Source organism: Mobula hypostoma, chromosome 16 (genome assembly GCF_963921235.1).
Source record: "Mobula hypostoma chromosome 16, sMobHyp1.1, whole genome shotgun sequence".
In the NCBI taxonomy this organism is placed as follows: Eukaryota; Metazoa; Chordata; class Chondrichthyes; order Myliobatiformes; family Myliobatidae; genus Mobula; species Mobula hypostoma.
Genome location: NC_086112.1, coordinates 19,271,244 through 19,559,601, shown reverse-complemented (window position 1 = coordinate 19,559,601; position 288,358 = coordinate 19,271,244). Strand labels below are relative to the sequence as shown.

The 288,358-nt window shown below is 41.0% G+C and overlaps 3 protein-coding genes across 12 annotated transcripts; 1 reads left to right on the top strand and 2 right to left on the bottom strand.

Annotated features, from left to right (window-relative positions):
- Positions 1 to 121,753: 121,753 nt before the first annotated feature.
- Positions 121,754 to 131,441, top strand: pdzph1 (PDZ and pleckstrin homology domains 1). The gene is made up of 3 exons (XM_063069144.1): positions 121,754 to 121,839; positions 129,506 to 129,641; positions 130,744 to 131,441. The coding sequence occupies exons 1-3, from the start codon at positions 121,800 to 121,802 to the stop codon at positions 130,841 to 130,843; spliced, it is 276 nt and encodes a 91-aa protein (XP_062925214.1). The 5' UTR covers positions 121,754 to 121,799; the 3' UTR covers positions 130,844 to 131,441.
- A 14,527-nt stretch (positions 131,442 to 145,968) lies between these two features.
- macir (macrophage immunometabolism regulator) lies at positions 145,969 to 166,707 on the bottom strand. The gene is made up of 2 exons (XM_063068620.1): positions 166,576 to 166,707; positions 145,969 to 153,596 (listed from the first exon to the last, which is right to left on the bottom strand). The coding sequence occupies exon 2, from the start codon at positions 153,572 to 153,574 to the stop codon at positions 152,963 to 152,965; it is 612 nt and encodes a 203-aa protein (XP_062924690.1). The 5' UTR covers positions 153,575 to 153,596; positions 166,576 to 166,707; the 3' UTR covers positions 145,969 to 152,962.
- A 4,758-nt stretch (positions 166,708 to 171,465) lies between these two features.
- ppip5k2 (diphosphoinositol pentakisphosphate kinase 2) lies at positions 171,466 to 287,873 on the bottom strand. 10 transcript variants are annotated; one of them, XM_063068610.1, is made up of 32 exons: positions 287,582 to 287,873; positions 286,179 to 286,555; positions 274,378 to 274,756; positions 273,942 to 274,137; positions 272,588 to 272,678; positions 269,962 to 270,047; positions 268,570 to 268,724; positions 267,225 to 267,326; positions 266,506 to 266,667; positions 262,325 to 262,446; positions 261,527 to 261,628; positions 261,291 to 261,377; positions 259,248 to 259,323; positions 247,726 to 247,835; positions 246,630 to 246,715; positions 246,180 to 246,305; positions 242,386 to 242,507; positions 240,793 to 240,975; positions 234,014 to 234,155; positions 231,825 to 232,048; positions 231,244 to 231,371; positions 226,124 to 226,238; positions 223,396 to 223,503; positions 220,574 to 220,690; positions 209,779 to 209,949; positions 196,716 to 196,889; positions 193,868 to 193,937; positions 192,649 to 192,768; positions 191,766 to 191,828; positions 177,763 to 177,903; positions 175,149 to 175,259; positions 171,466 to 173,630 (listed from the first exon to the last, which is right to left on the bottom strand). In XM_063068610.1, the coding sequence occupies exons 3-32, from the start codon at positions 274,501 to 274,503 to the stop codon at positions 173,533 to 173,535; spliced, it is 3,714 nt and encodes a 1,237-aa protein (XP_062924680.1). In that variant the 5' UTR covers positions 274,504 to 274,756; positions 286,179 to 286,555; positions 287,582 to 287,873; the 3' UTR covers positions 171,466 to 173,532. The 10 variants fall into 10 exon arrangements, with proteins under 10 accessions (XP_062924680.1, XP_062924681.1, XP_062924683.1 ...); XM_063068611.1 differs by lacking the exon at positions 287,582 to 287,873 and adding an exon at positions 283,154 to 283,259 and having other exon boundaries at positions 286,179 to 286,524; XM_063068613.1 differs by lacking the exon at positions 287,582 to 287,873 and having other exon boundaries at positions 171,466 to 173,691; positions 286,179 to 286,524.
- Positions 287,874 to 288,358: the final 485 nt, after the last annotated feature.

Below are 288,358 nucleotides of genomic sequence, written 5' to 3'. Positions count from 1 at the left end.
GGTCTGGATGGTGAGGATGTCTAATAATGGAATCCACTACCACTTGTAGGATTTTCTGTTCAAAGGCATTAGTGTTTCCATACCAGGCCATGAACCAGCCTGTCATTACACTCTCCACTACACATCTATAGAAGTTTGTCAAAGTTTTTGATGTTATGCCAGATATCCGCAGACTCCAGAGGAAGCAGAGATGCTGCCGTGCTTTCTTCACAATTGCATTTACATGGTGGGTCCAGTACAGGTTCTCTAAAATATTAATACCCAGGAATTTAAATTTGCTGACACTCTCCACCTCTGACCCTCTGACGCAGACTGGCTCATAGACCCTGGTTTTCCTCCACTGAAGTCTACAATCATTTCCTTGGTCTTGCTGACATTGAGTGAAAAGTTGTTGTTAATGCACCGCTCAATCAAATTTTGAATCTCATTCCTGTATGCTGATTCATCAGCACCTTAGGTATGGCCCATAGCAGTGGTGTCATCAGCAAACTTGAATATGGTGTTGGAGGTGTGTTTAGCCAGATAGTCATACTGTAGGTGTACTGTTTTAGATTAAATGGTCATTCTAAATTGTCCTGTAATTAGCCTAGGGTTAAATAGATTGGTTGCTGGGCATTGCAGTTCATTGGGCCAGAAGGAACTGTTCTACGCTGTACCCCGAAACAAAAATTAAAATTAAAATTAAACATTTATTGTTGCTCAAAAAAAATTGGTAGTGAAGGGCTATCAAAAAAATCTAAAATTCAACTCTACAAGTAGTACAACTCTAGAAAGAAGCTGTTTTTTATTCAAAAGGCACTTAAAACATTACCTATTAATGACAACCAGTTAAAGAAAAGCATGTTAAATGGAAATTTAATGTATTTTATATTAGACCATTATTATTCAGTGAGTAGTTAAGAGTATATTAGAGCACAATAAATTAACAAAGAATATTATGACAATATCTTAAACAGTCTTACCTTGCAAAATCGGGCACTTTAGATGCAATATGCTGGAATTCTGAAAGGTTAATTTGATCATCTCCATCCATATCTATGTCCACCATGATCTTAAAAGAAAGATGATCTTTCCTCCCACATGAACGTGTACCCTAGTTTATTCATTGAAGCTAACTGCTATTTTAATATGCTTTCTGAAGTTACTTATATTAGTCAATGTTCTTTCTAAAGTTAGCAAACATATCCTAGTTTATTTATTGAAGGTAATTGCTATCTCAATATTCATTGTATACACTCAGTGTTCATTTTATTAGGTACACCTGCCTGTTAATGAAAATATTAGATTAGATTATGAGGACACTCAGTCCTCGTTTATTGTCATTTAGAAATGCATGCATTAAAAAATGATACAATGTTCCTCCAGTATGATATCACAGAAACACAAGATAGACCAAGACTAAAACTGACAAAAACCACATAGTTATAACATCCCTTACTCACTCTTCCTTCAGTTAGTCCTGACGAAGGGTCTCGGCCTGAAATGTCGACTGCACCTCTTCCTATAGATGCTGCTTGGCCTGCTGCGTTCACCAGCAACTTTGATGTATGTTGCTTGAATATCCAGCATCTGCAGAATTCCTGTTGTTTTAGTTATAACATATAGTTACAACAGTGCAAAGCAATACCATAATTTGATAAGAGCAGACCATGGGCACAGTAAAAAAAAGTCTCAAAGTCCCGATAGCCCCAACATCTCACACAGATGGTAGAAGGGAGAAACTCTCCCTGCCATGAGCTTCCAGCGCTGCAAACTTGCCGATACAGCATCCTCGAAGCATTTGACCACAGTCCGACTCTGAGTCCGTCCGAAAACTTCGAGCCTCTGACACTGAGCACCGAGCACCATCTCTGCCGAGCGATTCGACCCTGGCCCCGGCCGCCAAGCAACAGGCAAAGCCAAGGATTCGGGGACTTCCCCTCCGGAGATTTCGGATCACACAGTAGCAGTGGCAACGAAACAAGCATTTCAGAAGTTTCACCAGATGTTCCTCCGTGCTCTCACGTCTGCCTCCATCAAATCAGAATCGTGAATGGCCTCCTACTTGACAGATAACAGATATCATCACCGGAGAGGCCATGCGCGCTGTGTCATGCCGCCATCTTCTCCTCGCGCCACTCTTTGATATATAATTAGGCAATTATGTGGCAGCAACTCAATGCATAAAAGCATGCAGACATGGTTGTCAGACCAAACATCAGAATGGGGGAAGAAATGTGATCTAAGTTGCTCTGACTGTGTAATGATTGTTGGTGCCTGACAGGGTGGTTTGAGTATCTCAGAAATTGCTGATGTCCTAGAATTTTCACACACAACAGTTTTTAGAGTTTACAGAGAATGGTGTGATAAACATAAAACATCCAGCGAGCTGTAGTTGAACACACAATACGTTGAGTTTAAAAGTGGATAGTCTACAGCAGCAAAAGACCTTAACATACATTCTGTGTGACCACTTTATTGGATACAGGAGGTACCTGATAAAGTGGCCAGTGAGTGTATATCTTAATCCCATTTTCCAACACTTGTTCCATAACCTTCTCTGCACTGACAATTTAAGTATTCATTCAGATATTCCTTAAATGTTATGGCTCCATTAAGGGGATTCTTTTGAGCTATGTACCTTACCTACGTCCCTTATAACAAGGTCCTCATGACTCCAGTGAAAACAAATCTACCCAATCCAGTTTCTCCTCAAAATTGAAATGCTTAGTTACTGACAGCATCCTGGTGAATCTTCTCCAATGCAATCACATCCTTCCTAAAGGGGGGCCTTCAGAGTTGTATATAATACTCTAGCTATGCATTAATCACTGATTTATAAAGCTGTACCCGATTTATCACTTCGGTTTATAAAGATATGTCATCTGCATCCAAGCTATAACATTCTATGGCCTTGCCAGTGAAGGCAGTATCCTATATGTCTTTTTTACTACCCTACCTCCCCGTGTGGCTACGTTAGAGAGCCTTGAACCTTCTCCTCATTAGTCCACAGAACCCTACCATTTACTGTGTATGTCCCGCCTTTTACTTGTCCTCCCAAAATACATATTGGTGTTAAACACCAAATGCCAATCTCTGTCAGCGTGCTTCACCTGCCTTAACAGAGATCATGCAGACTGCATCAAGTACAGAACCCTCATCAATACATTTTGTTACCTCTTCAAAAATATCAAATTGGTCAGAGAGGATCTCTCTCCAGATGCTTTGCTGACTATCTTTGATTAATCCCTGCCTTTACAAATGTGGCTTAACTCCATGCTCAGAATTTTTTCAAATATCTTCCTTACCTAAAGTGTCACCTACATGAGGCTCACTGGCCTATAACTACCGGGCTTATCTGCCCTTCTAGAACAAAAGGATCATGTTTGCTGTCTTCCAGTCATCCCTGCATTGAAGTTGTTAACCGTAGTTAACATCAGGAGATAAAAGTGAAAACAGGAAGTTGTCTATAGGAAGAAGCACCCATTGTATTGTGGCATCTACACTAATGGGTTCCTTGACACCTGCGAGATTGGTCCAACCTCCTAATGTGGCTGAATACAGGGTCATTCCCATGCCATATATTCACAACTGAAAATTGTACTCTGATGATACCCGGTGGCCTCTGTGTTCATGCATGTTGAATGCACATAAGACCAGTACAAAATGATGGAGGAACTCAGAAGGTCAGGGAGCATCTCTGCAGAGGAACAGAGAGTCAACTTTTCAGGCCAAGACCCATTATCAGGACTGGAGAGGAAGGAGGAAGAAGCCAGAATAAACGGTGGTGGTGAGGGGAAGGAGTACAAGCTAGAAGGTGATAAGTGAAGTCATGTAGGGTGGAAGGTAGGTTGGCGGGGAAGTGAGAAGTTAGGAGGCGATAGGTGGGAGGGGCTAAGGGCTGAAGGAGAGGGAATCCAATAGGAGAGGAGAGTGGGCCATGGAAGAAAGGGAAGCAGGAGGGGACCCAGAGGGAGGTAAAGAGAAGAGAAGAGGTGAGGGGTGAGAATGTACCTAGGGCCGTTTTACCAATTCTCAAACCATGCCAAGCATTAGCATGAAATTACTGGTTTGTCTAAGATAAAATTCTGTAAAAAAAACAATGCACCATGTAATAGAAATGCTCACTCATAATATGATTTTCTTTGATGGCTTTCATTATTTGCATGAACGCAGTTTTCTATAAATTAGGAACTCTCCAGTAGCACATTCTAATGAAACTAACCATATCCACAATCATCTTCATTTCCAATTTAGTAAGAATGTTGTTAATTTCATTTCCAGTGACCAAGTCTAAGAATGTGATCAGGTCGAAGTGGTCGATTGTGCCATTATCATTAAAATCTGTTCAAGAAAAAGGAAAAAAACCTTCAATATTCCTCTCCTCTACTTTTAATTAAACTATGTGCTCAATAAGGTGTTTTTAATTTTAGCAATTACATTGTTACATACCTCATGGATATCTTGTGACTGTCTTATGAGGATGATGTAATGGTCTTCTAGAGGTCATATGATCTAAATTTTCCGCCGATGTGAGGTCACGTGATGACCTGTTCTCAACAGATATATATAAGGGTAGACCCCTGGTGATGCAGTTAGTTTTCCCAGTTGGGTTTTAAGTTTAGCTCGTCAGTTACTCCGTATTGCTGCGTATTTTTTTTATGCACAGTTTCGTTTTAAAATGGAGTTTTACTTTCTATTGTAAGATACAGAAGTGCTGGCCGGTAGTTTCACCAATCGCTGCCAGGTTTGTTGATGTATCGTTTCAGTAATATGGGAGAGTGAAGACGGGAACCTGAAGGAGTCGTTCGGCGGTTTTGGAGCGGATCGACCATTATTGAATTCGTTCAAGTAAGATTGATCTGCATGAGATAACCTCTGCTAAAAGCAGCAAAAAAGGTTGTACAGTATCTAAGAGGAAAAAGGTCAGTGCCTTTAAACCATTTTATTTCCGTTGTCGTGAGCCCTGCGGACAAGGCAGGTTCCGGCTGGGATCGACAGTAACGTCAAGTCTTTGAGGAATTCTTTACTTCAGGAAGGTCTCTCCTAATTGACTGTATAAATCTCTTGGACTTTCAAATTTATCACTCTAAGAACTGTGTTCTAATTCACCACTTTAAGACTATTCATATTTACCACTTAAGAACTAGTACTGAGTTGAACGGTTTGTTTAATGGCCACATAGCAGTTTACTTCCGGTTAAGGTTTTCATTTGTTTATCTTTTTACTAATTTTGAGCAGAGTTTAATAAATGTTTATTTGTTTATAAAATCTGACTCATTTCTATATTTATTGTTGCCGGTCACGTGACAACATAAACAATGTGTATCCCCTGGGCTTTGTATGTTTTTAGATGGCTATCAAGTATATAGTGAACAACATATCCTAGTCATCTTAGGGCCACTTTCTTTATACTATGGTTAGGAGCTCAGCAGAAAGGCGAGACATCAGGCTGCTGCACTATACTGGATATATATTAGATATATATTTAGATATATATTATAAGACCATAAAACATAGAAGCAGAATTAGCCATTTGGTCCATCAAGTCTGCTCCGCCAATTCAATCATTTTCCCCTCCTCAGCCCCACTTCCTAGCCTTCACCCCGTAACCATTGATGCCGTGGCCAATCAAGAATCTATCAATCTCTGCTTTCAATGCACCTAACAAATTCCACAAATTCACCACCCTCTGACTAAAGGTATTTCTCCGCTTCTCTATTTTAAATGGACACCCCTCTATCCTGAGGCTGTGCCCTTTTGTCCTAGACTCCCCCACAATGGGAAACATCCTTTCCAATTCTACTTCATCTAAGCCTTTCAACATTCGAAAGATTTCAATGAGATCCCCCCTCAATCTTCTAAATTCCTGTGAGTACAGACCCAGAGCTATCAAATGTTCCTCATATGATAACCTTTTCATTCCCTAAATCATCCCTGTGAACCTACTCAGAACCCTCTTCAATGCCGGGACATCTTTTCTTAATTGTGGAACCCAAAACTATCCACAATACTCAAGGCGATGCCTCACCAGTGCCTTATACAGCCTCAGCATCACATCCCTGCTATTATATTCTAGATCACTTGAAATGAATGCTAACATTGCATTTGCCTTCTTCACCATCAACTGAACCTACAAGTTAACATTTAGAGTGTTCTACACTAGGACTCACAAGCCCCTTTGCTTCTCAGATTTTTGAATTTCCGCCCCCTGTTTAGAAAACAGTCCACACATTTATTTCTTCTACCAAAGTCCATGGCCATGCATTTTCCAAAATTGTATTTCATTTGCCACTTTCTTGCCTATTCTCCTAATCTGTCTAAGTCCTTCTGCAGCCTACCTGTTTCCTGAACACTACCTGCCCCTCCACCAACCTTTATATCATCTGCAAACTTGGCAACAGAGCCATCTATTCCATCATTCAAATCATTGATATACAGCATAAAAGGTGGTCCTAAAACTAACCCTTGTGTAACACCATTAGTCACTGGCAGCCAACCAGAAAATATTTTTTCCTGTAATACCATGGGCTCTGAACTTGCTAAGCACCCTCATGTCCTTATCTATCCTGCATGTAGTCTCCTCAAAGGATTCCAACAGGTTCATCAGGCAAGATTTTCCCTGAAGGAAACCATGCTGAACCTGTTCTATCTTGTTCTGTGTCACCAAGTATTCCATAACCTCATCCTTAACAATGGACTCCAACATCTTCCCAACCACTGAGGTCAGGCTAACTGGTCTATAATTTCCTTTCTGCTGTTTCCCTCCTTTTTTAAAGAGTGCAATTTTCCAGTCCTCTGGAAGCATGCCAGACTCCAATGATTCTTGAAAGATCGTTACTAATGCCTCCACAATCTCTAACACTACCTTTTTTCAGAACCCTAGGGTACCGTTCATCTGCTCTGGGTGTAGGTCTCTCAGTTTATTCAACACCTTCTCCCCTGTAATATTAACTGCACTCACTTCACTTCCCTCACACACTTCAACACCTGGCTCATTGCCAGTGTCTTCCACAGTGAAGCCTGATGCAAAATACTAACTTAGTTCATCTGCCATCTCCTTGCCCCTGCTATTATTTCTTCAGCCTCATTTTCTAGTGGTCCTATGTCCACTCTCATCTCTCTTTTATTTTTTATATACTTGAAAAAGCTTTTTCTATCCACCTTGAAATTCTTTGCTAGCTTTTTTCACATTTCATACTTTCTCTCTTAATGATTCTCTTAGTTGCTTTCTGTAATATTTAAAAGCTTCCCAATCCTCTGTCTTCCTGCTAATTTTTGCTTTGTTATATGTCCTTTCTTTTGCTTTTCCATTAGTTTTGACTTCCCTTGTCAGCCACAGTTGTACTATTTTGCCATTTGAGTACTTCTTTGTTTTTGGAATACGTCTATCCTGCACCTTCCTCATTTTTTCCAGAAACTCAAGCCATTGCTGCTCTGCTGACATCCCTGCCAGCATCTCCTTCCAATTTACTTCGACTAACTCCTCTCTCATACCATTGTAATTCCCTTTACTCCACTGAAATATTGCTTCGTCAGACTTTACTTTCTCCCTATCAAATTTGAAGTTGAACTCAATTATATTATAATCAATGCCTCCTAAGGATTCCTTTACCTTAAGCTCCCTAATTGCCTCCACTTCATTACGTAGCACCCAATCCAGTATAGCTGATCCCCTGGTGGGCTCAATGGCAAACTGTCCTAAAAAGCCATCTTGCAGGCATTCAACAATTTCACTCTCTTGAGATCCATTACCAACTTGATTTTCCCAATCGACCTGCATGTTAAAATCTCCCATGACTTTCATAGCATTGCCCTTTTGACATGCCTTTTCTATTTCCCTTTGTATTCTGTGGTCCACATCCCAACTACTGTTTGGAGGCCTGTACATAACTGCCATCAGGGTCCTGTTACCCTTGCAGTTTCTTAACTCAACCCACAAGGATTCAACATCTTCCAATACTATGTCACATCTTTCTAATGATTTGATGCCATTCTCTACCGACAGAGCCACCCCACTCCCTCTACCTACCTTCCTATCCCTCCAATACAATGTGTAACCTTGGACATTCAGCTCCCAACTACAACCATCCTTCAGCCATAATTCAGTGATGGCCACAACATCATACCTGACAATCTGTAATAGCGCAACAAGATCATCCACCTTATTTCTTATTCTCCATGCACTGAGATATAACACTTTGAGTGCTATATTCGCTACCCTTTTTGATTCTGCATCCCTAATGCACTGATACTCACCCTGCTGGCTGCAATTATGTCCCATCATCTGCCTGCCCTTCCCGACAGTCTGACTGCACGCTACCTTTGTTTTTTTTTACCATCAGTCCTATCCCGAGTCCCTTCACTCCGGTTTCCTTCCCCTGCCGCATTAGTTTAAACCCTCTCCAACAGCTCCAACAAACCTGCCGACAAGAATATTTGTCCCCCTTGGATTCAGGTGCAGCCTTATCACTTTTGTATAGGTCACACCTCCCCCAGAACAGATCCCAATGATTCAAGAACCCTTCACTGCCTTCGGTGATTCACTGCCCCCTGCACCATCTTCTCAGCCACGCATTTACCAAACCTCACTGGTGCTTGGCACAGGTAGCAATCCAGAAATTACTGCCCTGGAAGTTCTGCTTCTCAGCATTCTGACTAGCTCTCTTCGGGACCACATTGCTTTTCCTTCCTATGTCATTGTACTAATTATGTACCAAGATATCTGGCTGCTCTCCCTCCCTCTCCAAAATGTGGACACGATCGAAGATGTCCCTGAGCCAGTCACCTGGGAGGCAACATACCATCCAGGTGTCCCGTTCACGTCCACAGAATCTCCTGTCTGTTTCCCTGACTATTGAGTCCCTTATCACTACCACTCCCCTCTTCTCCCTCTTTCCATTCTGCACCATAGATCCATGGTCAGTGCCAGTACCCTGGTCTCCGTGGCATTCTCCTGGGAGGTCATCCCCCACAACAGTATCCAAAACAGTATTCTCATTATGGAGGGGAGTGGCCATAGTGCCGCTCTGCTCTGCCAATTCACCATCCCATTCATTCTCCGGACAGTCACCCAGCTACCCGCTTCCTGCTACTTAGGGGTGACTGCTTCTCTGTAACTCCAATCAATGATCTCCTCACTCTCCTGTACAAGCCGAAGGTCATTCAGCTGCTGCTCCAGATCCCTAACATGGTCTTCAAGGAGCTGCAGCCGGACGCACTTCACACAGATGTAGTTCCCTGGGAGGCTCTGGGTCTCTCAGGACTCCAGCATCGGGCATGAAGAACACACAGCGGCCATTTAAACTACACTGAACACCCCTGACTCAGGAGTAGGAACGGGAATATCAAACAAGAAGAGTGACAAAGTTGGACATGTTCAAAAAGGAATGCCTTAAAGAAAAGTGATCTGTATTTTTAAGCCATCCACGGTATCTCATCTAGTTAATATTCAATGCAAAAAACTGTGAAGAAAATCTGAAATAAAAATAGGAAATACTGGAATATCATTAGTTTAGACAGCATTGGTGGTGGCGGGGGGCGGGGGGGGGGGGTTGGTGAGCAATTTCTACCAGTAACATTCTGATAAAAAACTGACTTAAAATCATAACTGTTTTCCTTCCACAGGTGCTGCCTGAGCAACTGAGTATTTTAAAGCAATTTGTCAAAATACTTAAACAACAGGAATTCTGCAGATGCTGGAAATTCAAGCAACACACATCAAAGTTGCTGGTGAACGCAGCAGGCCAAGCAGCATCTATAGGAAGAGGCGCAGTCGATGTTTCAGGACGAGTCCTGACGAAGGGTCTCGGCCTGAAACGTCGACTGCGCCTCTTCCTATAGATGCTGCTTGGCCTGCTGCGTTCACCAGCAACTTTGATGTGTGTTGCTTGTCAAAATACTTCCAAGATTTATTTGCAGTAGTTTTATTTTATTTTCTGAGGGTGGCGGAGTGAAGATACGTCTCTACCAAAGGAGGTGTAAGACACTCCTTCCCTCCACTAGCCTGCAGGTCACCCTTGGGTGTCATTGTCTTGCTTAGCCCCCCGAGCAGGGTAACGTGAGAGCAGGTGGTGGATGGTCATGTGAGCAGCTGATGCATAACACAAGTCCTGGTTGAGATTATTGAACCCAGGGAGACAATCCCTGAAGAGTATTAATAATGGCTGGGGTCACCCATCTTGTAAAGACACTGCCCAGAAGTGTGCAATGGCAAACCACTTCTGTAGAAAAATTTGCCAAGAACATTCATGGTCATAGAAAGATCATGATCACCCGTGTCATATGACAAATGAACAAGCGACGTTTCCTAACTAAAATATTTCTCGTCAGTAGACGGCTCAGATCCATTCTTACCCAGGATTCTGAAAGCATATTCAGCTTTCACTCTGATTGGAGCAGATTCGCTAAAAGCAGAAAACATATCAAGGAAATCTTCAGACAAAATACTGCCATTGTCCCCTTTGGATGTTGAGAATATCTTACAGATCCTTTCCTTAAAAGGGTTAGCCTGGAATTAGAAACAAGAGAAAATCTGCAGATGCTGGAAATCCGAGCAACACACACACAAAAGCTGGAGGAACTCAGCAGGCCAGGCAGTGTCTATGGAAAAGAGTACAGTCGACATTTCAGGCCGAGACCCTTTGTCAGGACTCGGTCGACTGTACTTTTTTTCTTAGATGCTGCCTGGCCTGCTGAGTTCCTCCAGCATTTTGTGTGTGTTGCTTGCCTGGAATAAGGAATGTTTTGCACATGAAAGAATATTATAAAATAGCTTGCAAACAAAAGTAGCTGCTCTAAAAATAAGCAACACACATCAAAGTTGCTGGTGAACGCAGCAGGCCAAGCAGCATCTATAGGAAGAGGCGCAGTCGACGTTTCAGGCCGAGACCCTTCGTCAGGACTAACTGAAGGAAGAGTGAGTAAGGGATTTGAAAGCTGGAGGGGGAGGGGGAGATGCAAAATGATAGGAGAAGATAGGAGGGGGAGGGATAGAGCCGAGAGCTGGACAGGTGATAGGCAAAAGGGGATATGAGAGGATCATGGGACAGGAGGTCCGGGAAGAAAGACGGGGGGTGGGGGTGACCCAGAGGATGGGCAAGAGGTATATTCAGAGGGACAGAGGGAGAAAAAGGAGAGTGAGAGAAAGAATGTGTGCATAAAAATGAGTAACAGATGGGGTACGAGGGGGAGGTGGGGCCTAGCGGAAGTTAGAGAAGTCAATGTTCATGCCATCAGGTTGGAGGCTACCCAGACGGAATATAAGGTGCTGTTCCTCCAACCTGAGTGTGGCTTCATCTTTACAGTAGAGGAGGCCATGGATAGACATGTCAGAATGGGAATGGGATGTGGAATTAAAATGTGTGGCCACTGGGAGATCCTGCTTTCTCTGGCTGACAGAGCGTAGATGTTCAGCAAAGCGGTCTCCCAGTGGCCACACATTTTAATTCCACATCCCATTCCCATTCTGACATGTCTATCCACGGCCTCCTCTACTGTAAAGATGAAGCCACATTCAGGTTGGAGGAACAACACCTTATATTCCGTCTGGGTAGCCTCCAACCTGATGGCATGAACATTGACTTCTCTAACTTCCGCTAGGCCCCACCTCCCCCTCGTACCCCATCTGTTACTCATTTTTATGCACACATTCTTTCTCTCACTCTCCTTTTTCTCCCTCTGTCCCTCTGAATATACCTCTTGCCCATCCTCTGGGTCACCCCCACCCCCTGTCTTTCTTCCCGGACCTCCTGTCCCATGATCCTCTCGTATCCCCTTTTGCCTATCACCTGTCCAGCTCTTGGCTCTATCCCTCCCCCTCCTGTCTTCTCCTATCATTTTGCATCTCCCCCTCCCCCTCCAGCTTTCAAATCCCTTACTCACTCTTCCTTCAGTTAGTCCTGACGAAGGGTCTCGGCCTGAAACGTCGACTGCGCCTCTTCCTATAGATGCTGCTTGGCCTGCTGCGTTCACCAGCAACTTTGATGTGTGTTGCTTGAATTTCCAGCATCTGCAGAATTCCTGTTGTTTGCTCTAAAAATAAATTGAAGAAGGGCAAGAAACCAATAGGCTCAAAGAGTGGATGAAAGGAAACTAAGGATAATTTTGAAAAGAAAATCATTTTGTATATTTAGATGCAAGAAGGAATGTGTAGTATTTTTATACATTTTATCATGTAGAAACAGGCAAGTTTTCGCCTCAGGTAATCAATGAGACTGAAATATTCTATCCTAAGTTTTATTGCACTATATACATAACGAGGCTTGGGCCACGTGCTACAACCATTTATGTTATATTCCTCTGTAATAAAGCAAGCAGAACTTCCAAAGTAAAGCAGATAGAACTGGGTCATCTTCCATATATTTGGAAGAACAGACTGCTCTTTTAGATTAGGTCCTAACTGACTGTGGTTCCTCTCCAGTCCTAATGAAGGATCTCAGCCTAAAACCTCAACTGCTTTTTCCTCCTCATAGATGCTGCCTGACCTGCTGAGTTCCTCCAGGATTTTGTATATGTTGCTGCAGTGCTGCCAAGGCCTGGCGTTGGTCTGTGATGTTTTTGCTCTGTGGGGTTAGTGGTACAGTCTCTCTCTTATCTCCTTTCTGCCTCTGTCAAGCAAGTGTCTTCACTGATGCAAGAGATTCTGCAGATGCTGGAAATCTTGAACCACACACACAAAGTACTGGAGAAACTCAGCAGGTCAGGCAGCATCTATGGAGAGAAATTAAAAAGTCTTAATTTTGAGCTGAAACTCTTCATCAGGGCTGGAAAGGCCCACCCACATTCTTATTCCGGCTCTACGCGCGCCCCCCCCCATCCTTTCCATTCCAGAAAGTTCAAAGTAAATTTATTATCAAAGTACATACTGAACATGTCACCACATAAAACCCTGAGATTCATTTTCTTGCGGGCATACAGAATGAATCCAATCACCATAATAGAATCATTGAAAGACCGCAGCAACGGGTCCCAGGATGTCTGCTGTTCATTTCCCTTCATAGATGCTGCCTGACGTGCTGAGTTATTCCGGCATTTTGTGTGCATTTCTCAAGCATCTTCCCTGATCTTCTTGAGGTGGTATTATTTTCATGTTTCACATGGTCCATGCTGGTTAGGCTTGCTGCTTGAAACTGCTGTCCAGTTTATCACATCACACATCGTGAAAAGAACATATTCCAAGACTTAAAAGTGAATATCTCAAAATTATGCTTCAGCCTGGTTCAAATTTCCAAAAGTCTAGTCCTAGCGGGGAAAGTTCCCTGCAGCCATTACTATCACAAGATTACTTTAATGCATAATGCGTCTCCATTTGGAGCAGGAAATCTCCTTGCAGACATTGCAGTCAGGAAATTACTGTTATGCATAATATGTCCTGACTTGGTACAGGCCAGATCAAGACAATGGGGAGAAATGTATTTGTATTATTCATAAACCAATTCCCAATGAGTCAAAGCTTTAGATGAAAGTCTAGAGGATTACTGTGCCTTCAATATTTTGGACATTTAGCTAATCACAAATTAATTAATTTCAATCAAGTCAGCATTTCTTCAATTAGATCATTAGCTTCAGCTCATTTATTTGTATCATTTGTTGCACAGGTGCCCACACATGGTTTCAGGTACAATCAGTTATATTCTCTGGAACCAGTTCTTTGAATCTTTGGAATGCTCTGAAGGGTTAGATATAAAGGTAATGATTAGTTATTGATAAAGATAGTCGTAAACTTCGATATGCTAGCTAATGGCAAGTTGGTTTTATTTCCATACAAGTTCACCAACTTGCAGATAAATCCACAATTCAAAAAGTTAATGGATGATCTTCATGAACAAACTTACTTCCATTCCCAGTTCTTAGAAATCCTAATTTCCTAATATTCAAACATCTCGATCAATCCTGAAGCCTGAAAGAGTGCAACACAAATTTACGAAGATTTTGCTGGAACTTGAAGATCTGAGTAAGGTTGAAAGGGTTACGACTTTATTCCCTGGAGCATAGGAGAATGAGAAGTCAACATAGGAAAAATGCAAGCATGCTTTTTTCACTAAATTAGATTAGATTCGATTATGAGGACACGCAGTCCTCATTTTTTGTCATTTTGTAATGCAAGCATTAAGAAATGATACAATGTTCCTCCAGTGTGATATCACAGAAACACAAAACAGACCAAGACTGAAAAACTGACAAAAACCACATAATTATAGCATATAGTTACAACAGTGCATGCAATACCGTAATTTGATAGAGAACAGACCGTGGGCACAGTAAAAAAAAAAGTCTCAAAGTCTCTCGAAAGTCCCATTACCTCACGCAGACAGTAGAATGTAGAAAACTCTCCCTGCCAGGAGCTTCCAGCGCCGCAAACTTGCCGATGCAGCATCCAACCACAGTCCAACTCTGAGTCCGTCCGAAAACTTCGAGCCTCCGACCAGCCCTCCAACACCGAGCACCGAGCACCATCTCTGCCGAACGCTTCGACCCCAGCCCCGGCCGCCAGTAACAGGCAAAGCTGAGGATTTGGGGTCTTCCCCATCGGAGATTCTCGATTGCACGGTAGCAGTGGCAGTGAAACGGGCATTTCAGAAGTTACTCCAGATGTTCCTCTGTACTTCTCAAATCTGTCTCTATCAGATTAGAATTGTGCATGGTACCTACTTGCAAATACCGATATCATTCACCAGAGAGGCCACGCACGCTGCGTCGTGCTGCCACCTTCTCCTCCCGCCATCCTTTTGGGTGAGACTAGAACAAGAGGTGATGGGTTAAGCATGAAAAGTGAAATATTTAAGGGGAACCTGAGGGGGATCTTTTTGACTCAGAGAGTGGCGAGACGGTGGAACGAGTTGCCACAGGAAGTGATGGACATGGGTTCAATTTCAACAATTGGGATAAATCATATGGACGACTATGGTCCAGGTTAATGGGACTAGGCAGAATAATAGTTCAGCTCAGACTAGAAGGGATAAAAGTCCTGTTTCTGTGCTGTATGACTCTACAACTCTAGAACTTTATTCTTTGGCTTGCAGGAGAATGAGAGAGATCTTATTGAGGGGTATAGATAGGGTAAATGAATGCAGGCTTATGCCCTCAGGTTAGGTGAGACTAGAACTAGAGGTCATAGAATTAGACTGTAATGTTTAAGGGGAAGATGAATGTAAATTTCTTCACTCAGGGGGTGCTGCAAATGTGGAACAAGCTACCTCCTTCATCTCACCAGGTTGGACACCTGTGCGTTGTGCTGCTCCTGCTTCCGCCAAACACTTCTAAATATATATTAAAATAAATTAAATAGGTAACATAAAGAGAGCAAAAATAGTGTGGGAGTGTTCATGGGTTGTTTGCACGTCTGGTGATGGGGTCCTTAATGATGGATGATGGAGGACCAAAGGGATATAACTTTTCCTAATGGGCTGTACTTTTCTTAAGTTAAATCGACAGCAGATAAGATAGGTACTGACCAATGTCATTACTCGATAGTGTTTCTCAATGTTTTGGGATCTATTGGAGCCACCCAAGTGGCCACCTGATCCCCTTGAAGCAAAGAGTAGTATCCAATAAGAGACACTTCCTGAGTACGTATCGAGCCGATGCTTCTGCAGATCAATGCCAGCTTCCCTGCCAGCACTCACAGTTGCTCTCATTATGACATAAGCATCTGTACCAGACAGAATTGAAAGCAGGGGCTGAGTGGTCCCCAGTGAGCACTTTAGCCTTCTTTAATTACTCTCTTAAGCCAGTTACTGTAAGAAGCTGAGTGGACATAAGTCCCTGCAGCTACCAGGATTATAGGCCATATCACTGACTCATTGAACCACTACCTCAGATGTCTCCATAGACCAGGGAACGTTTTACCGCAAAGCTCGCCATGAACATCGTTAACTTTGAAATCCTTTGTGTTGTTTCCACTATCATTAATTCTGTTGTTTTGCATCATCAGACAATAATCTCCAAGGACAGGAATTTCAAATATTTGTTAGGTAATACTCTTTAGAAATGAATGGATCAAGAGTTCAGATATACAGTATTAGTGTGTATTTATGCATCATGACTGCTATTGATTATTGATGCTGAAAGAATTACAAGTCTCCAAAGTGGTTCAAGGTTCATTATAATGAAGAAATTTTTCAACAGGTAAGTGTACATCATAGATATCTCAGGATATATTCAAAATACTGAAGGAGGTTTATACTTGAGTGCTGAGGATCTAACCAAGATCTAAAGATGGGGGGGGGGGGGAAGGGCAGCACGATGGCATAGCGATTAACTCAAAGCTTTACAATGCCAACAATCACCAGTCGGGGTTTGAATCCCACCTCTATCTCAAAGGAGTTTGTCCAAGTGATTGCGTGAATTTCCTCCAGGTGCTCCAGTTTCCTCCCATATTCCAAAAAAAAAGATATACAGTTAGGATTAGTGTATTGTGGGCATGCTAGGTGGCGCCAGAAGCGTGATGACAATTGACGTCAGGCTGCCCCCGGTACAATCCTTGGAATGCATTGGTGTTAACACAATACAATATATTTCACTGCATGCTTCGATGCACATGTGATAAATAAAGCTAATCTTATGTCTTCTAGAAATCAAAAATAGCCAATTGTAGCCATAACATTAAACACTTGACAGGAATTGCTCAGAGTTGATTGTGATAATGTAAATAAGTTTAAGAAGAAAATAAACAAGTGAAAAGAATCAACTGATGATTTTGAACTGTGAACTATTTTAAAAATTTGGAATGAACTGATTTTTTTTATGGTCCTAAGTTCCTGCTTCTTAAATGTAAAATCGTCACAGGCTACATCAGCATAAAATCTAACTCAATAACTCATAAAATCAATATTCACAGCATATCATTTGCCCAGGATATAGAATTAGGCCATTCAGTCCATCAAGTCTGTTCTAGTGCTCAGGGAATTCCACCAATTCCAATCCCCTGCTCGTTTCCCTACTGATTCATACTTGCCCATCAGCACATCCCAAACTCTCCTACCACCCACTCACTCAGCTTGCAAATACGTTGTCAATCAGCTTGTCTTTGGGATGTGGAATGAAACTCTAACACTTGGGAAAAACCCATGAACATACAAACTCCACACAGACAGCAAAGCCAGAGGTCAGGATTGACCCTGGGTCACTGGAGCTGTGAAACAGAAGTATTACCTGTTGTAACGCTCAGCCTTTAAAAATTGTGAAAATGTTTGGGCTGAAAAAATGTTGCTATAATTATCAACATCATGAACTATTGATGCATGATGTATCGTCAACAACCACATAATGTCATCATTGTTTGTGTAGCACTGTAGTACAGCTAAGTGCCTCACGATTTCAGCAAGCCAGTTCAGTTCTGGTTTCCAGCACTGGCCATGTGGAGCTTGCATTTTCTCCTTACTTTTATTTTTTTTTATTTAAAGATACTGCATCATTTCGGTCCAACAAGCCCGTGCCACCCAATTATACCCACGTGACCAATTAACCTACTAAACCGTACATCCTTGAGATGTGCGAGGAATCTGGAGCACCTGTGGTCGCGGGGAAAACATACAGCCTCTTTGCAGACAGCCGTGGGAATCGAACCCGGGTCACTGGTAGGGTTGCCAACTGTCCCGTATTTGCCAGGACATCCTGTATATTGGGTTAAATTGGTTTGTCCCATGCAAGACCGCCTTTGTCCCATATTTCCCCCGCTAAGGTAGAGCGTTCCTATGAAACCGTTTGTAAGCTGAAATGGCGTAAAGCGAAGAAGCAATTATTTATATGGGAACAATTTTTGAGCATTCTCAGACTCAAAAAATAATCTACCAAATCATACCAAATAACACATAAAACCTAAAATAACACGAACATGTAGTAAAAGCAGGAATGATACAATAAACGCACAGACTATATAAAGTAGAAATAATGTATGTACAATGTAGTTTCAGTTAACAGAATCAGGAAGATTAAGCCAAAACCGATTTGTAGAAAAAAATCAGTACTTACACGTATGTGCACGTCACACATGAGCACACAGGTGCCCGCACAAGGCTTCATGGTCATGGTAGTCTTCCCTTGGGTAAACACAAGTGTCCCGGATTTGACTGCTAATTTTGTCCCTTATTTGGGAGTGAGAAAGTTGGCAACCCTAGTCACTGGTGCGGTAATAGCATTACACTAACTGCCGAGCCACTCCCGACTGGAAGTTATGTTTCTAGTGGAATCTCCATTTTTCCTCACACTTACCCAAGATGTACAGATTTGTAGGAGACTGCAAATTGCCCCTTGTGTATATGGAAATGGTAGAATTAGTGGCAATGTGTGTGGGGTGGGGTGTAGTTGAGGAAAACGTAGGGAGACAAACGGAGTAGTGTACATGAGGGTAAACGGGTGTTTGACAGTTGGTGCAGATCTGGTGAGCTGAGAGGCCTGTTTTCAAGCTGTATGTGTCTTTGGCTCCGTTATAAAGTTACTAATTGTATCAGTACAGCCACGAGATGGAGCCAAGCTGCTGGTGTTCAATTATAACTAAATTAACTGCTCAGAACTACGGTCCGCTCTCTAACGACACAGAGTAGAATTTTATCATTCCACCAGTCTGTGGGAAAGCCTTGTTGCTGAGGTTCACAATTATAATCAGAGATGAATTTTAGAAACCCGTCAATTGGGCAGCAGTTAGCATAACGTTCTTACAACACCAGTGACCGAGGTTGGATCCTGCCACTGTCTGTAAGGAGTTTATACGTTCTTTATGATGATGCTCTGCACCGTATCTCTAAGCTAATAAAGATAAATACATCATGTTTCCTTTTAAGTTTATATTTCTAACTTGTAGGATTACAGAAGATAAGGTTCAATTCTAAGAATTTGCATTCTTGGCACCAACATTGCCTCAAAATTAAAAGCTTGCCAGATTAAATCTAGCTTTAGGAGTTTAGCCTGTAAGATGGGTAAAATGTCACTTGGGGAAAGGATTTGCTGCCCTCTCAGGATTGCATTGACCAATGTAGTGTAAAAGAATGTAAACTAATCATTTAATGGATTCTCCCTTCTCCTAGTTACATGCAAAGAACCATAATTGTCTGAGCAGATTTGCAATGTGCTTGTGATGCATCCAATCTCTTTTCCCGAGTTTCGGTTGAGAAGAGAACAGCATACGATAGTGCAATTGTGTCCCCTGGAGCTCAAGAGATACAATAACATCTAACTTTTCCCTGTTCTGGTTCATCCACTACGGTTAGTTTTGGAGTGTAAAGCTTCTCGTTCTCCATTAATCAAACGGGTTATTTGCCTGAAAGTCCAACGACTCAGCTGTCTTCATTGATATATCGCACAGCAGCTGAACTGAAAAGCTGGGGGTCATCTCTTAGTGCACATCCAACACACTATTTCAGTTAGGAGGTATTACACCCCACGTCCTCGTGGAAATATACAGCATGGAGACAAGCCACTCTGCTCAGCTCAACCACAATGACCACTGGGCAACCTTCTGTGTTAACCCCATCTCACAACACCTGGTCCACAGCCCTACGTACCTAAATGATTCAAGTGCTCATCTAGTCATTCAAAGTAAATTTATACTCAAAGTAACTGTGCCTTGAGGTTCATCTTCTTGTAGGCAGCCACAAAACAAAGAAACACAATAGAGTATACAAAACCCTCTGCACAACAAAGACTGACGAACATCTGACGTGCGACAGAAGAACAAATCGTGCACACGGTAAAAAAGTAAACGAACAATATACAGAACGCGAACTGCAAGAGTCCCCGGAAGTGAGTCTGTAGGCACGGAGTCGGTTCAGCACAGAAGCGGGTGAAGCCAGCCCAGGAGCACGATGGCTGCAGGCCACGGCTGTGGAGTCTGTTCATTGCTGAGGCAGGTGAAGTGAAGTCGGTCCAGGAGCCCGACTGCAGCAGACAACAATTACTCCCAAACCTGGCTGCGTGGACCCAGGATGTCAATGGCCAGCTTTAATCCAGTTCTGTATTGGACTATTCTAAATTTCATCATCCAACTTTTTTGACTGAACATCCCAGTATCCTTCCCTTCTCCCTCGTTCCCTACAACACTGGAAGATAGCTGGTGATGTGACAGTAAATGGGTGAACCTCTATGGTGCAAAGCTCCTCTCACATGAGCAAACAGCTTCTCCCCAGAGACAGACTGTTTTTTAATGGAATATTCTGCCATAAATATTTGTTGTATATATTTCATTTGATCACATGATACAATTAATATTATGCTACCAACCTTATATAAACAGAAAAGATCTTATATGTATGTATAAACACACACACACACACACACACACACACACACACACAAATACATACACTGGGCCAAAGCAAGAAAATCTTCTCCAAATTCATTTAGAAAAAAAATTGGAGAGGAACAAATATTTCTTGAACAGAATAAAAACTAAAAGAAAAAGATGAAAATGAAAACAGTAAAATTATAGAACCAATGAGGTTATGTGCAGGATAGCAATTAACTCATTATCTTTGGCAGCTGGCTTGGTGCTGTTGAAACCTATTCAAACTTCTCAATCTTGTTCCATTTCAACTATTTTATCCCCATTTTTCTTATAAATTTCAATGATTATACTGCAAGTAAACTGTGGCAAAGCATTTCACACTTCAGCAAATCTCTTCTCTCTTATTCCATAAAATTACACACATTAAGATCAAACTGAAAACACTTAAGACGTCGCAGAAAATTAGTGTAAAGGTTCATAATTACTAAGGATAATCCCTTTTCTTTAAAACTGACTCCTTCACAAAATGTTTTAAAAGTAAATCCCTTAGGGAGGTCAGGAGGGTGGTATGAAATGTCTCTTTATCATTACATGCTGAGATATACAGTGCGAGGCTCTGCCTTGTGGTGGATTTGGTTTATCAGAAGATACTAAGCCTTGGCTTTTCCTCTATATTATCTCAATACAAAAAGCATCAAGATTACAGTTGCACAGGTCTCAATGAAGCAGATTTGCCACTATGGAAAGAGTCAAAGCATTTACACCATCCAGTTCCAGCTACGTCACAGAGATTCCATTTTAATCCAATATTAACAGTTTTTCTACAACAGTTAATGTCTGTTTGCAATAAAAAAAAACAAGCTGCTGGAGGTACTTAGCAGCTGTAGAAGGAAAGAGACAGGCTACACTCACAACACACTGGAGGAACTCAGCAGGTTGGGCAGCATCTGTGGAAACGATCAGACGACGTTTCGGGCCGGAACCCTTCGTCAGGACTGAAACGTCAACTGATCGTTTCCACGGATGCTGCCCGACCAGCTGAGTTCCTCCAGCGTGTTGTGAGTGTTGCTTTGACCCCAGCATCTGCAGATTATTTTGTGTTTAAGAGACAGGCTACAGTTTGGGTCAAGACTTTCCTTTGCACTGAAAGAGTAGATGGGATATAGCCAGTATAAAGCAGTGCAGGGGAGGGATAGGGCAAAAGCCAATTGGATCCAGGTGAGAAGGAGTTGGCTGGCGTATGGAGTTAGATACCAGTATAACTGGTTGATATAACAAGGGAGACTGAGAGGTGATAGATGAAGGCAACAGGGATTGTTATATTGTTTCTTTAAACACTGACTTTAATGCCCTTTCAAACATGGTGGTTGCTCTGAGCAGTTAATTGGCTTGACAAAATGTGTAGTATTTGCTATCAGTCCTGAAAGCTGGCTCCTTAAGTGAAATATCACATTTTGTAAGCAAAATAAGGTGATTTAGAAGTTCTAGTTTACCCCTTAGGCCCAAAATGTACGACACAGCCTTACTTCCCTTAGGCCCAAAATGTACTACACAGCCTGTTTCCCTTAGGCCCAAAATGTACTACACAGTCTGTTTCTCTAAGGCCAGCCTCAGAAACTCAATAAGGCTTGTGGCTAAATGGATTACCACTGACTTTTTGTACTTTGAGGATACTGTTAGGAGTCCAAACAGAGTGAACTGGCAGCCTGCTATATGCTTAGAAGCAAGCAGTGTTCGGGAGTTGAAAGGGTTGCCAACTTTCTCACTCTCAAATAAGGGACAAAAGTAGCAGTCAAATACGGAACACTTATGTTTACCCCAAAAAAGACTACCATGACCATGAAGCCTTGCACGGGCACCTGTGTGTGCATGCGTGATGTGCGCATACGTGATATGCGCATATGTAACGTGCTCATGCGTGTATGTGCCGATTTTTTTTCTACAAATGGGTTTTGGCTTAATCTTCCTGATTCTGATACACTGTACATACATTATTTCTACTTTATATAGGTTGTGTATTTATCATATCATTCCTACTTTTACTATATGTTAGTGTTATTTTAGGTTTTATGTGTTATTTGGTATGATTTGGTAGATTATTTTTTGGGTCTGGGAAAACTCAAAAATTTTTCCCATATAAATTAATGGCAATTGCTTCTGCACTTTACGCCATTTCGGCTTACGAACGGTTTCATAGGAACGCTCTACCTTAGTGGGGGAAATACAGGACAAGGGCGGTCCCGTATGGGACAAACCAAGTTAGCCCAATATAGGGGATGTCCCAGCTAATACGGGACAGTTGGCAACCCTAGCTGAAGTATTAAGGGAGGCTGTCAGACTTTAAGATGAAGCATTGCACAGGAAATGATGTAATTTTTGTGCTTCAAATACATACGGATGACTGGCAGCAGGAAAATCCTTAAAGAATCAGAAATGGTCATAATTGTGTTTCATTCTGGGGGGGAATCAATTATTAATGCTGAATTTCTAGCAAGCTTATTTACTTCTCACCATTTTGTTTAATTTATTCAAATAAGAAAAAAAAGGCTATCTGTAGATGGCATTATTTTTGGATAATATGCAGGCAAACTGAAAGTGCTTTGTACCCCAAAGCTTATCTTCTTATGCATGTATATAGATGAGGTAAACATCATTCCATTTAGAAATTAAGTTCATGAACATGAACCAAAAGGAATCTTCAAATTAGAAAGATGTTAACAGTTCTTGCCTTGGTTTTAAAGTTTGTGAGAATGTTTCTTTGGTTAAAGTAATTATGTTAAATCAATGAATCCCTGAGCTCATTCACTCTGATGCTATCAGGATATTTCTTCTTCTTCTTGTAAAGTTTAACGTTGGTTGACAAGCTAACATAGGGTGTATTACAACCACCTACTGAGCTGGAGTGTGGAGCAAAGAGACAGGAAGTATACCCATGAAATTCCTCCACCTCCCCCCAAAAAAACTCAAATAATATCAAAAAATCTAATGCTTTTCAGAACGTTAAATACTTACTTTAGATTATGAAGACACGCAGTCCTCTTTTATTGTCACTTAGTAATGCATGCATTAAGAAATGATACAATATTTCCTCCGGTGTGATATCATAAAATACAGGACAAACCAAGACTGAAAAAACTAACAAAACCACATAATTATAACAGATAGTTACAACAGTGCACAATACAATAACTTGATGAAGAACAGTCCATGAGCACAGTAAAAAGTTCAAAGTCTCTCAAATGTCCCACATCTCACACAGACGGGAGAAGGAAGAAAACTCTCCCTGCCATGCCCAATCATAGTCCAACTCTGAGTCATTCAAAAACTTCGAGCCTCCGATCAGCCCTCCGACACCGAGTACCAAGCGCCATCTTTATCCGAATGATTCGACCTCAATCTCGGTTGCCAGCAGCAGGCAAAGCCGGGGATTTTGAGGCCTTCCCTCCGGAAGATTCTCGCTCGCGCAGCAAACAACAGCAGCGAACTGGCGTTTCAGAGATTTCGCCAGATGTTCCTCTGTGCTTTCACATCTGTCTCCATCAAATCAGAATTGTCCACGGCCCCTATTTAACGGATACGATATCATTTTCACCGGAGGGCTGCGCGCGCGTGGTGCTTCTCTCTCTCTCCTCCCGCAAAGGCAGTGATATCCTAACAAACATTCCATGGTAAGCTATGTCTGTCCCAAAGATCGCAATTTAACAATTAGATGTTTCATTTGCATCTCATAGGAACTACATTCAAACAATATATGCTGCACCATTTCTTGACAAGTGCACTCCCTACAAATGCCTGTATTGTGCGTATTAATTCTAAACATGTAATTATTCAACCTAGTGTGTCGAATCCACCAACTTATAGATATAACTTCTTCCTTTCTTTTATCTCCGTCTCCCAAATGAATTCCCACCATCCTCTGAATTTTATAGAAATGCTGTCCTTTCTTTTCCTTATCCCAAAGGTGTTGCCACACTGATGGAACAGACGTTTTAATTATGACTTTTATCTCCTGCTGATGCAAATGCACCACTACCTGCTTGGCCAGCTCATTTCCCTCAACCCCAGCGAGGGCAGGGACCGTAAGAAATGTGATACACAAGCCTCAACGTTGTCCAATCTCAAGAAAGATGTCATGCCTACAACTTGAAATACCCGATTTAATAGATGTCAAAACTGAGAACATATCGGAGCACAGAAGTACATAATCAGGGCGTACTTCTTCAACCCATTCCAAGGCTAAAATGATAGCCACCATCCCATATGTGAATGGATACTTTGTCTAATAATATTTTCCTAATATTCATCTGAAACTTTAGTCAGAGGGTGGTAAATCTGTGGAATTTGTTGCCTCAAGCAGCTGTGGAGGCCAAGTCATTGGGTGCATTTAAGGCAGAGATAGATATGTTCTTGATTAGCCAGGGCATCAAAGGGTATGGGGAGATGGCAGGGGAGTGGGGATGACTGGAAGAATTGGATCGGCCCATGATTGAATGGCGGAGCAGACTCGATGGGCAAAATGGCCTGCTTCTGCTCCTATATCTTATGGTCTTATAGTTCCACCTAACCTTAATGGGAAAAGCCTGCTTGCATTTACACTATCTATACCCCTAGCAAATCTCCTTTGAATCTTCTACATTCTGAAGAGTACAGTCCTAACCTAGTCAATCTTTCCTGATCTCAGGTCCTCCAGACCCAGCAACATCCTTGTAAATTTTTTCTGCACTCCTTTAACCTTGTTTACATTTTTCCTGTAGGTTCGCGAGCAAAATTGCACACAATACTCCAAATTAGGCCTCACCAACATCCCATACAACTTCAACAAAACATCCCATCTTCCGTATATTGATTTATGAAAGCCAGTGTGTCAAGTTTTCTTTACAACACTAGCTACCTGTGACACTGCTTTCAATGAATTCTGGACTTGTATTCCCATATCCCTTTATTCTACAACACTCCTCAGTGCCCTACATTCACTGTGTAAGACCTACCCTGGCTGGCCCTACTAAAGTGTAAAGCCTCACACTTGTCTGCATTAAATTCCATCTGCCATTCTTCAGCCCGTTTTCCCAGCTGATGTAAATCCCTCTGCAAGCCACGATAGCCTTCCTCAGACCCCAGATCTTGATGTCACCAACAAGTCTGCTGATCCAGTTAACCACATTATCATCCAGATCATTTACATATATGACAATCAGCAAAGGACCCAGCACTGATCTCTGTGGCACACCACTGGTCACAGGCCTCCAGTCAGAGAGGCAACCCTCTGCTACCACTCTCTGGCTTCTCGCTCAAAGCCAATTTCGAACCCAGTTTACTATCTCATCCTGAATGCTGAGCGATTGAACCTTCTTGGCTAGCCTCCCATGTGGGCCCTTGTCAAATGTACATTCGCTGCCTTGCCTTCAACCACTTTCCTGGTAACTTCCTCGAAAACTCTATAAGATTGGTTAGACATGACCTACCGTACATGAAGCCATGCTGACTATCCTTAATTAGTCAATGTTTATCCAAATAGTTATATATCCAATTCCTTAGAATACGTTCCAATAACTTCCCCACAACTGATGTCAGACTCACTGATCTATAATTTCCTGATTTATGTTTAGAGCCTTTTTTAAACAGCGGAACAGCATTAGCTATCCTCCAATCCTCTGATACCTCTCCTAAAGATGTTTAAGTATTTGTGCTAAGGCCCCAGCAAATTTTGCCCTTGCCTCTTGTAGGATTCATGGGACCACATTTGTCAGACCCTGAGAATTTTTCTCAGAGTAGAAAACACCTCCTCCTCTGTAATCTGTACAGGGTTCATGAAGTTGATGCTGCTTCGCCTCACTTATATAAACTCTGTGTTCATCTCCTGAGTAAATACAGATGTAAGGAATGTATTTAAGATCTCTCCCATCTGTTTTGGCTCCACACATGGATTATCATTCTTGTCTTCAAGAGGACTAATTGTGTCCCTCCAATCCTTTTGCTCTTAACATACCTGTAGAATTCCTTAGGATTCTCCTTTACCATGTCTGCAAGAGTAACTTCATGCCTTCTTTTAGCTTTCCTGGTTCCTTGCTTAAGTGTTCCCTTGCATCATATTTCATCTTTTCCCCCTTTTGTTTTTTTTAGTTGTCTTGTGTTGGTTTCAAAAGTTTCCCAATCTTCTAACTTCCCATTATTTTTTGCTCTATTTTTTTTATTTATTATTTTTTGCCCTTCTTTTTGCTTTTATATTGGCTTTGTCCACCCTGGTTGCACCATCCTGCCTTTAGAATACTTTTTCTTGTTTGGGATATATCTATACTGTTCTTTCCAAATTGCTCCCAGGAATTCCAGCCATTGCTGCTCTGCCATCATCCCTGCTAGTGTCCCCGTCCATCAACTTTGGCCAGCTCCTCTCTCGTGCCTCTGTAATTCCCTTTACACTTTAATACTGATACAGCTGACTTGCAGGGTGAATTCTATCATATTATGATCACTGCCTCCTAAAGGTTTCTTTACCTTAAGCTCCCTAAACAAATCCAGTTCGTATTGAAATTCCCCCATGACAACTGTAACATTGCTCTTTTGACATGTCTTTTCTATCTCCACATCCTGGCTACAGGTTGAAGGCCTGTATATAACTCCCATTAGGGCCTTTTTACCCTTGCAGTTTAATCCTACTCCAAAGATTCTACATCCTCTGAACCCATGTCACCTCTTTCTAAGGATTTAATTTAATTTTTTATCAACAGAGCCATGCCACCCCCTCTGTCTACCTCCCTGTCCTTTTGGTACAATGCGCATCAAAATGTTAAGCTCCCAACTTTAACCTTTCAGCCGTGACTCAGTGATGTCCACAATGTCATACTCGCTTATCTTTAACAGCGCCACAAGATCATCTATCTTATTCCGTGTATTGCGTGCAATCAAATATAACACATTCAGTCCTGTATTCACCATTTTCAATTTTGTCTCCCTTTTACACTGCAACTCTTCCCCCAGACTGCAATTTTGTCCTGTCATCTGCCTGTCCTTCCTGATCATCTCATTACACATTACCTCTGCTTATAAATCGACAGCCCTATCACTCCAGTTCCCATCCCCTATCAAATTAGTTTAAACCCTCCCCATTTCTGCCCTGGGAAAAATGTCTCTGGATGTCCACTCTATCAATGCCTCTATTAAGTCACCTCTCACCTTCCTTTGCTCCAAAGCTCACTCAGCCTATTCCCATAGACATGCTCTCTAATCCCTGGTAAATCTGCTTTGCGCCCTCTCTAAAGCTTTCACATCCTTCCTGTAATGAGGCATCCAGGATTGAACTTATGATCCAAAATGCCTTCTGGATGTCTAGTTTAATTTGCTGGATGGTCTGAACCAGTGCCTGATTAAGGACATGTGCCTTTTTTGTATTCAAAACAGGACAGGGGGCTCTAAATAACCTTGGCAGATACATTCAAAATACATTGGAGATCTTCAGAGTGAACTGTAATGGTGTTGTCACCCACATTCTGAAGCTCCAAGATGGTGGTGGTGCTGACCTTGTTCTTGGCCTTGAACCGGTTGAGGTTGAAAGGACTTCTGGTCCATTCTATGTACGACTGGGATCCCCTGAGGCAGGTCTTGGCCAATGAGATGAAGGGGAGAAACCATAAGGATGGCAAATAGGTTGGGTGCAATGACAAAGGGTCTCGGCCTGAAACGTCGACTGTACCTCTTCCTAGAGATGCTGCCTGGCCTGCTGCGTTCACCAGCAACTTTGATGTGTGTTGGGTGCATTGATGAATTGGTTGTATTTTTAAAATGCTGCAAATGCTGCACAGGGTTAATGTGCTTCAAAATTTCCTGTTATTTTTAGTAGTTGCCCTTCCATACTCTTCCAAAGTCCTTCACCTACCTGTGTCAATAGGTGGCTTTTAAACAGTAGGATTCCCCTTCACTTCCTGTGGCTGTATAGTCCATTAACAGCGTTGAAATGAGGAGCTGCCTCTGGAGATGGCCAATCTCCATTCCGTCCCTTGGGCCATAATACTTACCGTACCATTGTTGCCCCTTCATCCCACGCCCAGTTAGTTAAAATCTTAGTCCAACAAGCACTTATGCAGAAGCCATTGTGCAAAATGTAAGCGTCTGCAACAACAAAATGTGTAAAATGATGTGTATCATGTAGACAAAATAACCTTCATAGTGTTGTTCACTTCCGTACTTTGTCTCTGTTGCACCTTTTCAACTTCACTTCCTTCACCTTTATTAGTCCAGGACAAATCTATGGTCCAGGAGACATCTCTCTTTGGAAAATTCACTGATGAACAATATAAGCACTTCTCAAAGTGACGCACACAAAGCGCTGGCAGAACTTGGGTCAGGCATCATCTGTGGAGAGGAATAAACAGTTGATAGTTTGGGCCGAGACCCTTCAGCAGGACCCCTGACCTGCTCAGTTCCTCTCGCATTTTACTGCTCTGGATCTTGACCATCGGCAGAATCACTTGTATTTATACTTTGCAAAGTGAAGAATCTGATTTGCCTTTATCCTGCAGACAAACCTTGCCCTTCACTTTGCAATGTGTTTACTCTGTTCAGTATTGAATTTTCCAGGGAGGATAAACGCCTTTTGGAGTATAAATTTGTCTGGGACAATAATGCATATCAAGTAATGGTGATCTGTCACCGTATTTTACACTCAGCCTATCCTTTCCCCATTCAAATCAATGATTAAGGAAGATCAGGTGTGAAAGTGGAAAGCGGTGGTGAATTTATAGCTCTGAGATGTGTATTTTAGCTGCTGAAGTGATGCATGAGGTAAACAACTCTCTCCCTTTCCTACCTTGAGGTGCAATTACGGTAATACTCTGTAACTAATTAGATTTCAATCTTTAACAGCTGGTTGCATTTAATGAGAAGCTGGCATGTTTTGGAAAGTCCACGAATTTTATGAGATCCCCAGTCTTGAATCTCGGGATGTTTTTTATACAGCTCTAGTAATTGTCAATTGTAAATAGTAATGATATAGGAGCAGTATTAGGCCATTCAGCCTATCAAGTCTCCTCCACCATGCAATTATGGCTGATTTACATACTTTCCCTCTCAATCCCATTCTCCTGCCTTGTCCCAACACCCTTTGACGTCCTGACTAATCAAGAACCTATCAACCCACACCTTAGGTATATCCAATGACTTGGCCTCCACAGCTTTCCATGGAAATGAGTTAGATTCACCACCCTCTGGCTAAAGAAAAGTTCAGGTTCAAGTTTGTCATTCAACCATACACATGTATACAGCTGAATGAAATACCTCCTTTTCTAAAAGGACATCCTTCTATTCTGAGGCTGTGCCCTCTAGCACTGGTCCACTATTGAAAACATCCTCTCCACGTCCACTCTGTCTCGGACTTCCAATACTTGGTAGGTTTCAATGAGATGCCCCCCCCCATTCTTCTAAACTTCAGAGAGTACAGTCCCAGATTCATCAAACACTCCTCGTATATCAACACTTTCATAGCAACAGCCTTGCACTCAACGTCAGTAAGACCGAAGAACTGACTGTGAACTTCATAGAGGGATTGTGGTCCTCAGAGAGGGGTCAGAAGTGGAAAGTGTAAGCAATTTGAAACTCCTGGGTGTCAGTATCACTGAGAATCTAACCCTGGACCCAATAAGCTGATGTAGCTACAGAGAAGGCATGACAGCGGCTATATTTCACGGGGAGTTTGTGAAGATTTGGTGTGTCTCCAAAAATACTCAAAAATTTCTACGGATGGACGGCGGAAAGCATTCTAACTAGTTGCATCACCGTCTGGTATGGTGGGAGGGGGGAAAGAAGTAAGCTGCAGGGCTGTAAACTTAATCAGTTCCACCATGAGCACTAGCGTCCATAGTATCCAGGACATCTTCAAGGAGTGATGCCCCAAAAAGGTGGCATCCATCATTAAGGACCCTCATCCCCCAGGTCATACCCTGTTCTCATTCCTACCATCGAGAAGGAGGTACAGAAGCGTGAAGACACACACTCGACGTTTCAGGAACAGCTCCTTCCCCTCTGCACTCTATTTATGAATGGACATTGAACCCATGAACACTACATCACTATTTTTCACTTCTATTTTTGCATAACTACATATACTCACTGTAATTCATGCTTCTCTCTATTATTGTGCCCTATATTGTACTGCTACCACAAAATCAACAAATTTCACAACAAATGCCGGAGACTTTAATCCTGATTCTGGTTCATTCTCGTGAACGCCAGCACATCCTTTCTTAGATAAGGGGACAAAAGCGGCTCACGATACTCTAAATGTGACCTGACTAACACGTCATAAAGCCTCAGCTTTATATTAAAAATACAAAGAATGCATGTCATAAAACTAACTGGTGAAAATTATTACAAAATGAGTAATCCAAAATGGAACATTTATTAAGGAACAATATTTACAATGTGATGCTGTCAGTTAATTGTTTGTTATTTCATTTTCTGTATAATATGTTCAGGTTGTTCCATTGCTGTGAGGCATAACTTTAATTGGACAATTGTAGTGATATGCAACACCAATATTTTTCAAATTAAGCAGTGAAACATGTCAAGTTGATATAGTAACTCTTGTGACTCAATCATGGGAGCTTGTACTGTATATCACCATAAAAGAAAATAAAGTTCTCCTGCAATAATTTTTTATCAAGAATTTATCTCCCTTGGTGACAGAATTACGTGCTGGATGCTTTGATATCACTACAGTCAGTTGTGTTTCACTGGTCAACCAGTGTGTTGTTCTACACCCACAGGATAATATGTCACTATTCGTGATATAAAAGCAATCTTCATGCATTCCCCCAACCTCAGCTTGATGAAGTCACAGTTACCACCAGGGGGTGCTGTTTGCCTACAGTATACTAAATAATAGCGAAATTAGAACAACCAGACGGCTACACAAGTTAAAAGTCACCCAAATTCCTCTTTATAACTACAAGTTGATCTGTTTCCACATTTAATATATTTAACTAGTTGGCATTTCAAAACCAATTTCAGTCAGTAGATTTTTCTCTACATAGAAAGCTGTGTATGACTGCTATTACTCCTATTTTTCATAGTGCTGCAAAATTTTCAGGATTATATTACTAAAACAAAAATTAATTATTGTATCACAGTATTTTTGTTTTAAACAAAGGCAAAGGAAATTCAGGAGAGTGTGGATTGTTGGAAGTCGGAATATTCACCACTCGGATCAGGAAAAGTAATTCTGATTGCCCAGACGCAGCAACTGGGGATGCGTTTGCTGTTGTTTCCCAGACAACCGTGCTGCCACAAGATGTACTGCCGGTACGCTGCATGCCTCAGTTCACGATTGTAGTTTTGAGGCTGCAGAGAATGCAGGCCGAAGAGCTCGTTGCGATAGATCAGCATAAGATACAGCACTGCTTCGTTCAAACACAAGTTGGCCATCGCACAGCTTTTGCTTACGCAGTGTTGCTGGGTCTTCCCACAGCACACCTTCTCCACGTCGGTTGGCATCTCCCGACAAAAGCCACACACACACCAGTCAGGAGCTTCTCTGTGAGGCCCTTGAGTGAAGTTTGATGGGGCATCCTGCAGCAGATCTATGATCAGTCCCGGATATTTCTTCGCCAACTGCACAAAAATGGCTTCGAGTTTTGAACGATTGATCTGCGAAGTCAATGTCTGAAAATAATTATAAACAAATGAGGAGGCCGGAGGTAACACTCTGAACTACTTCTTGGTTTTACCGGAAACATGTATTTTGCCCATCTTTTATTATAACTGATATGTTACCTGGATTTCTTTATTCATTTCTTCCTCTATCTTCTGTTGTATGCTGTCCTGTTGCATAGCTGGATTGCAATCTGCTATTGAAGTGCTAGCTCGGCATCTCTTAGCTTTTATTTTATTTCCAGCTGCTGGAGAACTTCTAGCGTGCCTTTTTTTAACTGTTTGCTTGTTCTGTTCTCCAGAATGCCTGTCCGTCATTATCAATGTCAATATTTATCAAGAAATAGTTAATTCAATGACTGAGCACATTCTCGTTTCAATATTTCCCAATCTAGAAGCTGCTTGTCCACATTAAGCTCAGTTTCTGAGCAGAAAAAAGCTACAAAATGTTCCAATGTCAGAGCATTACATCTGCCCCCCAAACTTTGGAAGATGCACATTTTTTTTCTAAATCGATTTTTCTATTTCCTAACTAGTAATGAACAATAAGGTAAGCTTGAGAAATCTACCACCATCATTTGGGCGCAGGGAGAGAAATATTCTTCCACAAAGTGCCTGCATCTAACTCACAGCTCAGTCTCCTCTCTCTTTCTCCTTTCCCTTTCCTTCACTGTCTGGGATGGAAACACCAATGCCCAAGGATGGAGAAGCCTACAAATACTGGTAATACACAGCCCAGTCCGTCACAGGGAAAGCCCTCTCCACCATTGAGCACTTCTACAAACAGTGCTGCATCCATCATCAAGGACCCACCACCCAGGCCATGTTCTCTTCTCATTGCTATCACTGGGAAGAAGGTACAGGAGCCTTGGGCACTAACCATCGTGATTTTTAGAAGCTCTAAGTGGGTGTAACATTAGACCCAACATATGCGAGACACAAAAAGAATATGAACCCTGTCTTTTGGCCTGTAAAAGGAGTCCTGTTGGATAAGGCTCTGATTAAATATACCAAATCAGGACAGAAAGGAGTGAGAAAAAAAATACTACAACCAGACAGCTTGGCACCTAGTCTGTCCCCTTTTTATAAATCAGATTATGGTTGCTGGGTAGCAATTTAAGGGATATGGAGATTAGGTAAGAAAATAGAGACAAGATAAATAATTCAGTCACTTTGCCTCTGGCCCCAAAGGATTGGCAGAGTCCACTCCAAATCAGAAGTGGCACACATATATTAATCATAGCTCACAGACAATATTTTAAGCAACCAATTAAATTCATCACTGTCCAATACAAACTTCTTACTAATCCACAGTAAGCAGTTAGGATAGATAGAGAGGTGCTTTATTGATCCTAAAGGAAATTGCAGTGTCACAGAAGCATTACAAGTGCACTGATATAAATACTAGAAGTGAAGTAGAAAGAATGAAAGATAAGTTACCACAAACAGTCTAACAGGACAGAGTCATCACTTCCCTGGCTATAGGTTGACTCATTATAATGGCCGAGGGTAAGAATGACCTCTTATAGCGCTCTTAGTCTAATACTGAAAGTATTAGTCTGTTCAGCCAAGGTGGCATGCAGAGGGGGAGAAACATTGGCCAGAATTGCCAGGATTTTCCAACGGGTCCTTTGTTCTACCACAACCTCCAGTGTGTCCAGTTTGACTCCTATAACAGAGCCACCCTTTCCCATCAGTATATTGAGGCTGTTGGCATCACCTGTGTTGATGCCATTGCCCCAGCACACCAGCACATAGAATACTGTACTGGCATCAACAAACTGGTAGAACATGTGAAGGAGAGGCCTGCATATTCCAAAGGCCCTCAGTCTCCTCAGGAAGTAGAGGAGACTCTGGCCTTTCTTGTACGTAGCCTCAGCGTTGGTGCTCCATTCAAGTCTGTCATCCAGGTGCACCCCCAGATACTTGTAGGTCCTCACCACATCCACATCCTCACTATCAATAGTAACAGGAAGCAATGCAGGCTTAGCCTTCTTAAAGTCCACCACTATCCCCTTTATCTTACTGATGACTCGGATGACTCAGCAGATGACTCAGCTTATACCACTTAGCAAAGTCCTCCACCTGGACCCTGTATTCATCCTCCCATCCTCCCTTTATACACCCGACTATTGCTGAGTCATCAGAGAATTTCTATGGACAGCATGACTCGGTGTTGTATCCAATGTCTGAGGTATTCAGGGTAAAGAGGAAAGGAGCCAATACAGTCACCCATGGAGCCCCAGGGCTGCTTATAGCCATGTCTGACACACAGTTCTGAAGCCGCACATACTGTGGTCTGTCACTCAGGTATTCCATCATCCAGAATCCAATGGAAGTGCCAATCTACCTTGAACAGAGCTTTTTTCCCAGCAACAAAGGCTGTATGGTTTGAAGGCACTTGAGAAAGCAAAAGACATGATCCTCGCAGTGCTGCCCTGCTTATCCAAATGGGAGTAGACTCTGTTCAGCAAGTAGATGACAGCATCGTCGACTCCAGTGTGCTCCTGGTAGGCAAACTACAGGGGATCGAGGGCTGATCTGACCAGGGGTCGGAGGTGAGCCAGGACCAGCCTCTCTAGGGTTTTCATGATGTGTGAGATTAGGGCCACATGACAGTAGTTATTCAAGACTTTCTCTTGGCCCTTCTTGGGTACTGGGTCCACACAAGATGTTTCGCACACAGTCGGGACCCTTTCCGGGCTGAGACTCCAATTGAAAATGCGCTGGAGAACTCCACACAGCTGCTCAGCACACTAATCAGGACCTTGGGGTTCACACCATCTGGTCCCAATGTCTGTGTTTCCCCAGAGCCCTTCTCACCTGCTCAGTAGTGAAGGTTTGCCAGAGAGGAGGGGATTAATTCCCAATTATTCAAATGCTGAAGGAATCTGGTGCTCCAAGAGCCTGAAGTTCTGTTATTCCTGCCTCTCTACGGAATTTAATTTCTTGGTATGATATTGTGCGCAGTGCTCAGAGAACTGAATTATGCTCATTGAGAACTGATTAGAATGAACCTGCCATGGCTCGCTCTAATTACATTTGGGCACGTGTCTGATTTAAAAGGATAAGGATTGAGACCACGTTAATTTCTGAATGTTTTGCAGTGTAATACATCTAAGTGGGAAGCTGAGACTGCATGTTTGGATCAGATAATAAATGTGATGAACTATATCCAAGCTATATGTGATGAACTTTGAATCTCAAAGTTCAAAGTAAATTATTATCGAAGTATGTATATGTCACCATATTGAAATTCATTTTCTCACAGACATTCACAAGGCAACAAAGAAACACAATGGAGACAGTGAAAAACTACACACAAATACTGGCAAACAGCCAATGTGCACAAGAAGGCGAACTGTGCAAATAAATAGACAGACTGACAAGCAGGTTGTGATGTCTTTGAAAGTAGGTCCATAGGTTGTGGCTGTTTCCACTAACCAAATCTGACTATTTGGTGGTAATATATTGTACATTTTTATGTACTTCCCTTTGCTGAACATTAGCTACATAAGGGTTCTGTTGGACATACTTATTTTACAATGTAAACGATTTGGTCTGGTGTGTCAGTATTCCCAGACAACAATGCTCTGTCTGACCAGCATAGGGCGTAATCTCTTTTAAAGACAAATAAATCCCCCACAGTGTGATAAGAACCCAACTGTTGCAGAAACTGCACATATGAAATGCAAACAGAAGTGCTGGAAAGACTCAGCACATGGGAAAACATCGATGGAGATAAGAATCTATCAATGACTACCTAATCTGCTGGGTTAATGAGGGCTGTGTAACTTTGATGCATCTGAGCTAGAAATATACCACTCTTTTTTACTTGCATTGTCTGAACTATGAGGAAAACCAAAGGAAACAAAAGACCTTGCCAAAATCCTGGAAAGAAAACCACTTTGTAATTTAGTCATTCATTCTTTGAAATGCTTTTTAAGCACTTTGACTAACTTGTTCTTTGGACAATAAATGTAAATGTGGGGACTTTCAGAATGCACATTTTAACATATTGCTCTTCGCATAGCCAACAGGTTTAAATTTTGGATTAATGAAAAACTAGTTCCAGTCTGTTGTCGCCAGTATAATCTTCTATGCAGTGGTGTGGTGGGCAACGGCACCAACACGGGTGATGCCAACAGGCTCAATAATCTGATTCGAAAGGCTGGCTCTGTTGTAGGAGTCATATTGGACACACCAGAGGCTATGGTAGAACAAAGGGCCCTACAGAAAATGTAGCGATTCTGGACAATGTTTCTCACCCTCTGCGTGCCACCTTGGCTGAACAGAGGAGCACTTTTAGAAATAAACTGAGACAAATGTGCTACTTCAAAGAGCGCTATATGGAGTCATTCTTACCCTTGGCCATTAGGCTTTATAATGAGTCAACCTATAGCTGGAGAAGTGATGACCCTGTCCTGTAAGACTGTTTGACGTAACTTATTTTTTATTCTTTCTTACTTCTCTTCTAATAATTGTGTATCTGTGCACTTGTAATGCTACTGTCACACTGTATTTTCCTTTGGGATCAATAAAGTATCAAAACATAAACACACAACTTTGAAAGATAAGAAAAGAGGCATAATTGCATGAATCCTGTTCTGCATGTCCAATTCACTGAACCTATCAAGGTCATTCTTCTTGTTTGAGTTTATACTTTAGCCTTTTCCATTGCCATTTGATCTTTTCCCCATCATGTCTATAGACATCAGCCTAATAAAACCACTAAATTTACATGTTTGCAGCAATAACAAAAGCACAAAGTATTTTTAAAAACATTTGGGAGATAATTAATAGTTTAAACCATCAAATTAGAAGTTACCTGTAAACTTTTTCATTTCCTCTGGAAAGAAAGAAAATGTGGTAAACACCGAGTAAACTTTTTAAGTGACGAGGCTACATTCAGGTGTTAAGGAGCAACACTTTATCGGATAGAACATAGAACATAGAATAGTACAGCACAGTACAGGCCCTTCGGCCCACAATGTTGTGCCGACCCTCAAACCCTGCCTCCCATATAAGCCCCCACCTTAAATTCCTCCATATACCTGTCTAGTAGTCCCTTAAACTTCACTAGTGTATTTGCCTTCACCACTGACTCAGGCAGTGCATTCCACGCACCAACCACTCTCTGAGTAAAAAACCTTCCTCTAATATCCCCCTTGAACTTCCCACCCCTTACCTTAAAGTCATGTCCTCTTGTATTGAGCAGTGGTGCCCTGGGGAAGACGCGCTGGCTATCCACTCTATCTATTCCTCTTATTATCTTGTACACCATTACCATGTCTCCTCTCATCCTCCTTCTCTACAAAGAGTAAAGCCCTAGCTCCCTTAATCTCTGATCATAATCCATACTTTCTAAAACAGGCAGCATCCTGGTAAATCTCCTCTGTACCCTTTCCAATGCTTCCACATCCTTCCTATAGTGAGGTGACCAGAACTGGACACAATATTCCAAGTGTGGCCTAACCAGAGTTTTATAGAGCTGCATCATTACATCGCGACTCTTAAACTCTATCCCTCGACTTATGAAAGCTAACACCCCATAAGCTTTCTTAACTACCCTATCCACCTGTGAGGCAACTTTCAGGGATCTGTGGACATGTACCCCGAGATCCCTCTACTCCTCCACACTACCAAGTATCCTGCCATTTACTTTGTACTCTGCCTTGGAGTTTGTCCTTCCAAAGTGTACCACCTCACACTTCTCCGGGTTGAACTCCATCTGCCATTTCTCAGCCCACTTCTGCATCCTGTCAATGTCTCTCTGCAATCTTTGACAATCCTCTACACTATCCAGACCACCACCAACCTTTGTGTCGTCTGCAAACTTGCCAACCCACCCTTCTACCCCCACATCCAGGTCGTTAATAAAAATCACGAAAAGTAGAGGTCCCAGAACAGATCCTTGTGGGACACCACTAGTCACAATCCTCCAATATGAATGTACTCCCTCCACCATGACCCTCTGCCTTCTGCAGACAAGCCAACTCTGAATCCACCTGGCCAAACTTCCCTGGATCCCATGCCTTCTAACTTTCTGAATAAACCTACCGTGTGGAACCTTGTCAAATGCCTTACTAAAATCCATATAGATCACATCCACTGCACTACCCTCATCTATATGCCTGGTCACCTCCTCAAAGAACTCTATCAGGCTTGTTAGACACGATCTGCCCTTCACAAAGCCATGCTGACTGTCTCTGATCAGACCATGATTTTGTAAATGCCTATAGATCCTATCTCTAAGAATCTTTTCCAACAGCTTTCCCACCACAGACGTAAGGCTCACTGGTCTATAATTAACCGGACTATCCCTACTACCTTTTTTGAACAAGGGAACAATATTCACCTCCCTCCAATCCTCCGGTACCATTCCCGTGGACAACAAGGACATAAAGATCCTAGCCAGAGGCTCAGCAATCTCTTTTCTCGCGTCGTGGAGCAGCCTGGGGAATATTCCGTCAGGCCCCGGGGACTTATCTGTCCTAATGTATTTTAACAACTCCAACACCTCCTCTCCCTTAATATCAGCATGCTCCAGAACATCAACCTCACTCATATTGTCCTCACCATCATCAAGTTCCCTCTCATTGGTGAATACCGAAGAGAAGTATTCATTGAGGACTTCGCTCACTTCCACAGCCTCCAGGCACATCTTCCCACCTTTATCTCTAATCGATCCTACCTTCACTCCTGTCATCCTTTTTTTCTTCACATAATTGAAGAATGCCTTGGGGTTTTCCTTTACCCTACTCACCAAGGCCTTCTCATGCCCCCTTCTTGCTCTTCTCAGCTCCTTCTTAAGCTCCTTCTTGCTTCCCTGTATTCCTCAATAGACCCATCTGATCCTTGCTTCCTAAACCTCATGTATGCTGCCTTCTTCCTCCTGACTAGATTTTCCACCTCACTTGTCACCCATGGTTCCTTCACCCATGGTTCCTTCACCCTACCATTCTTTATCTTCCTCACCGGGACAAATTTATCCCTTACATCCCGCAAGAGATCTCTAAACATCGACCACATATCCATAGTACATTTCCCTGCAAAAACATCATCCCAATTCACACCCGCAAGTTCTAGCCTTATAGCCTCATAATTTGCCTTTCCCCAATTAAAAATTTTCCTGTCCTCTTTGATTCTATCCTTTTCCATGATAATTATAAAGGCCAGGGAGCGGTGGTCACTGTCCCCCAGATGCTCACCCACTGAGAGATCTGTGACCTGACCCGGTTCATCACCTGGTACTAGATCTAGTATGACATTCCCCCTGGTCGGCCTGTCCATATACTGTGACAGGAATCCATCCTGGACACACTTAACAAATTCTGCCCCATCTAAACCCTTGGAACTAATCAGCTGCCAATCAATATTAGGGAAGTTAAAGTCACCCATGATAACAACATACATCAAAGTTGCTGGTGAACGCAGCAGGCCAAGCAGCATCTATAGGAAGAGGCGCAGTCGACGTTTCAGGCCGAGACCCTTCGTCAGGACTAACTGAAGGAAGAGTGAGTAAGGGATTTGAAAGCTGGTTTCAAATCCCTTACTCACTCCTCCTTCAGTTAGTCCTGACGAAGGGTCTCGGCCTGAAACGTCGACTGCGCCTCTTCCTATAGATGCTGCTTGGCCTGCTGTGTTCACCAGCAACTTTGATGTATGTTGCTTGAATTTCCAGCATCTGCAGAATTCCTGTTGTTTCCATGATAACAACCCTGTTATTTTTGCACCTTTCCAAAATCTGCCTCCCAATCTGCTCCTCTGTATCTCTGCTGCTACCAGGGGGCCTATAGAATACCCCCAGTAGAGTAACTGCTCCCTTCCTGTTCCTGACTTCCACCCATATTGACTCAAAAGAGGATCCTGCTACATTACCCACCCTTTCTGTAGCTGTAATAGTATCCCTGACCAGTAATGCCACCCCTCCTCCCCTTTTTCCTCCCTCTCTATCCCTTTTAAAGCACTGAAATCCAGGAATATTGAGAATCCATTCCTGCCCTGGTGCTAGCCAAGTCTCTGTAATGGCCACTACATCATAATTCCATGTATGTAACCTGATAGGATGAACATCAATTTCTTGAACTTCTGGTAATTTCCCTTCCCTCCCTCTCCTCTGTTTCTCCATTCCCCATTCTGGTTCCCCTTTCTCCCCTTCACTTCTCCTCGCCTGTCCATCACCTCCCTCTGGTGCTCCCTCCCACCTTCCCTTTCTTCCAAGTTCAAGTTTAATTGTCATTCAACCATACATGAACACCCATGAATACAGCCCAACAAAACAGCAGAGACAAGGTGCAAAACACAGTACCAACAATCGTACACAGCACAAGGCACACGTAGTTCATATAAGACAGCAAGCACATACAAAATATACAATACAACCATAGTCGAAGACCCTGAGTTCATAAACGTTGCAGGAGTCTGCAGTTGACCTCAATATGGGTTGTCTTCTGCGAGCAAACACTTGGGGGCAGCACCAACTCCAGCTTGGACACTGCACCACCCCTCCCCAGCACTCCGGAGGAGCACACCAACTCCAACACCTCTCTTCTGGGTGGCTGGAAGCAGTTAACACATGGCTTGAGGCCTTGTCCTCATTACAACTGCAGTCACTCAGCTCCCCCGCCATCCGCCATTAAATCAGTGAACCAGACTTGCAGCATTTCAAGTTGACAATGTCCAACAGGGTCTTGCAATCACAGGAAGAGTGACTCAGATAATCACTTGCTGTCAGACTGCACGCCAACTCCTCTGGCTGCTCTGTTACAGGCAGTAACATGAGCCCCACCAAGTCCAGCTCCTTCAGTTTCTCCTCCAACAAGCAACTTACTGATGAGGTAAACCTTAATGTCCAGCTGGGTCTCGCAAACGTAGAAAAATATGTTTAAAAAAGGCAATAACCCCTTTAATTGGCCCTGTAGAAGCCACTGTGACTGGAGACCCTGCCTTCTTACTGGAAGGTCCACTGTCCTCTCCCAGAAGATTCCTTCTTCCTCAGTCCTTTACCTCTTCCATCTATCACCTTCCTCATCCACCCACCTTCCCCTCACCTTGTCCCAACTATCACCTGCCAGATTGTATTCCTTCCCCTTCCCCTAACTTCTTATTCTGACTTCTGCCCCTTTCCTGATGAAAGTTTTCAGCCTGAAATGTCAACTGTTTATTCCCCTCCATAGGTGCTGCCTGACCTGCTAAGTTCCTCCACCATTTTGAGTGTGTTGCTGAAGATTTCCAGCACCTGCAGAATCTTCTGTGGTTAGGAATCATTATCTCTCTGTACTGGCACCAATTAAACCCATTTAAGTGCCACTCTTCATAATAGGGTAGAAACATAAAGGTGATCTTCAATCTGATAATATTAATAGAAACTCACAAAGATCTCAAGTAATTGTGGAACGCTATAAATAATATTGTCAGTCACTTAATTTATAATTTCCACTTTCCTCTTCATTCATTAAGACATCCCTGGATTCCTCAGAATTCAAAATCTATTAATAATACTCTTAAAATTACTTAGTAACTGATGTAACTGATCATCTGCAGTACAGCAGAGTAGAACATTCCAAGCATGAACAACTCTTCGAGAGAAGAAACTTAACCCTCATTTCATTTCCCAAATAATGACCCCATATCCTGAAACTGTCCACTCCTATTTCTAGGTTATCTGGTATGAGGAAGCAGCATGTCAGAATCAGCACCATCAATGCCCTCAGATCTTTATGGGATTCTTATAAACTCTCATGAGTACAGGCCATTGTTACCTAATCTCTGCTCAAAGGACAGTAATCAATCACAAGACTTCCATATTTTGTCCTCCAATCTCATTGCAATATGTCATTAATTTCCTAATTGATTTCTGCATCTTTGCTGGATTAGGGTCAAAGCGTCATAGAAAAGTAGAACACAGAAACAGGCCCATCTAGTCCATGCCAACCATTTAAACAGCCTACTCCCATTACATGCACCGGGACCATAGCCCTCCATACACCTACTGTCCAGGTACCTATCCAAACTTCTCTTAAAATGTTGAAAACGAGCTCGCGTGCACTACTTGTGCTGGCAGCTCATTCCACACTCTATGACCTTCAGAGTGAAGAAGTTTCCCCTCATGTCCCCCTTAAACTTTTCACTTTTCACTCATAACCCATGACCTCTAGTTGTCGTCCTACCCAAATTCAGTGGAAAAAGCCTGCTTGCATTTCATGAGTTAACACACCAAATCTTTTCTGTTTGCTAATTATTAGATTTTCACCATTTAGAAATGGTTCTCCTGCTGTTCTTACCAATAAGTAATGTAGGATTTTTGTATTCGACCTGTCTACATCTTGGCATATGGATCTAGGAAATATGATTGTGCTACACTCTATCTTTCAGCCATCAGATCTAAAGATTTCCTTGAATGTACAAAAACTCTGTCTCAAACCTTTTGAAGAATCTGACCATATCGTGAACGTCTAAAGCATTAGTGTCCAACCTGGTGAGACGAAGGAGGGGCCAGGCCCGGAGTCACCCCATAGTGCCCGGAACCTCCAAGTGTTGCAAACTAATCCCTCTAACATGAAATCTAACAGGAGGCGGATCAAATGGACTGCAGCTAACATGACTTCACTGTGGAAGCAGTCTGATGAAGATATTAACCAAGTTCTGGCAGCAACTGTCAGCAGGCTGGATGGAGAGCAAGGTGTCTCCCAGTGGAGGTTGGTTGTAGGGGATTCATAGCCCGTTCTTTAGTTAGAGCCTTCAGCAATTTGGGCATCGAGGGAGAGAGGAAGAGGAGAGCCATCTGCAGTACCACGGATGCAGCAGAGAGGGCCTCAAGATGGCTGTGGCTCAAAAGAGGGGAGCCATGGAGTCATAAGTAGCTAGCCATCTGGACACAAGCTGGGGTCTGATCAGCCCCGGCTGGGTCACCTGGAGGAGGTTGTATGATGTTGAGAGACCCGAAACACCCGATGATTCCAGGAACATCACTGAAGATGTGTCCAGAAGCATCAGTAGATGTATGTACACAGCAGAGCAAACAATTCTTCATGCAATATCTGATGTAACCGAATCAGTAGTTCAGGCGCTATTATGTCCTTAGAAGAAGAGAAATACTCTATTACCGATTGCATCCAGAGGTGGAATCATGAGACCTTCTGACCAGTTTCCTTAAGCAAACTGTGCTTCTGCATTGTCCCTAGTGCTAAATGGGATGTGTAATTGTGGTTGACCCCTGAAATTGTTTCCACTGAAATCCCAAAGGCAGGTGCAATGACCTGACATTCAATTGCTACTCAAAAGAGTTGCATTTCTTGCCATTTGACATCAGGTTTATCCTCTTCAACATTATGTTTCTGACTTGCTTTCCTTCGAATCCTGTGCACCAGAAATAACACATGACGCTATGGACTGCTGGAAGAGTCTTCAATGGCTGTTCAGGCGCTCTCTGTTCTTATTCTATCTTATTTTTCTCAAATACAAAACGACAGGTAAAGAGAAAACAGTTTTATCTTTAGCAGCAGGCTAAACATCCAATAGGTTTCCCTCTTCTAGGCCAGTCCAGCTGCACAATGAACTGTACCCTGCTGCTCAACGATAGCATACTGACAGCACTAAAGCAGCAAATCATTGTTGTAAGAGTTATAAAGGATTCAGAGAGCACTACAGCACAGAAATGGGCCCTTCTAGTCTGTGACTAACCACTATTCTGCCTAATCTCATCGAACTGCACCCAGACCATAGTCCTCTATACCCCTCCATGTACCTGTCCAACTATCCAAATTTCTCTCAAGAAATGTTCCAACTAGCTGATACCTTTTGCCTTTCTCACCGTTTCCTAGCGCAAGACTGCAGCTTTCTGTGTTGTTTCTGGATTGATAAACTATAGGAAACTTACCGAACAATGTCATGCTTTGAAAGAAATGTGAGCTCCTGTAAAATAAAGCATCGTAAAATGAATCAGTAAATAGGTCAAAGAAAACTTAGACTGCAGGTTACCACAATGTATTTCTATTGGGATGAAAATTAGGATTTCTTCACAATATTAACTCTCATGCCTGATGAGAATGGAGCAAATAAGGTGTTAATATTCAACACTGGCCCAGGTGGTCCCGCCCCAGGCCAGCTCTCTGTATTTGCAGTCCACAACCCCGAACTAATTATATCTGAAATGGGGAAGCATTTGTGCTCCTCCTTTCATTCCGAGGGTTAAGTGACAGGCCTGAAAAAACTCGGTAGCATAGCAGTTAGCACAATGCTTTACAGCACTAGCGACTTGGGTTCAATTCCCACTGCTGCCTGTAAGGAGTGCATATGCTCTCCTCGTGACTGCTAGGGTTTCCTCCCACATTCGAAGAATGAGTGGGTTAGAAGGGTCATTGGTCACAAGGGTGTGATTAGGGAGTATGGGCTCATTGGGCCAGAAGGGCCTGTTAATAAAATCTAAATAATAAGAAAATAAGTAAAAATATTACAGAGCAAATCCTACTCCCGGAATTCTTCTGAAAACTTCGGACAACCAGCAAACCACCCCTCTATCCCAGGTTCACCTACAACTTCTGACATTCAGAAACATTTAAAGAACAATTACAATGATTTCACTGAGGATTTTATGGAATTGGCAAATTAAAGATAAAATAATATGAATTTTAAAAAAAATTAATATTTGAGAAAAACAAACAACAAATCATTTTAAAAATGGAACTGTCTTCATTTTCAGTTTCTTCTCCAGAACCCGGAGATCCTCATTGAAATCTAAGAGACTGGTGTTCAAGTGCTTAACGTCAAGAACCTTTGCAAAATCCAAATGCATGGGAATTGTATGTCAGACCATTGTCCACTTTCATTCAAGCATTCGTGCCAGTATCTAGAGAGAGATCAACAGAAGTAGTTAGTGGCTAGATCCTAGCCAATCTCCTCCATTTTGAGTCACTGTTGTATTCGCTATCAGCTTTTGGTTTAGTTATCCTGCTCCATATGAAACCATCGTTACAGACAGGAGACAGGGTTAAAGACTTCATTGAGCCTGCTTTTGACTATCTTGTACTTCCAATGCATGGAGCCAGGTCATCTTTTTGTCCTGGAATCACTGCCTCCTGTTCCCTCACATATACACTCCCGTTGTCTGGCTGCAGAGCCCCAAACCCCATGGTCCTTCGTATCCCAGAATTCCATGGACTGGTCTCAGTAGCAACCGGGCCTTGATCAGCAGTGGTGCGACGTGGCCCCTTGAGACTACCTGAAGAGTTTTAGACCACTGACAAACCTAGCAGCAGGGCCTGGTGAGCTGAAAAAAACAGTGATTAGTTTTTAACAGATTTTAATGTTTCTAACTGTCAGAATCATTTGAAAATGATTAAATGAAGTCAATATATTTAAACATCAAAAATTAGCATTTACTCTTAACATAGAAAACATAGAAACATAGAAATCTACAGCACATTACAGGCCCGACGGCCCATTATGTTGTGCCGACCATGTGCCAAACCTACTCTAGAAACTGCCTAGAATTTCCCTATCACATAGCCCTCTAAGCACAATGTACCTATCTAAGAGTCTCTTAGAAGACCCTATTGTATCCACCTCTATCACTGTCACTGGCAGTGCATTCCACACACCAACACTCTCTGTGTGAAAAACTTACCTCTGACATTCCCCTTGTACCTACTTCCAAGCACCTTAAAACTATGCCTCTTGTGTTAGCCATTTCAGCCCTAGTAAAAAGCCTCTAACTATCCACATGATCAATGCCTGTGATTACCTTATACCCCTCTATCAGGTCACCTCTCATCCTCCATTATTCCAAGGAGAAAAGGCCAAGTTCACGCAACCTTTGCTCATAATGCATGCTCTCCAATCCATGTAATATCCTTGTAAATCTCCTCTGCACTCTCTCTATAGTATTCATATTTTCCTGTAATGAGGTGACCAGAACTGAACCCAGTACTCCAAGTGGGGTCTACTAAGGTCTTGTGTAACATTACCTCATGGATAAAAATAACAAACACAAACAAATTAAAATTTAAAAATTTAAGATTTCTAAAATGACCTTTAGAAAGTGACATCTTCCCATTTGAAAACTCAGAAGTAGAAACAGTTTATTATCATTGATGTACAGTACGTCATGACATCCATTGTTTTGCGGCAGCAGTAGAATTCAATACATTAAATTACTATATGCTACAATAAGAATATATAAAAAATAAATTAGTGCAAACAGAGAGCACAATGGTGAGGTAATGGTCATGGGTTCATGGACACTTCCTCAGAAATCTGATGGCAGAGAGGAAGAATCTGTTTCCAAAATGTTGACTGTGAATCTTCAGGCTCCTGTACCTCCTCCATCATGGCAGTAATGACAAGAGGGGATGTTCTGGGTGATGGGGGTCCTTAATGATGAATGCCACCTTTTTGAGGCATCGCCTTAAGATGTCCTTGATGGCGGGGAGGCTGGTGTCCATGATGGAGCTGGTTAACTTTACAACCTTCTGCAGCTTTTACCAATCCTGTGCCGAGGCCCCTCCATATGAGATGGTGATGTGACCAGTTGGTATGCTCTCCATGGTGCACCTGTAGAAACTCACTAGGGTCTCTGGTGACTTGCCAAACCTCCTCAAACTCCTAATGAAATACAGCCACTGTCATGCCTTCTTTGTAATTGCATCAATAAATCGATCTTCAAAGATGTTGACATTCAGGAACTTGAAACTGCTCACCCTGTTTGTAATTTTTTTGCTTGCTGCTATACCCTGCAGGGTGTGAAAGTTGATTTCCCCACAGATCTGGTCTCACTGATCTGTCAATAAGCCCACGGCATACATGTTTAACAGCACGTGTGCAGAAATCTGGACCTTACTTAAGTTTAAACTACTGAACTTCAGAAGTTGAGCAGTAGCCAACAAGGTCCAGCCCATAAAGTTTGTATTCTGCAAACCACTGTAGCTTACAGTCTTATGATTTCCCTGCAGAGAGCATGACCCCCTTGGCACTCACATACTCTTCGATTGCTAGCTTTATTTCTCTCCAGGCCAATGCAGAGGACAGTAATATGAAGGCAATGCACTTGAGCTGATCTCAGATCCTGAAAAATCGAACACCAATAGCTCACTGCACAATGACAGCAGTAAATGGCCTGATCTTGATAAACTGCATTGCTCCCCTCGACAGTGACAGTCTCTTTATCAACAACCTGCCACACAATCCCTTTCAGCTCCTTGTTACTCAGGGGAACACTTTCACGGTTCAATCTTTCTCTTTGACGCTGAAGCTCTACATTTTACCTTTGACATGTCTGGACCGAATGATAAATAATTGCAGGTTTTGACATGATATTAATAGCAATCGCATTAGCTACTTTCAGGCTGAAAACTGCAGTGAAGGGAAGTTGTTCATATCTCTAAAACAAAAGCTCTGAGTTCTTTTGCTATCTTCAGTAATTATTACATGGTTATGTGGTACAGTATTATTCTGGCTGGTGGTGTAGTGGCGTCAGCACTGGACATTGAGGTGAATGGTCCCAAGTTCAAATCCGGTCGGCTCCTTGCAAGCTTTCCATCCATACTAGGTTGAGCAATGAGTTAGCAACTCGGCCTCATAAAAAGAAGCCAAGTGAAAAAAACTACAAAAGATGCTGCTTAGTGTGCAAAACGAAACAACAGCAGCAGCTAGTATCAAGCGAACAAAATAAATCAAGGAAATACACAACAAAAGAATAACACAGTTGGTACATCTTAATGTACAATGTGATTTTTCTTAAACATTTCAAAGGTAAAAATCTATACAGTCACTGAAAATATTGAAAAATCCCAGTGGATCAGGCAGGTCACGAAAATGAATCTCATGGTAGTATATGGTGACATATACATACTTTGATAATAAATGTATGATACAGTGTGCAGAGTAAGTGGGAAAGGAGAAAAGAACAAAAAAGCGTTTGTGATGGCGTTTAAATGATAAAAATAATGAAGGTGGTGAAAGAGGACAAAACACTAAAGGACTTGTAAGCGCAGAATAATTTTCTGAAATTGCCAAATAAACATTAGTATTGATTTATTATTGTCACGTATACCAAGATACAGTGAAAAGCTTGTCTTGCATACTGTTTATGAGACCATGAGACCATAAGACATAGGAGCAGAATTAAGCCATTTGGCCTATCAAATCTGCTCTGCCATTCAAGCATGACTGATCTTTATCCCCCTTCTCAGCCTCACTCCTCGGCCTTTTCCCCATAGCCATTGAGGCCATGGCCAATCAAGAACCTATCAATCTCCACCTTAAATACACCCAATGACTTGGCCTCCACAGCTGCCTTTTATAACAAATTCCACAAATTCACTGCCATTTGTCGAAAGAGATTTCTCCACATCTTTGTTTCAAATGGACACTGTGGCCTCTTGTCCTAGACCACCCCCCCCCCACACCATGGGAAACATCCTTTCCACATTTATTCTGTCTAGGCCTTTCAACATTTGAAAGGATTCAATGAGATTCCACCCCACGCCACTTCATCCTTCCAAATTCCAGCAAGTACAGGCCCAGAGCCATCAAGCGTTCCTCATATGAAAAAACTTTCATTCCTGTAATTATCCTTGTGAACCCGCTCTGAACCATCTCCAATGCCAGCACATCTTTTCTTAGATAGGGAGCCCAAAGCTGTTCACAATTCTCAAGGTGAGGCCTCACCAGTGTCTTATAAAGCCTCAGCATCATATCCCTGCTCTTATATTCTATACCTCTTGAAATGAATGCTAACATTGCATTTGTCTTCCTCACCACTGACTCAACCTGCAAGCTTACCTTCAGGGTGTTCTCCACAAGGACCCCCAAGTCCCTTTGCATCTCGGATTTTTGGGTTTTCTCCCAGTTTGGAAAATAGTCTGCACATTTACTTCTTCTACCGAAGTGCATAACTGTGGATTTTCCAACATTGTATTTCATTTGCCACTTTCTTGTCCATTCTCCTAATCTGTTGAAGAAGTCCTTCTGCAGCCTTTCTGTTTCCTCAACACTACCTGCCCCTCCACCAATCTTCATATTGTCTGCAAATCTGGCAACAAAGCCATCTATTCTAAATCATTGACATACAGCATAAAAAGAAGCAGTCCCAACATTGACACCTGCAGAACACCACTAGTCACTGGCAGCCAACCAGAAAAGGATCCTTTTAATCCCACTTGCTGTCTCCTACCAAACAGCCGATACCCTAACCATGCTGTAACTTTCCTGTAATACCATGGGCTCTTAACTTGATAAGCAGCCTCATGAGTGGCACCTTGTGAAAGACCTTCTGAAAGTCCAAATATACAACATCCACTACATCCCCTTTATCTATCCTACTTGTAATCTCCTCAACGAATTTCAACAGGTTCATCAGGCAATATTTTCCCTGAAGGAAACCATGCTGACGTTGCCCTCTCTTGTCCTGTGTCACTAAGTACTCCATAACCTCATGCTTAACAATTGACTCCAACATCTTCCCAACCACTGAGGTCAGGCTAACTGGTCTATAATTTTCTTTCTGCTGCCTCCCTCTTTTCTTAAAGAGTGAAATGACATTTGCAATTTTCCAGTCCTCCAGAACCATGCCAGACTCTAATGATCCTTGAAAGATCACTACTCCACAATCTCTACTCCGTCCTCTTTTAGGATGCAGTTCATCGGGTCCAGGTGACTTAGGCACTTTTCAGTCTTTCAACTTTTTGTGCGCCTTATCTCTTGTAATAGTAACTGTACTCACTTCTCTTCCCACACACCCTAAACACTTGGCACACTGCTAGTGTCTTCCACAGTGAAGGCTGATACAAATTGCAAATTACTCATTTAGTTCATCTGCCATCTTCTTGACCCCATTATTCTTTCTCTGCAGCCATTTTCAAGTGGTCCTATACCCCCTCTCATCTCTCTTTTATCTTTTTATATACTTGAAAAAGCTTTTTCTATCTGCTGTGATATTGTTTGCTAGTTTGCTTTCATATTTCATCTTCTCCCTCCTAATGATTCTTTTAGTTGCCTTCTGTGGGGTTTTAAAAGCCTCCCAATCCTCAATCTTCACACTAATTTTTGTTTTGTTGTATGCCCTCTCTTTTGCTTTTACATTAGCTTTGACTTCCCTTGTCAGCCATAGTTGTACTATTTTGCCATTTGAGTATTTCTTTGATTTTGGAATACATCTATCCTGCACCTTCCTCATTCTTCCCAGAAACTCAAGCCATTGCTTCTCTGCTGATCTCCCCGTCAGCATCTCCTTCCAATTTACTTTGGTCAATTCCTCTCTCATATCACTATACTCCACTGAAATACTTTCAGACTTTACTTTCTCCCTATCAAATTTCAGGTTGAAATCAAACATGTTGTGATCACTGTCTCTTAAGGGTTCCTTTACCTTAAGCTCCCTATTCGCCTTTGGTTCATTACATAACACCAAATGCAATATAGCTGATCTCCTAGTAGGCTCAACAACAAGCTGCTCTCAAAAGCCATCTTGTAGGTATTCAATAAATTCACTCTCTTGAGATCTCCTGATTTTCCCAATCCATCTGCACGTTAAAATCTCCCATGACTATCATAACATTGCCTTTTTATAACCATATAACCATATAACAATTACAGCATGGAAACAGGCCATCTCGGCCCTTCTTTTGACAAGCCTTTTCTATTTCTCTTTGTAATCTGTAGTCCACATCCCAGCTACTATTTGGAGGCCATCAAGGTCCTTTTACCCATGCAGTTTCTTAACTCAAGCCACAAGGATTCAACATTTTCCAATCCTATGTCACATCTTTCTATAGATTTGATGTCATTCATTACCAGCAGAGCCAGGCCACCTCCTCTGCTTACTTTCCTATCCCTCCGATACAATGTGTAACTTTGGACGTTCAGCTCCAGCTACAACCATCCTTTAGCCATGATTCAGTGATGGCCACAACATCACACCCGACGATCTGTAAAAGTGTAAGAGGATCATCCACCTTATTTCTTATACTCCATGCACTGAGGTATAGCACCTTGAGTACTGTATTTGTTACCCTTTTTGATTCTGCATCCCTAATATACTGATACTCACCCTGCTGGCTGCTATTTTGTCCATCTGCCTGCCCTTCCTGACAGTCTGACTGCATACTATCTTTGCTTTTTTTAACCATCTGGCCTATCCTGAGTCCCTTCACTCTGGTTCCCATCCCCCTGCCAAATTAGTTTAAACCCTCCCCAACAGTGTTAACAAATCTGTCCCCAAGAAAGGATCCCAGTGATCCAAGAACATGAAGCCCTGCCCCTTGTATCAGCTTCTTAGCCATGCATTTATCTGCCAAATCATCTTGTTTCTACCCTCACTGGCATGCAGCACAGGTAGCAATCCAGTAGTCACTACCCTGGAAGTTCTGCTTCTCCGCTTTCTGCCTTCCTCTCTAAATTCTCTCTTCATGACTTCTTTGCTTTTCCTTCCTATGTCATTGGTACCAATATGTACCAAGACATCTGGCTGCTCCCCCTCCCTCTCCAAAATGCTCCAGACACGATCCGAGACATCTTTGTTCCTGTACTTGGGAGGCAACATACCATCAGGGTGTCCCATTCACGCCCACAGAATCTCCAGTCTGTTCCTCTGACTATTGAGACCCTATCATTACCACTCCCCTCTCCTCCTTCTTTCCCTCCTGCACCACAGACCCATGCTAAGTGCCAGTAACCTTGTCTCCATGGCATTCCCCTGGGAGGTCAAACCCCACAACAGTATCCTCATTATTGAGCAGAATGGCCACAGGGGTGCCCTGTGCTAACTGCCTGTTCCCTGTCCCATTCCTCCTCCTGACAGTCACCTAGCTACCCACCTCCTGCAACTTAAGGGTGACTACTTCCCTGTAACTCCAATTGATGATCTCCTCACTCTCCTGTACAAGTTCCAAAGTTCCAAAGGTCATCCAGCTGCTGCTCCACATCCCTAAAATGGTTTTCAAATAACTGCAGCTGGATGCACATCACACAGCTGTAGTTAGCTGGGAGACTCTGGGTCCAGCATGAAGAACACACAACAGCCATCTAAACTACGCTAAGTACCCTGACACAGTTAGAAAAAAAGGGATCAAATTGTTACACAGCGCATTGAGCTAGAACAAGGTAAAATAGTAACTACGCAGAATTAAGTGTAAAAGGCTCAGAGAAAGTGCAGTGCAGGTAAACAATAAAGTGGAAGATCACAATGTGGTAGATTGTGAAGTCAAGAGTCCATTGCATTATACAAGAGGTCCATCCATTCAAGTGTGTAATCTGGGAAAAAATGAACCAGGGAGGGGAAAGGGAGGCATTTATATTAAATACAAAAAATGTTGTACTAGGGTAGGTAGTGGAAACAGAAGAGAGGAGTCTGTGTGGACTAGGTTAAGGGTGGGGCACTGTATGTTAAACAAAACATTGAAAGTGATAGGGAAACACTAGACAGGATTGTGTGAGGAATGTCAGGAAGAGGAGTCAGTAGAACATGTAGTTCTGAGTTGCAGGAAGTATGGGATACAGAGAGAGATGATGATAATCAATCTAAGGGAACTGGGGGGTGCAGGAATTCACATTAAAAGGGTTGCTGGGCATGGGTGAGAAAGCACAGCTCAGGGTATTTTTAGCTTTCTTAAGGGGTACAGGGGTTTTTTTTATAGGATATGATGAATAAGCAGGAATAGGGTACTAGGATGGCCAAAGATGGGAGGATAAAATGTAGGTGAGGGTATGTGTATGTGTGTGTGTGTGATTGGGTGAAGAGATTTAGAATGTAAGTCTATTGCACACTGTGGAGCAGAAGGTGGCGGAAATACACCATTAAGCTGGGTGCCAACCGCCGTAAAACAAGAAGGAGGGTCTGGTTAACAGTGGCACAGAAACTGTCGTTGAGCCTGGTGCTCTCTGCTTTCTCTGGGAATGTGAAGTCTTAAGTTCATATTAGAGGTTTTACTACTAATTGAATTCCCACTGTCACAAACATTTTGTCAATCATTTTGTCATTTTTGATCTTGATCAATAAGGTTTGCAAATAATTTTCTACTTTAATAATCTTATTTCTACTCTAATAATCTCTACATTTTTTTGCCCAAACTTCAAACGAAACATATTTTGGAAGAACCTTGGAAAAGATGCAATATTCCCCATAGTCATATCTTCTTCTAGATCCTACCCACGCTATCTATGGCATTGCACATCTTCTGAGGACTCAGAGCTGATTACTGAGGTTATGAATGATGAAAAGGTCCTACTGTGTTAAGAGGTTACCTGATACTCTTTCAGCTGCACCTGTGACAACCGATCTCTTGAAATGTGCCACGGGACCGATAAACGTTGCAGATTCCAGGAGCTTGGTTTAAGAATATTGAAAAATCTTGATTTGAGACCAACCTCTGCCATCTCTTCAGCTTTGCAGATATAAGTTAGTTGTCTGTTGAAACCAAAGACTATCAGTTTCAAGGTCTGACAGAGCACACATGCAACAGAAAATAGTGAATTTCAATTGACACAAGTGGCTCTACAGTATTTACAAATCAAATTTAACCAGTACTGTATTCAGTTCTAGAATTTAGTTTAAATTCAAAACTATTTGCACACTCCATATAAATACTCTGTTGCTAGGCTGCAAGCTATTGTGATGTCACTTCTTCCTCTTCAAATATTTTTTTCAACCTTATTCACAGATCACACGAGACAAATAAGAACTTTGATGCTGCTCCCAGACAGTTCCAATCAAAACTCTCCAGCTATTTAGTTCAGAAGACTCTCTGGACAAAGAACCACTGGGCTTTCTAGCAGTACTTAATAAATTATATGTTTCTTTTGATTCGCGTTGACCACAGCATTCAATATTTAAAGTGAGAGACTACTGTGATGGTGATTATGATGTCATGAGTTAGGTGAAACCATTTTTTTCAATGACGTAAACTACGTGACTTATCCTATGAGTTATGTATATATAAAATGCATACTTAATTATAAAATACCCATTTATTTATCCTTTGAGTTGATAATGACTGTCAGATAGCACATTGCATTACATTGACCCTTGTTCAAGCAGTTACACCACATCATACCAAGTTCCAAGATTCAATGCTATTTCCAGCACACAAGTGCAAAGAGAATGAAATAATTGATACTTTGGATCCAATGCAGCACAAAAAAGGCACAACAAAATAAAGAACACAATAAATATCAATATATAAGATAGCTTACATACATAGATTGTATGTACATAAAGTATCACTAGGTACAGGAATGTCTACATAGGGTGACAGGATTTTCAGCATAAAGTATTGATGGCGGAAGGTGTGATGGGATTGTTAGTGGGTGGAAGTATTGATCAGCCTTACTGCTTGAGGAAAGTAACTGTATTTGAGTCTGGTCGTCCTGTCGTGAATGCTCGTAGATTGGAGTGGAGCAAACTGTCCATTAGTAGGGTGGATGGGATCCTTTATGATATCACTGGCCTTTTTTCCAGCACCTTTCTGCTTATGTCATTGATGGAGGGTAGATTTTACAATCAATGAGACATACTTCAAATAGAGGTGTTTCTGCAAGGTATTTTCTCATGTATATGACATGAGGTTGTTGCTGATGTGGCCAACATCTATTAGTTGTCCCCAACTATGCCGCTAAGGGTGGTGATTCACTCATGCAATGCGTCACAGGCTGTGTGGGGAAGGTCCTCCCACAATGCAGGTTGACTGAGGTTTTCACGAATAAACCTTGGAAGTAATGAAGAAAATGTGAATAACATATGTTTGTGTGTTACATAACTTCAGAGGTGGCTCCCATGTGTCTAAGAACATATAACATAGAACATTACAGCATAGTACAGGTCATTGGGCCCATCAATGTTGTGCTGACCTTTTAACCTACTCCGACCCTTTCCTCCTATATAACCCTTCATTTTTCTATCATCCATGTGCATATCTAAGGGTTTCATAAAGATCCTCAATACATCCGCCTCCACCACTATCCCTGGCAGCTCTTTCCATGCACCACCACTCTCTGTGTAAACATAGAAACATAGAAACATAGAAAATAGGTGCAGGAGTAGGCCATTCAGCCCTTCGAGCCTGCACCGCCATTCAGTATGATCATGGCTGATGATCCAACTCAGAACCCTGTACCTGCCTTCCTTCCATACCCCCTGATCCCTTTAGCCACAAGGGCATATCTAACTCCCTCTTAAATATAGCCAATTAACTGGCCTCAACTGTTTCCTGTGGCAGAGAATTCCACAGATTCACCACCCTCTGTGTGAAAAAGTTTTTCCTAATCTCGGTCCTAAAAGGCTTCCCCTTTATCCTCAGACTGTGACCCCTCGTTCTGGACTTCCCCAACATCGAGAACAATCTTCCTGCATCTAGCCTGTACAATCCCTTTAGGATTTTATACGTTTCAATAAGATCCCCCCCTCAATCTTCTAAATTCCAGAGAGTATAAGCCTAGTTCATCCAGTCTTTCATCATATGAAAGTCCTGCCATCCCAGGAATCAATCTGGTGAACCTTCTTTGTACTCCCTCTATGGCAAGAATGTCTTTCCTCAGATTAGGGGACCAAAACTGCACACAATACTCCAGGTGTGGTCTCACCAAGGCCTTGTACAACTGCAGTAGTACCTCCCTGCTCCTGTACTCAAATCCTCTTGCTATGAATGCCAGCATACCATTCGCCTTTTTCACCGCCTGCTGTACCTGCATGCCCACTTTCAATGACTGGTATATAATGACACCCAGGTCTCGTTGCACCTCCCCTTTTCCTAATTGGCCACCATTCAGATAATAATCTGTTTTCCTGTTTTTGCCACCAAAGTGGATAACCTCACATTTATCCACATTAAATTGCATCTGCCATGAATTTGCCCACTCACCTAACCTATCCAAGTCACTCTGCATCCTCTTAGCATCCTCCTCACAGCTAACACTGCTGCCCAGCTTCGTGTCATCCGCAAACTTGGAGATGCTGCTTTTAATTCCCTCGTCTAAGTTATTAAAGAACTTATCTCTGCCATACCATTCCCCTTTCCTTCCTCTGCTAGATAAAATAGGTTCTGGGTTGATGAGATGCCATCAAGGAGGTATTGCCACAGGGCCATCTTGTAAGTGGTTCACACAACAACAATGGTTTGTTGGAGGAACAGAGGTAGAGGGAAGGATTGGTACTACTTCTTATGGTCTCATGGACTTTGTCTTCAATTCTCACTGCATTGGTAAAGCAGTCAACATAATCTTCCCCTCTCCTGTCAACCGGGGAGCATAATTTTAAGGTGGCATAAGATATTGGTGCAGAAGTAGGCCAATTGGCCCATTGAGTCTGCTCCGCCATTCAATCAAGGGCTGACCCAAATTTTCCAGTCATCCCCACTCCCCTACCACCTCCTCATACCCTTTGACGCCCTGGCTAATCAAGAACATATCTCCCTCTGCCTTAAATGCACCCAATGACTTGGCCTCCACAGCCGCTTGTGGCAACGAATTCCACAGATTTGCCACCCTCTGACTAAAGTAATTTCTCCGCATCTCTGTTCTAAAAGGACATTCTTCATCCAGAAGTCATGCCCGCTTGTCCTAGACTTCCCTACCATAGGAAATAACTTCGTCATATCTAATCTGTTCAGGCCTTTTAATATTTGGAATGTTTCTAGGTGATCCCCTCTCATTCTCCTGAATGACAGGGAATACAGACCAAGAGCTGCCAGACGTTCCTCATATGGTAACCCTTTCATTCCTGGAATCAATCTCGTGAATCTTCTCTGAAGCCTCTCCAAAGTCAGTATATCCCTTCTAAAATAAGGAGCCCAAAACTGCACACAATACTCCAAGTATGGTCTCACGAGTGCCTTACAGGGCCTCAACATCACATCCCTGCTCTTATATTCTATACCTCTAGAAATGAATACCAACATTGCATTCGTTTTCTTCACCACTGGCTCAACCTAGAAATTAACCTTTAGGGTATCCCACACAAGGAATCCCAAGTCCCTTTGCATCTCTACATTTTGAATTCTCTCCCTATTTAAATAATAGTCTGACCATTTATTTCTTCCACCAAAGTGCATGACCATACACTTTCCAACGTTGTATTTCATTTGCCACTTCTTTGCCCATTCCCTAAACTATCTAAGTCTCTTTGCAGGCTCTCTGTTTCCTCAACACTACCCACTCCTCCACCTATCTTTGTATCATCGGCAAATTTAGCCATAGCCCAAATCATTGACATACATCGTAAAAAGCAGCGGTCTCAACACCGACCCCTGTGGAACTCCACCGGAAACCGGCATCCAGCCAGAATAGGATCCCTTTATTCCCACTTTCTGTTTTCTGCCGATCAGCCAATGCTAAACCCATGCTTGTAACTTCCCTGTAATTCCATGGGCTTTTATCTTACTAAGCAGCCTCATGTGCGGCACCTTGTCAAATGCCTTCTGAAAATCCAAATACACCACGTCTACTGCATCTCCTTTGTCTACCCTGTTTGCAATTTCCTCAAAAAATTGCAGTAGGTTAGTCAGGCAGGATTTTCCTTTTAGGAAACCAGGCTGGCTTTGGCCTATCTTGTCATGTGCCTCCAGGTACTCCGTAATCTCATCCCTAACAATCAATTCCAACAACTTCCCAACCACTGATGTCAGGCCAACAGGTCTATAGTTTCCTTTCTGCTGCCTCACACCCTTCTTAAATAGCGGAGTCACATTTTTAATTTTCCAGTCATCCGGTATAGGGGTGAATGCCAGAGATAAGTTCTTTGCACAGAGAGTAGCAGGTCTGTGGAACACCCTGCCAGGGATGATGGTAGAAGCAGATACATTGAACTCTTGGACAGGCACGTGGATGATAGAAAAATGGAGGTTTATATAGAAGGGAAAGGTTATAGTTTGACCTTAGAGTAGGTTAAAAGGTTGGCAAACATAATGGGCTGAAGGGTCTGTACTGTCCTATAATGCTCCATGTTTTGTGTACTATGTTCTTACATAATAGACTGCTCTCCAGCCACCTTGCAGAAGTGTTGATGGATCAACAGATAGGGACAGGGTGCTTCCAAAATTTTGAGGATATGTGGAGGAAAAGAGAGGAAGCAGAAGATGTAGCACAAGTCATGAGGTCTGGAAAGATGGCTTCAAGGGTGAGGCACACTGAGAGGCCGCAGCCAGCCAACATGGTGGAATCGTTCATCTCCAGCCCATCCTTCCCTTGATCAGAAGGACTGTAGCATTTCACCACCATCATTCCAAGGCCAGTTAGTGATAGGCCATGAATGCTGGCCTTCTCAGTGATACTCAAATCCTAAGAAATGAATAATAAAAGCTCCAAATGTGATCGCAGCTTTTGATGTTACACACTGAAACTCTAAACAGATTGGAGTAAAGTTTCTGATGTGATGTGATGTGATGTGACGACTCCTAGGCAGTCCAACGTTATCTTTAGATTATCTTAATTTAATTGAAATGCATCGTTTGCATCAACGACAAAACACAAGTCCAAGTATTTGCTGGGAGCAGTCCTCAACTGTTGCCATTCTTCCAGTTCCAACATGGCTTACCCATGATTTACTAACCCTTACTAACTCGAATGTCTTTCAGGTGTGGGTGGAAACTGACTCACCCAGAGGAAGCCCACGTAGTCACGGGGAGAACATAAAAACTCTTTACAGACAGCAACGAGAATTGAACCCTGAGCACTGATGCTATAAAGTGTCACACTCACCACTATGTTACTGTGCCGCCCCTAAAGGTACTTCTAGATGTGCTGGGGACACTATGGCTGCATCCCTGAAGTCTAGATGACCCGGCGCAGTAGTAACTCTCCAGCCAGATACTTCCAGGTGTCAGACCTATCACTGTCTGTAAGGAGTTTGCACGTTCTTCTTGTGACTGTGTGGATTTCCTCTGGTTTCCCTGCACAATCCAAAGACGTACTGGTCGGTAGACTAATTGACCATTGCAGAATTGTCCGGTGATTAGGCTAGGGTTAAACCGGGGTTGCTGGCTAGCGCGGTTCAAATAGCTGGAATGGCCTGTTCCACGCGTTATCTCAATAAATACATAAAGCCATTGTTTTGTCTGCCATTTCCACTGTCCCTTCTTAGGCTCAGCACTGCCACATGAACCTTCCTGGCCAGACCCCTCCATCTCGTCAGAGGGTTATCAGAGTGAGAGAATCCCTGTCGCTCTCTGTAAGGAGATTGTATGTTCTCCCTGTGCCCACCTGAGTCGCTCCAGGTGCTCTGGTTTCCTCCCACAGTCCAAAGGCTTACCGGTCCGTTGGTCAATTGGTCATTGTAAATTGTCCTGTGATTAGGCTGAGGTTAAATAGGAGGGTTGCTGGGCAGTGTGGCTCATTGGGCTGGAAGGGACTGTTCTGCGCTGTATCTCAAAATAAACAAATAAATAAATTAGTAGCACATCCTCTTCAGGACTTCACATTAAATTATTTCTAGCTCCTTACTGTTTACACAAAGCCCTCCATATGAAGTGCACCACAGTAGGTCAGTGGGTGATTTCCTCGTCTAGTTTCTAGTGGCTTGGACTACAATTCATCAGCAGACGCACATTCAAATCCCCCGTGACAACTGGAAAATTAAAATTCAAGAGAGTAAGTTAAAGCTGTAATCAAAACGCTGGCAGCAGCAATGGATTCAAAGTATGTTTATTATCAAATTACGTATGCAGTATACAACCCTGAGATTTGTCTTCCCACAGACAGACACAAAACAAAGAAACACCATGGAACCCGTTCAGAGAAAGACAACAACCCACCCCCATGCTCAAAAAAATCATGAAAACGGCAACAAAAACATCAAGCCCCCACTCCCCAACGCAAATAATAAATCGCGCAAATGGCAACAAGAAAGAATGAACAAAAACAAAGAATATAAAACACAAAACTGAAAGAGTCCTCATTCAGTTCAGCTCAGTATTCATTACCAGGTATGATATTTTTGGGGAAAAAAACTTTAAAATTATATCATTCTTAAGGACAAAAGGAATAAACCACACTGAGCAAGTTCTATTGTATTTGTTTTGGTTAGACTGAGAAAGCTTCTTGGAACATAGCTCTACATCTGGGATGTCGGAATATAATGCTCTTTGAAACTGCCATTTTCTAGCCTTTAATCTGTATTGCAGCACCTCTTCCAAATGACAAGATTCTCCTTCGATCAGCCAGATCTCATTTACGGGCTACAGAAACATAAAGGCAACGGAATAAGAAAACGTAAAACAAAAATCATGACCTTATATTCTTCCTTAATAGTCTCTGCTCTTCCGTTCAGGAAGAAGTTATTGCTTAAAAGCGCACAAAATCCTGAGGAAAGACACAGGTAGAGGATTTCTAATGGTCTGATGGATTAAGCAGAATAATCAGCTTCAGGGCTTAAAAGTAAAAATAGAAACAGTAAGTAGAGCAAGCAGAGAGACAAGTAAAACAAAAGATTCTGTTAGTGATTGCCGACACCGTAACATGCCTCCAAGAAGCCTCAGCAACCTTCCCTGTGGTGCCTCATTTTGCATGGCTGGAACCTTTTACACTGAAAAGGAAATCATCTGAATTCCCAGTTTCAAAGAATTGGTGTTGACTATTAGGCATGGATCACCAGAAAGATAAATCTAACAGTGTTTAGGAACGGCTGCACGAAACGAGGTAAGAAACATAATCTGGATTGAATAGGCATAACAATTTTACCACAGAGGGAAATTCAACTCTGTTACATTCCTAAATTTAATGCTTTGAAATAATGTATTTAATTGGAGTGATCAATCTGTTTGATTTCCATTTCTTTCTTCCATTTTTTTTAAATTAGTACCATCTGGCCGCAAAACAACTTCAGCTAAGTTGTTTTGAGTGACATTCCCTGGGACTGTGTCACATCTTTGACCTGATCACCAGCGAATGGTCTTAAGGGACGTGCACTCTGGTATTAGAATCGAGGGTCTATCAGAGACAGAGCCTATGCCAACTTTATAGCAGCATAACTCGTTCATCCACTCTCAGGCATTTGTTATTCTTGTACTGCAGCAAAAACATATTGTCCCACAGGCATTGATGGTGTTGGTCTTTATGTGGCAGAGACAATAAGTTATAGAATGACACATTATAGAAAGAGGCTGCTCAGCCCGACATGGTGCCCTCCAAGCCAGTTCCACTTGCCTGCAACTGGCCGATATCCCTCCAAACCCTTCCTTCCTAGCCATGGACTTATGCAAATGTATTCTGAGAGTCACAATTGTACCTGCCTCAACTACTTTCTGTAGCAGTCTGTTCCATATACGCACCACCCTCTGCATAAAGAACTTGTCCCTCAGGTCACGTTTAAATTCGTCAACTCTCAACTTAAACCTATGCCCCCTAGATTTTAGTAGTGAAAATGATCATGCCTGATAAGATGGAGAAAAGATACTGATGAAAATGACTTCCATTATTTCCTGATAATTTTGCCAGAAGATATAGGAGCAGAATTAGGCCTCTCAGCCCATTGAGTCCACTCTTCCATTCCATCATACCTAACTTATTATTCCTTTCAACCCCATTCCTCTGCCTTCACCCCTTAACCTTTGGTATCCTGACTATTCAAGAACTTGTCAAACTCTAGCTTAAATATACCCAAAGACTTGACTTCCACAGACGTCTGTGGCAATGAATTCCACAGATTCACCATCCTTTGGCTAAAGAAATTCCTCCTCATTTCTGTTCTAAAGGGACGTACTTGTATTCTGAAACTGTGCTCTTTGGTCCTAGACTCCCCCACAAAAGGAAGCATCCTGTCCACATCCACTCTACCTAGGCCTTTCAATATTTGATAGGTTTCAATGAAATCTCCACTCATTCTTTTAAACTGCAGTGAGTACAGATGCAGAGCCCTCAAACATTTCTCATACGTTAATGCTTTCATTCTCAGGATCATTCTCATAAACCTCCTCTGGACTCTGTCCAATACCAGCACACCCTTTCTTGGATAAGGGGCCCAGAAACACTCAAAATACTGCAAGTACAGTATGACCAATACCAATAATGGAGGTCACTCAAGCAATGGTTGAGGAGAGTTGTAGGAGATTTTGTGTTTCGCAAGTTTCTATTAAATCTTTCCTCATTCACCTTAAACGTGTTGCTCTAGTTCTAGATTCCCCAGAAAAAGACAATACATTTAGAGTAATTGAATCCTAGAACACTACAGCAAGGAAACAGGTCCTTTGGCCCTCTAGTCTGTGCCAAAACATTAAACTGCCTAGTCCCATCAATCCACACCTGGACCACGATCTTCCATATCCTTTCTATCCATGTACCTGTCCAAATGTCTCTTAAATGTTGAAAGCAAACCCACATCCATCGCTTCCACTGGCAGCTCGTTCCACACGCCCACCACCCTCTGAGTGAAGAGTTTCCCCTCATGTTTCCCTTAAATGCTTCACCTTTTCCCCTTAACCCATAACCTTTGGTTCTAGTCTCACCCAACCTCAGTGGAAAAGGCCTGCTTATATTTACCCAGCAATACCCACCATAATTTTGTATACCTCGACCAAATCTCACTTCAATCTTCTACATTCCAAGGAATAAAGTCCTAATCTACTCATTCTTTCTCTATAACCCAAGCCCTCAAGTCCCAGCAACGTCCCTGTAAATTTTCTCTGCACTCTTTGAATCTCATTTACATCTTTCCTGTTGGTAGTTTACCGAAACTAGAAACAATACTCAAAATAAGGCCTCACCAATGCCTTATAGAATTTCAACATGGCATCCCAACTCTTGTACTCAGTACATTGATTTATGAAGCCAATATGCCAAAGGCTTTCTTTACAACCCAATCTTTACAATCTGTGACGCCACTTTCAAGGAATTATGGACCTGTATTCTGAAATCCCTTTGTTCTTCCTCACTCCTCATTGCCCTACCACTCACCATGTAAGACCTACGCTGGTTGGTCCTCCCAAAGTGCATTGAATCTTCACACTTGAATGCATTCAATTCCATGAGCAATTTTTCAGCCCATTTCACCAGCTGGTCCAGATCCCACCAGAAGCTTTGATAGTCTTCCTCACTGTCCACTACACCCCCATTCTTGCTGTCACCCACAAATCTGCTGGCCCAGTTAACCACATGATCATCCAGATCATTGACATAGATGACAAACAACAATGGGCCCAGCACGAATCTCTACGGTACACCACTAGTCACAAGTCTCCAGTCAGAGAGCAACCATGTACTGCCACTCTCTGGTTTCTTCTGCTAAGCCAATGTTTTAATCCAATTTACTACCTCATCTTAAATGCCAAGCAACTCAGCCTTTTTGACCAACTACCGTATGGGACCTTGTCAAAGGCCTTGCTAAAGCCCATCTAGAAAACTTCCACTGCCTTCCCTTTATCAACGTTCCTGGTAACACTCTCAAAAATCTGCTAAGATTGCTTAGACAGGAATTACCATGCACAAAGCCATTTTGACTAATCAGTCACTGTCTGTGCAAATAACTTCCAATAACCTTCCCACTACTGATGTCAGGCTCACTGGTCTATAATTTCCCGGCTAATTCTTAGAGCCTTTCTTAAATAAAAGATAAAACATTAGCTATCCTCCAATCAGGCTCTTCACACATAGCTAAGGATGTTTTAAATCTCTCTGCTAGGGCCCCTGCAATATCTGCACTCGCCTCCCACAGAGTCCAAGGGAAAACATTGTCAGACCCTGGGGATTTATCCACCTTAATCGGCCTCAAGGCAGCAAACACCCCCTTCTTTGTAATCTATACAGGGTCCATGATCTCACAGCTGCTTTGCCTCACTTCTATAGACCCTCTGTCCAAATAAAAACAGATACAAAAAAATCCATGTGAGATCTCCCACTTGTCTTTCGGCTCCAAGCTTAGAGTACCACCCCGATCTTCAAGGGGACCAGTTTTGTCTCTTACTTTCCTTTTGCTCTTAATAGATCAGTGCAAACCTAAGGATTCTCCTTCACCTTGACTGCTAAAGTAACCTCGTCTTTTCTTTTAACCTCCTCATTTTTTAAGTGTTTTCTTTCATTTCTTATACTTGTCAAGTACTTCATTTGTTCCTGACTGTATATACCTGCTATGCACCTCCTTTTCCTTAACTAGAGCCTCAATATCTCTTGAAAACCAAGGTTTCCTAAACTTGTTATCTTTGTCTTTTATTCTGACAGGAACATACAAACTCTGTACTCTCAAAATTTCACTATTGAAGGCCTCCCACTTACCAAATGCACCTCTGCCAGAAAACCTGTCCCTGTCCACACTTGCCAGATCCTTTCTGATACCATTAAAACCGGCCTTTCTCCAATTTAGAATCTCAACCTGAGGATCAGACTTATTCTTTTCCATAATTCCCTTGAAACTAATGGCATTATACTCACCAGATGCAAAGTGTTCCCCTTCACAAAATTCTGACACCTGTCCTGTCTCATTCCCTAATTCATCTAGTACCATACTCTCACTAGTTTTACAGAATGGAAGTCCCAGTCAATAAGTGGAAACTTAAAATCATCTACTATCACAACCTTATGTTTCTTAGGACAGTCTGCAATCTCTGTACAAAAATTCCTCTTCTAAATCCCATGCACTGTTGGATGGTCTATAATATGATCACATTAATGTGGTCATAACTTTCCTATTCCTCATTTCTACCCATAAACCCCACTAGACGAGCTCTCCAGTCTGTCCTGACTGAGCAATGCCATGACATTTTCCCTGACTAGTAATGCCACCCTTCCTCTTTTAGTCTCTCCCGCTCTATCACGTCGAAAACAACGGAACCCAGGAACATCCAGCTGCCAGTCTTGAAGCTTCTGCACCCAAGTCACGCTAATGGATGCAATAATTCCATGTGCTGACCCATGACCTAAGCTCATCCACCTTTCCTACAATACTCCTTGCATTAATTCCTAACTTTGTATGTACTGTATGTTTAATGACCTCTTTCTCCACAACCACTCCAATACTTCACTATCTGCTCTGGTGCTCTAGCCTATCCCTCTGCAACTGAAGTTTAAATTCCCCCTCATCCCGCACCCATGCAGTACTAGCAAACCTTCTCACTAGGATATTAGTCCCCCTCTAGTTCAGGTGCAAGCCATTCTTTCTGTAGGGGGTCCCACCTTCCCTGGAAGAGAGCCCAGTGATCCAAAAATCTGAAGCTCTCCTTCCAGGACTAACTCACTAGCCACATGTTAAACTGTGTAATCTTACTATTTCTGACGTCACTAGCACATGAAGCAGTGGCAATCCTGATAAAAGACTGGAGTTTCTGACCTTTAACAAAGCACCTAACTCCCTGAACTCAGTTTGTGGGACCTCATCACCCCTCCTACCTATGTTATTGGCACCGATGTGGACTACAACCTCTGCCTGCTTACCCTCCCACTTAAGAATGCTGGGGACTTGATCCAAGATGACCCTGGCACCCAGGAGACAACAAACCATCTGGGAATCTACAGAACCTCCTTTCTGTTACCCACACCAACAAATCCCCTATAACTGCAGCTCATCTCTTCTCCCCACTTCTCTCTGAACCCCAGAGTCAGACACCATGCCGGAGACTACACCACAATGGCTTTCTCCTTCTAGATCACTTACGCTACCTTCTATCCTGATTGACCCAAAAATTGATCAAAAGCGGTTCTCAGGGGTTCCCAACTTGCGATCCACAGATCCCTTGCTTAATGGTATTGGTCCATGGCATAAGAAAGATTAGGAACCCCTGGTCTAACTAAGTACCAGAGGTACGGTGGAAAAATGAGAGCAGGTTATTATTTAAATGGCAAAAAAATGCAGTATGCTGTGTTGTGCAGAGGGACTTGGGAATGCTTATGCATAAATCACAAAAAGTTTGTTTGCAGCTGCAACAGGTATCAAGAAGGCAAATAGAATGTTGGCCTTCATTGCTAGAGGGAATGAACTTAGGAGCAGGGGGGTTATGCTGCAAATGTACAGGGTACTGGTGAGACCGCACATGGAGTACTGAGGAAGGATATACTGGCTTTGCACATGGTGCAGAGGAGGTTCACCAGGTTGATTCCAGAGATGAGGGGGTTAGACTATGAGGGGAGATTAAGTCGCCTGGTATTGTACTCGCTGGAATTCAGAAGAATGAGAAGAAATTTTATAGAAACGTATAAAATTATGAAAGGAATAGATATGATAGAGGCAGGAAAGTTTTTTCCACTGGTAGGTGCGACTAGAACTAGGGAACATAACCTCAAGATTCGGGGGGAAGATTTAAGACGGAGATGAGGAGGAACTGCTTTTCCCAGAGAGTGGTGAATCTGTGGAATTCTCTGCCCAATGAAGTAGTGGAGGCTACCTCAGTAAATATATTTAAGACAAGGTTGGATAGATTTTTGCATAGTAGAGGAGTTAGTAAGTGTTATGGGGAAAAGGCAGATAGGTGGAGATAAGTCCATGGTCAGATCAGCCATGCTTTTATGGAATGGCCTAGCAGGCTCGATGGGCCAGATGGCCTACTCCTGCTCCTATTTCTTATGTCCTTATGTTATTTAACTTTAGTCTAGCAACAAGTATAACTCCTGCTCTACCATTTCCTTTCTCCTTTCTGGGTACCTTCTAGGTATGTTTTTTGCAGCTTCAGTTCCCTGTTTCACCCTCCCGTGCATGTGTATCCAATCATGAGCAGCATAGAAAGCATAAATGCACTCAGTCTTTTTCCAAGGGTTAGGGAAGCTAGAACCAGAGGGTATAGGTTTAAGGTGAGAGGGGGGAGATTTAATAGGAACTTGAGAGGCAGCTTTTTACTCAAAGCATATGGTTGAGGCAGGTACAATAACAAACTTTTAAAGGGCATCCTGCAAATAACAAGTGACACAGCACTAGATTGAACTGAACTGAATATGCCTGGACTCTTTCAATTTTGTATTTTATATTCCATGTTTTTCACTTGTTTCTTTTTGGGTTTTTTTGCTGTTGGCACAATTTGATTTTTTTGCATGTTGGGTTGGTGGGGGGGGGAGGCTATGAATGGGATCCAGGGCTTTCTTTGTTTCATGGTTGTCTGTGGGAAGACAAATCTCAGGGTTGCATACATACTTTGATATTAAATGTACTCTTAACTTGAACTTTGACATTTTGGACAGGTTCATGGATAAGAAAGGTTTTGAAGGTTATGGGCCAATGCTGGTATATGAGACTAGGTTGGGTACAGTATCTGGATCAGCATGGATCAATTGGGCCAAAGGGCTGCTTTGTGCTGTGTATCTCTATGAACTCTATGAGCTTCTGACACAATATTGATTTTGGTTTTGGTTTATCATTATTGTCAGATCTACTGAGATACAGTGTAAAGTTTCTTTTGAATACTGTTCACACAGATCTAACCTTTACACAGTGCATTGATAAGTAGCACTAGGTACAACAATAACAATGAAGAGTAAAATGTAGTTCCCTGATTAAGATTTCTATTGCTATGCCATGGGGTAGTTTATATTAAAAAGCAGTGTGCCATGCTGGAAAATATGTTTTGGCTTTGGCTAAAGATAAGGACACATGTTGTCCAACTTAGGAATGTGAGTCAGCCAATCAGGATGGTGGGATGTGAGAGAAGGTTCTGGAGAGCTGTGGGGGAGGATTTTCTGAAGGACAATAGTCAGGTTCGGGGGCTTTTGGCAGGAGCTGCGGAAAAGGGAAGATGCCACAGAATGCCATTGGAAAGCAAGTCTCCCTTGCACAAAGTGCTTTGTGCAGACGAATGGCTCCAGGGAGGAAGGGCCAATACTCCAGAGAGAAAGCTTGTTTGTTCAAGATGGACTTCGAGCGAAGTTCAGAATGTGGTGTAAGCTTTCACATAGACCATGGGTCCAGTGTTTGAGTGAAAACAATTCCAGGATGAGCTCCAACTTTATGTGCACATTGGACTCATTTAACTGTAATGGACCCTTTTATTATTTTCTCTTTTCTCTTTCTAACTGTTCGATAAAGCTGAAATTTGTCAATACACTTTCTTTATGATTTTATGCAGTGTACAATCTATTATTTCTTGCCGACCAATGATTGTGTATAGGGAGTATTTACACAGCATTCACTCAAATCCAGCTTTCTTTAATCACAACATCACAGCATTCCTGTCTGGCTGAACCCCAAATCATATCGACCCTAGACGTATATTGTTTATGAAAGGAGGTCTCCTCACCACCGAGACACGTGGCTACCAGCGGAGCCTGCTGATGAGCCAAGTTGTCATACGAGCCCAGTGAGAAGGGTATAACAGTACAATAGCTAGAGAAAGGGCAGTGCAGGTGAACAATGAATTGCAAGATCATATAGAGTAAATTGTGAGGTCAAGAGTCCATCTTATTGTACAAGGATTCTGATAGAAGCTGTCCTTGAACCTGGTTGTACATGCTTTCAGACTTTTGTATCACCTGCCTGATGGGAGAGGGGAGAAGAGAGAACGCTTAAGGTGGGTGGGGTCTTTGATTATGCTGGCTGCTAATTATATGTCCTGGATATGCTGTGTGCTGTGTGTGACTGTTGGTACTGTGTTTTGTACCTTGGCCCTAGAGGAACTCTACTGTTTGGCTGTATTCATGTGTATGGGTGAATGACATTTAAGCTTAAATTGAACTTGAACTTGAAACAACGACAGGGTCCATGGAGGGGAGGCTGGTTTCCACAATGTGCTGAGTTGTGTCCACACTCTGCCGTTTCTTACAGTCACGCGCAGAGCAGATGTAACCAATTTCCCCCGGGATCAATAAAGTACGACTATGACTATGACTATGCGTGCAGATATCTTCCACCTTTATAATATAGTTTTCACGCTGTGCCTCAGGCTAACCACTGCTGAAACTTCTATTTGTGTTATTTCCAGTCTCAACTTCTCCCTGTGGCCAGCATCCTGTTTTCCACTCATTGTTAAACATTGCAAACCAGAACCTATGCTCCTTAACCTCAGCTTGATAGTGAGGAGACCGAGGACAGACATTCCAGTGGGGGGCCCTTCTCATTTACCCACCAACACATGTTTTAAAAAGTTGCTTACAAAGGCATATGGGATCAAAGATTCAACGTGTATTTATTACCAAAGTATGAACGCAATATACAACTCTGAGATTTGTCTTCCCACAGACAGCTATAAAACAAAGAAATGCCATGAACCCCATTCAAAAAAAAACAATGAACACCCAACATACAAAAACAGGACAAGTTATGGAAAGGGCAAAAAGAAAATGAGTGATAAACACAAAATACAAAACATCAAACCACAGAGTCACTGAAACAATCTCAGAATGTACAGTTCAGTTCAGTTCCTTTCAGTTTAGCGCTGTGTTGTTCATCGATGACAGGCCACAGAGACAGTCCGTTCCAATCAAAATCACACAAAATAACAATAAAAAAAGGAGTAACCAGAATCCAGAAACACAAATAACATGAACGAAAGAGTCTAATCCACAGACGGCATTGAGTAAACCTTGCCCAAGACCCAAGACTCTAGCACCTTCCTCTGGGAGCAGTGAGCAAGAGTGAGAGAGAGAGAGAGAGAGAGAGAGACAGAGAGAGACAGAGAGAGAGAGAGAGAGAGAGAGATAGAGAGAGAGAGAGACAGAGAGAGACAGAGAGAGAGAGAGAGAGAGAGAGAGAGAGAGATAGAGAGAGGGAGATAGAGAGGGAGAGAGAGAGAGAGAGAGGGATGGAGAGAGAGACCAGTCACACGCAGGCTCCTTCCTCGCATACAGAAACATACACAAATCATACACAGAAATATGTAGTACAAATGCATGGAAGTTTTTCAGGAGTCTTTACAAAACAATGGTTTGACTACCCGTGGTGTATCGTGCCTATTTCCAGGTGCCATGCATTAGGGAAACATAGGAAGGTGTTAGATTGTGAATAGAAGGTCTCCCATCATTAAGGATCACCACCATCCAGATTGTGTCCTCTTCTTGCCACTGCCATCAGAAAGGAGGTATAGGAGCCTTAAGGATCATACTTTGGTATTTTATATCCATTTGAAAAAGCAAACAACTCTTGGAGGCCTTTCTGTTGATACCATATTCATTCTAGGTGGAGGCTCAACCTTGGTCTCCGAAGAGGGGCTTGATTCCACTTTCTGACTGAGAAGAGACAAATAAATGGTCATGGTTGATAGAGTACAAGACATCAGGTCTCACCATCATACTTCCATCTCTGGCACAGTGACAATTTTTATCTGGACTTATTCCCGAGTAACAGCTTTTTCCAGTGTTAGAGTTGCTAACTGCCAGCGGTGCAAACAATACGTAAAGGAAAACCTGCTGGCTTCCTTTTTTTATATAGAAGTTTTTTTCTCTCTCTCAATGAGAGATGTATAATGTAAAATAAGACAGAGGACACAGCCTCAGAATAGAGGGATATCGTTTTAGACGAAGATGAGGAGGAATTTCTCCGGCCAGAGAGTGGTGAATCTGTGAAATTTGTTGTCACAGGCAGCTGTGGAGACCAACTCTTTGGGTATATTTAAGGCAGAGACTGATAGATTCTTGATCAGTGAGGGCATGAAGGGATACGGGGAGAAGGCAGGAGGCTGGGGCTGAGAGAGAAAATTGGATCAGCCATGATGAAATGGTGGAGCAGACTTGATGGGCCAAATGGCCTAATTCTCCTCCTGTATCTTATGGTCTTTAAATAATCTAAGAAGAACATGTAATTCCAGAACTAGTTTAACAATGAATGCTGGCATACGGTGGGATACTCACTATATCAATAACTCACGTCCATGTGATCATGCGTATTCTCAAAGCATTGACAACGTGAGGATAATAATTCAGCTGTTCGCCTGACAGGACCTTACTTGTTTAGTAAGGGACACTCACATAGAAAAATTAATTAATTAAAAACTAATTTAAATATAACTGTAAGCTTAGAATTTCTTTTTCACCGTCATCTTACAGCATAACTGGACAGCACTACTCCCTTCTTCTCTTAGTGATAACAGCACATTCAGATTCATTAAGTAAAATTAAATATTAATTGTGCTGGTATATCAATAAAGTTAATGACTCGCATTTGTAAAATATGTGAATCAAAGTTAACCATTGATTCACAATTATTTAATGGCATTCATTCTCATACCTTGATAACCCTCAAAGAAGATACACTCAGTGGTCACTCCTTTCCCTAATAAAGTGGCCACAGAGTGTACTTTGTGGTCTTCCACAGCCGTAGGCTATCCTCTACAAGGTCCGACATGTTGCGCTAGCAGACATGCTCTTCTGCACACCATTATTGTAACTCATGTACTGTCACCTTCCTGTCAGCTTGAACCAGTCTGGACATTCTCCTCTGAGCTCTCTCCATTAACAAGGCATTTTTGCCCATGGAACTGCCGCCCTCAAGATGTGCTTTTTTTTTCTTTTTCACTCCATTCTCTGTAAACCCTAGCGACTGCTGAGCGTGAAAATCCCAGGAGATCAGCAGTTTCTGAGATACTCAAACCTCCCTGTCTGGCACCAACAATCAAAGTCACTTGGATCACATTTCTTCACAATTCTGATGTTTAGTCTGAACAACAAATGAACCTCTTGACAATGTCTGTATGCTTCTGTGCATTGAGTTGCTATCGCATGATTGGCTGATTAGATATGTGCGTTAATGAGCAGGTTCAACATGTGTACCTAATAAAGTGGCCACTGAGTGTATTTGAATCAAAGTTACTACTGATGCACAACTATATAATGCCATTAAATCTAACTTCTGAATAACATTTGAAGAAGGAATGTTTTAGTTGTTGAATATTTCAAAGTTACTTTTATTTATACCCATGTACAATTTCTCAGCTTAAAGAGATTTTCATATTTGGAAATATCCAACTTGCTTGAAAATGACTCGGAGAAGACGGAGTAGCAACAGAAAAAGAAAATGTTCCAATTCTAAAGAGAGTAAGTGAAATAATCAGACATTCAGCAATCTCTAAATATTCCAATGATAAAAGAAAATTAAATATGAAATGCTGAATAAAAAATATTTAAATTAAATTATAATTATCTGGAGACATAGTGGATTCTAATTCGGTGTGTTTGAGTTTGATACCTTTGAATACTAACGGAACTTGTGAATTACAATTTTATATACAAAAAAAAATCTGTTTCTCTGCTGGTAACTGTGGTACCTCCTGCTCACCAAATGTTTATGCTCATTTTTTTTCTCTCTCCTGGAGGACTTGTTTACGCTTTAATTCAATATCTGCTCCGCTGCTAGCATTTTCTAATTCTGTCCTTTTGTTAGTGCCATCTGCTTTCCATCTAAAAACCTGAAGCTTAGCATATGGAGACCTGGGCTAAATGTGCATCCTATTGATTCTGAAGTGGACCTTGAACCACGGTTATGGTTGTCAAGGAAACATCATAGCCTATAAAGGTATAGGGGAAATGGAGATCCAAGTCATAATTGGAACAAAAGACTCGGCCATGGTTAGAGAAGTCCTGTGGTTTATCACTGTGCTTTCTCAAGTGCTAATGATGAAAGGAAAGTCAAACAAAGTTAAAGACACTTGACCTTGCCAATAGAACAAGTTTTTCTTTTACTGGTAGGCACCAGCAGAGTTGTTTAAGAACGCAGGAGCAGCAGTGAGTGTATAGCTTTTGCAGTGGCTTGACCCAAGACATCTAGAGTATGCATTTCCCTCCACAGATGTTGCCTGACCTGCTGAGGTGTTGCACCACTTATTGTATCGATCTTACAGCCTGTGCTGGCATTTATTCCTCCACTTCCCTGCACAATTTCCATAACCCCCACGGTGTTCTCCATCTAGAATGCACTTTGTGAGTCGACCGAGGGGTTGGAAAGGGTAGGGGGTGGAGACTGAAATTTCTGCAAAGGAAGAAAGCCAAAATTCACATTTCTTGGAATGAAGAATCATTCATTCTTCCATTCCTGAATGGCCATTCCCTGCAGAGACCAAAACTATACCCAGTGTTCGCACCACACACAAGGGTGCTAATCAGGACAAGATCCCGCAGTATTACAGAAAAGATTCCAACATGGATAGAAGATTGGCTGTGTGGCAGGAGGCAAAGAGTGGGAATAAGGGGGGCCTTTTTGATTGGTTGCCAGTGACCGGTGGTGATTCACAAGGGTCTGTGTTGGGACTGCTTCTTTTCACATTCTATGTCGGTGATCTGGATGACAGATTTGATGACCAGGTTTACGGTTGATACAATGATAGGTAGAGGGACAGCAAGTGTGGAGGAAGCAGAGGGTCTGCAGAAGAACTTGGACAGATTAGGAGAATGGGAAAAGGAGTAGTAGATTGAATACTCTATAGGGAAGGGTAAGGTCATGCTCTTTGGTGGAAGGAATAAAGGTGCAGACTATTTTCTAAACAGGGAGCAAATTCAGAAATCAGAGCTGCAAACTGACTTGGGAGTCCTCATGTAGGATTTCCTAAAGGTTAACTTGCAGGTTAAATCAGTGGTAAGGAAGGCAAATGCAATGTTAACATTCATCTTGAGAGGATTAGAACATAAGAGCAAGGATGTATTGCTGAAGCTTTGTAAGGCATTGGCTAGACTGCACTTGGGACATTGTGAGCAGTTTTTGCGCCCCTTAGCTATGGAAGGTTGTGCTGGCAATGGAAAGGGTCCAGAGGAGGTTCATGAGAATGATCTCAGGAATGAAAGAGTTAACATTTGAAGGAACATTTGATGTCTCTGGGCCTGCACTCATCGGAGTTCAGAAGAATAAGGGGGAGTCTCATTGAAACCTATAGAATACTAAAGTGGATGTGGAGAGGACGTTTGTCATAAGTTGGGGATGTTTAGCACTGTACTGCTGCCACACATTGGATGACATACAGTATGTCTGTGATAATAAACCTGATCCTGATTGTGATTCTGATACAGTTACGGCCTCCGTGTTAACAAAATATGATTTTTCTTTGAAGGCAGCAACTTGTCATTACATTCTGATTGCCAGAACACCACCAGCAAAAGGGTTGAAGATGAAAATTCAATGATCCCTGCCAGAAAGAATACAATTCCTCCACTGGGAAATGGAGCAGCACTGTCATTTGAGGAAAGCAGTGACAACGACGGGAGGAAACACTGTCGAGGAGCGTCCGAACCAAAACTGGAGCCTGATGCATTGGACTACAAGGTAGACAAAACAGAGGACAAAATCACCTTCCAGGCACTGACTAAGCAAGCTTTGGCAGAAAAAGTGTCTGTCACAATTGAGCTGAGTCCAGAACTTATAGAGTCGACCAGGATCACTTTGCAGCTGCAGAAGCCTTGGTGTAAAACAGAAGCCGGTGATTCAGAATGGGAGGCTACTGGCAAGCCATCCTGTGTCAAAGTGGAATTCAAAACTGTTTCACTTGCTGGTGGTGGAAGTGCGTTCATGCCAGGAAACAAAGAAAATGAATGTTCACAGTGTCAACAATATGATGTACTGTCATCGTACCCTGCGGCTCTAAATAACTGGAAATTTGACCAGCAAAGTGACCAAAGTTCGTGGCTCAAACTTAGGATGACACTGAATGACAATAGATTGAAAGTACCTGGGGAAAATGATGTCAGCTGCGGGAATAATATTCCAATATCTGAAGCAAAGAGTTATGACAAGCTCAGCTATGAAGAGAAGCACAACAATGAGGAAGTCCTGTATCCCAAAGATCAGACATCTTCAAAAGGACCCTACAGTCCACACATACATTCACGTACAGGAGACTGCCTACTTATAGACTGTGCTTTGAACATCCCACCTCCTGACGAGTTTGCAGATGGCTGTGAAGAGGTGAAACCACTCTCTAAGACTCAAGAAACCATCCATTTAATTCAAGAGAAATATGACGGTGAGTCAGATGTCTCGCCTGTTATGTCAGTATATTCTGAGAGACATCAGAGAGACAGGAATGAAATGGTGGGCAGTCCAGGATACCAGAGCTCCTCTGAAGATGTTAACCAAGTATTCACAATGATGGATAAATGGGCAGGATTACCCAAATGCAGTTACAGAGTTGAAGCCTCAGAGTTATTAGGGAAAATTTCCACAAGGAATGATTTGGGCAAAGATAAAAATATTTTCAGAAACAATAGCATTAATAACATAGACAGGATAATGGCACAAAACTATTGCCAGGTGCAGCCAACAATGAGGAGGAAAACATACCCATACAGTGATAGCATTGATGTGAATCTTCAGATGGAATGGAAGGGTGACGTAAATCTTCTTCACCAAAACCAGTTGCATTCATCACATACTCTTCCTCCTTTCTTTACACTGACACTTCCCAGGAAGCAAGGTAACTCAGAGAGAGTTTCTGGTGAAGATATTAGGGGCTTCTTATGTTTTCAAGGAAACACTACCCTTGGGAAAAGCATCTGCAAGGACTCCTGTGATGGGAGTCGACTGAGCTGCTGGTCTTCATCAGGCACTTTGAGTCCCCTGAAGTCCCCAGAAATATATTCTGAAGTTCAAGGAAGAGATAGTCAAAGACCACTTAGCTTTCATTTGGAAGAGAGTGCCAGTGATGTGTTCCATCCAAATCCAAGCGCAAGATCAGAATTTGAAGACAGGAACGATATTTTTAGGACAGATTTGTGCCAACATCAAAACACACTCCCTGAGGAGGAGATGAAAGATAACTCCAAGAGGGACATGAATTCATGGCAAACTGCGGAGCCTCAGGAGCAAGGAGATTTCACAGAGAGTGGCTTTGAGACTTTAGATAGTGACTATCCCAGCGAGCTTGCTGAGGACATGACACCAATAAGTGAACAATTTCAGATTCAGATCACGCCCCCTTCACCAAGTGACCATGTAGCTAACAATGGCCATGCAACTGCAAATGTCTTTGACACCATTTCTAATCTAGATAGTGGTAACAGAACAAAGAACGGAGATAAAAGCACTGAATTCAAAAAGAGAAGACGTTCTGTGACAATATTACAAACAGGAGCATTGGATCAAAGATTAATTATTCAAAATAACCACCGTAAGATTGAGAATGTTGATGTCTCACCACATTCCTCTGCATTTGGAGAATGTGATGAGGAAGACGTGGTATTATATGAATCTAATAGAGTGGAAAGGTTTGATGTTGGACATGAAAGTGCTTCCTCAGACACTGCAGGGGATACTCAAACTTTGCTTACAACTGGATGCCTGCCCCAGGTTTCTCTTACTACACTGAGAGATGACTGTGAGCAAAACCACAAAAAGCCAGATTCTTCAGCTTCCGAAGAAAATGACAACAAGCTTCACTGCAAAACAATAACTTTTGCAATTCAACAAAATAACACGCAACACCATAATGCAGAATATTCAACTCAGCAAAGTGGGAATACACAGAATCTTACTGAAGGATATGAAACATTAAAAAAGAACATGAATGAAGCCAACAAGTCTTTACCGGTGACATCCACAAGAGCTAATTGTCCCTTCGAGGATACACAGCCATTAAACTATACAGCACCAAGTGAAAACCAAAAAATGGAAATAATTTGTCAGGAGTCATTACACAAAGACAAATGGGATCAAGGTATGGCAGAAGATATGATTAATGACAGCAATAAGCTTACTATATAAAATAAAAGAAGTGTCTTGTCTTCAACACAATTTGGATTTTTTAAAAATTGATTAAAAATTAAAATAAAGTTTAATTCCACACCCCAGAGCGGAACTGGTTTGCAAACTCAAACTCTTTAATAAGATACCAGCTCCTGATGCACATTAGCACAGCAGTAATGAAACGCTTTACAGCACCAGTGATTGGGAGATCAGGGTTCAATTCCCACTGCTGACTATAACGAGTTTTTATGTTCTCCCCATTATTGCATGGGTTTCCTCCAAGTGCTCTGGTTTCCTCACATATTCCAAAAATGTACAGGTTAGGGTTAGTAAGTTGAGGGCGGGCATGCTACATTGGCATACTTGCAGTCTGCCCCCAGCACATCCTCGGACTGTGTTGTTCATTGATGCAAACAATCCATTTTACTGTGTGTTTCGATGTACAAAGTTCAAAGTCAATGTATTGTTGAAGTATCTCTCACCACATACAGCCCTGAGATTCAGTATCTTGCAGACAATCACAGTAAATTCAAGACAAGCAATAGAATCGATGAAAAACTGTACCATCAGGATGGACAACAACCAATGTGCAAAAAAAACAAACTGATCAAAAAGAAAGAGAAAATAAGAAAGTAAATAAATAAATAAGCAATAACTTTTGAGTACATGAGATGACAAGCCCTTGAATATGAGTCTGTAGTTCGTAGGAACAGTTTGATGATTGGGTGAGTGAAGTTGAGTGAAGTTATCCCCTTTGATTGTTGAGTTGTAATAACTGTAGTGTGAGGCCTGAGGCTCCTGTACCTTCTTCCTGCTGGCAGCAGCAACAAGAGACCATGACCTGGGTGGTGAGGGTCCTTGATGACAGACACTGCTTTCCTGTGATAGCGTTCCGTATAGATGTGCTCGACAGTGAAGAGAACTTTACCTGTAATGGACTGGGCCATATCCACTACTTTTTGTAGGCTATTCCATTCAAGAGCACGTGACAAATAAAAGAAATCCTAAATCTAACGCGGCATCTCTGTAACCCATTCCTCCTAGGTTTATATCAGTAAAATTTTTCTACAGTATAGCCTCAAATTTTCATAAGAGAGCGCTTTGGCTGTATTCCATCTTCCTCATTAAGGATTCAGAAATCCAATCTTACTTCTCCACGTAGTCCTGATTGGAGACAAACCCATGAATGAAGGTAGGGCCTCAAATGATAAAATGGAATTTTGTGGATAGATTGGAACAAACCCCACCCCTGATTCCCTCTAAATGCCTGTGGCCCTGCCTTCAGTACTTCCACCTGTCAAAGCTGGCAATATCTACAACAGATTTAATGGAATATTGGATAAGTAGATGGATGGGAAGAATATGGAGGTGCAGGTCAATGGAGTTAAGCAGAATAGGTTTTTGACCATTAGCCCGTTCTTCATGGGACAGTATAGTGCTACAAAATGGAGGTATATCAATATGCACATGCACTCTGCACTCTGTTTATCTTTCACAGCATCTAAAATCAAATTCCCCTGTGTAAAGTGCTAAGGAATCTGAGTGAGCTCCTGGTCTCCCATGTGGGTTCCAGCAAAAGAGTACAGTCGCCAAATGGCCAAATGTATGCATTTTCCAATGTCCTGAAACCCACGTGTATTTACACTAAGGAATTTCTTCTCGCAGAGGGTGGCAGTAATCGGAATTCTCTGCCCCAGGGGCTTATAGAAGCACAAGATCACAAAATACTTAAATGACAGGTAGACACATTTTTGAATAGATGGGAAATTGAGAACTGTAGTGAACTGACAGAGAAGGAGAGTTGAGGTTTGGGGCAGATCAACCGTGATCATGAATGAAGCGGCGGACTAGAGGGGCCAAGTGGCCCACACTTCCCCTTTGTGTGAATTCTAGAGTTGCATGGAGAACTCCTGGGGAAAAAAAGAACAGCAAAGACCATGCAGAGCTCTTGCAGCCATGTTGATGTTTGGCCTTTCTTTCCTCTGGTCTGTTCCCCAATTGAGATTAACCTCCCTCAGATGTGCCCTGTTCCCAGACCTTTTCAATGTCATCATGTTCCTGACCACAAGAGGGTGCCCTAGAGCAGGTGAGAGTGATTCACCCAACAAATATAAGCAAGTGAAGATGTGTGTTTTAAACCTGCTGAATATAAAAACACCTAATATTACAATTACACAAAATATTTATTTTCTTTTGATTTAGAGTACAATGTGGAATAGAATTTTTAAACATGATTTCCTGACTCTTGAACTCATTACCTTGAATAATTTATTTATTGAGATACAGTAGGCCCTTCCAGCCTCATTGCCCAGCAACCGCCCCCCCAGTTCCATCCTAGCCTAATCACGGGACAATTTACAAAGACCAATTTGTCTACTAACCATTACGTCTTCAGACTTTGGGAAGAAACCGGAGTACCCGGAGAAAACACACACCTTCCACAGGGAGGGCATACAGACTCCTCACAGATGACACTGGAATTGAACTCTGAACTCCAACACCCCAAGCTGTAAAAATGTCACACTAGCCACTACTCTACCGTGATGCCCATATATTGCCTCACATGACAGCACAGAAAATCAGGAGCCTCCATAAGAAGATCTGTCAGGCTCAATCTGGCATCAATATTCACCAATATTTAGCAAGTGCCATAGGTTTTCAAGAGAAGCTTATGCCACATTCTCTCATTTCTCTATAACATAGGAGGAAGTTCAGCTCAGCGTGTTTATTCTGGCTCTCAGAGTGTTCCCATCAGTCCAATTTTCCCACATAATAGATAGAAAAGCCATACCACCATCAAGCTCAAGGACAGATCCCACCCTGCTGTTAGAAGACTATATGGCTCCCAGTATAATAAAATGGACTTTTGACTTCACAGTCTTCCTTGTTAAAGACTCACACCTTATTGTTCACCTGTACTGCACTTTTTTTGTAACTGTTACACTTTATTCTGCAGTCTACTGGTTTTTTAAAATTTATTATCCAAGTCACTATATACCATGGGTGCCCAACTTGAGGTCCATGAGCTTCTTGCTTAATAGTACTTGTCCATGGCTTAAAAAAGGTTGAGGAACCTTGCTATATACTATCTTGAGATTACCTTTTACCTTGCTCTGCCTCAATGCATCGTGTTAACGGTTTAATATGCATGAACAGAATCAGAATCAGGTTTATTATCACTGATATATGTTAGGAAATTTGATTTGCAACAGGAGTACAGTTCAATAGATAAAAATCACTATAAATTACAATAAGAATATATCAAAAATAAAAAGGTGCGAAAGTTGAACACCCAAGTTGGTGCAGTCTTTCATTGATTCTATAATGATTATTATTCTATTATGCATTTGTTGAGTATGTCTGCAAGAAAATTAATCTCAGAGTTGTATATATATGTAGGTACTTTGATAATAAATTTGCTTTCAACTTTGAGCTTTGATCAAAAGAGGGAAAAATAGTGCGGTAGTTTCCATGGGTTCATGGACCAATCAGAAATCTGGTTGCATAGGTATGCACGACAAGTTTTTGATTGTACAATAATAAACCAACACCAATTCCAATTCCCTGTAACTTCTCTCTCTTAGATGATGAACAATTCCCTCTAATTTTCCTGCCACCCACCTACTTTGAAAAATAAAACTTATAGCTCTGGGATGTTGAAGGGATCTGAAGAACCCTGGGAAAACTCAACACTGTCACATAAACTCCACAGTCAGCCCTTGAGAATGGCTCAAACCCAGGTCGCTGGAAGTGAACAATGCCTGCCGTATTATTGCATCACTCCACTGTTATCTATTTAGAGATACGCAATGGTAACAGGTCCTTCCGGCCAATGAACCTGCACCAGGCACTAGAGGAAATCCACATGGTCATGGGGAAAATGTACAAGCTCCTTACAGACAACCGAAGGAATTGAACCCGGGTCACTCGTGTTGTCATAGTGTCACACTAACTGCTGTGCTGTCGTGCTGCCCAATATGACAAATACTTTCTCACAGAAATCGGGAAACATTACACAGTATAACAACAAGAAAACAATATTATCATTGAGGCTTTGAGCGTGACAAAGGTAAAGTTGTTGAGGTTTGAGAGGGAATGCTTGTATTCTCAGTAGCAGGAATAAAATATAGTTCCTGGCAGCCTGGTAGCATCACCAATATGGTTTCTCTTGACCAGATCTGAAGGCTGAACCAAGTTGCCTCCTGCAGCTGCCCAGCGACACAGTGCAAAGTGATGGGAAAGCCAGCGAGAGTTGCCCCGTGCTTCCACCGACAAGAGAAGCATCTGAACACTGGGCAAAGAGGCGCAGGCAGTTTAAGGAGAGTAAACAGTGCAATTCAACCGGAGGAAGCTCGGGCACCAGCAATCAGGGGTCAGGTGAGAACAAGAATGGCAGATTAAAGATGTAATTAAAGTTCACCCATAGCGTGCACTGGGCCAGGCTACGTTCTTTTACTGTTAATGGATAAATGTGGCCTTACCTTTTACTGATCTAATGACGGTATTGTGTGACCAGTGAAATGGCAAGACCTGCTCAGGACCAGTATGACATGATACCGTCAGGTCTCACTTACAAAACAACTGAAAAAGCTTTCTCACTGAGCTAAGACACGGACAAGAGATTCTGTTGCTGTTGGAAATCATGAGCAACACCCACACAAAATGCTGGAGGAAATCAGCAGGTCAGACGGCATCCATAGAGCATAGTAAATGGCTCACATGTCAGGCCTTAGTTATTTCAACTGCTGAAGCTGTCCTGTATGATGGTTGTTTCTGAATGTTCCTGAGTTTCAGAAACATTACAGAATTTTTACAAACTGACTAAGTGATTAAAACAATTACGACAAAAATCTTTTAACAATATTTTAATGACAGCCAGGATATGGGCATGTTAAAAGGGCACTGTTACAATTATCAAGGGGATTTTCAATATGCAGGTTGATTAGGAAAATCAGATTGGTGCTAGATCCAAAGAGAGACTGAGTGTGCATGCACCGGTCGTGCATGCACCGGTCGTGCATGCAGCCTGTTACAGTGCAACTGTAACGAAAACCAATTTCCCCCGGGATCAATAAGGTATGACTATGACTATTTGTAGAATGCCTTTTAGAGCAGCTTGTGGTTGAGCCCACGAGAAGAAAGGCAATTCTGGACTGGGTGTTGTCTACTGAACCCGATTTGATTCCGGAGCTTAAGGTAAAGGAACCCTTGTGAAGCAGTGATCATAATATGATAGAATTCACCCTACAGCTTGAGAAGGCAAAGGTAAAGTCAGATATATCAGTATGGCAGTGAAGTGAAGAGAATTACACAGGCCTGAGAAAGGAGTTGGCTAAAGTTGATTAGAAGGGGACATTAGCAGAGATGATGGCAGAACAACGATAGCTGGAGTTTCTGGGGGGTGGGGGGGGGTGCAATTTGGAAGGTGCAGGATAGATACATCCCAAAGATGAAAATTTATTCTAAAGGCAACCGTGATTGACAAGGGAAGTCAAAGTCAATATAAAAGGAAATGAGAGGGTACAGAACATAACAAAACTTTGTGAATGTCAACGGATTGGGAAGCTTTCAAAAACCAACAGAAGGCAACTAAAAAAGCCATAGGGAACACAAAAATGAATATGAAGGTAAGCTAGCAGTAATATTAAAGAGGATATCAAAAGTTTTTCCAGATATATAAAGAGTAAAAGTGAGGCAAGTATGTATATCAGGCCGCTAGAAAAAGGTGCTGGAGAGGTAATAATAGGGAACAAGGAAATGGTGGGCAAACTTAAAAAGTTTCTTGGGTCAGTCTTCATAGTGGAGGACACTAGTAGTATGGCGGGAATTTGAGGGTGTCGGGAGGGGGCAGAATTGAGTGTTGTTGCTATGACTAAGGGGAAGGTGCTTAGGAAGCTGAAAGAACTGAAGGTAGATAAGTCACTTGGACCAGATGGAATACACCCCAGGGTTCTGAAAATGTTCCCACATCCTATGAACTCATTTTCAAAGACTCATCTTCTCACGTCCTTGAAATTTACCATTTATTTATTTATTATTATTATTATTTCTTTTTTTTTGTATTTGCACAGTTTGTTGTTTTTGCATTGGTTGAACGCCCAAGTTGGCGTGGTCTTTTCTGGATTCTATTATGGCTATTACTCTACACTGGATTTATTGAGTATGCCCGCAAGAAAATAGATCTCACAGTTGGAAATGGTGACATACAAGTACTTTGATAATAAATTTACTATCAACTTTAATCCCCTTTTTTAAATTTTCTCCAAGTTCTTCGTAATGTCCCCCAGTTCTACCACGTTCCTATTGAATACTGAAAGGCCTAGATAGAGCATACGTGGAGCGGATGTTTGTTATAGTGGTGGAGTCTAGGACCAGAGGGAACAGCCTCAGAATAGAAGGACGTCCATTTAGAACAAAGGTGAGGAGCAATTTTTTTAGCCAGAGGATGGTGAAGCTATGGAATTTGTTGCTGCAGGTGGCTGTGGAGGCCACGTTATTGAGTATATTTAAAGCAGAGGTTGACAGGCTCTTAATTAGTCAGGGGACTTAATTAGTTATGGGAAGAAGGCAGAAGAATGGGGTTGAGAGGAATAACAAAGCAACCATGTAACAATGCTTCGTGTACATGTGCTCGATGGTGGGGAGGGCTTTGCCCATGATGGACTGGGCCGTATCCACTACTTTTTGGAGGATTTTCCATACCAGGCTGTGATGCGGCCAGTCAGTATACTCTCCACAGCACATCAATAGAAGTTTTAGATGTCATGCTGAATCTTCACAAACTCCTAAAGGAGTAGAGGTTCTGGCGTGCTTTCTTCTCAATTGCACTGATATGCTGGGCCGAGGACAGGTCCTCCAGAATGATTACACCGAGGAATTTAAAGTTGCTGACCCTCTCCACCTCTGATCCTTTGATGAGGACTGGCTCATGGACCTCTGGTTTCCTCCTCCTGAAGCCAACAACCAGCTCCTTGGTCTGTTGATATAGCACCATTCAGCCAGATTTTCAACCTGCAGCCTATATGCTGATATATAGGAGCAGCAGCTGTATGAAATTTGGCTAAGTTAAAGGAAACAGAGAGTAGAAGTACTGTTCTTAATATTAATGACTTGGTCTTGTGTGTACAGGGCACATTTGCTAGATATGCTAACGACGCATCTCTTGGAAGTGTGGTCAAAAACGAGGAGGGTTGTTATGCTGGTGGAAAGGGCAGGTCTGCTGAAAAGTGTTAGAATTTGGTAATGAAAAGAAGCAACACAAACCAAAGTTCAAAGTTCGAAGTAAATTTATGATCGAAGTACGTACATATCACCATACACTACTCCGAGATTCATTTTCTTGCAGAAATTCACAGCAGAACAAAGAAATACAGTAGAGTCAATAAAAAGCTGCACTCACAGATTGATAAGCAACTGATGAGGGAAAGAAGGCAAACTGAGCAAATATAAAAAAAGGAAATAATAACAACAATAAATAAGTAAATAATACAGAGAATACGAGTTGTACAATGCTTGAAGGTAACTCCACAGGTTGTGTAATCAGTTCAGTGTTGAGGTGAGTGAAGTTATCCACATTAGTGCAGGAGGGTTGAGGGGTAATAACGGTTCCTGAAACTGGTGGTGTGGGACCTAAGGTCCCTGTACCTCCTTCCCATTGTCAGCAGTGAGAGGAAGGCATGGCCTGAATGGTGGGGGTCCTTGATGATGGATGCTGCTTGCTTGTGACAGTGCTCCTTGTAGATGTGCTCAATGGTGGGGTGGGCTTTTCCTGTGATGGACTGGGCTGCATTCACTACTCTTTTGTAGACTTTTCCATTCCTGAACATCAGTGTTTCCATATCAGGCCTTGATGCAACCAGTCAGGGTCCACAATTCTAAAAGAGGTACAAGAACAGAGATGTTGGAGTATATGTGTACACTTTATTGAATATGGGAGGGCAAGCTGAAAAAGTAGACTGAAAACATACCAGCATAAATTACAGGGGCATAGGGTACAAAACCAAGGACATCATGATGACTGTTTCTAAAATTATAGTTTAACTACAACAGGGATATTTTCTGGCCATTATATTTCAGGAAGGTGGTAAAGGCTTTGGAGAGGGTGCAGAAGAGAATCACCAAAGTGAGACTTTTGGAGATGTGAACTGTCTGGAGGAGCTAGGGATGTTCTTTTTGAAGCAGATAAGATTTCAAGATCTTACAGAAGTATGTACAAAGTCATGAAGATGTTTGGCAGAGATGCTGTACTGAGTGGCAGAAGGGTAAAGAATTCAAGGACTTAGAAAGACGATGTCTGGCTGAAAAAAACAAACATTGCTTGGGGACATATTGATTTGTTATTGCAGAGCAAATGGTTAGCAGCTAGAAATCATAGCCAATTACATCAGTGGGGATAGGTTGAACTGAGGAATTCGAAGTTCGGGTGAAACATAACGTGAAAGGAAAAGAATTGCAGGTCTGTGCGGAGATAGTAAAGGTATGGGATTAACTGGATTGCTTCTACATAATCATAGAATAAATGTCATCAGCTGGAGCCCTCTTTCTGAGCTGTAACCTTTATGTTATGAAATAGCTCAATTTTTCTAAAATTTTGGCTAGAATTTTGGGAGACATAGCTCCAGAACACCTTCATTGAAAGATACAAAACAGTCTATGAAGCTGTGTACATACATCTACTGATGCTTCTAGACACATCGTCAGTGATGTTCCTGGAATCATCGGGTGTTTCCGGTCTTTCAACCTCCTCCAGGTGACCCAGCCGGGGCTGATCAGACCCCAGCTTGTGTCCAGATGGCTAGCTACTTATGACTCCATGGCTCCCCTCTTTTGAGCCACAGGCATCTTGTATGTACACAACAGATACAACATACAGCACATTTATGCACATAAGCAGAATTTCTGCAGAACTTCCCACAAAGTTACAGGCAGCCAGTCTGAAGAATGCCCAAGGAAATCTACAGAATTTGTGATGACCTAGCCACCTTCACATGATTGTTACATTAATATAAACATTGAACAGAATAAATGAGGCATCTATGTACAGGAGGATAGATATTAATGTCTTAGAAATTCTATGGAAAATGAAACAGTTCATGATTCCCTCACAGACCTTTTCATCAGAACTGGAAAAGTGATAAAATAAGGTAACTTTAAATTACAGGGAAGTGGGGAGGGATGGATAGGACTAAAGAAGGGAAACTGCCTGATAGGATGCATTGAAGGTTTTCTGTGGTGATAAGTGGCTGTTGAAGCAATCTGGTTGATAGGTTAATCAGGGAAATGAGTAAGGGGTAGGGAGAGAGGGAGGGGAGGAAAGAGAAAGGTGGGGAGAGAGAGATGGTAATGAGAGGAGGGGAGAGAAAATGGAAGAGGGGCAGAGAGAGAGAGAGAGAGGGAGAGAGAAAGATGGTAGTGGGGGGGAGAGAGAAGGAAAGAGTGAGGGGCAGAGAGGGAGGGAGTGGGGAGAGAGAGAGAGGAAGGGGAGAGAGGGGGAAAGAAGGAGGGGTGAGTAGAGGGTGTGAGAGATGGGGTAGAGAAAGGAGGGTGTAGAGAGATGCAGGGAGAGGGGAGAGAGGGGGATAAAGAGGGGGTAGAGAGAGGAGGAGTGAGGAGGGGGAAGGGAGAGATAACGAAGGGGGAGAGAGATGGGGAGAGACGGGAGGAGAGGGGGAGATGGGGAGAAGGGGGAGAGGTGGGGGAGAGAGGGAGAGAGACAGAATTTAAAGAGTTGCTACAGATTATTCAATTACTTTGGCCTTCAAATAAATTATGGTTTCACATTTTGGAGGTGAGATATCTATTGCAATTGCTAAAACAGTGCCAAGAAAGTGATTTACCTGCAATTTTGATGATCTGAAACCCTGTTTCTGCTTTCTTTCTGTGGTGTGTAGTGAACTCAGAGGAAACACGCTCCATGGACCTGGCCCAAGTGCGTGCTGACAACGAGCAAAGGGGCTTTTACACCGAGACGTATAATTCTATCTCCTGGATCTTCAGAGGAGATGAAGGAAACCCTGAAAACAATGCCCGTTGTCTTGGCAAGAGAGTTCACCCTGCAGCAAGTAATATATTTGCACAACTCTATTGCCCCATTGCCCCTGTGTAGCTAATTGCTAAACATTTCTTATTACATTTTAAAAAACAAGTTAAACAAAAACTCTGGGATGAAACATTGCACATATAAATGCTGGAGAAAACAGCTCTGCAGGCATCAATGTTAGAAGTACAAAACAGACATCAGACTCTTTATCTTTGTAATCAAGTCTTTTAGACTTGGTCTCCATGTGCCATCCACAGAAGTAACTGTGGCAATGTCACACTTATTCTATAGTCAATGTAATAGCCATTTATTCAGAATCTCAATCATTGTCCCATGATCTACTCCTAGATCTCTCTGATAAGAGTCAAAGCACTCAGAAAGTGGTCTTTTTAACTCTTTTTTTCCTCCAAATAGGAAGATGAGGGATTAGTTCTGCTGCCACTGTATTCATTTCCATGCTGCCTGACCTGCTGAATTCCTCCAGCATGTTCTGTCTGTTGCTCTGGATTTCAAGCATCTGCAGAATCTCCTGTCTATGATTTGCTGCAACTCTTATTGTAAATTTTACCAATGACTTAGTGTTTGTAGTCAGTCATAGTCATAGTCATAGTCATACTTTATTAATCCCGGGGGAAATTGGTTTTCGTTACAGTTGCACCATAAATAATTAAATAGTAATATGTAAATTATGCCAGGAACTAAGTCCAGGACCAGCCTATTGGCTCAGGGTGTCTGACCCTCCAAGGGAGGAGTTGTAAAGTTTGACGGCCACAGACAGGAATGACTTCCTATGACACTCTGTGCTGTATCTCAGTGGAATGAGTCTCTGGCTGAATGTACTCCTGTGCCCACCCAGTACATTATGTAGTGGATGGGAGACATTGACCAAGATGGCATGCAACTTGGACAGCATCCTCTTTTCAGACACCACCGTCAGAGAGTCCAGTTCCATCCCCACAACATCACTGGCCTTACGAATGAGTTTGTTGATTCTGTTGGTGTCTGTTACCCTCAGCCTGCTGCCCCAGCACACAACAGCAAACATGATCGCACTGGCTCGTATAACATCCTCAGCATCGTCCGACAGATGTTAAAGGACCTCAGTCTCCTCAGGAAATAGAGACAAGTACAAATACACAAGAAATAGAGACAAATACAAGTTTTCAAAATTTGCAAATGGCAGTAAGTTGGAAGGGATGGTGAACAATGCGGGACTACAGCGAACTTCAAGAGCATGTTAAACAAACTTGAGGCACGTGCATTTAACTAGCAAATGAATTTCAACATTGATAAATGTTTTGCTAAGAAAAAATAGCGATAAGATTAGTTTTATTTGTCACACGTACAATTGAAACATACAGTGAAACATACAGCTTGTGTCGGGGGTTTGCTGGGGCAGCCTGCAAGTGTCGCCACACACCAGAACCAAAATAGTATGGCCACAACTTACCATCCCGAACTCAGACCTTATTGGAATGTGGGAGGAAACTGCGGCACATGGAGGAAAACCACATGGTCACAGGGAGAACGTAGAATCTCCCTACAGGTAGATCTTACAGCTGGTGCGCTGTTTGACATTGCAGCAAGGGCTGTGCAACAGTGCCGCCCTGAATAGGACATAAAATGGATAGAAGAAAGAAATGTGGGTGTTTGAAAGTAAAATCATTTAAAAGTTGGAAGCAAGTAAAAAAAAATGGTGTAAGATATGCAAGAGCAAGAAATAGTTTTAATTATAGAGGGTACAGTAACATTTTGCTAAGTAATGTGTCAGGTCTTGACTTTACAACATCATGAGCATTGTGTCTAGTGTTTGGCATGATATTATAATAACATTTTATAAAGGTGCTGTAAAGCAGAAAAAATGAGTTACAAGAAAAATACCAGAACTATGATCTACAACATATCAGGAACAGGCTATATTTCTGGTCTTTTCAATAGAGCAGATTGCAGAGTAATAGAGTGATAGTGGTCATAGCATCATACAGTATAGAGCCATTGTGGTTGTTAGAATGAAGAGTCCTATTAAGAACTTTTAACCCAACACGTCAACTGCTTATTGCCCTGTATAGATGCTGCCTAACTTGCTGAGTTCCTCCAGCAGTTCAAGTTTAATCATCATACAGCCATAGATGTGTGTAAAGCTAAGGTAGAGGGGGCTCTTAATGATGGAATCCACCACTTTTAGTCATCACATTTTTAAAAAAATCTTTGATAGTGGGAGGATAATGCCCATGATGGAGCTGGCTGAGCTTACAACCTTCTACAGCCTTTTGCTAATCCTGTGCAGTAGCTCATCCGTACCGGATTATGATGCAGCCAGCTAGACTGCTCTCCACATTACATCTGTAGAAATTTGCAAGAGCCTTTGGTCAGATACTGAATCTCCTCAGACTTCCAATGAAATATAGCCATTGGTGTGTCCTCTTCCACCACTGGTACACAGTGACTGTGGAGTGTGTATCATCTACAAAATGTACTGCAGTTATCTGTTGGGTATGTCCAGCACTGCTGTGTTTTGTCAGTATTTTACTTCCATTTTCACTCCTGAACCATTCTCATTTGACAGCTCTTTTTAATTTTGTTTCTAATAGCACCCTGATGACTCCTGCATCCTGTCAGCAATATTCCCTTTATCCTATCCATCCCTAACCTATGCTTTTTGCAACATGTTCTCTCCTTCAGGTCCAGCATTTTGACCTAAGCATTAGCCCTTTTTCTCCTTCCACTGATAGGGTCATAAAGCACTACAGCACAAAAACAGGCCCTTTGGCCCATCTAATCCATGCTAAACTGTTAATCTGCCTAGTCCAATTGACCTGCACCTGGTCCATAGCCCTCCTACCTCTCCCATCTTCAGTTTCCCTCAGATGTTGAAATTGAACCCACATCCTCAACTTCCACTGGCAGCTCGTTCCACACTGTCACCAGCCTCTGAGTGAAGAAGTTCCTCCTCATGTTCCCCTTAAACATTTCACCTTTCACCCTTGACACATGATCTCTAGTTCTAGTCTCAACCAATCTCAGGGGAAAAAGCTTGCTTACATTTACCCTATCTATACCCCTTGTAATTCTGTATACCTCTATCAAATCTCCTCATTCTTCTATGCTCTAGGGAAAAAGGTCCTAACGTATTCAACCTTTCCTTTTGACTCAGGTCCTCGAGTCCTGACAACATCCTAGTAAATTTTCTCTGCATTCCTTCAATCTTATTGATACCTTTCCTATAGGTAGGTGACCAGAACTAAACATTACACTCCAAATTAGCTTTCACCATCTTATACAACTTCTACATAACAATCCAACTCCTGTACTCAATACTTTGATATATGAAGCCCAATGTCCAAAAGCCTTCTTAATGACTCTATCTACCTGTGACACCAATTTCAAGGAATTATGGATCTGTATTCCCAGATCCCTTTGTTCTACCACTCTCCTCGGTACCCTCGAGTTCACTGTGTAAGTCCTACCCTGGTTTGTCCTCCCAAAGTGCAACACCTCATACCTGTCTGCCTTAAATTCCACCTGCCATTTTTCAGCCAATTTTTCCAGCTGGTCCAGATCCCACTGCAAGCTTTGATAGTTTTCCTCACTGTCCACTACACCCCCAAACTTGGCGTCATCCACAAATTTGCTGATCCAATTAACCATATCATCATCCAGAACTTTGATAGAGATGACAAAGAGCAATGGACATACTCCAATCCCTGCGGCACACCATTCATCACAGGCTCCAGTCAGAGAGGCAACCATCTACTACCACTCTCTAGCTTCTCTCACAAAGCTAGTATCTATTCCAATTTACTACCTCATCTTAAATGCCTGAGTGAGCGACTGAACCTTCTTGATCAACCTCCCTTGCTGGACCTTGTCAAAGGCCTTGCTAAAGTCCATGTAGACATCCACTGCCTTGCTTTTACAATAGTCCTGGTAACTTACTCAAAAAACACTATAAGATTGGTTAGATACAACTTACAATGCACAAAGCCACGTTGACTATCCCTAATCAGTCCCTGTCTATCCAAATACTGAAATATCGTCTAATAACTTTCCCAGTACTGATGTCAGGAAACTAGCCTATAATTTCCTTCTCCAGCCCTGTATCTCTTTCACTGGTCCAGTTTCATCAACCAAGCTCTTTACTTCATCCCTACCCCCCCCCCATCCTGGTTTCACCTATCACCTCGTGTTTCTTCCTCCCCTCCCCTCACCTTCTTGCTCTGACTGCTCATCTTTTCTTTTCTCCAATCCTGATGAAGGGTTTCGGCCTGAAACGTTGACTGTACACTTTTTCCACAGATGCTGCCTGGCCTGTGGAGTTCCTGCAGCATTTTGTATGTGTTGCTTGGATTTCCAGCATCCGCAGATTTTCTCTTGTCTATAATTTCCAGGCTTATTCATAGAGCCTTTCTTAAACAACAGAACATCATTACTTTTCCTCCGATCCTCCAGAACCTCAGCCATGGCTAAGGATGTTTTAAATATCGCAGCTAGGGCCTGCATTTTCTGCACTCGCCTCCCCCAGGGCCCGAGGGAGCACCTTGTCAGGCGCTCTGTATATGATCCATGACCTCACTGCTACCTTGCCTCACTTCTATAGTCTGTGTCAGTCTCCCAAGTAAGTACAGATGCAAAAAATCCATTTAAGATCACCGTCATCTCTTTCGACACTATGCAGGGATGACCACTTTGATTTTCCTGAGGACTAATTTTGTCCCTTGCTATCCTTTTGTTCTTAATAAACTATTGCTTTGCACTGCTGTAACTATATGTTATAATTATGTGGTCTTGTCAGTGTTAGTCTTTGGTTTGTCTTGTTTTTTTTTGTGATATCACTCTGGAGGAACATTGTATCATTTCTTAATGCATGCATGCATTTCTAAATGACAATAAACGAGGACTGAGTGTCCTCATAATCTAATCTGATCTAATCTAATATATCTGTGGAGGCCATCAGTATTCTCCTTCACCTTGTCTGCTAGAGCAACCTCATGTCTTCTTTTAGCCCTCTTGATTTCATTCTTAACTGTTCTCTGGTCCTGATTTCCTTCTTAAGTGTTCTCATGCAGATGTTGTATTTTTGCCATAACTTCAGATTTAATATTCAGCTTTTTTTTTTGGTTTTCAACTCCCATACTCAGCGTTGCTTTGTTTGATTTCCAGAAATGCATTAGCCCAGATTTAATTCCACTTAACATTTGCCTGAGGTAGCTTTGCACGTGTATTGCTCCTGCAAGAAATCAAGATCACACCCATTTAAAGTTGTGGGAGTTATTTAGTCAGGACCTTGTTTGGCACTTTTCTTCTTGAATTGTGAAAGTAATTGTTTAATTATTTATGAAATAACAATGTAATTCAAATTGAATTATGATCAAAAAATGCTCTTTCACTGCTAAACTTTCAGATTACCCTGTTTTCTGAGTCCTTAACTACCTCTGATCCTGTATCACCATCCTTTCCCCCACCCAAAACCCCCTTCTCCCGATCTCACACCCTCCTCCCTATGTAGTCTTCTATGACACCTTGAAGACAATTTAAGAATTTTGTGCATTACATCAGGTCTGTCCCGTGTGCGACATAACTTTCTGTTCCACGTTCTGCAGTTCGGGAACGGACAGTGAAGATTGCCAAAGGAACTGGTGACTATCCCTGGGGATTCAGAATTCAGTTTTCAAAACCCATTCTCATCACAGAAGTGGATACCAGTAAGTTTCACGAACTTTGATCACTGTGTGTTTGTATTTATTGACCAGAACATTGCTGACTATGATTTTCAGTTCAAAGCAATATGAAATTGGAAAATTGTAGCAGTGGATGAATGAGCTGTTGTATAATTTCCCTTCATTGTGCTTCAAAGGAAGAAAAAAATTGTGAAGAGAATAAAGCAGTTGTTCAATTTCATCCATGCCGAAGATGAGTGCTTAACCTCCCCTATCCCCCTTACTCCCACTCTTTCTCATTCACAATAGAACTAGATACCTGGGTCCAGTTGCAGATGAGAGACTGGACTTCAAAATTCACTCCTAATCATAGGGGAGGTGTCGCAGAATGTGAAGTATGATGCCTGGGCTGCAGGCTAGCAGGAAGTGAGAGGAAGGAGCAATTTAGACCAACCTGGCATGACGCATGTCCTTGGGTCAAATCAATCGCTGATATTCTCTGCAATGGAACAGTTTGCAGCAAGAAAGAGAAGGAGAAATAAATGGGGAAGAAACTACTCAGGGTGGGATATGGGTTAAACAGCATGGGCTACTTTTAGAATTGTAGCACGTCATAAAAATTACTTGACGTAATCATCCACTGCACCAGAGTTGTGAGGTCAATAAAAGAGAAAGGGAACACAATCCAGAGTTTGTGGATAGTATCAAGAATAACAGAGATCAAAGAAAGCTGTTAATGGAAATATAGTTTCTTCACGGTACAAAGTGTGCCTTTCTTTGTCAAATGTCACCTTTCCGAGATCTCAGGCATTCACCATGAGATGTGTTTTCAAGCAGACCGAGGAGTTTGTATGGATTCCTGCAAACCAATCCAGGAAGTTGTGCCATATAAGCTCTAAGCATTTCTTTCAATTTTTCAAACACTTCCAAAATAAAAACTAAGATAAATGCGAGAGATTCTGGTAAAAGTTTAAATATTTAAAGTGAAAATTATTATGAGTCTGAATTTTGAAATAATTATTGAGGGGAATTGGATTTCTCTCACACAGAATGTGAATTTTAGGGCCAAAATGCTTTTTAAACAGTAACTGCAGCCTCACAAGCTGTTAAAATCTCAATTTCACCTCAAAACAAGTAGGAACATTTTGAAGAATATTTACAGCTGGAATAGAATATTTACAGTGGAATTTGCATTGGTTCTCAGCTTGCATTAATATATCACCTTCATAGGTGACTGGAATGAGCTACCATGGGTAGTGGTGGAAGCAGACAGTTTGGTGGAATTTAAGAGGATCTTAGATAGTTTCAATTACATGAAAGGAATGGAGGGATATGGATGCTAGACAAAGGAAGGGTGTATAGTATAAATTGGCAACAAGATCAGTGCAACATTGTGGGCTGAAAAGCCTGTACAGTGCTGTACTTTGCTGTGTTCTCTAATGTCCCAAGGCAGATTTATTATCACCAGCATGTCAGCCTGTCAGAATGCTCTCCATGGTACATCTATAGATGTTTTTGAGTGTATTTGTTGACATGCCAAATTTCTACAAACTCTTAATGAAGAATAGTCGCTGTCTTGCCTTCTTTATAACTACATCGATACGTTGCGACCAGGTTAGATCCTCAGAGATCTTGACACCCAGGAACGTAAAACTAATCACTCTCTCCACTTCTGATCCCTCTATGAGGATTGGTACGTGTTCCTTCATCTTACCCATCCTGAAGTCCACAATCAGCTCTTTCATCTTGTTGACATGGAGTGCCAGGTTCTTGATGCGGCACCATTCTACTATTTGGCATACCTCACTCCTGTATGCCCTCTCGTCACCACCTGAGATCCTACCAACAATGGTTGTATCGTCAGCAAATTTATGGATGGTATTTGAGCTATGCCTAGCCACACAGCCATGTGTACATAGAGAGTAGAGCAGTGGGCTAAGCACACGCCCCTGAGGTGCGCCAGTGTGGGTCGTCAGCGAGGAGGGTATGTTATCACCAATCTGCACAGACTGTGGTCTTCCAGTTCAGAAGTCGAGGATCCAATTGCAGAGGGAGATACAGAGGCCCAGGTTCTGCAACTTCTCAATCAAGGTTGTGGGAATGATGGTATTAAATGTAGTGCTATTGTAGATGAACTGCGTCCTGACGTAGGTGTTAGTGTTGTCCAAGTGGTCTAAAGCCGCGTGGAGAGCCATTGAGATTGTGTCTGTCATTGTCCTATTGTGGCAACAGGCAAATTGCAACGGGTCCAGGTCCTTGCTGAGGCAGGAGTTCAGTCTAGTTATGACCAACCTCTCAAAGCATTTCATCACTGTAGATATGAGTGCTACTGGCCAATAGTCATTAAGGCAGCTCACATTACTCTTCTTAGGCACTGGTCTAATTGTTGCCTTTTTGAAGCAAGTGGGAATTTCTGCTCATAGCAGTGACAGGTTGAAAATGTCCTTGAATACTTCCGCTAGTTGGTTGACACAGGTTTTCAGAGCCTTACCAGGTACTCTATCGGGACCTTCCACCTTGCAAGTGTTCACTCTCTTTAAAGACAGTCTGACATCAGCCTCTGAGACAGAGATCACAGAGTTATCAGGTGCAGCAGGGATCTTCACAGCTGTAGTCGTAGAAACATAGAAACATAGAAAATCTACAGCACAATACAGGCCCCTCAGCCCACAAAGCTGTGCTGAACATGTCCCTACCTTAGAACTACCTAGGCTTTACCCATAGCCCTCTATTTTTCTAAGCTCCATGTACCCATCCAGGAGTCTCTTGAAAGACCCTATCGTTTCCGCCTCCACCGCCGCCGCCGGCAGCCCATTCCACACACTCACCACTCTCTGTGTAAAAAACTTACCCCGACATCTCCTCTGTACCTGCTTCCAAGCACTTTAAAACTATGCCCTCTCATGCTAGCCATTTCGGCCCTGAGGAAAAGCCTCTGACTATCCACATGATCAATGCCTCTCATCATCTTGTACACCTCTATCAGGTCATCTCTCATCCTCCATTGCTCCAAGGAGAAAAGGCCGAGTTCAGTCAACTTATTCTCATAAGGCATGCTCCCCAATCCAGGCAACATCCTTGTAAATCTCCTCTTCACCCTTTCTATAGTTTCCACATCCTTCCTGTAGTGAAGCAACCAGAATTGAGCACAGTACTCTAAGTGGGGTCTGACCAGGGTCCTATATAGCTGTAACATTACCTCTCAGCTCTTAAACTCAATCCCACGATTGATGAAGGCCAATGCACTGTATGCCTTCTTAACCACAGAGTCAACCTGCGTAACAGCTTTGAGTGTCCTATGGTCTCGGACCCCAAGATCCCTCTGATCCTCCACGCTGCCAAGAGTCTTACCATTAATGCTATATTCTGCCATCATATTTTACCTACCAAAATGAACCACCTCACACTTATCTGGGTTGAACTCCATATGCCACTTCTCCGCCCAGTTTTGTATCCTATCAATGTCCTGTTGTAACCTCTGGCAGCCCTCCACATTATCCACAACACCTTCAACCTTTGTGTCATCAGCAAATTTACTAACCCATCCCTCCACTTCCTCATCCAGGTCGTTTATAAAAATCACAAAGAGAAGGGGTCCCAGAACAGATCCCTGAGGCACACCACTGGTCACCGACGTCCATGCGGAATATGACCCGTCTACAACCACTCTTTGCCTTCTGTGGGCAAGCCAGTTCTGGATCCACAAAGCAATGTCTTCTTGGATCCCATGCCTCCTTACTTTCTCAATAAGCCTTACATGGGGTACCTTATCAAATGTCTTGCCAAAATCCACATACACTACAGCTACAGCTCTACCTTCATCAGTGTGTTTAGTCACATCCTCAAAAAATTCAATCAGGCTCGTAAGGCACGACCTGCCCTTGACAAAGCCATGCTGACTATTTCTAATCATATTATACCTCTCTAAAAGCTCATAAATCCTGCTTCTCAGGATCTTTTCCATCAATTTACCAACCACTGTCATCTCCCTTTATAGAACTTCTATCAAATAAAAGTTTACACCAAGCCATACAAAGAAATATTAGGGCAGATGACAAAATCACTATCAGAGGCGACTTAAAAACATCTTAATTAAGAAATGACAGAGAACTGTCAAAGTTTAGCAAGAGAATTCCTGACCTTATGACTATTACAGCTGAAGGCACAGCTGCCACTGGTAAAGAGACTAAACTCAGACACAATCAAGAAACTAAAATAGGAAGAGCCTGGAAATCTCGGATGGCCGGAGATTTAGAAGGATTATATAGATAGACTGAGTGAGGCTATGGAAGGACTTGAATACAGGGTTGAGGATTATAAAATCAAGCCACTGCTTAACCAGAAGCTAATGCAAGTTAGCAAACCCTCGTGTGCTGGGCGAACATGTCTTGGCGTGAGGTAGGACACAGGTCACAGAGATTTCAGGCAGCCTCCATTTCACAGACTGTATATGGTTTCTAAAAATTAACTTTAATTGTCACATGAACATTAAAACATACATTTGCATCAACGACCAACACAATCCGAGGATGTGCTGGGGTCAGACTGCAAGTATCGCCATGTTTTCAATGCCTACATTGCATACCCATGACTTACTAACCCTAGTACCCTAATCTGTATGCCTTTGGAACATGGGAAGAAACTGGAGCACCTGGAGGAAGCCTACACAGTCACAGGTAGAACGTACAAACTCCTTACAGACAGTAGTGTGAATTGTAACCTAATCTTACAGTTAGCACTGTGAAATGAGCATTACCTTAACAGCTATACTACCGTGTCGCCTACTTTACAGAATCTACTGATTAGCCCAGAGATGATTGCAATAGCCAATCCTGGAGAGACAGTGTCTTCTGCATTTCTATTTTTAATTATACATCTCTTAAAAGTTGTCGCTATTATTCTGACATTACATTGGTGAACGTTGATAACCTGTTATTATTCTTGTCACCACAAAAGAATTAAAATAGAAAAACCGGATATTTACTTCAGTTATTTCATGTAAGGAGCACTTGGGTAAAATCAATTTATCACGGGCTTTCAATTTGTAGAAAAGTGATGAGAATCAGAGTCGGGTTTTCTACCACTGTAATACATGCACAATGCTGAAGGGCCTCAGTCAGTCAGGCAGCGTCTGCAGAAATGAATAAACAGTCGACGATTGGAGCTGAGGCCCTTCTTCAGGACTGGAAAGGCAAGGGGTAGGATGCCAAGGTAAGAAGGACGAGGAGGGAAGGAGGACGAGTGAGAAGGTGATAGGTGAAGCCAGATAGCTGGGGGAGAGGTGAACTGAGAAGTTTTTAACAGAGCCTATCAGATTCCTTCTTCTACAGCCCTTTGACTTCTCCACCTATTACCTCCCAGCTTCTTGTGGCAGTGCTCTTTGCAGATTGAATTGAATTGAATTGACTTTATTACTTTCATCCTTCGCATACATGAGTAAAAATCTTTACACTACTTCTCCGTCTAAATGTGCAACGTGCAATTTATAGTAATTTGTAGAATATAGTATGTACAACAGGACAGTCAATATAGCATAGAAATACAGTTGTGTCAGCATGAGTTAATCAGTCTGATGGCCTGGTGGAAGAAGCTGTCCTGGAGCCTGTTGGTCCTGGCTTTTATGCTGCGGTACCGTTTCCCGGATGGCAGCAGCTGGAACAGTTTGTGGTTGGGGTGACGCAGGTCCCCAATGATCCTACGGGCCCTTTTTATGCATCTGTCTCTGTAAGTATTCTGAATCATGGGAAGTTCACATCTGCAGATGGGCTGGGCTGTCCACACCACTCTCTGCAGAGTCCTGCGATTGAGGGAAGTACAGTTCCCATATCAGACAGTGATGCAACCAGTCAGGATGCTCTCAATTCTGCCCCTGTAGAAGATCCTTAGAACTTGGGGACCCATACCAAACTCCTTCAACCGTCTGAGGTGAAAGAGGGGCTGTTGTGTTTTTTTCACCACACAGCCGGTATGTACAGACCATGTGAGATCTTGGTGATGTGTATGCTGAGGAACTTAAAGCTGTTCACCCTCTCAACTCCAGAGCCACTGATGTCAGTAGGGGTTAGCCTGTCTCCATTCCTCCTGTAGAACACAACCAGCTCCTTTGTTTTTGTGACAATGTGAGAGAGGTTGTATTCTTGACACCACCGTGTCAGGGTGATGACTTCTCCTCTGTAGAATGCCTCATTATTATTTCAGATAAGGCCAATCAATGTGGGGGGATCCTGGAGTACCCCTATTAACTGTTTGGAGAGAGACATTTATCATTGATGGTTTGTTTGGAAAGGAGAGAGAGACAGAGTTATTTACCACCAATATGTTGCTTTTGAAGAGAGAGAGAGAGAGAGAGAGAGAGAGAGAGACGAAGATTAACGGTTGGACTGTCACTTTAAGTCATTGGAAGTAAGTTTTTTACTGAGTTTGGAGTTGGAGACAGCACCAAGCAGCTCGAAGGTTGCTATGGTGACCAAAGGCAGATTGTTGATATTTCTTCAAGGACTTGTTGCCTGCTTGTGCACTCCTTTACAGACAAAGGAAGGAGGGACTCTTTGAATGACAGGTGATGCTCAGCCTGGTGAAATAAATGGGAGGTCAGATGATACAGACCTCAGGACACATGATCTGGACACTGAATGAGCATGGTTGTGCCTGCAGAGAAAGTGGGTTTTGGAGGATCGATCAGGCGGATCGATCCAAATTGCTATTCCAACGGTGAAGAAGGGGCTGACTGGTGGGGAGTTGTCTATGTGTCCACCCTCGCCGGGGTGATAGCTCCACCACAGAAGACCGGTGACTTGTAAAGGATTTCGGAGGACGACGAGAAGATCAACGGCATCAACTCACCTAAAGACTCAACTCACTCTCTCTCTCTCTCTCTCCATCACTACTCAACTAAATACCATGAACTGTACTGAACTAAATTTTACTCAATATCGTAAGACTGTATCTTTTTATCCCTAGACTTAAAGAAGCTTGATTTTTCATACATATATATTCCACACTTACTTTTATATATAATCATTGCTAACCTGTTTGATTTATCTACATTTATACTACTGTATTGCGTAGTTACTAATAAATATTATTAGTTGTTAGCAATACAAGACTCCAAAGTGTTTTCCATCTCTGCTGATTTCTTAACCCCCGTCACGGGGTGACGTGACACAGCAAATTTAATTAGCAGGTTGGAACTGCAGGTGGCAACACAGTCATGGGTATAGAGAGAGTAAAGACGAGGGTTCAGTGGTGGGCACGGTTTTTTCCCGTGGTGGACTGGTACTATTTTATAGTTTCATATTCATTGGACTTCAAAGGAAGAGAAAATTGTGAAGAGAGTAAAGCAGTTTTCAATTTTATACTTTTATTTTCCATCCATGTCATACAGGGTAAATGGTAAGGCACTGAGGAGTGCAGGAGAACACAGGGATCTGGGAATACGTAGAAACATAGAAACACAGAAAATAGGTGCAGGGGTAGGCCATTCAGCCCTTTGAGCCTGCACCACCGTTCAGTATGATCATGGCTGATCATCCAACTCAGAACCCTGCACCAGCCTTCCCTCCATACCCCCTGATCCCTTTAGCCACAAGGGCCATATCTAACTCCCTCTTAAATATAGCCAATGAACTGGCCTCAACAGTTTCCTGTGGCAGAGAATTCCACAGATTCACCACTCTCTGTGTGAAGAAGTTTTTCCTAATCTTGGTCCTAAAAGGCTTCCCCTTTATCCTCAAACTGTGACCCCTCGTTCTGGACTTCCCCAACATCGGGAACAATCTTCCTGCATCTAGGCTGTCCAATCCCTTTAGGATTTTATACGTTTCAATAAGATCCCCCCTCAATCTTCTAAATTCCAACCAGTATAAGCCTAGTTCATCCAGCCTTTCATCATATGAAAGTCCTGCCATCCCAGGAATCAATCTGGTGAACCTTCTTTGTACTCCCTCTATGGCAAGGATGTCTTTCCTCAGATTAGGGGACCAAAACCGCACACAATACTCCAGGTCTGGTCTCACCAAGGCCTTGTACAACTGCAGTAGTACCTCCCTGCTCCTGTACTCGAATCCTCTTGCTATAAATGCCAGCATACCATTCGCCTTTTTCACCGCCTGCTGTACCTGCATGCCCACTTTCAATGACTGGTGTATAATGACACCCAGGTCTCGTTGCACCTCCCCTTTTCCTAATCGGCCACCATTCAGATAGTAATCTGTTTTCCTGTTTTTGCCACCAAAGTGGATAACTTCACATTTATCCACATTAAATTGCATCTGCCATGAATTTGCCCACTCACCTAACCTATCCAAGTCACCCTGCATCCTCTTAGCATCCTCCTCACAGCTAACACTGCCACCCAGCTTGGTGTCATCCGCAAACTTGGAGATGCTGCATTTAATTCCCTCATCCAAGTCATTAATATATATTGTAAACAACTGGGGTCCCAACACTGAGCCTTGCGGTACCCCACTAGTCACCGCCTGCCATTCTGAAAAGGTCCCGTTTCTTCCCACTCTTTGCTTTCTGTCTGCCAACCAATTCTCTATCCACATCAATACCTTACCCCCAATACCGTGTGCTTTAAGTTTGCACACTAATCTCCTGTGTGGGACCTTGTCAAAAACCTTTTGAAAATCCAAATATACCACATCCACTGGTTCTCCCCTATCTGCTCTACTAGTTACATCCTCAAAAAATTCTATGAGATTCGTCAGACATGATTTTCCTTTCACAAATCCATGCTGACTTTGTCCGATGATTTTACCACTTTCCAAATGTGCTGTTATCACATCTTTGATAACTGACTCTAGCAGTTTCCCCACCACCGATGTTAGGCTTAACCGGTCTGTAATACCCCGGTTTTTCTATACAGATAGAAAATTCCCTAAAAGTGGCGTCACAGGTAGATAGGGTCGTAAAGAGAGCTTTTGGTACATTGGCCTTTATTAATCAAAGTACTGAGTATAAGAGCTGGAATGTTATGATCGGGTTTTATAAGGCATCGGTGAGGCCGAATCTGGAGTATTGTGTTCAGTTTTGGTCACCAAATTACAGGAAGGATATTAATAAGGTTGAAAGAGTGCAGAGAAGGTTTACAAGGATATTGCCGGGACTTCAGAAACTCAGTTACAGAGAAGGGTTGAATAGGTTAGGACTTTATTCCCTGGAGCGTAGACGAGTGAGGGGAGATTTGATAGAGGTGTATAAAATTATGATGGGTATAGACAGAGTGAATGCAAGCAGGCTTTTTCCACTGAGGCAAGGGGAGAAAAAAACCAGAGGACATGGATTAAGGGTGAGGGGGGAAAAGTTTAAAGGGAACATTAGGGGGAGCTTCTTCACACAGAGAGTGGTGGGAGTATGGAATGAGCTGCCAGACAAGGTGGTAAATGCGGGTTCTTTTTTAACATTTAAGAATAAATTGGACAGATACATAGATGGGAGGCATATGGTGGGATATGGTCCATATGCAGGTCAGTGGGACTAGGCAGAAAATAATTCGGCATAGCCAAGAAGGGCCAAGGGCAAACAACAGGAATTCTGCAGATGCTGGAAATTCAAGCAACACACATCAAAGTTGCTGGTGAACGCAACAGGCCAGGCAGCATCTCTAGGAAGAGGTACAGTTGACGTTTCAGGCCGAGACCCTTCGTCAGGACAGAAGGCCTGTTTCTGTGCTGTAGTTTTTCTATGGTTTCTATGTCGAAGATTATTGTTTAATCTCTCCTGTCCCACTGTAATAGCAATAACCAGTCTTTCTTATTCACGATAGAACTAGATACCTGGGTCCAGTTGCAGATGCGAGACTGGGCATCAAAATTCAATCCTAATCACAGGGGAGTCATCGCAGAATGTGAAGTATGAAGCCTGGGCTGCAGGCTAGCAGGAAATGAGAGGAAGGAGCAATTTAGACCAACCTTGCATGACGCATATCCTTAGGTCAAATCATTCACTGATGCTTTCTGCAATGGAACAGTTTGTCGACAATTTACTGATTTCCATACTTGCTGCCTAACCTGATGAGTTCCTCCAGCATTTTGTTTATGTTCGTATTTCCTGCATCTGCATAATCTCTTGTGTTTATTTTCACTGTCTTATATGACATGAAATTCATTGTTTTGTAGCAACAGCACCGTGGCTTATAAATTACAAAATACGCTCAGTGAGTGTAAGTAGTGCTAAAATAGAAATAATGAAAAAATGTAAAAAGAAAGGAATAATGCACATTATATAATAACTTGCTATGATGTTTGGACTTGATTCCAGATGGTGCAGCTGAAGAAGCAGGACTTCAGATTGGTGACATGGTGCTGGCTGTTAATGGCACTGATGTGACCGGCATCCCTCACTCTGAGGCAGCCACTCTGGCCCGTCAAGGTAAAGTCGAAATGAAGCTTGTTGAAATGTGCACAAATACATGATGATTGACAAAGTTATTTGCAGCAACATCACATCATATAAGCAGCATTCACAAGAAAAAACATAGATGAAAAACAAGTTATACACAATAAATTACTGTATAACTAAATTATGTATTAAAGTGTACATTATATATTAATTCTGTTACAAATTATATCTTAATATATTATATTATTAAAATGGAAGCATTGCTGCCCAGTACGTATTATTTTTGGTCATCCGCTTTTTAAGCTGAATGGCTAATTCTGCTTCGACATTTTATGGTCTTCTAATGAAAGTATTCCCACAATGCTTCGCAATGGACATTGGGTTCTAGGATTTAGACCCAGCGGCAAAGAGGAAAGGGTGAATTATATCATCAGATCCTCAATGTTTCCCATATCAGATTAGGTTCCAAGTAGCTTTCAGCGCCTGCTGCAAATGTTATGTTCCTTTCAGGAACTTTAGACCAGCATGAAATATTGCTGAACTTTGTAGATGTTATTGCTTACTCAGTGGAGCATAAGCCATCAATGACCTCCCGTCTGCATCGTCCTCTGAAGTCGATGGTATGGTTGGAGTTCATCAACACTTCTGCGATCCATTGCATCCACTGTACAGGGGATTGGCCAGTACATCTTCACCAGAGCCCTGTTGGTGTCCTAACCCATTTCTACCTCTTATGACAAGAACATAGGGTTGGACTTTGAGAGTCAGTTGTTATCTCAGGCTGCACAATCAGGACAGTCATAAATATAACGTAGTGCACCTGGACTAGACCAAAACATGTTCTCCAAAACACATTGTTGTGAAAATCAAAAATTATCTGTACAATATTAAACCTCTCCTCCAGACCTACTGTATACCACACTCATTCAAAACAGTTGAAAAATATAGTGTTATTCAATAATCAATTACCTTTTTTATATTCTAATTCCCAGGCCCAGACATTCTGACCCTAGTGGTTGGATCAGACATCGGTCGTTGCCCAAACACCCCCCGGCCAGCGTGCCGCGGGTATTTGCATAAACGAACCCACTCTGGGCTCCTGAAGGGTTGGAGAAAGAGGTGGTTTGTCTTAAAACACAACGGATTATTCTACTATTACAAGAACAAAATGGTGAGGAAAAATATATAGCTTTCAAATGTTTATACAAGTTATTAACCAGCATCTTTAAAATGGAAGTGAATGAAAAAGTTGTAACCCTAATAAAGGAAATTACCCCAAACTATTGACTGTTTGAGAATCCAACACAAACACTAGTGAAGGGAAACTTAAAGCAGGGGCTGAAGAGGTCTACACTATAGAAAATAGAACAGTACAGGCCCTTTGCCCAAAATGTTGAGCCAAACTAAGTAAGATAATGCCATCTAATCCCTTCTGCGCATGTGTGGTCCATATCCCTCCATTCTCTGCATTTTCATGTGCTTATTAAGATCTTCTTGAATACCTCTGCTGTTTCTGCCTCCACCACCACTTCTGCCAGCACATTTCAGACACCCAACAATCTCTGTGTAAAAAAAAAAATGCCCTACACATCCCCTTTGAACTTCTCCCCTCTCACCTTAAACCCATGTTCTCTAGACATTTTCATCCTGGGTTAGGGTTAGGGTGAGCGATATTGGCTATCTACTCGATCTATGTATCTCATAGTTTTAATAGATTTCTGTCATGCCTCCCCCTCCCCACCCCCAGCACCCACCTCTCCAAAGAAAACAACCCTAGTTCATCTAACCTCTCCTTGTAGCACATGCCTGCTAATCGAGGTAGCATCCTGGTAAATCTCTTCTGCACCCTCTCCAAAGCCTCCAGATCCTTCCTACAATGGGGAGAACAGAATTGAATGTAATACATCAGATGTGGCCTAATAAGAATTTTAAAACATGATTTCCTGACTCCTGAATTCAACTCTTTGACTAATAGAGGCAAGCATGGCACATACTTTCTTTACCAGTCTATCAACTTGTCCTTCAGGGAGATACAGACTTGGTCCCTAAGATCCCTCTGTACATCAGTGCTGTTAAGGGTCCTGCCATTAACTGCATATTTTCCCTTTACATTTGATCTCCCAAAGTGCAACACCTCATATTTGAATGGATTAAACACCAAACAATTTTTTTCAAAGAACTTCAAACAAATAATGCTTTTCATTCAGAATATGATAGCAAACTGGAACACATTGCCTGAGAAGGTGGTTCAAATTATTCTCACCAATTTTACTCAACAAGTTAGTTTTAAACAGCGAGCAATGGGTGCATGGAGCAGACTGCTGTGGTCGTGGCAGAGGTTAATTGGTCATTGTAATTGTCCTATGATTAGGCTAGAGTTAGATTGGGGGTTGCTAGGAGACACAGCTCAAAGGGCTTGGGAGGAGGGAGGGATAAACAGATAGATACATTTAAGAGACTCTTAATAGGCAAATGGATGATAGGAGAATGGAGGGCTATGTGGGAGGGAAGGGTTAGATTGAGTTAGAGTAGGTAACAAGGTTGGCATAACATTGTGGGCCAAAGGGCCTGTACTGTGCTGTAATTTTCAATATTCCAATTCTAGAAGCATCTGGATGAGTACTTGAATTTCTATTTATAATAAGACATTACAGATGATGGACCAAATTCTGGCAAACCATGAAAGATGGGTACTTGGTCGTCAGAGTAGACATAGTGGGTTGTATGGTTCTGAGTCTAAAGCAGGGGTCCACGGACCTCTTGTTTAATGGAATTGGGCCATCCCATTAAAACAGGTTGGGAACTCCTGGTCTAAAGAGAAGGAGATTGAGAGTTGGGACCAAGATTTCAGCAATAATAGGGTGGAATAACAGAGAGTTATTGAGTGGGAGGAAGTACCGAAGAAAAGAGTGAGGTTCCGAGGGATTTATCTTAAAGCGAGATCCAGATAAATTAAAACCAGAGTAGAATGCAAATCATGAACACAAAAATTACTGGAAGGTTCAGGCTTGATGGAAATGTGTAATCGAGCGGTAGTGGAGATGAGAGAGGAATTCAGTTTGGTTAACCATTGATGGTCACAAGTCACCCGGTAGCCTTCATAATGGAGATCATAAGAGCTCAGGCGTCGACGTGATGTCTTGGAGGCAGGTAGGGGACTGAGCCTTGAGACAAAGCTACGAAGGATGGACTGGTGCGATTATAATGGTACCAAATTTTAACTGTAATTAGAAGGCAGAGATAATGCCAGAGTTGTAAATCCAGAGAATTCTACAAACATTATTGAAAGTAAAAGAATTGAAGATAGACACATACAGCACAGAACTGATCATTTCTGATCAAGATATCCATGTAAGTTACACACACAAAATGCGGGAGGAGCTCAGCTATTCAGGCAGCATCTACAGTCAATGTTCTGGGCTGAGACCCTTCATCAGGGTCTCCATCTGAGCTAGTCGTATCGGGCCATATCACTCTAAACTTTTCCTATCCATGTATCTGCCCAAAACTGTTAAATTTTGATAATGTACCTGCCTCAACCACTTTAGATGACCCTGCTCTCACATTTCCTGTTCCTGAAGGGTAGCTATAGGTGAACCTTAAAAGAGGACAATTCTGAAAATCTATTGCACAACTGTAGTAGCACAAAGACACAAGAAAAATCTTAACTGTGGGAAAGCAGTTACACTTATTAAAATTGCTGCATATAAATTATGCTTAATACGAAGCAGTAGTCATGAACAGCAGGCTAATGCTCAGAGATGCTTTGCAAATCAACCACATCAAAAGCCTTGGAGGTGCCAGGGTCACACAGCATCACTGAGGGAATAGGACTTTCTATATTCAGTCACAATATATTCTGTCTGTTAACCCACCACGCATTAAACCTGAAATCATTGCCACTCAGGAACTCTGTCCAATTGAGGAAAAACATTAATGAAGATAATGTGGGCAAATAGGTGGAATTTCAAAGCTGAGACTCTTGATTGGGATTTAATCTTTCATCAACAATGTTTTTGCACTAGGATGAAGGAAAATGTCGTCCACTGGATGTGATGAGCCTAGAAGGGGCTGAAATTTCAGTTGACACCAGCCTTGGAAAACCATTTGTCTTTAAATGTTTTTTACAGTCAAAAAACAGGATGTTTCACTTCTGTTCAACTTCAAATCAGGAAATGAAAAGGTAAAGGACTGCAATATTTCTGTTGTAATATGTAAGGGACCAGATATTATATTTAAAGATTAGCTTTATTTGTCATACGTACATCGAAACATACAGTGAAATGCGTCACTTTGCATTGACCAACACAGTCCAACGATACACTGGGGGCAGCCCTCAAGTATTGTTGTGCCAACATAGCATTCCCAAAACTTATTAATGACTAACATGAACGTCTTTGAAGTGTGGGAGAAAACTGGAACACTGGGAGGAAAGCCACACAGTCATAGGGAGATTATACAAACTCCTTACAGACAGTGGTGGGAATTGAACCCAGATCAAGGTCAAGATTGTTTAGTCATTTCCAATACACAAGTGTAAAAGAGAGCAAAATAATTGTTACTCCAGATCTGATGCGGTACAAAAAACATAATAAATAAAGAACACGATAATAATAAAACACAATCCATACACAAGATTTCCTATATGCGTAGATTGCCTGTATGTACATAAGGTGATGCTACACAGGAGTGTCTGTATAAAAGGTGACTGACAGAATATTATAAAGTAGTGGGGTTGGGGTGTGGTGGAGAGGGATAGGTTAGTGGGTGGAAGTGTTGATCAGCTTTGTGACTGTTTTTGAGTCTGGTGGTCCTGGTGTGGATGCTCCCTGATGAGAGTGGAACATTCTAGCTGCCCTCAGGAGCAGAAGCATGCTGTCAGCCAGACTCCTTGGAATCCGATATGTTTCAATGAGATCAACTCACATTTTTCTCATCTCTGATGAATGTAGGGGTTATCAACCTAAACCTGCTTAATTGTTCCTCATCCCTGGAACTAAGTTCGTGATTCCCTTCGAAACTGCTTCCAATACAAGTACTGTATATCCCTCACATCAAAGTTGCTGCTGAACGCAGCAGGCCAGGCAGCATCTCTAGGAAGAGGTACAGTCGACGTTTCAGGCCGAGACCCTTCGTCAGGACTAACTGAAGGAAGAGTTAGTAAGAGATTTGAAAGGTTGAGGGGGAGGGGGTGATCCAAAATGATAGGAGAAGACAGGAGGGGGAGGGATGGAGCCAAGAGCTGGACAGGTGATTGGCAAAGGGGATATGAGAGGATCATGGGACAGGAGGTCCGGGGAGAAAGACAAGGCGGGGGGGAACCCAGAGGATGGGCAAGGGGTATATTCAGAGGGACAGAGGGAGAAAAAGGAGAGTGAGAGAAAGAATGTGTGTATAAAAGAGGGGGAGGTGGGGCATATCCTTTGGCTCCTCCCACTTCCTCCAAACTAAAGGTGTAGCTATGGGCACCTGTATGGGTCCTAGCTATGCCTGCCTTTTTGTTGGCTTTGTGAAACAATCTATGTTCCGTGCCTATTCTGGTATCTGTCCCCCACTTTTCCATTGCTACATCAACGACTGCATTGGCGCTGCTTCCTGCACACATGCTGAGCTCGTTGACTTTATTAGCTTTGCCTCCAACTTTCACCCTGCCCTCAAGTTTACCTGGTCCATTTCCGACACCTCCCTCCCCCTTTCTAGATCTTTCTGTCTCTATCTCTGGAGACAGCTTATCCACTGATGTCTACTATAAGCCTACTGACTCTCACAGCTATCTGGACTATTCCCCTTCTCACCCTGTCTCTTGCAAAAATGCCATCCCCTTCTCGCAATTCCTCTGTCTCAGCCGCATCTGCTCTCAGGATGAGGCTTTTCATTCCAGGACGAGGGAGATGACCTCCTTTTTTAAAGAAAGGGGCTTCCCTTCCTCCACCATCAACTCTGCTCTCAAACGCATCTCCCCCATTTCATGCACATCTGCTCTCACTCCATCCTCCCACCACCCCACTAGGAATATGGTTCCCCTGGTCCTCACCTACCACCCCACCAGCCTCTGGGTACAAGATATTATTCTCCGTAACTTCTGCCACCTCCAACGGGATCCCACCACTAAGCACATCTTTCCCTCCCCCACCCCTGCTTTCCGCAGGGATCACTCCCTACGCGACTCCCTTGTCCATTCGTCCCCCCATTCCTCCCCACTGATCTCCCTCCTGGCACTTATCCTTGTAAGCGGAACAAGTGCTACACATGCCCTTACACTTCCTCCCTTACCACCACTCAGGGCCCCAGACAGTCCTTCCAGGTGAGGCGACACTTCACCTGTGAGTCGACTGGGGTGATATACTGCGTCTGGTGCTCCCGATTGGCCTTCTATATATTGGCGAGACCCGACGCAGACTGGCAGACCGCTTTGCTGAACACCTGCGCTCTGTCCGCCAGAGAAAGCAGGATCTCCCAGTGGCCAAGCATTTTAATTCCACATCCCATTCCCATTCTGACGTCTATCCACAGCCTCCTCTACTGTAAAGATGAAGCCACACTCAGGTTGGAGGAACAACACCTTATATTCCGTCTGGGTAGCCTCCAACCTGATGGCATGAACATTGACTTCTCTTACTTCCGCTAATGCCCCACCTCCCCCTCGTACCCCATCCGTTACTTATTTTTATACACACATTCTTTCTCTCACTCTCCTTTTTCTCCCTCTGTCCCTCTGACTATACCCTTGGCCATCCTCTGGGATCCCCCCCCCCTTGTCTTTCTCCCCGGGCCTCCTGTCCCATGATCCTCTCATATCCCCTTTGCCAATCACCTGTCCAGCTCTTGGCTCCATCCCTCCCCCTCCTGTCTTCTCCTATCATTTTGGATCTCCCCCTCCCCCTCCCACTTTCAAATCTATTACTAACTCTTCCTTCAGTTAGTCCTGACGAAGGGTCTCGGCCTGAAACGTCAACTGCACCTCTTCCTAGAGATGCTGCCTGGCCTGCTGCGTTCACCAGCAACTTTGATGTGTGTTGCTTGAACTTCCAGCATCTACAGAATTTCTGTTGTTTACTGTATATCCCTCACTAGATAGAGACCAAATTTGATGTTAATCCACTGCCATCGTTTCATCAAATGTTGAAATGGCGTCACTCTACTGGTTTGGGATCTCCCTTCCGATGTCACTTCTATAGCAGAGACAGCTGGAGACATTAGCTTGATTGATCACACATACATTGAAATATATAGTGAGATGCATCATTTGCATTTAATCAAATCTGTGAGGATTGTGCTGGGCAGTTCACAATCATTACCAGGTTTCATAGCAGGCCCACGACTCACGAACATTAAGCCATATGTCTTTGGAATGTGGGAGAAAACCAGAGTAGCAGGAAGGAAACCCACGCGGTCATCGGGAGAATGTACAGACAGCGGGAATTGAACCCCGATCGTTGATCGCTGACTGGCTCTGTAGAGCAATGCATAAATTGCTACACTACCATACCGCCCCGAAGGTTCATACAAGGGAGGAAAGCTGTGCGAGTAACGTAATTTATGGTTCAATGCAGCATTGATGCATACACTACTTGCTCAAGTTCCTAGACTTTGATTCATCTCTTTCCTACTCATTAAGTGAAAGCATTTTAATTTATTTCCTACACCTGCAGGTGGCTGGAAGCTATGGAGCGTGCAATACATCCTGTTCATCAGGTAGGACAATTATACATCATTTTCTCTTTCATTCTTTGGCAGAATCGTCTGAGTAAACCCTTTTTAATTGCAATTTATTTCATTTGTTTCTTTTTAGAATGTCTTACTGCATCTTGATTATGTCAATATTTCAATATTTTGAACCTCCGTTTCCTTTCAAATTGAAAGCAAACTCACTGGCTCCTTAAAATCTGCCGTTTTTCTAGTTTACTCCCACTAGGACCTCATGCATGAATTCAGAAGAGCAGGTAAATATTTTTCTGTGGTTACAATGGCAGGTCCCAGTTGCCCCCACTGGTAGTTGAGACTCTGGAATCTCGTCGAACACTTGCAGTGAAAGGATGAATCAGCAACTACTCTGCTAGGGTCTCATCCAGGCTAAAGAGAAGATCATTAGAAAGCTGGGATTGGATTTTGTTTTCATTGTGCTAACGGTGTCAGAATCAGAATGAGCTTTATTATCACGGACATATTTTATGTCATGAAATTTGCTGTTTTGCAGCAGCGGTACAGTAAAATACATAAGTATTACTGTAAATTACAGAGAGAAAATTATTAAAAATAGCGCAGAGAGACTAATATGAAGTAGTGTTCATCAATTTGATGGAGAAGGGGAAGAAGCTGTTCCTAAAACACTGAGTGTGTGTCTTCAGGCTCTTTGGCTCCTTTTTTTTTCCCAAAGTTGAAAGTAAATTTATTATCAGAGTGCATATATGCCACCACAAACAACCCTGAGATTTATTTTCATGTGGGCATACTCAGTAAATCCAGAGAATAATAACCATGACAACATCAATGAAAGACAGGAGACAACAAACTGTGCAAACACAAAAAGAAAAAAAAGTAATAATAATAAATAAATAAGCAATAAATACAGAGAACATGAGAAGAAGAGTCCTTTAAAGTGAGTCTATTAGTTGTGGGAACATTTCAATGATGATGCAAGTGAAGTTATCCCCTTTGGTTCAAGAGCCTGATAGCCAAGGGGTACTCCCTACTCCTGAACCTAGTGGTGTGAGTCCTGAGGCTTCTTCCTGATGGCTGCAGCAAGAAGAGAGCATGTCCTGTGTGGTGGAGATCCTGTGATGCTGGTTTCCTGTGACAGCTGAGCGAGTTGAACGGGAGACGAAGAACACCGCCTTGTGCTGATGGAGATTGTGGTGGAGATGTTGTTGCCAGTCCGAACTAACTGGGGCCTGCAAGTGAGGAATTCCAGGATCCAATTGCACAAAGGAGTATTGAAGCCAAGATCTTGGAGCTTATTGATTAGTTTTAAGAGGATGATAGTGTTGAATGCCGAGTTATGGTTGATAAAGAACATCCTGATATATGCACCTTTGCTATCCAGATGTTCTCGGGTTGAATGAAGAGCTAATGAAATGACATCTGCTGTGGAACTGTTGCTCTTCTCAGCAAATTGGAGCAGATGTGAGACACTTCTCAAGCAGAACTTCATACTGTATGTCTCATCACCAGCCTCGCAAAACGCTTCATTACTCCATTCATTAATGGTAGCAATGAAAAGAGGGCATGGTGAGCGTACGTAATGATGGATGACACCTTCTTGAGGCATCATTGTTTGAAGTATCCTCGATGGTGCGGAGACTAGTACTAATGATGGAGCTGATGAACGGTCAGAATGCTCTCCACTCTACAACCGTACATTTAGTGCTAACACCCAGTCAGATCCCCCACAATAAAAAGATTGCAGCCGGCCAGAAATATATTATAAATAGTAGTGGGTTACACCCAGACTCAGAAACCTTTTCATTGTACCGGTACCTCACCGTGCTTCTTGGGAACGTTTTGACTCATGCATTTTCTAATGTTTCTGAAGTTTCGTAATCTCGTATTATAATCCTCATATCCTGCAGGAAGTGGGATTGTGCTGTCATAACTTGCCAGCTGTTGTAGTGTTCTGAAAGACTCCAATTGCTTACTGTCTCTCATTAACAATATGAACGAATAAGTAAAGCTGTCCATACCACGTGTATTCAGAGACATCCCTAGTACTGATTTTCAGACCCAGGCTGTCCATCAGCACAGCTGTGAAACTCAATGTGAAACTTCATTCAGTGGTCATTTTACTACGTACCAGCTGTACCTAATAAAGAGGCCACAGAGTGTATGCTCATGGTGTTCTGCTGCTGCAGCCCATCTACCTCAAGGTTTCAAAGGTACATTTAATGTCAGAGAAATATACATCCTGAAATTCTTTTTCTTCGCAACTATCCACAAAAACAGAGGAGTGCCCCAACGAACAAATGACAGTTAAATGTTAGGACCCCAAAGCAACCCCCCTCCAGCTCCCGCTCCCACGCATAAGCAACACCAAAGTGATGATCCCCCCTCCCCCACAGGCAAAAAAAAGCATCGGCACCACCCCCCACCAAGCACTCAAGCGTGCAGCAAAGCATCAATAAAGACACAGACTTGCAGTACCCCAAAGACAATACATTCACTCAGTAATTTCACATACCACAGGCTCTCTTTCTTCCTAACAAGGAAGAAAGAGGTGTTTCTACTTTCACAACGAGAGGGGAGACATAACAAACAACTCGTTGATTTATGATGTTAAAAGTCTGTTGAATCGCTGTTGCCGAGCACTGTGCCCAAAGAACGCGGGTCTCTGGGCACACAGCCAGCAGCCAGCTTGCTGCTTTCGATTTTCCGTCTCTCATGACACACCAATTTCCTGCAGAGGCACCGACCTCGAATCCGCCCACCTCCAGAGCCACAAAATCCCAGAACCTTGATGGTGCGCTAATCTTCTAGGCCGCGTCCTTGGTATATCAAATAGTGGCCAGCCATGAGACACCAAGGGTGGGTCCCGTTCCACAAAGAACTGAAGTCAGCGTGTAACTCCAGGTCAGGGTCTTCAAAAGGACCCTGAAAGGAAAAAACAGAGATATTAAAGACAGAAATAGAGCTGTTTCTGAAGATGCAAACAAAGGAGTTGCTGTTAGGTGCCATCATCCTCCTAAGCTCCATCCCTTCAAGGTACCACGTGTTGTGCATTAAGAGATTATCTTTTGCACACTACTGTTGAAACTCGCGGTTATTTAAGTTTCTGTTACCTCCTTGTCAACTTGAACCAGTTTGGCCATTCCCCTCTGACCTCTTGTTTTCACCCAGAGAATTGCCATTTTTTTTATCACACTATTCTCTGTAAACTCTAGTGGCTGTTGTGCCTGAAAATCCCAGGAGATCAGCAGTTTCTGAGATATTCAAACCACTCCATCTGGCACTAACACTCAATCCACAGTGGGTCACTTTGATCATGTTTCTTCCCTGTTCCAACATTTGATCTGAACAACAAGACCATAAGACACATGAGCAGAATTAGGCCTTTCAGCCCAATAAGTCCGCTCCATTTCATCACGGCTGATTCCGGATCCCATTCAACCCCATACACCTGTCCTCTTACCATATCCCTTGATGGCCTGACCAATCAAGAAGCTGGCAACTTCTGCTGTAGTTATACTGACAGACTTGGCCTCAACCACAGTCTGTGGCAAAGCATTCCACAGATTCCCCACTCTTCAGCTCAAAGAATTCCTCTTTCCTTCTGTTCTAAAAAGATCCCCCTCAATTTTGAGGCTGTGCCCTCTACTTCTGGATAACCCCACCAGAGGAAACATCCTCTCCACATCCATCTTATCTAGTCCGTTCAACATTCAGTAGGTTTCACTGAGATCTCCACACCTTCTTCTAAATTCCAGTGAGTACAGGCCCAAAGTTGCCAAACGCTCTGCACATGTTAACCTTTTCATTCCCGGAATCATCCTCATGAACCTCTTCTGGGTTCTCCCCAACAATAATACATCCTTTCTGAGATAAAGGGCCCTGAACTGTTGATAATACTCCAAGTGTGGCCTGACTAGTGTCTTATAAAGATTCAGCATTATCTCTTTATCTTTATATTCGATTCCCCTTGAAATAAATGCCAACATTGCATTTGCCTTCTTTATTACAGACTCAGCCTGTGAATTAACCTTCTGGGAGTCTTGCACAAGGACTACTAAGTCACTGTGCACCTCTGATGTCTGAATTTTCTCTCCATTCAGATAATAGTCTGCACTCTTCTTCCTTTTACCAAAATGCATTATCACACATTCCCCAACACTGTACAGTATTCCATCTGCCACCTTTTTTGTCCATTCTTCCAATCTTTCTAAAGTCCTACTACAATCGCATTGCTTCCTCAGCACTATCTACCCCTCCACCTATCTTTGTATCATCTGCAAGCTTTGCCACAAAGCCATTAATTCCACTATATAAATCATTGACAAAGAATGTGAAAGGTAGTGGTCTCAATACTGACTGCTGAGGAACACCACTAGTCACTGGCAGCCAACCAGAAAAGAGCCCCTGTGTTCCCTCCCACTCGCTGTCTCCTGCCTGTCAGCCATTCCTCTATCCATGCCAGTATATTTCCTGTAACACCATAGGATTCTATCTCGTTAAGCAGCCTCATGTGAGACACCATATCAAATGCCTTCTGAAAATCTAAGTAAACGGCATCTACTGCCTTTCTTTTATCCACCCTACTCGTTACTTCCTCGAAGAACTCTAACAGATTTTTCAGGCAAGATTTCCCTTTACAGAAACCATGCAAACTTTGACCTAGTTTATCTTTAGTCTCCAAGTACCTCAAAACCTCATCCTTAATAATGGACTCCTTAATAAACACTTTCCTAACCACTGAGGTTAGACTAACTGGCCTGTAATTTGCTTTCTTTTGTCTTCCTTCCTTCCTAAAGAGTGGAGTGACATCTGAAATTTTCCAGTCCACTGGGACCATGCCAGAATCAATTGATAATTAAAAGATCATGACCAATGCATCCGTTATCTCTTCATCAACCTCTTTCAGGACTCTGGGATGTAGTCCATCTGGTCCAGGTGATTTATCCACCTTAAGACCTTGGAATTTACCTTGCACTTTTTCATTTGTAGTAGCAATGCATTCACCCCTGTTCCCTGACAGTCACAGAGCTCTGGCATATAGTTAGCGTCTCCCACAGTGAAGACTGAAGCAAAGTAAATCCATCTGGCTGAACAACTGAACCTCTTGACCATGTTCACATGCTTTTATGCATTAAGTTGCTGCCACATGATTGGCTGATCAGATACTTGCATTAATGAGCAGGTATACCTAATGAAGTGGAGACTAAGTGTAGGTTCATTTGTGGGCAGATTCAATCAGTCAGCACTGGACTTTACAAAAGGGGATGGACTTCCCATCCCTTTTTCCTCTCTCACCTTACCTCCTTGCCTGCCCATTGCCTCCCTCTGGTGCTCCTCCCCACTTTTCTTTCTTCCATGGCCTTCTGTCTCTTTTATGAATTTCCATCCCAGTTCTTTACTTCATCCTCGCTCCCTTCAGGTTTCACCTATCGCCTTGCATTTCTCTCTCCCCTCCCCCCACCTTTTAAATCTTCTCCTCAGCCTTTTCTCTCCAGCCCTGCTGAAGGGTCTCGACCCAAAATGGCGACTGTACCCTTTTCCATAGACGCTGCCTGGCCTGCTGAGTTCCTCCAGCATTTTGTGTGTGTTGCTTACAAAGTACCGGTGTGTTTAATATAGCATTACCAACTAGAGTCATTTGTGCCATATAGGCAGTTGTCCAGGATAGTTATGGATTAGGTTTACATTTCTGGAAACCCCCCTGTTTTAACTTGTTCAGCTACTACACTTCAACCTCCACACACCTGCTCTTTGGCCCCAAAGCACAAATCTCTGTTATGTGATCAGATTAATCAAACAGCCTTTTCTTTCCATTTTCAGCTCCCCACAACACGTGCAAAGAAAGAGAAAAACTTGACAATTTCTTTTGGTTTCCTAGAGATCCCTTTTTGAACCCTAGAGTCACTTTGAATGGTTAACAATTCCAGTATGGTTAGCAGAAGTGCTGGCAATTGTAACATGAATGACTGGTTGTCCGTCACATCTGATGGTGACAGCAAACCTGTGCTGGAGAGTGTTTAAAATGGAAAAGCCACTGCGCTGGGACAGTTCCACCCTCTCGACATCGGACATCCAGGACCAGTGGCATGAGTACTCATCACAACCGGAGTCTTCCTTGGTCGCAGTGGATGATCATGAATTCTTCTGTGTCTTGTCGTGCCCCTCGCTCTCCACAAAGGGTGCAAAACTGCCCTCCTGGCTGTTGACCTCAACCCCACCCCCCCGCCCCACTCTGACTCTGCATGCTAGGACAGGCATGTTCCTGTCTCACCAGGTATGAGGCCCGTCTGCTACCCTCACCAGGTATAGCCCACCTGTCAAAGCAGTGTACAGCCACCATTTCATGCAAACAGCTACTTGGAGCCACAGTGGAGAACTGAGTGTCCGGTGGGGGCAGTGGGGGGGGGCGGTCCAAAGGTGAGTGAGCTACCCCAGAATGGACACAACAAGCCCCTTCGCTAGAGGTTCTATTACTAGACCACCCCGTACACCCCATCACATGAATAAGGATCAATGTATTAACAAGGAAATCCTTTCTTTTCAGAGTCACATCTGGGTGGATGTGACCCACCACAATGCCAACCTTCCGCCATTGGCCATCAAGAGCCCAGAATGCCTTGGCCTCCTTCATCAGGTGGACAGAAACAAGAACGTGTGGGCCCAGCATTACTGTGTGCTGAAGGACGCCTGCCTCTATTTCTACGCGGGCATTCGATCTACACACGCACTCGGTGAGCAATTTTTGGGATGCGGACATTACAGGAAAACATTTAAGATGCTGTTTGTTTTAATGAGGAAGAAAGAATCTGCCCGTCACTAAGACTAACTAAAACATCTCATATTTCACAGCTTTATAGCTGTACCTTTAGCGCATTTTCCTACAAAAAGAAAATGAGGATAATCTTCAGAAGTTCTAGATTCACCTTCCAATCTAGTCTGATTCTTCATTCTAGGAGTATGATGTGAAGGTTTCGCCTTGCCAGGGGTGATAGTAGAGGCAGGTACATTCAGGACTTTTAAGAAGCTCTTAGATTGGCACATGGGTTAAAGAAAAATAGAGAGCTATGTGGGATGGAAAGGTTAGATTGATCTTGAAGTAGGTAAAGGGTCAGCATACATAATGGGCCAAGGGGCCCGTACTGTGTTGTGCTGTTTATGTTCTATATATACCCACTGATGCCCAAGTGTTAAAAAGGCTGAGATAGTATTTCCTCCAGGTTACATACATTCAGAGACACTTTATTAGTTACACCTGTACACCAGCTCATTAACGCAAATATCTAATCAGCCAATCATGTGGCAGCAACTCAAAGTATGAAAGCATGCAGACATGGTCAAGAGGTTCTATTTTTGTTCAGAGCAAACATCAGAATTGGGAACAAATGTGATTTAAGTGAATTTGACCACTGGTGCCAGATGGGGTGGTTTGAGTACCTCTGAAACTGCTGATCTCCTGAGATTTTTATACAGAGAATAGTGCAAAAAAAAAACAAAAAAAAATCCAGTGAGTGGCAATCCTGATGAAAAGGCCTTGTTAATGAGAGAAGTCAGAGAAGAATGGCCAGACTGGTTCAAGCTGACAGGAACTCGAGTAACAAAAAGTTACAACAGTGATGTACAGAAAGGCATCTCTGAATGCACAAAACATCGAACCTTAAAGTAGATGGTTTACAGCAAAAGAAGGCCACAAACCTACACTCAGTGCAGTGCCTGCTACATTTGGTACAGGAGGTAGCCAATAGAGTGGCCACTGAGTGTGCGCCCTCTTGCATTGAAGAACAAGCCCACTGCCTGGCCAGCCAAGGTGAGGAGGATCATAGTTCCAGTAAATCCACACAGAGCTGCAGGGTTGGACAACGTACTTGGTCAGGCACTGAGGGGTTGTGCAGCCCAGCAGACAGAGATTTTAATGGACATCTTCAACATCTCTTTGCAACAGTCCACTGTCCCTGTAGGCTCTAAGGCAGCCACCATTATTCCGATGCCCAAAAGAGTGACAGTAACTGGCCTAAATAAAGCATCAAAGAGAAGCGAGAGTGGATATTGGACTGCTGGAAAACAATGCTGGAGAGGTAGTAATGGGGGACAATGAAATTACAGATGAACTGAAAAAGTATTTTGCACAACTTCACTGTGGAAGACAATAGAAGTATAGTGGAAGTTCCAGGTGCCAGGAGTCATGAAGTGTGTGAAGCTACCATTACTAGAGAGAAGGTGCTTGGGAAACTGAAAGATCTGAAGATAGATAAGTCACCTAGACCAGATGGTGTACACCCCAGAGTTCTGAAAGAGGTTGCTGAAGAGATTGTGGGGCTTTAATAATGATCTTTCAAGAATCACTAGTTTCTGGAATGGCTCCAGAACACAGGAAAATTGCAAATGTTACCCAACTCTTCAAGGATGGAGAGACATAGAAGAAAGGAAACTATAGGCCAGTTAGTCTGACCTCAGTGGTTGGGAAGATGTTGGAGTTGATCATTAAAGATGAGGTCTCAGGGTACTTGGAGGCACACGATATAATAGGCCTTCGTCAGCATGGTTTCCTCAAGGGAACATCCTGCCTGACAAATCTGTTGAAATTCTTTGAAGAAATAACAAGCAGGATGGACAAAGGAGAATCAGTTGATGTCGTGTACTTGGATTTTCAGAAGGCCTTTGACAAGGTGCCTCACATGAGGCTGTTTAACAAGCTGTGAGCCCATGGTATTACAGGAAAGTTTCTAGCATGGATAAACCAGTGGCTGATTAGCAGGAGACAAAGAATAGAAATAAAGAGAGCTTTTTCTGTCTGGCTGCCAGTGATAAGTGGTATTCCACAGGGGTCTGTGTTGGGACCAAATCTTTTTACATTATGTTACATACCCCGTAACTGGGTTGCCAAACCAGCAGAAATGGACCACTTAGTTGGATTACTGGAACTAAGAAAGTTTTATTAAAGAAATAAGCAACACAGTACTCTAAACGTAAGGAAATAAATGCAACAGGTTAGCAATGAATAAACATACATGTACACGGAACTATGATAATAGGATCAATCAAGCTCTATCGCAGTCTAGGGGTAAAATGATCAGTCACAAGTGACACAGAGTTCAGTTCAGTTTCATTTCGCAGTAATCGCCGTCGTGCCGTTGGGGAGAGAGAGAGGGAGAACGAATGAATATGCAAATCGGATTCCAAACAGACCTTCGATATTCCTCGCAATTAGCTTTCGGGCGAGCCCTTCGTAATGTCTTCTGCGGTCACCGACTGTGACCACTCCGTTCCAGATACGATCGTTCTTCTGCAGTGAACCTGGCACCCAGGCAAGGGCGGACACACACACCGGGTTCCCGCCTGACCTCACCTTTCCACCCTGTGCGTCTATGGCTGGTCCCACGACCAGACTTCCAAAACTCCCACCAACTTGTGGGGGAACACCACTTCCAGGGTCTCGTTACCTCATGGTGTTGTGTGTCGTGTGTCATGGTGTCTGTTGCCTTAGCGAACCTGTCCCTTTTTATCCCCCTGCTGGGGTCTCGCCTGTCCATCAAACTTCAAACAGTTCAGGTTCAAAGCAAACTGGTCTCTGACAATACTCAGAACTGTGCCTCCTTTTCGTTAATCCCTCTCGTCTCTCTCTTATTAGCATTTTGAATGTTCCCCCATTGTCCTCTTATCGGCATCAATCTTCTGATAACTGGGTCTTTTGTCACAATTATATGTCAATGATTTGGATAATGGAATTGATGGCTTTGTTGTAAAGTTTGCAGACGATATGGAGTTAGGTGGAGGAGCAGCAATTTTGAGGAAGTAAAGAGGCCACAGAAGGATTTAGATTAGGAGAATAGGCAAAGAAATGGGAGATGGAATATAGTGTCAGGAAGTGCATGGTCATGCACTTTGGTAGAAGAAGTGAAAGAGTTGACTATTTTCTAAATGAAGAGAAAATACAAAAAACTGAGGTGCAAAGGGACTTAGGAGTTCTTGTGCAGGATTTCCTAAAGGTTAATTTGCAAGTCTGTGGTGAGGAAGGCAAATGCAATGTTAGCATTCATTTCAGGAGGATTAGAATATAAAAGCTAGGAGGTAATGTTGAAACTTTATAAAGTACTTGTGAAGACTCACTTGGAGTATTGTGAGCAGGTTTGGGCCTCTTATCTTAGAAAGGATGTGTTGAAACTGGAGAAGGTTCAAAGGAGGTTCATGAAAATGATTCCCGGATTGAATGGCTTGTCATATGAAGAGCATTTGACGACTATGGGCCAGTATTCACTAGAATTCAGAAGAATAAGGGGTGACCTCATTGAAACCTATTTAATGGTGAAAGGCCTTTATAGAGTAGATGTGGAGAGGATACTTCCTATGGTGGGAGATTCTAAGAACAGAGGACACAGCCTCAGAATAGAGGGGTATCCTTTTGGAATGGAAATCAGGAGGAATTTCTTTAGCCAGAGAGTGGTGAATCTGTGGAAGTCTTTGCCACATGTGGCTGTGGAGACCAAGTATATTTAAGGCAGAGGTTGATAGATTCTTGATTGGTCAGGGCATGAAAGGATACGGAGAGAAGGCAGGAGATTGGGGCTGAGAGGAAAATTGGATCAGCCATGATGAAATGGTGGAGCAGACTCGATGGGTCAAATGGACTAATTCTGCTCTTATGTCTTATGGTCTTATGGTCTAAATGATTACTGCCCAGTCACACTGACCTCAACAATCATGAAGTGCTTTGAGCGGCTGGTAATGGATTATACATTGTATAGAGAGCTATGCTGGACCCTGTCCAATTTGCCTGCTCCTCAAACCAGTCCAATGATGATGCCATAGCCTCGGCCCTCCACTCCTGTCTCACCTAGAAATCAATGGCCCATATAAGAGGATGTTGTTGATCGACTTCAGCTGAGCGTATAACACAAACATCCTTCAGAGCTTGGTGGGTAAGTTGTCCTTGTTGGGACTGAACACATTGCTCTGTAACTGGATCTTGGACTTCTTGACAGAAAGACCCCAGTCAGTCCAAGTTGACATCAACATCTCGAGCTCTATCACACTGAGCACCGGTGCCGCCCCAGGGCTGCGTGCTCAGCCCACTGCTGACTCATGACTCTTCTGCCAGATCCAGCTCATATTACATTATCAAGTTCGCTGATGATACAACAGTGACTGGCCTCACCGACAACAACGACGAGTCAGCACACGCAGAGAGGCTTGGGAAATGCTCTGAGATCAACAACCTGAACCTCAGCGTGGACAAGACAAAAGGGATGATTGTGGACTTCAGGAAGGTGCAGGTCAACTACTCTCCATTGCACATCAATGCTCTACCATGGGGAGAGTAAAGAGCACATAGTTCCGCACTGTGCACAGAACAGATAAACTAACCAGGACCCACAACATCTCCTCATTAGTTCAGAAGGTACAGCAGCATCTGCACTTTCTGAGGAGAATGAGGCGTGCAAGGCTTCCCGCCCCCATTTTAACAGCTTTCTACAAGAGTACCATCCAGAGTGTCCTGCCTGGATGCATCATTGTGTGGTGCGGAAGCTGCAAAGCATCGAACCACAAGACCCTACAGAAGACAGTAAAATCTCCTGAGAGGATCACTGTGGTCTCCCTCCCCTGCCCCCCCCATTTGTGACATTTACCAGAGTTTTATATGAAGGGCCCAAAGCATTGTTAAGGATCCCTACCACCCACCCCACAGTTTCTGCCCAACTACCGTCAGGAAGGAGGTACAGGAGCAACAGGTCTAAAACAGCAAGACTGGATAACAGCTTCTTCCCTCAGGCTGTGAGACTAATGAATACTCTGCCACCACCGAGGTCTCACCACGAGAACAGTGAGTTGTTTACTGTTTACTGTGCTGTTCACCTGTGCTGCACACTTCAGATGCAGTTTGAATTAGATTTTATTAACTTACTGGTAGTAATATTTTGCATTACGTTCTGTGGGTGATATATGTATTGTGGACGCACCGTGGTCTGGAGCAACGTTGTTTTGTTTGGTTGCATCTAGGTACAGACAGGTGGCAGTGAACTTGAACTTGAAGAAGTAAAATAATCTTTCATCGGTTCACAGAAACTGAATGTTAACTCAGGAAACTTTACTGTTTTATTTTACTTCGACATACAGAGCAGTGTAGGCCCTTCTGGCCCTTCGAGCCGCACTGCCCAGCAAACCCTGACAGCCCCGATTTAACCCTAACCTAACCACGGGACAATTTACAATGACCAACCTGGTGCATCTTTGGAGGAAAGCTGAGGACCCAGAGAAACCCCATGGAGAGGACATAACTGGAATTGAACTCTGAACTCCAACGCCCTGAGCTGTAATGACGTTGTGCTACTGTGGCACCCCAAAATGTGCTTTGACCTCACTTGATCCATTCCACAGATGTTTTTTTTCACAGTTGTGGATGGTTCCCAAATCCACATTTTAGCGTTTTCAGTCTCTATGTATTCAACCGAGCTATGTACTCAGCTGGGTGCTATCAGACAACCACTAATTAACGTCTCAAACACAGAGGTCTGAGACCCAAAGCATCAGCAGCTGCTTTTGTCTCTTGACATTGTTTGGTCTTCGAACTTGCAATAACAGGGAATTCAAATACTTGTCAGCAATGAAAATATATTCATTTGGCTTAAAATCCATATGACCTTGGACTCACTGCACTCTTTAGTAAATGGATCCTCTATTGTATGGTGTAATCCTGTAAAAAAAAACATGGAAAATAGAATAGTCATTGTCAGGCCTGAAGTCCTGGCCAAATGCAAGATGTCATTCAATCCAAGACTGAGACCAGAATACATACGAACAGAATTAGGCCATTCAGCCCATTGAGTCTGCTCCACCATTCCATCATTATCCCCTTCAACTCCATTCCTCTGCCTTCTCCCTGTAACCTTTGGTGCCCTGACTAATCAAGAACTTATAAACCTGCACTTTACATACACCCAATGACTTTTGGCAATGAATTCCACAGATTCACCATGCTCTGGCTAAAGAAATTTCCCCTCATCTCTGTTCTAAAGGGATGTCCTTCTATTCTAAGTCTGTACCCTGTGGTTCTAGACTCCCCCATTATAGAAAACATCCTCTCCTCATCCACTCCGTTCAGTATTCGGTAGGTTTCAATGTGATCCACACTCATTCTTCAAACTCCAGCGAGTACAGGCTCAGAGTCATCAAATGCTCTTCACGTTAAACCTTTCATTCCTGGGATCATTCTGAACCTCCTCCGGATGCTCTCCAGTGCCAGCACACCTTAAAACTGCTCACCACACTCCACGTGAGGTCTCACTAGTGCCTTCTAAAGCCTTAATATTATACCCATGTTTTTATATTCTAGTCCTCCCGAAACAAATGCTAACAGTGCATTTGCCTTCATTACCACCGACTCAATCTGCAAGTTAACATTTAGGGAAACAAAAGGTGACAATATGAAATAGAATAAATAGGCGTCATAGAAGGCAAATGGGGCAAGAGCTCCTGCCATTTTGCAGTAAATTAGAGAGACCCATAAGAGGTATGGCAGGATTAATATGCATCATTAGTAAGGAGTAAGGAGCTGACTGCAGGGGTGAACTGAAAGAAAATCAATGCTCTGGCATACATCGGTCACAGAAAAGAATTAGAACACAAGAAGACTAAAAATAATCAGCAATTTACCTACCAATTTAAAACTCCTCCAGGTAAATCAGAATAATTGTGCATGCTATGGAAGATGCAATTGTCGTATTTAATTTTAATTTCATGAAGGAACAAAATCCACGCTGCTTCCATCCTAAAAACTGTTACTTTACACGTATTAAACAAGATTGTAACTGAAACAAAATTGCTAATCCTCAAGTGCAATTAATTGGAAATTAATTGCACTCTTTACCTGCGGGTCTGCTGGGGGTGTCTATTGTGCCCAGTGATCCCAATGTGGCCTCCTCTATATTCGTGAGATCCGTCGTAAATTGGGGGGGGCGCTGCTGCATTAAAAAGTAGAACTTCCTGATGGCCCAACATTTTAATTCCGATTCCTGTTCCCACATGTCAGTCCATGGCCTTTTCTTGTGCCACAGTGTGGCCACCCTCAGGATGGAGGGACAACACCTTATATTCCGTCTGGGTAGTCTCCAACCTGATGGCATTAATATCGATTTTTCCTTCCCGTAAAAAAAACCCTCCCCCTCCTCTCTTCTTCTATTCCCCATTCTGGCCCCTTTCCTCTTCTCACCTCACCCCGTACCCCTTCTCCTTCCCTTTCTCCTTCCCTTTCTCCTATGGTCCACTCTCCTCTCCCATCCGATTCCTTCTTCTCCAGCCCTTTACCTTTCCCACCCAGGAGAAACTGATATTCATGTCATCAGGTTGGAGGCTATTTAGAAGGAATATGATGTGTTACTCCTCCCATCTGAGAGTGGCTTCGTTGTGGCAGAAAAGGAAGCCATGGACTGACATCTTGCAACAGGAATGAGGATAAGAATTAAAATGGTTGACACAGGAAAATGCTTCTTTTGGTACTGGAGCGGAGGTGCTCGACAAAGTGGTCCCCCAATTTATGTTGGGTCTCACCAATGTAAAAGGCACCACGTTAGGAGCACTGGACACAATAGACAATCCCAACAGATTTGCAGGTGAAGTTTTGCCTCACCTGGAAGGTGGGGGGGGGGGAAGCTGAATGGGCAGGTGTAGCATTTCTTTTGCTTTCAGGGATATGTGTCAGGTGGGAGATTAGTGGGGAGCAACAAATGGGCAAGTAAATCAGAGAGGGAGCAATCCCTGTGGAAAATGGGAGGGGAGGGGGGCGGTAAAGACTTGTTTGGTGGTAGAATATGTTGAAGATAGCAGAAGGTGCGGAGAGTGATGTGTTCAATATGGAGGATCATGAGGTGGTAGGCGAGGACAAGTGGAATTCTATTCCTGTTAAGGCAGCAGGAGGAAGGGGTGAGCGTGGATGTCCAGTAAATGGAGGAGTTATTGGAGGGGGTAGCATCAATGATGGATGAAGGGAAACCCCATTCTTTGAAGGAGGACATCTCCTAGGAATAGAATCGGCAGAGATGAAGGAACTGAGAAAAGGAAATAGCATTTTTACAGGAGACAGGGTGGGAAGAGGTATAGTCAAGACAGCCATGGGAACCAGTAGGTCTATCAAAGATGTCGGTAGACAGCTTGGTTCCAGTGATGGAGACAGAGATCGAGCAAGGGGAAAGAGGTGTCAGAAATGGACCAAGTAAATTTCAGAGCAGGGTGAAAGTTGGAGGCAAAGGGTGCCTAAGACTTTTGCACAATACTGTATCTGTCAACATGGAGTGGAGGGCGAGTTTGTAAAACTGGCAGGAGCAAAGGATGTTGGGAATGATGAGGGTGGAGCACCAGGGGAGCGGTGTGGGACAGATCGCAGAGAAGGAGTGCCAGGGGCCGGGGAGGTGGTGTGGGTGTAGACACACCCAGACCTAAGACACCAGACAAGGTCATCTGATTCCAAAGAATTGGTTTATTGACCTTTATACAATGTCTTCCCTCTCCCTCCCCCTTTTCCCAACCATGATTCCCCTCTCCCTGTTCCCCTTCCCACTCTCAGTCTACAACAGAGACCCATATCAGAATCAGGTTTATCATCACTCAGGTATGTCATGAATTTTTTTTGTGGCAGCAGCACAGTGCAACACTCCAGTGAAGTGTTTTGTGATGGTTTCTACATTTAATGCACATTGCAAAGTGCGAGTTGTGACCCTGATGAAGGCTGTAATGGTTAGAAGGGTGAAGCTGTTGCTTAAGGGATTGTGGCATCAATTTATGAGTTTACTATGGGCTGTATGGAATGTCAATGCATTGTGATCCCTGACCTCATTGGGAGTTAATAGTCAGAATCCAACGTAATCCGACAGTAGAAAAGCAGATCGCTCATCCTGAAGCAGGCTGCCTTTTAAGTCTTATCAAGAGAGCTGATCAGAAGTAAAATATGGTAAGAGCACAGAACTGGAACAGTGTTAATGCTTTCCCTTCTTACAATTCATCAAAACACACTGACATGCTTTGGCTGATTTGTTTATACCATATCCTACCCACGGAGACCTGGGCCATGAATAAATCTGTCTCAATGGTTTTTCCTGAGGTGCAATCCTGCAAACATTGCACATCACTGGATGATACCATCCACGCAGGAACTCGCTGCAGGGACCTGCGGCACCTTTGTATGACTAATCTGTTGAGTTTTGTTTAGGAAAGATAAAAGACCTTCAAATCCACCTGCCAGGAGTTTTACAATTGATCTAATAAAAAAAAACTTTTAGAAACTGTAACTTTGTCAGCGGCTCCTATAGCACAATAGTACCCCAAGACGGAGAGTAGCAAACCAAAGATGTTGCAGGAGCTTTAGATTCCGGGAAGGATCAGCACAATCCCACCAAAATCCCTTCTGGCTATGGTTTCCCATCTCAGAATCTCATGCTGAGAAAAATGAACACATTGATACTTCAAACTACAAAGTAAATTTATTATCAAAGTGCATATATTTCACCATATACAACCATGAGGTTCATTTACTTGTGGGCATTCGAAGTAAATATGAACAGATACAACGGAATTAATGCAAAACTGCACCCAACAAAAATGAACAAACCACCCATGTGCAAAAACTATATCTACTGTATATATACAGTGCCTACAAAAAGTATTCACCCACCTTGGAAGCTTTCACGTTTTATTGTTTTACAACATTGAATCACGGTGGATTTAATCTGGGTTTTTTGATACTGATCAACACATCTCTCATGTCAAGGTGAAAACAGATCTCTCCAAAGTGATCTAAATTATTTACAAATATAAAACACTAAATAATTGATTGCATAAGCATTCACCCCCTCCCTTTAATATGACACACCAAATCATCAGTGGTGCAGCCAATTGGTCTTAGAAGTCACATAATTAGTTAAATGGAGATCTGATTTTGGTGACTTGTATGCTGTCAAGGTGATTTAATTGATTGTACTAAAAAATACTGTTGGCATGTGGCCAAGTGGTTAAGGTGTCGGTCTAGTGACCTGATGGTGGCTAGTTCGAGCCTCAGCTGAGGCAGCGTGTTGTGTCCTTGAGAAAGGCACTTAACTACACATTGCTCTGCAATGACACCAGTGCCAAGCTGTATCGGCACTAGTGCCCTTCCCTTGGACAGCATCGGTGGCGTGGAGAGGGGAGACCTGCAGCACGGGTAACTGCCGGTCTTTCATACAACCTTGCCCAGGCCCGCGGCCTGGAAACCTTCCAAAGCACAAATCCATGGTCTCACGAGACTAATGGATGCCTATAAAAGTAAAAATACACCTGTATCTGGAAGATCCAACAGCAGATAAGTTAGTATCCTGGCAAAAACTACACCATGAAGACAAAAAGAACACTCCAGGCATAAACTACACCATGAAGACAAAAAGAACACTCCAGGCATAAACTACACCATGAAGACAAAAAGAACACTCCATAAGAAGGTTATTGAAAAGCGCAAGTCAAGAGATGGATGCAAGGAAATTTCCAAGTCACTGAATATCCCATGGAGTACAGTTAAATAAATCATCAAGAAGTGGAAAGAATATGGCACAGCTGTAAATCTGCCTGGAGCAGGCCGTCCTCGAAAACTGAGTGACAGTACAAGAAGGGGACTAGTGAGGGAGGCCATCAAGAGACCTATGACAACTCTGGAGGAGTTGCAAGCTTCAGTGGCTGAGATAGGAGAGACTGCGCATACAACTGTTGCCCAGATGCAGCTTTATGGGAGAGTGGCAAAAGGATAGCCACTGTTGAAAAAAACTCACCAGAAATCTCAGCTAGAGTTTGCCAGAAGGCACATGGGAGACTGTGAAATCAGCTGGAAGAAGGTTCTATGGGCCGATGAAATCAAAATTGAGCTTTTTGGCCAGCAGACTAAACGCTACGTTTGGCATAAGCCAAGCACTGCACATCGTCAAAAACACACCTCCCATGAAGGATGGTGGTAGCTGCATCATGCTGTGGGGATGCTTCACTTCAGCAGCCCTGGAAGGCTCGTGAAGGTAAATGGTAAAATGAATGCAGCAAAATATAGGGAAATCCTGGAGGGAAACCTTTTGCAGTCTGCAAGGGAATTGCAACTTGGGAGAAGGTTTGTTTTCCAGCAAGACAATGACCCCAAGCATAAATCCAAAGCTACAGAGGAATGGCTGAAGAACAACAAATTTAATGTCCTGGAGTGGCCAAGTCAGAGTCCAGGCCCCAATCCAATTGAGAATTTGTGGCTGGACTTGAAAATGGCTGTTCACTCACAATCCTCATGCAATGTGACAGAGATTGAGCAATTTTTGTAAAGAAGAATAGGGAAAAATTGCAGTGTCCAGATGTGCAAAGTTGATAGAGACCTATCCACACAGATTCAAGGCTGTAATTGCTGCGAAAGAGGTAACTGTTTACTAAGTACTGACTTGAAAGGGGTAAATACTTATGCAATCTATTTTGTGTTTTATATTTGTAATTAATTTAGGTCATTTTGTAGAGATCTGTTTTCACTTTGACACGAAAGAGTCTTTTTCTGTTGATCAAGGTCAAAAAAGCCAAATTAAATCCACTGTGATTCAATGTCGTAAAACGATAAAACATGAAATCTTCTAGGTGAGTGAACACTTTTTATAGGCACTGTACGTAGATAGATAGAGATAAATATAGAGATAGAGAGGAAAAAAAGAAAGAAAAAATAAAAATGAGTTGCAAAGTCCTTGAAAGTGAGTCTATAGTTGTCCGAAGATCATAGGGCAAGAGGAAGTCTGCAGATGCTGGAAATCCAAGCAACACACACAAGATGCTGGAGGAACTCAGCAGGTCAGGCGGGAAAAGAGTACAGTCGCCTGGTGTTTCTCTCTCCCTTCCCCCCACCTTTCAAATCTACTCCTCGGCTATTGCTTCTCCAGCCCTGCCGAAGGAGTTCGGCCCAAAACATCAACTGTACTTTTTTCCATAGATGCTGCCTGATCTGCTGAATTCCTCCAGCACTTTGTGTGTGTTACCCATAGTTGTGGAAGCAGTTCATTGTTGGGGAGAGTGAATTTATCCACTCTGATTCAAGAGCCTAAGGCTGAGAGACAGTAACTGTTCCTGAAGTTGATGGTGTGGGACCTAAGGCTCTATGCCTACAAGGAAAGTCTACTCCCACTGTTTATTTCAATTATATGAGGGAACAAACAGGAAGATCTACTCTTGTGTGTCTTAGAAATGGCACCACTGTGTACTGACAGGCCCTCTTTGTAAGATCTCACACTTCCATCTGTGAACTATTCCCACATTCCTATGCCCGAGTGTTATGTTAGATTATTGTGTTTAAAGGGGCAGGTTATCACTATGTTCTGACTCAGGTGTAAGTGCAAGACTGATTTAGCCAGGGATGATCCTGTTGGGAAATTACAATGATTCTAGAGACCATTATGTAATAGTTTATCATGTTTTGGGATAACACCATTACAATTGTAGTAAATTTATTTTTTTACCAACAGGTGGGATTTACTTGCAGGGTTACACAGTGAGCGAGCAGGGTCTTGGGTCCAAACGCACCATAATCGAAGCCAAGCCACCTTCTGAAGAGTTTAAAACTTTCTATCTGTGTGCAGATAACTCGGCTGACAACCAGCGGTAGGTGGACTATACTTCATCTGCAATCCGTTACACCACAAGTTTTAACAGTAATGTTTTACCTGTATTAAGTGTTTATGAGACCACTGAAAGCTTACTAAAGACTATCACTACATTATAATCCTTTGTGAGATCATTTGATTATAATTCTCTAATAGACCTGATAGAGTGGTCTGAAAGTTGACACAGAATTGTGCTCAGATAATTCCAACAGCACTGTACATGTGGGATCTGTAGAGTAAGGCATTTTCCTGAAGAAAACATTGAGGAAGATGACCAGAGCTTGCCTGGCGATCTGGACCAGGTGGAAAACAATGTGCTGAAAAATAGCAGATGGTATTTAATACAGACAAGTGTGAGGTGTTGCACTTTGGGAGGACCAACCGTGGTAGGATTGTAAAGAAAGCTTTTGGCATATTGGCCTTCATAAATCAAAGTAGTGAGTACAGGAGTTGGAATGTTATGTTGAAGTTTTAATAAAACATAGGTGAGACCTAATTTGGAGTATTGGGTGCCATTCTGTTCTCTTACCTACAGGAAAGATATCAATAAGATTGAAGGAGTGCAGAGAAAATTTACAAGGATGTTGCCAGGACTTGAGGACCTGAGTTATAGGGAAAGTCTGAATAGGTTAGGATTTTATTCCCCATGGTGTAGAAGAAGGAGGGGAGATTTGATAGAGGTATACAAAATTAGGAGGGGTATAGATAGGGTCAATACAAGCAGGCTTTTCCACTGAGGTTGGGTGAGACTAGAACTAGAGGTCATGATTTAAGGGTGAAAGTTGAAATATTTGAGGAGAACATGAGGGGAAACTACTCCACTCAGAGGGTGAAGAGAGTGTGGAACAAGCTGCCAGAAGGATGTGGGTTGGATTTCAACATTTAAGAGAAATTTGTATAGGGAGGTGAATGGAGGGCTGTGGTCCAGGTGCAGGTCGATGGACCTAGGCAGGTTACTAAATCAGCATGGATTAGATGGGCCAAAGGGCCTGTTTCTGTGCTGTAGTGTTCTGTGAGTGTATGACTCTTTGACATAACATTTGAAAACCTGCTGCAGAAATAAAGAGAAAGAAAATTATTATTTGCCTTTTTCTCTCTAGCTGGATCATGGCGTTAAGAGCATCTATCAGCAAGTGGCTGCCCTTGCACCAGGCCATCCATGACTTTATGAGCAATCCTCCAGAGGAGACACGGATGTGAAGAGGAATCCCAATCCTTCCCCAATGAAGATGAATGAAGTCAACAGAGACCTGATCAACAGAAAACTTCAAAATTAAGATCGACATCTGTCAAACAAGGGTGTTAAGGATAATGGACCTAAGGCTGGTAGAAAGAATTAAACAGATTAAGCATGATCTAATGGAATAGCAAGACAGGTTCAATCAGCTAAATGACCAAGATAGAACTGATTATGCTGATAATCGTGCTTGTGAGTTTGCATCAATGTTAATTGAGTACACAAAACTAGCAGTGTAGTCTAGACAAATCTCACCCATTGAGAACTACAGTTGATCTGTGTAATTCCTCTTTTGTATCTGTGGTGTGGAGCAAACAGGAGACAAAAGATTAAATAATTAATCATACTGGCATACTGTGACCATTTCTCCACTCACAGATGATTTATTTATTTACAGTACTGTGCAAAAGTCTTAGGCACATATATATAGCGAGGGTGCCTAGGATTATTACACTGTACTGCAGTAATTTTATGTATTGCACTGTACTGCTGCAGCAAAAAAAAAACAAATTTCATGACATATGAGAGTGGTGATAAACCTGATTCTGATATGGGTCTCGATTGTGGACTGGGAGTGGGAAGGGGGCAGGGAGAGGGGAATCCTGGTGGTAAAAGGGGAAGAGAGAAGGGAGGGATCAGGGAGCACCAGAGAGACCTCCTGTAAAAATCAATAAACCAATTGTTTGGAATCAAATGACGTTGCCTGGTATCTCAGGGCTGGGCGTGCCCGTATCTGCAGCACCCCACTGCCCCGGCACACCTTCTCTGCCACCCGCCTTACACCTCTCCTGCAGTTCTCCACTTGTGCCATTCCCTAAATCCTTTGCTCCCATCAGATTCCCGAACTCACCCTCCACTCCACATTGACAAACACAGTGTTATGAAAGAGCCTTAGGCACCTTAGTGTTTTTGTTTTCTCCCTCTCTCTATGTGTGGTCCTAAGACTTTTGCACAGCACTGAATTTAGAGATACAGTGCAGAACTTTTTGACCCAATGAGCCACAACGCCCAGCAACTCACATATTTAACCCTAGCCTAATCACAGGAAAAATTTCAATGGCCAGTTAACCAACCAGTACGTCATTGGACGATGGGAAGAAACCCGAGCACCCAGAGGAAACCCACACAGTCACAGGAAGAACACGTAAACTCCTGATAGACAGCAATGGAATTGAACTCTGAACTCTGATGCCCCGAGTTGTAATTGTGCACGTTAACCACTGCAGTGTTGGAACCTAGATGCAATCCATGCAATGCAAAAAAAAATCGTTAGAAATTGTGACTACTCCCATTTAGCAGAATATTGTCCTGGATTCTCTCCATGATGGAGGGAAGTAGGTGTCAAAGAATACTTCAAGAGAATGAACTTTTGGCAGATCATAAGGGGATCTGCTAAGACTTCAACATACTAGTTTACATTAAAAGCTACATTATATTCCACAGACCGTTCTAGGATGGAACTAATATCCTGCAAATGACACTGGTCCAAAGGCTTTTGCCAGTAGTTTCACTTCTGTTAAATTAGTGTCTATTTCAGATGCATAGGGCATCTTCTTTATCATTATGTGCTGTGTGATATGACAGAGGTGATCATGGTTTTTGACAAAGATCATAGGGCATGTTAGCATTTGCTTAAAGGAAAGGACTCCATTCTAAGTAGCTTGAATTTCTCAGAATCTCTGACAACCCCAGAGTTCTGCTAAAGTGTTCAAAGTCAATTAATTCTCAAAGTACAAATACTGTATGTCACCATATACTACCCTGAGATTCATTTTCTTGTGGGCATTCACAGTAGATACAAAAAATACAATGGAAGAATGAAAAACTACACTCAAACAAAGAGGGAGTAATAACCTATGAGCAAAAGAAGGCAAACTGTCAAAAATGCAATAAAAAGAATATATGAGTTGTAGGGTCCTTCAAAGTGAGTCCATAGCTATGGACTGCATCTGGAGATTTTCTCTTGTTTTGCATAAATATGGAATCAGTTCAATGTCAAGGTAAGTCATCTTTGCTGGTTCAGGAGCCCAATAGAGGGGTGATAACAGTTCCTGAAGCTGGTGGAGTGGGACTGAAGGCTCCTGTACCTCCTTCCCTATGGCAGAACCGAGAAGAAAGCATGGCTTGGATGATTTGAGTCACGGATGATGGAAGCTGCTTTCCTCTGGCAACGGTCTTTGCAGATATTCTCAACGGTGGGGAGGGCTTTTACTGTGATGGACTGGGCTGTGTCCACTACTTTTCTGTCGTCTATTCTTGGGCATTGTTTCCATATTACTTCATGGTACAACCAGTCAGGATGCTCGCTACTGTGCAACTACAGAAGTCTGTCAAAGTTATGGGACTGGAGCCGAAGATGCTGCCCAGCACTCCTAGTTCAAAGAAATTTTGCAGACGGGCGCAAAATGCTGAGTATTTTGTGTGTGTTACTCCTAGTTACAAATCCACTCCAACTCCCGACAAATCCATCAGCTACTGGAACAGTCATTGAGGAACATGTGGTCACTGTAGCGAGACAATGTCAGGACGGGCTTTTTATAACTGTGACCAAGAGTAAGAAATCCATTAATTCAAAATTGGTCCAGTTCAAATTTCCTGCCAGCCAGTGGCACTATAGATAACAACTGGCCAGCTGCAGTGGAGAGGTCCATGGCAGGCGGCGAAGAGTAAGGCCCAGAAATGGGATTGGAATTGATTTATTAGTGTCACATGTTCTGAGATATTGTGAAAAACTTGTCTTGCATACCGACCATTCATACAGAAACACAAAACGCTCTGCGGATGCTGGAAGTCCAGAACAATACACGCAGCATGCTGGAGGAACTCAGCAGGTTAGGCAGCACTTAAAGAAATGAATAAACAGTCAATATTTCGGACTAAGTCCTTTCATCGGCACTGGAAAGGAAGGGGGAGGATGTCAGAATAAGAAGGTGGGGAGAGGGGAAGGAGGACAAGCAAGACGGTGATAGGTGAAGCCAGGTGGGTGGGGGAGGGGGTATGCAGTAAGAAGCTGGAGGGTAGAAAAGATGGAAAATGTAAAGGGCTGGAAGAAAAGGAGTTTGATAGAAGAGGAAAGTAGATCATGGGAGTGGACCATTCCTGCAGCTCCTGTCACTACATTGTGCATTAAGGTAAGATGCCAATGGTGCCATTCTACCTCAATGACTCTCCTACTGGAGAATCCTTTATGTCATTCGATCTAAAGGACAGAGTGCCACCAACACTCAAAACAAAAAGCAAATGAGAACCTGAGGTCTCCTACACTCTAGCGATGTTTTTGAAAGGAGGCCGAAGTCCATCTACTAGCTAGTCCATGATTGACAATGTAGAACTAAGGTTCCCAAATTGGGATCCATGGATTCCTTGCTTAATGGCATTGGTCCATGGTATAAAAAAAAGGTTGTGAGCACCTGGTGAAGAAGATTATTCAGAATGGTGTCACCGTTAACGTGGGAAATGAGATCACAAAACTGATTAAACTATCAGATTCCAAAGTGTGTGATAATGGAAGACTTCCTTGTGAAGGTTGGGCAGCAAGATCACAGTGACGCTATCTTATTTTGGCACTGCTCGTTCATAAACAGATTGCTCTTTTCAATTTATATTTTGTGTTCACTCTTTTCTGATCTGCTCAATCGAATTTGGGGAATCAAATCCAATTGGACAAGATGTCAATATCTGCCACTTATACAGAGTGCTGTGAATATCATAACAACCAAAAGATTTGATTCTTCAGCATTTTTTTATGAATGCATTACCCGTACTCTGAAGACATAAAACAACAGATTAATCAATGTCTCTGCACAGTTATTGTAAATCTGAACCCAGTTGGTGAGATCACAGCAATAGTATGTGGCACTGCCACTTTAATATTCAACTCCCATATTTCATCGCAAATAGAATTGATTCACACTAATTCATAAATTCCTTGTTGCAGAGGGACCTGTCTTCATGTCACAGCAGTCTCTGTGGCCTCAGCTGTTGTTTACCATCCAGAAGGACTGTGAGGTCTCATTTTCTGAACCAATAATCTGTGCTACCTGTGGGAAATTACGGAGTGATTATGGTTCTGTTACAGGGAACATTAAACTTCAGAGAGAATATACCGTATAGCTGGCTGAAAGCTTTTTCAATTGCCTTCTCAGACAGCACAGCAATAGCATCGAGAAGATAGCAGTTCCATGTTTGGAAAAGTACATCAATAAGGCCTCTCTGATCTGCTTTCTAAAACTCGCTCTCAAGTTTATGCACACAGAAGTGTTTAGTTTTGTCAGTATATATCTGGGAATGCATGGAGTACCAGAGATTTTACTTATAAACTGAGAGACACATGAATGAAAGGAAAATGGAGGGTTATGTGGGAGGGAAGAGTTAGATTGATCTTGAAGGAGTAATAGTCGAGCGATCAATTGAGTTGAGTATGATGTTTGTTTATTGAGATACAGCATGGAATAGGCCTTCGAGATGCACCGCCCAGCAATCCCCATAATTTATTCCTAGCCTAATCACAGGACAATTTACAATGACCAATTAACCTACCAACCCATACGTCTTTGGACTGTGGGAGGAAACTGGAGCACCTAGAGCAAACCCACGCAGTCACGGGGAGAAGGTACACACTCCTTACAGGCAGCGGCAGGAATTGAACCCAGGTTGCCTGTACCGTAAAGCGTGCTAACCACTACGCTACTGTGCCCCCTCCTAAGAGGTTGGCTATTGGTGGGTTCTCAGGAGGCTGTAGAGTCCAATCTGGGATCCACACGTTAATATGTAAGGGTGGATTCCATTACTGGAGAACGCCTGTGGGTGATTTTGTTTAACGTGGGGAGGATGATGCATGGGCAGCTGCCACAAAGTCTTTGACAGATCAAGGTCGGAGTCCAGTGGCGTGGAATGCAAGGTAGCTGGGGACCTTTCAGTCCTGCAGGCTCCCTCTGCATTCAGTGCCATTGTGATAGGTCATCATCTTTGTCAGTTCCACCTTTGAAGTCTTGGTTGGATTGCTCTTTGTCTGGAACCTTCCACTTGAGCTCGCCATGGGCTACCCTACCAGGAGCTTAGTGCCAGATGCCTAAATCCCAAATGGGATCTGTCCCGGAATCACAGGAGCACACAAGTCTCCCCACCATGATAAGGTGATGATCCTCGGAAAGCCTCTTGGAGTAGGTTAAAGGTCAGCACATGTTGTGGACCAAAGGACCTGTATTTTACTATACTGTTCTATGTCTATGTCTGTTCATTTAAAGAAATAACCAAAATTAGATGCACTGGCCAGATTTAACTTTAAAAGTGTGTGCACCACTAGTTTTACTAAATTGCCAGATCATCGCTCCTTGTAGGCATAACACCCTGGGCTGAAGAGTTTTGTACTGTTCTTTGCTCTATGAAAAGATGCATTGATTGCTAAGTGAAAATTCTGAATCAGGCAGCAACAGATAGACCATTCTGCTTGTATTAAAAACAAAAAAGGTGAACATTTACACCTCTGACAGCTGGTGATTAATATGAAGAATAGTGGCACTGCAGGCTAATTCCCTAAGCTGTTCGCCTTTACAGTCAAATCATTTCACTCTGCAGCAACAAACACTAAACAGTGGAGGAACTCAGCAGGTCAGGCAGCATCGGTGGACAAGAATAGACAGTCGACACTTTGGGCCAAGACCTTTCATCAGGACTGGAAAGGGCTGAAGGAGGAGGAATCTGTTAGGAGAGAAGAATGGACCATGGGAGAAAGGGAAGGGGGTGGCACCCAGTGGGAGGTGATAGGCTGGGAAGGAGAAGAGAAGAGGTAAGAAGGGATCCAGAAAGGGAAACAGAAGAGAGTGGAGAAATTACCACCGAGAAATCTTTGTGTTTTACAAGTTAAGAAGCTTTTAATTAACTGCCTTATACAGTAGAGAAATAATTATTTAAATTACTATGGCACACAGTAGACAGCCATAAAAGCATAGCGCTTCGAAAAGATAAAATGCTTGACAGAGTGTATTGACATTGCAAATGTATAATTTGGTCAAGGAAGAGATTTTGTAGTCAAGGACAACTGTAGTCTCAGCCACACTGCCAGGGATGAGGTGTCAGTGTACGGCAGCAAACCGAGGTCAAGGTTTGGACTTGGTGGGAGCAGGGAAAATTACACATCTTTCTCATACAGCGTTTCTGTTGTAATCTAAAGAGCAGAAATCTTTGGCCCACACCTAATTTGCTTGAAAGATATTTTAAAATCATTTAAAATTGTAAAGCCCATTTCAATCATGCAGAAGATCAGTCGAAATATTTTTTAAATTTCTTCTTCTTGATAAGTTAAGACAATGGGTACCATTGGCTGCCATTAACCAGTCTGTACTCCACTATATTTAATAGTGGAGTACAGACAATACTACATTCAATTGTGGAGTATGGAGAATACTATTACTGAGTATTACTGTACTCAATAGTGGAGTACGGACAATACTATTACTGAGTATTACTGTACTCAATAGTGGAGTACAGACCATACTATTATTGAGTAATACTATACTCAGCAGTGGAGCACAAACAATACTATTACTGAGCATTACTATATTCAATAGTGGAGTATGGACAATACTATTATTGTGTAATACTATACTCAGTAGTGGAATATGGAGAATACTATTTCTGAGTATTACTGTACTCAATAGTGGGGTACAGACAATGCTAATACTGAGTATTACTATACTCAATAGTGGAGTATGGAGAATACTATTACTGACTATTACTGTACTCAATAGTGGAATATGGAGAATACTATTACTGAGTATTACTGTACTCAATAGTGGGGTACAGACAATGCTAATACTGAGTATTACTATACTCAAAGGTGGAGTATGGAGAATACTATTACTGTACTCAATAGTGGAATATGGAGAATACTATTACTGAGTATTACTGTACTCAATAGTGGGGTATAGACAATGCTAATACTGAGTATTACTATACTCAATAGTGGAGCACAGACAATACTATTACTGAGTATTACTGTACTCAGTAAGGGATAGAGACAATACTAATACTGAGTATTACTGTACTCAATAGTGGAGTATGGACACACGTTGGTACCAATGATATAGGTAGAAGAAGGAAGGAGGTCTAGAGGAGAGAATTCAGGGAGTTAGGTAGGAAGCTGAAAGGCAGGACCTCTAGGGTAATCTTAGGATTGCTGCCTGTGCCATGTGCTAGTAAGTGCAAGAATAGCACGATCAGGCATATTAATGAGTGGCTGAGAGACTGGTGTAGGGGGCAGGGATTCAGATTCCTGGATCATTGGGCCTCTTCTGGGGAAAGTACGACCTGTACCGAAAGGACAGATTACACCTGAACCCAAAGGGGTCCAATATCCTAGCAGGCACATTTAATAGAGCTGTTAGGGAGAGTTTCAACTAATTGGCAGGGGGATGGAAAACGAAGTGATAGGGCTGAAGAAGGGGAAAACAGAAATAAATCAAAGATAGCATGCAATAGAGATTAAAGAAAGAACAGGCAGGAGATGAGGCTTAATCAAAGCCAGTGGCATGAGTTACAGGGCAATAGAGGTGTGGTGCAGTTAAAACAGAAAGCAACAAATACTGAACTGAGAGTGTTGTATTTGAATGCACGCAGCATGAGGAATAAAATGGACAATCTTGAAATTCAGCTACAGATTGGCAAATATGACGTTGTGGCCATCTCTGAAACTTGGCTAAAGGATGGCTGCCATTGAGACCTGAACGTTCAAGGACATACGCTATATCGAAAAGATAGGTTAATAGGCAGAGGGGGTGGTGTGGCTTTGTGTATAAGAAATAATATTAAATCATTGGAAAGAGATGACATAGGATTGGAAGGTGTAGAGCTTCTATGAGTTGAGTTAAGAAATGGCGAGGGTAAAAGGACCCTAATGGTAGTTGTATACAGGCCTCCAAACAGCTGCCAGGATGTGGATTACAAATTACACCCCGGAGATAGAAAAGGTTTGTCAGAAAGGCAAAGTCCTGATAATTGTTGGGGATTTTAACATGAAAGTGAATTGGGAAAACTAGGTCAGCACTGGACCTCAAGGGAGAAAATTTGTAGAATGTCTAAGGGATGGCTTTTTAGAACAGCTTGTTGTTGAGCCCACTAGGGGATCAGCTGTGCTGGATTAGGTGTTGTGTAATGATCTGGAGGTGATAAGAGAGCTTAAAGTTAAGGAACCCTTAAGGGACAGTGATCATAATATGATCGAGTTCACATTGAAATTTGAGAGGGAAAAAATAAAATCCAGTATGTTGGTATTTCAGTGGAACAATGGAAATTACACTGGCATGAGAGGGGAACTGGCTGAAGTTGGCTGGAAAGGGACATTTTCAGGAAGGACAGCAGAGCAGCAATGGCTGGAGTTTCTGCGATAAATGAGGGAAGTGCAAGACAGATATATTCCAAATAAGAAGAAATTTTCAAAGGGAAGAAGGACACTACTGTGGCTGACAAGTGAAGTCAGAGCCAAAGTAAAAGCAAAAGAGAGGGCATACAAGGAAGCCAGAACTAGTGAGAAGATAGAGGATTGGGAAGCTTCTAAAAACTTGCAGAAGGAAACTAAGAAGGTCATTTGGAAGGAAAAGATGAATTATGAGAGGAAGCTGGCAACTAATATCAAAGAAGATACTAAAAGCTTTTTTAAGTATATAAAGGGTAAAAGAGAGTCGAGGGTAGATATAGGACCCATACAAAATGACGCTGGAGATATTGTAATGAGAGATGCAGAGATGGCAGAGAAACTGAATGCGTATTTTGCATTAGTCTTCATAGTGGAAGACGTCTGTAGTATACTGGACATTCAAGAGTGTCAGGGAAGTGAAGTTTGTGCACTGAAAATTACGACTGAGAAGGTGCTTAGTAAGCTTAATGGTCTGAGGGTGGATAAATCTCTTGGACCTGATGGAATGCACCCTCAGGTTCTGAAGGAAGTAGTTGGAGAGATGGCAGAGGCATCAACGATGATCTTTCAAGAATCGATAGATTCTGGCATTGTACCAGATGACTGGAAAATTGTAAATGTTACTCCACTATTTAAGAAGAGTGGGAGGCAGCAGAAAGGAAACTATAGACCTGTTAGCCTGACATCAGTGGTTGGGAAGTTGCTGGAATCAATTATTAGGGATAAGATTACGGAGTACCTCGAGGCACATGACAAGATAGACCAAAGCCAGCATGCTTTCCTGGAAGAAAAATCCTGCCTGACAAATCTACTGCAATTCTTTGAGGAAATTACAAGCAGGGTAAACAAAGGAGATGCAGTAGACATGGTGTACTTGGATTTTCAGAAGGCCTTTGACAAGGTGCCGCACATGAGGCTGCTTAGCAAGATAAGAGCCCATGGAATTACAGGGAAATTACTAGCGAGGGTAGAGCATCGGCTGGTCGGCAGAAAACAGAGAGTGGGAATAAAGGGATCCTATTCTGGCTGGCTGCCGGTTACCAGTGGAGTTCCACAGGGGTCGATGTTGGGACCACTGCTTTTTACGATGTATGGCAATGATTTGGACTGTGGTATTAATGGATTTGTGGCTAAATTTGCTGATGATACAAAGATAGGTGGAGGAACGGGTTGTGTTGAGGAAACAGAGAGCCTGCAGAGAGACTTAGATAGTTTAGGGGAATGGGCAAAGAAGTAACAAATGAAATACAACGTGGGAAAGTGTATGGTCATGCACTTTGGTGGAAGAAATAAATGGGCTGATTATTATTTAGATGGGGAGAGAATTCAAAATGCAGAGCTGCAAAGGGACTGGGAGAACTTGTGCAGGATACCCTAAAGGTTAACCTCCAGGTTGATTTGGTTGTTAAGAAGGCAAATGCATTGTTGGCCTTCATTTCTAGAGGTATAGAATATATGTCCAGGGATGTGATGTTGAGGCTCTATAAAGCACACGTGAGACCATACTTGGAGTATTGTGTGCAGTTTTGGGCTCCTTATATTAGAAAGGATATAATGACATTGGAGAGGGTTCAGTGAAGATTCACGAGAATGATTCCAGGAATGAAAGGGTTACCGTATGAGGGATGTCTGGCAGCTCTTGGGCTGTATTCCCTGTACTTCAGGAGAATGAGGGAGGATCTCATAGAAACATTCTGAATGTTAAAAGGCCTGAACAGATTAGATATGGCAAAGTTATTTCCCATGGTGGGGGATTCTAGAACAAAAGGGCATGACTTCAGAATGAAGGACATCCTTTTAGAACTGAGATGTGGAGAAATTACTTTAGTCAGAGGATGGTAAATCGTGGAATTTGTTGCCATGAGTGGCTGTGGAGGCCAAGTCATTGAGTGTATTTAAGGCAGAGATAGATAGGTTCTTGATTAGCCAGGGCATCAAAGGGCATGGGGTGAAATCAGGGGAGTGGAGATGATTGGATCAGTCCATGATTGAGTGGCGTAGCAGACTTGATGGGCCAATTGGCCTACTTCTGCTCCTATATCTTATGGTCTAATACTGTTACTGGGTATTACTATACTCAATAGTCAAGTATGGACAATATTAATACCAAGTATTATTGTACTCAATAGTAGGGTATGGACAATACTATTACTGTGTAATACTGTACTCAATATTGGAGTACAGATAATACTATTGCTGAGCATTACAGTACTCAATATGGAGTACAGACAATACTGAGTATTACTGTACTCAATAGTGGAGTACAGGTAATACTGAGTATTACTGCACTCAATAAGGGGCCAGACAATACTAATACTGAGTATTACTGTACTCAATAGTGGAGTACAGGCAATACTAATACTGAGTATTACTATACACAATAGTGGAGTATAGACAATACTATTATAGAGTAATACTATACTCAATAGTGGAGCACAGACCATACTATTACTGAGTATTACAATATTCAATAGTGGGGTATGGACAATACTATTACAGAGTAATACTATACTCAATAGTGGAGCACAGACAATACTAATACTGGGCATTACCGTACTCAATAAGGGGAACAGACAATACTAATGCTGAGCATTACTATACTCAATAGTGGAGTACAGACAATACTATTACTGAGTATTACAGTACTCAATAGTGAAGTACAGGCAGTATCAATACTGAGTATTACTGTACTTAATAGTGGGATGTGGACAATAATATTACTGAATCTTACTGTACTCAATAGTGGGATACAGTCAATAGTATCACTATTACTGTACTCAATATGGGGTACAGACATTACTATAACAGTATTAATGTACTCAATAGTGGAGTACAGACAATACTACTGCTGAGTATTACTATACTCAAGGAAGAAAACCTTTTTTTTTCCCCTGTGGCTAAAAACTCTTTTTGATTCTGTGGCTGACTGTGAAATCCATCATGGTACAATGGTTGGAAGTCACTTTTTTCAAATACTGTGAAGAATATCTTAATGGGGCTCAGGTTTAAATAGATTATTTTCAAAATATACTTTATCTATACTGTAAAGAGAAAATAGCAGTTTTGTGTGAAAGTGAGAAAGAGAAAAATAAATTAATGTTTCAGCTTGAGGAGTTATACACTGGAATTATTTTTATGTTTCTCGTACGAGTTGTTTCGAGTAATATTTGCAACATGTAATCAAACTGTCTCTGATAATTATGGGTACGGCTGTAACAACTTAATGAAGCAAGATAATGGAAGTGTCTGCTTGGTTGTCACTGACCTCAGGGTTGCTGTTTTTCACACCATGTCTTCACTTACCTCCCTCTGGATTTGGAGCCTGACTGAGGATTCAAGTGCCAAGGTGGTTTAGGTAGGATTGTTAGTAGGCAAGGATACATCGATGGAAGGAGGTGATAGATATGAGAGAGGGTAAGTGAGATCAAAAGCTCAGTTTAGTCCAAAGTCAAATCTAAATCTAAATACAAATTTAATAAAGACAAAAGTTAGCATGCAGATGAAGTGTATGCTCTAGATTTCTAAACCAAAGCGGTGTTTTTTTACATCAACAACAATAACGATCTGTTTGTCAGGACCACACCCTCTAAAACATTTGCAACGAGATCACAAACACAAGGGCTTCTGCAAATGCTGGAAATCTTGAGTAACACACACAAAATGTCAGAGGAACTCAGCAAGTTGGGCAGCATCTATGGAGGGGAATAAACAGTTAACATTTTCAAGTCTCTTGTTGGCCTTCAAACTTAATCTGCTCCCTATTGACAAATATGCCTTCATCCCAGCCCTTTGAATTCCCTCCCTGGATCTCCTCACTCATCTTTCCTCCTTTGAACCAGTCTTTAAAAATTCTGATTAAACTTTCGGTCAGCTATTGGGTACCTCACTTTTATGCACTCAATAGTGGAATACAGACAACACTAATACTGAGTAGCACCCTACAGAAATTCCTGGCATTTCTGGACAATGGTTCTCACCCTCCACATGCCACCTTGGCTGAACAGAGGAGAACTTTTAGTCATAGACTAAGACAACTGTGCTGCTCCAAAGAGCGCTATATGAGGTCATTCTTACCCTCGGCCATTAGGCTCTATAATGAGTCAACATACAGTCGGAGAAGTAATGAACCCCTCCTGCTGGACTGTTTGTGATAACTTATTTTTTTATTCTTTCTACTTCTCTTCTAATATATATATCTATGCACTTGGAACGCTATTCTGACAATGTAATTTCCTTTGGGATCAATAAAGTATTACCTACTATACTCAGTAATAGAGTACAGACAATGCTAATGCTAATTAGTATTAGCATTGTATTAGTATTAATATTAATTTGACTAATAGAAATATTATATTAATATCAAATTAATGACATTAATATTATTATTGCTAACTTATTAATTCCATACAACCTTGCCCAGGCCTGCGCCCTGGAGAGTGAAGACTTTCCAGGCGCAGAACCAGGTCTCACAAGACTAATGGATGCCTTTAACTTATTAATTTAGAGGTGCTATACAAATATCTTCCAGCCATTTTGACAGTGATTTAAAATTGGCAAGAACATTAGCCACTTTTGATGGAAGATGTAATAACCAGCATTTTGAGAAAATTGTCTGTAGAAGGTCAATAAAACCTGAATGGTGTGTATTGTAAAATATCAGTAACATTCCAAAGCTTAATGCAATTAAGTTCGCAGCATTGCAAAAAAATTCTCAAGCACTCTCAGTAACTTGAATTCAACTTTGTTCTCAGCCAATGAGTCCATTAAGTTATTCATGAACAGGCAAAAGGACAGAGGGTTAGTGTCTTCTGTTTAATGCATTTATGCTCCTTTTTAGGAAGTTATTCATAACATGCCCGCTGTTTTGCTGCATATATATATTTTTCATTTGCCAAATTTGTTTTCTTTTGGAAACTGCTCACAACATGCATTTCCACAAGTTGTCCTGAAACAAGAGTGAAGTTTGAGTATACATCATGTGACACTTAATGGATAATTCATTCCCAGTACATTACCAGAATACTTTGTGTTGTATACACAGAACATATACAAGTACAGCACAGGAATAGCCCTTTGGCCCTCAATGTTGTGCTGAACCAATTAAATTAGTAATCAAATGACCAACTAAACTGAACTGCCTATATAATATCCATATTCTTCCATTTTCCTCACATTCAGTTACTTATCTAAACTTCTCTTAAAAGTCCCTGATGTATCTGCCACCTCCCAGGCACCCACCCATTCATGTAAGAAAATTACCCCTTCTCACCCTAAATATATGGCTTTTAAAGTACTGATCTGTAGATGACTTATTTAACTTATGGTTAATTTATCAATATTGAACATTTCTGAAATATTTCACACTAATAAATGGGATGTCCCAAAAGCTAAACTGACCAACACACACAATGCTGGAGGAACTCAGCAGGCCAGGCAATATCTATGGGATAAAAGTACAGTCGACATTTCAGGCCAAGACCTGCCAAAGGGCTTCGGCCCGAAACATCAACTGTATTTTTATTCCCATAGATGCTGCTTGGCCTACTGAGTTCCTCCAGCATTTTGTGCGTGTTGCTTGGATTTCCAGCATCTGCAGATCTTCTCATTTGTAGCTAAGCTGACCTGTCATTTGATTTTGTACTGATAGAAAGTTGCTTAATGGATAGCTATAAAGTGTTTTATATAGTTAGATTTCCCATCACCAAAGACCAGATTGTGGCATGGTGTTTTATGAGTATCGGCTGTAATAGATAATCTGTACAAATTCAACATTACATCTAAAAACAGGGAAGACATCACACTTAATGGAGGAAATCTATTCAAGAGGGAGCTGTGCTATGAGAACAATCAGCAGCTGTGAACATCTTATTCAAGTTGACTGATCGCACTTCTACTACGAGTACATAACCTGCATAGATTTTATTCCGTGTAAAATTTCAATGGACAGATCACAAATCCATATGCCAATTGTCTCCTGCTTAAATGTTTTAAAAATTCTTTAAGAATATAAAATTTTCCCGTTTACTTGTAAACCATTTGATATACACTCAATGGCCAATGTGTGGTCTTCCGCTGTAGCTCATTCACTTCACGATTCGACGTGTTGTGTGTTCAGAGATGCTCTTCTGCACGCCACTGTTGCAACATGAGGGCATTTGAGTTACTGTTGCCTTCCCGTCAGCTTGAACCAAGTTGGCCGCTCCCCTCTGATTTCTCCCATTAACAAGGCATTTTTGTCAACAGAACTGCGGCTCACTGGATTTTTTTTTTGTTTTTTTTGCACCATTCTCTGTGAACACTAGAAACTATTCTGTGTGATAATCCCAGTTCAACAGTTTCTTAGATACTCAAACCACCCCGCCAGGCACTAACAATCATTCCACAAAGTCACTCAGATCACATTTCTTCCCCATTCTGATGTATGGTCTGAAACAACTGAACCTCTTGACCATCTCAGCATGCTTTTATGTATCGAGTTGCTGCCAAGTGATTGGCTGATTAGATATTTGTATTCACGAGGTGTACTTAATAAAGTGTCCGCTGAGCGTACACTGAAACCGAGTCATGTATGTAATACCTAGCTCGATTCAAGGTTCCCTTAACACTACAGTCAACACCATGTCAAATCCAAGAAACATTGAACTAAAGACACACAAAACAAACTTACTTCCTTGGAAACTTTTTTTATTGATTATAAGCAGTATCATTTTATGCATTTCATTCATAATTTGCTGAAGACAATATATTAAACTCAATAAAAAATGTAAAAAATAAATAATATCCAAATACTTCCTGGCTTAACGTGCACTTATTATTACACAAGTTGAATTGCACTAAAAAAGGATTATCCCTGGTTACATGAATGTATAATCAAGCATAGTACTTCTATCCCATTAATAAATTCTAAAATGACTCAATTGCACAACCAAATAACCACAGGTCAGATTAGATAGAACCTCTTGCAAGGTTTCTGGTCAACAAAGATATCCCAGAGATACTTGGAATATCATGTTCCATTCGGGTCACCTCATTATAGGAAGGATGTGGAAGCTTTAGAGAGGGCGCAGAGGAGATTTACCAGGGTGCTGCCTGGACTAGAGAGCATGTCATATGAAGGTAGGCAGAGCGAGTTAGGGCTTTTCTCTTTGGAGCGAAGGAGGATGAAAACAATTTGAAAGAGGTGTACAAGATGATAAGGGGTGTAGATTGAGTGGACAGCCAGGGTGGAAATGGCCTATGCAGCGGAGCATAATTTTAAGGACATTGGGGGGAAGTATAGGGGGTGACAGCAGAGGCACATTCGTCGGACAGGGAATGGTGGGTGAATGGAACACCCTGCTGAAAGTCATGATAGAGTTAGATACAGTAGGGGCATTTAAGAATTGCTTAATGGGCACATGGATGATCGCAAAATTGAGGGTTATTTAAGACAGGAGGGATAGATTCATCTTTGAGTTGGTTAAAAGATCCGCACAGCATCATGGGCCAAAGGCCTGTACTGTTCTATGTTCTACGTACAGAAACTCACCAAGATAGAGGATCAACTACATTCATGTTTAATGGCAGGACAGGTTTGAAGGGTTGAGTGATCTAGGCCTGCTCTTCTGTATTACCAGTGACAACATACAGAAAAGTGTAGATGAGAGTTCCAAATCCAGCTAATTTACTGTAACCTAGTAGAGGAGTTACCCTTGGATTATAAGCCAGGTTGTAGTGTAGATGTTACTATCTTAAAATGTAGCAATCTAAATCCAGCATGGATACATCTGAAAAAAGGCAGTACAAAGAAATAAATTGACCCACAGAATATACAAGGGGAACTTCTTCACTCAGAGGGAGATGGAGGTATGGAGCAAGCTGCCACTGGAAGCAGTAAATACAGGTTCAATTGTAACATTTAAGAGAAATTCAGATAGGTACCTGTTTGAGAGGGGTATGGAGGGCCATAGTCTGGATGCAGGTCGATCAGAAACACAGGGTCTGTTTCTCTGCCGCACTACTCCGACTTCCACTCTAATATTTTTAAAATTCCCTTACGCCTGTGTATTAGTTTCTTGCATTAATGGAAAGGGGATTCCACAGACTAAAAGTTTTTGGCCCGTATCTAAGAAAAGATGAGCTGGCATCAGAGAGATTTAGAGAAGGCTCACGAGGATGAAAGGGTTAATATCTGAGAAGCATTTGATGGCTCCGGGCCTGGAGTTTGAGGGGTGGGGAGGGGAGAGTATCACTGAAACCTATACAATATTGGAATGATGAGATGGAGTGGAAGTTTTCTGTAGTGTGAAGTCTCTGACCAGAGGGCACAGCCTCAGAATAGATAGATGTCCCTTTAGAATAGGGATGAAGAGGAATTTCTTCAGCCAGAAGGTGGTGAATTCATGGAATTCATTGCTACAGATGGATGTGGAGGCCAAATCATTGGGTATATTTAAAGCAGAAGTTGATAGGATTATTAAGAGTGTCAATGGTTCCGGGGTTGGGGAGAGAGAGGCAGGAAATGGTGTTGACAGGGATAATAAATCAGCCATGGTGGAATGGTGGAGCAAACTACATTGGGCGAATGGGCTAATTTGTTCCTGTTTTATGGTGTGTTGGTGAAAATTGAAATTCTATTGCATTTTAATATACTTGGGACAAGTATTGTTTGATTAACTAACCCTGTTTGTGAGAATAATTAAAACTTTTAAATGGAGTTGTGACGAGCAGCAGCTCCAATTTGTGGGAAGGGAGAAAGCACGTAAAGATTACATTTGCAGTAAGTGCACCCTGTATCCAGAAGGCACAATTCATTCCTAATTATTGGTAGATTATGTGCGTATACATAATTGCAGATCTATTGTACATTCTAAGCTTAGACAGCAGCAAGATATGTAGCCTCAAACATTGTAAAATCATCTATTTGAGATTAAAGCTATACCGTACGGTACAATAAACTAGATTCACTGGACCATGAACATTTAAAAGCAGGTCATGAAATCAGCTTATTTTATAAAATACTAGCTTCTCACATAAAAACAAACTCGTCAGCTCAACCACATTTAACAATTCCCAGTTTTATCTTTGTAAAGGGCAATTTCAGGATAATGCATCAACCACAATAGTAATTGTCAAGAACATTCCTAGATCAAAGATTAATCATTTAATTTACTTTGAGATACATGCGACTGATCTAGCACTTTTTTTGTTATAGCTTTGAAATGATGCAGTCAAAAGCAAGCAAAGGAAGTCACATCCACAATGATTTTAGTTAATATATAATGGCTAGTTACAGAATCTGCTCTTCATTTCTCAAAATACATTCAGCAAATTGTCCAACATGTGACCTGACGTTGCTGTGGATACAGTGGATTCTATGTGTCCTGATGACGTGAATGACCACTGTCATTTTCCAACAACTTCAAACAATATTTCCAGCCCCCCCAAAAATACTTTATGATGAGAATATTCAATAATATCCTCACCACTTTGCAGGAAAACTTCCTAAAGGGAGGTGGAAGTCATCTGGCTGATGTCACATCAGAGCACCACTCACACAAAAATACTGGAGGGACTCAGCAGGCCAGGCAGCATCTATGGAAACGAATAAACAGTCAGCGTCTCCAGCCAATACCCTTCATCAGGCCCCGATGAAAGGTCTCAGCCTGAAACGTCAACTGTTTATTCATTTCCATATTAGTTGCCTGACCCGATGAGTTCCTCCAATATTTTGTGCGTGCGGTGCTCCGGATTTCCAGCATCTGTAGGATCTCTTGCATTTATAAATGCAACTTCAGGCAGCTGGACCATCCAAGCACATCGTTGGTTTCAAAACTCCTCACACTAAGCTAGTTATCCAGCTCTAAACATCTTGATGTCACTCAAAACTTGGGAGTTGCTTTTATAATAGGCATTAAAACAGCCTCCTAAAGCCAAGACTAGTCTTCTTGCAATTGCATTGGAGAACTAAACAAATGATTCAAATTCCCTTCTGAAGGCTAGCATGAACTGGAATTTCCCTGTGCCGCTGCTGAGGGAAAAGCAACATGTCCAGGAATCCGTGCACTGCAAAATAAAAATTTCAAGAGCTGTTGGAAACTGACTTAATACTAGGGCCACAAACTTTCTTTAGCATTACTTTCAAAATTTGTTAAACTGCACAGAGAAGCCTTCAATAAGGAACTAAAATATAAGCATTACGAGTCATTTTTAGGATACAGTATTTACTATAGGTTGTGACAAATAGAGCTTATCTAATACCTGTTTGTTCACTTTAAAAGAATAACAGATAGTATGGGCAGAAGCATAAACAACTAAGTCACATTACATCCAAATTTATTGTTCAATTCAATGACTGAAATGTCAGTATACAGTTTTGAAAGTGTCTGTATTAATAAATTCATTTAAAACAAGGTTTCAATACCCCATGGTCAAGGCCCATGACAGTTCAGGTTAAAAAGAAAAAGTTGTAAAAGATTTTTAAGTGCTGTGTTCTCCAGAAGATAGTATGGAAGTTGCTTTTTAAAAAAAAAATTAAATATGATTTTAAGGATTCAATTTTGTTGCATGAATATTACTTTTATGCAGATAATTTAACCTTAGAAGACAGTCTCACAATACCACATTGTATGGTTCTATCTCACTTCAAAAGCTGGTATAATGTTACTGTGTAATAGTACTTTTTTTAATTTAAAGATTAAGTAGGGTGACAGAGCCTTCTGGCCCAACAAACTACTAACCTGTACATCTTTGTAACATGGGAGGAAACCAGAGCACCCAGAGAAAACCCAAGTGGTCACAGTAAGAACATACATCCTTACAAACAATGGCAGGAATTGAACCCGGATCACTGGCGATGTGAAGTGTTACGCTCACCGCTGCACTACGGTGCCACAATCAAAGATGCACAACCTCTATTGCAACAACACATCACAACAAATTTCACGACATATGCAGGTGATATTAAGCCTGATTCTGATAACTGAGAGATCACAAATTCAGCTAATTAAAATGTCCAAACTAAAAGGAAACCTGAACCAAAATACAGACTGCGGAACTACATCACTGCCTTGAAAATGTTACCAGTTTAGAGAAACCCCTGAGGAAAGGAAATCTGCTGTCCTCGCCAAGTCTGGCCTCTGTGTTGCTCATAGCAACTCTCAAGTGCCTTCTGACATGCCACAGCAAGGTCATGTGTTCAAGGGCAATTCACAATTAGTAATAGAGTGGTTGTATGCCATTTTCCCTCATTGTCTGTACTATTTGAATGAAGGAAAATATTGCCATTGATTGCAAACTTACAATGCAATTCAGTAATATGGGATCAATAAAATTAATTCTGCAATCAACCAGAATAATTTAGAAAAGATTTTTTTTATTGGCAATAAGTAATTATCTTTCACATACTGCCATAAAGCCTAGACTGGTAAATGAAAGAAAATCTCTTTACTTAATTTAAAGAAAGCAATACAAAAGGAATGTGATCATCTTTTTAGAGTCAAAAGAACTCCTTCTTTAAAATCACAAATAGTGATTTATTTGCACAGATTATCCATTGAGGCTTTGCGAGGAGCTTGTTAGCAGTTCAAACTGGGAAATTTGAATTTATACTGACATTATTGTCGTACTTACAGTTGTTTCAAACACCCAATTAGAATTTTATTCTGAGTTGCAACAGGCTGTCAATACAAATATACATTTTAGAAATCATTATTTCTTTCCAGCTGCGATATTTGCCACCAGATCCTACGTCTATCCCAAAAACTAGAGGACAGAGGGTATGTAAGGAGTTCATTACTTGTTTCCATAGTTACTGCTCTGTATTTCAAAAAAATAAAATCACACCATCCCAGAATTTGGGATGAAGCATTAAGAGCCATCACAGGGAACTAGAATAGTTTCAGTCATCATTTAGATCAGTTCCCAGTAACAGGTATCATACTTTATTGCTAAATCATCACAGCTGAGCCTAATTGCTCTAGGCAGCTCTGAAGAAAAGTTAACAAAATCGTCAAAATCTTTTCAAAAAGAAACACAGAGAAGTGGACTTTGGCAAAATACAGCGGGCCATGTGAAATGGAAGATGTGAAACCAATCACTGACTTACGAGTATAAGTTTAAACACGTCAGATAAAGGAGAAAAGCTTAGGTAACAGTATTAAAAGTTAAAACAATATGCAAATTTCAAGCAGCTGACTAAATGCAGTTTCGGTACAGAGATTTGCTTCCAAAATTTTAAGTTGTTTGGAAAAATTGAAAAGAACATTAATTTTAGTGATTTAATTGTTCTAAAGCTTTAATACAATCTGAATATTCAATCTACTAAAAACGTGTCAATAACTTCGCAGGATTTCCAGCCAATCATAGAAGACCACCTCATCCATTCCAGTTTATGCATTTTCTGTGGTGTAGACGGAAGGAGGAATAAGCTGGAGTTAATTACACAGGATTCAAGTAAAAGATTTTTAACACAAGGTATCATTGCAAGATGGATGGGAAAGACTGACCAGCTGCAGTTTATCATTAAAAAAAACACCTTCTGCCAAATTAATTACACTATTCTTGTGAAATAACAAAATCAAAATGAAGTAGCCAACTGAGAAAGGATTAAGTTAGTTACTTTTGTGAAGTCCTTCAGCACTTGGAAACTTGATGCAACATTGAAGATTAATGCCAATGAATATCATAGGAAGCTTTGCATTGCTCAAGGTCAGTTGGGCAATGCAGACCGACTACAAAACCAACAAATATTGAAAAACATTTATATTTTTAACATATTAATATCTATAATCATTACATTAAATATTAAATTAGAAAGACAAAACATTCTGCTAAAACATTTCCCTTGTTCACTGATTCAGTTGTGGAAATACAAAGTTAAAGCCGGCCTGCCAACCAAACAAATAATTTGTATATTTGTCTTTTTTTTAATATTTGAAAAAGCTAGTTCATGAAGCATCTGGGTTAATATATGTAGGTCAAGTAAAGATGATTGTAGTCAAAATCTCACCTTGACTCTAAAGCACACTGCAACATAAATGGGCAGTTAAGAACTTAACTCTCAGCAATTCATCATCTTCTAAAACAGACCAAAGATTTACTGGCTTAAAATGGTGGTCAAGAATAAGTTGAACCTTTATATAAATGCAAAATATAGTAAATTTAAAATAGATTTGCTTCCTGCTGGATTGGACTGAAACAGCTACATTTATTTAATTAGATAATATATCTTTGCCTTCCAATAGAAGTGTATCAGCTCATAAACTAACTAAATGAAAAGGCAGAAATGTTAACAGAAGACAATGCTGACAATTGGTTATTATTGCTACAGAATAACAGTGCAGCAGTACCTCAGCCATCCATATTACTGCCAGAACAACAACAGAAGACCATTTTAACCATTTACCAGTAACAATGGAGTACACTGCTTCTAATCTTTCTGCAACATAACATTGGCCACCCACACTATCTAACCCACATTAATTCTACCACAGAGCACTGATTTTGCAGCCCAGTGCATGGTTTGAATAGAATCAATGTTCCTTCAAGAAAACTTAAATATCTACTGTCAATTTTTTTTCAGTTCGACTACTCCCATCAGTCACGATGAATTTCAGGCAAATACATCACTGGACTTCTGCAAGCCCAGTATTATTTCTTGTGCAGATTGAATAAAGCAATACGTTTCTTTTCAAGTTTTATTTCTGCTGAATACACGCTCCCCTCTAAGCGTGAGATGTTGTAGCTGGTACTGCAGCACTTCCGTGTCTGCAGGCTCCTTAATATTCATTTTATCAAGGTTTAGGTAATCTAAGGATTTTGACTGGGCTCTTTTCCCTTTAATGAGGCAAACTGGCAAGGGGCCACGTAGACATCTGTTAGGTTCAAAGGACAATGACTTGATGGTACGTTCCCCCGAGCTTGGCATTCGCCGCCGCCTTCGTCCATTTGCAGCTGGGATCTCGTACGGCTGGTAATACCGGTTCTTGGTTCTACAGACACGCGAGTTTCTAGTCAGCCCTACTTCCTGCTGCTTGGGCACAACGTCAGCAGCACCCCCATCACTACTCGACCACCTTTGGGCCAATTTTAAAAGTTCACCACCGGTGGCAAATCCAACCAAGTAGTTGGTGTCCATGTGAAGAATCTGGTAGCTTGACGCAGTCCGCTTGACTGGCGAGCACGGGGTGCTGGAGCTACGCGGTTTCTCTGGCTCTGTTTTGCCCGGAGAGCTCACTTCAACGGCAGGAGCAGGGAGGACAGGCAAGACTGCCCTGGAAATGCCACTGAGGTCCACCTCCATTCCAAAATCGGCAGTGGTCAGTCTAAGGTATAACAGAACACACGGTCAGGAAACAAATATAACACATACTGAAGTTAGACTAAGGCTCTGAAGTCATAAGACTAGTCACAGGAGCAGAATTAGGCCTTTCAGTCCATCAGGTCTGCTCTGCTATTTGATCATAGCTTATGCATTTTCCCTCTCAATGACATTCTCCTGCCTGCCTTCCTTGTAACCTATGCCACCCTTATTAATCAAGAACCTACCAATCTCCGCTTTAAACATACCGGATGAATTGGCCTGCACAATCACCTCTGGCAATGAATTCCACAGATTCACCCTCTGGCTAAAGGTATTCATAATGGCATTTCTTAGCAATATGATAAATAAGTATTAAACTATCTGCTTTTTTTTGCTGCCCTGAATGAACAGGATCTTATTATCTTTAAAATACCAAGCAATATTTAAACAAGTGAGCAAAGGAGTACAATTGAAACCCACAGGCAGAATGGAGGGAATCTGTTACAAGAGCAGATTTGATATATTTAATATTGCATGCAACCTTGAGAGAGGGAGACTTGTTACAGGGAGAAGGCAGGAGAATGGGGTCGAGAGAGAAAATAAATCAGCCATGATGGAATAGAACAGCAGACTCAATGGCCTAATTGTGCTCCTATATCTTATATTTAAAGTGGAGGCTGATAGGTTATTATTTAGTAAGTGTATCAAAGATTATGGGGAGAAGGCAGGATAATAGGGTCAAGAAGGAAAGCAAATCAGATGGAAAGACAGAGCAAAATCAATGGGTCAAATAGCCTAATTCTGCTCCTTTGTCTTAAAGTTGGACTATTGGCTGTGCAGATCGATCTCCAAATATTGATCTAAATTATGCAATTCTAGCAACTGCTGAAGTTTAGAGGTAAAATATGACCTTTCAATCTCAGTTACTGAAGAGCCAACCTGCACTGTTTGGACAGTGAACGTTTAGAAAAAATGTACAAGTTAGTAGACCAAAATTCTTTTTTGCTCCAACCATGGTATGGACGCAGTCTTTTAAAATGACCAAAACAAACATCATCCATTTCTTTTCATGTCGATGTTTAGCGAATCCTAGCTTCCCTCACAATACAGATATGGCTGAAGCAGTATTTCTAACTGTGTCCACATCAAAGATTAGCTTTATTTCTCACATGTACATTGAACCATACAGTGAAACGCGTTGTTTTGCAGCAATGGCCAACACACTGCGGGGATGTTTTGAGGGTTGATGTGTTGCCGTGCTTCCGGCCCCAACTTACCGTGCCTACACCTCCGAAAAAGAGCCCTACCCCATCTGGATATTTGCTGTGCATGGCTGAGTGAACAGTGCCCACTCTAACTTGGAAATCCTGGGAGTGTGGGAGCTAACCCATGCAGTGATGGCGAGAACGGACAAGATCCTTACAGATCTGGGAATGGTGCTGTACAGTTGTGCTAACCGCATGGCGGTGCCACCCCACGTCAGGGTAGAAAAGATCCATCAAAGTGACCCAAACGATAGACTGCTCTAACTTCTGCCAGCTCACTTCTTGAGATAGCAGCCACTTTACCCAAGATGCTAACTCTTTTCCCTTTCTACCTCTGCAGTCTGGGCTAGGTACTGAGAGTTCTTTCTGCTTACAGTCAGGTGAATATTAACTAGGCTTGGCCTACTCTTCCATTTCCCTGCCCCATTTCGCTGTTCACACCAGTTTCTCATACAACACTCATCTTTTTACTTCATCCTTTCCCACCCTCCAGTGACCTCAACAATCCCCCCTCCAATCAGTTCATTGAATTCTGTGTTATAAACACACACAAAATGCTTGAAGAACACAGCAGGTCAGGCAGCATCTGTGGAGAGGAACAAACAGTCAATGTTTTGGGCCAAGTCCCTTCATTGGAACTAGAAAGGAATTGGAACTGGAACTGGAAAGGAAGGGGAAAGAAGCCAAAATAAGGTGGGGGGGAGGGGGGAGGGAAGGAATAAAAGCTGGCAGGTGATAGATACGCAAGGACAGGAGAGTGGGGAGGTGGGTTGTTGTCAGAGAGGGGATGAAGTAAGAAGCTGGGAGATGATAGGTGGAAGAGGCAAAGGGCTGAAGGAGGAATCTGATAGGAGAGCACAGTGCACCATGGAGGAAAGGGAAGAAGGGAAACCAGCGAGGTGATAGGCAAATGAGGAAAACGAGTCAGAGAGCAACCAGAATGGGGAATGGAAAAAGGAGGGGGTGAAATTATTGGAAATTAAAGACAAGGTTCTTGTCATTAGGCAAGCAGGTACAGCAGGCGGTGAAAAAGGCGAATGGTATGCTGGCATTTATAGCGAGAGGATTTGAGTACAGGAGCAGGGAGGTACTACTGCAGTTGTACGAGGCCTTGGTGAGACCACACGTGGAGCATTGTGTGCAGTTTTGGTCCCCTAATCTGAGGAAAGACATCCTTGCCATAGAGGGAGTACAAAGAAGGTTCACCAGATTGATTCCTGGGATGGCAGGACTTTCATATGATGAAAGACTGGATCGGCTAGGCTTATACTGTCTGGAATTTAGAAGATTGAGGGGGGATCTGATTGAAACGTATAAAATTCTAAAGGGTAGATGCAGGAAGATCGTTCCCGATGTTGGGGAAGTCCAGAACGAGGGGTCACAGTTTGAGGATAAAGGGGAAGCCTTTTAGGACTGAGATAAGGAAAAACTTCTTCACACAGAGAGTGGTGAATCCGTGGAATTCTCTGCCACAGGAAACAGTTGAGGCCAGTTCATTGGCTATATTTAAGAGGGAATTAGATATGGCCTTTGTGGCTAAAGGAATCAGGGGGTATGGAGAGAAGGCTGGTACAAGGTTCTCAGTTGGATGATCAGCCATGATCATACTGAATGGCGGTGCAGGCCCGAAGGGCCAAATGGCCTACTCCTGCACCTATTTTCTATGTTTCTATCAGGCTGGAGACTATGTCAACAATGTAGTCACCTCTGCGTTGTATGTTTTCTCTTCTTTGTTATCAAGAATGACCCTAAGTCACATGTCACTTTAATTTTCTATCTTGTTTCTATTCTGACCAGCTCTGATCGTCTAGGAAGTCAGAGTGGGATAGAAAATTAATCTTCCCTTTTACCCTCAAATACTGAATTAATAATAACTACTTATATAACACTTTTGATACATTAAGATACTGGCTCAAAGTGCTTTACTGAGATTATAAAGATAAATCAATATAGTCATAAAATAAAGTCAAAATTTAAAAAAAACCATCAGACAAACATTTATATAGAATAAAACATAATTAAATGTGCCAAAGTATACAAGTGCAATCAACATCAACAAGCAACTTTATTTGACAGGTTTTCATTAAGTTTTTCTGCCAGGTTTTTGAAAACTGGTTATTAGTTCTTCAGTAAAAGTTGTAGAGACAAAATTCCTTTTGTGTACAGATTGAAAAGTCTAGATTTGGACAAGCTCATCCTCCCCCATCAGAGTAATCCTATATAAAAGTAGGCCAAATTTAAAGAAGTTTAATAATTTTAGATAACTTGGTTTTCCTGTTGTGCCAGAACTGGCCAGTTCTCTCTCAACATTTGCTGCCTGCTGAGTATCTTCTGTTGTTTTAGATTTCCAGCAATAGCTTTGCTCTGTATTTCATGGTTCCAACACACTGCTGTTTTCTATTTTCTCCTTAACTACTCTGTCATTTATTAACCACATATTACCAAACTGGACAGCTTTCACACCACTGCCATCACAGAATCTCCCTTTGTTTGCCCAAATCCTCCAGTTTTCCAGAACGTGAGGAGCATTGCTTTTCCTTTTCAAGAATTTTCTTTTCCTTTTTTTCCATGAAAAAAAGGACAGGAAATAGGCCCCAAAATCCTGTCACAAAAGGTCTTGCTCCATCACATTTTTTTTTAAAATACTAGCTATCTCCCTGAAACATCTCAATCTGAAACACAGACTGGTCGTTTCCTCCCACAGATGTCTGACCTGCCAAGGTCTTCCAGTATTTGCTCCAAAAATGCTGTGGAAGACCGATTGATGACTTTCTTCAGGGGTAGAAATCTGCCATTCCTACTGGGTCTTCATATGCCGGGGGTCCCCAACCTCTATGCACTGCAGACTGATTTAATATTGACAATATTCTTGCGGACCCATGAGGGGGGGGGGTGTTCAAGTAGGATTAAACTCACCTCAACATGTCTTTTACAGTTAGGGTTGCCAACTTTCTCACTCCCAAATTAGGGACAAAAGTAGCAGTCAAATACAGGACACTTGTGTTTACCCCAGGAAAGACTACCATGACCATGAAGCCTTGCGCGGGCACCTGTGCGCGCATGTGCTGATTTTTTCCCCCACAAATCGTTTTGGCTCAATCTTCCCGACTACACTGTACATACATTATTTCTACTTTATATAGGCTGTGTATTCATATCATTTCTACTTTTACTATATGTTAGTGTTATTTTAGGTTTTATGTGTTATTTGGTATGATTTGGTAGGTTATTTTCTGGGTCTGGGAACGCTGAAAATTTTTTCCTATATAAATTAATGGTAATTGCTGCTTCACTGTACACCATTTCTGCACGAAAGGTTTCATAGGAATGCTCTACCTTAGTGGGGGAAATACGGGACAAGGGGGGTCCCGTATGGAACAAACCAATTTAGCCTAATATACGGGATGTCCCGGCAAATACAGGACAGTTGGCAACCCTATGTTCAAGTTCAACAGTGCGTGACAGGGAATGAGGAAAGGTGCAGCTGACTCATATCGTTTCCTCACGGCCCGGTAGCACATGCTTTGTGGCCCGGTACTGTTCCATGGCCCGGTGGTTGGGGACAGCTATCATATGCTGTGTCTTAAATTTTTAATAAACCTCCAAACAACAAGCCATCATGCCCTGTAAAAGCTGTAAAGAATGCACTTTAAGCGGAATCAGGCTCATTAGAGCTACTTTTTCCAGAAAGTTTCCTTTTGCCTTCCTGATTATCCCCCACTGAAATATTTTCATTCTCAATGTCATTTGTTATCCTTCTATTATAAGATTGTCAAAGTCACAGGACACAAGTTTCTGAGGTCCTTTTAAGTCTTGGCAAGTTGCCATAATGTACTTGTTGATAAACTGCAGTCACCCATACTAAAAAAAGTACATGGTTAAGATTGTTAACAGGATAATAAGCAAAGGAGGCCGCTGCTTTCTCCGAGACAATTCAGCCCCTCAAGTATTCCTGGCAATGCGTTCGTCCAGGCACACAGAAAACAATCCATCGTTTTTCTCATGTAAATGGTGGAAAAGCTTAGGGTACAGCAGCAAAGAATCACACGCCATATGCTGAAGGAACTCAGCAGGACAGGCAGCATCTACGGAGAGGAATAAACAGTCAGTGTTTCAGGCCAAGATCCTCCGTCAGGACTAAAAGGGACACAGCCAGAATAAGGTGGTGTGTGTCTTTCCAGTTCCAATGAAGGCTCTCTGACTGAAATGTTGGCAGTTTATTCCTCTCCAAAGCACTGCCTGACCTGCTGCTCATCCAACATTTTACGTGTGTTGCTCTGGACTTCCAGTATCTGCAGAATCTCAGGTTTATGATCTACTGGAGGAACTCAGAGTTCAGCAGCAGCTTTTAGGGCGGGGGGGGAGGGTGCAGAGAAAATAGTGATATCTTGGTCCAAAACCATGCATCGGGGTGGAGGGACAGGGATAGCCAGTCAATATAAAAAGGCAAGATGGCGTGGTGGACAAGGCAGATGGCATCTGATAGGGAAGGGGGAGTGGTGGACTATGGAGACAGAGGCAGGTCAAGACAGACCGAGTCAGGTGGGGGAAGAGGGGAGAACGAAGGTGGTGGCAACTGGAACAGGGAGAAACAGAACTGTTAACTGAAAGACCGATAAGGGTTACCTGCAAATGTAAAATTCAAATACTCTTCCCATTGGGCTGTAGGCCACCCTGGCAGAATACGAGGTGCTGCTTGTCTAGTTTGCATTAGGTGTCACCCTGGCAGTAGAGAAGGCCGGGGACAGACAGGTCTGTGTAGGAATGGCAAGGGGAATTGAAATGGGAGTTCAGGAAAGTCACTGCAGACCAGATGTAGGTACTAGATCTGCGGTGGGTCTTGTTGATACGGAGGAGGTCACATCAGGAGCACCAAGTACAGTTGAAGATCAAGTGACTTGAGACCTCGTCTTGAAGGATGGGCAGGTGATAAGGGAGGAGGAGTAAGGAACAGGAGCCGTACCTCCTGTGGTTGTAGGGGAAAGTGCCAAAGGTCAGTGAGGGGTGGGCAGGCCAGGGCGTGGTATCTGCAGAAAGCAGAATGGGGAAGTACAAGGCATGACAAGAGCAGAAGTCTCAGAGCAGCCGATGGAAATGAGAAAGGATGATGCAGAATGAAAGATGTGGACCAGGAGAACTCCAGCTCTGTTCTCTTTGGAGGGGGATGGGATATGGAAAAAATGCAAGTGGGGGCTCTATCAGCCACAGTGGAAGGAAAGCCACGTTTCCCAAAGGAGAAAGACATTTCAGATGTCCTGGAATTAAATACTTCATTTTGAGAGAAGATGTGAAAATGCAGAAACTGGGCGGAAGGATTGGCATTCTTATGACAGACAGAGTGCGAAGTGAAGAGTAGGTATTTATGGGAGTCAGTGGGTTTATGGCAAACATCAGCAGGACTTAAAAGATTTAAGACTTCATATAATTTAATGTAAAGTGAGATATCAACTGTGGTGCTACAAACTCACCAAAAACACCAATCAAGAATCTGTGTTCTTCAACAATTTAGGAAAAGAAATTACCATTGCCAATCTGTACTTTCTTTAGAAAGCATCAAGGTATAAAGCACATATCCAGAGGCAGCAGCTCATATACAAGGTAGCACAAATGAAATGTTTATATTTTGAGTCAGAGAGAAACAGTCCATGACAATCACCAACCACCAACTTATACTAATACCACTCAGCATTCAACACCACCACCCCCTAAAAACTATTCAATAAGCTCTAACACCTTGCCCTCAATACCTCCTTGTGCAACTGGATCCTCTATTTTGTCACTTTCAGACCCCACTCAGTTCAGACTGGCAAACCCATTTTCTCCACAACTCCATCAACACACAGGTGCACCACAAGGCTGTGTGTTAGACCCCTGTTTGACTCGCTTTACACTTATGGCTGTGTGGCTAAGCACAGCTCCAATGCCATATTCAAGTTTGCTGACAACACCATTGCCTTAGGCCAAATCACAGGTGGTGATGAATCAGCATACAGGAGCAAGGCTGAAAATCTGCCACAACAACCACCTCTTAATCAATGTTGGCAAGACTAAGGAACTGATTATTGACTTCAGAAGGAAAGCAGAGGTCCATGAGCCAGTCCTCATAGGAGAATTAGAAGTACAGAGTGTCAACAACTTTAAAATCCTTCGTGTCATTATTTGAGGACCTCTCCTGAGTCCAGCACGTAAAGGCAATTGTGAAGAAAGCACGGTAGCACCTCCACTTCCTTAGAAGATCTTGGCATAACATTTTAAATTTTGATGAACTTCTAGCGATATGTAATGGAGAGTATATTGACTGGCTGCATCACAGCCTGGTATTGAAACACTGACGCCGTTGAGTGGAAAATCCTATAAAAAGCAGTGGATACAGCCTAGTCCATCACAGGTAAAGCCCTCCCCACCACTGAGCACATCTGTTGCAGGAAAGCAGCATCCATCATCAGGGACACCCAACAACCAGGCCATGCTCTCTTCTCACTGCTGTCATCAGGAAGGAGGTACAGGAGCCTCAGGACTTGCACCACCAGGTTCAGGAACAGTTATTACCCTTCACCCATCGGGCTCCTGAACAAAAGGGTTCAGCCACCCCATCACTGAAATGTTCCCACAACCTATGGACTTACTTTCAAGGACTCTTCATCTCACATTCATGATATTTATTGCTTATTTATATTTATTATTTCTTCTTTCTTTTCGTATTTGCATAGTTTGTTGAATCTGCACATTTGCTGTGTGCCGAAGTTGGTACAGACTTTCATTGATTCTGTTATGCATATTATTCTATATGCACCCAAGAAAATAAATCTCCAGGTTGTATATGGTGATAGATAGATAGATAGATAGATAGATGATAGATAGACAGACAGACAGACTTTATTGATCCCGAGGGAAATTGGGTATATGCTTCGACAGTAAATTTACTTTGAAATTTGAACTTTAATCATATCCATTTTTATTTTATCCATGTTCTTCGGAACTTCCGCCAGCTCTCCCACACCCCCACATGCCCAGGGCACTTCAGCCGGGCCTCTGCACGGAGCCGCTGCTTTGAGAATGATGATATGGTGGCACAGTCATTCATGCTACTGTCTCACTAACTACTGACAACACTACTGCATGGAGCTGGTGGCCCAGCATCAACCCTGAGCTTTGTTGTTGTCTGCGTGGAGTTTACAATAGACAATAGATGCAGGAGTAGGCCACGTGTCCTTCCTGTAGCCACACAGACCAAAGTTCAAAGCAAATTTATTATCAAGTACATATATGTCACCATATACAATGCTGAGATTCATTTTGTTTGAGGGATAATCAATAAATCCAGAATAGAATAATCACCATAATACACTCAATGGGTGTTCAACCAGTGTGCAAAAGACAACAAACTGTGCAAACACAGAAAGAGATAATAATAATAATAAATGAGCAATAAATATATATATAGAGAACATGAGAAGAAGAATCAAAGATTCATTATCAAAGTACACAACTCTGAAGTTCTTCCTTCTCTGAGTAGCCATGAAAGCAGGAAAGAAAAGAAAGCAAGCCCGATCATCAACCCCCAAACCCCCCTCCCCGCACCAAAAAAAACCAAAAGCAGAGCAGGCACATTAACCCTCTAATCCCCCTCTCTGCACAAAAAAAAACAAAAACAGAGCAGGCACATTAACCCCTTAATACCCCTCTCTGAAAAAAAAACAAAAATGGAACAAGCACATCAACCCTGAAATCCCTCCTCCCCGCACAAAAAAAAAGCAAGAAAAACACAATATGAAAAAACTACAAGACTGGAGAAAAGTCTACAGTCCAAGTCCATACACAGAGCGCAGTCCTTGGAAGCAAGTACCCGAGTTGCTCATCTTTCCTTCACAACCTGCACATTTTTGGGACAAAGAAGCGTCTGGATGAAAGCCAGGTGGTCACAGAGAGGAAGTGCAACCTCATGAAGTCACTGAACCCAGGTCCCTGGCACTATGGGACAGCGGCTTCTCTAATTGTACACTGTGCCACACTTTAGCTATTGTTACTGAATTAACAAAAGCAAACACACCTCTCTCTTCTATCCAGTAGGATGACTATGTGAAAATAACCATGCATACAGTAACTACATTACATTTTTGAAAATGTGCTACAACATTACAAGACTTGCCTTGTCCATAACTGACTGGCATAGGTCAGAGGAGGAAAGTTTATAATTGGCAGAAGTTTGCCACAATTGGAAGTTTAGCTAAAGGGGTGCCATTGGTTTCATGAAATCCCTCTAAAACTCCTGATTTGAAGTTAAGATTCTTCTGAATTATCTAAGTTCTTAATAAGAGCAGACATCCCCAGGTTCAGGACTTCAGCTGAGCTAACAACCCTGACTGGTAAAACAAAATTGTTATGGAAACAGCAAAGAAGTATCCTTCTATAGCAAAGTGTGACACTATTCTTGACAGTAGTGGAAACTGAGCAAAGCTACTGACACGATGAAGGAAGCCGTGAACACCAACAGAGATAGAGAACTTTCATTGCCTCCCCAAATGCCAGTGGTGTAATGGGCAGTAGGTAAGTAATAAGAGCAAATAATCCTTGTGATGTATTGTAGAGTGAAACATGGAATCATCCCTGTGGATCCCCACTGTCTGCTTTCAACAGCTTAGTCACCATTAGATGGATATGGATTGGACACTGCATCAAAGGTTACGGGGAAAAGGCTAGGGAATGGGAATGAGTAGGGGAAAATAGGATCAGCCATGATTGAAACTTGGGATACTACCAAAGACTCCAGAAAATCTTTACAGGTATACCATGGAGAGCATTCTGACTGGTTGCATCACTGTCTAGCACAGAGGCTCCAAAACACAGGATCAAAGCAGGCTGCAGGAAGTTGTAAACACAGTCAACTCCTTCATGGGCACCAGCCTCCCCGCCAGAAGACAGCTTCAAAAGACAGTGACTCAAGAAGCTGACATCAGCAGTGAGGTACAGGAGCCCGAGGGCATTCTTTGCTGAACAAGGTGCATACCCAAGCTGGTGCTGTGTATGGCCCATATCTCTCAAAAGATTTTTTATCTCTCTACCTGTCCAAATATATCATTAGCACTGTAATTGTACCCCTCTCTACCACTTCCTCTGGCAGCTCATTCCACATACCACCATCCTCTGTGTGAATAAACTCAATTCCCCTTAAACCTTTCCTCTCTCTCCTTCAACATATGCCCTACCGTGGGAAAATTACTGTGCCTTTCAGGGGTGGTGTGGAGGCAGATACATTGGGGACATTTAAGAGCCTCTTAGGTAGGTACAGGGATAAAAGAAAAATGGAGGGCTATGTGTGAGGGGAGGGTTAGATTGATCTTGGAATAGCTTAAAAGGCCAGCGCAACAATGTGGGCCGAAAGGCCTGTACTGTTCTATGTTCTATTTTCTCTAAGCCCCTATATGAACCTCCCAGGAAGGGGTTCCCAATCTTTTTTATGCCGTGGACCAATACCATTAAGCAAGGGGTCCGTGGACCACAAGTCAGAAACTCCTGTTCTAAAGCCACCCTCAGTCTCCTTGGCTCCATGACAAACAGACCCAGTTTATTCAGTCTCCCCAGAATTCTGATTTTGACAAGTCCTCCAGCACCAATCCTTATGAATCATTTTTTGCATCCTCTTTGGCTTAATCACATCTTTTCTATAGAGAGGAGTCCCAGAACAGCACACAATTCTACTAGTACAGCCTCACTAACATTTTGTACAGCTGTAACACGTCATCTCAACCAACTTGTATTTCCACTTTCAGGGAACAATGTACCTGGGCCCTGAGGTCTCTCTGTTCAGTAACACTCCCAGAGCCTTGTCACGCACTCGGTACACCCTGCTCTGGTTTAACCCTTCAAAAGGCATCTTGGCAACTAGTCCAATTCCATCTGCATTCCTTTGCCCACTTTCTCAGTGGATCAGGATTCCATTATAACCCAAGGCAATCTTCATCACTGTTCACTATATCATAAATTTTGGCTACAGCTGCAGACTTAGAAGTCATGACACCCACACATTCATCTCCGTCTCTCTCCCTATCTGAATATCTATATCTATCTCTCTATACACACACACAAACAAGAGAACCAGAACGCACCCCTTTGGCACACATCTTCAATCTGAGAAACAACCTCCCACTACCATGATTCACTGCCAACCACCAAGCCAATTTTGTAAATTGGCTACCTCACCTTGGATCACAAGAGCTAAAACTTTCCGGTAACTGATTAGTGGCAGCATTTCCAATCAAGATTTTTTCCACACAGAGGGTGGCGGGTACATGGAATGGAATGATTTGTCAGAGGAGCTGGTGTTTAAATGTTTAAATTTTGACAGGTACATGGATAGGAAAGGCTTAGACCAGGTGTTTCCAACCTTTTTTATGCCATGGACCAACACCATTAATCAAAGGGTCCATAGACCAGAGGTTGGATCCCTGGGTTAGAAGGTCATAGACCACACAGGCAAATGGGAATCGCTTGGCATAGACAAATTGAGCCAAACCCCCCCCCCCCCCATTTCTGTGTTTCATCTCTCATCAATGAAATCCACTGTGTCAGAATTGGGCACGGATCATGATTCTCTCTACCTTGCGTAATACAAATTTAAATACTGATTTTAATATGCAAAGTACACTGCAAATTGTGAAGGATACTGTATAGGAAAAGTTTTTTTTTGCAGGATTTCTCCCAAAGCTTCTGCGTTGTTTTAAAAGGGTAAACAGACTTAGGACACTATTAAACAAAAGATTGGAAAAGACGAAAGCACTTTTATTTGGCAGTGCAGGGCTGACCAATTTGCGGTGAAAGAGTCGGGTACACAGGTCCTCGCTAAAACGCAAAAGATGCGTCCGCCTTTTAAACCATCACACACACAGATACACAGAAAATGCTCCCGCTATCCCATACCGGATATTACGTTGCAGTTTTTCATAACCAATTTCCACTTATTACGTTTCCACGGCATTTTATTTTTAGCATTATTACCTACGATATCCATGATGTAACGCTTCAACGTATCCAACAGGTTAGGGAATAGGAGGGCGAGCTACTCTGTTTTCACTTCCGGCTATTCTCTTTTAAGTATCAATCATAATTTCTGCGCTTAGCCTGACACAGCCTTTAAGTGAGTCTGACCCGAGATCACAACTATGCTCGGGTCCTCGATGTATATCACAAATCTCTGCCATGGATCACTGTGCTGATGGTGGTGAGGTGTTTTCTGATTGAATGAGACTTATGGTTCAATAGGAGGTCAGACCCACGTTATTTTAAACCTCACACAACCCCCTCTCATTTCTAAGCGATCCCCTCAGATAAATGCAACATAAACGAGGTTGCAATAAATTATTCTGAGCAAATTTCCGTCTCCCCCCCCCCCCCACCCTAGTCAAGGATTACGGGCGAAGTCTCCACCCAGTAAAACCGGAATCTGCAAGTTCTAACCTCCAAGTGTTCGCAGAATCACAGCGTTCAGTCATCATATACCACCACTTCCAATCCGCCTCTACCAACAACCCAAGCAGAAGCAGGTTAACCTCTGCTACCCAGCGAACGCAGTCCGCTCAGTTTCCAAGTTAATTCCAACCCATTCCTTTCACTTTGCTTTGATGCCCTCGAAACAAGATTGGACACATTAAACCTAAAATCACAACGATATTAAGCTAACTTGACCATGGAACAAATGACCGAGGCTAGATTGAGGTAAGGAGACAAAATGATACCAACCTGATTGGGAATTACTGAGATACGGGCTGGCAGTGCTCCAACACAAGCGGTGGTGGCGAACAAGCTGCGATCAGGATGCAGGCAGGTGGAGTGGAGAGCTCCGGATTATCACATGATCCTGATGGAAAAGGCATGGCAGCGCCTAGGATTGTTAGTAACAGGAAGATCATGCCACCACGTGGCCTTCAGAATGATTTCTAATAGTGGGGAAATATTCAATGAGGAGGCAGTTTCTCATTCCATCCGGTTACACATGTGCGTAGAATTACAGTGTACTACCGCTGTTACTGTGGGCAAGAGTTTCGAATTAATCTCGTTTGTATTCCCATCCTCTGAACCACCCCCTTTCCCTCCTTCACACCCATACACTTTAGGAAGAGGGATGAAACTGAAATTATAGTTCAAATAGGATCTGATAATTAGTCATCAAGGGTATGGCGCAACCAGTACAATGAAAAGATAGATAGTGCGCTAGTTTCGCGTTCTAACAATGTAAAAAAAATCTTACCCATCATATGAGAGAAAGCCGCGCCGCACAGAGCCCTGCCCTTGAGGTGGCCTTTAACTGTGATGCTTACATTCCCTTACTGACCTGCCGTTTTCTCCTTAACCCTGCCAGTACCAACTCTTTAAATATCTGTCCAACTCATTTTTAAAATTTAACCAGCTTGCTCAGTTCCTTCGTGGGGAGTGTTTAATTCAAATCTATGAAAAGAAAATGTTCTCCCACTTTCTAAATCCTTTCCCAGTGATTTTAAAATTTGGCCCACAAGTAAAATTTCCCGTCAACACTAGCAATCATTATGAAACATTTTATTACGTTTGGCTTCCTCTGTTCCAAGGATAGTTAATACCTTTCCAACTAATTCGAAATGATGCTCCCTGCCCTCAGTATTAAGTAACATCTTGGTAAACCTACTCTGATTCCTTTGCATCTTTTACATCATTCCTAAAACGTAGAGCCATGATTGTTCACAAGGATCCAGCAGAGGCCTAACAAGTCATTTTCTCCCACTACTTTCTGCAAGGTGAGGGAAACAGATGAGCACACGAAGTAGTATATAAACTTTAGCCATTATTATACAAAACATTTTATCTGCACACATGCTAATACTGTACAATTGTAAAATAAATAATAATTACAGGTAATCTCGTATATACACACACACATATATAAACAAAACAGTTAATGTTAGGTATATTTGATGCACCTGATATTAATGCTGGGCCTTTGTGTTTTTGATGCACAAACTTGACGTTGTTGAAACCATTCTGAATGCTCTTTCAATATTTTGCGCATGCAAGGACTTCGGAATTCCCAGGAGTGAATGGAGAGTTGCATTTTCTTAGGAAGGCTTTGAAGCTTTATCCTCTGTCATTTTGTGAGAGTTCAGAATAAAGTACAGTTTGGGTGCCAATTGTCGGGCTGGCCATCCAAGTGTTACCTCCCGTACCTAATAAAGTGGTCACCAAGTATGTTCGTGGTCTTCTACTACTGTAGCCCATCCACTTCATATTGTGTCTTCAGAGATGCTCTTCTGCACAACACTGTTGTAAGACACGGTTATTTGAGTTACGGTCAGCTTTTCATCAGCTTGAACCAGTATGGCCATTGTTTCTGACCTCTCATTAACAAAGTGTTTTTGCCCACATTAACTACTGCTTGTTGTTTTTCACACCATTTTCTGTAAACGCGAAGAGTCTTTTGTGCACGAAAACCCCAGATCAGCAGTTTTGAAGATACTCAAATCACGACGTCTGACACCAACAACCATTACAGTCAAAGACATTTAGATCACATTTCTGCCCCATTCTCATCTTTGGTTTGAACAACTGAACACCCTGACCATGTCTGCATGCTTTTTATGCATTAAGTTGCTGCAACATGATTGCCTAATTAGATATTTACATAAACAAGCAAGTGTGCTGGTGTTACTTAAGAACATGGTCACTGAGTACGTTTCATTTGAGTTCTTTGAAATAATGGAAACATTTGATAAGGATGATGGAGTTAATGTTATGTGTGTGGATTTTCAGATGGCAACTGATGTTGTACCACTCAGCAAACTTGTTAGAATCAAATGCTGCGAAATTAACAGAATAGTGCAAGCACAGATATATGAATACAGAGACATGTAATTGATTCTCACATTGAAAACATATCTTTATTAGTGTTTAACAGGAGCAATTATTAAGACATTTTTATTATATTCTTGGGCATACTAAGCAAATTTTGTATTTTACAGCTTGAAAACAAACCAGTGATTTAGTAGGTAATAAGGATACAGATTTTAGGTGAACAGACTGGTGGGCATATGATAGACTGCTTTGTTGCAGAAAGGTGGGAACTGGAGTACTTTTGTAGGAAATATTAAAGAGGTAATATTGGAACCTAAAGGTGTAGTTTTGTAGGTGCAGGATAAGCTGAGAAGGCTGCTAGTAAGTTAGGAATCCCATGTCTCTTTAATAAAAATTAAAAGCAAAGTCATACTAAAACTTTATAACAACCAACCGGTCAGCAGCAGAGAGAAGAACAGATATGCAGTGAAATCAAACAAACGTAAAACTAAAAGATTAATCTTTTCAATTTCAATTTCTTCAACATTGGGAATACTTCAGTGTGAAATGCTGAGGGTGCAGCATCTTTAACGTGTGCCCAAGGGCTTTTTGAGCTAGGATGTAGATAGTCCTATTAGAGACGATACTGAATCAAATCATTGGAAATGTGACCAAGCATATGAGAGGCTGATGGGAGAACATTTTCGAGGTACTGACCATATTCCTCAATGTTGAAGCTTGTTACTTTTGTCAACAAGGATAGAGCAGAAAATGGGGTCCTGAACTTGGACAGAGCCTGATTTCAATATGGTAAGACTTGACATAGCAAAAATAAACTAGGAGAAACAAATTGCAGGCAAGTATACGGTTGCCCAGTGAGACACATTCAAAAATGAACCAGTGAGAGCTCAGAACCAACATGTTCTCCTAAATGTGAAGGCGAAGGAACCCTGGATGTCACAGGACATGGAGGATTGTGAGGTTTTGATTAATAAAGGTGGCTTATTGTAGGTTTAGTCATCTGGAAACAGGTGGGGCTTTATACTTAAAGCTTGATGCCTAAAAAAAGGATTATGAGGTTTAAGTGAGTGTGTGAAATGGCACCGGTGGGCACATTAAGGAAAATCTTGAAAAAACTGTTATAATTACATTAAGGTCATACAGGATCCAGGGAGCACAAGACCCATTAGCAATTGCAATGGCATTTTATGCATGGAACTGAAAGGTGTAGATGATGTTTCAAATGAATACTCGATATCTATATTTACCACGGGGAAAGAACATTGCAGTTGGAGAATTTGAGGAGGGGAATAGTGGAATTCTAGAACAAATTACAATCAAAATGATTAGGCATTAGATATCTTAAACATGAAGGCCTTAATGAGATGCATCTGTAGCTGCCTTGGGAGTCAAATATTGCTGGGCTCTGACACAAATTTTCGAATCTTCTCCATTCACAAAAGAAGTGCCAGATAACAAATGTGGTTGCTTTATGAAAAAAACAGCAGCAGAGATAAACCAGGTATTTATAAACCAGAGATTTTCCAACATCAGAGGCAGGGTTAATGTTAGAATTATTACCACTTCTTGCAGCTGGATACCTTTAAACCAACTTTTGGATACTTTTGGAAAGTTCTTACCATTTTTCCTGTTTTCTGCAGTTTGTCCACATTTCTTTATATTCTTTCCACTCAGTATATTGTTAATAATTTAAATATTTTTTGTATATACAAGATCAAAATCTTGTATATACATTCATCTTTTATACAATTTAAAAATACAATATCATTGTGCAAATAGTCATAGAAAAGTACACACAAAACCAGGCCTTTCAGCACATCTGATATGTGCCAAACCACAAAATACTTAATGATAGTACGTTATTTCAAAATATTTATAACTATGACATAGTTACAAATCAAATCAAGCAACATATTTGAGCTTCTTTATAAAAACATTTTAGTTTGCAATTTATTCATAAGGAACCAAAATGAAAGATTTCCCCATTCTGTACCACATCTTTGGCCAAGTACCAAGAGTTCTCAAAAAATGATTTCAGCAAGGTTGTGAAATTAAGAATGTTTCTTTTTAAAAAGAAAACACTATTTTATACAATTAGAGACCAAGTGATATTTTCATAACTGGCTACAAAACCCTGCAGTTTCAGTAGTCTGACTAAAACTGACACAGGTCATTATCACGGAAACAGATTCTGTTAAATCATTGGAATAAAAAGAAAGCGCAGTAGCGTCTCCACTTGCTAACCGATTTTTACAGGAGCATCATTGAGAGTGTTCTGACTGGCTGCAACACCATCTTGGATGGAAATTGCAAAACATTTGTCTGCAAGACCCTATAAAGAATTGCGAGATCTGCTGAGAGGATTATCAGGGACTCTCTTTCAACCCTCCAAAATATTTATCATGAGCAATACGTACACAGGGCCCTTAATATTGTGAATGATCCCTCCCATTCATCCAGCAATCTCTTTGATCCCCTACCATCATGCAGAAGGTACCGTAGCATTAAGAGAAGATGATTAGGATGTGAAACAGCTTCTTCCCCCAGGCTGTAAGACTATTGACTTTCATACCATCTCTCAGGTCTCAGCATATATGAAGTGTCAATAGCATATACTATTGTAAATGCACCTTATTATTTGTTAATTTATTGTGGTAATATCACCTTTGTCTTGTGAGTTATATGTACTGTATTGTGCACCTTGGTCTGGAGCGTTGTTTCGTTTGGTGGTATACATGTATATAATTAAATGACAATAAATCTGAACTTGATTGAAGGAACTGCTGAATAAATTCATTCAGAAATCTTTATAAACAGTTAAAAAAATTCTCTCTATACACAACTATACTTTAATGATACAACTCAGTAAACTGGTTTATTTCGTAAACTTGATACACTTATAATAGCGCTAATTTATAATAACAATTGAAATGTTGTCCAGAAGATACCAAATTATTGTTTAAAACTAGAGTTAACAATTAAAGGTGGTGAAATAGGCTCTCAAGTTACAAATAAAATATTCTCATTATATATTTTAAGTGGTTTAAAGAAACTGTAACATTACTCGAAACTTCACCGCATGCAGCAACCTCTGCAAGAGAAAATATTCCATAATCTGTAACCATGAGAATAATTCACACTGGGACAGAGTTGTCAGGAGGAAAGTAGTGAGTCTGTAACATATTTGCAGATAAAAATAAAAGTACTGACCTATATATACACATACATAAAATCTACTATACAAAACATATCTGCAATCCATTTCATATAAAAACATACAACCAGATTTATATTTTGAAAATTGTAACATTTCAAATTCAGTTTATTCACAGCTGAATCTGGAACATAAAATAACACTTTTTTTTTTAGAGATTTATTAATTTAGAAATGCATTTATTTATTGTGGATAAGCCCTTACGGCCCTTCGAGCTGCACCACCCCTCAATCCCGATTTACCCCAACCAAATCAAGGGACAATTTACAATCACCAATTAACCTACCCAGTACATCTTCGGACTGTGGGAGGAAAATGGAGGACCTAGAGAAAACCCCACGAATTCCATAGGGAGAACATACAACTCCTTACAGAGGATGCCAGGATTGAATTATGAACTCCGATACCTTAAGCTGTAATGGTGCCCTAAATTCCAGTAAACATCCTTAAAGCAGAGAAGCTTCACATTCATACAGTTAAACATTTTTGTTTTAACTTGACAGAAAAAAAAACTGCTTTAGATAGCTTGCATTCTTCAGAATAAAAATAACCCTGTGCCAGTTTAAACATGTTAGATAAATTTAAAAATATCTATCAGGTACCATAGTTTAAAATAGTTCTTTTAACCATGGAAAATTTGATGACTTTTTCATCTATATACATATACACATACATACAGACAAAAAAATTCATCAAAATTGCACATAATACTCTGATGTGAACCTCTGTCCACAGAAACTTATTTTATTTAGAGATTGAAATGACAAGTGTTGGTGGGAATTGAAACGAGGACAAATACATCCAGTTAAGTTTGTTGTGACCAAAAATATGGTGCAAACAATCCCTTTTTATGAGGTGGGGAAAGGGAATGGTGCCCACCAATCATACTTAAAATACCCTGGATTTTGTAGAGCACAAGAGGTAAATAGTTCAATCACTATTGTCAACTATAACAGCCACAAACTCAGAATTAGAAGTCTGTACAAGATATTACATCACACAGGATCATCCACTCTAACCTGCAGTATGTACTTTATAGGTATTCCAAATTGAAAATACAAACTGAAATAAAAGAATTGGACATCTCTGACAATTAAATTTCTTTCTACATTATCCTGTGAAAGTGATACAGGAATAAAACAAAATTAGCAAATTTTGCTTATAAAGAATGACAGCCAACCTTTCAACACAATGGATTTTTGGGGAATATATGTAATATAGTCTATAACACAGAAAAATTTCCAATAAAAAACTAATTAAATAAACTATCTTTGAAGTTAAGCTTGTAAAGGGATTCTTGATGTTCTGAATGAGATTTCTTTATGGTGCATATTTTCTATTGCAAGGTATTAGTATTTCTAGAAATGATGCACCTGTGGATCAAATAAAAAAATCTAGCATTTCAACCTTGGTTAAGTATGCAAGCCAAAACTCAATAGTTTTAAAACAACATATACATGACATTCTAACACCTATTGTTTTTATTAACCATATAATTTGACTTGGCATTTGCAAAATTGATAGTTTTTTTTTAAGTATTTGTCCACAAAGATAAAATTTTGCTGTTTCATTTTTGATATATCCATTCATTTCCACACTGACCAACTTAGTTTGGACTAGCTTACTTCTTTCGTTCATCAGCTTTATTTTCCTTTAATGCTTAATCAAGTTGTCATTTTGTCTCCTTGAACAACAGAGGGTGAATTTTCTGTTATTGAAGACTGCCTGGCAATAGGCACATCACTGGCGGATCCACCGGAGACTGCATAGCAAAAATGCAAGGAAATTCACCTTTAAGCGAAGTCACCTTTAAGTTAATTCACCTAAAAAGTAACATGACCTTTATTTAAAATTGCAAAGACATCAAGTCATTCACTTAAAGCAGCTGATTTTTGACTTTTAGCAAATAAGCATCAATTGTAAGAATGAAAACTGTTCATAAGGCATATAATCCAACAGGCTTTGTCAATAAGGCAAATAAATCAGCAAATTCAGCTGCACTTGCCAATGATTAGATGTTTGTCTTTATCTTAGAGGCCCTGCTGCTGCCCCCACTGCAGGTGGAGACAATAACTGAGTCACAAGTCAGCTCCCAGGCTGTCCTCATGGATTTTTCCCATCACTCATATCAAGGTCCTTTACAGAAAAAAGGGCAAGCGATTTCAATGTGATAGGAGAGCCACATGCAGTTACACACTGTTCAACTGCATTAACACAATTCAAGCACAAGCAAAAGGGTACACTGAAACTTCTGGGCATCTATATTTTTCACAGGAATAAATTCCCTGCCTTCTTTTATAAATACATCAACATAAGGAAACATAAACAGATAGAAACCTTATTTATAAGATATACTGGTATTTACTGATAAAGGAGCAGAATTTGTCCATTCAGTCTACTGAGTCTGCTCCATTTGATCATGGCTGATTTATCTTCCCCTTCAACCCCATCCTCCTGCCTTCTCCCCAGAGTTCCTGACAGCCTTACTGATCAAGAACCAAATGCACCTAATGACTTGGGCTCCACAGCCGTCCGTGGCAATGAATTCCACAGATTCAGCACCCTCTGGCTGAGAAATTCCTCCTCATGTCTGTTCTAAAGGTATGTCCAATTATGTGAACAGTATATTAGTGTTTGCAATTAATCATTCTTTACAATCATATACAGACCCTAAAATTTTCTCCTTTGTTTACAGTTCAATCAGATCTAGTTTCCTGGTCCCCATGACACTGCATGACTGATAAATACAGTAGTACTTCTAACAATAAAACTATACTGATTATTAATGATTCAATCTACATTAAGACCAACAGTAAAGGATTAAAAATCTGTCAAGATATGAATATGAATACTGAGAACATCTACCATAAACGCTGCCTGGGCAGGGCGAAAAGCATTATCAAGGATGCATCTCACCCTAACCATGGACTTTTTACTCTCCTCCCATCCAGTAGGCACTACAGGAGCCTCCGCTCCCACACCAGCAGGCACAGGAAGAACTTCTTCCCTGAGGCTGTGACCCTGCTGAATCTCACATCACAGCGCTAAGCAGTATTGCACCCATATTGGACTGTCTCAGTACTTTTATATTTGTGTGCTGTAGCACTTACTTTTTATTTGCAGTTATTTTGTAAATAATACTATTCTTTTGCTCTTCTGGTCAGATGCTAATTGCATTTCATTAGCTTTGTATCTGTACTCGGCACAATGACAATACAGTTGAATCTAATCTAATAATACATAGTGTACATTTATATATTTAGGATTATAGTTTACTCACAGAAAGCAGATTTATTACTTTCTTGATCTGGCAACTGAGGTGCTGGAAGTATCTTTCTAGGAGTATATGTATTTAAAATCCTTCTCCCCAAAGTTAAGATAGTTGAAGAAGCTAGAATCAAAAGATAAAAATAATACTAGTGTAACAATCACTATTCTGCAAGATTCAAGAATGTTCAAGCTACCACGATAACTCAACAGAATCTTTAACATATATTACAAATCATTAAACTGACATAGGGGAAATTAAAATTGTAAGTGCATTGGATAAGCATTCAGCAAAACATAATGTCAGCAATGGCAGGCACAAATCAAACTTAATTCAGAGTGTATGCCTACAGGGAGCTATAATCTGGCAATTTGGTAAAACTAGTGGTGCACACATTTTGGAAGTTAATTCTGGTCAGTGCTTCTAATTTTGGTTATTTCTTTAAATGATCTGGAATTAATTAAACCTTAACATAGACAGAACAGAAAGGCACAGGACCAACTCTTCACAGTAGGCTCTTTAACCTATTCTACTCTTAGATCAATCTAACCCTTCCTTCCCACATAGCCCTCCATTTTTCTTTCATCCAAGTGCCTAAGAGTCTTTGATATGTCCCTAATGTATCAGCCTCTACCATCACCAGTTTGTTACAAGCGTCTACAACTCTCTGTGTGAGAAACTCAACTCTGACTTCCCCTATACTTCTCGCCAAACACCTTAAGGTTATGCCCCACATATTAATAATATGATATAATCTGGTCCACTGAGTTCATGGCAGCTCTACAGCAATCTCATTTTGCATATTTCTTGTAGCCTACTTTCTCTAATCTCCTGACAAGTATCCAATCAATTTAGCAAACCACACATTTTATGATGCGGATGGAAACTGGATCACTTGGTGAAAAACTATATTGTCACAGTGAGAACATGCTAAGGAGGAGGAGAAGATGGCGATGTGATTCAGCATGCGCGGCCTCTCCGGTGATGATATCTGTTATCTGTCAAGTAGGATGCCGTGTACAATTCTGACTTGATGGAGGCAGACATGAGAGCACAGAGGAACATCTAGTGAAACTTCTGAAATGCCTGTTTCGCTGCCACCACTACTGTGTGATCCGAAATCTCCGGAGGGGAAGGCCCTGAATCCTCGGCTTTGCTTGTTGCTCAAAAGCTGCAGCGGAGTCGAAGCGCTTGGCAGAGATGGTGCTCGGTGTCGGAGGGCTGGTCAGAGGCTCTAAGTTTTCGGACGGACTCAGAGTCGGACTGTGGTCAGGTGCTTCCAGGATGCTGCATCGGCAAGTTTGCGGTGCTGGAAGCTCACGGCAGGGAGAGTTTCTCCCTTCAACGGTCTGCGTGAGATGTTGGGGCTATCAGGACTTCGAGACTTTTTTTAACCGTGCCTATAGTCTGCTCTTATCAAATCACGGTATTGCTTTGTACTGTTGTAACTATATGTTATAATTATGTGGGTTTTGGCAGTTTTAGGCTTGGTCTGTCTTATGTTTCTGTGATATCATACTGGAGGAACATTGTATCATTTTTTAATGCACGCATTTCTAAATGACTGAGTGTCCTCATAATCTAATCTAGCTCCACACAGATGGCATCCAGCACCTGAGGAAAGGATGGTTGTTGGAACTGTGAGGTAAAGTACCACCTTGCTGTACCTTTGCGATGTTAGCAAGTGCCTTAAGTTTTCCACAGCAAAACACTTCAAAAGTAGGAACAGAAATTAACAACTATTTTTTGGTCGACTGTCAAAAAGGCTTCGGTTCAAACGTAGGTAAAATGGTTCTATTGTAGATAATTATAGTGGTTGGCATGATGACCTGGAGGGATAGTTTCTGGTTTGTATGAATCTACATCTGACCCATAATAGCTAAAGAATCTAAGGCCCTTAGTATAAGATCTGTCATCAAATTTAAGGCTTTTATACAGCAAGTCCTTCACATGTAAATTGGATGAATGTTTTAGGGAAGTCCTTCAGACAGCCTGGAATCTCGATCTTTCTGTTGCTTGTTACTTTAATTCTTCAGCCCACTCATACCTTGACCTCTGTCAATTTGTTTTTTTCAGTTGTTCCAATGCAAGCTCAACGAATTGTGCTGCATTTTCCAACTTGACACATCACAGCACCAGGTTTTAATGATAAATTCAGTGTGTTCACCAGCCTTTTCAGTTGATGTAAAATAACCTGTTCTGATGAAAGACCATCAACCAGTTCTGATATGGTGCCTGAACTGCTGAGCGTTTCCACCATTAATTTTTGTCCTTCCTCAACTTCTGATAGTTTTTATTTGACCAAGTATATGTTAATATTTACTGCTTATAATGTACCAATAAATCTGATCACATAACTACACTCATCAGAAACAACCTCCTTTCCAGAAATCAAGATAGCTAATTATGTGTGCAAACATGGTAGAATGGAGGGAGATTTGTTGTTCAATTTTATGGTAAATCAGAGTCATAAATCTAGGTCACTGAATCCTGACAGGGAATATGAACAAATTAAGGGAAATGATGATGATGGTGACGATGGTGAGGTTCCCATTCTTCAGCTTTATTTAATTATTTAGGATATACCTCAGATTTACAAAACCAAAGAAGATATTTGTAAACTCACCCGAGGCTGAAGCAGGTAATTCACAAGAGCCATAAGTTTCAGGAATTGATGTAAGAAATTCATCCACTTGCTTGAGAGATAGCGAATTATGAAGAGTTTCAAGGGGGCAAATGGAAGGCACCATGGAATAAAGCTCAAATCCTGTAATGGAACATTTCAGACTAAGAAATGTAGAAATACAGATTCTTGGATGTAATGTGCTGTAAACATACATGCAGAGGGCTACGTTAAAGACTTAAGGTATAATGGGAATGTGTGATTATTACATTCTATATATTTATAGAGATTCTAAAGTTCCCATCAAGGACCAAGACATCATGAACAGCCATTAGTTCTTTTTTGCTGCAAGTAATTGATTTCTCTTGCTGACTTGACACCAATTGAAACAAGAGGCATGATAAGGTCTCCACACAATAACTTCATGACAATGCTGTTCTCTACAAGTATTTCACTTATTTACTAGTGTACACTAATACATAACATAATTATAAATTTATAAATGATTTTTGACTTGATTGAAAAATACTGAAGATGATGCCAGTTACCTAAAACTCTCATTAACTCTCCAAGATAAAATATAACCCAGCGGGAAATCCTTCCTGTATTAGCTCTGTTTATTCTTGAAATATTAAAAGTGAACAACTTTGGTCATTCACAAAAAGCTAACAGATGGTGTTTATTCATACTCACCAACATTTGAAATGAGTGATGACTGTTACATTATCTAAGATACAAGTTTTACAATCTATTACAGAGTAATAAACTAAGCCCGAAAACATTGCCAATAATGAATTAGATGGCCTGATACCAAATACAAAATTATGCATCTTTCATAACAGAAATTACTTAAATACATTGGGATGAATTGTGCAATAAGTAATCTATAAGAACTAAATAAAACTGAATATCAAGTTAGGCAAACAAATACAAATAAACGGCTTCACATGCTGCTAAAATGGAGCAAGTTCTAATGGGAAAGTCACTCAAGTTATCCAAGTTGGAGAGGATGATATTAATTTCAACTAAACATTTGAGAATGTTCAGTTCCCATGACAGTTTTTTTTCCCCCCATTCCCTTGCTGGCAAATGTCTGAACTGATCAAACTACTTGAACACAGGTGTGGTATTTAACATTGAAATGAACTTCAGATCACATAAATCCAGCAACACTGAGACCATTCTAGCTCTTGACATTTCTCCTACTCCAGTTCATTTGTTACTGAAATCTCTTTGATACCTCTAGATAAAATTAATGCAGTACACAATTGCCTCCAGTTTAATTGCAAGACATACACCTTTTCAGTTTAAGGCTCCTTCCTGGGTCAAAATCTTCACAATCCTCTGCCTAACAGGATTGTGGAAGCAGCTTCACTGCACAGACTATCTGCTACTCATAAAAATACCAATACATTTGCAGGGTATGAGTTAATGAAGTTAAGGAAGGTCATCACAAATATAATTCATTTTTTCTCCTCACATATTTGGATTATAAGCTTTTCAGTGCTTTTAATTTTCTTTCCAAAGAAGAGATATTTTAGATTGAATTGCACACAAAGATAGTTACAGAACAGCCAAATAATGAAATGAACTTCTTATAAAATGTAAATGTTCTTGAAATAAACATGGAACCAGTAGTGCCAGTGATGGCAGAATACTATCAAAGTAACATAGGATTGATTTAAGGTGTGATAGCTCAGCCCTGGATGGTCCCAAGCTGAGTTGCAAAAGGAGAAGAGTTGGACGTGAGGCCAACAACCCCATGCTGTAAAATCCCAATGCTACAGAGATGCCAACCGAAGCTCCAAAGATCTCATCCCTGGAAGATGAAGAACCTTTGGAGATGGGCTACACTTGGGGACAACTTGAAAGACTAGCCCAAGACAGGTGAGCTGCTGTCAGTTGGCCAATGACCCAGTAGGCGTGATGGATTTATTAAGTAGGTAAGATATGACACACAATAAGTGTAGTAAGTTTAGGAGGAAGAGATTATTTTAAAGCATACACCAAAAGGCATTTTTTTAAATTCACTTTTAACCTCTTATGGACTGACTGATGACTCTCAGTAAATCAGCAATTCATATATTATTAGTTCATATTAAGACCGCAGTAGAACTGGAATGACAACAATGGCAAAGGTGCAAGTTGGTTATAATCGACTGAGGAACATTACAAAATAGGAAATATTTAAGACCATAATACATAGGAGCAGATTTAAACCACTTGACTCATCAAGTCTGCTCTGCCATTTTATCATGGCTGACTTATTTCAACCCATTTTTCTGCCTTCTCTCATAACCTTTGACACTCTTACTAATCAAGAACCCATCAACTTCAGCTTTAAATTTATCCAATGACTTGACCTCCAAAGCCACCTGTGGCAATGAATTTCACAGATTCACCACCCTCTGGCTAAAAAAAATTCTACCTCATCTCTGTTCCAAAGGTAACACACATAAAAGTTGCTGGTGAACGCAGCAGGCCAGGCAGCATCTCTAGGAAGAGGTGCAGTCGACGTTTCGGGCCGAGACCCTTCGTCAGGACTTACGAAGGATCTCGGACTGAAACGTCGACTGTACCTCTTCCTAGAGATGCTGCCTGGCCTGCTGCGTCCACCATCAACTTTTATGTGTGTTGCTTGAAATTCCAGCATCTGCAGATTTCCTCGTGTTTCTGTTCCAAAGGTACTTCCTTCTATTCAGAGGCTGAATTCAGAGGAATTCAGAATAGAATTCCTTCTATTCTGGTCCTAGACTGCCCACTATGGGAAGCATCCTCTCCTCATCCACTCTACCTAGGGCTTTCAATATTTGATGGGTTTATTTGAGATCCTCCTTCATTCTTTAAAGAATGTATACACAAAGTAAAGCAATCAGACATTGTTGCTTGACAGAAAAAATAAAGAAGGGTCAACCATACTTTGCAAAGGATAATCAAATTCAAAGAGAAGATATATAAATCTTCCATAAAGAAATACAAGCTACTGGATAAGGAACAGTTCAGAATTCTACAACGAGTGGCAGAGAAGTGATAAAGGGAAGAAAGCTTGCAGCAAACATAAAACTGACTGTAAAAACTTCTAAAGGAGGAAAAAAGGTAAATGTAGATCTCTGACCAGATATAGGGGAAATTATAATTTGGAACAAAAAAATGATAGAGCAATTAACATTACAATCCGGCTTAGTCTTCACAGTGGGCACAAAAAGGTTCCCAAATAAATTAGTGAATTAAGTGTCTCTAGGAGGAGGAATGGAAGGAAATCAGTATTAAGGAAATCAATGGGTTAAAGGCCGTCAAGTCACTTGCTAACCTATATCGCAGTGTACTAAAGAAAGGGCTCTAGAAATTGTCGATGGACTCATCATCTTTCCTTATTTATTTATTTGTTTATTTATTTATTTATTTAACACACTTTACATCTTCCTACAGACATAACTATTTGAGACAACAAGAAACAAAGAATTACAGACCAGCAAGTCTGATGTAAGTAGTAACAAAATGAGTGAAATTGAAAATAAAAAAAAATAAAAATCACAGAAAACTTGAAAAGCATGAATGAGATTGGTCGAAGTCAGCATGGGTTTACACACGGGAAATTAATTCACTGACATGTTTTGGGCACTGAGAATCAGTGGACATACCATTTGGAAATCTGGATTTCAGAAGTGCTGCATAAGAAGTCAGTTTGCACAATTAAAATTTATACACAAGAGTGGGTTATATACTTGCATGGATTGAGAATCAACTGACAGGTAACAGTGTGCTGGAATAAATGTAATTTGTTTCCCATGTGGTGGCTGAGAGTAGCTAGCTGAGTATCAGCAGGATCAGTGGTTGACTCCAACCATTAGAAATTACATGTAACGTCTTCAGTTTTGCATACAACGTAACAGCACAAAGCTTGGTGGGAAGAAGGTCAGCTATGAGGAGGATACAGAAAGGCTTAGAAAAGTTGGAGGAGTGAACAAACGCGTGGCAACTGTGGAGTTATCCATTTTGTTTCTAAAAACATAAAGGGATGATGATCAGAATAGTGACTGACTGAGATGCAGCAAAACATGGGTGAGCAAAACAAGTTTTGTTAGTTCAGGTGCAATTACTGATTCAAACGGTATGTTGTCCTCTTTTGTATGAGGGTTTGAACACTGGAGAAAGGATTTCCTGCTGCAGCTGTACATGCCTTTGCAGAATTTTTTTCCCCCCTGGAGTCATACGTACATGTTTGGTCTCCATATCAGAGCAAAAATGTTCTTATCATGGAGAGAATGCAAAAAGTTCTCACTAGACTGACTACTGGGATAGCAGGTCCGATGCACTGGGAACTGGGTTGTTTAGACCTCTATTCACTGGATTATACCAGATTAATTGAGGATCTCTGAAATTTATGAAATTCTAACAGGACCAGACAGTTTAGATACAAGGAGGACATTTCCTGATGCCTGAAGAATCTAGAACCAGGGATCACAGACACAGAACTTATACAACACCATAAAGAACTAAGATCTAACGATATTTCTTCACCCAATAGCTGGAAAAACCGAAGAATGTGGTATTTTAGAAGGCTGTGAAGGTAATTAAATATATTCAAGGAGATAGGTATATTACTTAATGCTAAAGGGATATGGGCAGAAGGAATAGCTAGGTAATGAAGTGAACGATCATCATGGTGACATTGAATGGTGGACCATACCCAAAGTGCAGAATGGCCATCTTTCACTGTTAGTTTCAGAAATGGTTATATTTCTATGAAGTACCTTACCTATGTCTTCACTCAGGTCAAAATTCAAATCATAACTGTTTTATTTTCACAGCTTTATATTGATAATAACAGTTGTAGCTTACTAAACAGTACTTCGAAGTTTGCAACACTTAAAAAAGAACAGCTCAACTAGAAGAAAAACATACATAGCTTTGGTCCATAGGGAATGGTTTGTTAATTGTGATTCATTAATTTACAGTAAACTAACAAGTTGATGACAACCTGCTAAACCCCAAGTTGATGCAAGTTTGCTAAAGCGCAATTCTTATTACTTGGTAACTTTTCAAATCAGAAGTCAATTGCGACTAAGCGAGAACCTGTGTGCTACAAAGCTAAGAGTGCGAATCTATCCTTGGATGCAAACTTAAATACACAAAGTAGTAAGCTTTGAATTTTATATTCTGAATTCAAAAATTCAGCCTCACTGAAAACACTAACTGCAAATGTTTACTTCACCTTTTTCACTTAATTAGATTATTTTATTAGCGTAGCTTGCCAGGGTTGAAAAATGAAGCATACTGTTAACATTTTGTTTACAGTATCCCTACCAATTCTTTTGGGAGTCTAATTCTTAGTTTTCACTTAAATGGAAATCTTAACAGAGAAGGAAAAAAAAAGGTTAGAGGCCTCCCTGGACTGCATTTTCATTTTACTGTACTGTAAGTGAAAAATCACACCCTTACTTTAATAATCCTGTAAAAGTCTAAGGCAATATTTTTCTTAAAAGTAAATATTACCATTTACAAGAAAGAATAATGGATCTCATGAGCAGCCCGTTCAATAATAATTCATCTGAAAATCAACAGCTTCTGCACAAAATGGCCCACCTAACAGGATTTACATGGGCTTCCCTACACAAGAACAGTTTACACAAGGGATCTCCCAGTGGCCACACATTTTAATTCCACGTCCCATTCCTATTCTGATATGTCTATCCGTGGCCTCCTCTACTGTAAAGATGAAGCCACATTCAGGTTGGAGGAACAACACCTTATATTCCATCTGGGTAGCCTCCAACCTGATGGCATGAACACTGACTTCTCCAACTTCCGTTAATGCCCCACCTCCCCTTTGTACCCCAACCGTTATTTATTATATATATATTTTTTCTCTCTCTCCTTTTTCTCCCTCTGTCCCTCTAACTATACTCCTTGCCCATCCTCTGGGCTTCCCCCCTCCCCCTTTCTTTCTCCCTAGGCCTCCTGTTCCATGATCCTCTCATATCCCTTTTGCCAATCAACTGTCCAGCTCTTGGCTCCAAACCTCCCCCTCCTGTCTTCTCCTATCATTTTGGATCTCCCCCTCCCCCTCCTCCTCCCACTTTCAAATCTCTTACCAACTCTTCTTTCAGTTAATCCAGACGAAGGGTCTCGGCCCGAAACGTGGACTGTACCTCTTCCTAGAGGTGCTGCCTGGCCTGCTGCGTTCACCAGCAACTTTTATGTGTGTTACAAGAACAGATTTCCTCTGCAGAATTTAGCATGTTCTGCTCAGCAACCTCAACTCCATTCAACAGAACTGCTTGGTTTTGTACAGGCCACTTCTCAGGCTGGTAAATGTGCCTGGTTTTCAGTGCCAGTTTAAATGTGGCAGAAGCTCAGCTGTCCACATTCTAATGAATCCCAGGAGAAAGATGATTTTTTTTGGTGATAGTTTTAATTACATTGGATTCCGGTTCATTGGTTAATTGCGGCAACCACTTATGTGGGACAACTAATAATCAAGAAAATTGACAGGATTCTCTGAGTTTATTTGGAACACTGTGTGGTTTAACTGAGACAGGAGATTGTTGCTGAACGGTTTCTAACTGGCATCAAACATGTGCACTTGGGTGGCCGTTAGGCAGTATACCGTGCTTAGAGCAAATTTTTAAAATAGTGTCAGCTGCATGTGTTTGTCTTCAAAGAGCTGTGATTTTTGTCACTGATAGTTGGCAAATAAGCAGAAAGACAATTCAGAACCGTCTTACTCACGGCGGTTTCAAGTATTCAGGCTCAGAGAAGCCAGAAACAGCTGCGAGTGAAAATAAAACAATTTCACTGCGTCAACAAGTTAGGATCTATGAATAATTTAAAGATATCTACAATCATCTTGTCACAATGAGAATTAAGACTTGGAGAATGCAATCACTGATAGCATTGTATGAAGGTAGTCCATTATCTACAGTAGGTGTCTGCGTTGACTTTCTTCATTATGTACACTGGACAAATTCCCCTGTTAGGAACTAATACAAGTTTTATAACATTATAAAGGTATTGATAGTGTCCTAATCTGTATTTCATTGAAATACATAATTTGTTATACAGTTGTCTTTTTTAAAAATATCTTTTTAACTATTTCTATGAAACCATGGCTAATTGGGCCAAAATGTACTGGTCCCAGTTAAATGGAATCCACTACATTTGAATTTAATTTTCATGTGTTAAGTCAGCTCTACAAATTTCTACATGTAATTTATTTCAAAATTCCCATGCTACAGAATGTGAATGTCAAAGATATTCAATATTATAGTGAGTCTGTCAGGGGATGGAGGGGGGATAGGATGGAGATGGATGGATGCAATATTAGTAAGGGTAATAGACAAGGCTCAGTAGAATTCAAAGTGGTTCTGCGAGTCCAGGGTTTTGCCAATGCTGAGACAATTCCTCTGCTGGACTGGGCTTTGTACTAGGCGCCCAGAAGTAAACTGTACCAGGGGCTTTTTGGACCAAGCAGTGTGACAACTAGCCAAGTGGAAAGTAACTTTGGGACATAATCCTGAACTATGTTAATAGATCATGGGAAAGGCCTTCCCAACACTGAGCACATCTGCAGAAGCAGTATCACAGGAAAGCTGCATCCATCATCACGGGCCCCCACCAACCAGGATATGCTCTCTCCTCGCTGCTGCCATCAGGAAGGTGGTACAGGAGCCTTAGGACTTACATCACCAGGTTCAGGTACAGTTATTACACCTCAACACTCAGGCTCTTGAACCAAAGGGGATAACTTCATTCAATTTCACTTGCCCCATCATTGAAATGCTCCCACAACCTATGGACTCACTTTAAGAGACTCTTCATCTAATGTTCTTAACATTTATTGTGTATTGAATTATTATTCTTTCTTTCAGTATTTGCACAGATTCTAGTATTTTGCACATTGGTTGAACCCTCAGATCTGTGCAGTCCTTCATTCATTTTATTATGGTTATTATTCTACTATGGATTTATTGAGTATGCCTGCAAAAAAAATGAATCACAGGGTTGTATATGGTGACATATATGTACTTAGATAATAAATTTACTTTGAACTTTAAGATATGCTAACATTTATATTTAACTAGAACACTGAACTAAGTAATGTCATATGAGCATTTCATATGAACTGTTCAAACATATGCATATTTACTTCAAAGCATTACAAGTGTTTAAATAAAAATATTAAAGTTCAATCTAACAACCTGTTAAATGTTAATAATCTTATAGCAAAATTAAATTGAGAAATTATGAATCATTATTAGTCACAAATTTGCCTAAGATGCTGCATCTTGAGAAGATATTGCCACAAATATTACATTTGAACATCCAACTATTCTTTAAAAACAATTGCTAGGATGATGGGGTCATGGAGGATAGGGCGGGGATATTAAAGATGTGAACAAAAAAGGTAAAAAGGGTCAATGTCACAAGCATGAAATGCATGAATCAGTAATTAATAGAATTTCCAGATCTCAAATGTTTAAATGAATCAGTAGAGGAACTTTAAACATAAATGTAAAATTATTCAGACAACCTGTGTCTAAATATGCAAAAATACATTTAATTATAAAAATGGTCAAGTGTGAATTATGTGCAATAATTCCAAGAAAGCCTGGAATTTAGCACATTGCTACCTCTGTAACTGAATGACACTCAATAGAGGATAGAAAAAAGTACTAAAAGTATTGGATGTTTGGATACAAAGGGTTTCATTTATCAGTATCACTGGATATATGAGGGGTGATTGATAAGTCTGTGGCCTAAGGTAGAAGGAGTCGATTTTAGAAAACCTAGCACATTTATTTTTCAACATAGTCCCCTCTTACATTTACACACTTAGTCCAGTGGTCATGGAACATACGGATCTTGGACCTCCAGGAAGTGTCCACAGATGGGTGATTGTTAAGTTCTTGGCCCAGAGATAAGTTATACAACTCTCATTACATGCACATGCAGGTCAACTTTTTGAGTGATTATGCAGAAAGTTTGAAGTTAATAACTCATCTCCTTCTACCTTAGGCCACGAACTTATCAATCACCCCTGATGAGTTACTAACTTCAAACTTTCTGCATAATCACTCAAAGAGTTGAACTGCATGTGCATGTAACGAGAGCTGTACAACTCAACCTCTTTTACCTTAGGCCATGAACTTATCAATCACCCCTGCTGTGGACACTTTCTGGAGGTCCAAGATCCGTATGCTCCACGACCGCTGGACTAACTGTGTAAACGTAGGAGGGGACTATATTGAAAAATAAATGTGCTAGGTTTTCTAATTGACTCCTTCTACCTTAGGCCACAAACCTATCAATCACCCCTCGTATGACAGGAAAAAAAAGACAAAATTGCATTTCACAAACTCATAGCATCCTAAATAACTAGTATGAGACAATAATATGCCTAAGTTATTTATAGTCACAGTGCAAGAAATACAACAGACAAGGTTCCAAAAAATGATCAGAATATCTTGGAGATGTTGGTTGATGGATAACTTTGGCTGGGACACGAGGGACAGCTCCACTGGTCTTCCTTGAAATTGTGGAATTAGATCATTTATGACATCTAAAACAGTGGCACATTCCCTGATATTATATACTCAAGTCTCCATATCAAAAATTTGATCCATGGCCTTCTGACAATGAGGCAGAATGCAAAAGAGCCAAGATTTCAGTGTTTCAAGTCACACTTTTTAATGCATATTGAAGTACATAAGTATTCAGAATACACCTGATGTCTGACCTTAAGTCTTTAAGAAATTTAATAATGCTATTAATTTACAAAACAATGAATGGTCAATCTAGAACTGGTCTGTAACTTACTGATTTTGGGTTTCACCGTCAGAATTCATGAGACGAAGAATGAAAATTTAAATACAGAATATCCAGAAGAGCAATAATGGAAGGTTAATTCTTCTTATTGTGGAAGTGAGACAAAAAGAGGAAAATTAATTTAACATGACTGAACGCAATCTTCTTCTTAATATGAAATTTCTGTTTGAATTGAATTTTGTGGATTTCCTAACATACAAAGCCTATTAATATATCATGTTTAACCGAGTAAAACCTTCAAAGGCAGAAAAAAATATAATCAAATATGTCAATGAGCTACATAAGGTGACAGAAGATCAAAAGCTTGTACTTTTGAGGTAGGTTTTATGGATTATTTTAAAGGAGCAAAAAGTAGATGCAGAGGAGTTTTCCAGAGATAGAGTCATACCAAGTAGATCATAGCTGCTGATGAAAGAGAGATTAAAATAAGTGACATTAGAGGCAGGATACCTTTGATGAGTGTGGGGTTGGACGATATCATAGTTAACGAGAGGAGACCACGACAAATTTGAAAAATCTGTTCCGAGTTTAAAACGTTTAAAATATATTCTAGATTAAGAAATGCACAAGTAACTAGACAATTTAGGACATGAGGTCATCTAAACTCTGATGCTCAGTTTTAAAAGACAGGTATTAATTAATACAGATTAGGATGTTAACAGCAGATGAATTGGCAGGAGTCAGGTGTCATCACAACACAGGTAGTGGAAAAAGGCAGTCTGTAATAGTGTATACATGTTGTCAGAAGCTCATCTTAGAGTTAAGTATGACACTAGATTATGAGCTGTGTAAAACATAGAAACACAGAAAACCTACAGCACAATACAGGACCATCGGCCCACAAAGCTGTGCCGAACATGTCCTTACCTTAGAAATTATCTTGGGTTACCCATAGCCCTCTATTTTTCTAAGCTCCGTGTACCTATCCAGAAGTCTCATAAAAGACCCTATCGTCTCCGCCTCCACCACCCTTGCTGGCAGCCCATTCCACAAACTCATCACTCTCTGTGTAAAAAAACTCATCCCTGACATCTCCTCTGTACTTACTTCCAAGCACTTTAAACAGTGCCCTCTCGTGTTAGCCATTTCAGCCCTGGGAAAAAGCCTCTGATTATCCACACGATCAATGCCTCTCATCAACTTATAAACCTCTACCAGGTCACCTCTTGTCCTCCGTCGCTCCAAGAGAAAAGGCCGAGTTCACTCAACCTGTTATAAGGCATGCCCCCCAATCTATGCAACATCCTTGTAATCTCCTCTGCACCCTTTCTATGGTTTCCACATCCTTCCTGTAGTGAGGTGACCAGAACTGAGCACAGTACTCCAAGTGGGGTCTGACCAGGGTCCTATATAGCTGTAACATTACCTCTCGGCTCCTAAACTCAATCCCACAATTAATGAAGGCTGATGCACCATATGCCTTCTTAACCTAAGGGTCAACCTGCGCAGCGGCTTTGAGTGTCCTATGGACTCGGACCCCAAGATCCCTCTGATCCTCCACACTGCCAAGAGTCTTACCATTAATATTATATACTGCCATATTTTACCTAACAAAATGAACCACCTCACACTTAACTGGGTTGAACTCCATCTGTCACTTTTCAGCCCAGTTTTGCATCCTATCAATGTCCTGCTATAACCACTGACAACCCTTCACACTATCCACAACACCCCCAACCTTTGTGCCACCAGCAAATTTACATAACCATCTCTCTACTCCCTCATCTAGGTCATTTATAAAAATCACGAAGAGTAGGGGGTCCCAGGACAGTTCCCTGAGGCACACCACTGGTCACCGACCTCCACGTAGAATATGACACGTCTACAACCACTCTTTGCCTTCTGTGGGCAAGCCAACTCTGGATCCACAAAGCAATGTCCCCTTGGATCCTATGCCTCCTTACTTTCTCAATAAGCCTTGCATGAGGTACCTTATCAAATGCTTTGCAAATCCATATACACTACATCTACTGCTCTACCTCCATCAATGTGTTTAGTCACATCCTCAAAAAATTCAATCAGGCTCGTAAGGCACGACCTGCCTTTGACAAAGCCATGCTGACTATTCCCTATAACTGTATTCCCAAAGCAGTTGTAGGAAACAGAAATAAAACTGGAGATTAGAAAACTGTGTTGATGAAAGAGACTGTAGATGTGTCCTCAGATATGCCTATATATAAACGAAGGAAATTATTCACTTATATAGTAATGGATATTTAGTATGGAATGTAATGATTTAGAAACTTTGTGTGGTGATTCAAAAATTACTGAAGATCAAGGGCAGGCAAGTTAAAGAGAGATGAGTTATGATATACAAGGAGAACAATATTGTTTTTGAATAGCACTGGGTGCAGCATGTTGATGAACATAAGAGCTAAAGGTAGATCCTTGGTATCAACATGGGAGTGATAAGTTATTTTTATAGGTGATTTAGATAATGACAAAGACACCAAAAATAATGCGAAGAGTAGAGCAGTAGAAATTGAATTCACACTACAAAATTACAGATTGATGCAATGGCACAGACATAAAATATGTTGATGATGAAGATTTATCATATAATAGGTAAAGATACTTCAGTTTATTTTCACCTTTAAGAAAAACTGTGAAATTCTTATGTACTTTTGAAATCATAGAAAGAATGTCCTGAAAATAAGAAATGTATCTATCGCACTCCTGCCAACCAAGTAAAGGATAAAATAGTGCTGCATGAATATTGTGCCTGTTGATTCATTCAATCACTCTGTGGTCCAGAAACTCTTGAGAGATGATTCAGTTATTAAATGTGATCTACCTAGCTGTGTGAATGATGTAGTTAGTTCTAACTCCACCGCCAATTTCAAGAAGCATCTGAGGTGTCTGGAAATGTTGGTACACTTTGTCACAAAGACCTGCCTGCCTCGGACAGAGCCTGGTCCTGGAAAGTGTGTGGGTGTGATTCAGTACACAGAGCAAGGGGAAGGAGAACTGTGGCAGGTGTGAATTGTATGGGTGGGATCTGCTGTGTTTGGCATTTGTAACCTACTTGACCTCGATCCTTCATGTTTCTGATAGCAATGATACCTCCCATTGTCTCTATCTGGAGTAGCTTTACTCCTTTCCCCTGTACCACATTGAAGGATATTTGGATAGGTACATAAAGAGGAAAGGCCTGGAGGGTATGCACCAAACATGGGCAACTTGGGCCAAGCGGGAAGATGTGTGGTCAGCATGGACCAGTTGTGCCCAAGGGCCTATTGCTGTACTGTACTATTGAGTATTTGTGCATAATATCTACTTTTTCACTCAAAATAATTTTTCAAAATATTATGCAATCAAATATTTCTGAGTTTGGAGTATCAATAAAAGTGGTGGCTAAGGTAAAAATCCTAATCCAGATTTTTAAAATACAAAAAAAATTATGGTTTATATTACTGCTCCATGTTCTCTGGTAAAGCAGATTAAGAATAACTAAGAGATTAATAGATAGGTTCAAGAAACATCTGCTCAAATAAAGAAAGTAATCAAGATCTTTATGGAGGTAAAATGTCACCGCTGCTGTAATCATACATATATTAACAAACCAGTAAGCTACATGGATCAATAAGTCTTTTCTCAATCCCATCTTTCTTGTGTTCTATTGCCTACTTTGTGTAATGCTCTCAGCTGAGATATTCAATTTTAAACATCAGTGCTCATGGGGAGGCTGAAGATATAAAGCTTAGTAAAAAAATATTCTTTTATATATATGGGAAAACTATGACTGAAACTTTTCAATTTGTTTTCTTTTCAACTTTAAGGCACAATTTAAAACTGCTGTTATTAATTTATATGTGGAATAAGCAACAATGGTTACACTACTAATATACATTTATTATAAGATCACCTCTTCGTGATTTAAAATAAATCTTTTTAACCCTGACATAGTGTTAACTGCACAGAACAAGAACCACTTTCACATATAACACAGAAACAACTTGGAATGATGATGCATTTTAATGAGAAGGATAAAAGGTCAAGAGAAGAGAAAAGGAAAATAAAGTCATTCTGCAGTCCCATGGAACACATTTCCAAGATATGTGTCTAATGGGAGGTTAGGGAGGATGAATGGTAGTAAAAATTTGCATCCAAAGTTACACATAAAAAGGGATGAAGCAAAGGATAAACTTTGCTGGATAGGGGATAAAAAGCAAACATACCATTGGTTGGGTGTCGAGCAAATGAGATAGAAAACCTTTTTACAGCAGAACTGCATGTGGCGTCTAAGAAAGAGAAAAACAAGTACCTGAAATTTATAACAACTAGCAGAAGAGGGTTCCCTCCCCCAAAAAAAAGATTGTTAGGTGGCATGCAGGACAGTTCAGAGGGAAAAAGTAATTTAATGCAAGACAGTCAGCTGTTACAGATCCTTTGACTACTAGCAAGTGTAAAATGCACATTATAATTTAACATCATTCAGTGCAAGGTAACAAACTGCAAGGCTAGATTAGTTTACATATGGAGATTACTTGCTACTTCTTCATCCCTAAGCTCTTAGAAGCCCTGTCCAAAACATAACTGTGCTCCAAATACCACCGTATTAATTGATCATGCATTTACACTTTATTTATTTAATAAGCCAACAAATATGTTCATTTATGAGGAATTAATCACGTTTTACACCACTGGATTTTATAAATTAATGGCCTGTAAACTTTTAAAGGACGTTATTCAGAACTAAGCACTGCCAAGTCAAATTAGTTTTAAAACTGTTATAAATTTTATCTACCACCAGCTTTTAGATCTGATCCATTGTTAAGTGCCAATGCCAAAAAAAGTTGACAGATTGATGATTAAAATATAGTAATGTTTTAAAGCTAAAGTGTATTAATGTGAAACCTGATTTGAATGTAATATTTCTGTGTAAAACTATGCCTGAAGTGTAAATTGCCAATTGCTCTATGATACATGCTAAGAACAAGTGCTCCTCCATAGCCTCAAGTATTGGAAAGGGAGAAATAGGATTCTGCCATTCTCAACACAGAATTCTGATTTTTCTGAAAATGTGGTTATATATTTGCTTACATTGGTGCGTGCACATACCATCAAAACAGCCAGAAGATGTCAGCTTTTTACGATGCGCACGAGCATAATCCTGAAGGTTAGGTGCACTCGAGGAACCCCCCAGCACAGTAGTGCTAAACAGGCCTGCACAGTGAGACCCTAATGGGAGTTAGAGAAAACACATACAAACCAGGTGTTCTTTGTTCCAAAAAGGGAATCATGCAGCATGCCTTAGAATTATGACAAAATCAATATCTCTCATTAGTACGGTAATACATCAACTCTTGCAAATACACAAGTTCATAAGATACAAAGCAAAGACAATTATATCTTCACCAGCACATACTAAACAATTAAAATTGTTTAAACTATTAAGCAGCTCTAACATTAGCTTAATAATTTGGGCCTCTGAGGCATGATATAATTTGCTCCTTTTCACCAATGTCACCATAAATAAATAACATATGATGATGTCACGAAACAATCACATTCACTTTGTCAACGTTCTATATTTTTATGTATGATAACCTGCAAGTATCCATTAAAAAGTATGGATGTGTTTGCAAAGGTGTTGGCACTAGATTCTTGCCACATGATTGAGAGACAAAATACACAGTTAGTTAAGCAAATTTCTCAAAAAAACTTTTGTTATGTATGTCCTAAACAGGAACCCCAAGTCTTTTGTTCTTTGTACCAAGTAGTTTACACTTCCTGCACCTGAATACATGCTGGATGTTCAAATATTAATTTACCTTGTGCTACATCTTATCTTTTAACTGCACAGTCATTTAATAATATATCAGTTCCTCTTCAATAATAAATTGTTATCCAAAAGTAGAACTATTTGATACTTTTAATTACTGAATCTGTATGAGAGTAACAAAAAAACCAAGATTTAACAGCAAGTTATCAGCTACATGAAAAGCCAAGGCTTTTGGGGCATACCCATGCTTTATGCAAGTGACTTCAAAATTACTCACATGGCGGTTGAATCTTTCAAATGAGTTTTTAATTCACCAACATCTTTTATAATTCTGAAACTTTAGAAACACTTTCATTCTGCAATTATAGTGTGTATGATTTTTCTTAAATTCCACAGCAAACCACAAAAGTCATTATAAGGAATAAAATACCACTTCTTCCTTTACTGCCCACAAAGGTTAATTTAATTCTTAATTCTAATTATTTCCTTTAACAGTTTTGGAAGTAGAGATGTAATAGACTATTTCCCAGCTATCTTTGCATACACAGTACTTACCAAGTCCAGTGTATTTCTGTTCTGAATAGGACCTTCCAGTTCGTAAAAAATTACTGGACTCTGGAAGCACCTAAAAAGAAATACCGAACAGTATTTTGAGCATTTGAATAAATAAAAATTAATAACAGAAGACAATCTTATACTAAAGTCTGCTTAAGACAATTAATGTTAATAAGCTGCATGATAAATGTTAGTGGAAATGAATGAACGAAGACAATGATAGATCATGCAAAGTCCTTTAGCCTGAAATGAGTCCATTCCACCTATAATGTTCTTGCAATGGGATGAACATAGGAAATGTTGGATTAACACAGTAGTAAAATAAACACATGGGGAAAATATCAGTTTACAACAGCATAGAGATATCGCTCTATCGCTTCATCAGTTAACTGAACTGCACCACTCTCAGTAAAGACAAAACAAAAGCACATACAAGTGTGTTTGAGAGAACAGGTCTTTACTCCATGCAGTGAATATACAAGAGTTCTGTGTACGCTGCACATTCCTCATTAGTGTCTTACGTTGCAGTACCTCTTTTCATTTAAATTACGTTTTAGTTTTGGGCGCCTGCATATGAACACCTTTCATTCTTCTGACACCTACATCATTTATTACCATAAATAGGATTTATGTTGTTTGCTTTAACTAGAAGAACGTTGACTGCCAATATCTACCATGATCTATATCAATATAAGACTATTATCTGGGCAATGAGAACAGCTTTTTACAGTAGACAGATTGAGATTTTAGTTGGATGAATATGCTGTTACCTACATTGGAAGATTATACATTTGTACTTGAAGTGATAATGTTTATTTTCAAATATGGAAGTACACCCCAGATGATTACTAGTCAATTTTTTTTAAAACTGCAATATTGAAGATCAGAAATAAAATCAGAAAATACTGGAAATACCTAGCATATCAGGTAGCATAAGTGTCAAGAGAAACAGAATTAACATTTCAGGTCAAAAACCCTTCAAAGGATCTTCAACCTAAAGTCTTTCCACAGATGTTGCCTGATTTGCTGAGTAATTCCAGCATTCACTGAACACATCTTGACAAAACATTACGATATTGTGGGTTAAACTCAACTTAATTCCATTTGGCTATGGGCAATGTAAGAAGGTGCTATAATTACTTCCAACATTCATACATTAGAGATGAATTTTTGAGAAAAGTGTTTCAGAGTGACACACATGCTGGTATTAAACAACCATGATCAGAAAGGTCCTAAGTTGGATCTTTAATTTGAAATTTTAACAGCTCAGGTTAAGTTAAATCATATTCCTGCTCATAAATGTTAAGCAGAAACTTCATTGCTTCCTAACAGATTTACAGTCAATGGTGGTGCACTCTATTAAATAAGATGGCAATGATTAATAATTCAAGTCACAACCAGTGATGGAGATAACAGAATATTTGCAAAAATGGATCTGGCGTCCAACACCAAGCAACAAATTAAAAAGAGGAAAAACTTAATTTAAAATGGTATAGAAGCTAAAATTTACTGCATTGAAGATGTTTACACTGATCCTGAAACAAAAGTTTTTAAAAGCAGAGGTATAAGCAAGCAGACTATAAATTTTGATTATGAATACAAAACCTAATTATAGAGGAGCAAGTCTAAAACTGTATTAGAGATCAAAATTAATTATTCACTATACATGACAGAGGGAAGAATCTGCAACTAGTTTCCAGTTGAAGGTCTTACTTTAATAGAGGTTAATGTATATCCAATTTAAAGCAGGTTTTATACCCAAGTAAAAATATTAAAAGTGCTAAGAGGGACGCAATGGCTCCTGAGCAGCGGGACCTTTAGCAATAAGATGCCAAAAGGCAACTGTTTAAAGATCATAACTTTAAATGCAAGGTCAAATAAGTTAATTTGATTTTTTCTTATATACCCTTCCCTGAAGTGAAAAAGAAACATGAAAAGATTTCATCAGGAGTTAAATAAGTTGGATTAAAGTAATGGAAGGAACAAGATTAATAACCTCACTCACCGCTCTTTGCCTTACCACAACTTTCTTTATGTAAGTTAGATAAATATTATCAGGTTTCTCAGCTTCTTGACTTGGGAACTTCTCTCACTGAAGTGCTTTTGAACTAAGCCTAGGTTTCAGCTTAAAAAAACAATGTGTTCTATGTCTAAATCTGTACTCATCACTCAAGGAGTGTATCTGCTTTCCTACTAGAGCATTTTGCAGGGAAATTGTTTTGAAAAGACTTAGCTATTGAGCTGGCACTAACTTGGACATAAGAGTGCTCTGATTTACAAGGTAATTTTAACTTAACTCAGCACATGGTAAATGTATGGGGTTGCTTATGGTGGTTGGTTTACATAAACAATATTATTCTCCATCTCTAACTTTGTTTTCTGTTGGATTAGTGCAAAATCAGTAATATGTCTAACTCTATTAGTTCCAAATGGATGTATTGGGTAAAAATCGCTACAAAATTTAAAGTAATCTAAAGATTAATGAAATTGGTACTGCAACATTCAAATTAAGAGAATAGACCTGCAAAGAACAGCAGAAAGAAATGCAAGAGCAGCATCCATATTAAGTTCTTGAATGGATATGCAACTAGACAGTAAAAGATCATTAAAATTTGAACTAAAGATTTTTTTCTAGAATCAAATTAATCCAATGTCTGAAAATAAAGTATAACAAGCCATTTATTTTCATTCACTTCATTAATGTAAAGGTCTAATTAATTATTTCATAATTATGGAAGTCAATGTTAAAATTAATAAGAGGGACTTTAAGACAGACCTGAGGAATTACGGTGAATGTTTGACCAGTGAAAATGGCAATTTTCATAAAAATGAAGGAAAATTGAAAAACCTGTTGCCATGAGCCAAAAATACTTGATGTGAAAGCCAATGATTTGGGGGAGACAGGGGAAGAAGTGATTTGTTCCCCTGATCTGCGTCTTCGACGCCCAGCACCCACACCACTAGTGTAATGCATCCAGGTACCACTACACTCTGGGCTAGACAGACTCAGGGGGCTCTCTTCCTGGAAGTGAGAAAAGGGTGCAAAAAAACAACAGCAAAGCATTCAATGTTAGACTTATTTAATCCAAAGGAATAAAAAAAATCTCAACTGTGCATCATAAATAACCATTCACTTTGTCAGAAGCAACTAACAATCCTGATGCAGATATAGCAAATCAGCAAATTTCCCTTATTTAAATAAAACATTAAAAATGTACCCTATTGACATGCATACAGGCCATGCATTTCTGTTAAAGAAATGGAAATTGCCATACAAGTTTTATTTACAGTGGCAGTTTGAAAGTTTCTTCCCTTGCTGGCCCTGCATCCATATCAATACAAGAGTGCAGAAGTCAATTATTTCAGAAGTTACCAAAATAAAATAAACAAGGCAAAATTTGCATGATCCATGAGGACCTAAAATGCTACTTGATCAAGAGAAATATCAACCCATAACAATAAGTGTTTTTTTTTGGTGTCCAATTCTCTTTAACCTTACATTTAAAAAAATAACAAAAGAATAATTTCAAGCTGTTGACCTCCTCTGTAAATATACTCTGATCCAAACATTTTGTTTGGGTACTACGTACATCAGGGATGTCCAACCTCTGAAGCAGGAAGCAACAAATGAGTGAACAGCATTGACTGATTCAGCCCGAAACAAAGCATGAAATTGAGGTCTCTACATTCCATCTTTAACCGACATCGAACACTGCTCGAGATATCGAAGTAAACTCAGAGAGAAAGTGAGAGAGAGAAAAGAAAAATCAGTCACCATGCTCTGAGAAGCGGAGGACCAACTTGAGAGCCATAGTAATGAGAAGCTGGGGCAAATTAATAACAGTGCATGTGGAAGCAGAGGCACAGGAATGGAAACCCTTGCAATAATCTCTACCTATTTCATACAACATCCCATCAATGCACAGAACAATTTGGCTGAAGAAAGGAATTATAGCCTAAAATTGAGGAAAGGCACAGCAATCCAGGTTTAAAAGGGTCAAGTCCAGCCTGTGAGCACAGGTTGGACAACCTTGATGTACATATCTGGTATTTGCTGTTTTTAGTCTTTGTATGTTTATCATAATACAGTGAACATATAATAAGATACTCAGTTTATCACCAAATATAACAATTTATGATTCTAATAAAACAAACCTGAAGAATTAATCAAGAAAAAAAAACACAGAATGGAAGATAAAAGCACAGGACAACACAAAGCCAGGTGTTACTGTGAATTGAGAGGTATGCAACTTCAATTTAAATACAGGCGAGTGTAAATCTAGTTGAACATTTAAGTGGTATGTACACATAGGAGATTTCAATTAGCTAAAAGCTAGAGCAACCCGAAAGAAGGCATGATGAGAGGACACCAGTTTTACTTATAGCATAACTGAATAAACATGCAATCATTTTTTCTGTACAAATTTATATATTTCACATTGAATTATTGCAGTATTACTTCATGTTGCATACTTCACTGAAATGATAGATCAGTACATTTTATGTAAACTTTGTTATAAGCCTATTAAAACTACCTTATGACAAAGTCAGTCAATTACTTCATTCCAATCGGGCATAGTGCATACTCTTTAAGTACAACACTTCAAGCTGCAGTCTGTGCTCGTTTTGCTCATAAAGCAAAGCAGGGAGTTAGAAAACTGCAGGTGTTTGTTCAGTAGCACGAATAGATAACAATAAAACAATAGAGAAAGAGCAGGATAAGCAAGAGGCCATGGAAACAAGCATATTAGATGCACACCCATCCCATATACCAAGCCAAAACTCAGAAAAGCTTCACCAGATGTGGTTATGGACCATGGATAAGGGCAGTATTTGTTGATATGATCTCACAGAACCTTACATAGAGGCTCAAACTTCCAGCTGTATAGTTTTCTTGCATCATCAAGATCGTCACCATAGGTGAATCCACACTTTCCCAAGTCAGCCATAATGTAATGTACTGCCCTGTGTTCCAACAACTTTAGCAGTCCAAAGCAGTCTAGGTTTCCTAGACTTGGTACTTCAATGGCAGCAGCCACAATGTGTTTTAAGCTCCAGATTCATGCCTTTCCATCCACTGAGGTATATTTGCTTGTCTGTCCCATCATCTACTGGAGTCGGGCAGGTAATTATAATCAAATTATGTTGTTCTCAAGGCTTCTTGTTCCACACCGAGTAATTTTTCTCATTTATACCTGGATTCTTAACAAAATATCATTTGAAAGTAGTGGAGTTGCGCAAACTTAAAAGATTGAAGTACAATGTGGAGTAGGACAACTCATCCAGGGCATAATCATTGTGCCTCCCTAAGGATCAATCTAAGGATCTTTTACTCAAATACCAGCAATGACGAAATTTGGTGATTTGTGGATTGATGATGGGAAAATGAAATGACCATGCAACTACAACAGTTCAACATGTTTATCGTTCTTCAGGGTAGAGAACTTCGACCCAGATCAGATTTGCTCTATATCCAACTCCAAGCCCCTTCTGTGGCAAGAGACATGCAATATTAGCTGCCTTGTAATGTATGTTAATTTTAAAAGAACGGTAAAGTATTTGGAATTAAGACAATGCTTTAGTTAAGAAATTTAATGTAAAGAAAAATATGACTTCCTGGTATCCTGGAATTCTAGGAAATAAAACAAGATAATTAAGATGTTGACTATACAGTTTACTTGCATGCCTTTCTTTCAGACATCCTCTACCCCCACCCCCAAAACAACAGAACCCATTCTCCACACTACCATACACATAATCTGTGCTCAACACCCCTATCTCCCAACTGATCTGAGATTCCACCACCCATCATCCGCAATGATCTTCCGATCTTCTCCCCAACAGATGACAGACAACAGGCACCACCACCACCACCAAAGTCCAGTGGACAATCCTTGTTCAGACGCCCTCCTCCAATCCACAACCCTCCCTTTCACTCCTGGACTTACCTGTATCCCTTTGCTCACTTGGCATTGGTAGAGCAGCAAAGGAGAAGTTTTACCCTGTGCAAGATCAGTTTAAAGGCTTGTACATCTTTGGGTCTTTATGTACTATTAAGTTTCCAAATAATGGGGTCATGAACATTTACTGACTCTCCACAATACATGTTTAACATGTTCTGTAGGCTTCCTTAGAACCTCTGAATTTTGCCTACAGTATTTTGTTTAATTGCCAAACTTTATAGGGAGTTTGGTGATAACTAACAAACCAAAAATGGTAGCATCAAATTCAACTTTTAAAAATATTAATACAGTGTTGTAGGGTAAAGAATGGCGAGGAATAATAACTAGTAATTAGGAATATGGATTATGCTGATCTGTTAACAGGGAACTGCAGACAAGAGACATGGAATGCAGCAGCGATGACACCCAAATTTCAGGAACTTCACTAATTATGTTATAGCATGCACCTATTGCAAAAGAAAATTGGATTTACTGTTAGACCTTAGGATAATCATTTTATTGTGTCATCAGGACCTAGTCTGTTACTTAATTAAGTCTTCCTGTCACCACCATTCTGTTATCAAAATGTAGTGTGACTGATAATCCTGTCAACTGAGAACATAAAAGCTCTACCATATTCATGCTCAGGTTGATTAGCTTTGTCTGGTCTCCTGGAGTGCCCTAGCTTTGTTTAATAAATCGCCTGTTACTTCAACCGCCAACTCCATATGATCTTTTAATTTGCTCCTACAAACAGAAAAAAATTCTCCACTCTTTTTGGCAGCCAGTCATTTTGATAGCAGTTTAATCGTAGAGGTTTTCTCAAGTTTGTCAGAAGTGAAGGTGAAGGCAAGTAAAAATGCTGCAGCTACTGTGTACAAGCCCTGATATGATTATGTTAAATTTACAACAACAAGCACAAGATATTAAATGTGACATCAGAAAAATGAGCTGCATGTCTTTGCCACTGATAAAAAGATGTAAACAAAACTCCTATAAGAATAGATGGATTATATCCAGAGGAGACAGACAAGCTAATTAAATGGGGATACACAATTTATCACAGATTTATGTGAAATGATAGGTGAATAGTACAAGTCTAAAATGAGTACAAACCACTTTGATTCCTTCCTTAGATCTATTCTCAGTGAAGACAAAGAGGGTAAGTAGTGTGGACTGGAATCTTTATGTGTATAATGATGGAATATGAGGGGTTTAGGGTGGGGTGGAAGTATAAGAAGTAACTTATGGAGAGGATTGTAGATTCCACTGAATTGAGGGAAATGTTGATCCATTTGAGGTATAGAAAGCTGAGGTGGATCAAAGGAGCCGAACATCACAGCAGAGGAAGGAGTTGGAAGCCAAAGATTGCAAAGCAGTGGAACATTAATTGGAAGAGTCCAAGATCAGTACTACAGCTTTTCCCAAGTCACAGTGTACCCTAACCTGGAAATATATCATTCACTGTTACTAGCTATAAGCACTTGAAATACACTAATTTGTGTTCTATTGAACTGAAATTGTTGAAGGGAGAAGCCGCCACAATTTTTCATGGGCATTTATGGATGGGCAATAAATACTGGTCTTGCCAGCAATCCCAACCCCATCCTGTAAATGAATAAATTTTAATAATTATTTACACAACAGAAAGATGTTGCCAGTTTATTGGTAAAAGAGGGAAGTGAATCAGTTCCATAGACTTGATAAATGGAAAGCTGTCAAGTATATGACAGAACTTAAGATAGACAAATCACATGCTCTGGGTGATTCCTTGCAAAGGAAAGAGGCACAATTGCAGAAATGTAGGTCAAAGTTAGCTGCTCAAGAAAGGGATGACAGCAAGGGTTATAACATTATTCAAGATTGGATTCAAAGGTGGATATTGCAAATACTAGGCGAGTCGGTTTAAATTTCTGATGTGAGGATACCAATACAAGGATTTTTCAGGAGCAGTCATTTGTCAAAACCACAAAAAGGCAAATAATATATCATTATGTTCATCACCTTTATTCAGTGTTGCCAAGGGCAATAAAGTTGATGTTATACACATGATCTTTCAAAAGATGTTTGATAAGTTACCACTTAAGATCGTTAGCAAAATTCAGCCCATAAAAAGGATAATGGGCACAAAATTAAGTTAGAGCCAGGAAAAGTCATGACAAACAGTTTACTTTCAAGCTAGAGGTGTGGCAAACAGTGAAGATGTTACAAAATAGTCAGTGTCAAGCTAAATGGAATTTAAGGCAGATCCTGTAAAATAACGCATTTTGTTAGGAAGATTGAGGAAAGGCAACATAATTTATTGGGTAAAAATCTAAAGGACATTGTTATCCATTTACAGCAAGAGACAAGGTGGCATGAGAAAAAAAAACTTTTTTTAATTTTAAGGGCAGATATGAACAAGAATTCACTGCCTGAGTGGATGATGGTAGCTGTCACTTTCAGAAAACAACTAGATAACCTTTCAGATAGAGAAACTGCAGATCCACAAGAACCAAGGAGTATTACTAACTAAATTGTTCTTACAAAGAGCTGGCATGGGTTGAATGGGCTGAATACATCACTCCTTGCTGCAATAATTTTATGATCCTAAATTCATTTCCAGTTGAAGTTTAATTTTTTACCATTAAAAGATAGGTTTTGTTACAAATGCATAAATGAAAGGACAATTTAACATTTTTCCAATTAAAACATTCTTGAATGGAGAATTGATATAATAATTTGGAAGCAACGCATAAAAAACTGGACAAATTTAGTGAGCCAAGCAGCAACAATGAAGGAAAATGGACAGTCGACGTTTCGGGTGTCTGACACCTCATTTAGACTAGCAACTTAGAAGGATAGTGGCTGTTGGAAGACATAATCTGCTGGAATAGTAAATTGTAAATTGTTATTTTAGGACTGAGAGCCTAACATGATTAGGTTGTAGCGACAAAATTACTATGAACCTCAATATGCAAATCAAAACTGCAATCAGTAGCATTAGTCTCCTTGCAACAATTCTAATGAAGTGTTTAATTTTCTCTTTAACTTTTTCTTAAATTTACAATTTGATCAGAAGAATAACACTAAAGGCTCTCATGTTATAATGAGTTATATGGATCATTTTTTTGAGGATGGGTTAAAGCCCATGTTCATCTGTCTCCTACTTAAAATGGGTGGGAAAAGGGATTTAATCTCTTTAAAGACATATTGGTTCCCAGGTGACATACTTTCTGATGAGATACTGGAACAATGTCAACAAACTGTAGAAAACATGGCAGTCCAATGTTAGAGGGTGTTCTACAGTGTACCAGAATCCTGATATTAAATAAGGATCTTGAATCATTGATAAAAATTAATGAGTTGGATCAGTTCCAAAACACTGAAGAGTCATGAATGATTAATACTCCATGCTGTTAGGTTGCATGGTTATAACTGGTTAAATTGCAGAGTCAATTTGGGATTGCTTTTGTTGGGGCTCTTGACAACTAGCATTTCCCACTGAAAAGGAATGAACTCTATCAGACAAACAAGAACTCATGCTAATTTTGTGAATCTCCTAACAGTTTGGTCAAGAACTCTCTATTATTGTAATAGATTCCCACATGCAATATTATCTAATTGCCCTAAAAGGAAATAGGAAATTTTCTTTGAACATTTGAGAAATTAAGGTATCATGTTAATTTATCTAGCATAAAAAAGCACTTTAAAAAAATACACAAATTGCTGGAGGAACTCAGCAGGCCAGGCAACATCTATAGAAAAGAGTAAACAGACATTGTTTCAGGCTGGACCTTTTATCAGGATTGGAAAAAGAGATGAGAATATGGTGTATTGGTCTTCATCAACCGTGGGATTGAGTTCAAGAGCCAAGAGGTAATGTTACAGCTAAATGAGACCCTGGTCAGACCCCACTTGGAGTACCGTGCTCAGTTCTGGTCACCTTACTACAGGAAGGAATTGGAATCTATAGAAAGGGCACAGAGGAGATTTACAAAGATGTTTCCTGGACTGGGAAGCATGCCTTATGAAAATAGGTTGAGTGAACTTGGCCTTTTCTCCATGAAGCGATGGAGAATGAAAGGTGACCTGATAGAGATGTATAAGGTAATGAGAGGCATTGATCATGTGGATAGTCAGAGGCTTTTTCCCAGGGCTGAGATGGCTAACACGAGAGGACACAGTTTTAAGGTGCTTGGAAGTAGGTACAGAGGAGATATCAGGGGTAAGTTTTTTATGCAGAGTGGTGAGTGCATGGAATGGGCTACCGGTGATGGTGGTGGAGGCGGATACAATTGGGTCTTTTAAGAGACTCTTGGATAAGCACACGGAGCTTAGAAAAATAGAGGGCTACAGATAACCCTAGGTAATTTCTAAACGAAGTACATGTTCGGCACAGCATTATGGCCCGAAGGTCTTGTATTGTGCTGTAGGTTTTCTATGTTTCTAAATCAGAGTAAAAAGGTGAGAGGAGCAAGGTAGTAGGTCATAGGTGAACAAAGAGAGGGGGAGGGGTGAAGTAAAGAGCTGGAAAATCGACTGGTGAAAGAGATAAGGGGCTGGAGAAGGAGGAATCTGATGAGAGGACAGAAGGCCTTGAAAGAAAGAAAAAGGGGAGGAGCACCGTGGGAGGTGATGGGCAGATAAGGACAAAAGACGAGAGAAGGAAATGGTTGTGGGGAATAATGTAAGGGGGGGCAATTACTGGAAGTTTGTTCATGCCATCAGCACGGATACTACCCCAATGGAATACAAGGTGTTGCCCCTCCAATCTGAGTGTGGTGTCATCGTGGCAGTGAGGAGGCCACGGACTGACATGTTGGAATTGGACTGAGAAGTAGAGTTGAAATGGGTGGCCATCAAGAGATCCCACTTTTTCTGGCAGGCAAAGTATAGGTGCTTGGTGAAGTGGTCCCCCATTCTGCATTATTTCCTTACCTGCCTATCACCTCCCACTGGTCCTCCTACCCATTTCCTTTCTTCCAGACCCTTCTGTCCTCTCCTATCAGATTCCTCCTTCTGCAGTCCTTTATCTCTTTCACTAATTGACTTCCCAGCACTTTACTTCACCACTCCCCCTCTCCCAGTTTCACCCATCACCTACTACCTTGTACTTCTTGCTGCCCTTCCCCACCTTCTTAACCTGACTTCTCATCTCTTTTTCCAGTCCTGATAAAGGGACTTAGCCCAAAGTGTTGACTGCTGCTGCCTGGCCTGCTGAGTTCCTCCAGCATTTTGTGTGTATTATTTTGGATTTCCAGCATCTGCTGATTTTGTCTTGTTTGCATTAGAGCTATAAATAGTCAGAACACACGTTATCTATAATAAACAAGAGAGAATCTGCAGATGCTGAAAATCCAAGCAACACACACAAAATGGTGGAGGAACTCAGCAGGCCTGGCAGCATCTACGGAAAAAAGTACAGTTGATGTTTTGGGCCGAGACCCTTCGGCAGGACTGGAGAAAAAAAGATGAATAGATTTAAAACTACCTATAACGGTTTAGCTAGTCAGTTTTTGTTAAATACCTACATTCAATTATAACTATTATAGAAAACAAACAAAAAGGAAAACAGATCCATAGATAATACTAAATAAATAAATTTAGTTTTGTTGTCCTTTACTCACAAACTACAGATGCACTCCAAAATAAACCAGTGTACTTCAAAAGCACTTTAAGTAGACAGCTGGTGATAGGAATTGAACTGTCGGATAATCGTCCTATTAAAAACCTTCAGATACCATATATTTCTTAATACTTAACTCAGCCTTTAAGTTGAAAAGCCAAGGTGAAATCAACTTCAAGTTATTCAGTTTAACCAATTTTGTTTGCTCCAATTAAGCCTCTTGCAGTATTTCCTATTTTAATTCGTAACACAGTGTTCTACTTTGATTATTCCCCATATGCTTATTTAGCTTTTCCTTGAATACATCAATAATATTTGTCTGCATCACACCCTGCTGTGAAAAATTCCACATTCTTGCCACTCATTGAGTCAGGAAGAGTCTTCCAAAGTCCTAGATGCAAATTCACTATTATGATTTCCTTATTTGATTTCTTGGTGGTTATCTTATATTGATGACCTCCAGTTTTATTAATCCCACAAACATACTGAGGTCTATAGAAAGCTTTTATAATCATGAAGATCTCTATAAAGAACATTAACTTTTTTAAAAGAAAGGATATTAGAATTTTCATCTGAACCTGCTCATTGCATTTTGGTACCAATCCTGTAATTACTGTCATATCATCTCCAGCATCTCTCTATTCTTTGCATAACAAGATAATACAGATTAATATTAATTTTAGGTTCAATACAATTTAGCATAATCTCACTAGGTTTCAATTCTGTCCTTTTAAAAATATACTTGAGCTGTGTTTATTTTACATAATAATTACAAATTTACAAATGGAATCTATTCAGTTTTAGAACATTGGTGTAGAAACACTGATTAAGATAACTTGTCACTGCACCAGCAAATCATTCATTTATTAACTTTTTTTATACTTTGAGTTTAAATTGGTTAAATGCTATTATCGTACAGTTACAGCAACACAATATTCAAAGTTCGAGTCTTTTGTGTTATGATTCTGAAAGAACTGTTCTTAATGGTAGTGGCTGAAAGAAGGTCATAGTCGGGAATTTAACATCAAAGGATATGGCAGTGGTGTGGCTCTATAGGTAAGAGACGAAATTACATCTTTAGAAAGAGGTGACATAGGGTCAGAGAATGTCAATTATTTGTGGGTGTAGTTAAGAAACTGTAAGCATAAAAAAAACCTATTATGCGAATCATATATAGGCCTCCAAATAGTAGACAAGATGTGGGGTTGAGTTTGCAAAGGGAGCTGGAAAGGGCATGTAACAAGGGTAATGTCACAATTGTAATGGGGGACTTCAATATGCAAGGGGATTGGGAAAATCAGGTTGGTGTCAGATCGCAAGAGAGGGGGTTTGTTGAATGTCTATTTGTTGAATGCTTTTTAGAGCAACTTGTGCTTGAGTCTATTCGGGGAAAGGCCATCTTAGATTGAGTATTGTGTAATAACCCCATCTTATTAGGGAGCTTAATGTAAAGGAACCCTTAGGAGGCAGTGATCATATGATTGAATTCATACTGCAATTTGAGAAGAAGCATAAGTCATATGTATTAGTATCACAATGGAATAAAGGGAATTACAGAGGCAAGAAAGAGAGCTTGCCCAGGTGGATTGCAGGGAGATACTGGCTGAGAGGTTGGCAGAACAGAGGTGGGTGAAGTTTCTGAGAATAGTTCACAAGGCACAGGATAGAATAGATATGTTCCACAGAAGTAGTAGTTCTCAAATGGCAGGGGTAGGCAACCATGGCTGACAAGGGAAGTTAAGGACTGCTTAAAAGCCAAGGAAAAGGCACATAAGGTAGCAAATGTGAGTGAGAAGTTGATTGATTGGGAAGCTTTTAAAATCCCAAAAGGTAACTAAAAAAACTATAAGAGAAAGGATTAAATATGAGGGCAAACTACTCATAATATAAAGCAGGATACTAAAAGATTTTTCAGTTATAAAAAGAATAAAAGGGAGGTGAGAGTTGATATGGGCCACTAGAAAATAATGCTGGTGAGGTAGTAATGGGGGATAAAGAAATGGCAGAAGAACTTAACAAGTACTTTACTTCAGTCTTTACTGTGGAAACACTAGCTGTATGCTAAAGGTCTGTGAGTGTCGGGGAGCAGATCTGAATGCCTTTACTATTACAAAGGAAAAAGTGCTAGGCAAATTCAAAGGTCTTAAAGTGGATAAATCACCTGCACTAGATGGACTACATCCCAGAGTCCTGAAAGAGGTTGCTGAAAAGATAATGGATGCATTGGTCATAATCTTTCAAGAATTACTTGATCCTGGCATGGTCCCAGTGGACTAGAAAATTTCAAATGTCACTCCACTCCTTAAGAAGGGAGGAAGACAAAAGGAAGGAAATTATTGGCCAGTTACCCGAACCTCAGTGGTTGGGAAAGTGTTGGGAGTCCATTGTTAAGGACAAGGTTTTGGGGTACTTGGAGACTAATGATAAAATAAGTGAAAGTCAGCATTGTTTCTGTCAAGGGAAACCGTGCCTGACAAATCTGTAACAAGCAGGGTGGACAAAGGAGAGGCAGTGGATATCATTTACTTGGATTTTCAGAAGGCATTTGATAAAGTGCCTCATATGAAGCTGCTTAACAAGATAAAATCCTATGGTGTTACAGGAATTATACTGGCATGGATAGAGGAATGGCTGACAGGCAGGAGGGAGTGAGTGGGAATAAAAGTGGCCTTTTTTGATTGGCTGCCAGTGACTAGTGGTGTTCCTCAGGGATCAGTACTGGGGCTGCTACTTTTCACACCGTTTGTCAATTATTTAGATAGTGGAATTGATGACTTTGTGGCAAAGTTCGCGGATGATATGAAGATCGGTGGAGGGGTAGGTAGTGCTGAGGAAGCAATGCGATTGCAACAGGATTTAGACAAACTGGAAGAATGGGCAAAAAAGTGGCAGATGGAATACAGTGTTGGGAAATGTATGATAGTGCATTTAAGTAAAAGGAACAATGGTGAAGACTATTATCTAAATGGGAGAAGGTTCAAAGATCAGAAGTGCAAAAGGACTTAGGAGTCTTCATGTAAGACTCCCAGAACGTTAATTTACAGTTTGAGTCTGTGGTAAAGAAGAAAAGTGCAATGTTGGCATTTATTTCAAGGAGTTTCAAGGGGAATAAAATATAAGCACAAGGAGATAACACTGAAGCTTTATAAGACACCGGTCAGGCCACACTTGGAAACTTGTCAACAGTTTAGGGCCCCTTATCTCAGAAAAGATGTATTGTCATTGGAGAGAGTCCAAAGGAGGTTCACTAAGGATGATTCCAGAATGAATAGGTTAACATACGAGGACTATTTGGCAGCTTTGGTCATGTACTTGCTGGAATTTAGAAGAATGCGGGAGTATCTCATTGAAACCTACTGAATGTTGAACGTTGAAAGGACTAGATAAGGTGGGTGTGGAGAGGGTGTTTTCTGTGATGGGGGGGTATCAAGAACTAGGGGGCACAGCCTCAAAATTGAAGGGTGACCTTTTAGAACAGAGGTAAGGAGGAATTTTTTTTAGCCAGAGATTGGTGAATCTGTGGAACGCTGTCACAGACTGTGGTGGAGACCAAGTCTGTTGGTATATTCAAAGCAGAAGTTGATAAATTCCTGATTAGTCGGGGCATCAGGGGATATGGTGAGAGGGCATATGTATGGGGTTGAAAGAGTTCTGGGATCAGCCATGATGAAATAGCAGAGTGGACTCAACGGGCTGAATGGCTTAATTCTGCTCCGATGTCTCATGGTCCTGAAAAATATCATCTTACTTCAGTCACTTAATCTGACAATTTTACCATGTTCAGACATTCTTTCACAGGTTGCTGTGCTGATAAATCAGTTTCTTATTGGCAGATTTTTTTTGTAATTATCCTCTTTTAAATAGGTGGTTATAAAACAGTGTCCAGCACAAACTGCAAAACATCTTCAACAAAATGTGCCTAATGATACAGTAAATGGTGGTAATACTTTGTACGAGAGAAAGGATCTGTGGAGAAAGAAACAATATTTTAGTGTATCTACAGTAGGTTTTGATCAAAGGTCATCATCCTGCAATGTTAACTGCTTCCCACTCCACAGATACAGATTGCCGTATAGTAGCACACAACTATTCTTATAATACTTGTGTACTATTATGACTATTTTTATAATGTTTGTGTACTATTATATTCACCTGGAGTGTTTCAATTATACTAATTCTCATTATCATTGATACTAGAAGATAAATACCCCTCTCTAGTTAGAAATTGAAGTGGTTATTCTTTCTAATTTTTTTTCTTTTAAAAATACTAGACAGAGCATTCCCTGCAATTCCAAAAAAAAAAGTTCTTACAAACTTCCAAAGAATTTTAAAAGAAAAAGAGTTTAATTTAAAACACTTACTTCCACTGAGCCTATTTTCTTGGATCGTTGCAGTGGGGATTTTCGATGTATATAAATGGGATCTGAGACCATTGGCCTGAACGACACTGTGGATTTTTCAGCAGCTTCCCTTCTTGAAACAGACTCCTCATCATTTTCACTATTCAGGAAGACTTTGGCTCCACTGTCATTCTATTATTAAAGGATACATTGTCACTTCTGTACGGTTATATTTTGAAACTAATTGCTGTAATTTGTTTTTGTCTTTCCTCTAATAAGCACAGGAGAATTACCTACTTCAGTAAAATTTTCAAGGAGCACATATAAGTAAATTTTACCATGTATAATACACTCACTAAAACTTCACTCACATTTGCACGTTCAGTCTCCCTTCTTGCAATGTAGTAATGATACATTAATAACAGAGTAACCGTAGTTGACTTACCATGATTTAGGGCTTCAGACTTGCCTACCTATTGGTTAGGAATTACCATTTGATGGCTAAATGGTAACAAGTTATAACTGCTTACAATGGAATGTAGCAGGAAAGAGAAAGGCTATGAGAAATTGAGAAAACTAAGAAATACACCTTCCTCTCCCTCCCTTATCTGCACATCTCATTCTCTTTTGCACCTGTATACCAACCCCCTTCTCACAGCACTTGACAATGCAAAGGAAATGTAACACATCTGGGGCCCAAACAATCCTTACAGGATTAGTATATAGACGAACCCCACATTTCTGTGGTGGTGGTGGGAGGGGTGGGGAGAGAGAAAAAGGCTGTATTTGTGAAAGACAGTCCAAAATGCAAGATCGTGTCATTTATGCATGCATCGAGAAATAAAAACACAAAAGAAAATAAAATGTCTATTTATTTGCTTTCTTTTTCCACATGAATTCTGCAACTGTAACATGGGGGCTTGCTTATGCTGCATGTGGTGCTCACACTATGGTCTCTTCTGCACAGGAGAAACCAAAAGTTAATTTGGTAACTTTATTCTGTTTAAGTGGCAAGGATGACCATGAGCTTCCAGTCACCTGCCACTGAAATTCTCCATCCCATTCCAAATTCACATCTCTGGCTTCAGCCTCCCACATTGTTCCAGAAGAGCTGAAAGCAGGCTGTAGGAAATCTACTGTCCAAGTATTTGGATGCCCTCAGAACTTAACATTGAATTAAAAAATTTCCAGTAATAATATTTTTAAAAATCTCCTTAGGACCTACATATGTTTCATTTTTTTGCCTTTCCAATTGCCAGTTTTTAAAAGTAATTGTTAACTTAATTTTGATCTGCACTTTATAGCAGATATTCCCTCTGCTCTCCCCACTCTTTCCCAGTTAATACAATAGTCTTATCGCTTATAATGAAGGGTACTTGGCACAAAATGTCATCTCTATTACACTATTGATGCTTAACTGGCTGAGTGTTTCAAATTTTTGGCTTTTTGCCAATTTCTTATCTCTTATCCATCAAGCCCCAGGACCCATCCACCCACCATGGTAGTGAAATTGTCTACTTGACAGCAGTCCCTTGCCCCTAAGCTGTGACCATACCCTGCACTGAACTGACAATTACTCACAAAGGCTCTCATCTCCAGACTCCCACTTCCCTAGGTGCCAATTTTCAAACACCGAAGTTCAAGTTTGATTGTCATTCAACCACAACCATACATATGAAAACAACCAAGTGAAACAGCATTCGCTCTGGGGCCAAGGTGCAGAACACAGAGCCACAGCCACAGCCACACACAGCACATTTAATTATAATAGCAGAAAAGCATAGTCACAAAAAATTAACAATATAGTACAAGTCCATGAGTGTCATGGCCTGTAGAATGCTGGTCTTGGACGTAGTCCTGGAGCTATATTTCTGCAAGAACAGCACACGGCAGTGATATCTTGCGGCCATGGTTGAACGCAATCCAGCTTGTCTCCCCACCAAGCAAACACTGGAGAGCAGCACAGGAAGAGAGGCCAGCCTGCAATCCCGAGGCACATCATCAGTATTTCTTTCCTCAGCATCTGCAACGGGCGGTTCCAAGGCATGAATGAGGCCAGGTCCGCACCACAACCGAGTCCCTGCAGATCCCCCCGCCATCGGTCTTGCCAATAAACTAACGAATTGGGCTCGATTCACTCCAAATCCAATGATGACAACCCCTCTCTTCTACTACCACCCAACCTTAATCTGATAGTTGTTCCCTCTTCCTTCAATTAATATGTCCCCCACAGCTGGAATGCTGCTTTAATTCAGGTCTTAATTCGCCAAAGGCTAAACTCCACTCTGGGTCCTAGAGTGACTGAACTCCTCTCAAAGTTCATTTATTATTATCATAGTATATATGTATATACAACTTTGATATTCGTCTTCTTATAGGCAGCCTCAAAAAAAGAGAAATCCAATAGAACCCATTAAAAAAGAACATCAAACACTCAATGTGCAAAACAAGAGCAAATCGTGTAAACAATAAAAAAAACAAATAGCATTCAGAACTAAAGTTCACAAAAGTGAGTCCACAACCACAAAGCCAGTTCTAATCCATTGATCTGATTCCTTATTTACTCCCAGATTATTGATGCTCCAATGAGAATCAACTACAGTGGCCCTTAACTCCCTGAAGTACTGGTTGGTAGGTTAAATGGTCACTGTAAATTGTCCCAGGATTAGGCTAGGATTAAATCGGGGTACTGCTGGGCGACGTGGCCTGAAGGGCCGATTCCACACTGTATCTCAATAAATAAGTAAATAATGTTCCCCACTCAAAGTTCCAATTGAGATTATGAAGGAAGAGGTTCAGTCCCAACTGTGTAGTGTGGAAATCTGCATAAAGTGTGGTTTGTTATGATTTGGTGAATTAACCTCTATCTTACGGAGATCAAGTGTCAGCACTCATTAACATATTCATGCTTTCTTTGACAACAATATCATCACTGAACACCAGGACATTATCTCCCTGACTATCAAGGACCTCATTTCCTTCAGCGATGTTCCCTCCATAGCTTTCAACCTCATACCACCAACCACATCTCATTTAACCCTCAAAAACCACAAGCAGGACTGTCCAATTAAGACTCATCATTTCAGACCGTTCTCACTCTAAACTTAATCCTTCGCACCTTGGCCAATCCCTTCCTACTTTTATGCAAGCCACAACTGATAACCCTGCTTTTCTGAGTTTCCAGTTCACTGAGCCCAACTATCACATCTTTAGCATGGATGTACAATCACACAACAGCCCATCCCATTGGAGGAACATCTGAGGACCTTCTACTTCTTCCCTGAATGGAAGTCTCACCTGATCCCCTCCATCAACAAGCACATTGGCTTGGCTGCGCTCATCCTTACATAATGACTTCTCCCTCAACTCGGCATTGATGCTGCTTGCTGCACCCATAGGATAGAGCCTTTGACTACATCTTATCCATTTGCAGCAGTTCTGCTCTCACCCAGTATCCTGGACAGAACAAGGATAAATTTCCCTTGATCTCTCCCATTAGAGTCTGGATTCAGAGGATAACATTTTGCAATTTCCACCAGTTTCAATAAGATTTCACCACCAGACAAATCTTCCACTTCTCTCCCTTTTCAGCATTTTGAAGGGCATCTTCCCTTCACAACTCTATCATCAACCACACTCCGCACAATGACATTTCCTCAGGCAGCAGAGAAGATGCAACATTCACCCTTTCCAACCATCCAGGGACATAATCTTGAACAATACACACATAATGCTCTGGATTTCCAGTGTGTGTAGAATCCCTTGTGTTTTTATAAAGAGACGTTCCAGGTGAAGTAGTGATTTACCTGCACTACTTCTGCATTTGGTTTACACAATATGGTCTCCTCTGCTTTAGAGAAACCAAACACAGATTATCAGATTGAGTACCTGCTTTTAGGCTGTAGTGATGATGTTAAGCATCCTGTTCCTTGGCACTTTAATTCTCCATTTTACTCACTCTGACAATTCTGCCTGTGGACTCCAGCACAGCTATAAGGCGGCCCAAAACAGGGTTGGACACAATATAGTCTTCTGGACTTCATATTAAGTTGTCTCAACACTGGCTATCTATATCAGAGCCTGGCATTTTTATTCAGTCATCCACCTTTAACTTTATGTAGTACACCCTGCTCCACCATTTGCTAAGCCCATTAACAATTCATCCACATTGCAACCTATGATGGTTATTCTCCTTATCCTAACCCTCTCTCCCATACCTTCTTTTTGCTGCAACTTAAAACCATTTCCATCTCCATGTCCCAGTTTGAGGAGGGAACTGAACCAAGAACTTTGTTTCTCTCTCTGTACGTGCTATCTTTCTTGCTTAGTGTTTCCAGCATTTTTTTTCTTTAATTCACCATTAGAAATTTCAGTTACTGATGATCTAATAGCAGATGAAAGATGTTCTGGCAGGATTTCCAGAAACTGATATCCTAAATGTGTAGAAACTTGATATTCTAACTGTGTAATCACCACTGGAGAACTTTATCAAATTTACCATGAGATTTTCAGCAGAAATACATTTAATGCCCATCCTTCAACAACACAAGACTAGGTCCAAGACCTCTTTGTGCAACTGCATCCTTGATTTCACAAACGAGAGAAAATTTGCAGATGCTGGAAATCCAAGCAACACACACAAAACGCTGGAGGAGGTCAACAGGTCAGACAGCATATATAGAAAAGAGTACAGTCAACTGAGACCCTTCATCAGGACAGAAGAAAAAAAGATGAGGAGTCAGAGTAAGAAGGTGGGGATATGGGAGGAAGAACCACAAGGTGACAAGTGAAACCGGGGGCGGGGGGGGGAATAGGATGAAGAAAAGAACTGAGAAGTTTATTTGGTGAAAGAGGTACAGGGATGGAGAAGAGGGAATCTGGTAAGAGAGGACAGAAGGCCATGGAAGAAAGAAAAGGGGAGGGGTACCAGAGGGAAGTGATGGGTAGATAAGGTGATAAGGTGAGAGAGGGGAATGGGGAATGGGGAATGGGGAATGGTGAAGGGGGTGGGGGGTGGGGGCATTACCAGAAGTTCAAATAATTGATGCTCCATGTCATCCTTTCAGGCGGAATACAAGGTATTGCTCCTCCAACCTGAGTGTGGCCTCATCGCAACAGGAGGCATGGACTGACATGTTGGAATGGGAATGGGAAGTGGAATTGAAATAGGTGGCCACTGAAAGATCCCGCTTTCTCTGGCAGACAGAGGGTAGGTGCTTGGCAAAGTGGTCTCCCAATTCTTGATTTCTTCACTTGCAGACTCCAGTCAGTTTATATTGCAACACCACCTACTCCACATTCACCCACAGCACAGGTGTACCACAAGGCTGTGTGCTTAGCTCTCTGCTCTTCTCGCTTTATACTTACGAATGTGAGGCCAAGTACGGCCCCAATGCAATAGTTAAGCTTGCTGACAAAACTTGTTGGCCGAATTTAAGGTAGGACAGAGATTGAAAATGTGGCTGAGTGGTGACACAACACTCAACGTTAGCAAATCCAAAGAGTTGATTATTGACTACGGAAGGAGGAAACCAGAGGTCCATGAGCCAATCCTCATTAGGGAATCAGAGGTGGGGAGAGTCAGTAACTTTAAATTCCTCAGTGTTATTATTTCAGAAAATCTGTCCTGGGTCCAGCATGTGAGTGCCATTACAAAGAAAGCATGGCAGCACCTCTACTTTCTTTGAAGTTTGCAAAGATTCGGGATGACATCTGAAATGGTGACATGCATGAGGCTCTCCACTGGTCGGTGTCAACTGTCTAAGCAATACGCAAGCCAGGCAGTACGATTTGGAGAGCAAGCTGTTGCCCATGCACCAGGTTGCCCCTCTCCACACAGCTGATAAATCTAAAAGAACAGAGACCAATACAGTTCAACATCTACAGTATCGCAGGAGTTGCTAGTCAACATTGAGCTCAAGATAGCGGGACTACAGCTCTGGGTTTTCCCTCGAGGTTTACTCCCGAAGGCCTCCCTATGAGAGAGTATATGTAGCTGCAAGGCAATAGCAGTTTGAGATGAGAGTTTTTGTTTTCCTGGATGAGCTGATGACTGATGAGCTTGAAGAGACGGGTTTTAAGGCATTTGTAACCAGCCTTTCCCCTTAAACTGTCAGTAGAAATGTTTCCGTCAGACTTAGTAGATAAGCCACACGTGAAGGCCAGGAGCTTGATTTGGTTGTCAGAGGCTACATGAGATGCACACCATTGAGAGCACTTAATAGGTAGTGGGGGCTTATCCCCACTACCGCCCCCCGCTGTTACAACTTTAAGGAACCAAAATCTATGACAGACTTCTTTAGATACAAAGTGGAAAGTATACTTACTGGTTGCATCACGGACAGGTATGAAAACACTAACATCCTTGAATGGAAAAGGCTATAGTGGATACAGCCCAGTGCATCACAGGTAAAGCCCTTCCCATCACTGAGCACATCTACAAGGAACATTCTTGCAGGAAAGCAGCATCCATCATCAAGGACCCCCACCACTCAGGCCATTCCCTCTTCTCGCTGCTGTCATTAGGAAGGAGGCACAAAAACCTTAGGTCCCAGACCACCAGGTTCAACCATCCGGATCCTAAACCAGAGTGGATGCTCACTCACCCCAACAATGCACTGATCTGACAACTCATGGGCTCATTTTCAAGGACAGTACAACTCATGCTCTCAGTATTTATTTACTGTTTGTTTGTTTATTTTGCTTTTTTTTAAATTTGTATTTGCTTTTGTAAATTAGTTGTTTGTCCATTTTTGTGTGCAGTTTTTTTCATCGATTCTATGGTGTTACTTTGTATTTACTATGAATGCCTGTAAGAAAATGAATCTTAAGCGTAATGTTTGGTGCCATACATGTACTTCGATAATAAATTTACTTTGAACTTGAATACAAATTCAACATAATGTACCTAGGAAACATCTAAATGTCATTTCAGTTTAAGAATATAATTAAACAAGAGAACTGTGTTTTTAAATTCATACAGAGATTAGCTTGAGGCAGGATTGTCTAATCTAAAGAACATTAGTGAACCAGATGGGTTTTCATTCCCAAGGTCAGATGAATTTCATGTTGAAAACAAAATGAAGCTCATCAATCAGGTATGAATTCTACAGCTTCTATTGTAAGATTTGAACAGATTTTTAAATGTTAACTTTATCATTGTGGCTCCATTCTACACAGGTAAATGCAGAAATATTTGTTTTTGTAGCTGATGATGTGAAGAGATAACTTGATATTTTGAAAAATTACAAAATGGAAGCATTAAGTGACATCATTTGCATTAAATTTTCAAACAAAATAAATTACAAAATATTTCAGATCTGATTGCTTTCACTAGGGAATATAACTCAAGCAGGAATTTAACTTGGCTTGAGCAGTCATTAAAAATTATACTTTCAAATGATTAAATTTCTTAAAAAGATTTAGTAGAACAATGTTATTTTCCTTCCTCGCTTCTTTCATGTACCCCAAGAATTTCAGTCACTTTATTTTAATAACTTTATAAATTTAATTTTAACATTAACCTGTTACCTCAGAAATGATGATGCATATGTGAATTCTCATACACCAATGACAACTTCCACTTCGCAGCCCATTAAACATAGCAAATAATATTACAAGACACTTCACAATGCATAATTAAAACAAAATTTTATAACCTGCCATATGACAAGAGATGATTAAATGCCTTATAGATTTAAGGGGAATCTTAGGAGCAGTACTGATTTCAAAATTAGTAAGGGCTTTACCGGAAGCCCACATAAGTCAGTAAGAACATAGAGAATGGTTGATGTGCAGCAGATTTTGAATGACCTCAAGTTTATGAAGTATAACATGAAAAACAATGCTCAGCAGGGAATAATTGAGGTTTAAAAGTAACATTAGCAGAACATATTTCAATTGCATTCAGACTAGGAGTAAACCTTAGAGCAAACCATGAAGCAGGCACAAATTCAAGTGTGTTTAACTGGGACATCAATGGTTTATCCTCTGCAACTGCCTTCTCCATTGCCGCGATTCATGGTGCTTCATGCAGGTTATTACAGAACACATACATGTTGCTATGACTTCCAATGGCTCATGAGTTGCATGCTTCACAATAACGTGGAGTCACTTCAGGAGCAGATTTCATTGGCGCCAGTAATGATGGTGATGATGGGAGCGGAGAGGAGATGAGATGCAGCCACAGACACTCAAAACTTACTCACTTTTCAGAATCTAGGTGTCACCCGCTAGGCCAGTATTTACCGTCCATCTCTAACTGGCCTTGAAAACGTGGCAATGAAACATCTTCTCGAACTGCTGCACTCATTATGTTGAAGATACTTCTACAGTGCTGATAAGAATTTTCCAGGATTTAGATACAGTAACAACAAAAAATTAGAGTAAGTTTTCCAAATCCTAAATGTGCAAGTTTTGGGAGAACCGTAGGTGGTGCTGTTCCTCTATGGCTGATGCTCTCGTCCTTCTTAGTGGTAGAGTTCACCAGTTTGGTAGGTTCTGTTGGAGAACCCTGGACAAATAATTGCAGAGCACTTTGCAAGTGGGACACACTGCAATACTCTTGAACTGGTTTCAGAGGCCATGAATGGCTAGGAACAGTGGTTGGTGGGGAATCAAACAAGCAGGCTGCTTTGTCCTGAATAGGATTACACTGTTTTTGTGCCTTATAAATATTGGAAGGACTTTGGAGTGTCATGAGGTAAGATTATCTACCTTCTGACTTGCTCTTGTAGACAAGGTATTTATACAGCTGTTCCAGTTGAACTTCTGATCACATCTGATGTCCATTAAGTTGATAGTGAGGGACCTGGTGAAAGTAATGCTATGGAATGTCAAGAATAGGTGTCTAGACACTCTCTCTTGGAAGGGGTTTGCACTCGGCACTGGTGATGCAGATGTTACTTGCCACGTATTAGTACATGCTACATTGAGTCAAGCTGCTGTCTTCATGTAAAGGACTTACATTCACCCTTCACCTCTGGGATTCAAGAGTTTCGGTCCATTTTTAAACTTCTGAGATTGTGATAAGTTCCACAACAAAGTGGACCTGTTAAGACTTAAAACTGGTCATCGGTGAATAAGCAAGTTATTGATTAACAAGTGCCACCTGATAGCACGACTGATATCATCTATCACTTTCCTGATGAATGAGAGTAGTTTGCTGGATTGCATGCGTTCTGCATTTTGTGATAAGCAAGTATCTGAACAATTTTCCACACTGTCAGGTAGATGGTAGCGTTGAAACTATACCCTGCCCTCATAATTAAATGTAGTAGGATTGCAAAGCATTGATCTAATCCAGTGATATTAAGCTCACTGATTGATTGTCTACTACATGCGGTTTTTGTTGTTCAGCACGAACATGGTTCTGGGTTGCAGCCTCTTTGGGTTGTTGCTTAGTATTTTTGATACTGCTCTAGGCATGACTTACTGCAAGCGTCTGTGACCTAGGGTTGAACCCCTGGCATCATAGAAATGGCAAAGACAGGGATATGTCAGGCCTTCAGTTTTCTGATCCTGCTGATCTCATTTCGGCAGCTGCAAACACAATATCTCATGGATGCCTGGTTTTGAGCTGCTATATCTGTTCATTGCAACAGGCAGGTCTTCACCTCCACAGAGAATACACCAGTGGCAAATGCAAAGTGCAAGCAGTTCCATTGGGTTCACTCAATCTGCCTTAAACCCAGTCTAGCAGCTACGACGTTCATGAATCAGTTAGCGCAAGAATACAATAAATAGGATAAATGGATGGTTGACGTGGACTCAGTGTGCTGAGAAGTCTGCTTCCATAACTGTATCTCTGCCTGTGAGCTTAGTCACTGTAACCAAACCACTCTTGGTGATGGACACTGAAGCTAAAGTTTTATAGTACAGACACACATTGAGTCCTGCAAACACCCATTTACACAAAATCCTACCCTCACTCCATTTTATTTTCCACATAGACCCATCAACTTCCTCCCTGATTCTACCAATAACTGGCACAGTGTTTCCCTGGTTTTTATCTAGCAATCTTGGAGTCAATATTACCTATGATAATTACAAAAACTTTTCTCACTGCTGGAGAGGCAAACAAATTTGAATTCCACAGCTCTCATAGGTAGGAATTCATGTGTCTAGATTGTTAGTATAAACTCACAGGGGCCCCATTCCTACACTCTTTTCATACTCACTAGGTCCTGTTCATTTTAATCTCACTGTGAAACAAACTCAGGTGGGGTTTGCTTCCCATGTTCCATTGAAACTGACACAGATGACAGAAAAAAAATATTATCCTACTGTGTAACATCTAAAGAAGTATATTAAGTAGGGTACATTATTAAAAGGAACAACATCAACTTGTTTGGAAAATTCGCCGTTGTGGCATCACAAATTCCCAAGGATGGCAAATTATCAAAGGTTTTAAGATACTATCAATCGTCTCTTCAACGTGCCTCGGACTACTTGCTACAAATGCAGAGTTTTTTTGCATTTATTTTACTTCCTGTTTTGGCTCTTGCAAACTCCTAACTTCATTCACTATATTCCTTAAAAGTCTCACATACTACATTAGTCAACTATTATTCCAATTCCTGCAGTTATTACCTGTTGACAGTCCAAATGCATAAAGTCCCCATTTCCTCAAAATTCTATTTTCTACTCTTGTCAAACAATAACTTAGCAACAGGTAAATATTAGAGAACACACTGCCAGAAATATCCACAGGACAATAATGTAATGTTAACTCAAAAACTTTTGATGGCACACTTGACTGAAATTGTAGTCAACATACAAATAAATGAATATAATACTAATTTTAAAAAATGAATACCTCACGAGATGCTGGTCTATATCCAAAACCTGATGGAAGATTCTTATCTTCTTCACACCCTTTAGCACCAGGGCTAAAGTGCAATTCAACATGAAATCGTTCTTCTGAGGTAAGGTCCTGAAAGTTAAAATTATGTAAAGCTAGTATTTTTAGGGCTGATTGGATAAATCAAGCATTTAATTTGTAAATATAGTTTGTTCAGGTGGCTCCCACATTACAGTTGGGAGGTTGTATTCCTAGAAAATGGGTTGTATCACAGTTTCCCATAATACAAATTTATATCACCTGCACATACATCAAGAAACATCAGTTGAAAAAGAAATGTAATTATTTGCTCTTCCCATATAATTCCTGTAAGACGAATCTATTCCACATTGATTGCCTATATTTGGGGAAACCTGCTGTCATCTTTCTTCTCATTCTCTAACATGCTTGAACATTGCCAATCTAGACATTTAAATGGCTAAGAGGGCATCTGTGCAGTTTTTTCCTTGGCTTTACCAATACCACTCCGAACAGGGCATGAGATGAACTGATTATGGTACCCAGGGACAACTATAATACTTGGTCCATTTCATAGTTCTAATAAGCAATGAGGCCAAACTGATATGGTAGCATGAAATCATATTCACATCTCTGATATATCAAATTAAAACTATTTTATAAAAAATTGTCAAAGGTATTTTTTTAAGCTTAAGACTGTCACTGCTGGAGTCTTCATTCATTACAATAGAAATGATTGCAAAAGTGAAGGTGCAGAGGAAAGCCATCAGAATTGTACCTGGGATGGAGTGTTTCAGTTATACAGAGACTTAATAAGCTGGGTTTGTTTTCCTGGAACAGATAAGAGCAAGGGGAAACCTAACAGAGGCATAAAAAGAGATTAGTAAAGAGCTGGAAACCTTGCCCCATAGCAGAGATGTCTAGAGGTCATGGTTTAGAAGGGATCTGAGAGGGAGAACTTTTCCACCCAGGGTTGGTTGGAATCTGGGATGCATTTCTTGAGGACGTGGCGGAGACAAAAATTCTCCATAAGACTATAAGATATATGAACAGATTTAGGTCATTTGGCCCATTGAGTCTGCTCTGCCACTTCATCATGACTAATCCGTTTCGCTCCCAGTCCCAGTCTCCTGCCTTCTCCATGTAATCTTTCAAGCCCTGACTAATCAAGAAACTATCAACTTCTGCCTTAAACTCTCAAGATACTTAAATGTCTAGACTGGCACTGGAAACATCAAGGCAAGAAAGACTACAAACTAAGTGCTGGTAAATAGGATTAGTTCAGGTAAGTAAGTACTTGATGGTTGACTAAATGTCTTGTCCTGTACTCTATAACTTTATGAAGAAATGGAGATTTAAATACAAAGTTAATAGAACATTTAAACTGAAGCAAAGTGCTTCATTGTGACTTTATTCTGCATCTTATGTAATGCAAATACTCTAACTGATGTGTTTTACTGGATTAAAAATAGCATAACAGCTACAATAAGGATACTGAAGAAGCTAAGTTCGATAGGATCACTTTTAAGTCAAAGTAGATAAAGAGCATTTATGTCCAAAACCAGTCTTTCATTCGCCATTCTCTTTATGTGTTTGGTGATCTGAGAAATGGTTCATAGCATTTAACAAGATTAGGCCTAACCAATGTTGCAAGGCTTTGATTTGCACAACAGATGAAATGATATGGAAACTAGTCAGCCAGACAAAATTTTGTCCAAGTTATTTCAGTGTTCCTCAATTCAACTGGGAAACAAATTTCTAAGCTCATATGCATTGTAAATGCAAGGAGCATCAAACCATAAACCAATTATTCTTTCAAGTTTTTTTCATATTCATTCAGTTTTCAGGATCTGGCTGTCATTTGAAAGACCAATATTTAATACCTATTCCAATTGCCGCTGAAATGGATCATTTGCTGAGTCACTTCAGGAGGCATTAAAAAAGAATCAGTCACATTATTGATAGATTTTTAATGGTGCCACAGTAGCATAGCGGTTAGCATAATGCTATTACACTGCCTGAATCCAATTTTGCTGCTGACTGTACAGTTTGTAAATTCTCCTGGTGAACGCCTGAGTTTCTGCGGGTGCTCCAGTTTTCTCACACATTCCAAAGGCATGCAGATTAGTAAATTCCTGATTGGTCACATCCACGTAATTGAGCATCCTGGCTTGTTGGGTTGGATGGGCCTGTTATTATGCCTTTTCTCTAAAAGAAAATGACTGGGTCTGGAGTTGTATCTAGGCTGGGAATACGGACCTCAGTGAGGCAGGTCTGTTTTGATGACAAGCTGGTAATTTTGAGCCATCATACACCAATGCTATCACAAAACAACTCCTTAATGCTGAATTAATGACTGAATTTGAATTCCACAGCTGTCCTGGTAGGAAATGACTCATGTTGTGATTTGTTAGATTTCTTTGGAAATCTGACCCTTAGGGAAAGGTCAGACTTCGTTAGGCTTTGTTTGTTTTTCATCATTATCCAGGTATGACTGGAATATCTCCAATACAGATTGCAAATTAAATACATTTAAATTACATAAATCTTATTTGAAAAATGAGAAATATTAGTTCTCATTGTTATTAGGTAAATATAGATGGCCACTAGGAATTTAACAAATTTTGCCCTTCCCTGGTATAATTTTATTAACATTTAGAGATAACAAAAGAAATTAATACCAATTTATCTTGGAAAAAATGCTTTGACAATCTGTCCACAAAATAATTTATATTTCAAAAATAAGTTGAATTTTTGAAATTGGCATTTATTTTATTATCTACATTGTAACAGATGTAAACATGAATAAAAAGTATTACCTTGTTTGGGTCTTCATACAACATGATAACAATTTGCGTCATATAATTAAGTTCACTGGTATAATTTAGATAGCCCATTGCCCTTTTCCATTGCTCATCTTTGACCTCCTGAAAATTAAGCAAATTGAAAGTCACATCAATTTTTAAAAAAGCACTTTATTTTTCAATGAGATATCATGGCTTTGTACTATTAGTTCAATACAACTCTGCAGTCCAAGCAATTAATTACATTGAAAAGGCAATGAACTGCCAGTCACACAAATATGGATATTTGTCTTTTAGGCTGATATACACAGTGGTGTATATCGATATAAAAATGGTCAACATCTTCGTCCATTTCTAATTGTCTTCCTGAACCACAACAATGCATCAGGAAAAGGCACTCCCATGATGTGCTTGAGTATGGAGTCATGCAATTAGCATCCAACAGTAATGAAAAAGCTGTGATATATTTCTAAGAAATGTCTGAATGACTTGGTGGCCATGTTGCAGTATTCTCAAACGCTTATTACACTTGCCCTTCATGGTGGTGGAAGTTGTAGTTTTGGGAGGTGTAACTGCCATGCATTTTGCAGACAATACACACCATGGCCTTAGTTGCCAAGGTTAGTGGGAAGGGATGCACTGTGTGAATAATTAAAAGTGGTGGCTGCCAATTAAGCATGCTGTCTTGATCCAGATGGTATCAAGCTTCAATTTATGTTAGACTTGCGCTCAGGCAGTACAGTGAAGACATATTCCATCACACTCTTGACTTCTGCACAGCATATGCAACATCTGACCTACTTTTGTAACAAGACTGTGCATGTGCCTGAACAGAGAACATAGAACACTACAGCACAGTAAAGACCTTTTGGCCCACAATGTTGTACTGACCTTTTAAAGTTCTCCACAATCAATCTAACCATTTACTCCAGTTACATGTGCCTATCTAAGAGTCTTTTAAAAGTTGATAATGTATCAATGTCTATCAATAACCTTGCAGTTCCAGTGACTTACCACTCTGTAAATAACCTACCATTAACATCTCCCCTAAACTTTCCTCCAATCACCTAAAAATTATGCCCCCTCTTATTAGCCATTTCCACCACAGAAAAAAGGTCCTGGCTGTCCACTCTATCTATGTCACTCATCATTCTTATACATCTTTCATCCTCCCTTGCTCCAAACTTCCAGTTCTAAACTCTCAACAAACGGATACCTTTTCTCCACATCTACACTCTTTGGTACAGTTTAACCCTCTAGAGTGATGTGAACAAAACCATTGGTTGGTGATGACTTCCTGGAGTATATTATAAAGTTTGCCACATAATAAGATGGTTTTTACATTAAAAAAAACATTTTCATATTAATTACTGGCATGTCCTTAACTGCAAGCAACCAAGTGAAAACTACCAGTGAATTGCTTTCAAAGCAAGTGTCAAAAGCACGACTAAAAATGCTTAGAAAAGATAAAATGCTATAAATACTTCGCAGATCAGGCTGCATCTGCAGAAAAAGAATGAGATGAAGTTGTCACCTGAAGGCTAACCAGAAAAAGTTCAAAATTAAACATGCCTGAGAAGACAGAAAAGGCTGCTACTCTTACATCATTTGTGAAGTATCTGAATAAGTACTTAAATTATCATGGCTTAGAAAGCCACAGACCAAGAATTAGTATATAGGATTAGTACAGATGAATAGTTTATGGGCAAGGCAGACATGGTGGAGTGAAGTCCCTGTTTCTGCACTGTATGACAGAGGGAAGGGACATTTGCTTTGTTTTTTCCATGTCTCATCTTCAAATATGTTCAGTTTCAGTTATTCCTTGATACTGACAAAAGATCGATGACCTGAAATATTACCTACTTGTTGCCTGATCTATTGAGTAGCCCCATAAGAACTGAAAATACTTCAGATAACTGCAGTTGTTTTTTTGAAAATTTCTTAATATATTGACCTTTAAAGTGAGTCGGTAAAATTAAAAAACATGATATCCACATTATTTTCATGTAAATGAATGTTCTAAATATCTACCTTTAGGTCTGGAGAAAGAATTTGCACATGGGGTCGTTTTCTTTTTATGTAAACTGATTTCAGCATTAGTAGTAGAAAGGGGTGAAGTTTAAGTTGGATCATAGAGCAGTTGTGTGGTGCATGTTGAAAACTCACAGCTAAGAGGTGGCATGTTACTTGGAAAGACCAATCTGGTTGGATTCAATTGTGGTTGCCTGAGCAACTCACTTGTGTGACTGAATTTGCAAGAAGTCTTCAAGCAAGCATTGTCTGCAATGGATGCCACTAAGGATGTTTTTGTGCCTCCAATTGCAAGCATTCCACATGCACTGAGAACTTAGAATTCATGAGAATTACTGAGAAGAAGCCAAATACAAAAATCACATTTTCTCTTTCAAGTCTACGACCGCAGTTAAAGACTTGAATAGAATTGAGGATTTTATTACCTTTGACAACCAAATTACTAGCCATTAAGTTCTGGAATTACCTCCGCAAAACTCAAGAAAAACTCTTAAAATAATCTGTTGTAATATTTAACAGTATTTTCACCAAGTATTTTGCACCAGTGCAAATGGTTCCTTTATTCAACCACAATTTTTCACAAATTATGGTCAAAATTCTTGCTATTATTCAGTGAAATAGACTTGATTGTAATTGTAAGTATTATATCTTTTCATTAATTAAATAATTACCTGAAATTAACGTTTTAAAAACTTCAAATACCAACACTTACATCACATAGGGCACCATAGCGCAATAAAGAGAGAAGTGAATGTACATGGCTCTCACTAGTAAAATACAACCGAGTACGAACATGTCGCTCTGGGGACATCACTCCTCTTGAGTATCTGGAATAAAGGTATACAATTAATATACTATACTGCATATAATTAATATGCAGCATATAATACAATGAAATGTTGATATTTTAAATGGAGAAAATCAAATTGCTTATATGCTTCTAAGATGCTAATTTATTGCCTTCATTCCCACAGTGAATGTTTCATTTTGTACAGTCCACATCTTTACTGTCTGAAATAACCAGGAGAACACATACTAGAAGAAAGACGGTTAGTTTTGCTATCTAGCATTAAAATTTGTTAAATTATATACAATGCATGATCAGGTCCTTCTCATCTTCTCAAAAACTATATATCTTCCAGATTTATTCTACATTAAGAAATTAGTTTTATTTGTCACATGTACATCAAACCGTACAGTGAAATGCGTCGTTTGCATAAAATCAAATTAACGAAGATTGTTCAAGGCAGCCTGCATGTGTTGCCACACTTCCTGCGCCACAGCAAGTTGGTTAGATCTGTCACAAAGATTGAAAGGATGAAATATGAAAGGAGCTAACCAATACTATCAAAGAGAATGCCAAAAGTTTTCTCAGATATACAACGAGTAAAAGAAAGGTGAAAGTGGACATCGGACCACAGGAAAATGATGCTGAAGAGGTAATAAGTGGGGACACAGAAGCGGCAGGCAAACTTTATAAGTACAGGTGTCGCCCACTTTTTGAACGTTCGCTTTACGAAACCTCACTGTTACGAAAGACCAACATTAGTTCCCTGTTTTCGCTAACAGAAGGTGTTTTCACTGTTACGAAAAAAGGCAGTGTGCAAAAAAAAGTAGCACGTGCCCCAAGCAGCCGCTCCTCCCCTGCAATGGCATTCTAGCCGGCATTGCTTAAACACATGCCTGTGAGCATCCATTTGGAAGATGAGTTCTAAGGTATTGGAAAAGCCTAAAAGAGCTCATAAGGGTGTTACACTTAGCGTAAAACTAGACATAATTAAGCGTTTCGATCGTGGTGAACGAAGCAAGGTCAAAGTGAGTTTGGCTCGTGGAAGTTGACAAAGATGATGTTGAAGAGGTTTTGGCATCCCATGACCGAGAACTGATAGTTGAAGAGCTGATGCAATTGGAAGAGGAAAGGATAACAATCGAAACCGAATGCAGTAGCTAACGGACCGAAAGTGAAGTTGTCCAGGAACTGAATGTGAAGCAACTGCATGAGATTTTCGCTGCAATGACTGTAGAAAAGTACTACCTTAATTTTGAAAGGGAACGTAGGTTTAGGGCATATTTGCAAGATGGTTTGAGTGCTTACAAAGAACTGTATGATAGAAAAATGTGCGAGGCTAGCAGTCAAGCATACTGTAGTTTTTCAAGCCTTCCACATCAGCCACAGCAGATGATGAACCTCGACCTTCAACATTGAGACAGGCAGACATAGAAGAAGATGAGCTGCCTGCCCTCATGGAAACAGACGACAATGAGATGACACCTCAGCGTCCCACCACCCCAACCCCCGGGTCGCGGACAGATACCAGTTCGCAGAGAATGCAGCGGTAGCCGGGAGGCACCCAACACATCTTTAAGAAAAAAAGCCGAAATAAACAAGCTAATTAATTAGGTGCCGCCCATCACGTAAATGTTGGCCCAGAACAGAGGCGATTGCAGATTGCATCGCCTCTGATCTGGGCCGACATTTACATGCTGGGCGGCACCTAATTAATTAGCTTGTTTATTTTGGCTTTTTTCTTAAAGATGTGCTGGGTGCGTCCCCGCTACCGCTACACCACTACATTCTTCGCGGATCGGTATCAGTCTGCGGCCTGGAGGGTGGGGGGCCACTGCACTATCCCAACCTCTGACAATTCAGCCTAACAAACCATCGTCAGTGTGCACGGTGCTGTCTTCCCAATTCCGGTAAGTGATACTACACGGTACATGCATTATTTCTACTTTAACAACAGGAATTCTGCAGATGCTGGAAATTCATGCAACACACATAAAAGTTGCTGGTGAACGCACCAGGCCAGGCAGCATCTCTAGGAAGAGGTGCAGTCAACGCTTCAGGCCGAGACCCTTCGTCAGGACTAACTGAAGGAAGAGTGAGTAAGGGATTACTCACTCTTCCTTCAGTTAGTCCTGACGAAGTGTCTCGGCCTGAAGCGTCGACTGCACCTCTTCCTAGAGATGTTTATTTCTACTTTATATCGGCTGTGTATTTTTATGTGTTATTTGGTATGATTTGGCAGCTTCATAGCTTAAAGGTTACTGGAGAGCACTTGTGCTGTGTTTTTGCCAAAAGCGCTTGTGTGAGATTTTCGCTACGGAGAACAGTGCAGGCAATGATTGTAGAGAAGTATTTCTACTTTATATAGGCTGTGTATTTATCATATCATTCCTGCTTTTACTATATGTTACTGTTATTTTAGGTTTTATGTGTTATTTGGCATGATTTGGTAGGTTATTTTTGGGTCTGCGAACGCTCACAAATTTTTCCCATACAAATAAATGGTAATTGCTTCTTCGCTTTACGACCTTCCGACTTACGAACCGTTTCATAGGAATGCTCAACCTTCGGATGGCGGGGGAAACCTGTATTCTGCACCAGTCTTCATTGTGGGAAGTACAAGCTGTATGCCAGAAATTTGAGTGTCAGCAGACAGAAGTGAGTGCAGTTGCTATTACCAAAGAGAAAATATTTGGGAAATTGAAAGATCTGAAGGTAGGTAAGCTGAAGAGATTGTGGAGGCATTAGTAGGTTCTGGAATGGTTCCAGAAGACTGGAAAATTGCAAATGTCATTGCACTCTTTAAGAAACGGAAAAAGGAAATTATAGGTCAGTCAGTCTGACTTCAGTGGTTGGGAAGATGTTGGATCCCATTATTAAGGATGAGGTTTTGGGATACTTAGAGACACATAATAAAGTGGGCCAAAGTCACCATGGTTTCCTTAAGGGATACATTGCCTGACAAACCTGATGGAATAACAGACAAAGGAGAGCCAGCGTATGTTGTCTACTTGGATTTTCAGAATGCATTTGACAAGGTGTCACACATGAAGCTGTTTATAACAAGGGCTCATGATATTACAGGAAAGATACTAGCATGGATAGAGGATTGGCTGACTGGCAGGAGGCAAAAAGTGGAAATAAAAGTGGTCAATTCTGGTGGGCAGTCAGTGACTAGTGGTATTCCACAGGTTTCAGTATTGGTACCGTTTCTTTTGAAATTATAAGTCAATGATTTGGATGCTGGAATCAATGTGTTTGTGGTCAAATTTGCAGACAATACAAAGATACGTGGAGAGGCAGGTAGTGTTGAGGAAGAGAATCTGCAGGACTTCAGATTGGGAGAATGGGCAAAGAACTGGCAGATGGAATCGTGTGGGGAAGTGTATGGTCATTCATAGTGGTAGAAGGAATAAAGGCACAGACTAGCTTTGAAGCAGAGAAAATTCAAATTTCAGACGTAAAAATGGACTTAGGAGTCCTCGTGTAGAGTTCCCTGAAGGTTAACTTGCAGGTTGCGTTAGCGGTAAGGAAGGCAAATTCAATGTTAGCATTCATTTCAAGAGGACTAGAATACAAGATCAAGAACATAATGCTTGGACTGCATTTGGAGTATTGTGAGTAGGCGTTGGTCAGACTGCATTTGGAGTATTGTGAGCAGTTTTGGGCCTCTTATCTATGGAAACATGTGCTGGCATTGGAAAGGGTCCAGAAGAGGTTCATGAGAATGATTCCAGAAATGAATGAGGACCAGTTGATGACTCTGGGCCTGTACTGACAGGAGTTTAAAAGAAAGTGGGTGCAGCGAGGGAAGTCTGATTGGAACCTATTGAATACTGAAAGGCCTAGATAGAGTGGATGTGGAGAGGATGTTTTCTATGGTGGGTGAGTCTAGGACCGGAGGGCATAGCCTCAGAACAGAGGAACATCCATTTAGAACTGAGATAAGGAGTAATTTCTTTAGCCAGAGGGTGGTGAATCTGTGGAATCCCTTGCCACAGACGACTGTGGAGGCCATGTCACTGATAATATTTAAAGCAGTGGTTGCTATGTTCTTGATTAGTCAGGGCATCAAAGCTTAGGAGAGGATAATGGGATTGAAGGGGATAATAAGTCAGCCTTGATGGAATGGCAGAGCGGACTCAATGAGCCAAATAGCTTAAATCTGCTCCACTGTCTTATGATCTTTAGAACATGCCCAATATGTATAAACTCTTTGATTCCATTTCCACTCAGTGTTCACTTGGAATCTGACTTAAGCTTCTTACATCAAGTATTCCAGAATTCGTAAATCCAACCTCTGTAGCATTATCCCTCAGCTCATGTAGGACCAAATGTTCTTGCCTTGTGACTTTTATAATGCCTTTTTCAACACTGTCTAGCTATCATTCCATTGCCATAAATTTCAGCTCATCCAAAGCTTTACTTTCCTAGGACCATCTCATTTCTCATTCACCCTGTTCTCAAATAATTTAAGGTTTATCTCCTAATCACTGCTGCATTTAAATTGTTTCATAAACTTGGGAGGACAAGGAGGAGGAGGAGGAGGATGAGAAGGAGGAGGAGGAGGAGGAGGAGGGCGAGGAAGAGGAGGAGGAGGACGAGGAGGAGGAGACGACGACGACGATGACGACCCTTAACTCCGAGTGGAGTCATCGGGGCCCCGTCACGAAGGCGTTTTTTTTAAGCAGGCTTTCTTATTTTTAATAGGCCGAGTTGCTAGCTCGACGCTCAACCCAGCACGGATGGAAAGCGTGCAAGGGAGCGTCAAATAAAGCTCTGGCCTAAATATTTCAGAGAATATCCCCCTTAAAATCTAAACCATCAGCTATCTTCCTGCTTCTCAATTAGCCAATTAATTAAAATGAATTGTGAAGCCAAGTTCAATCATTTAAACAGCAAAAGAATCCATATTAACATGACATGTCTATTAGCAAAGTGCTGGTTTTCTGATAATACTCATGTGGAAAGGATTTGAAAAAAAAATCGGTATTTTCTAAAAGATTTACACTTTCATTAATGGATTATTGTAAAGAAGCTCTTACAGTGGATGGAGCTTATTAACGGTGTCATCATCCTGCGTTCTCTGTAAGTCGGAACGAATTTTTCTAATCAAAGGAGTACAATACCCTTTGGCAATATCCAATTTCTCATCCTTCGTAATACCGTATTCCTAAAAAAGATATTAATCATCACAAAAAAAATCTAAGAACCTTTTTAAGAAGTGTTAATTCAAAATTGAACAAGTCTGCTAATACAAAATCTATGACATATATTTCAAGAAACTTAAAATTTTCCAGATGGTAGCCAGCCAGCACTGCCATCTTCATGTTTCAAAAGGTATTTCAGACACATCCTGTGAGCACTTTAATTGCATTGGATAAAGACATGAGGGTTTTATCCATTAACCATTTATTTTACCCGTTTTCAAAGATGTGGCACCAAAATTGCTTTCCCTATTTGGACTGTATTTAAAAGAATTACCTCATGTAAGTTCTTATCATGATGAAAAATGACAAATTTAGAATATACAGTAACCCATGGGAGAGAAAACTAGCAAACGAGGGGAAATAAATGTTAATGGGAAGTAACAAAATAACCATATCAGTAAAAAGTTGCTAATTACCTGAGGTATGACAATGTCAGCCAGTGATTTTGATAACTGATACAGTTCCATTGTATCATTCAGTTTTAAGGAACTATTGTGCTGAACATCATATTTTATGCAGTCATAGATATCAGGAATTTTACTTATATCATATCGACCATTCTTCATTTTGACATCCTTTTCTAATTTAGCCCATCGTCTAAGCATCAATTCAAGCGATTCACTATGATAAAGCTGAATGTCTGTAATTACAAAGAAAGCACTTATTCCATTGTTCAATGTTCAAAGATGAAAAGAAAAAAGTATCACTAATGAATTTTGAGAACACTGTATAAAAACTTCAACTTGGATGTCACTGACAGTGTTTCCTTAAGGTTATTATAGCTGGGGATGGTAATGAGGACAAGCTCCCACTGCCTATAAACTGTTCCCAATGGCATGCGTCTCAAATAGCTTCTGACAACCAAGTGTAGCTTCTGGCCTTCACAAGTGGCTGAGCTACTAAGCCTTGCGGAACTGTTTCTACTGACAGGAGAAGGGGCAAAGGCAGTCGCTTCAGGCAGAAGGGGCTCGTCAGCCACCTAGGAGAAGGACAACTCTGATGTCAAACCTCCACTGCCTTTCAGCTTTACCCACTCACAGGGAAGAATTCAGGAATAAACCTCAAGGGAATATCTGGAGCTGGAGTCCCTAAGGCACTCCTGTGTTGAGTTCAACACCGGACTGGCACCTTCTGCAAAGCTGCTGGTACCAAACTGTATTGCTCTCTGCCGTTCCTTTGGGTTCATCAGATATGTGGAGAGGGGCAGCTTGTTACATGGGCAACAGCTTGCTCTCCATATTGTACTGTCCAGGCTTGCGTATCTAGACAGCTAGGATGCAATATCCACGGTCGACCCTGACCGACAGAGACCTCACTCACTGACAGTGGCAAAATTTATTCTCCACCCTTAAATGCCCACAAGCTGAAGAAATAATTAAGAGTCAATCTCATCAGTAAGTCTGGAATCACACATGATCCAGATAAGGCAAGAATGGCAGACATTTTTTTCTTTAAGGACATGAGTAAACCAATGCATTTTTTACAAGTACATGATGCATTTTTACCATTTCCAAGATTGGTAATCCCAAATATTAACCAAAATGCTGGTATCTGTGGAAAGTGAAAAACAGTGAATGCTTCAGGTCAAAATCCTTTGTCTCTTTCCACAGCTGCTGTCTGATCTGCACTTCGCTTTTATTTTAATTTTCCTATACCTATTGTTCTTTTTCATTAACTGCTAAATATTGCATATTCCCATTTCAGCCTCTTCCATTGTTTAAATGAAGCACAATGTAAGCCCGAGGAACTGCATTTCAAGTTCCAAATGGCAGAGTACAGCCTTCAGGACTGTACACTGAATTCAATTTTAAATCATCATTTATTGCAGTCTTGTAACTTACATTTTCCACGTCTCCCATTCAAAACTAACCCCCACACCACAAACTAAATGCCATTTCACTTTCATTTCTGATTTTGTTCAACTCCTATTTATGCCTCCCCAACATATAACTTTACCACTACTTGTATCAGTTAACCTCTCCATCAGAGATTCTCACATTCATTCTCTATTTATTTACTCAGAAATGGAAGATTTCAGAAATATCAGCATGATCTGTGTGATGCACATCCTGTGGATTACTGCTGATTCCACATTACTGTTTTTGCTTTGTTTTTCTCATACTGGCATTATTTTGTCTTTGAACTCATTTCTATGCTCCTCTGTTTTGGGTAATTACTCTTTACTCACGCTCTCTCAACTTTTTTAGCCATTCAACTCCTTATTAACAGTTCATTCCAACCCAACAAGGCTGTGCAGCCAATTAGTCACATGACTAATCCTAAAACTTTTGGAATGTGGGAGGAAAATCAGAGTACCCAGAGGAAACCCACACAATCACAGGGAGAATGTACAAACTCTTTACAGCTAGCGGCAGAACTGAACCCGGATCACTGGAGTTATAATAGCAATACAGAACCAGTATTTTAGTCATTAATCTACAAAGTGATACATTTTCAAATGAGTTGTTATTACATATGCTACACTTTTATTATTACTCAAACACTTAATTTGCTTTCCTAATGCTTTTTAACAAAAGTTCTCATCATTTTGTTTCCATATTATCATCCTCTTTGTTGTTGACTGCATGTAAATGAAATAGCTTACCAGCTGATTTAGGGTCTTCCATCCTCTGCCTAATTTGGGATGTCAGGCTCTGAATCAAGGTGTAGACCTTATCACAGGTTTTAACAGGATTTTTGATAAACTGCATTGACTTAATTATAGAACTGTTTCTAGTTGGAGCAAGCTGAAAAAATAAGTATTAAAGTATTATAATACACCTCATAGTTCAAAGTTAAAATCACTAACTTCCGACAAAATTACTGAAGAGTGGAAAAAAGGGAAAAGGAGAATGAGAAGAAAAAAGTACAAAATAAACAGAATATACATCAGAAAGCAGTTCTTTCTAATGACTGACACTCAAAGTTATCATTCTACTATCACAGGTATGCAGAAAACATTATAAAGTTGACTCCTTGTGTCAGCCGAAAAGAACTTGGGCTTGCTAGCTTTCAAAGGATATGTCTTGGAGACTTGCACCTGGAAAACTGCATCAAAGTAAAACTACATCAAAGTAAAATTACAACTTTTCTTGATACATGATCACCACATGGAAGTAAAGTGAAAATCAAACCCACAGCAAATTGTGCATTTTATAATCGTCTAAACTGGGACTGCTTTCACACCTGTGCCCACCACTCTGTGTTCTAGTAATGAGAGGAACAGCAAGCCTATAAGTAACAATCAGAAATCCAGACAAAGCACTTTTCCCCAAGAAAATCCAGGGTAACCACATTAAGGCTTAAGGATAAAATAAGCGTAAAGGTGCCAAAGACTCCAGAAATCAATAATAGCTTTCTAGACAATGTTGTAGGGCAAATCCTTTGTATCTATTTAGAACTAATTCTTATAAAAATACAAATCAGAAGGAGTAGATCACTCTTATTTGATTAAAGATTTGCTTTATTTGTTACATGTAGATTGACACATACAGTGTAATGTATAATTTGTGTTAACGAGGAACACAGTCTGGGGATGTGCTGAGGGCAACCCATAAGTGTCACCATGCTTCAGGCACTGACAAAGCATGCCAACAACTTACTGACCCTAAACCATACACCCTTAGAATTTGGAAGGATTAAGGAGGAAACCGGAGCATCTGGAAGAAACTCATGCAGTCATGGGGAGAACTTATCATTTCCAAAACAGTGGTGGGAACTGAACCCCATTATTCCAATCAATGGCACTGCAAAGCATTATACTAAGCGCTACTTTACTGTGATGCCCTAAATGGCTAATCTCAACATCACAATCCTAAAACGTTTAAAAGACTCAGTTTACAGTGCTCCTTAAGGGAGTTTCAATGATGTGCACTACTCCAAGGAGAAAATGCATCATCTATGTCTTGCACGAGGAAGTCCCATGATCCTCTGATATCCCCTTTGCCAATCACCTGTCCAGCTCTTGGCTCCATCCCTCCCCCTCCTGTCTTCTCCTATCATTTTGGATCTCCCCCCCTCCCCCTCCCTCTTTCAAATCTCTTACTAGCTCTTCCTTCAGTTAGTCCTGACGAAGGGTCTCGGCCCGAAACGTCGACTGTACCTCTTCCTAGAGATGCTGCCTGGCCTGCTGCGTTCACTAGAAACTTTTATGTGTGTTGCTATCTATGTCTTAAGCAGGCAACTCCCCAGTTCTAAAATCTCCTGCAAAAGGGAACATTCACTCAACATCCATCTTGCCAAGATCACTTAGGATCCCATGTTTAAATCATCATCACTCACTTTTCTTACTTTAGTGCATATCAGCATACCTTTAAAACTTTGTTCATTAGACAAACTGCCCATACTAGTAGCAGTTTCTTTTGTTTCTCTAACTGCTCCCTGGCATTTGATGATTATCTGAAATCTGATTCTCCAGATGGATTTCTTTGGCAAAACCAAAAAAAAGGCCAACAAAATGCCACATGTCTATCTGTGCAGAAGTAAACAGATCACACAAGCTATTAACGACAAATTAATCAGGGGCCTTGTGAGTTCAAATGAATGCAAAGACCACAGGCTCCTCACATACTGCCAATAAAACAACAGAAGCAATTTGCAGCTTTTGTTTGGTGGCTGCATGGAGCAATCAGCAATGAAAGGAAGGAGTGATTGAGGTTTTCTCGCCTGTTCCAGGCCTGCCCTTGAATGGAAATCTACCAAGAGGAGTCTGGAGTCTTAAATTAAGAATGCACTCAGATAAGAACCACTGCATGTATATATTGCATCTCTAACATAGTAAAATATCTTAAGATGCTTCATATAGGCAGCATTATACAAAAATTTATAGTGAGGCAGAAAGGAGATATCAGGTCAGTGCTTGGTCAAAGAGGTAGGCTCCTATGAATATATTAAAAGGAAGCTGTGGGAGTAGTTACAAAGGGAAATTCTACAAATTAGTTTAGGCATCTGAAGCCACTATTGCCAGCAAATATGTGATTAAAATAAAGGATGAAGGAAGCTAGATTTGACTGTCTTCAGATATTTGAGAGATACTTAAAGTTGAAAAATAATGTCTATTTGCAGAACTTATTAGTGCAGCTAATCAGAATACTTTGGGACTTTGACTGGAATTTAGATTATGAAGACACGCAGTCCTCTTTTATTGTCATTTAGTACTGCATGCATTAAGAAATGATACGATATTTCCTCCAGTGTGATATCACAAAACACAGGACAGACCAAGACTGAAAAAAAACTAACAAAATTGATAACCCCAATTAGAAAAATAGCCTAAACCAGATTCCAATTGCTATGATATTCAGGTAGCTGGGGAAACTCAGCTTGGTACTGGGTTCCAGGAGGAATCATTTTTAGAGTGTCTACGAGGTGTTTTTTTTAAGAGCAGCTTGTGGATAAGCCACAAGAAGATCAGCTATTCTGGACTGGGTGTTGCGCAATAAACCAGAATCGATTAGATACCTTAAAGTAAAAGAACCCTTAGTGGCAAGTGATCATAATACAATCAAACTCACCCTGAAATTTGCAAAGGAGAAGCTAAAGTCAGATGTATCAGTATTACAGTGGAGTAAAGGGAATTACAGAGGCATGAGAGGGGAGTTGGCTGGAATTGATTAGAATAGAACACTAGCAGGGATGACAGCAGAGCAACAGTGGCTGGAATTTCTGGAAGGAGTTCAGAAGGCACAGGATATATACATCCCAAAGAGGAAGAGGTATTATAAAGGAAAGATGACACAACTGTGGCTAACATAAGAAGTCAAAGCCAGCATAAAAGCCAAAGAGAGGGCATATAATAGAGCAAAAAATAGTGGGAGTAAGAGGATTGGGAAACTTTGAAAAGCCAACAGAAGGCAACTAAAAAAGTCATTACGAAGATAAAGATGGAATACAAAAGTGAGCTAGCCAATAATATTAAAGAGGATACCAAAAGTTTCTTCCGATACATAAAATTGTAAATAAGAGGTGAGAGTGGATATTGGACCACTGGAAAACGATGCTGGAGAGGTAGTTATGGGGAGGGGGACAATGAAATGGCGGACAAACTGAATAAGTATTTTGCATCAATCTTCTCGGTGGAAGACACTAACAGTATGGTGGAAGTTCCAGGTGTTGGGAGTCATGAAATGAGTGAAGTTACCATAACTAGAGAGAAGGTTCTTGGGTAACTGAAAAAGTATGAAGGTAGGTAAGTCACCTGGACCAGCTGGTGTACATCTCAGAGTTCTGAAAGAAGTGGCTGAAGAAATCGTGGAAGCAACAGTAGTGATCTTTCAAGAACAAAGAGAGCCTTTTCTGGCTGGCTGCTGGTGACTAGTGCTGTTCCACAGGGGTCTGTGTTGGGACCGATTCTTTTTACGTTACATATGTGGGATGAAGTCAAAGGGGACAAATTTGGAAATCAGGGCTAATTTTCACCTTCCTGTCAATTTCAGGAAAAGGAGCAACATTATCCTTGGCACATAACAACTATCTTGGGTAGCTTTCTGTAGACCTAAGAATTGAATCAGTATATTTACAGTTCCAGCAAAGACTTTCAAATGCTGCCCATCACAGAAAAAAATTTAACCCACCCATAATATAATTGTAAAATAGGCATGACATCAACAAACTTCTGGTATCTTCAGTGACATATCCTCTAGCATTTACCCTCCTATGTTCTGTTAAGCCTTTGCCTTTCCCTGATAGACCCTATCGTAACCACCTCCACCACCGTCGCACTCACCATCCTCTGCGTTAAAAACTTACTCCTGACATCTCCTCTGTTCCTACTTTCAAACACCTTAAAAACTGTGCCCTCTCGAGCTAGCCATTTCAGCCCTGGGAAAAAGCCTCTAACTATCCACACGATCAATGCCTCTCATCATCTTATATACCTCTATCAGGTCACCTCTCATCCTCCATTGCTCCAATGAGAAAAGGTCGAGTTCCCTCAACCTATTCTCATAGGCATGCTCCCCAATCCAGGTAACATCCTTGTAAATTTCCTCTGCGCCCTTTTTATGGTTTCCACATCCTTCCTGTAGCGAGGCGACCAGAACTCAGAACAGTACTCCAAGTGGGGTCTGACCAGGGTCCTATATACAATGGCATGCAGAAGTTTGGGCACCCCTGGTCAAAATTTCTGTTACTGTGAATAGCTAAGTGAGTAAAAGATGACCTGATTTCCAAAAGGCGTAAAGTTAAAGATGACACATTTCTTTAATATTTTAAGCAAGATTACTTTTTTATTTCCATCTTTTACAGTTTCAAAATAACAAAAAAGGAAAAGGGCCCGAAGCAAAAGTTTAGGCCCTGCATGGTCAGTACTTAGTAACACCCCCTTTGACAAGTATCACAGCTTGTAACCGCTTTCTGTAGCCAGCTAAGAGTCTTTTAATTCTTGTTTGGGGGATTTTCACCCATTCTTCCTTGCAAAAGGCTTCCAGTTCTGTGAGATTCTTCAGCCGTCTTGCATGCACTGCTCTTTTGAGGTCTATCCACATATTTTCGATGATGTTTAGGTTGGGGGACTGTGAGGGCCATGGCAAAACCTTCAGTTTGTGCCTCTTGAGGTATTCCATTGTGGATTTTGAGGTGTGTTTAGGATCATTATCCTGTTGCAGAAGCCGCCTCCACCACCATCGCTCTTTTCATCTTCAGCTTTTTTTTTACAGATGGTGTGATGTCTGCTTCCAGAATTTGCTGGTATTTAATTGAATTCACTCTTCCCTCTACCAGTGAAATGTTCCCAGTGCAACTGGCTGCAACACAAGCCTAAAGTATGATCAATCCACCCCCGTGCTTAACAGTTGGAGAGGTGTTCTTTTCATGAAATTCTGCATCCTTTTTTCTCCAAACATACCTTTGCTCATTGCGGCCAAAAAGTTCTATTTTAACTTCATCAGTCCACAGGACTTGTTTCCAAAATGCATCAGGTTTGTTTAGATGTCCCTTTGCAAACTTCTGACGCTGAATTTTGGCCGCAATGAGCAAAGGTATGTTAGGTAAAAAAAGAGCGCAGAATTTCATGAAAAGAACTGTTAAGCTTCGGGCCCTTTTCCTTTTTTGTTATTTTGAAACTATAAGAGACGGAAATAAAGAAGTAATCTTGCTTAAAATATTAAAAAAATGTGTCATCTTTAACTTTATGCCTTTTGGAAATCAGGTCATCTTTTACTCGCTTAGCTATTCACAGTAACAGAAATTTTGACCGGGGTGCCCAAACTTTTGAGTGCCACTGTAGCTGCAACATTACCTCTCGGCTCCTAAACTCAATTCCATGATCTATGAAAGCCAATGCACCCTTGCACAGAGTCAACCTGCACAGCAGCTTTGAGTGTCCTATGGACTCGGACCCCAAGATCCCTCTGATCCTCCACGCTGCCAGGAGTTTTACCATTAATACTATATTCTGCCATCATATTTGACCTACCAAAATGACCAACCTCACACTTATCTGGGTTGAACTCCATCTGCCACTTCTCAGCCCAATTTGGCATCCTATCAATGTCCCGCTGTAACCTCTGACAGCCCTCCACACTATCCACAACACCTCCAACCTTTGTGTCAACAGCAAATTTACTAACACCCTCCATTTCCTCATCCAGGTCATTTATAAAAATCACAAAGAGTAGGAGTCCCAGAACAGATCCCTGAGGCACACCACTGGTCACCGACCTCCATGCAGAATATGACCCATCTACAACCACTCTTTGCCTTCTGTGGCAAAACCAGTTCTGTATCCACAAAGCAATGTCCCCTTGGATCTCATGCCTCCTTACTTTCTCAATAAGCCCTGCATGGGGTACCTTATCAAATGCCTTGCTGAAGTCCATATACACTACATCTATTGCTCTACCTTCATCAATGTGTTTAATCACATCCTGAAAAAATTCAATCAGGCTCATAAGGCATCATCTGCCTTTGACAAAGCCATGCTGATTATTGCTAATCATATTATGCCCCTCCAAATGTTCATAAATCCTGCCTCTCAGAATCTTCTCCATCAACTTTTCCACCTCTTTTCTTCTAAATATACCTTTTTATCTACACTTAATCACAACTCTCTCTTCCTATCACAAGTTTAAAATAAAACCTTACAATAAGTTTTTAGGAACACCCTGAAACCTTATTACAGAATCCACGTTTTTGATTTTTGTGAAAGGCTTTGGTATTTTCTTTACATTTCACCACTGCATGAATGTAAAGAGTTGTGTTGATATGAAGAAATATTGTTATATTTCAAGGAACTGCATACATATTTCAGTTTATTCACATTAAACAAAATTTTGTTGTGCAAAGATGGTATCTATATGCTTTATCTTTATGAGCAAAAAAATCATTAAGTATAGTTCTTGTCACATGATTAAATGAGAAACTGGAAATAAGATGTCAATCACATACCTTTTCATAATCTTCAACAGTGAAGTCTCGGTCTTTCTGCAGAATCTCATGAAGCCGAGCTTTAACTCGCTGCTGACAACTACTCAGGGAATCACTGTCACTGTCTAACAAGCCATTCATGTTAGCACTTTTAACCATCTGTACAAGAATTGGGGTTAGCTCCCCTTCCAGCGCAAGCAATCCCTATTTACAAATAGTCAAGACCAATTTTAGACATTATCATTTTACACAAAAATAAGATGCATTCCATTTGTTGTGTATCAGATAGTCCACATCTTAAATCACTTCTAGCCAGAACCTCTTCCATAATAAATTAACCAAATTTCACATATCTAGGCTTTCCCAATTTGCATGCTTTCTGATCAAAGTCAACCCAATAGTGTGTTCTGAGAACACACAAAGCATATTACATCAAGCCAAAGGCTGAAATATTTATTAATTGATCACTAATATCGCCAGCACGACAGATATTGCTAAATATTTAATCAGTTCATTAAGATCTTATCCTGTGAATATTTCTAAACCTACTGTCCAATACAAGTATTGCCAAATTATAAACTCACTTACTTCATTTAGCATAGAAGACCCAATGTAAATTTGAAAGACTAAACATGTCAATCAAATTTTCTCAATAGGATCTACAACTTAACTCTCTTGGATGGTAATGCACTTTAATCCAATACATGCAATGGCTATAATATGGCTTTGTGAACATTTATTTATTTTAAAAGTACTTTCTCATTGCATACAGATTTCATTGACAGGCAATCAAATCCACAAGGTTTATAATGAGTTTCAAAAAAAGTTAGAAATACTGTATAACTGGAACTTCTCAAATTTAAACAACCAAGGAAGAGACTTCTTGAGAAAACATATCTTCTGTGGAAGAGAGTTACTGGGTTCTTAAAATTGAAGTGGGAAAGATTAATATAAAACTGAACTTCATTTCATTAAAATTGGGAAAAACCTCTCAGATTCAAATTGGAAGAATTAATAAGTCCTAAAGTATTTTTTTTTCCCTCTACAACTTCTAAGCAGTTGAAGGTGACATTTTCCTATTTATATGAATTTACAATAAGAACATCAGTGCAAAAATTGTTTGAAGCCGAACATAGTCCTTAATTATTTTAAATTACAGAGGATAGCAACTTCAAGAGTCTCCATTGCTTCATTTAGAACTGCATTAGAAACCTAAGTTCATAGTGAACCTACCACTTACAAATTAACCCACTGAAATATTTGGATGCTGAGTAAGAAGGTGGAGATTATCGAATGAAAGGGAAGAAAACAGTTGTTTTCCAGATGAATGATCTGTAGTCAGTACTCATCAAGAGAATCTTGTATCGTCATCCGTAAATAATATGCAAAGATTGAAAATGATTGACATACACAGCTAATTACTTGATGGGTTTGTGATAGTAACACTATTAGCATGTCAAGTTAGTGAATGAGATTCATTACAATAATATATCTTGAGAAAAATATCATCCTTCAAACAGAAATAATCTAAAAATTAAGATTCCAGTGTTAACTGGCAACATAGCTTTAAAATTTTATGCGCATTATAAGCACAACATTTTTGGTTTCTCAAACCTTAGCAAATGCTGCCGCTGTCATCTGAACTCTCCCTTCATCTGAAGCATAGATCTTCAAATCATGACGATATGTACTATGCAATCGTAGCAAACCACAGCCTGGAAATCCTGCATAATCTCCTGAAATAACATTTAATGTACAAATGCAGAAAGCAAGCTGGAAGGAATTACAAGTATAAAATAATATACTTTTCCAACTATAACAGAAGAACTAAAAATCCAGCAGATGAATACCATTAGATCTAGGTCTCTGAGGTTGGTGGAAGTGGACTCAATCATTGATTTCAAAAGGAAGTTGGATAGAGGCTTTAAAGAAATAAATTTGCAGGGCTACAGGTGAGAAGATGAGTTGTTTGATTTACAGAGTTAAATGGCCTCAGCATGCACCATAGTGATTTTATGACTATTTAAATCAACAGGCCCCCTGTGCAAAACACAATAGGATAAGAATTGGACTTTCTTAATCAGCATTTGCATTAGGGTGACATAAAATTCTTGCTTACAGAATATTGATCTTATTTAGTAATGCCTATTTCAATTTTCACCTCAAGAGGGCTCTGGAGGCTCAAAGATCAATTTCATTCAATACTGATTGCGATAAGAGTTTTGAATATCACAGGAATTAAGGGATATCGAAATAGGTCGGAATTTTTGTGCATAAATCCTATTTGTGATGTTTGACAACTAGGTGTCATGTTTCAGTCACCTACAGAGTAGTTGCAAGTCCATTCCATAATCTAGCCTCTGTATGGCTCCATAAGCACACATTTTAAAGAATAGGTTGGAAAGAAGAGCAGCCATAATCTTGTTGAATGGTCGAGCTGGCTCAAGGAGCTGAATGGTCAGTGTCTGCTCCTACTTCTTATGTTTCTTAACTGTTCCCTTTGGTGCAGGGATCAAGAACTGGTAGTCACAAAGCCAAAAGTAACATGGGGATAATCTTTTCTTATACAGTGAGCGGTTAAGGTCTGAAATGCACTGCCAGGATCGTAATGGAAACAGATCTGTAAGCAGTGTTCTAAAGGGTGCTGAAGAAGTCTCTAAAAGGAAACAATATGTAGTACTTTGTCAAGAGAATGTAGTGAAGAATCAGCTAGGACTACCCTTTAAAAATGGCCATATAGATTTGACAGGCCAAGTGTACCACAAGCATTCTGTAATGCTGCATTTTTGTGCACAATTCTTATTTGTGATGCTTGACAACTAGGTGACATGTTTCAGTCACCTACAGAGTAGTTGCCAGTCCATTACATAATCTAGCCTCTGGATGGCTCCATAGGCACACATTTTAAAGAATACTCCTGTCTGTTATTTTAATTCACTATTTGAAAAGTGGATATTGCCTGGCCAGCCCAGTATTTATTGCCAATCCCTAACCTTCCTTGAGTAGACAGGGTTGAGCAACCTTCTTAACTGCTGTAGTACTCTCACAATGGTGATGAGTACAGATTCCAGGATTTAGACCTGGTATGATTAAAGTCAAAGGGTTCGGTAGCTGCTCTCAGTGTAGCCTAGATGAGTAATGGGATTCTAAACCAATGAGTTGCTGTGCCCGAGATCATGTTGTCAGATGTTAAATTTGTTCATTTCAAATTGAGTTAATCTGTGAGAAATTCAAAACAACTGCAGGTGCTGGAAATCTGTAATAAAAACAGGAAATGTTGAGCACAGTCGGCAGGACAGCCTGCGTCTGTTTGAAGAGAAACAGAATTAACATTACAGGTCGAAGACCTTTTGTTAGAACTGCAATGGACGGTGGGGAGGAGGGATGTCAGAAATAGGGTAAAGGCACGATTATCTGGTCAACGATTGAATGGGAGTGGTTTGAAATCAAGAACATAGACTAAAAAGTGGAGGAGTTAGAAAATGCAGAGCAAAGTGCATGTTGCCTCCTTTCTCCCTCTGTTAACAAGGCCTTTGAGCACAATATGCTGGTTTCCATGTGACCATTCTCCTCCAGGACAGAGGTTTGAGCTTGTTTAGTCCTCACCTTCCATCCCACTAGCCTCTGCATTTGATGGATCAGTCACTGCAATTTTCACCACCTTTGAAAAGATTCCACCATCAGACACATCCACCCTTCTCTTTGTCCCACATTTTGCAGGGATCCATCAGTTCATGATTCCATGGTCAGATCTTCCCACCAGCCACTGCCCTTGCAGCACTTTACCTGGGAACTACAGGTAATGACACATCTGCCTTTTCACCTCTACCTCCCACCCGGGGACCAAACAGATGACTATTCTATTCGAGTCTACTCCATCTTGTTCACAATGTGGTATCTCCTAAACTGGAGAAAACAGACTAAAGTACTTTACAAAACACTTGCACTCAATATGGACGGATAATCCCAACCTTCCTGTTGCCTTCCATTTTAATTCATCTTCTTGCTTTCATTCTGACCTGCTGGTATACAATTCCTGTACTGTTACAATGAGGCCCAATGCAAGCTTAAGAAACCTCTCATCTTCAATCTGGGCACATTGCTGCCTTCAGGACTCAATATTGAACCTCATGTGACTTTATTTCTGTATCTGTATCAGTCAACCACCTGTGATACTGGTCCAGCTTTTTTTTGTTCTTTAACCAACCCTCCCTCCATTTATTTTTTCTTTCTTTGGAAGTGAGGGACATGACCACCTTTAACTATTGGGCATGTATTCCTGTTCTGCATTGTACAATTGCCGCATTTTATTGTCCAGTCTAGAGTCACATGAAGGGTCTCAAATCAAAACGTGTTCGGTCAATTACCCTTCAATGATGTTGCTTGACCTACTGAGTTCCTGTGGTACATCTTGTGGAGCTCCAGATTCCAACATCTGTAGCCTCCTGTCTCCATTCTACGTTTTCACTACCAAACTACTCCCATTAACTCATTGACCAGATAACATTGTTTGCAGCTTATTCCCATGGTTACTAAGGTCTTACTCTACAAGAGACATCCCACTCTCCCAACGTCCCTGCAGCTTAATGATCTGCATTTGGCTCTTTCCCAATTCTGATGAAGAGTCTTTAACCACATTAACTTTTGTTTTTCTTCCCACACATGCAGCCTGAACTGATGAATATTCATTAAGATTTCATCACAGGAAATTATTGTTAAGTTTGATTTCATTCTGAAGCATGGTTTCATGCTAACCTTCAAGCTTCCAGGTACTCCTATTATCAGTTGGTGTTAGGGCTATTTTTGCCTGTCACAGTTCCCATGGTTGGACTTAAACCAACCTTGCCTGTCACCATTAGCTTCCAAGCCATATCAATGCTCACTAGCTCCTACATCATGCCAAAAAATGTCAACATTGACCAAAATGGTTTCTACAAGGGTTATCTCATACTGCCAGTCTTTTGAAGTAAAATCCTAATAAATTATTATTAAGTATTCTTCAGCTCAATAACGTTGATTTAAAAAAATGCTTTGCATGCCAAGTGAGTAAAGAATGTGGCACTCTACCCACAGCTACAATGCCAAAATGATTTGCAACAAATAAGTTACTTTTGCAGTTGAAAGAAGTTTGGTTTTAGTATAAACACTGTCACTTATACTTTATACTTTACTTAGGATGCCAAAGTTCCAATTGTAGTTAACTTTTACCAGATTTTGAAATTCACTTGGTTCTGTCATCATTGCATTGTGCAGGGCAAAACAAGCATAGTTAAAACACAACTTTGATGTTTATTTTTTAGAAGGAGAAAGTTAATAACCATTTTGAAAATCATGGTGATAGTGTCCAACAATTAGCAGTTAGCTGTTAGTGAAGAGATTAGGAAACAAATATCATTTATTTGTTTTACCTTGTCCTCCTGGATACATACATCTGAAAGCACGACCTAGCTCTTCAGCTTGGACCCTGCCTGCTGGAGTCAGCTCTCCACCCCACTTTAACACCAGCAGCAGAGAAGGCTCTTCCTTCTTGTTTTCTGTAGGTAATGTATAGTAATTCATTCAGAACTTTTTCTAACTATAAAGGACTAAGACATGGTTTGAGACTCCAGTGGAAAGGCATCATAAGCTACATCCTTTCAGTTAAAATTATTGCCAACCCAAATAATTGGGTGCAATTTTTTTTTTTACAGTGACTTGCCGAGTGTGTTAATTAAAGATATTTAGTCATTATTATGAAGTGTTACCTGGAGCGAACAGTTCCATTATAGGTGTAAAGTTCACAAAAAATATTAAACAATGCTAATTAATGTACTTTTAAAAAGCCAAGAATCAAAGAAAACTGATGTCTGAATGCCTACCATCTTCTTCACTTGAAGTCTTTGGACACCCAAGGGGCAGGTATGTTAATTGAACTTTACGATTTATTCCAGAAAAATGGCCATACCTGTCAATATATATTTAAAAAAAGATTAATAGAAGGCTGTGAATTGTTTTGCAGTTTTCCAAAAATATTTTGCAGAAGAATGACAAAATTTAACACTAAGCAGAGGAAGACATGGGAATAATTTACTGTGTTAGAGGAATCCAGAGCACAGGAGATATAATATGCATATACAAGGCTACTAAGAGAAGTCAAGAATAACTTCCAGACAAAAGCAAATTCTCAGTAGAGGCTATTAATGAATTGGGATTTCCAAGGCAAATCATTAGATTTCTGTTCAGGAAGCAGGTGGAGTCCTACAGTAAAAATGGTTAAAGGAGATTGAAGGTCAGACATGAATAAATTAGGAGCTTATTCTTGATCATATATGCTAAAATCAATGGAGAGGAATATTGAAACACAGACTTCATCAGTAAAACAGGCGACTCTTACTTAATGTATGTGAATTATTTAAGTGTGTGTTCTTAGTAATTCCATTTAAATTTTTAAGTCCCAATTTGACTTACTGTCTGAAACTGCCCATGCCTAAAACAATGACTACACATGATTGTGCCTTGTGCAATGTATCGTCATCATACAGGCAGGCCAAAAATGCTTCCATCTATGTAACATTTGGAGAAATTAATAGAAAGCTGTGAACTGTTCTGCAGCAGAAGGAAGATCTGACAAAATTTGATACTAAGCAGAGGATTACATGGGAACAATTTGCTATGTTAGAGGAATCCTTTGACAGGTTTCTGCAGGCTTCGTGAATTATAAAGCCCATCAAGATCATTTGACATTTTAGTTACGCCTGATGCAAGATCAGTACCACCAGCAAACTCCCAATTAGAGACAAAATGGATCTGTAGTTAACCTGTGAAGCACAGCCTAAAACAAACACATTTTCAATTAAGACCAGGATCATAACAGTGGCTGACTTAAAAGCAGAATTTCTGGATGCATGTCCTTTCAAATATCTATTTGCTTTTCATATGTGTATTATCATAGAGTAGAATTTCTCTGGTACTCACATTTCAAGCACTGTTTTAAGTTGCTCAAGTTTTGATTTACTTTCTTCTATTTCTGAGTCATTATTCTGACCCAGTTCTGCCAAAAGATGCCTTGCAATATCCAAGACTTCCTGAAAAACATTAAAACAAATGTTCAGAATATTTGTTCAGATTCATTGCACTTTACACATGTACAAATACAGAATCAAAAATCAAACAATGCTAAACCTTCAATTATTTGCTGTCCAGACCTGTGATTTAGATTACAAGACTATATGCTGGTAACATAAAACTGGCAAAATTATGCCCACTGAGGATTACAGAGAACCTGGAAAGTGCCCTTGATAGATTATGTGAGCGTGCTTGAAAAAGGCAGATGGAATTTAATGTGTTCTTTTGTTTTTAAGAAAATAGCAGAGCTTTTTATTTGAATTTTTAGAAACCAGCAAATGTTAGTATAGATAGGAGTTTGGCAGTGCTGATTTCAAAACTAAGTGTTACATTAGCCTTTTTTGCAAGGGGTAGAACGAATTGCGATGTCTTGCTACAATTATCCAGTGGTTTGCTGAGAGTTTGCTTAGAGAGACACAAGTTGTTTTATTTCTGTAATAGATACACTGGAATGATTTCTAGGATAAAAAAAAATTGAGGATGAATAGTCCAAATTAACAAAAGTTTAGAATAATCAGAGGTGATCTCACTGAAACAGGTGTCTGACCAAAACTAACAGGGTGCATACAGGCTTCTCCTAAACCTATTATTTCAGAAAGAATAGCAATGAAGACAGCCCTGACACAAGATTCAAATGGCTAAAAGTTGGACCTTCGCTCTTTGGAATTTAAAAAATATGGGATGATCTTTTTGAAACATACAAGATCCTACAGGCAGTGATGCAGATGTTTAGTCACTAAGTACAAACAGAACTCAGATGCTTGGACTCTAAGAAAATCAATAAACATAAATGAAAAAAAAAACAGGCAGGAACATGAACAGAGGTGAAGAATCAGTCACAATCTTACTGAATGGTAGGTCAGGCTCAAGAGAGCCTTAAGGCCTTCTCCTACTTCTATCTTATATATTCACCTACAGAGAAACATTATAAACGAGGGCATAAAAATAGAAAACCCAGTAATCACTTTCCACATTAGGCAGTATCAGTGGAAAGAGAATAGAATTAACATTTCAGGTCAAAGACCTTTTGTCAGAACCGGGAAAAGACTGCTGAATGCTTCCAATATTTTCTGATATTATTTCAGGTTTCCAGCATTTGCATTTTATCTTTATTTTCTTCTAATATGGTCAATGCTCCATTTTATTCCATTTAAACGACGATGGTATTTCCCCTATTTTGATTTTAACTACCTTGCAGGGTTACTGCTTCAAGCAGTATTTTCCAATTAGGTATTAAGTCTATTGTCGTTTAAGGCAATACATGAACCACTAATCAGCCAGTTCAAACAACTTTTTAAAAAAAATTTCTAGACACAGCAGAGATACAGATTGTCCTGCCCTCTGAGTCTACACTATGTTGACCATCAACCATCCATTTAGAATAATCCTACATTAATCCCACTTTTTATTCTCTTTCCACTCCAATCAGTTTCACCCAGATTTGACCACTCACTCACCCACTACAGGCAATTTTACAGTGGCCAGTTACCTTAATGACCTGCAAGCCCTTGGGATGTAGGATGAAACCAGAGTACCTGAAGGAAATCCATGCAGTCTCAGGGAATACGTGTCACTCCACAGTCAGCATATACTACACATACCTCATAGACTACATCTTGGTGCACCAGAGAGACCTTACTCACCCGAGTGATGCCTAGCGCAGTGTCATACAGACCATTGTCTTGTCCACTGCAAACTCAGTCTCCATTTCAAACCCAAGCCAAAGAGAGGAGGCGCTCCAAGGAAGAAGTTTCAGGTTGGCAACCTCTAGTCAGCTGAAGTGAAAGCTGACTTTCAGACGAATCTTCAGTCGAGGTTTCAGGATCCTACAGACTCCTCTCCAGAAACACTTCGGGAACACCTAAAAACCACCATCCTGCACACCTCTGAAGAAGTCCTAGGGTTTTCCACTAAGAAGAACAAGGACTGGTTTGATGAAAACAACCAGGAGATCCAAGAATTGCTGGCGAAGAAGAGATCCGCCCACCAGGCGCACCTTTCTCAGCTGTCTTGTCCTGATAAGAAAGCAGCCTTCCGCCTTGTATGCAGCAACCTCCAGCGCAAGTTTCGAGAGATTCAGAATGTGTGGTGGACCAACCTCACAAAGAGAACAACAGGAATTCTGCAGATGCTGGAAATTCAAGCAACATACATCAAAGTTGCTGGTGAACGCAGCAGGCCAAGCAGCATCTATAGGAAGAGGCGCAGTCGACGTTTCAGGCCGAGACCCTTCGTCAGGACTAACTGAAGGAAGAGTGAGTAAGGGATTTGAAAGCTGGAGGGGGAGGGGGAGATGCAAAATGATAGGAGAAGACAGGAGGGGGAGGGATAGAGCCGAGAGCTGGACAGGTGATAGGCAAAAGGGGATACGAGAGGATCATGGGACAGGAGGCCTAGGGAGAAAGATGGGGGGGGGGGTGACCCAGAGGATGGGCAAGAGGTATATTCAGAGGGACAGAGGGAGAAAAAGGAGAGTGAGAGAAAGAATGTGTGCATAAAAATGAGTAACAGCTGGGGTACGAGGGGGAGGTGGGGCCTAGCGGAAGTTAGAGAAGTCAATGTTCATGGAGCACCAGGCCATTGTCTCCCACACTATCAACGACTTTATCCGCTCAGGGGATCTCCCATCCACTGCTACCAACCTTATAGTTCCCACACCCCGCACTTCCCGTTTCTACCTCCTACCCAAGATCCACAAACCTGCCTGTCCTGGCCGACCTATTGTCTCAGCTTGCTCCTGCCCCACCGAACTCGTTTCTGCATACCTCGACACTGTTTTATCACCCCTTGTTCAATCCCTTCCGACCTATGTTCGTGACACTTCTCACGCTCTTAAACTTTTCAATGATTTTAAGTTCCCTGGCCCCCACCGCTTTATTTTCACCATGGATGTCCAGTCCTTATATACTTCCATCCCCCATCAGGAAGGTCTCAAAGCTCTACGCTTCTTTTTGGATTCCAGACCTAATCAGTTCCCCTCTACCACCACTCTGCTCCGTCTAGCGGAATTAGTCCTTACTCTTAATAATTTCTCCTTTTGCTCCTCCCATTTCCTCCAAACTAAAGGTGTAGCTATGGGCACCCGTATGGGTCCTAGCTATACCTGCCTTTTTGTTGGGTTTGTGGAACAATCTATGTTCCGTGCCTATTCTGGTATCTGTCCCCCACTTTTCCTTCACTATATCGACGACTGCATTGGCGCTGCTTCCTGCACGCATGCAGAACTCGTTGACTTTATTAACTTTGCCTCCAACTTTCACCCTGCCCTCAAGTTTACCTGGTCTATTTCCGACACCTCCCTCCCCTTTCTAGATCTTTCTGTCTCTGTCTCTGGAGACAGCTTATCCACTGATATCTACTATAAGCCTACTGACTCTCACAGCTATCTGGACTATTCCTCTTCTCACCCTGTCTCTTGCAAAAACGCCATCCCCTTCTCGCAATTCCTCCGTCTCCGCCGCATCTGCTTTCAGGATGAGGCTTTTCATTCTAGGACGAGGGAGATGTCTTCATTTTTTAAAGAAAGGGGCTTCCCTTCCTCCGCTATCAACTCTGCTCTTAAACGCATCTCCTCCATTTCACGTACATCTGCTCTCACTCCATCCTCCCACCACCCCACTAGGAATAGGGTTCCCCTGGTCCTCACCTACCACCCCACCAGCCTCCGGGTCCAACATATTATTCTCCGTAACTTCCGCCACCTCCAACGGGATCCCACCACTAAGCACATCTTTCCCTCCCCCCCTCTCTCTGCATTCCGCAGGGATCGCTCCCTACACAACTCCCTTGTCCATTCGTCCCCCCCATCCCTCCCCACTGATCTCCCTCCTGGCACTTATCCGTGTAAGCGGAACAAGTGCTACACATGCCCTTACACTTCCTCCCTTACCACCATTCAGGGCCCCAAACAGTCCTTCCAGGTGAGGCATCACTTCACCTGTGAGTCGACTGGGGTGATATACTGCGTCCGGTGCTCCCGATGTGGCCTTTTATATATTGGTGAGACCCGACGCAGACTGGGAGACCGCTTTGCTGAACATCTACGCTCTGTCCGCCAGAGAAAGCAGGATCTCCCAGTGGCCACACATTTTAATTCCACATCCCATTCCCATTCTGACATGTCTATCCACGGCCTCCTCTACTGTAAAGATGAAGCCACACTCAGGTTGGAGGAACAACACCTTATATTCCGTCTGGGTAGCCTCCAACCTGATGGCATGAACATTGACTTTTCTAACTTCCGCTAGGCCCCACCTCCCCCTCGTACCCCAGCTGTTACTCATTTTTATGCACACATTCTTTCTCTCACTCTCCTTTTTCTCCCTCTGTCCCTCTGAATATACCTCTTGCCCATCCTCTGGGTCACCCCCCCCCCCGTCTTTCTCCCTAGGCCTCCTGTCCCATGATCCTCTCGTATCCCCTTTTGCCTATCACCTGTCCAGCTCTCGGCTCTATCCCTCCCCCTCCTGTCTTCTCCTATCATTTTGCATCTCCCCCTCCCCCTCCAGCTTTCAAATCCCTTACTCACTCTTCCTTCAGTTAGTCCTGACGAAGGGTCTCGGCCTGAAACGTCGACTGCGCCTCTTCCTATAGATGCTGCTTGGCCTGCTGCGTTCACCAGCAACTTTGATGTATGTTGCTCACAAAGAGAACTCAGCTTTGCTCAGGCACCAGTGACTACAGAGGGCTTTATGAAGCTCTGAGAGCAGTGTACGGCCCTTCGCATCAGGTCCAGAGTCCCTTGTGCAGTGCAGACGGTCAGGCGCTCTTCACAGACAAGGTGTCCATCCCGAACCGGTGGTCGGAACATTTCCAGACTCTCTTCAGCGCCAACCGCATGGTCCATGACTCAGCAATTCATCGCATCCCACAACAGCCAGAGAAAACAGAACTGGACAAGATTCCAACCCTAGAAGGGACAGTCAAGGCCATAGAGCAGCTGAAAAGTGGCAAGGCAGTGGGAGTTGATGGAATCCCACCTGAGATTTGGAAGCATGGGGGCCCAGCGTTACACACCAAACTCCATGAGTTCTTTGACTGCTGCTGGGAACAAGGTAAACTACCACAGGACCTCTGTGATGCAGTCATCATCGCCCTGTATAAGAACAAGGGGGGAAAAGTCCGACTGCTCCAACTGTTGGGGATAAATCTTCTCTCTATCGCAGGAAAAATCCTCGCAAGAGTACTCCTGAACAGACTGGTGCCCATCATTGCAGAAGAACACCTCCCAGAGAGCCAGTGTGGCTTCAGAGCCAACAGGAGCACCGCCAACATGGTATTTGTTCTCAGGAAGCTCCAAGAGAAATGTAGGGAACAGAACAAGGGATAGTACATGATGTTTGTTGACCTTACCAAAGCGTTCCACATCGCGAGCAGGGAAGGTCTGTGGCAAATCATGGAACGACTGAGATGCCCTCCAAAGTTCCTCAGCATGGTCATCCAGCTACATGAAGATCAGAGTGGCCAAGTCAGACAAAACAATGACCTCTCAGAACCCTTCCCAATAGGCAACGGAGTAAAGCAAGGCTGCGTCCTCGCACCGACTCTCTTCACCATCTTCTTCAGCATGATGCTCGAAAGGGCCACAGAAGACCTTGATGACAAGGACGGTGTCTACATCCGATACCGCACTGATGGCAGCCTGTTCAACCTGAGGCGACTACAGTCCCACACCAAGACATTGGAGCAACTCATCCGAGAGCTACTCTTTGCTGACAATGCTGCCCTTGCTGCCCACACAGAGACAGCCCTGCAGCGTATAACATCCTGCTTCGCAGAGGCTGCCGAGCTCTTTGGACTGGAAGTCAATTTGAAGAAGACGGAAGTTCTCCATCAGCCCGCACCTCAGGAAGATTACCACCCTCCCCACATCACCATCAGTGAGGTAGAGCTGAAGACAGTCCACCAGTTCAGCTAGCTGGGGTGCACCATCTCGTCAGATGCCAAGATCGACAAGGAGATTGACAACAGACTGGCACAGGCAAACAGCGCATTCGGCAGGCTGTACAGAAGAGTCTGGAACAACAATGGAGGAACTGAGCGAAATACATGTTAGTAGGGAAGTGGTGTTAGGTAAATTGAAGGGATTGAAGGCAGATAAATCCCCAGGGCCAGATGGTCTGCATCCTAGAGTGCTTAAGGAAGTAGCCCAAGAAATAGTGGATGCATTAGTGATAATTTTTCAAAACTCGTTAGATTCTGGGCTAGTTCCTGAGGATTGGAGGGTGGCTAATGTAACCCCACTTTTTAAAAAAGGAGGGAGGGAGAAACTGGGGAATTATAGACCGGTTAGCCTAACGTCGGTGGTGGGGAAACTGCTGGAGTCAGTTATCAAGGATGTGATAACAGCACATTTGGAAAGCGGTGAAATGATCGGACAAAGTCAGCATGGATTTGTGAAAGGAAAATCATGTCTGACGAATCTCATAGAATTTTTTGAGGATGTAACTAGTAGAGTGGATAGGGGAGAACCAATGGATGTGGTATATTTGGAATTTCAAAAGGCTTTTGACAAGGTCCCACACAGGAGATTAATGTGCAAACTTAAAGCACACGGTATTGGGGGTAAGGTATTGGTGTGGGTGGAGAATTGGTTAGCAGACAGGAAGCAAAGAGTGGGAATAAACGGGACCTTTTCAGAATGGCAGGCGGTGACTAGTGGGGTACCGCAAGTCTCAGTGCTGGGACCCCAGTTGTTTACAATATATATTAATGACTTGGATGAGGGAATTAAATGCAGCATCTCCAAGTTTGCAGATGACACCAAGCTGGGTGGCAGTGTTAGCAGTGAGGAGGATGCTAAGAGGATGCAGGGTGACTTGGATAGGTTGGGTGAGTGGGCAAATTCATGGCAGATGCAATTTAATGTGGATAAATGTGAAGTTATCCACTTTGGTGGCAAAAATAGGAAAACAGATTATTATCTGAATGGTGGCCGATTAGGAAAAGGGGAGGTGCAACGAGACCTGGGTGTCATTATACACCAGTCATTGAAAGTGGGCATGCAGGTACAGCAGGCGGTGAAAAAGGCGAATGGTATGCTGGCATTTATAGCGAGAGGATTCGAGTACAGGAGCAGGGAGGTACTACTGCAGTTGTACAAGGCCTTGGTGAGACCACACCTGGAGTATTGTGTGCAGTTTTGGTCCCCTAATCTGAGGAAAGACATCTTTGCCATAGAGGGAGTACAAAGAAGGTTCACCAGATTGATTCCTGGGATGGCAGGACTTTCATATGAAGAAAGACTGGATGAACTGGGCTTGTACTCGTTGGAATTTAGAAGATTGAGGGGGGATCTGATTGAAACGTATAAGATCCTAAAGGGATTGGACAGGCTAGATGCAGGAAGATTGTTCCTGATGTTGGGGAAGTCCAGAACGAGGGGTCACAGTTTGAGGATAGAGGGGAAGCCTTTTACGACTGAGATTAGGAAAAACTTCTTCACACAGAGAGTGGTGAATCTGTGGAATTCTCTGCCACAGGAAACTGTTGAGGCCAGTTCATTGGCTATACTTAAGAGGGAGTTAGATATGGCCCTTGTGGCTACGGGGGTCAGGGGGTATGGAGGGAAGGCTGGGGCGGGGTTCTGAGTTGGATGATCAGCCATGATCATAATAAATGGCGGTGCAGGCTCGAAGGGCCGAATGGCCTACTCCTGCACCTATTTTCTATGTTTCTATGTTTCTAACAAGCATTTGAAGAAAGGCACAAAGATCAGCGTGTACAGAGCCGTTGTACTGACCACCCTCCTATACGGCTCTGAGTCGTGGGTCATCTACTGTCACCACCTACGACTCCTTGAGCATTTCCACCAGCGCTGCCTCCGCACCATCCTCAACATCCACTGGAGTGACCTCGTCACCAACATCGAAGTCCTCGAACAGGCGGAGGTCACCAGCATCAAGGCCATGCTGTTGAAGAGACAACTGCGCTGGGCAGGGCACGTCTCCAGGATGGAGGATCATCGCCTGCCCAAGATTGTGCTGTATAGCCAACTCTCCACTGGCCACCCTGACAGAGGGGCACCGAAGAAGAGGTACAAGGACTTTCTGAAGAAATCCCTTGGTGCCTGTCACATTGACCATCGCCAGTGGTCTAATCTAGCCTCCGATCGTGATGCCTGGTGACACACCATTCACCAGTCTGTCTCCTCCTTCGAGAACGCAGGCAGGGCTGGCATTGAGGACAAAAGGAGAAGGATGAAGAACCATGACACAGCAGCACCAAACCCAGAACAGGATTTCCCTTGCAGCCACTGTGGCCAGGCCTGCCTGTCCCGTATTGGCCTCGTCAGCCACCAGCGAGCCTGCAGCAGACATGGGCAGCCCCCTCCCTAAATCTTCGTTCGCGAAGCCAAGCCATGATGATGTTAAGATTTATGCATTCTGTGAGATGGAACCCTTAAGGCTGTAACAATTTCCAAGAACTTTAGCACTTGCTGAACAAAAGTATCTGCTTAAACATTGTGGTTTTTCATTCAGTCTCAAATGAAAATCCTTCCAACTCAAGAAAATGGCAGAGGGCATGCCAGAGGGATAGGGGTGGAAACAGAGAAGATCACATCTGTGCTGCATGCAAAGTAAGAGAGCAGGAGCACAAGCTCTAAACCACATCTATGCATTTATAAGGCTTCGATAATGCTTTTATTTTGGCATGATCTGAACTAAGGGTGCAAAACTAGTCCCTTAAGGAAGGTTGCAAAGCATTCAGAAGGTTTACTTAACTAACGCCTGAAATGGTTGGGTTGCTTGAAGAAAGGTTACCCAGGTTTATATCTGCTAGAGTTTTGCAGAGTAAAAGACTCAACTGAAACAGATAAAATGGCAGGATGTCAGTGGACAGGATATTGCCTAATCTGAATGAAGCTAACGGTTGTGTACTTAAGACAAAGAAGTGACATTTTCTCTGTCAAGGATTATGCCTGAAACTCTCTTACTCAAAGGACAGCAACTGGATATTTTTAGGCAGAATTAGATAAATTATTAAGTAAGCAAGTAAGACAATGCTTAATTAAGTAAGAAGATTAACAGTACAAAGTCACAAAGAGTAGTGGGAGACTGGAGGATTGGGAAAACTTTAAAAAGCAGCAGAGAACAACTAAACAAGAAATAAGGAAGGGAAAGATAGAGTATGAAAGTAAATTAGTACAAAGTATAAAAACAGATAGCAGAAGTTTTTATAAATATATAAAGCGGAAGAGGGTGGCTAAAGTCAATGTAGGTCCCTTGGAAGACAAGAAGGGGAAATTGATACTGGGTGATAAGGAAATGGCTGAAGCATTGAACGACTATTTTGTGTCGGTCTTCACGGTGAAGGACACGTCTAATATGCCAAAGAAGGATGTTATGGACAAAACAGGAGGTGAGGACCTCAATAAAATCACTGTCACTAAAGAGACAGTGATGAGCAAACTAGAGGGTCTGAAGGTGGATAAGTCCCCTGGTCCTGATGGGATGCATCCCAGGGTGCTGAAAGAATTAGTAGATGTTATAGTAAACGCATTGATAATTATTTATCAAAACTCTCTAGACTCTGGGCAGGTCCCTGTGGACTGGAAGACAGCAAATGTCATGCCACTTCTTAAAAAAGGATGTAGGCAAAAGACGGACAACTATAGGCCAGTTAGCTTAACATCTGTAGTTGGGAAAATGCTTGAAGCCGTCATTAAGAAATAGCAAAACATTTAGAAAAGAGTGGTTCCCTTAGACGGACGCAGCATGGATTCAGAAAGGGCAGGTCCTGTTTGACAAATTTACTAGAGTTCTTTGAGGACATAATGAGTGCAATGGATAGAGGGGAACAGGTGGATGTCAAATACTTGGATTTCCAGAAGGCGTTCAATAAGGTGCCGCACAAGAGACTTATAAATAAGGTACGGATGCATGGAGTCGGAGGAAGTGTATTAGCATGGATAGTGGATTGGTTAACCGATAGAAGACAGAGAGTTGGTATAAATGGGTGTTTCTCCGGTTGGCAGTCAGTGGTGAGTGGGGTGCCGCAGGGGTTGGTGCTGGGCCTGCAGCTGTTTACCATTTACATTGATGATTTGGAAGAGGGGACCGAGTGTAGCGTAGCAAAATTTGCTGATGACACTTAACTGAGCGGAAAAGCAAATTGTACAGAGGATGTGCAGAGTCTGCAGAGCGATAGATAGGTTAAGTGAATGGGCCAAGGTCTGGCAGATGGAATACAACTTTGGTAAATGCGAGATCATCCACTTTGGAAGGAATAATAAAAGAGCAGATTATTACTTAAACGGTGAAAGATTGCAGCATGCTGTTGTGCATAGGGACTTGGGAGTGCTTGTTCGTGAATCGCAAAAAGTTGGCTTGCAGGTACAACGGGTTATTAAGAAGGCAAACGGAATGTTGGCCTTCATTGCTAGAAGGATTGAATTCAAGAGCAGGGAGGTCATGCTGCAAAGATACAGGGTACTGGTGAGACCACACCTGGAGTACTGCATGCAGTTCTGGTCTCCATACTTGAGGAAGGATATACTGGCTTTGGAGGCAGTGCAGAGGAGGTTCACCAGGTTGATTCCAGGGATGAAGGGATTAACCTATGAGAACAGATTGAGTCGCCTGGGACTATACTCTCTGGAGTTCAGAAGAATGAAGTGGGGGATCTTGTAGAAACATACAAAATTTTGAAAGGGATAGATAAGATAGAAGTAGGAAAGTTGTTTTCATTGGTAGGTGAGACTAGAACTAAGGGACATTGCCTCAAGATTCAGGGAAGAAGATTTAGGACGGAGATGAGGAGAAAATGTTTTTCCCAGAGAGTGGTGAATCTGTGGAATTCTCTGCCCAGGGAAGCAGTTGAGGCTTCCTCACTAAATATATTTAAGAAACAGTTAGATAGGTTTTTACATAGTAAAGGAATTAAGGGTTAAGGGGAAAAGGCAGGTAGACAGAGCTGAGTTTACAGACAGATCAGCCATGATCTTATTGAATGGCGCAGGAGGCTCCATGGGCCGGATGGCCTACTCCTGCTCCTATTTCTTATGTATGTAACAGTATTAAAAAGTCACGATTAGTCACATCAGCCATGATCTTATTGAACTGTGGAGAAGGCCTGAGGGCCAAACTGCTCTTTATTCATACATTACAAAGTAGATTTCCATACCCATTTAAAATCAAGAATAAGGGATGCGCGGAGAAGCCAAAGAGAAATCCTGGCTTAAGGTAAACTTCAAAAAGAACAACAGAAGATTATCTTACAAGGTCACTTCTTTACTCTTACTGACAGGCTACTGTTTGTTCAAAATTTGTGAAAGGCCCAAAGGGAAAATTACTATTCTGCAGGGTAGGTTCATCACCTAATGAGAATATTCTGATCTTTATTATACTAAAAATTTAAGATGGAATACTCACCTGTAGCTGTTTTGGCTTCTTGAGCTTTATTTTTCCTGCTTTGCATCCATTATATTTCTCAAAGAGATCAAAAAATCTAACAGGAATAAGAGAAGAGAAAAAATACAGTAAAAAAAATTCAAATAAAAGTATATGAATCACATGGTATGCCACAACTAGAAACTGGATTACATCTATATTTGTAAGGCTAAATGGATAATAATTTTTGTTCTGTTGCTAAATCAGCTTTCATAATAAAAAAGAGTATCTTCACTGTAAGAAATCATTAATGTGGTAACCTCCCACTTAAAAGCATTGGAGGACAATTTGCGAGTTTACAGTAAACAGCTGCTGCACAAACTTTCAGGTACCACAGAGCTAATAGAAAACTGATATACGCTAATAGGCTGACTTCACAGCTCCGTTGTCCTGGTGTAAGTATTTCAAAGCAAATGCAAAACCTTTATACGTCCAACCAGTGCATAAAATACAGTACAATTTTGTGGTTTATGTCTCCTACACATAAACTTGTAAGAGGTTTGTCTCTCCTTTGAGTTGTGGCTCAAATATAAGAACCGCTGTTCCTGGGACAAGTATCATTGGAGGAACATCTAGAATAAAAGTTTTGGAATTGCTTTGGAATGGTCTTTTTCCTCTCTCAAAGTAAAAAAAAAGTCAATTGGAAAAGGTCCAACTTTAATGGATGAAAACAGATCAGGTTTGGGTAAATTGGAACCAAAATTTGGCAGTCAAAATTGTAACTGAACGATGGGAGACCTTTAAATCTGGAAGTGCTTCACCTAAAATGGAAATAGAAGATGCCAGAAACATGCAGCAGCAGATGAGAAGCATCTGTGAAAGGTAACAATAGTCTGGGAATATTCCCATAAAGACGAACATAAAATTAATGTTAAAACTCGCTGGGTAATCAAACAATAGAAAGCAAAACAGAGCGGGAGGGAAAAAAAGGCATAGTTAATACAAATGAATCCAGGCTGATTGCAGAAAGGTGGTGAAGCAAAGAAACAGCAGCAAAAATACTGGCTGCAAACACAAAATGGTACCTAAAATATTCAGTAATAACATGACAGAGAAAAGGACTGAAAGAGGACAGAAGGCACTAATCAAGAGACTAAAAATGAAATCTATTCTTGGAATCAGAAGACATGTCTGCGATATTAAATAGGTGATTAATATCAATATTTTTTAAACGAATTACTGGAGTTTCAGCAAGGAGGGGAATTTTTGAGATTTTGGTTGGACAAAAAAAATTGATAAAGAGAAAAAATGAGAAATGACACAAAATGAATAAATTATCTGGTCCAGGTGAGATGCATCCTAGATTCCTGAGGGTGGCGTTGGGAAGGGGAAGTAACAAAGGATCTAGACACAATCCTTTAAACAAGTCATCCTCAAACAGAATAGACTGAAAATGAAGAGAAGATAAAATAAAGTAACATACTTCACTCCGTAGTGAAATACTGTTTAAAATATTCAGCAAATCAGACAGAAGCAAGAAGATGACACATAACTGTTTTTAAAATTGTGTGAATTTTTAAGTATTACTGCTGTTTTTACCAAATAAGTAAACTTCTAAATTAATTTTTTTTTTGGTGTGTGCGTGCATGCGTGTGTGTCTGCGTGCATGCATGTGCGATGTTGGCGGGACGTCTTTTTTCATGCCTTTACAAGGCGCAGAGAGAGAGACTATGTGGTGCGCTACTCCTCACACAGACATTTCACTGTATTTTCCCCTTTATTTTACGAGGTCGAGTTGCAATCTCGACACTCAACCCGGCATGGATGGAAACCGTACTCAGGAGCGGCCCCGACTAGATTCCAATCCGGGAACCTTCGTTCCAGAATCCGGCGCTGGTGTCATTGCGCCACCAGCCGGTCCTCTTCGAAATTTTCTATTGTGTATGTTATAACACATTTGCAAATTTAGAAAGACAAAATTCAATAAGAAAAATTGAGGTACATGATGAAAAACCTCAAAAACAGCAAATATAAAAACAATAAGCATAAAGCCAAACATTAAATAGAAATGAAGCTGCACTTCACCTCTGGTGCCTCACTTCCATTTTCATTTTTTGCTTTGGAGTTCGATCCCCATGCCTTATGACTGCAATCACACAACGGAGCTCCATCCTGTACAGGTAAAATAGGTAACGCTGAATTTGTAGCAATTTTAGAAAGCAATCCAAAAGTTTTGAAATAGTTTGCACAAAATGTTTCAGGATAAATTTCCTGATTAAGAAAAAGAAATCCATTTAATCCAAATTTACTTGTATCCTTACATAGTGCCAGATGTGGTGGGTACAATAGGGATGTCCTCTGCTTCAGTAGGGATAGACCATGGGATACGAAATTGTGGAGCTAACTCTCGCATGATGATGTTTCTGTAAAATAATCAAAACAATTTGTCAACGAAGTAATAAATCAGGAGTGAAATGATTATATCTATTATTATAGCTTTTAGAGCATTCAAAATGTAAATTGTTAACTGCAAATGCATTCAGACTTAAAATTTGACATGTACCTAAAAGCTTTTGGATGTGTCCACTGGAATCAAAAAGAGAATTTTCCACTTTGTAATTATATTCAAAATAATAGGAATTTTGAGGAAAAAATATTTGTGTATAAATACGAAGTTTCTATTTCAGGTGCAATTGGCAACATTGGCACAAAGTATACCAATGGTTTCACTCAAACTCACTTGTAAAATAGAAACATGGAACTAAACCGGGGTTACAACCTTTTATATGCCATGGACTAATACCATCAAGCAAGGGGTCCATGGATCCAGGTGGGGAACCCCTGAACTAAAAGGATGCAGGTATTCTGTCACTGAAATTGGCTCTAAAATGGCTCAGGGAGAGGTGGGGATGTTTTGCTTACTATTGAGAATGATACAGTATAATCCTGTGAGGATCAGCACCAGGATTATGACTTTTCACAACATGCATATTAAATAATCATTTTGAATACAGAGACGAGAATTTTGAAGTTTCTACAATAACATAAACCTTGATTAAGAATCTTCAATAATGTTCTTTAAAGTAAAATATCAGTAAAATAACAAATACAAATCTTACCCTAAAATCTTAGCACAATCATCATAATACTTCATGGAATTCTTCACAAAGCTAAAGCCATTAACATCACAGACATAGGATTGGCCATTAGCTCTTAAGAGATCGAAGCCACAGACTGTTTGCTATCAAAAAGACAGAATTATCAGAATGGTACAATAGAACACATTTAGCCTTTCATGTCTACCCTGGTCAAAAACTGAGTCACTGAAGTCACTCCACTTTTCAGTTCACTCTTTCACCTTGTATGAACTGGCATTCACTACAAACCCTGATCATGATTTACTGAGACAATATTTAACAATACAATCTCTTGTATTTTGTCTTCTACCTTCTTGATCACTATGTCCTATGGGACTGAAAGCCTTACTAAATCTATGCAAACCGTATCAAATACACTATTGACGTAGGGCTTCGACCTGAAATGTCAACAATTTCTGTCCATTGGCCCCGCAGATGCTGCTTCCCCCACTGCGTTCCTCTAGCAGATTGATTGGTGCTCCAGATTCTGGTATCGGCAGTCTCATATATCAAATACACTACCACCCATTGACTTTGTTACCTCCTTAAACAATAATTCAAGGTCATAAGACATGACCTTCCCAATAATAAATCAACAATGAATGACTTTGATCAAGGTCTGTGCCTTCCAATGTGTCAATTTCTGATATGCCACAGACCTGTATCAATAAGTTAATCAGAAATGATAACAGGCTGACTGGCCTATAGTTACTCAGCCCACCAATTTCCATTTTGTCTCAAAAAAAATCTACTGCATTAACAATCCTGATTACTACCACATTGCAACCGTTAAAAGTGTAGGACATATTTTAGCCATTTTTATTTTTAAATACAGCGGGTACACAGGATATTCTACCATCTGTCCATGCCTACCATCAACCACCTGTTTGCACTAATTGTACACTGAACTTATTTTATTCTCCCCACAGTCCACTCCCCTCCTCCCCGGATTCTACCACCAACATTAACACACAGGGCAATTTACAGCTACAACTAATCTACCAATCTGCATGCCTTTGGGATGTGGAATGAAAATCTCGCAGTCACAGTGTGAACATACACACTCCATACTAACGGCACCCAAGACCCAAGGTCAGGGTTGAATCCAGGTTGCTGAAGCTGAAGTACAGTAGTTCCACCCCTAAGTTTGTTTGATTCCTCTGCTTATCATTTCTAATAATTCACATATGTCAGCAGTAGAAAAATAAAGATCAATTCAATATTAATACACACCTTCAGAGGGTTTATGTATAATATGGTGGCTGTTTTAATGGCTTTTGCAGATGGACATTTCTGTGCCTCCAACCTTTCAAATCAGCTGCAATGCCGATCATAAAGCTTGTAGTGCTGTCAGATGGTATTCTAGAAACCTACAGGAAGGGCTGCTGAGTAGCCAAGTGATGTAACAAGCACTCCCTGATGATTTTAACATTACTTTCACAACTTTAGAGGGAATACTGAGCATCAGATTTGCAGTCAGCTGTGACATTGCCTTTTGTTCACTCCTTTTGTTCATAATGGAACACTACAAATACTGAGTAAACCAAGAACATGGCACATTATGCTCTGGATCTCCAGAGACTAACCCATGCTAGTTGTTGTCTGGAGCTTTGAGCAATTTGACAGTTCTGGCTGCAACAAGTGATGACTGTTGTCATTAGGTGCGTGTCCTGATGCTAGAAAAACAACAATGCATGAAGCACAGTAACGTGGATCATGTTTGGAAGTGCATGGTCCAGTTTCCTAATTTCACCTGCAGAAATTTTCTAATGCAATTTTTTTTGGTCAGAAATCATCTTTAGATCATATAGTACTGAAAGGACTAAATGTGATATATGATGTGACTATTGGTAATATAAATTCAAGATTCAAGATTTTTTAATGTCATTTCCTGTACCAAGTGTAAAGGAGAACAAAATATACATATTTTTTTAAAATTGAGACCAGCCTCAATGACCATCGTCCAGTAGTACTTACATCCACAGTGATGAAGTGTTTTGAGAGGTTGGTGATAAAACACATCAACTCCTCACCGAGAAGCAACTTGGATCTGCTCCAATTTGCTTACCGGCACAACAGGTCAGATGCAATTTCGTTGGCTCTCACGCAACCCCGGAACATATGGACAGCAAAGAGGCATACATCAGGATGCTCCTTATCAACTACAGTTTGGCATTCAATACTATAATCTCATCAAAGCTTGTTCAATTGGATCCTCAATTTCCTCATTTGTAGATCCCAGTTAGTTCAGATTGGCAACGTTTCCTACACAATCTCCATCAGCACAGGTGTACCACAAGGCTGTGTGCTTAGGCCCCTGCTCGACTCACTTTGCACTCATCACTGTGTGGCTAAGCGCAGCTCCAATACCACATTTAAGCTCGCTGACAATACCACTGTCACTGGCTGAATCATAGGTGATGGCGGATCAGCATAGAGGAGGGAGATTGAAAATCTGGCTGAGTGGTACCACAATAACCTCTTACTCAATGTCAGCAAGACCACGGAGCTGATTATTGACTTCAGGAGAAGGAAACCAGAAGTCCATGAGCCAGCCCTTGTTGGAGGATCAGAGGAGGAGAGGGTCAGCAACTTTAAATTCCTCAGTGTAGTCATTTTAGAGGACCTGTCCTGGTCCCCACACTTAAACGCAATTATGAAGAAAGAACAATTAACCTACCAATCTACAGTGCCTCTACTTCCTTAGAAGTTTGTGAAGATTTGGCATGACATATAGAACTTTGACAAACTTCTATAGATGTGTGGTGGAGAGTATTGGCTGGCTGCATTACACTCTGGTATGGAAACACCAATGTACTTCAACAGTACTGTAACGGATATGGCCCAGTCCATCACAGGTAAAGCCCTCCCCAATATTGAGTACACCTAAATGGAGCATGTCACAGGAAAGCACCATCCAATATCAGGGAACCCCACCACCCAGTTCAAGCTCTCTTCTCACTGCTGCCATCAGGAAGAAGGTACAGGAGCCTCCGGACTCAGACCACAAGGAACAGTTATTACCCCTCAGACAGCTGGCTCTTGAATCATAGAAGAAAACCTCAATGCCCCAGCATTGAACTGTTCCCTCAACCAATGGATTCACTCTCAAGGACTCTTCATCTCATGTTCTTGATATTTATTTCTTATTTATTATTATTCTTTATTTTTTGTTATCTTTTTGTTTTTGCAGAGTTTGTTTTTTTTTGTATACTGATTGTCTGTCCTGTTGGTACGGTCCTTCACTGATTCTATTATGGTTATCGGATTTATTGAGAATGCCCGCAAGAAAATTAATCTCAGGATTGTTAATAGTGACATATATGTACTTTGAAAATAAATTTACTTTGAACTTTAAATGTTACCCTGGATCCGATGCAGCACAAAAAAAAACAAAAATAAAGAACACAATAATAATAAAAATATCACGATAAGTTTTAAAAATATAAGATAGCTTATATACATTGCTGGACTGTATGTCTATAATGTGACGCCTGGATGTACACAAGGTGACTGACAGGAAGTACTAAAATAATGGTAGAGTTAGTGGGTGGAAGTGTTGATCACCTTACTGCTTGGGGGATATCTCAGCATATATTTCTACTAAATTGTTCTCTGTGAACAACTGTTTAGAATCATGCAAGTCAATGCCTACTTTCCCTATGCAAGTCAGGTTGCTACAATTTTACAATATACTGCAAGTTAAATTTAAACCTTCAATGCATAGGCACAACAAGCAAAGGTTTAAGTAAATTTCAATATCACTCCCTTTATTTACACCAGACAAGTATTATACAACCTATACAAATTTCAAGGAGACACAAGAGATTGAAGATATTGGAATCTTGTTCAAACTACAGTACATTCTACAGGAACCCACTGGATAGACAACATCAAAGAGAAATGGACAGTAAACATTTTGGTTGAAGTCCTTCATCAGAAATTAAATCCAGAATCTACACAGAATGCATGTTAAGATTTTGACAACATAATAATGTCAAGATATCAGAAACTCTGCTTTGACTTAGATGTTTTCGTAAACTAAGGGTAATTTCTGTGATAGAGATAATGGAGTGTCTTGAGCTAACATTAAACACTGCCAAACTAATTAGGTTTTGTTTACTTTAAACCTATTGTAAGTACTTATTAATCCTATCACCCACCTTAAAAGCGAGGCAAACCTTCCAAGCAATTAACTTCTCTCTAGCATTTAGTATGACAGGATATCGAACTTCCTTCCCTTCACTGTCACGTTCCACCTTGCCATCCAGAGCAGGAGATTTGCGTGCCTCTGCATGAGCATAATCTGGACCAACTGTATAAACCTTCAGAAATGTATTTTAAAAGAAAAAACAGCATGTGTTGAATATGCTGTGAAAAATGGCAACTCAGACACAAGTATGAGTTTTTTAATTGAAAAAACAACTTTCTCATGCAGTTTATTTCCCTGAAGTAAAACAGTCAAAAATAAAGAGGCAGCATAAAACTTGTTTATCATAAAATTATCATAAAACTTGTTTCATAATGCTACAAAAGTACAATGAAAACAATTATTTATTGTTAAGATCAAAGAATTGTTCTGTGAAAGCTTTATAATTTCCCTGAACACCAGAAGCAGTTTTTTTTCGTCAACGCACTGCGACGGATGGTGGCAGAGGCAAATACATTTCAGACATTCAGATAAGCACATGGATGAAAGACAAATGGAGGGCTAGGTGTGAAGGGTTAGATTGATTTTGAGTCGGCACAACATTGTGAGCTGAAGGGTCTGCACTGTGCTGTACTGTTCTATGTGCAATGTATATTAAATGTCTCAAATAATTTGTTGATTGTAGACCAAGGATTACTTTAGCTTAGAAAGAGAGTATTTGATTTGCTGTACCTTCACATCTGTACCATCTGTTGGCATAAATTGCTCATATATATATGATCCAGTTTTTCGGACGCTGCTTTCAGGAGAATAGACACTGCTTCTACTTCCAATCTGAAAGAGAAGAATAATTTACTCTATGCATGGTACTTTGACTATCACTTTTTCTTTTGTAATACATAATGTTTTTAGTATTTTACCAAATGACCCCATGTGGCATTGTGAATGCTGATAATAATAATGCCTTAATTACAGGATATTTAAAAAAATTTGCTGAAACGTGTATCCATTCCCAAATCATCTGGAAAAAAAGTAGTGAAACCAAGGTGCCAGCGATGATAAAAGAAAGACAATCCATTTCCAAGTCAGGATAATATGCAGCATTGAAGAAATGGTATCACTTCCATTCACTTGCTGCCTTTGTCCTTATTAACTCATACATGAAATAGGCTATGGCAAGGCTAGTAGTTATTGTGCAATCACTAATCACTGTTGGGGCAATGCTGGGAATCCTCCATATTCAATTGCTGCACACCATATGAAGGTATTCCCACAGAAGTATTAAAGTAGGATGTTTCAATGTTTTGAGCCACCAATGATGGAAAAAATGTTTATCTATTTTAAGGTTGTCCTAATATGTGGCAAACCACTGTTGTAGAAAAAATTGCCAAGAACAACCATGGTTAAGGATAGAGAAAAGAATAACAACAGCGTGAAGAGGGTTTCCCCCATAGAACACAGATGTCATATGAAACGGCACATGAGGATACTAATGTGTTACTAGGAGGGAAGTTTACAGATGGGTGTTGTGTCCATAATCTTCAAGGAGTTAGATGTTCCATGTTTAGTAGGAGCAGTTTAAAAATCTTGCCAAGCTAATGCAATGTGTTTTACAGTTGATTAAACAGCAACCATTGTGCCTTTATGCTGGACAATTAAAATATAATGAGGTGAATCAGGTATTAAGTAAAGAGGATTGCTTTGTACAAAATTCCCTCAAATCCCTGGAACATTGCAGGAGCACTACTCTTCCAGGCAAGTGGACAAAATTATATCACGACTGCAGATGATGTAAAGTTTTGATTAGCCACCAAGTCATTCTTCACAGCATAGCCTTCAACTTGCTCTTGTAACCACATAAATACATAGCTTTTCTGTTCACCTTTGAGTCACTGGTGTAAATAGGTCTGGAGATCTTCTAAAAGCTCTTCCTCACTCCAAATACAAAGCTTAGCCTTCATTTCTTTTCAAACTTATGAAGAAAATTTGGAACGTCTTTAATATTTAGCTGCAAGTTACTCAGAAAATTAATTCAAAGTTTTTCATATTACAAAAAGTAAAAGCATACAGAACATACCTTTCGAAAGAGTCTTTGGCTTCCCCCTCCAGCACTTGTTGGATAATAAATGTAAACATTGTGGTCCTCTGCACTCACTGGTTTCTCCACAAATGGTTTTTGAAAGATGTCGCCATTGACCTCTACATGATCTTCACCCTCTATCAAATTGCATTCTAGGAAGAGAGAAGTTATGCATTTGATGCATTATATTTAAACTAATCCATTAAAAACAGAACTATTGTGATTTTGATTTCAGCAACAGTGCAATTCTTTCAAACAAGATAGCTCAAATACTAATATTCCATTCAATAATTAAATCAATATGAGTAATATGCTTTGTAAAGAGAAACTGTGTAGAAGAACAGGAGTTACTTGAACAAATAATCCAAGCCAAGCTAATATAAGAAAGAGTATTTTGGTGATTTGAAGTTGATAAATGAAATACGAGAACCTTATAGCATGGCATCAAAAAAATCACTAGAAGAAATTCTCAGTGATCATTTATCTACCAAAGATCCAGAAAATGTACAAAAGAGGGAAGGATTGTGAGCTAAAGAAAGAACGAGTGCATAATAGTACAAGGTATTCTTAAAATTTAAGATTTTAGAAAAGGTTAATGCAAATATTACTTTGTATTGAACTGCAGAAATAGAACATGGGAACAGATTAAAATTAAAGAACAATGTCAGTAACCGATGTACTCCAGCATAGTAAAAGTGGCATCCAAATGAACAATAGGCAAATAGCTTGCGTACAAAAAAAGTATACCCTGTTCTAGGCAAGGAGACTAAATTTGCTAGCACCATTCCAGATGTGCTTTCTTTAAAAGTTCACATAATAGCAAGACGTCCTTGCCACCAATCTTAAAATCTCAGCAATGAAAGCCAACATACCATTTGATGGGCCTTTTTATTTGCTTTGAATGCCAGGTGTAAAGGAGCTGTTGGATTCCTTTGTATATTAGTATTCCCCCATTCTTTTCACTATATAAATAATACTCTGCATTTGTTTTATCCCCCTACCAAAGTGAATAACTTTATTCAACCTTACTCTGCAGATGCCATATACTGCCTACTCATCCAACTTGCCTAAATTGACTTGAAGCCTCAAGTCCTCCTCTCATCAAATCCAACAACAGCAATATTATCATCATCACGTAAACCCCAGCAATTTAACAAGACATTCAGCTTCATCTCAGGGTCAACTGTGACAGGACAACTACTGTCAGTGATCTTCAGATATTGTACTGATAACTGAAAAATAGACACCCATGGATGGACAGATGCAAGTGAAGCTCCTCACCTGTAAATATTTTGCTCTCATGGAACAACAGCTTATAATGTTACAGCTAAATTTAAAGCCAGATGACTATACAAACAACCAAAATAGTTGGATCTAGAACCAAATTACCTTCAGGTTTATCTGGATCACGATTTAAAATTGCATAGCGTGGCAGTTCAATCCCTTCCTCTTTCAAAATTCGATAAACTTCTCTCCTACACAGAAATGTGTTAACAGTATTAAAAATTTTTAAATTATTAAAAAGATAAGAATTTTTAAAGAACATTTTAATATTTACAATTAATCAGTACTTTTCTTTAGGCTCCAAAGATTATGTTGTATCTTTAATTAACATATCAAATATGACGGACTCAAGAGTCGGCTGTGGTCGGGTGCTTCCAGGGTGCTGCATTGGCAAGTTTGCGGCGCTAGAGGTTCATGGCAGGGAGAGTTTTTTTTCTTCCTTCTACCGTCTGCGTAAGATGATGGGACTTTCCACAGACTTTGGGACTTTTTTTTACCGTGCCAGTGGTCTGTTCTTTATCAAATTATGGTATTGCTTTGCACTGTTGTAAGTATATGTTATAAATATGTGGTTTTTGTCAGTTTTTTTAGTCTTGGTTTGTCTTGTGTTTCTGTGATATCATTCTGGAGGAACATTGTATCATTTCTTAATGCATGCATTACTAAATGACAATAAAAGAGGACTGCGTGTCCTCATAATCTAATCTAAATCTAAATATGCTTTACTTCAAATCATGGAAAACGAGGATTCACATTTTACAAAGGGAATAACAGTCAAGCTATTCGTTTTCTATGAACTGAACCACATTAAGATTTCCATTAATTTGTGGTTTCTGCTGCTTGCAAAGGTTATTTGTCAGTCAAAATGCCAAGGGGGACTGAATTACTGCATTCAGTGTACAAATTGATGGCAAACAGCGACAGTTGACCTGAGATATGTTCCTCTCCCACAATGCTTCAATTAGTCATAGTCATACTTTATTGATCCCGGGGGAAATTGGTTTTCGTTACAGTTTCACCATAAATAATAATAGAACCATAAATAGTTAAATAGTAATATGTAAATTATGCCAGTAAATTATGAAATAAGTCCAGGACCAGCCTATTGGCTCAGGGTGTCTGACCCTCCAAGGGAGGAGTTGTAAAGTTTGATGGCCACAGGCAGGAATGACTTCCTATGACGCTCTGTGCTACATCTCGGAGGAATGAGTCTCTGGCTGAATGTACTCCTGTGCCCACCCAGTACATTATGTAGTGGATGGGAGACATTGACCAAGATGGCATGCAACTTAGACAGCATCCTCTTTTCAGACAGCACCGTCAGAGAGTCCAGTTTCCCTCCCCACAACATCACTGGCCTTACGAATGAGTTTGTTGATTCTGTTGGTGTCTGCTACCCTCAGCCTGCTGCCCCAGCACACAACAGCAAACATGATAGCACTGGCCACCACAGACTCATAGAACAAAGCATGCAAAGGTATGGAGGTGTGTCTTTGCTCTCAACACAAATGAATATATTTAGAGTGATCCCAAACTGCAATTGTTTCTAAATTATGATATCATCATGACCCATAACTTGAACATATATAAATTCATATATATTATTGATCTAAAACACATATACTATGTATTGCTTCTAGGTATTCCAACTTTGTGAGATTCCATAATTCTTCATCGCTTTTATGTGGCTACTGCTCTTCAAGACTTCACCAAAACCATTAATTTTAACTATTATTTAGACATCAGTAGCTGTTCAGTATCTCACCCCGGTGGCCACAGTTCAGAAACGGTACGTTGATGCTCTGAGTATCAAGAAACCATTGTAAGGATTTGTAGTCACAACCATTCTTATTTATATTAGATTAGCAAATGGAAGGAACTAAACTTTGATTCTGAGAGTTCAAGTCCCTAATTTACTGCAAGATGACAGTTCAGTGAAAATGTTGTGACAGCAGTGATGCCCTCCATACAAGATGACAAAGGAAGACCTCATTTACCCAGTCAAAGAAATGTAAATGACCCCACTTCAATCACAATATCAAAGAAGAACAGCAATTTTCATTCCTCAACCCCCAAAATGGATTAACAATTTTTTTACACTGTTGGATTTCTAAGAATTTGGCCATCATTATCATGATCAGTATTTATTACTAATGTCCAGTTGCCTTTGAACTGGGTGGTTTATGAAACTTTGTGAATCCAGTTGGGAAAAAAGGACTGCAGTAGAATGTAGAATTTCTCCCTTCAGAAATGAACTAGATAAGATTTTAAAATAACGATCCAGCAGCTTTGTGGTCATTAGTAATAAATCCAGATGACTAATAATTTTTGCAATTGCACAGCTGCCAAGATAGGATTTGCATTCAGATCTCTAGACTGTTTATTAAGGCTTCTCGACTACAGAACTGCTAATTCAACCACTGACCAACCAACCATATTTTCTTACTTGAGGTCTGCTTATTTTACTTGATTCTTGTTAAATGTAAACTGTTCCCCTTGATTGCATATAAACTATGATTATACTTCCAGATTACCCATTGGTTATGAAATGCTTTGGTTTACTTAAAGACAGGAGGGTCTACTGTGAGATATTCTTTATCCTCACCTATCTGCACAGTCTTTTCAGTAAAGCCCATTTCATTGCTATCAGACTAAGTAATCAGCACGTTTCCCATCTTAAACCCAAGGAACAAGCATGCTCCACCTTGGCAACTATATTCAGAGAGCTTACCTGTCTTGAATATCATATTGCATGTTCAAATCATTAATAACAAATGGATTTCTGAGTTTTGCATAGGCCACTGCTTTGTCCAAAAGAAATCCTTAAAAAGAAATATAAAATAAAAACTAATGGTTTCTGATTCATATGGAAATTGGGAATTCAAGAGCACCGTAATAATGTGAACAATTTCACATCTATCAATTATAATCTATAAAATCATCTCAGGTTCTATTCATTTCCTGAGCAAAAAAACTAAGTTTTTTTTACTTCTCCAGCTTTATCTTACACAACAATGGGAGTATTTTTCCCTTTAAATTAGTGAATCTAAGCTACCTTATTCATAACATATTCATATGGTAAAATGAAATCAATCTCAAATTGCTGCCTCAATATGGATTGGCATTCTATAACTAGCCTCAGTATGCCTAGGAAGATTTATTCTACAAATCACAAACTGATTTCAGCTTTGGCAGTAGGGAGAAAAAATATGCGGGTGGCTTGATACAATAGGTCAGAAGAAAAAGGTTGGCCAGCATTGTTGGTCATTATTCTGTGACGATCTTTACAGTGTTTATGAATGTATGGATATAGGAAGAGAACAAGCTCAGTCATTTGCAATCGTTCCTCAACTAAGGAGATTGATTTACTCATTGCTGTTGTTCATTTGGCAACATCAGTCAGCACTGTAACAAGTAACCTTACAGCTAGTAAGAAATCAATTTACACTTCCAGGGTGAAGAGGTTCTGCATTTGGATCTAATGTTTGATCTTCATGATTAAGAAAATTGAAAGGCAATGAAAGATGAAATCTTTAAGAGTTGTTATTTTTAAATTCTATTTTTCAGACCCAGAAGAAATATAGATCATTTCTGATTTTTTTTTAAATGCAGGAAATGGTGTTTTAAGACTTACATTATTAATAAAAAGCTGGACACAGAAATGGATATACACTAAAATGTCCTAGCCAGTTTAGTATAGACTTATCAGGCAAGAACATCAATTTCATCCGTTTTGATGGACGATGCCAAATTTCCCACAGAAATTTAAGTACGATGCAGCATTGTGGAGAAATTGGCGCAACTTAGACAGCAATTGATTCTGATGAAATTGCATTGATCCAAATCACTAATGTTGTTTCTCTCTCCACAAATAATAGCAGAAATGCAAATTATTCATGCATTTTGCTTTTATGTCAAGGTAATCTATTGATTTATCTGTATTTTATTACACATGTACAGCTAGCAATAGCATTAGTTATCATCAAGATTAAGCCTAAAAGCTTTAAACAATGTAAAGAAAAGGCATTGAAAATAAGATCTCAGCAAAATAAGATCAGACATCATATATATCCCAAGACTGCTACCTTTTGAATGGAAAGAGATGAGGCAATCACAAAGTGGCCATTTTTCCACTGGTTCATTTAGTATAGTGTCTTCTTCAAAAATTACAGTAGTGATGTATTTGAATTTGCAAAGTCGTCCTAGAATCTCACTCATTGGCTTGGACTTAGACTTCTTGGCCATGGCACAAATTCCAACCACAATCTGTCTTTCTGGTGGCTATAGGATAGAGCAAGATCATTTTATATAATATTAATCAAACTAATTTACTGTAAATCTCTTCCAATAACTTACCTCGCTTCTGAAAAGTACAGAATTTACAAGAGCATTACTAGAAATGTCAAAATAAAATGTTCAGTATATTATAATTTATATAATTTAAAATTAAACTTAAAGCACATGTTTTCTTTACAAATACACATTCTTCAAACAAGAAATTAATCAATATTGAGCACTCACGGAGTCATATTCTTCATCCTGATCAAAGTCATCAAATTCTTCATGTTTCATGTGTTGCAAAGGTTCTCCATCCTCAGGTCCAAGAAAGAATGTAGGATGATGAGTTTCCAGACCATGAACAGACATGATTTTTTAATCTGCTTTTTATCAACAACCAGCAGCCAAACTGCTATCTATAGAAATAGCTATTCCTATGTGCAGCAGTGCAAACAAGCAGTCACTCAAGCCTGACTGCTGGATTTGTGGTTAGCTGCCAAATGCACTGCAACTTATTACTGGAAAGTCCACATACTTAAACTGCGCATCTTCTTAAAGCTTGCAGAATGTCCTACACCACGGACTATTCTCTAAGATTCTTAGCAAGGCTACATTCTTCCTTCTGAAAAAGAATGGAACAGTGCATTAATAGGAAAGCACATTTGCTTGCCAAAGTTAGATAAACTCAAGAACATAGATCTCTCAACTCAGCCAGTTAAACATCATAACTTAATCCAAAATTGTTTACAAGAAGTCTGAAGTTAAAGACAGCTTGAATAAATAAGAATCTACAAAAAAAGAAACAAAGGGCTATTTAAGCTAATACCAATCACATTGCTTAACAACACACATACACACACTATGAAAAAAATTGGTAAGGCAAGGTTTTCTCTTTCTATGAGAAAAATGATTCGAGCATAAAAATATAGAATATTTAAAAGCAGCCTTCCCTAATTCTTTCAGAACATCCTAAAGTACATTACAAGTATTTTAGAAATGCAGTTATATTTAACACAGCAAATTGGTAAGCCAATTTGTGCATAAAAACTCCCAATGAACAATATGATTAAGACCAGATAAACTGCATCAGTAATGTTAATTGAAAGGTAAATATTGATTAGGGCTATATTTTCAGCTATTCTAAAAAATAATACCAATATTTCACAAGCACTTAAGAGCACTACCAACATGCGAGAATCCTTGACGTCTGGAGAGCAAGAGTCTCTCCGAAGAAAGCAAGTACAAGCTAAATGGGGCAGCACGGTAGCATAGCAGTTAAAATAATGCTATTGCAGTGCGAGCCACCCAAGTTCAAACCCCATCTGTAAGGAATTTGTACATTCTCCCCATGATCACGTGGGTTTCCTGCGGGTGATTCGGTTTTCTCCCACATTCCAAAGACGTGCAGTTTGTAGGTTAATTAGTCACGTGTGTAACTGGGCAGCACAGGCTCGTTGGCTAGAAGGACCTACTGTATCTCTAAACCAAGGGTTCAAAGGTCCAATTTAATGTCAGAGAAATGTATACAATATACATCCTGAAATGCTTTATCTTCACAAACATCCACGAAAACACCACAAAGAATGAATGACAGTTAAACGCAAGAACTCCAAAAGTAGAATAGAAATAAATAAAAAGCACTTATGTCAGAGTCAATATCCAGTTAACTGTCATATGCACGAGTACATGTATGCACAGGTGCAAAGAAAAAGTCATCCTACTTCTTGAACTCATAGAATTAGAAGCTTTCATTTATTTGCAGGAAATTTGCTCAATGCTATTTAGGAGGGTTTAAACTAGATTGGTAAGATGGTAAAACTCTGAGCAAGTCATAAGATAAAGCCATAGTCAGCAAGAGCAAGCCTAGTAATCAGGATAATCAGGGACACAGGAAAAGAGAGAGAAAAAAATCTCAATTAAGCTACATTTATTTCAATGCCTAAGGTTTAACAGATAAAGCAAATCAACTCAGAGCTCAGATTGGACTGGTATGTTACACGTATTGCCGTAACAGAATCATGGCAGAGAGAAGGGCAAAACCCTGGTGAAAGTTAAGAGACTACGAGACAGGTATATGGAGGAATTTAAGGTGGGGGGGGGTTATATGGGAGGCAGAGTTTAAGGGTCGGCACAACATTGTGGGGCGAAGGGCCTATACTGTGCTGTACTGTTCTATGTTCTATGTAAAGTTATTTACAGGCCTCCAAACAATAGTCAAGATGTGGGCTACCAATTCAACAGGAAACAGAAAATCCACGTTAAAAGCGCAAAGTTATGATCATCATGGGGGATTTCAATATGCAGGTAAATCAGGAAAATCAGGTTGGTGTTGATTTTGGATCCCAAAAGAGAGATTTTGCAGAATGACAACAAGATGGCTTTTTAGAGCAGCTTGCGGTTGAGCTCAATAGGGGATCAACTATTCTGAATTGGGTGTTGTGTAATGAACTGGATTTAATTAGGGAGCTTAAGATAAAAAAAACCCTTAAGAGGCAGTGATCATAATAGAATAGCAATCACTCTGAAATTTGAGAGGGAGAAGCTCAAGTCAAGTGTATCAGTATTACAGTGGAGTAAAGGGAATTACAGAGGCATGAGAGATGAGATGGCCAAAGTAGATTGGAAGAGGACACTAGCAGGGATGAGAGCAGAGCAGCAATGACTGGAGTTTCTGAGAGAAATCTGGAAGGCACAGAATATATATCGTATATACCAAAGTTCTCTAAAGGCTGGAAGATACAACTATAGCTGACAAAGGGAAGTCAAAGCCAACATAAAAGCAAAAGAGAGGATATATAGTAGAGCAAAAATTATTGGGAAGTTAAAGGATTGGGAATCTTTTAAAAACTGAGAGTCGGCAATTCCACAGGCCTAATCAGTGGCGGGAGCAGAGCACTTCAACGTGGTTACTCACAGGTCAGCGAAGCTTGCATAAAAGGAGAGCTTCGCAGGCATTCAGACATTCTGGAAGCCCAAACAGTGGTGGGAGTAGAGCACTGCGAATTGAATAAAAGTACAGAAGTGACAAGTGAGCGAGGCAGCCATTGTTGGGAGTAGGTCAGTGGGTAAGAGTAGAAGCGCCAGGCTTTGACTCAGGAGGCTTCAATGATAAGAGGCTGAGGCCAAAGAAACAAGTTAGAATGGTTTGTTTTTTTCCTTTTGTCATTGCTGATTTGGTCTTGGTTGCCCATTGTACAGTGTAGGCAGGATGACAGATATGGCTGTGGAATGCTCCTCCTGTTGGATGTGGGAATTCATGGAACCTGATGGTCTCCCTGATGACTACACCTGCAGGAAGTACAGCCAACTCCACCTCCTGGAGTTGGATAAACAAAGGCTCATCTGGGAGGCAGAGCAATTGCTAGATGCATCTTTTGAGCAGGTGTTTATACCCAGAGTACAGAATTCATGGGTGGACACTGAGAAAGGTAAAGGGAGAAAGAAGTCAGTGCTGGGTCCAACTGTGGCCACTCCCTTCAGTAACAGGTACACCCCTCTGGATACTGCTGAGGAGGATGACCTATTTGGTCCAGGCAGCAGCAGCCAAACCGATAGCACTGTGGTTGGCTCTGAGCCTCAGAAGGGTAGGGTGAAGTCAGGCGCAGCAACAGTCAGAGGGGACTCGATAGTTAGGGGGACAGATAGGAGATTCTGCTGCAGCAAAAGAGACGCCAGGATAGTGTGCTGCCTCCCGAGTGCTAGGGTCCGGGATGTCTCTAAACAGTTGCAGAATATTCTTGAAGGGTAGGGTAAGCAGCTGGAGGCCGTGGTACATGTTGGTACCAATGACATAGGCAGGAGAGGGATAGACGTCCTGCGCAGTAAGTTTAGGGAGTTAGGAAGGAGGCTGAAGAACAGGACCTCAAAGGTCATAACCTCTAGATTACTCCCAGTGCCACGAGCTAGGGAAAGTCAGAAGAGGAAGATAGCGCAGATGAAGGAGTGGCCGAGGAGATGGTGCAGGGGGAAGGATTTCAAGTTCTTGGATATTTGGAACCTTTTCTGGTGAAGGGGTGACCTGTACAAGTGAGAAAGGTTGCACCTGAACTAGAGGGGAACCAATATCCTGGGAAGGAGGTTTGCTAATGCTATTGGGGAGGGTTTAAACTAGATTTGTAGGGGGTTGGGAATCTAAGTAAAGAGGCAAAGGATGGGGCAGTTGTTGTACAAGTAGACAGCTTGTAGGGAAGTTTGTGAGGAAGGAAGAACAAAGATGCACTCAGCCAGATGGTTTGAGATGTGTCTATATAATGCAAGAAATATCATAAACAAGGTGGATGAACTTAGAGCATGGATCAACACGTGGAACTATGGCGCTGTGGCCATTACAGAGACTTGGATGACACGGGGTAAGAATGACTGTTGAGTGTGCCGGGCTTTAGATGTTTCAAAAAGGACAGGGAGAGAGGCAAAAGAGGTGGGGGAGTGGCATTGCTAATCAGGGATAGTATCACAGCTGCAGAAAAGGAGGAAGTCATGGAGGGATTGTCTATTGAGTCACTTTGGGTTCAAGTCAGAAACAGGAAGGGCCAATAACTCCTTTGGGTGGTTTTATAGACCTGTCAGTATCAACAGAGATGTTGAGGAGCAGATAGGGAGACAGATCCTGGAACGGTGCAATAATAATAGGGTTGTTGTGATGGGTGATTTTAACTTTCCTAATATTGACTGCCATTTCCTTATAGCAAGGGGTTTAGATGGGGTGGAGTTTGTTAGGTGTGTTCAGGAAAGTTTCCTGACACAATACGTAGATAAGCCAACTGGAGCAGAGGCTGTACTTGATCTGTTATTGGGAAATGAAGCTGGTCAGGTGTCAGATCTCTCGGTGGGAGGTAGTGATCCCAACTCTATCTCCTTTACCATAGCGCTGAAGAGGGATAGGAGCAGACAATTTGGTAAAACATTTAATTGGGGTAGGGGAAATATGATGCTATTAGGCAGGAACTTGGGAACATAAACTGGGAACAGATGTTCTCATGGCAACGCACGGCAGAAATGTGGCAAATGTTCAGGAAACATTTGCATGGCGTTCTGCTTAGGTATGTTCCATTGAGGCAAGGCAGATATTACCTTAGATAAGTCGCCGGGACCAGACAAGATATACCTCAGGCTACTGTGGGAAGAAAGAGAGGAGATTGCTGAGCCTATGGTGATGATCTTTGTATCATCAATTGAGATGGAAAAGTACTAGAGATAACTCAGGAACTTATAGACCAGTGAGTCTTACTTCAGTGGTGGACAAGTTTTTGGAGAAGATCCTGAGAGGTAGGATTTATGAGTATTTGGAGAGACATAATCTGATTAGGGATAGTCAGCATGGTTTTGCCAATGTCAGGTCGTGCCTTACGAGCCTGATTGAATTCTTTGAGGATGTAACAAAACACATTGATGAAAGTAGAGCAGTGGATGTAGTGTATTTGGATTTCAGTAAGGCATTTGATAAGGTTCCCCATGCAAGGCTCCTTCAGAAAGTACGAAGGCATGGGATTGAAGGAGACTTGCTTTGTGGATCCAGAAGTGCCTTGCCCACAGAAGGCAAAGGGTGGTTGTAGATGGTTCGTACTCTACATGGAGGATGGTGACCAGTGATGTTCCACAGGGATCTGTTCTGGGACCCCTTCTTTTTGTGATTTTTATAAATGACCTGGATGAGGAAGTAGAAGGGTGGGTTAATAAGTCTGCTGATGACACAAAAGTTAGGGGTGTTGGGAGTAGTCTGGAGGGTTGTCAGAGGTTACAGTGGGACATCAATAGGATGCAGAACTTGGCTGAGAAGTGGCAGATGGAGTTCAAACCAGATAAGTGTGAAGTGATTCATTTCAGTAGGTCAAATTTGAAGACAGAATATAATATTAAAGGTAAGACTCTTGGCAGTATGATGGATCAGCAAGGTCTTGGGGTCTGCGTCCATAGGACACTCAAAGCTGCTGCGCAGGTTGACAGTGTTGTTAAGGATTGTGTTCTAGAGCCATGAGGTAATGTTAAAGCTATATAAGACCTGAGTTAGATACCACTTGGAGTACTGTGCTCAGTTCTGGTCACCTCATTACAGGAAGGATGTGGATACTATAGAGTGCAGAGGAGATCTACAAGGATGTTGTCTGGATTGGAGAGCTTGACTTATGAGAATAGGTTGCGTGAACTTGGCCTTTTCTCTTTCAAGCGATGAAGGATGAGAGGTGACCTGATAGAGGTGTATAAGATGATGAGAAGCACTGATTGTGTGGGTAGTCAGAGGCTTTTTCCCAGGGCTGAAATGGCTAACATGAGGGTGCATAGTTTTAAGGTGCTTGGAAGTAGGTACAAGGGAGATGTCAGAGGCAAGTTTTTCCACACAGAGTAGTGCATGTGTGGAATGCACTGACAGCAATGGTGGTAGAGGCATCGGATAGGGTCTTTTAAGAGACTCTTAGATAGGTACCTGGAGCCGAAAAAAGTAGAGGGCTATGCAGTAGGGAAATTCTAGGTAGTTTCCAGCGCAGGATACATGGTCAGCACAACATTGTGGGCCGAAGGGCCTGTAATGTGTTGTAGATTTCTATGTTCTACATTCTAAAAAAGCCATAAGGCACGAAAAGAAGAAATACGAAGGTAAGCTAGCCAATAATATGAAAGGGGGTACCAAAGGGTTTTTTCAGATATATAAAGAATAAAAGAGAGGTGACAGCAGATATTTGACCAGTGAAAAATGTCACTGAAGAGGTAGTAATGGAGAACAAGGAAATGGCGGGCAAACTGAATAAGCATTTTGCATCAGTCTTCACTGTGAAAGACATTAGCAGTATGCCAGAAGTTCGAGAGTGCCAGGGGGCAGAAGTGAGTGCAGTTGCTATTATTAGGGAAAAGGTACTTGAGAAGCTGAAAGATCTGAAGGTAGATAAGTCACCTGGAAGACCAGATGGACTACATCCAAGGGTTCTGAAAGAGGTAGCTGAAAAGGTTGAGACATTGGCAAAGCTGAGACATTGGTAAAGATCTTTCAAGAATCACTAGATTCTGGCATGATTCTGGAGGACTGAAAAATTGCAAATGTCCCTCCATCTTCAATAAGGGAAGAGGCAGAAGAGAGGAAATTATTCATCAGTTAGCCTCACCTCAGTAGTTGGGGAGATGCTGGAGTTGACTGTTAAGGATGTGATTTCAGGGTACTTGGAAGCACATGATAAAATCAGCCAAAGTCAGCATGGTTTCCTTAAGGGGAAATCTTGCCAGACAAATCTGTTGGAATTCTTTAACGAAATAACAATGCAGGAGAGACAAAGGAGAATCAGTGGATGTGGTTTACTTGGATTTTCAAGAGGCATCTGACAAGGAGCCACACATGAGGCTGCTTAGCAAGATAAGAGCCCAAGGTGTTACTGTGTTACCTAGCACGAATAAAGGACTGGCTGATTGGAATGAGACCAAGAGTGGGATTAAAGAGAGCCTTTTCTGATTGTGTTCCACAGGGGTCAGTGTTGGGAACGCTTCATTTTCCACTTTACGTCAATGATTTGGATGACAGAATTGACGACTTTGTGGCCAAGTTTGCGGATGACATGAAGATAGGTGAAGGGGCAGGTGGAGTTGAGGGAGCAGGGAGGCTGCAGAAGGACTTGGACAGGAAAGGTGACTGGACAAAGAAGTGGCAGATGGAAAACAGTGTTGGGAAGTGTATGGTCATGCACTTTGGTAGAAGGAATAAAATCGTAGACTGTTTCTAAATGGGGAGAAAATTCAAAAATCCAACATGCAAAGGAACTTGGTGTCCTCGTGCAGGATTCCCTAAAGGTCAACTTGCAGGTTGAGTCAGTGGCCAAGAAGGAAAGTGCAATGTTAGCATTAATTTCGAAAGGACTAAAGATAAAAACGAGGATGTAATGCCAAGGCTTTATAAGGCAGTGGAGCGGCCTCACTTTGAGGATTGTGAGCAGTTTTTGGGCCCCTTATCTACTAAGAAAGGATATGCTGACATAGGATAAGGTTCTAAGGTGGTTCACCCAAATTATACTAGGATTGAAAGGCTTGTCATATGAGGAGCGTTTGATGGCTCTGGTGGCCTATACTCGCTGGAATTTAGAAGAATGAGAGAGGCTTTCATTGAAACCCTATTAAATATTAAAAAGCCTAGACAGAGTGGATATGGAGAGGAAGTTTCCTAAGTGAGGCAGTCTAGGACCAGTGGGCACAACCTCAGAATACAGGGACATCCATTTAGAACAGAGATGAGATGGAATTTCTTTAGCCAGAGGGCGGTGAATCGGTGGTACTCATTGCCACAGGTGGCTGTGGAGGCCAGGGTATTGAGAGAATTTAATGCAGAGGTTGATAGATTCTTGATAAGCCAGGGCGTGAAAGAGTACGAGGAGAAGGCAGGAGAAAAAGACTGAGGGGATATTGTTCAGCTACCATCAAATGGTAGAGCAGACTCGATTCTGCTCCAATGCCTTATGGTCAGGCAGCGCAATATTCCAAGATACATACCCTTTAGGCATGACAGAGATATAGGTATGTGAGGAAGATGCGTAACCATTTTTGATAAGGGAAGACGTAACAGCAGTACTTAGCGATGACATTATGGTGAGATTGTCCAGTGAGGTCATATGTTTAGAACAAGGGGAGGGTCACTCTGGTGGGGCTGTATTATAGACCCCCTACTCCAATAGTCAACAGGAACATGAGGATCAAGCAGGTAGAGAAATTGCTCATTGTTAGAATAATAATAAGGTTGTATTAGTGGGAGATTTTAATTACTCCAGGATTGATTCTGTCTCTCCAAGTGCTGGTTGACCCTGTCTCTCAGAATTCCCTCCATTAACTTCCCCACCACTGATGTCAGGCTGACCGGCCAATAGTTCCCTGGCTTGACCTTGCTACCCAACTAAAACAATGTGAAAACATTAACAAACTTCTAGTGTTTAGGAACTTCTCCGGTGGCTAACAATGAAGCAAGTATCTTCACTACGGTCTCTGCAATTTCTTCTCTGGCTTCCCACAATGTCTAAGCGTGCACAATGTCAGGCCCTGAGGACTTATTCACCTTAATACGCTGTGAGGCTGCAAATACCTCTTTCCCGGTAATATGAATGTCCTCCAAAACATCTCCACTTGTTTCCCTTATCTTTTGAACACCATGATTTTCTCCTCTGTAAACACCAAGGAAAAATATTTGTTAAAAATCCCATACATTTCCTGCAGCTCAAGACAGAGACATGCCAACTAGTGGAGTGGTGTCGCAGCAACAACCTGGCACTCAACATCAGTAAGATGAAAGAGCTGATTGTGGACTTCAGGAAGGGTAAGATGAAGGAACACATACCAATCTTTACAGAGGGGTCAGAAGTGAAGGGAGTGAGCAGTTTCAAGTTCCTGGGTATCAAGATCTCTGAGGATCTAACCTGGTCCCAACATATCAATGTAGTTATAAAGAAGACAAGTCAGCACTATACTTTATTAGGCGTTTGAAGAGATTTGGCATGTCAACAAATTCACACAAAAACTTCTATAGTTGTACCGTGGAGAGCATTCTGACAGGCTGCATCTCTGTCAGCTATGGAGGGGCTACTACTCAGGACCGAAAGATGCTGTAGAAGGTTGTAAATCTAGAGAGCTCCATCTTGGGTACTAGCCTACAAAGTACCCAGGACATCTTCAGGGAGCAGTGTCTCAGAAAGGCAGCTCCCTTTATTAAGGACCACCAGCAAGCACCCAGTGCATGCCCTTTTCTCACTATTGCCATCAGGTAGAAGGTACAGAAGCCTGAAGGCACACACTCAGCACTTCAGGAACAGCTTCTTCCCCTCTGCCATCCGATTTCTAAATGAACATTGAAACTTTGGACACTACCTCATTTTTTTTTTAAATCTACATTATTTCTGTTTTTGCATGTTTTTTAAATCCATTCAATATACATATACCATAATTGATTTGCTTATTTTTTTATTATTTTTTTCTCTCCACTAGATTATACATTGCATTGAACTGCTGCTGCTAAGTTAACAAATATCACATCACATGCCGGTGATAATAAACCTGATTCTATCTATAGGGGATCTACTCTCTCCCTTGCCATTCTCTGCTTTAAATATAACTATAGAATGTCTTGGGATTTTCTTTAACCTTATACATTCTGTTTGTCCTCCTGATTTCCCTCTTAAGAATCTTAATCCTTTTATAGTCATCAGGAATTCGCTTGATTTAAGCCTCCAAAATAATGAAACATTATTACAGCTTGTCTGAAGCTAATACCCTTAACTTCTGCTCTACCATAATGGACAAAACCCTTGTCTCCATCATTTCCTACACTTTTGTTCCAATCCTTTCTCCCGGACATGGAAACCATGGACTTTTCCGGATCCTTACCCACCAGTCTCTGCATTCAGTAGTTCAGACTTTGCACTTTCTTCCAGCTCCAAAAAGACAACATAATCAGGACATATTTGTCACCTATTTTCTTTCAGTATTTCAAAAGGGCCCCTGCAGAATCTCATGTTTACTTTTCAGTCTCATACCATTTTTGAAAAATTACCACCTACATTAATTTTTAATTTCACTGAATATGGAACAAAAGTTCAATGTAAATTTATTATCAAAGTACACATATATCACCATATACTACCCTGAGATTTGATTTTGCAGGCATTCACAGTAGATACAATAAAACCCACAGAATCAATGAATAACCACACACAAGACAGACAAACTCATGCAGAAGACAACAAATTGTTGCAAATGCAAAAAGAAAAACAAAATAATGATAATAAATAAGCAATAAACACCGAGAACATGAGATGAGGAGTCTTTGAAAGTGAGTCATTTCAATGTGGGAACATTTCAGTGATGGGGCAAGTGAAGTTATCCCTTTAGTTCAAGAGGCTGATAGCTGAGGGGTAGTAACTATTCCTGAACCTGGTGGTGAGAGTCCTGAAGCTCCTGTACCTTCTTCTTGATGGCGACAGTGAGAAGAGAGCATGGACTTGATGCTGGATGCTGTTTTCCTGTGACAGTGCTCCATGTAGATGTGCTCAATGGAGGGAAGGGCTTAACCTGTGATAGTGGGCTATATCCACTATATTGCAGGCTTTTCAGTTCAAGGGCGGCACAGTACAGTCCTGCTTTCACAATGCTGAGCCAACCTTTGAACCTAGTCCAAGATCAAGGCAAACCTTCCCTCCCATATAGCTCCAATTTTCTTTCATCCATGTGCCCATGAGACTCTTAAATGTCTCTATCAGCACCCCCAGCAGTGTGCTCCATGCACTTAGCTTAAAAGGCAAATCTATCCTTCAACTGATTTTATCGCCCCACTCCTATCAAGTATGGATCAGACAAAGTTAATTATGCGGATGTAATATAACATTGCAGCAATAAGCTTTTTTGAAAGCTGCAAAACTAGGATCTATCCTGGGCCCAAGAAGGCAGCATGCATCATTAAGCACCCTCGCCATCCAGCACATGCCCTTTTCTCATTACAGCCATTAAAGAGGAGGAACAGAAGCCTGAAGACCCACACTCCACAAATAGCAACACCTTTCGTTCCACCATCAACCGGGTCCACGAAACTCTGCACGCTACCTCGTTATTTTTTTTTTGCACGCTTTATCCTTGCAACGCAGTAATTCTTATACCTTGCACGATACTGCTGCCACAAAACAACAAAATTTCATGACATATGTCAGCGATGATAAATCTGATTCGGTAAACCTTGCAGGACCATTATCACTGACAGAAGATAACATAGAGAGTGAATCGACTGCAAGTTTCCCAATGCAGCACACAGAAGGGTCAGCAATGGGGTGTATTTGCAATGCTGATACAGTTCTAAGCACTGAGTGTTGGAGCATCTGAATGCAGAGACACGCAACCTATTGAGCCGACGCTTATGCCAATTGACAGGAGCATTCACTAGTGAGGTGGGGGGGGTCCGACCGCCCAATCACGTGACTCGGTCTTGCGCGCCCCCCCCCCCCGGTCACATCACGGGAGTTGGCACCGGGGCGCACATGCCGCCGCCTTCGCTCTCCCAGGGGTGGGAGCAAGGGGAAGAGGTAGGTCTCGGTTCTTACCTAAAGGCCCCATGGTGCCCATCAGTCGGCCTGCTTGTGCCACAGGGGGGCGAGTAGCAGCTTGTCTGGGAAGCCAGGTCCCCTGCGTTCCTCACGCCGAGCGCCTTCTGTCCGGTATCCGCCGCCCGCTCGCTCCCTTGCACGAGTACCCCAACACCAACACTCCGGTAGCTCGATGCTTCCACCCGTTCCACCGTCTAAAGCGTCCGGACAGACCTGCTTCCTCTCGGTTTCGGCACTTGAAGTTCCGCTCTTGAAGTTCACCAGGCAGGTTCCGGGCAAGTGAGGAACTTTTGGCTATCTTTATTTTTGCGTCACTCCAACCTGTTTCTCCTTTGCAGGTGGATGGCCGTTACCCAGCTCGGTTTATACAGATTCTGCAAGAGGAAATTAAGTCTTCGAAAATATCTCAAACTCAATTGTCTCTCAAAGTGCGTCGAATAAATGTCAACCTGCAAAGCTGCAGGAGTGTTTAAAACATGACAGTGCCTGTAGCAGGTCCACTCCCCCATCTCTTACCCTGGTACAATTGCATTGGGCTGCATCATGCCAAACTTAAAATTTTCACAATTTTTTGCTGTCAGTTTCCAGCTTACTCTCACCTTCACATGATCCATTCCTGGCTCTTTCTTTACCTTTCTCAGTCATTGTCAGAGCAGAGGAGATAGGCGAGCCGCCAACATCCACTTCAAATCCATAAACTCTCACAGCTACCTCAGACATCCCACCCTGCAAAAACTCATTTCAGGGAGGTAGCACCCCCACCTCCCCCGCAACACCATGTACCCCTCCCCACCCGTCGACCTCCAAGGGTGTATTTAATACTATGTTTAGTGATTTTGTCTAATCTGTAAACCAAGTTGGGTATATGCAGTAAATGTGACATTAAAATATGTACTTATATTATATCATCATGTTTATTCTATTACAACTTTAAGCAAGTCTACAGGGAGTTTGGCCTCATCACGTAGGACATCAATAGCGTAGCTCCTTTGCAGCTAGCCAGCTAGTTTAAATAACGTTAGCTATGCTAATGAACGAATGACACCTGTTAAACTCAGCTCAACATGTCTTTTACATTTTAACCCACCATGGGCAATTGAAAAGTCACTGTTGCAAACAGAGCAGCGAGCAACACTGTCAATATTTTTGAGGTCGACTGAAAAGCCCGCCCACAGAGAAAACTGATAGGTCTACTTAGCAGGGGTCCCCAACATTTTTTGCACCGCAGACCGGTTTAGTATTGACAACATTCTTGCGACGCGGGGGGGGGGGGCGGTGTTAATCACGACCGGAATATAGGTGGAGTCAATAGCATCACAACATTTTAAGTAACGTTTGGATATTAAACACACACAGCGCATGTTTTCCCCGTATGAACATATAAAATCATTGCAACACACCAATATCGCTGAATCAGTGCGAGCCCTGGGCTTGTTTTCCTGCAACAAGACAGTCCTATCGAGGGGTGATGGGAGACAGCGATACTCGAAGGGGGTTCCTTATGTCCAGTCTATTCCGCAATTTAGTTTTCGTTGCATTCATTGCAGGAAACTCCGCTTCGCAGCGATATGATGTTGGAAACGGAAGCAACGTTTTCAGTGCTTTCGTGGCTATCTCAGGATATTTAGCCTTGACTTTGGTCCAGAATGCCGGCAGAGATGTTATGGCAAACAAATTTTCAGCCCACCGTCATTTGCAAGCTCGAGGAGTTGATCTCCTTCCCCGCGCTGACACGGGTGACGCGCGGGCTCAACGGTGCGTGACAGGGAATGAGGAAAGGTGCGACTGACTCATATCACCAAATCATATTGTTTTCTCACGGCCCGGTGGTTGGGGACCACTCTTAGCACGAAGAGAGACCAATCAGGATGCTCGCTCTCCCTCTCCCTCTCAAAAAAATCTATTTCTGGGATATTGTATATAATTTTTGGGCATCAGGGAGGCACTATCGATATGCGAGAGACTCCCGGATCTTCCGGGAGAGGTGGGATGTCTGCTACCTCTTCTCATTGTTGCCATCAGGAGGAAGGTACAGAAGCCTGAAGGTACATATTCAGAGATTCAGAAATAGCTTCTTCCCCTCTGCCACACGATTCTGAAATATATATATTTATTTAGTGTAATTGATTTACTTAATTTTTTTCTTTCTATGTTATCATGTATTACATTGTACTGCT

Coding starts and splice junctions, on each gene's coding strand:
- pdzph1 (XM_063069144.1), top strand. CDS start 121,800: ATGAATACTCTGCCACCACCGAGGTCTCACCACGAGAACA. Junction 121,840..129,505: donor GAGGTCTCACCACGAGAACA/GTGAGTTGTTTA, acceptor TTTTACCAACAG/GTGGGATTTACTTGCAGGGT. Junction 129,642..130,743: donor AACTCGGCTGACAACCAGCG/GTAGGTGGACTA, acceptor TTTTCTCTCTAG/CTGGATCATGGCGTTAAGAG.
- macir (XM_063068620.1), bottom strand. CDS start 153,574: ATGGAGGTGGACCTCAGTGGCATTTCCAGGGCAGTCTTGCCTGTCCTC.
- ppip5k2 (XM_063068610.1), bottom strand. CDS start 274,503: ATGTCTGTTCATGGTCTGGAAACTCATCATCCTACATTCTTTCTTGGA. Junction 234,156..240,792: donor CTGTTGAAGATTATGAAAAG/GTATGTGATTGA, acceptor TTATTTTTTCAG/CTTGCTCCAACTAGAAACAG. Junction 175,260..177,762: donor ATTACCTGCTTCAGCCTCGG/GTGAGTTTACAA, acceptor TTTTGATTCTAG/CTTCTTCAACTATCTTAACT.